General features: G+C 46.2%; 5 protein-coding genes across 6 annotated transcripts in view; 3 read left to right on the top strand and 2 right to left on the bottom strand.

Annotated features, from left to right (window-relative positions):
• The window catches only part of LOC8023724 (aurora kinase A-B), a 22,410-nt gene extending 1,774 nt beyond the window's left edge, over positions 1 to 20,636 (top strand). The window contains exons 3-5 of the mRNA XM_042287440.1: positions 2,998 to 3,146; positions 3,613 to 3,844; positions 20,320 to 20,636. Coding sequence (XP_042143374.1) covers positions 2,998 to 3,146; positions 3,613 to 3,844; positions 20,320 to 20,424 — 486 coding nt within the window. The 3' untranslated portion in view covers positions 20,425 to 20,636. The remainder of the gene's footprint in view (positions 1 to 2,997; positions 3,147 to 3,612; positions 3,845 to 20,319) is intronic.
• Positions 20,637 to 42,685: 22,049 nt separating this feature from the next.
• Positions 42,686 to 96,035, top strand: LOC115328133 (kelch-like protein 17). The gene is made up of 10 exons (XM_040206786.2): positions 42,686 to 42,868; positions 43,867 to 44,019; positions 58,001 to 58,203; positions 67,290 to 67,490; positions 78,530 to 78,629; positions 82,275 to 82,464; positions 84,632 to 84,815; positions 88,190 to 88,387; positions 93,887 to 94,113; positions 95,731 to 96,035. Exons 1-10 carry the CDS (start codon positions 42,686 to 42,688, stop codon positions 96,033 to 96,035), a joined length of 1,944 nt encoding a protein of 647 aa, XP_040062720.1.
• A 154-nt stretch (positions 96,036 to 96,189) lies between these two features.
• LOC8036456 lies at positions 96,190 to 164,770 on the bottom strand. 2 transcript variants are annotated; one of them, XM_040206787.2, is made up of 17 exons: positions 164,668 to 164,770; positions 164,291 to 164,474; positions 147,818 to 147,898; positions 144,889 to 144,972; positions 142,720 to 142,797; positions 141,739 to 141,966; positions 127,757 to 128,002; positions 127,508 to 127,627; positions 126,931 to 127,095; positions 114,360 to 114,436; positions 114,170 to 114,284; positions 107,672 to 107,899; positions 106,876 to 107,033; positions 106,667 to 106,766; positions 106,030 to 106,308; positions 105,263 to 105,406; positions 96,190 to 96,556 (listed from the first exon to the last, which is right to left on the bottom strand). In XM_040206787.2, exons 2-17 carry the CDS (start codon positions 164,459 to 164,461, stop codon positions 96,476 to 96,478), a joined length of 2,355 nt encoding a protein of 784 aa, XP_040062721.2. In that variant the 5' UTR covers positions 164,462 to 164,474; positions 164,668 to 164,770; the 3' UTR covers positions 96,190 to 96,475. The 2 variants fall into 2 exon arrangements, with proteins under 2 accessions (XP_040062721.2, XP_040062723.2); XM_040206789.2 differs by lacking the exons at positions 144,889 to 144,972; positions 147,818 to 147,898.
• Positions 164,771 to 192,939: 28,169 nt separating this feature from the next.
• LOC8027518 overlaps positions 192,940 to 249,737 on the bottom strand; it is a 57,569-nt gene continuing 771 nt past the window's right edge. The window contains exon 2 of the mRNA XM_042287294.1: positions 192,940 to 195,955. Within this exon, the coding sequence (XP_042143228.1) occupies positions 195,558 to 195,955 (398 nt within the window). The 3' untranslated portion in view covers positions 192,940 to 195,557. The remainder of the gene's footprint in view (positions 195,956 to 249,737) is intronic.
• LOC8039174 lies at positions 229,376 to 230,907 on the top strand. Its single transcript, XM_002413188.5, has 2 exons — positions 229,376 to 229,620; positions 230,109 to 230,907. Exons 1-2 carry the CDS (start codon positions 229,597 to 229,599, stop codon positions 230,541 to 230,543), a joined length of 459 nt encoding a protein of 152 aa, XP_002413233.4. The 5' UTR covers positions 229,376 to 229,596; the 3' UTR covers positions 230,544 to 230,907.

Genomic DNA, 249,737 nt, shown 5'->3' with positions numbered 1-249,737 from the left:
GGAAAGGAATGAAGGTTGTTTTTTTTTTGTATATTTTAAGTGACCAATGTTCGTGAAGGTTAGATACGTTGTTCTGTTTTAAGGTGCGGGACACGCAGGAAAAGAAATGAAGTTTTTTTTGTTTTTTTTTTGTGTGTATTTTAAGTGACCACTGTTCGGGATACAAGGTTGCGTTTGGTGTCTGGTAACAATGAGCTCCTGTAAATGTGGATCTCCTTCTAAAAGTTCAGTGAGGGCTGTAGTCGGCCTTAGATTTCTGGGTGTATGAGGATTCGTGGAAGCAAAGAAAGTAGCTGAGTTTGAGACGTCCCTCTTCTGTCTTTTCCTTTGACTAAAAGTTTTGGTTTTCGGTACAGCAGTCTCGGGCACTGAAAAAAAAAATTATCAATGTCCATTAGCGTTCCTGCACTCAACTGTCACCAAGAAAAAACCTCACAAAATAAACCCTGAAGCGCCGTTCACACACTTGCAACCGAGTACGACCAAGAGAAAAAAGACCGATTTTTAAGCCTCTCGCGACGTCTTAGGACCAGCTCCACAGCAGCGCATCCGGTTCCACGACGTCGCAAGAGGCTTAAAAACCAGTTTTGTCTCGGTCGGTCCGACTCGGTTGCAAGTGTGTCAACGGGCCTTAAAGCGCCGTTTACACACTTGCAACTGAGTACGACTCAGAAAGGCAAGACCGATTTTTAAGACTCTTTCGACGACGTAGGACCAGATGCGCTGCTGCAAATCAGGTCCTTCGCCGTCGTAACTCTCTAGGTCGTACGCGGTTGCACGAGTGTGTGTGTGTGTGGGGGGGGGGGGGGCTTAAGAGAAGTAACAAAAAAGTACCTAGGCCTTACTGTTCGTAATGATATTGTTTTTATATATTTTGGAATTTCCCTCTCAGGAATAAATTAAAAATTACTCCGCTGGACGAAAAAAAGGAACGCCGTTCCTTCTTCCGTTCCAGTAAAAAAGGAACTAGTTCCCGTTCCAGTTCCACTGATGCAAAATGGAACGTCGGCGCTCCTTCGTTCCTCCCAAAAGGAACGCGTTCCAGGAACGCGTTCCTTGGAACGCCGTTCCGTACAACACTGACCTAAATTCCCATTGACTGCCTCAGAAATAAAACAAAGAAAAGCACAGCAACGCAGATGCTTCGCCACGGAAGCCGGCGGGTGCACTCAAGGTCAAAGCGAACGCGCCTCAAAAGTAAAACACAAAGAAAAGCACAGCAACGCAGATGCTTCGTCACGGAAAACGTCATGAAGCCGGCGGGGTTCGCCGCGCCTGCACAGGGGGGGGGGGGGGGGGGAAGCGATATTACCGCCGGTGCGCCGTGCGCGAAGGGAAGACGCGCGCTGCGTGTAGGAATGCAAAAGCATTCCTACACGTAAGCAGTCTTAAGTGTCTTTTATGTCAAGTTTTCAGCTATCTCTGGAATTACCAGGTTTTACATTTTAGGCCGAATCGCAGTTTCCAGGTTGTCACACTTTCGTACGGGTGTTGTCGCGGATACTGTAAACGAGTAAATTTTCGCGAGTACCTAATTTTCGTGAATTTCGCGAATCGCCTACGATTCGCGAAAAATACGTCCCGCGAACAATTCGGGCAATATGTGAACGTTACGGAAGCCACACTCGATTCGCGAAAACTAGAACCCGCCAATAATTTCAAATTTTCAGCTTTGGCCCGTTTCGCGAAAATGTGAGCCCGCGAAAATGGAGTCGTTTACAGTAGTTGAAAACTCACCGCGACGGCACCGTGCACCACAATTTGCTACTCTTACTTCAAATTCTCACAAAAAGACAAGCGAAACAAAGACCATATGTTTTTTCTGCGTTGAAGGGAGGTATACATAAACTGGTAAGCTTTCATCCATGTATAAAATATCTACAAAAAAAATTGCTTTTTAATAAAAAAAAATGTGCCAAAGAAAAAGAAGGATATACAACTTTGTTTCTACCGCTTCTATGAGAGTCGATCAGAGACAAAGTTTGCAGGTTCTGTCAAAAGACACGTGCACCGGTCAAAGCATTTCTTTAACTGCCTTAGCATATCACAAAATGTATTGACCACGAGAAAATACTTGGCGCAAATCTTGGGTCGCTAGGCGTAAACAGATGGAGCCGTGGATGAAGTGTATCAGCCAATCCTGCTGTCCGCTTTTTTCTCTTGCGCCTTTATGCAGCGCGCAGAGCAGGTATGCGATACGGACAAACGGCCGTTGCTCCTTTGCACTTCTTCCAAGTAATATGAGGCTTACACAATCACTCCTATTTTGACATAACTATGACATTGATCTCGAAATACTAGCACTTTTGAGCCCGCACATTTGAGTTGACAGAAGTTCTAAACTCAGAATAAACATTGCGGCATCGTTTTTTGTTTCGGGGGAAATCTTGTTTAAACGGATTATCCGTTTCCAAAACATATGTTTTTCTTTGTTTGTTTCTTTAAGGGCAGAACCGACTAGGGTGAAAATGGGTAATTGAGAAGGAGACAGTGATGACGACTGGGCTGCTTTGTAGACAATTAGTAAAAGCAAACGGCTCAAAAGATGCAGACGGAGGAAAAGGAGACGAATATTATGGCGTGTTTGCCTCTTCTTCTTGGTCTGTTGCCTTTTGTGTTGTTTTTTACATAAAAAATGGAATGCGAGCTTCAGAAACGCATTTCGTGTGAAAGCCAGCCTGTGTAAACAACAGCTGATGCCCGTCTTTGTTCACGTTCTATTGAATGTCTACGAACATGGAGTGTTTAACTTTATTCCGTGCTCAATTTTGACGAGGTGAAAACTTGAATCAAGAAGCCGATCCTTCCTATCGCCGTGGGGTGGCAACAAGCGAGGCGAACACCCCAAGCAGCACAGTGCTGTTGACCATCCGAGAACTTCATGGGTCTTGTCTCGCGTGCTCCTTGGGGCGTGGACACATGCCAGTTTACTTTTGTCCACGGCCGTACAAGACTTGCTACGTGTCCTGTTGATTGTTTGTTTGACTCCCATTGCAGTACATCTACCAGCTGTGCGTGGCCCTAAAGTACTGCCATGCCAACAAGGTGATCCACCGGGACATCAAGCCAGAGAACCTACTGCTAGGCTTCAACGGGGAGCTTAAGATGGCCGACTTCGGCTGGTCCGTACACGCACCGTCTTCCAGGTTAGAGCTGCTCTCATTGGTCAGAGTGGGAGCACGTAACAGATCTCAACGAATGTTTCCCGAATAAGGTTGCAGGTAGATTATTGCTAAGGACGTAAGAAGCAAGCGCTCGGGCTTCAATAACGGCATAAAACATAATCTTTGAGTTAAAAAAAAAAAAAAAAATAGAACAAGGACATATATCAGTTGCATTCATTGTGCAGCTTTGCCTGCATTCGTCCTGCGCCTGCAGCACTGAGCGGGGTGGCATCCGCTGCGGTTACAGCCAAAGCCTTTACCTCCTCTCCACTTCCCTTGTCCCTGTGATTGGTTACGCGCCAGTGGTTTCGCCACGCACGCATTCCAAAGCCCCACCCAGAGTGCCCCCCGTCAAAGAACGGGACGATGCGGAACTCGCCGGGAAAACTCTCCGCTAAAAGTGCACGCTTTTCGCTCTCCGTCGATTGAGCGGTGCCCCCTGTTGCAGGCGGAGAACCATCTGCGGCACCGTGGACTACATGCCGCCCGAGATGATTGGGTGCTGTGTGTACGACGAAAAGGTGGACATTTGGACGCTTGGCGTACTCACCTACGAGTTCCTGGTGGGCAAGCCGCCCTTCGAGTCCACAACGCTCAGGGAGACTCACCGTCGCATCTGCGCCATCGACATCAAGTTTCCCGACTTTGTCTGCAAACCAGCGAGGGACCTCATCACCAAGGTGAATGCCTGGCGATCGGACTCTGAAAGATATTGCCATAGATTTGTTTTATCGTTGTATGTTGTCGACGTACTCCTGACGACTCTGACCAAAGTTTCATTCTAGATGGATAGGCATGTGCAAATAGTAAATTTTGAGTGCGAAGCAAATATCGAATAGTTTCTTGAATCATTTCGCTAATGTTACACCATGCTCAAACAAAAAGCTAGCTGTACTCGTGAAGGTTGTTTCCACGCTTCCCCCTGTCAGTTTATAGGCTAATTTGAATCCAACTATATTTATGGACTGTGGCCTCACGAAGTCCATTGCCTACTTTGGGATGGCAAGCAAACGACGGATTTGATAGAAAGAATAAACCTATAGACAGGGTGTCGAACCGGTCATTAATTCGGTTGGGTTCGGGTTCAGTAGCGTTGTGTTTTGTTCCGGTTCGGTTCCGGTTTAGGGTAGCTCACATAATATCACTCCGGTTACCGGTTTTGATAAGCGCGAACCGGTTCGAACCGGTTCCTCACTCAACCTTTTAATATTAACCGAGCCCTCTCTGCAGCCTTTTCTGAGCACGAGATACTTGCAATAGACCCCATCCCAATACTACTTCCTCTTCAGGCAGATATGAAAGCTCTGCACAGTGACGTGCGCAAGACACCTTTTATGTGGCCAGGCTATTACTTGTATAGGGAGTATCCACTGGACGCCATATTTGTGGGTGCTGTTTAGAGCGCATGCTCAGAACGAGCTCACATCAATAGGCTGCTAAGACTGGCACTCTTGATGGTGCGGAATGCACGTTGCAAAAGAACTGTCGAAGCTCGCCTTCAGCATGCGCTCAGCATTCGCACACACAGCTATGGCCGCCAGTGAATACTCCTTATATTACTGTTCTTAAGTGAACTATATATAAGTAGGGTTCCGCGTTTTCGGTTTCTATTTTTTCAAAATTCGGCGTACTTTTATCGGTGTTTATTTTAAAATACAATTTTCGGTTTTTTTCGGCGGATATTTATGCCCACAAAAGTTTATCGGCTTTTTTCGGTGAATATAAAATAAACACTAACGGACACCGGATCAGATGATCCTTGTACGTAGCTCTGATATTTGTGATCACTCAAAGAATAACGGCACAGATACATTGAAAAAGAAATGAACACTTCATTTGGAAAATTTGTGCAACTGTAAAAAGAAACAAAAAAAAACAACATAGAAGTAAAAACAAGTCAGATATGAAGCCTATGCCCAATAAACATGGAACTTCACCTTCTGTACATCAGGATTACGCAATCTCATTATAGTACACACACATGTACTTGCCAAGGTTCTTCTCCTTAATCCTCACTTTTTCTTTTCTGTTAATATGACCCTGAGCTTCGAGAATGCCCCCTCAACGCTAACACCGGACACTGACAGGCTGAGGAGATGAAGCGCTGCCTGAGCCAACATCGGCAAATCAACCAATTGTGACCGCCGAAAAAGGCACGGTGCGACGTTTTAAAGCACAACACAACATGCAGAGCTTGCATCACGTCAGTCTTCCTTACAACGAGTTTGAAAGCATGCTCGTACATGGCGAAGTCATGGGGCATTTCGGAATTCTTCACGTTCCGATCAATGATGCGCACATTAAACCAAAACGTCGTGATGCCATCCGTGTATCCCATACTTTCGGACACGTTTCGATAGACACTGTCGTACCACTTTTTTGCCACGGCTCTGTTGTACGACTGGAAGGTCAAAGTGACCTTTTCCGGTTAAAACTGAATTTTAGAAAATGAGCTCGACGAACTTTTATCGGTTTAAATCGAAAATGTCGAACCTAAAAACTGACCTTTTCGGTTAAAACCGAATTTCCAAAAATGAATTCGGCGTACTTTTATAGGTTTTTATCGGTTTAAACCGAAAACTCCGAACCCTATATATAAGTGATCGGCTTTTCATTTTTATGGTGTCTTTTGCACATGCAGCTGTGCAGTACTTAAAACTCTGCCAGAAGAGGGCGTATTTTCGGGATGGGTCTATAGACCTTTCCAAAACAGAGCTTGTGGCCGGTGCCATTTTTAGTTTTCCTGCGTATAGCACGTGCTTTGCTCGCTTTCCGAAGCGACAAACACTCGTGCTGGGCGGTGAAGATCACAGGCTGGGCTGTGATTTTGTGAACAGTAAAAGGTCTTTAGCTAGATTGCTTGTCCTCCATATGTTTTGGTTTGTTTTGCTTGTTTTGTACACACGTGTTTTTATACACGCTACCTGTTTTTGGCACCCAGTAAGATGTCACAGCTATGCCCCAGAGTGGCTGACAGGGGCACGAAAGGAAACAAATGTGCCGTAAAACACAAAAACAGGTACGTCGAATGCGCAGTTGGAGTGGTTTAGCTAATCCCGTTAAGCTGTGGTCGTGTCTACGTCGGCCACACTGGCCGATGTGTCAATGACCGGGCATGTGAACACGCACGTATACATAATGAGACGTGACTACATCTTCACAGCGCTTCGGGTTCCGGCGGAAAAAAACGCTCTTTTAAAGATTTCGTGGTGATGCTTTGTCTAGTCACTTTGACGTTTTATTGCAAACAACGCTCTATGCAATTGACCCGGTCTGAGGGACTCAGACCGGCTCATTTGTACCTGTCAGCCACCGAACAAAGTTACGGTAATGCCACCTCAGCAAACAACGTTTCTTGAATATTCAGTTGAAGACGATAATGAGGACTTGAAACAAAAACGAGAAAATGGTAGAACAGGTGACATGCTGCCCTTGCTACTCTGACAAACCTACAAGAAAAAGAAAAAAAATAAAGAGACACATTTTCTTCTCCTCCTACCCCCCCCCCCCCCCCCCCCCTTTCTCCTACCCCTGGCCTCCTTCCAGGGCGCGGTACGTCGGCGAATCATTGTCGAGTAACGTTGCCTCCGATAACCTATTGAAATGGACCACAGGCGACCCTATAAACTATACTGCCGAAGCAGCGCGGTACTTGCCCCCCCTTCCTTCAGGGTGTCGCTGCACTCGAGCGGAAGCTCACGTGGTGCGCCCACGGTGCTCGATTGGCTAAATGGCTCATCGGCTGTAACTACGGTCCATCTTGAGGTCAAACATTCGCGGACGGCCTCCGTGCCTACAGTGGCGCAATCCGCTTCGACACTTGGACATTTCGTAGCCAAGCGGCCAAGCGGTGCTTTGAAATAGCCGCCGCCGCTACTGCGCCGCCAGGGTCAATCCAAGAAGCAAAGCAGCGTTAAAGCTCTCCAGACGGTGATGTATTTTTGACTACGTATGCAATTAAAACGAAATGTAAAAATATTTCCCAGGATGTAGGATTAGTTTTGGCAACATAAGAAAAATACACTCCCGCAGCTTTTCCAATTTAAACCAATTATTGACACAATTGGCCCTGAACCGTTTTCGTTGAACCGGTAACCGCCACATCAAATTATGGTTTTGTTCTGGTTCAGGTTCAATATGAAGCGTTCGATTTCAGTTTCGGTTTTGTTCCGGTTCGGTCAAAAATAATGGTTTTGATCCGGTTTTCGGTTCGGGTTCGGTTCGGCATCCTGCCTATAGAGATGGCTAGCTTTAACTAATCGAGGCGATTTATAAATTTTGCTACGTGCAAATATCCTTTCTTCAATCTTGAATTAAAAAAAAAAAAAAATCACGAATGATGAACCCAGGTTGTCGGAGCATTTCCGCCTAACATATACCCTTGCATATAGCCACAGTTTAATTTTGAAAAATTTATGCAATGTATAAACATTCACAAAGTTTCAGTTTCTTTTTAAATACTCCAGGCCTGCTTTTCTCCTAAGCACGCGACTGCGATATTTATACTTTTCCAAGTGTTGATCGCGGCGGGTTAGCCTTGTTGAGCGCGCTTCTTGCCGAGCACCGGTGAACTGCGGGGAAGCAACATCCGCGGAGCTTGCTTCCGTTTCTGTCGCCCCTCTGCAGTGCACCCATACTTGGTTAGAAGCGCGCTCAGCAGGGCTAACTCGCCGCGATTAACGTTTGGAAAGATATGAATACCGCAGTTCATCTCGAAGCAAAGATCGAATAGTCTATTATTCGAATATTCGCACAGTCTTGCAAACGGGTAGTTTATTGCATTTTTTATGCCGCGACATCATCCCAGCAGGGTCGATGAAAGCTTAATAGTTCCCTACGAAAGATAGAGAAGTGGAGAAGCAGGTGGCAGATGCCAAGAATTTAGGACAAAACTGTAAGAATGTCCATATCTTGGAAATAAGTCCCCATAAAATTTAACTATTCAGTGAACGAAAGAAAAATACAAAATGTAGGTCATTATAAATATCTAGGCGTTATCTTTAATAAAAAAAGAAAAACTTAACCTGGAACCAACATGTTGATAATGTTGTATGTAAGGCTAGAAATGCGCCTTTTTAATCTCAAACGGACCCTTAAAATTCCAGACTCTGAAACAAAAAATATAGCATATAAGACGCTAAGTAGACCTGTGCTGGAATACGCTAATACCATTAGGTTTCCCTACATGGCGGAAGGATTGAACAAACTGGAAAGCATTAAAAAAAAAAAGGCTGTTGGATTCATTCTCACCGCATTTATACTTCGTTTCAGCTTCGGTCTGAGCGCGGCCGATGTTATGAGCCGAAGGGCCAATCAAACGGCGAAAGAGGCACAGCGTCATGGCGTGCTCTCTGCAGTTGATAGGACCAGCCGGTATTCGCTGTCTCTTTGTGCGTGCTCCTCCGCTGGCTAGTCCTATCAAGCGCGGAGAGCACGCTATGACGCGCTGCGTTTTGCGCTGTTTCTGTTACCAAATACACGTTTCTAAAAACTGTTTTTTTTTCAGTAATTTGTTTTATTGAAATGGCTAGATAGCCGTTTTATAATAGACGGTTTAAACTAGTCCCAGATATTCAATAACGGGACATTCACAATAACAAGAACTTGAAAAAGTCTTAGTACTTCTAACTGGTCAAAGGTTGCACACGTTCCTAGCTCCAACACTTGCTCACTACATCTACTTGCATTACTTAGTTTGATACCCAAGCACAAATGTTATCTCCGCTACTCGGGGATCATCGCCATTCTATATAATAAAAATAAAAGTAAACATTGCTACTTTGTTGTTTGGCAGCGTTTGTAAACAACACTCAGAAAGTTCCCACTGGGTGCTGGAAAAATCATTCACACCTTCTCGTCGCAATAGGTCAGCCCACCACCACCTCCGGGTTTTGCTGATTTTAAAGCGCTCGCCGAAAGACAGGCTTTTAGAACACACAATATAGCTATACGCTTAAAATACAACCATGCTATTATTGATTACAGGATTATCGGACTCCCTATTTGACTTGTCTCCTGATGTTTTTTGTATATCTTAGGTTTCGATTCAGTATCTATTTAATAATCATATAATGGTAGCACAAAAGCGCATACGCCTGTTTTATGTTTTAATTTTAATCTGAATACTAATTTACGTTTTGGGCATAAATAGTGCGTTTTAAAGCAGAACATTGCCAGTATCTCTACGTTCGGTGCCAATGATGGCCCAGAAAGTATGTTCGTCAAGCGACGGGCTTTTGCGTGCATGTGTCTTGGTTCGCAAGGTGGTGCGCAGAGCCGTATATAGATCGTTTTATCGTGGGTAGCGCCATTTTGAGAGCGAGAGAGAAAAGGGGAAAGGGCTACCGGCGCTCTCCCCCTTGCTGGAGCGTTAGAAAGAGTGAAAGTCCCGGAGGAGAAGCTTTGCCGGTGTTGGGTGTATGCATTGCCCGTACTTTCTTTGCGCTTTCCTTCTCTGTTTTAAACTCCCAAACTTAATTAGAGCCACGGGCTTGTATGGTGACAATCCACCAGTCATCGGGACACCATTGCTCGGTTATTGAGCGCACGAATAACGACAGAAATCGTCGAGTACTCTCCGAGGACCTATGTAGCTCGCACGGAATCCGGCAACGCCAGTGCGGCTGCAGTGTCTTTAAGCTCCATCGCTTTCCACACGACCCCGATCTCCGGTGGCAGTGGGTTGCGTCCGTAAACCGAAAAGTCTTTTCCCCAACGCCATCCTCTCGACTGTGCTCGGAAAATTTTGTGAATGGAGCGCGCAGCGCACTTAACGCTGTACCGTCTATGAACGTGGGGGCGTCCCCCCCCCCACGTTCATAGACGGTTCATAGCATGCTTATCTTATATAAAACAGTAATTATCACGAGCGTACCGCTCGTGATAATTACTGTTTCAGCTTGTAACTTTTTGTAACTGAAGTTATCTTAATATTGATATTTTGAAGTGTTGACATTGACTCAATTTTATCACCTACAACACTTAGTTGAAGGCTCATTTCCGCCGCCGGGTGTGGCTGGAAATTGTCGAAAAGTTAGTTCTATCGGTCTTCATGAATCGCGATCTCCTGCGCGATACCAGAGAGCCGTGAACCTATGTTGACCGTCACAACGCGACTACATTCTTCTTTTTTTTCAAAGTTAGTATACATAATCTAGCCGGAAAGAAACCTTAACTTTCTGTTGCTGTATGTTCAAACATGCTCATGCATCGATGTTTAGAAATGTTGAAACATGCTCATGGATCGGTGTTTATAAATGTTTTATTTGAGGATCCCGTGCCAACGAGTGTTTCGTTCGCGCCACACGCACGAACGCTGAAAATGGCACCGGCCAGAAGAGCTTTTCTGGAATGGCCCAGGGGCGGATTCAGGGGGGGGGGGGGGGGGGGGGAAACGCCTCCCCCCCCAAAAAAAAAAGAAAAAAAAGTCGACCTCCCCCTCTTTCCACTTATCGGAGGGCAATTTGACATGAGTGGACCCCCGGTGCTCACGAAATAATGGGAGAATTTTCACCCCCCCCCCTTCCCCCCACAAATCGGAGTTCTGGATCCGCCCCTGGAATGGCCTATAGGTATTTTACTAAATAACTAAGCACCAAGGAGCATATGCATGCTACAAAAGTAGTTTCATGCGCTGGAATCCACAACAGTAATTTTTCTGAAGAAAATTCTAAAGCTAATGGCACGTTCCTTCAGGTAACACGAGCGTGTGCGGCATCTCTACCCACATACCAAGAATTATCCCATGGTGCTTCAGTAATCAGTCGAAAACGATTGCGTGATTTTTCGAACTTTCTTCGCCAGCGTTACTGCCAGCTTTTGATAGAGGGAGAACGGATTTGCTAGCGATTTCACAAAACTCGCGAGCTGCAGCTTGAGCGTACCGAGTTGCAAAACAGTTTTTTCAAAATCCCAATTGCTTTCGTTTTTTTTACCCTTTCTCGTACTTCAGCATGTAGGCCAAGGTCATACTTCGCAGAACTAGGGATTATTATCAACTTCATATAGCACGAACGCCCCTGTTTTCTCGCTGTTTGACGCGAGAAAGACGGGCGCGGGCGTACCCGATTGCCGGCCGCGCGCCTCGCTGCCCGACGGTGCCAATTTGGACGACGGAGAAAACTGGGGAAAAACTGGCGAGAACGATGTATTGGTTTTGGCAGCGAACAAAATATAACTTTTTCATTAACTGGAGTGAATCTAGAGGAACGAGATAGCATTTCGGAATCAGAAAATCATCCACATTCAGATGATGGATTAGGTAGCTCAAAAAATCGGCGGAGCGTAGTACAATACTTCCCGCTCTCAATCTTTGTTCAGTACGTCCTCTTCCATACTTCCGTTCACTGCCTTGGTCGTATTATCCCCCCTCGCCGTTTATGATGCGGGGCTAAGATGGTTATCTTTCTTGTAGAAAACCGAGGCCATACGTCGGTGATGGAGTTTAGAGCTACAAACCGACAAACACTTAAAGGACGAATGACAGTCACAGAGGAAGTGAATAGCAGGTTTTCTTTTCCGCGAGATCTGCATGATGGCCAGTTTAGCTCGTTTCTACATACTGGTTTCTGCAGGTCAGGAACATCGGTGGTTTTGAAAGAACCGAGTTGGATGGACATCTCAGAATTCTAGCTTATTTGTTAATGCCCTGAAGGACATACTTGCTTAATACATGTGCACGTTTAGGAGTTTGGCAGATTAGGAAATAGAGACTTTTCGTTATAAGGCACTGATTCCAACTAAGCATTCTTAATCCTAAATTTAGATTGAACGGAAATCCAACATGTTTTAGACACGCGATTTGCTGACGTCGATTCGATATCTTTAGTACAAACCTGTCTTTTTGAGAACGATAATTTTGAAGCAAATGTTTTTAATTGGCGTATAGACATGCTTGTGTGCTTGCATATTTCTTCACAACTCTCTATTGTGTGTGTATTTCAAGTGTCCGTGCTTAACCCAGCAGGCTTTCGAACTGTAGGTTAGGGCAAGGGAAAAGTAAACATCGATTCGATTTGATTAAATGATGCACCGTTCGCTGACGGTAACTTTATTAAATGGAATTTTTTTTTAAATGGACAATGGGCATGATCTCTTCACGAGGTCATTCTTGAGAAGAAATATTATTTTGATTTTTGTGGTTAATATCGGTTACCGGTAAACAATTTACGGTTACTGTTTTAATAAATTTCAAATAACGGTTTCTTTCCGGTTCCGGTTACTGAAAAAATTTGGTTCCTAAATGGTTTTCGGTTTCGGTCACGGTTACGGTTTGAGTCCCTGTTCAGGGTGCATTAATTGTGGGAGTTACTCCCACAAACTTTAGAATGAAGAAGAGAGAACCGTTTTTGCTTACGTGCTTTAGTTTTTATTTTAAAAGGTTAAACAAATTTAAGTTTCTGGTATTGACCCCCCAACGGTTACACTGTCTTCCGAGTCGCGAGCGCAGTAACCTGATCGTTGAGAACGGAAAGTTTCTGGTTGTGTTCTCTAACACATTTACAAACTCCCCTCATTCTTCGGTGGTCGGGAGGTGTTCATCCCGAATCAACACACTTACCAAGATACGGTTCAATCACGTCGGAACACCACAACCGGTCGGCCTCGCTGATGTTTGCAGCCGGCAGCCGATCTCGGATGAGCATGTTAAAGGGGCCATGAAAGGATCTTCTACTTTCGCTAAACACTAATCAGAATCACTCCCTAACGTTAATAACAGAATGAACTTGCCTTAGTTTTTATTTGTAAAGGTCCGGTCACACTGAGGCAACACGATGGCAACAGCAACACAACACGTTGTCCAACAATCGGGCGACTTGTTGCTCGATCCCCGTGTTGTCTGACAAACCTGTCACATCGCGGAAACAGCAGCACAACATGGACGACAACGAAATGTTGGCTCGGTATTACCAAATACAATATAGCTTCGCCAATACTGGAAACTCCTCCGAAAACACATAGGAGCGGCGGCGAACGTGACAGTGGCGCCTCTAGCGGACTCGGAGTCTACTGAAGCAGTCGTCGCAATGGAAAAGTATAGGCTCCGCGACGTCCTCGAGCTTTACAAGCACCGTATCGTCACCCTAACAGCAGAAACAATTTATTACGGTCAGTTCGCTTGCAAAGCGGAATCTACTGATCGCAACTGCAACGACAATCGAATAACAACGCGCGCATAAACAAAGATAAAGCAGTTTATTTAGCGGTCTCAAACGCCTCTCAGGGGATCACACGCGTTTGAAACGCGTCTGGGAAGCGGAAAAAAGGCGTTTAGCTACTCGAACTACATCGTAATCGTTAAAACATGCAAAAACGACACGTTAATATTAGCAGAGCAAGCGCACGAGCTGCTGGAGCATAAAAACAAAACAAAAAGTAAGGGTAAGAATGAACGTGCAAACACTTACCGAACTTTGCAGAAAAAATGGTGTCGCCATTCCCGACGAAAATAAGAAGAAACAGGAAAGAGAAGCGAACAACGGCGAATAAAACAAAGAAGCTAGCAAAAAACTATTTCAACGACGACGATCGTTGCGGCGCTTATAGAAAAAAATAAAGAAAAATGGAAAGCAGCAAATGAATAGCTGGTGGTCGCCACCGGTGTTGAGTTCACGACAAACAAAGCGGAAGCAACAGACGAAACTAATGAAAAAAGAAGAAAGCGTCCCTTTTTTTTTTCAGCTGCTTGTTGTACATTTCTTTATTTGCTTTCGCGGCGTAGGTACGAACTTAAAACAAAACAGGAGAAATGAATAACGTAGTGCAGCTCACACTGCCCGTTACAAAAGAGTCGCAGAAATGTTTTGGTCGCAGGCAGCAATCTTCTATATGTGCTAGCAGTGAGTAACCTTTTTTGCTTTCGAATTTCTTTTTCCAGTGACTTTGGCGGGTTGTTCGTTCGCTCGCTTGACGAGGCAGTTTAAAAGTGCATTCAAGTGCTTGTTGACGTAGGTGTCCGTAGGTTGACGTAGGAAGCAGAAGAAAGATTTTCCACCACATCGCACAAACTTGTTCTTGCAATGGTAGGCACCACATCGCACAAACTTGTTCTTGAATGCGGCCGGTTGATCAACAAACGATGACCCATAGCAGACTGGGACCGGACATTTCATCGAACGCCGTTTCGTCGAACGCCGTTTCATCGAAGCCGTTTCATCGAATGCCGTTTCATCGAACGCCATTTCATCGAACACCGTTTCATCGAAGCCGTTACATCGAACGCCGTTTTATCGAACGCCGTTTTATCGAACGCCGTTTTATCGAACGCCGTCTTATCGAACGCAGGGTGGTATTCCCACTTCTTGAAGCTGGTCGGAGGTGCCCATTTCGGGTTCTGGAAGTTTTTGACTTGCATCGCCGCAGAACATTAACTGATGGAAGACAATCTGAAGGCGATGCTGAGTTCCCAAGAGCCTCCTCGCCAGAAGAAGGCCATAACGGCAAGAAATGAAAGGGTCCGCCTTTTTTATGAGAACCGACGGAGCATGGCTGCGGTGGACTTTTTGAGAGCAATTGCTTATCATTTGAAACGGTGAATGGTTGTCGCACGAACACTTGAACCCCCGAAAGTTTTCAATTAAAATTTGAAGTGACGTACTTACTTTTGACTCCGTTAAGTCTTAAACCCCCCCCCCCCCCCCCCCCCAAAAAAAAAAAAAAAAAATGTTTTGTTGTAGTTTTATAAATAGCACCTCAGCTTTAGGTGCTGCAAGCTTCGGGCAGTAAAAAGTATCAATAGAAAGACATGAGAGGCTAGGAGGCTCACATGGCTAAAGTTGTTGCGCCTGAGCAAAACCTAAGTCGCCTTCTGGCCTCCATGAGTTGGGAGTGCGCTCTTACCGGGAGTGCGACTTTTTATTTATTAGTTAAAATACCCTCAGGCCCATCGGGTAATACAGAGGAGGTGAACAGATAAGCACAATATGCGAAACAAACATAAAAATTGGTACAAACATCCTCACGTGTTACTTGCATCAAAATAAATTGTAACAGCTGCAAGTTTGGAAATTAAAAAAACCTGTCGATGAAATGGGTGAATGACACGAAAATGCACTCGATCCGTGCATAAAAGAGCATCTTTCACACTTTTTATATAAAATACATTCGATGAGACGACCGTCAGCGATTCGATGAAACGGCGTTCGATGAAACGGCGTTCGATGAAACGTCCATTTTTTCGATGAAACGGCGTTCGACGAAACGGCGTTCGATGAAATGTCCGGGAACCATAGCAGACGTGCCGGCCGGAGTACACAAATAAAATTCGAATAAAAATGGGTAACGAGCTTACACTTCTTAATATATTTAATAAATATCAAAAAGCACGTATGGCGATTTTAGATTAGAAACTCAATCGAAGGCGAAAATAGGAGGTTATCGGAGACGACAGTGGAAGAAAACAACAACAACAACAGCAAAGTTGCAGACGGCCCTCAAAATGCCCGGGCCTAGCGCAGACGAACCGGGGGTAGTAAGCGCCGAAGCGAAGGAAAGGGAGTAAAAACTAAGCCAAACAAAGCAAGGATTTTGTTCTTAGCCCGAGACTGAGGCAGGAAAAGAGGAAAGTTTCGAAGTAGAAGAAAAATGAACAGTCGAGGACACGTCTCTATGTCCTCGACAAACAAAATGGTTAACATCCACCAGCTCGCCTGCGCAATCACTACATTATCAAAGCAAGGATACGCGATTGTTAACACGTCGGGCAAAAAAAAAAAAAAAAAAAAAAATATATATACACAGCAACATATAAGCAGAAGGAAGAAATAACGCGGCAGAGTGCCGTCGCCTGAAAAATATAAAAGAAAGAAGACTCAAAAATGAAAAGAGTGGAGACGGTTCAACGGGTGTCGGCCTTTATCGTAGAAGTAAAGAAGCAGCGAAGCAGAAGATGTTGGTCGTCCCCGCGCTAACAATCGGAATTTGTGCACTGTAAATAACGTGACTGAAATCATCTTTTTTCGCGGGGCTACGACGCTCTCCCCTTCTTTCTTTGCAAGCGCGAGAAGTCTGCTTTTTTCGTAACTCCGCTTTTGTTAATCTATAATCGCGTCAGCTTTGAATATGCACAACGCCTTCTTTCGGAGCATACTGACATCGCCGTAACGTACGTGGTTCGAAATTGACTTCTGCTTCTTCATCCGGAGACGATCTTAACGGGATTAGCCAGCTCGCCTGTTCGACGAAATGGTTATAAGCAAGACACTCATGAAACATGGGAATTGCAACGACAAAACGAATTGACTGATAAGAACAATAAAGTTGAAACGAAGCTATGTTCTGAAATGTTTGTACATTTCCCTTTTTCACGAAACAGCGCGAAGGCATACATTCGTGTTTTGCTTGGCTTACATAAGTTGTGACAGAATGTTTTCTTCGGGAGAACTCCGAAATTGCACCCAGAAAGCTGTAACATCTTTCCCACGGGAAGAGAATGTCTTTCACTCATGAGCTGGCACCCATTTTTTAACTTTCAAACCAGCGAATGTCCGTGACAATTTTTTTTCGTTGGTCACCTCGCACGGAGATAGGCAAAACCAATGGATTTCGGAGAATTTGTCTGCCAGCGGAGACTCCGAGCTCGCCAGGGGCGCTGCAATCACTTTTCGCCCGTTTTCCGCGAGAGTTGCCAGTATTGGCTTCCACGGTATTTGGTATTACAGCTTGAGGCAACAAAAACAGCAGTAACTTGTGTTGGACAACGTTTGTTGCCCTAATCGCATCGCTGGCCCAGCGAATTTCGGGCCGGCAACACGGCAGCACACATAGCTTCGATGGCAGAACTAGTTCCCTATCAATAACGTATTACTCAAATAACGGCTTGGAAAACGTTATTAAACAATAATGAAGGCTGGCGTGCAGCTAAAATAATTTGATGAATGTTTGTGCTGGGTAATTGCGGAAAGCAATTGTCAAAATTGTCACAGCTACGTTCGTGAACGTTCAAAATGGTCTTGGAATCAGAACTGCCGAGAAACCAGCTCACATGACTGCTAGTGAAATAAAATAGCAGGCCTACTCACTCGTTGATGATGTATAATGAAAATAATCCAGGAAAGCAAAGATTAAAAATCAAAGCATTAAAACGACCGCTCTCATCATGGTTGCTGATGCTTGGAACATGAAAACAGCCGCTGCCAGGCACCTGATTTGTTTTAAAAGTACCCAGGGCGTTTTGGGGATTGAAGCGATCACATAGTAGGCAGTAGCAAATAAACAGCGTTGAGAAATATTTATTCCAGCGATTGTTATGGAGGCTGATCGTGTCGATGTCGCAGTTTGTAAGCACTGTCAGTTCAGCTCAACACCACGCAACAAAAGACGCTTTGGGGTACTGCCGGTGCTAACTCAATTTTAAAGTAGAAATAGAAATTGCATGAAAGAAAAAACCGGACAGAAACACTTCATATGGTGGCGTAAATCCCGAACATATATCAGCGATCTCACTTTCCTCGGTTATGGGTATCCGCTTTGTCAGCGAATGAAGACCATTTGGATAAAATTAAGGGCGGAAAATACTCCTCGTGTCAAGTTTGCTAGTCGCAGTGACTGGTTAATGTTGTCCCGTAGCAATTTCCGGCCTTTCGAACGCACTAGCACTTTGTAGTCACATTTCCAGCGACGCCGCGCCGCACACGAACGAAGGTAAAAAATCAAGATGGCGGTGTGTTCCCCGTGTTGTCCCCGCCGTCAGCGCGGTTTGACAGAATTGTCGGACGAAAAATCCGCCAACATGGTTGCTGCGCGGCAGCAACATGTTGCCGGACTGTTGTTGCCGCGATGTGACAGGGTCGCCGGCAACATGAGGAAATCGTGCTGCCAGATAGAGTTGTCCAACTGTTGCCTCAGTGTGAAAGTCCTTGAGCAATGGCAGTCGGCAAATAAATTCGAGAAATATGAGCATCGTTCATCCCCTCAACTCAGAGCCAAAACAAGCGCCCACGTGGCCTGGTGCCTGTCCTACGCCGCCAACATTAGTCATAGCCACGCGCTGGGGCTGGCAAAGTAGAAAAAGCGTGCTGAGCTCCAGGCATTGTCAAAGTTCGACTATTCTCATCACCGCAGTGGCGGTTCACGATCAACTACCCGAGTATCCACCAAGGCATTGATTGTTACGAGCAGAAGTTGAGTGCTCGCGCAGTTCTCGTGCGTCAGGCGGGTGGTTTCACAGTAGCGTCATCAAGCTTTGCGAAGGCAAGGCCGAAAGAAATAGTTCTTTGTTATCCTCACAATTTCACCGGCGCAAAGAAGTGTCTGAATCAGTGGCGGTCTATGCGAGTATACTGGGCCAAACTAGGACCAGTACGCCTCTGCAAAAGTCATAAACATTCCAACCCGATATCGTTGCATGGCTCTCCAGTTGGTCATGGAAGCAGCAGAGATGGGATGGTTTCGTTGGCTTCGGGTAAATGGCATGACAGACTTCACACGACAAAATGCTTTTCCGAAACATTTCTTCCTGTTTAGGCAAGATTTCTAAAACTTAGCTTTAAACTAAGCAGATAATTGCACAACTTTCTAATTCAGTACAGTGTACTTGATGATAATAGCGTGCTGTGGTTGACCGCCATCTGCACTATAGGTTGGAAAAAACTCAGTTGTTGGCTTTGAAATGACGTTGTGTAATTGTGCTATTCTGCCAGAAAGCAATGTGTGTGTGTGTTTTTTTTTACAGCGAAGCTGTAAAGAATACACACACATTGCTTTCTGGCAGAATAGCACAATTCTACCAGCCTCTACCAGCCAAGGAAATTTTTGTGTAGTTGGCGTTGTAAGCAAAAAAACTCCTGGCGAACATTTGAAGGCAAAACATCATATCTCATTTGAAATCAGGCATACAGCATACAGTTCAGTATCCGTTTCAATAAAGAAAACCACAAAACAAGCATCAAAACCACATGATTGATGATAAGACGCGTGTGAACAATAGGAACACCCTTCCACGCGTTCCGGTTGGGATTAGGATTGCAGCTGCTTCGAAAGGGGTTGACGTCATTCGAAGCCGTCGTGTGAGGTGCAAACCGCATAATGATGAATGATAACGCCGCCTGCGAAGAATACGAAGCACGTTCCTTCTCCTCGTATGTGTTTTCGTGTCGGCGTTCTCACGAAAGAAATACTTCAGAAGATTGAAGCGAAAAGTACAAACACCACGTATACAACATACAGGACAACATTCGTTTCAATAAAGAATAAGCACAAAACAAGCATCGTAACCATATAATGAATAATAAGGAACTCCTCAAAACAATGCGAAGCCCGTAGCGCTCACCGCATACGTTCCCGGCAGGCCTGTAGACAGGATTCTGTTCCGGGGGGGGGGGGCACCCATGACAAAATGCTGTATGAGAGGAGGCCCCAGCAGAATGGAAGATTTTTTTTTTTTTTTTTTTTGCGGGGGGAGGGAGGTGGAGCGGGGGGGGGGGGGGGGGGTGGCCCGGGCCCCATGCCTCCCCCCCTCCCCCCAGCCACGTGCCTGGTTCCCGGTGAAGATTACTCTTGCCCAAGCTGCCGCGGCGACGGCAGCTTGCGACTATGGAGTGACGTCATATATAAAAGAAGAACCTTACGTCCGGACGCAGCGGATGCTAGGAGCCAGGCACGTAGCCAGGGGGGGGGGGGGGGGGGGGACGGGACGGAAGATGAAACGGAGTATAGTATTGGTGGTTTACTGGCGCAAAAGCGACGAAGGCCATACTGCGAAACGGAGCACATCAACTGATTTCATTGTTGCTGCAGCAGCGCGATGAATAAGCCACTCCCGAGGAGCAGAGTGAATACTAGGAGCGGCAATGGAAAAAGAAACGGCAATACGACCAGCGGCGGCGTGCTGCGACCGGCGGCGGCATTTCGTGTAGTGCAGTAGGCAATCGTTGCATTTGATACCACAGCTGCGCTGACCAACCACCTTCACAGCGTGGATTGGAGCCCCAGTTTTTTTTTTTTTTTTTTTTTTACTTTTGCTACGTGAAATGAGCGAAATAAAAGTAACGTGCTGCAGATAAATCATTGCAGCACTCAAGATTCAAGGGACAATAAAGATTGTCCCAAATAATGTGAGCCAGTACAGAAGGTCGCCGTGATTAAGCTGGAATGGTGGTCACCTGTGCTTTACTTAATTTTCAGCGGTATTTGTATCTTTTTTTTTTTTTTTTCACAGCTCCTGAAAAAAATGCCCAAGGAGCGGGCAACCTTGGATGAAGTTCTTGCTCACCCGTGGGTCGTGGACAACGCTGACACGACTGTCGAGGCATCAACCCTGTGAATAAAGTCTCGGTAGTGTGATACCAGGGTTTAGTGAGCAAAGCATGTTGCAGGCTTTGCAACTGGGGTAATATTGCATCAGACTATTAGATTATTTTTCCCTTCCTGGTTTTCTTAGTCCTCCTCTTTTTTTGTGTGTGTAATTGTTTCAACAAGTGATATATCTGTATGTATGTTTCATAATGTGAAGTATCAATGGTTTGTAATTTAAATTTTGTCAATAAACGGTTTAACGCAATTTTCAAGTTCTTTCGTTGCCATATACTCTACAAGATCGCCACCTGTGGTTACATGTGCTGTAAATTCTCCGTCGCTAGGTCTATGCGGAGACTGGCTTAGCACCATAAATATACAGTCGAAAAACATGCCCACAGCCCTCTAGGAATGCCGTCAGTGGCAACATTCCAGGGCCTCCTCCGGTAGCTTTGATTTTCTATACCAGGAATTCTACCGCATGACAGCACGGCTAAAGCAACAATTGCCGCTGGTATGCTTCCAGATGATGACGATCTCTAAAGCTTGAGTCTGGAGTGAGATGGGTAATGTTTTAGGGTAATATAGTGACTGGTCAAATCCTTAGCACACCCGTGAATTATGCAAATGTGGGTTCACCTGTCGCAAAACATTGAGCAGTAAGACTGCGGTGTTAATGTGGCTTTACACCGCTTTCTCCAACGGCTGGTGTACACGGTCCATTGAAAGTGCAACATTGCATCAAAATTATACTTCGAGACATTCTGTTCATGGAAATTTGATTTTATCTGCCTCGGTGAAGTTCTTAATGTGCCCCTCTCGGGCCAAACGAAATTGACCAGGCAATGCGTGCACGAAAACCACAGGCGACGCACTGACCAGTCAACTCTGTATGCCAGAGACGCTGGCCTACAGGGTCGGCTGGTCAAAATGTTGAGCCAGGAGTTATGTGCAGTGCTCTCAAAGGCAAAAGCGCAGCTCTTTGGAATGCTGCATTCGTACGAGCAAAAGAAGCAATAAGCCCAAATAGAAAAATAAGGAATGGCAGTTGTTTGGGCATGGGAGAAGTACAGCGACTATTTCGTCGACAAGGAATCACAACGGATCACAACCCATTGGTTCGTCTCTTATCAAAGGCGCTGGATGATGTCAGACCGAGACTACAAGGGCATGATGAGCATGAATTGTTAAAGCTTTAGTATCACATGTGTGCCGGGTAAAGAACTGCTGAGCTGCTGATGCGCTTTCCAGGGCACCTCTCCAAGGAACTGGGCCGTTGGACCTTGAGCAACACATCGGAGCTCATGTTTATCACGTATGCGCCAATATTCCTGTCAAGGAAACGTGTCTTTAATGGCTCGTCGAGAACCAGAAAAAAATATCCGGTGTGTCAAGTGGTGCGCAAGTACTGCCAACAAACCTGGCCCACTCGTCGTGACCTGAACAGCAGTGCTTAAAGACAGGGGGTCTCGGACCCCCCGCCATAGCTCTGGTGTTTGGGAAAACAAAATCATGGCTACTCGATATTGTCATCAGAAATGTTAGAATTTCCCCTCGAAGATTTCTTGAGCAGACATTTCCAAAGAGAAAAAAACACACAAAAAAAAAAAAACCAACAAAAACAACAACAACTAGGTTCTTAGTAGCCACGTCGATTTCGTGTGGAACAAAATGAAGGATATTTCAGGGACACGTAATTCTTGACGATAAAAATAATCGGAATCCTCGTTGTTAGGTTTTGTTGCCCGAGAAGCATGCCGGGTTACGCATACGTTTTAATGAAGTTCGTTTTGTGTGTAACTAATATGAGCCCCCCTCCCTCCCCTCCCCCTTTACCAGGGACTTTAAGCACTCTCTGAACGTCAACGTCGGACCCTTCTACTAGTTCCGGCCCAAGTTCACGCTAGAAGACGACCTTCTGCTGTATGTTGCGCTAGGATCGTCATACCTGATAATTGCCGAAAAGGTCCTGCGATTTGTACACCAAGGGAACTTTGAAATCGTCAAGACCAGGCCAAAGCCAAACCTTGTCTGGTGGCCTGACATTGGAAAATATGTTGAGGATACAGTAAAGAGGTGCCAACGTTGCATTGACTGGTGGCCTGATATTGGAAAATATGTTGAGGATACAGTAAAGAGGTGCCAACGTTGCATTGAAAAGTCAAAGAAGAGAAGGATGCCGTTTTTGCCGACATACTTCCTAGAACGTGCAGCGTATAGCAGTGGACCTGGGTACCTAGGTTGGACATTTGTATGTACGTTTTAAAAGGTTACGGAAGTGACGTATTGGCGTGTGATTGGAGGACGCAATTGCCTCCACGAGCCAGACGCCGGTACGTCACTTCCGTGACCTTCTACAATGTAGAGGTAAATGTTCAACTTAGGTACCAGTTCTACCATGGCGGTTAATTATCAGTGACTATTTTTCGAGATACCCAGAAATAGCCACAGCTCAACAGTCCCACTTCGCAAGCCGTAGTAAATCATTGAAGGAGCATTTTGGCTCGCCAAGGTATACCAGAGGTTGTCGTCTCTGACAACCGCTCTCAATTTTTTCGTGTCAGCACTTGAGCGTTTTCTGCTTTTGCTCGTGACTATGGGATTCAACACGTCACATCCAGTCCCCATTATTCACAGAGTAATGGGCTGGCAGAAGTGACTGTGGAAATCATCAAAAGGTCAATGAGGAAGACAGGAGACCCCAAAACACTCCTGTCATACAGAAAAGCGCTGACCCATTGAGGAGGCATCATAAATGTCGGTTGCTAGTTGAAAGAACTGTCCTGTCTGTGTGAGCCATCGGCCATACCATGCTGAATACGCCGGTTCTCGTCTGTCTGTGTGTGTCAGTCCCTATATGTTTTATTCTTTCGTGTTTCAAGTCATTTGTGCCAACCTACTCTCTGTTCATGGTTGAGTTCATTTTGATTATAAAAGGTGTAATGTTTGAGATACCTCTCTGGAGAATCTCGTTTTTTATAAACGAATGAATACGACAATACAATACCAAGTCAAACATGAAACGTCTTGTCTGTCAAGAAATCTTTTATGCATTGAGCATACAACCGCGGATTGCATAGCAATAAAGGTCTTGAAGGGTGTTATATCTTCATGCCGTATCGCAGGTTTTTTATAAGTAAAAAAAGACGGATACACAGTGCTGCCTATTAACGAATGCTTCACTTTACATATGACCGTTTCTAAGCGCACCAAATGATTCAAGGTCAATCGTCCTCGGCGGAAGCCGCACTGGTTGTTATATAAAATGTTGTCCTTTTCAAGGACGTGCACCAGCCGCCTGTTTATCAGTCTTTCATATGTTTTCCCAATGCAGCTGGCTTAAGCTTTGGGACGGTAACTACAGGGCGGAGATGGATATTTACCCGGCTTCAGGAGAAACATAATGTGTGCCCGTTTCCAAGCCACCGGAAGACAAGCCTTTTCCTACAAAGAATTGAAGAAATTAAGAAGGGATTCAAAAGATTCTGGAGAGAAATTACGCAGCTATTCGTGATGCAGGCTATCTGGTCCAGGAGAAGAGGTTTTATGTGAAGGGCATTACCTAGCTCATACCGCGTGAAAGGCTGATTATAACTTGGACGAATCGGAATAACTAGACGAGCTGGACAAGAAGTAAAGATACTCCCCAAGGACATTAGCCATATTTTTTAGTGATGCAGAGGGAGGGTTGAAAATGGGGATCATGGAACCCCTGTATAGTTCCCTTTAGTTTTTCTGAATCTATCTCAGACATGCTCAGCAAGCACACAGCTGCTCAGAGAGGACACATACTTCATTCAAGTCTTCCTCTTTGCTTGCTTACGAGTCCACCGGGCTTTGGCCCTCCGTTTTTTAAACTCCGCCACATTTGTTGAGCTGGGTACCGCCTGAATTTTCCCATGCCCTATTTTGCTCCGTGCGCGTAGAGGCACGTTCCTTATTCCACCAAGGTTTGCACTTACGTGGCAAAGTATCGGTAGCTTGTGGAACTGACTGCCCAGCAGCGTTTATTATCTGCTCTGTGACATACAGTGTGGCCTCATCCGAAGTCATGGAGGAAAGCAGGGATGTATCCAATGTGGAGTTTAACTTAAAAAGAGACCAATCTGTTTCGTCTAGCTTCCACTGAGGCATTCGTTTTAAAAGAGTGGGAAGACAAATGTCACTCTCTAAAACAATAGGAAAGTGGTCACTCCCAAAAGAGTTAAGGACCTGCCAATAAAAAATAGGCAGTAATGGAGATGATGCAATAGATAAATCAAAATATGTAAATGAATTGTGACCTAAACTAAAAATTGTAGGCTTTCTCCCATTAAAAATGCATAGTTGAGATGATAGAAAAATCGTTCAATTACTCTATCTTGAGTATCGAGACGAGTGCAGCCACACATGGGATGAAGGGCATTAAAATAACCTAAGATTAAAAAGGGTTGAGGGACAAAGTCAAATTTGGGGGTTTTACGTGTCAAACCAACGGCGGGCATCTGCCCGTCGTTGGTTGCGGTTGCGAACGCGGTTGTATAAAGATCCAGTACAATTGCACGCGCACTCGATGACATCAAGTGCGCGTGAAATTGTACTGGATCTTTATACAACAGCATTCGCAACCGCTTTGCAAACGCGGATCCGCTCCCAGTGTGAATGAGCGGTAAAAGAGGAGGTATACCGCTACGGCTTCCAGTGGTGTGCAGAGTGGGACCTCGGAGCAGGCAACCCCTCTCTGCAGAATCAGTGCCACGCCCCAGGAAGTGAAATTAAAACGATCTTTCCGAAAAGTCTGATGACGCCTTAAAATCTGTGTATAATAAGAATGAAGATAAGTCACTTGTAAAGCGAGGGCAATAGGCCAAAGCTCACTCATAAAGTAATTAACGTCATCAGTATTAGGCAAAAGGCCACGACAGTTCCACTGCATAAAATGCAAATTTTGCTTCTAATAAAATGAGGTGTGAAATTAAAAAGAGGCAAGAAAACACGTAGAATATTAAAATGATACAAGGTTATTTAGGAGAAACCACTGGCTTTTTCCCGTTCTGCCTCTGAGTATTCCACTCCATGTCATCCTGGTCGGATACAAGAGTGGACGACTCAGAGGCCTCATCCATTGCCTTGACTTCTGAAAGCGAGGTTCTGCTTGAGGGTTTTGGCTGACTCGTTGCACGGGGCGGCACGCCCCGGCCACGACCAGCCGAAGAGGCTGTGGAGGTGCAGGGCAGAGTGTCTTTCAACTCTACCCGCTCCGACCCCTTGAGTACCGGGGGAGTAGCACGAGAGTTGTGCCGCTCTTTAGAGATGGAGGCCCTCTCCAGTGAGTTGGGGGCGTGTGTCGCTCCTTCTCACTGGGGGAAGGCCTCGGAGTAAGGACAGGCACTGGCGTTGTCTGCCTGTACTGAGACTGGGGAGCAGCAGCTGGTGTGCTCCCTCCAGAAGGTGGAGAGATCTGCTGTACCTGTGGGGGGAGTTACTGCCAGGATTTTAGACGAGACCTGGGTCGCCTTCGATGCCCTTTACAGTGGTGGGCCCCTGCGCACCGCGTCGGAGTACGAGCTTTTCGAAAGGAAAGATAATCTTTGCTTAGACTCTGGATATGAAAATTTTTTTTTTTCTCTTGGAGAGAGGATTTTTTTTTTCTTGTCGCCACAAGGAGTAAGAGCGAGAGTATGCAGGGTGGAAATTCTTGCAGTTGGCGCAGGAAACTGTACCTTCACAGACGTCGGCTACATTGTCATGGCTGCCGCAGTTTGCACATGTCTCCGTCCCTCGACAGCTGCGTGAACCGTGGCCAGAACGCTGGCAAAGGAAGCACCGCTGGGGGTTGCGGATGCGGCAGTTAAGATAACCTGCTATCATTATTTTCGGAAGGTTGTGCCTTTCAAAAATAAGAAGGACATGGTTTGACGGGATTTCCTCACCATTTTTTCGAAACATGATGCGCTTGACGGCGACAACGCCAGCACTTTTGAGTTCCTCGAGGAGTTCTTCCTCACTGGTGTTTAAGAAGTGGTCCTCAGAAAGGACTGCTCGGATGGAGTTAAATGTGCGGTGAGGGCTCACCTACGCTTTAACATAAAAAAATGGTTGTAAGTTTCGGGAGGGCTTCGCTTCGTTTTTTGGTGTTTACCTCCACTAGTAGGTATCCAGCGTGCAATTTTTCCCCCTGTAAAAAAACCCGACAAGGTTTTTTTTATTTTTTTTTTAAATTTCTTACCGACAGTTCTTCCATGTGGCTGCAGCGGTGCTTTCTTTGCCAGCATTCTGGCCACGCACTTTAGCTACTACGAAAGGCGACAACTTAATAACGGGCTTCCTGTAGTCGTAACTCCACATGAAAACACTTCCTTGATCTGTCACAGCAAGAACAGCCACAACGAATTCCAGTACATGCTTTGACGATTGTACCAAGACAGTAAGGAGAACAAACATCAAGATGATTTAAATCGTAACACAAATCATAACTTAAATAGCACCGATTAGGCTATAATGACTTAAATTGCACCGATTTGGCTATATTGATTTTAATCAAATACTTTTACCGCAAAATATTACTGAACATATTTTCTATTTATGTCATAGTGTTATATGTAAAAAAAAAAAAAAAAAAAAAAAAACACGGACGAAAACGAAGGGAGAACTAGACAGGACGCGGCGTATTACACTGTTTCGTTTTCGTCCGTGTTTTCTTGGTATATTACACCCTGATGCAAAACCAACTAGCCCAACTAGCCATTCTTTCTATTTACCGTTTCTCTATCAGTGTTTACTGCCCATGATCAGTTAATTTGTATTTGAACCAAATAATGATCAAGCAGAAGGGATTTATTATATCAGACAGCCACTTAAAAAAAAGTCACAAATTCCTACCTTAAGTGATTTAGATCATGAAAGTTTGAATTAAAACAAATAAATCTGGCTGAAATCAAATAAATTTGATAATTATTTAGTTTTTGCTTAAATACTGATCTGTTTTCTACACAGGCCACAAAGAACACTTATTTTAACTTAGGAATGAATGCTTCTAAGTATACGACCAAGTAAATGAGTGACAAAAGTTGCGACAATTTCACTTTCCAACGGCTCAAGAAAATGGCGCAATTTTATATGAAGATGATACGCAGCTAAGAAGCTCTGCACCTTATGCACCGTAGCAAAACAAAACTAGCTTGAAAACATGTACACATATACACAGCTGCATCCGACTTTATGCATCCTAAAAGCGAAGCAAGTGAGAAAATCATTGTCAGACGCCCCCCACACAAATTAATTGAAGTCAAGGGCATGGTAGAGCTTTTGCACGAGGGCGAGGAAGAGACTCGTGTGTTTCTAGTCCCTTCTTCGTCCTTGACTAAAAGCGCTACCATGCCCTTGGCATCCGAATACCAATTAGCCCAGCATTCTGCATTGATAAAATTAAGAGCACATGGAAGCATTTAGGGAAATAATACAATTAGTTACACAGTACAGAAGGGCATGGCACAATAACAAGTGTAGAAATTGCTGAAAGTAATGGAAGTAAGATTCTTCTGATAACAAAACTGGGTGAAAAAGCTGTGGATCGACTGAGCTTGAGGTGTTTTGCCGCTTCACGCTTCTGTACTCTCTGGTCGCTCTCTGGTGTGACAGTTCACGGGAGCTTCAGCAGCCAGAAGTTGGGACGCCATGACGACAGTGACACTCGTGTTCGCTCGTGGTTTTCGCCAGCATTTCTACGACCAATCGGTGGCCGATTGGGCTAAAGCGCACACCCAGCTCGACGCGCGTGGAGCGAAAGCTCGCGCTGCAGAACCCAGGGATCCTGGGCTTGAGCCCCACCCCTGCCCGTTTCGATCTGGATGAGCATCGTACCGGCATGCGGTCGTGTATCACTACTGCATGAGCACGTTAAAGACCCCAGGTTAGCAGTGGTACTGCACTGACCAAATTGCTCATCTACAGTGTAAACCAGTGTCACCCCATCCTGGCAGACCGACCTTACGCCGTATAAATCACTAAACGTCCAATTTGAATTTACGACCAACCACCAGGATCGCGACATCCGACAGCATGACACTCCAGCTCCTGTGACGTCAGTTGTTGCCACTTCGGGACCACTTTTGATGTATGGGCGGGAGAGGGCGCTAAACACACCAGTCGGGGACGCGTTGATGATTGGGGTTCTGTGGTGTCAGGTTATCCGTTGGGTTTTTGGGAGTTCGTAGGTGATCGTAAGTTTAAGGCGTAGACTGGGGTTGATTTAAAATTAAAAAGACGTTTATTAACTGGGATTACAATCGGTTACTCAAGGTTACATTATGTCGGAAGGAAGAGCGGTCGTCCCGTCCGTATCGTACGGCGTCCCGGAATCGTCTCTGTTGCGAAGGGGCTTCTCCTCGGTGAGACGTAACCCGACGCCTTGCTCCTCTCGCCTCGGAATCCCGCCCGGGTCACGTAAACCGGGGGGCCCGACTCTGGGGGCTCCACGGAGGTGCAATGGGAAAGCCCGGGCTGGACGAAATTTTTGGTCGACTGTCTGGGTCTCTGTCTGGCAGGCAAGGTGGCTCTCCGCGCGGAAGGCGCTTGACGCTGACACGCCCTCCTCTAAATATGATCTGTCCTCAGATCACCAGGTCCCTCGGCCGTGGTGAAGAGTTCTGCCGGATTCAGATCCCGTTCGTTGTAGAGACGAATTTGTTCCACGTTGACTGTCTTCACATTTAATTTCCCATGCGCTGGCGAAATTCGGCGAATCCTTACCAGGTTGCCTCCGAGTAGGTCGGTCACCTCATAGGGTCCGTCGAATCACGTGTCCAGGGTGCCGCCTCTGGCGCCGATCTGGAGAAGAACGGTGTCTCCTGTTCTAATATCTGGAGTTCCTCTTTCTCTGCCGTACCGGAGCCTGGAGTATTCTTGGCTTGCCCGAAGGCTGGCCCTTGTCTCGTCTCGGCTTTTGGCGAGCTCGTGAAGCCTTTCGCTCTCGGATATATCTTTGTCGACTGAACCGATGTTCAGTTCTCCCGGAAGCTTCGGGATGTATCCGTACATAAGCCAGAAAGGGCTCCGGTCGCTGTGCTTGTGCTTGCTGACGTTTAAGGCCGGCGTCGCGTCGTTCAGCACTCTGCTCCAATCATGTCGTTGTCCGACGATCTTCCGAAGCACCTGCTTCAGAGATCCGACCATTCTCTCGACGAGACCGGTCGACTGCGGCCAGTAGGGTGGAGTGTTGACATGTTCGATGCCAAGCCGACGATGGAGCGCTGTCGTGCGTTTGTTGACAAAACCTCGTGCTTGATCGGTAATGATGACTTCCGGCACCCCAAATCGAGGAATCCATCGGTTCATCAGGAAGTCCACGTAGTGCGTTGATCCGGTGCTTGGTATTGCCACTGCGTCCATGTATCTTGTGGCGTGGTCTACACATACGAGAATGTAACCCTTGTCTTCGCTCGTGTCGATTGGACCGAGGTGGTCCAGCGAAATCACCACGCTGGGCTCGTTCGGGATGGCTCGAGGACTCAAGCAGCCTTTGCTCCGTGTTGTGCGCGCGTTAATCGTCTGACACGTGCGGCAGGACTGTACGTAACGATGCACATCTTTGAGCAAAGTCGGCCACCAGTACTTTCGTAGGATGAGTTCCTTCGTCTTTTCCGTTCCCATGTGTCCTGAGTTGTCGTGAAAAATCGTCATCACAGAGTCTCGGAGCGTGGCGGGAACGACAATTATTTTTGCGATGCGTCCTTTCTCCGTGGTTTCTTTCGTGAGGACGTCGTTCTCGTTGTTGTACGGGCTGTTTCCGCCGGTCGCCAGTGACGCTAACTTGTGGCATTCTGCGTCCCTTGCCTGCAGGTTGCTCAGGTGACTGTGATCTCCCGCCACGATGGCGTAGCACGCCAACCCTTGGCCCGCCGGTACCGTTTTGAGGATGTCTCCTGGCATACTCTCGCTTTCTCCCTGTCGTGAGAGGACGTCGGCTGCCGTGTTCAATCTTCCTGGCCTGTGAACAACGTCGAACGTGTACTCAGCAAGGTCGAGCGTCCATCGAGCGAATCGGCGGTTCGTTGCTCCCTTCCGAGCCAAATACGCCACGCTGAAGTTGTCCGTAAACACAGTGAAACGCGGTCCACCCCGCAGGTAAATAGAGAACTTTTCTGTCACTGCCCAATGCAGCGCCATGCATTCGAGCATGTTGGAGTGAAGGTTGGTCTCGTGTTTGTTCAGCGATCGGCTTGCGTATTCGATCACCCGTTCCCTGCCGTCTTGCATCTGAATTAGTATGGCTCCGAGGCCGGTCTGGCATGCGTCAACGTGCACATACGTCGCGCAGTCTGGTTGGAAGCTCGCAAGAAGTGGAGGGTGTTTGAGAGCGTGCTTCAGAGAGTCGACCACGTGTTGGTGTTCATGCGTCCACATAAAAGGTGTCTCTCTGGCGATCAGATCTCTCAATATACGAGTACGTGCTGAAAAATCAGGGATGAACTTACGGTAGTGGTTGGCGAACTGTAGGAACGAGGACAGCTTCTTGGCTTTCATGTGTGGTTGAAACTTGTCGACTGCGGCGACTCGAGCTTGGTCAAGCGTACGTCCGTCCGATGATATTTCGTATCCGAGGAAAGCGACGTTGTTGCGCACGAGTTGGCATTTCTTAATGTCCATTTTCAGTCCGTTGGTGACGATTCTGTCGAGAGCTGAGTCGAGGAGTTCTAGTGCTTCCTTGACCGTTGTTGCTCCTTGCCCTACGTCGTCCATGTAAGTGGAGGTTCGTGGCAATCCGTCGAATGTCCGTCGCATCACTTTCTGCATAGTCTGTGGAGCTTTGCAAAATCCAAATGCCATTCGGAGGTACTCGTACTTGCAGTCAGGTGTTACGAATGCCGTTTTGTGGATATCGTCCGGTTTCACGCGTACGGTGAGGAAAGCTGTCTTTACATCCATTATGTTGAAGTACTTCGACTGGTCACGCATGATATCGTCGATCACATCTTCCATGATGGGCATGGGATAGGACGGATTCACAGACCTCGCGTTCAGCTTCCTGTAGTCGCGAACCATCCTTCGCGGAGTCGTTGAATGGTGCGGTTGATCCACAACAATCGTCGGTGCGGCATACTCGCTTTCGCTTGGCTGTATGATTCCCTTCTGGATGTAGTCGTCAACCTGATTGCGGATAAATTTTCTGTCCGCTGGGGAGCACCTGTATGCCCGGGATACGAGTGGTATGTCGTCCCGTAAATCGATGGAGTGTTCGGCGTGTGGACAAAGTCCGAGTGATTCTCCCTTTGACACGAAGGCTTCGCTGTGCCGGATGAGAATACACCGTAGTTTGTCCGCTTCATCGGGTGTCGTGTCTTTTGTCATTTCTGACACCGTTTCCTCGATGCCCTAAGCAACTCTTTGCTTGGAATCTGTTTTTTCGTGTTGAATCTTACGTATTCCGTCTCTTCGATGGCGGTCGGTGTACTGGATTCTCGTTTGCAGAACGAAACGATTAGTCTCTCTGCGGTTCTGCCTTTCTGATGCGTGGATGTCGTTGAATCGCGCATGTCGCGTGCGGATTGCTCGTTGTCGTCGTTCGGTATTTGCACGATCGCGACATCGTTCGATGTATGGAAAGTCACATCAACGTTGGCTTGTTGGCGCCAGTCAGATCCCAGTATCACATCCAAAGGCGCTGGCAATGGAGCGATAACTACGTTGGGTACCAACAGTGATGTCCAGCTTTGTTGTGCTTTTCGGTTCAAGCTTGCGATCGAGGACTTGGATGTGCTCTTGTCCTTTCCATGGGCTCGTTTTCGTCCGTACGTGAAGCGCGGATGGTGCGACGATGGAGACGTTAGCACCGCTGTCAATGCAGACGTTAACGGGCCTATCGTTGTGCACGAATCCGTCAACAATTGGAAGGCTGCCTCCAGTGGATCGTAGAAAGCAGTTCGCTTGTCGGTTCGTAACTGAGCTCTGAGCGTTTGACGTTGAGCCAGTGTTGCGTCGTTCTTCTGCACGGAGTGTTGCGGTCGTTTTGGGTTTGGTGCAATCGCGTGACAGGTGACCAGATTCACTACAATCGAAGCACTGTCGGGAGGGAGGCCTCTTGAATAGGCTGCTCGGTGCGGATTCTGATGTTTGGCGTTGAATGTTGGTCTTTCCTGACGATCTAGATTGCTGTGCCTGCGTGCTTGGTTTTTCGGTGCGTCTTCGACAATCGAGCATGGCTGCGCGTTCGATCAGTTCGATAACCGTTTTGCAGCACTGCGCGGCTAACGGGTTAGCCCAATTATCGTCCTTTATCCCGTTCAAAATGAGGGATATGCGTTCTTCCACAGCAAGCGTATATGGTGCCATGTCGAGCTTTGCGTTTTTAGAGTAAATGTATTGGACGATCGACTCACTTTCGACGAGTTGTCGTTTCTCTTGGAACTCGAGGAATCCCTGCATGGTCATTTTTCGTTTGAACCTCTCGGTGATTTCGTTTTTCCAAGAGTCCCAATTGTTGATTTTTGATCCGTATGATGATTGCCAATCTTTCGCTGATCCGCGGAGTCGTGAAATGCCGTTCACGAGGGCAAGTTGAGGTGTCCAATGAGCTAGGGCTGCGATACGTTCCACCTCGGCGATCCAGTGCTTGATATTGGTCTCGATGGCACCGTCGTAGACGGGGATTGCTGTTGAGGTGTCGCTCGTTGAGTGCACCTGCAGTGGTTGCCCTTGTCGTGCCATGGACTCTGAGATTCGGGCTTGCGTCTCGACGATCATTCTGAGAAGATGGGTGATTTCGTGTCGTTTGTTTTCCTGTGGAGTCGACGTTTGCGGAGGAACTTCGGGAATGATGACGTTGCTCTGCGTGGGCGTTGGTCGCGCTGGGATGTCGCTTGGCTCCAGCCGTTGCACTGTCGGGCCGTTGCTGGGAGCCGTTGCTACGTCTTTGGGAACGTCTGATGCCTTCGTCAAAGATACAGCTTGGATGAGGCGTTGCATCTCGGCTTGTAGGCGTTCGACATCGGCTTGTAGCTTGTCGTTGGCTGTGGAGAGTTCCTCGATGCGAGCTTGCTGCTCGTTGCGAGTCTCGCTGACAGACGTGAGGGTTTCCACCGTGCCTTCAGCTCCTCGTCGATTCGCGTTGTCGTCTAGAAGTCTGCGGATGAGTTGCTTTTTCGGTCCGCTGCGTGGGACCTCAATTCTTCCACCAGCTCGTATTTGGAGAAGAGGTGAAGATCATCAGCGTTCACTGCATTCAAAGCGTCGTTGACCGTAAAGCGTCGTTCCTTGGTTCCGCTTTCGTTGACGCTCGTTTACGGGGTGTGGCCACTCGTACCCTCCGTTGATGTCGGCTGCGCCATGTCAGGTTATCCGTTGGGTTTTTGGGAGTTCGTAGGTGATCGTAAGTTTAAGGCGTAGACTGGGGTTGATTTAAAATTAACAAGACGTTTATTAACTGGGATTACAATCGGTTACTCAAGGTTACATTATGTCGGAAGGAAGAGCGGTCGTCCCGTCCGTATCGTACGGCGACCCGGAGTCGTCTCTGTTGCGAAGGGGCTTCTCCTCGGTGAGACGTAACCCGACGCCTAGCTCCTCTCGCCTCGGAAGACCGCCCGGGTCACGTAAACCGGGGGGCCCGATTCTGGGGGCTCCACGGAGGTGCAATGGGAAAGCCCGGGCTGGACGAAATTTTTGGTCGACTGTCTGGGTCTCTGTCTGGCAGGCAAGGTGGCTCTCCGCGCGGAAGGCGCTTGACGCTGACAGTGGATATTTATACAGCGTGCAGTTGGCCAGCCATTTCAAAGTTGCGACGAGTCACTCGCTGTAGATGAGCAATTTAGCCAGTGCAGTACAACCGTTAGCCTGGAGTAGTAGTGATGCACAACCACACGCCGGTACTACTACGCGATGCTCATCCAGATCGAAACGGGCAGTGGTAAGGATCAGTGTTGCGGAGTTGCCACTCCGGAGTTGGAATGATTCCGGAATCATTCCGCATTTTTGCGACCCCGGAATGGAATTGGAATGGAATGGCGGCAAAGTTAAGGGGAATGGAATGGGAATGGAATTAGATGCCTTTTGCCCGGAATGGAACGGGAATGGAATGGGTCAGGTTTTTTTTATATTTTATTTATTTATTTATTTATTTTTTACGTTCAGCTATACCGAGCCAGTCAGGGAGTCGGTTGTTCAGAAATAAAATGAGCGGGAAACTGCGAACCCGCGTAAGGCCCTAGCAGACTTATGCGCAAATGAAAAAAATGCAATACAAAAAAACAAGCGTCAAAGCAAAGAACAGAGGGGGGAGGGGAGGAAGGGGGGGCGGTGGCGCCTTTCACCAGTGAAGTTCAACACATATCCGAATGCGTCTGCGTCTGTACTATTCCACGGCTGGTACGTTATCAGCCGACGTGAACGTGACCTGCTGCTCTAGTGATCCGATACCCAGGAAGGGGGCCAGACGTGGCCTCGCTGTGCGGACCCAGACTTCGTACACGTTCGACTCGTCTCGAGCGCGCTGTTTCTCGAAGAGCTCACACCTGTGCCGGCCATCTCAGGTCGCAATCCACGAGGTCTCTGTTTAAATGATGCTAGGCGAAACTTGAAGACTGCCATTCATGCGTTGGAGGCGGAGAGTCGGCGGGAGGGACCGTCACAACAGGGGTGCCACCGTATCGATTTTTCAACCGTAACAGAAGATAACACATGTGCTTCAGGATGCTTCAGGTGGTCCACTTTTCTCGAAAATTCCAAATGCAACTACCTGCATGGTCTTCAACGAGGTCAGCTACAACGAAAGTATGTATTGTTCTTTCATACAGCAGCGTGGGTAAAGTTTCATGTTCAAGGCAACACCTACAGATTCAAGAATACTACTAGTTCATTCAACCGTGACGTCATGTGATCAGTGCTGATAGGGGCGCCCTTATTGGACAGGGAAGTGGTGATGTTTTGGTGGAATTTATTTCAGAAGTCGAAGTCTTTTCGCATCACTGGTCAGTCAGACAGGATGCCAGGGAAGGGACCGCAGTCAATCCTTGATGGAAGGTTTTTTAAACCCATTTAGGACTCTTCGTCCGGAACTACCTTCAAGGCGAAGTGCCAAGCCTGCGGAAAAGTAATTTCGGGCCAAAAAAAAAAAAAAAAAGAACTTCCACTTTAAACTTAAAGGAGCTGTGCAACGATATTCAGTTGGAATGTTTTTCACTATACACGAGCTTACTGGCACTGGTGGGACCCAGGGATACTCGCGCGCAACTCCGCTGGCCAAGGAACTCCTTTGTTGCGGTGTAATTTCAAGGACAAAAGCGATCATTTTCATTCAATCTCTCCTTTGCGAAATTTCATGACGTAACGTGGGTATCGCAGTACACCCATATGACGATATTTGAATGCTGTTCATAGATTGGACCCGAGCACTGCGTGGGCACTCGATTTGGGCTCGTGATAATTACTAGCTCGAGCAGCATTCGGGTAGTGGCCCGCGTCCAATCGCTGCGACGACGACAATAGCCGAGCCATAACAATGTCTGGAACTCAGCGCGTGTCCTGTGCTTTGCCAACCCCAGCGCGTGGCTATGATCTACATTGGCGGCATATAATCGGCTCCAGATCGCGTGGCCGCTTGTTCTGGCTGCGAGTTGAGGGGGTGAACGCTGCTCGTTTTTCTTTAATTTTTTTCTGGGACTTCTATTGCGTGAAGTGAAAAACGAACGCGTGTTTCATATGTCCTTAACGTCAGGGATCTGTTCTAAGCGGTATTTGCGCAAAGTACAAAAATTGTTGCATCGCCCCTTTAAAGCCTCATCTTAATTGGCGTCTCAAAGAAATTTTAAAAATGTATTGTATTATCAGTATTTATATTTCTGCCCTCCCTAAAACGTATTCTTGTATTCGCATTTCCAAAGACTTTTTGCCTCTTTTTAAAATGTATTTCCGATACGTATTGTCACGGGTGGTGACCAAAAAACAGGAAATAAAAAGGAAGAAATAAAAGTTTCATGTGGCGAACTTGTGCCAAAAATAAAAGGGTACAAAAGATAATAACCGAGCGTCGCGGGCGTCGAAGTCGGCGTAGCAGCAGAGTCGAACGCTGGGGCGAAAACTGACTCCGCTCGCCTGGCGGAATCCCTTATGTACCCTCGTGGGTTTCTGGATCGTTCGGCCTAGAAGGTTCTGCGCGTATAACATTCTAACAACAAATCAGCAAGATGGTTCTCGAATTTACTAGAACATTACTTTACAGAGTCAACAAAAATGTGCCTCCTCGGCCAGGAATCGAACCCTGGCTTTCAGCGTGGAAAGCAAGCGCGATAACCGTTAGGCCACGCGCGCGTTGCCTATTTTACAGATATATTTGAGACTTGAGTATCAGTATCTTAACAACTATTTTGATCTGTCCCAGTATCTGTATTTCCAAATACATTTCTGAATATTTCTGCCCAACCCTGTAATGTAATGCAGCTATCAAGTGACACTTTTAACGTTTAGGAATTGGAGGAATGGAATGGAGCGACTCAGCCATTCCAGGAGTGGGAATGGGCCCAGTGGTCCCCATTCCTAGGAGTTGAAAGGAATGGAATTATTGAAAACTCTAATTCCCCGGAATGGAATTGGAATGGAATGGGGGTGCCCATTCCGCAACACTGGTAAGGATTGAACTCAGCTTCCCTCGGTTCTGCAGCGCGAGCTTACACTCCACGTGCTCCGAGCTGGTGTGCTCGGAGACGCGTTCCAGGCACCATACTATACAGTCATAGATACAGTGACGCTACTGGCACGGGAAGGGCGTCACGTGACTTTTTTGATGCCCAGCCATAAAACGTTGGGGTGCACGTGGCCCTGTCACATGCGAGTTGGGTGGTTGGTTGTATAGAATGTGGCCGTAGCATTGCGCTCGCTTCCGCCCGGTAGGGTTTACGTGAGCGAAGAGAAGGCGAGGCTCCGACGGCCCCCTCTAAGAAAAAAGAGGGTCTCAAAGGACTAACGGCAGCACTTGGTCCTCTGAACTCCCATTTGCTCCCCGAAGAGACCATCTGGTTCGAGCAGGGTACCGTGCGCAAATGCTGGAGACTAACTGTACTCGACCAGGACTAACCGAAAGGCGCGAGGGAGCAAAAGCAGCCGCGGGTGCAAAAGCGCAGGAGCAAAAGCAGCGAAAGGCGCGGGCGAACAAGAGCGCGGGAGCAAAAGACGCGCGGACAAGATGGCGGCGTCTGCTTCATCGCCGATGGCCAGAGTTAGCGACGCACTTAATGTTTCGGAACGCAGGGGGAGGTATCCACAGACAATCGTAGCATCAAACATTGCAAGAGGGGGCATGTTTGAGGGTTGAAGCTGACTTTATGACGATCGCAGCCTCCGTACCAGCACGTCGTGGAAGCCCCCGCTGACTCAAGCGCAGCCATTGTTGATGCACTGGCCATGCCGCTTTTGAGCATTGTCCTGGCGTCCTTCCCCTTTGCATACTTTTGAACGTGCTTTGAAAGCGTCTGTATTTTCTTTTTGGTTTAACTGGGACGTAGAAAAATGTTTTTATCACTTAGCACGCGGTAAAAACGTTTCCAAAGACAAAAAAAATAAAGTCTGGTTTATTTTCATTTTGTATTCTTCACAATCTTTTTTTTTTTTTTCGCAAGAAACGCTGGGGTTGCCACGGAGACGCGCATGCGCACAGTGGGGAAGCTATGCGGGGAAGCGAGAACATGGCTCCTGAGAGCCTATGGGGACACTGTTTTATAGACTGTCACAAATAATTACTGTGTGTACCGTTACTTCTTAGTAAGAGATACACTCCTTGGAAAGTTTAGCAACAATACTGGAGAACAATATTGTTGCGAAAGCAGCATCATATTTGTAACGTCGTTCACGGTTGAGATGGTCACTGACAAAACGACTCCTCTCATATGATCAGTATAAAAGGCGCATGGGTAGGTTTTGGGGTGACGGTTGAAATAGCGTGTCGTCGCGTGTGTGTTGTGCGTGTGTGTTGTGCGTGTTTTGTGTGTGTCATCTGTGTTCTAATTCCTTGCCTAAAATGTGTATAATGTGTGCAAATGTGAAATAAGCGTTGTTCGTAGGTGAATGTAATGAGCGCGGAAAAGATCTACCCCAGCGATACTAAATTTTTTTACCAACTTTGAATTTGACGTTGAATAGCGCCACCTGGGTGTGTAAGCGCGCAATTTGGTACTAAATAATGTAAGGGCGCAACATTTAGTCCTAGGGGCCTCAATACAAGGGTGCAAAAGTTTCTCCTGGGGGTTCAACTTTGAGGGACTAACGGTAGGGGAGCAAGGGTTGCTCCCGTCACCGTTGCTCCCCTAGGGGACCAATGGTTGTGTCAGCGCATTTGCTCCCTTGGGGGAGCAAGTCACGCTCCCGAGCAGACGACGAACCGCGCGATCAGCTCGTCGCGGTCTGTCGTGCACCCGGAAGGTTTTACCAAACGAAACTCGAGGAGCGGACGCGTTCTGCGATGTGCCAGCTGTGCACGCTGGAGTACTGCACTCACTCTGCCTGATAGGTTTAACGAGAGTAAAGGCTGGATCGGCGAAACGTGCGGGACCCTGATGGGCGGACGATGGATCACTCGAGAGGACGAGCCGAGGCACTGCGCAGTTTGAGTAAACGAAAGTGTGTGGCGTTGTCGAGACCAAGATTGGGTTTTGCAGTGTGAGCGGCTGCAGAAAGCTTTCGCGGCGAGTTTTGTTCACCGGCACGCCTCTTGTTGGATTACGTCCTAAACTTCGCAGGAACCTGAACTTATTGGTGTTCTCTTAGGTTTGCGAGAGCCACCGAGTTGCTCAAACGATTGATTTTGGCCCTTTGTTGTAACAGTGAATGGATCTTATCAAGTTAAATCAAGTCATATTCTTTATTGATTTCTGAATCAGAGAAAGGAGGCAGAGAAAAAGCAGGATCGTGCTCTTGGCGCAGCTTCAGTCTTCACCAGCCCATTGCGTTGGCTGCGCTCTGAACTAAGTTGAAGCGAAGCAAATACTCAGATCTTGGTGTTTTATAATCCAAACCAACGAAGGTCTTGTGGCACGCCCCAGCGAAAAACCTGTGGGTCATTTCCAATTGAGTTGATCCAACGTTGGTCATGAAAACACCCGAGTCAAACTCAACTGCATAGTTCAATGTTGGTTGCGATGCATACCAAGAACACTCCCAACCGTATTGTGAGCTTTACTGTGTGAACGCTCCACAAACTATTTCACACGGGCGTGCACAAAATAATCGCTGTAAAAATTCGCAGTATATTTAAATTTCTTTCGGTGCAAACATTTCTCAAGCTGAATGAAGTTACGCACATAGTTGGAACGCTTGTATTCACTTGCACGATGGTAACGGAGAGTAAAAAATAACAACAAAAACAATTCCTTGAATTCATTGTTACACGACCAAATAAAAGGCAGCAAGCGCAGTCAACTGCCGCGATCATGCACAGAACCACGGTGGAACCTGGTGCCACTCAGTTCGTAAACGAAACCATGTAGCATGCCGAGATCACGCGTGGTTCATGTTTGAAAGGAAAATCGGCGAGGAGGTTTAGAAAGAGGCGAGCAACACGGGAGGATGGCTCGGCAAAGCTACGTGGCTGACGCCATGCCCTCCCCGTAGCTACTGGGGACTTCAGCGGCGGCGCTGGACAGCTCCGGCGTACTTGCGGCGGCGACTGCGCAGCACGGCGGTGCACAGTCACGTGACTGCTAGTAGCAACTACAAATTCGTTTCGGGCCATAAATATAGCTTTATTTCTTTGTAAATTTGTTTAATGACTTTTTTCCCTCTATCTAGGCTGTTTCTTAAATTTTTCCGTTGCATGTGTTTATTAACGCTTTTGAGTTTCAAGAGCAGCGTGCTCCTCAAGGTGGTGATCACGATACAAGCCCTATATGGCTATGTTTAACCTTACTATTGCATGTTGCAGGTTAAGAAGGTAGGGCGACGGAAAGGAAGCTGGGAGAGGAGAAAACGAACGCAACACTGGCGAGGGGAGGGGGTTTCCTCTTCCCCTCGACAGCGTTGGGTCCATTTCCTCCTCTCCCAGCGTTCTTTCCCTTACCCTACCTTCTTAGCGGCATTCACCGGAGGAGCGCGGGCCGCTGCGGTAGGCGGCGAAACAGTGGCGCTGCCGTCGCCATGAGATCCGTTCTCTCCGCGCAGCGTGAAGCGTTACACCGCTGCGATTCCTCCGCTAGCGTTGACGATGACGTGCAATTTATGACCATTGATGACGTGCGAGTAATGACAATTAATGTCGTCGAGCTGAAAATGCAAATTTCACTCACAGTTTTTTATGTGAGCGTGAAAATTGGGTTGGTGTGTATGTTTATACAGCCTAGAACTTGGTCTGCCTCACAGGGGCGACGAGTCTCCCAGCTGTAGATGAGCAATTTAGCCAGTGCAGTACAACCGCTAGCCTGGGGTCTTTAACGTGCACCACGCAGTAGTGATACACGACCGCACGCCGGTACGATGCCCATCTAGATCGAAACGGGCAGGGGTGGGGATTGAACCCAGGATCCTTGGGTTCTGCAGCGCGAGCTTTCGCTCCACGTGCTCCGAGCTGGTGTGCGCTAGCCCACTCGGCCACCGATCCCCCTCTGTGAGCGTGAACATTTCCCCAGGGATCGCGTTCTACCATACCGCATCCTTCGGAGCGGTAAAGAAGTGGTGCTTCTCGTCACTTTTTGACGCCTGTGAGGCGTACCCGCTGCGCCAGCCGGTAGCGCAGAAGGTCGGCATGCTTTCTCTTTGATTGGAGAACGACTCGAAGTTCCCGGCACCAGAAAAGAACGCTTGCGAGGCTACGACGAGCTACCGGTGAGACGATCGAAAACACGAGGAAGAACGACGACAACGAGACACCAAAGAGACTCGATCCTAGGCAGAGTCGTATAGACGCTTTCAGGCAGCTGTGCAAGGGCGCCGCCATAACCGATCTTCAGTTTTTGTTTCCTCTTATTCCGTTCACTTCCCTTTATCATTGCGACAGAAGGACAGGTTATTGCCACTTGAGATGCTACTCTGTCCTTCTCCATAGCATAGGCCTTTGTGGAGGCTCGTCAAAGCCCGCTTCAGTGGCTCGGCATCTCGGTAAGTCTAGAGCCACTAAATAAGCTGCGCTTAGGGTATCGGCACTCCGTTCCCCGACATTGTTGTGGGCGCCGCCATTTTGGCTCGTATGCAGAACAGACGCAACAGCCGATCGTCATGATTCAAGAGTGCGACTTCCTCAGCATTAGATTCGGTGTTAGGAAGGTAATGTAATATTGCTTTGCTCTGTCGCGAACGGTTTAAACATTTGTGGAGGGCGGAAAAGCATTTCCTGCGATTTCAGATAAAGCTTCAGATAACTGGCAGCCATGATTTTGAGCCACAATATGGCCAAGTGTCGTTACTCTGAAGCGTAGCTTATTTAGTGGCACTAGGTAAGTCAAGAGAAGGACGGCAATGGCGGCTCAGCCTGGCGCGTGCTTAAAGCGTCTAAAGGCAGTACTAGAGCCACCAAATGAGCTGCGCTCAGAGTATCGGCACTCCGTTCCCCGACAGTGTTGTGGGCGCCTCCATTTTGGTGCTTGTGCAGAACAGACGCAACTGCCGATCGTCATGGTTCAAAAGGGCGACTTGTTCAGCATTACATTCGGTGTTAGGAAGCTCATGTAATATATCTTTGCTCTGTCGCAAACAGTTTAAACATTTGTGGAGGACGGAAAAGCGTTTCCAGTGATTTCAGATAAAGCTTAGGTTAACTGGCAACCATGGTTTTCTGCCACAATATGGCGAAGTGTCGTTACTCCGAAGCGTAGCTAATTTAGTGGTACTAGGCAGAGCCCAATACACGGCTCTGATCCTAGAGCGTCCACAGCTCCACCTCGCGCGCTCTACGAAATGGCGCCACGCCGAGAAGCGAGTTTCCAAACTGACCCCCTCCAGGGACGTACGTTGGCTTTGATGAACCTATGTCTTTTAAAACGCCCTAATACCGCGGCGTCTAAGGTGCCTTGTTTTCGCGCAATCGTCGTTTTCGTGCTCTGGGTTATCAGCAGCACGCGCCCCACTTGCACACGAGCGCGGTTCGCACACACCGCAGGTACCCCGAAGGAACACCAGGAACGCGGACGCTCCAGAGGCATAAGGTGAGGCAGCTGGCTCCAAATATTTTCGATTCCCTGTTCCAAACGGGCTCTAGCAGTTCCGCAACACTCCCGCTTTCTGACAAAAAAAAAAAAATGAAAACAAAAAGAAAGCATATCTTAGCCGTAGTAATTGAGATGATTGTCCAACGGCGGCTGGTGTCGTCCCTGTTCAGTCATCGTGCTTTCCAGTAAATAATGCCTGCCTGCATTTGCTTCCAGAGCAAATCAACGATGGCCATAAGCTCCACTCCAGCAGATCCTGACCTGATTGAGATGATAGTTGAAGATGAAACAATTACTTTTAGCAGATCTCTCTTGATGCAGTGCAGCCCCTTCTTTCAGAACACGTTTAAGGATGGTCGAGCAAGAAAGAAACGGGTATTTATTTCGTTACCTTTGTATTTTAACGGCCGAATAGACCCTTTCCGAAATTCAGTGCCATCTGGTGGCTCGTATAGCGGTTTAGGTTTTGCCATACCAGTGGTGGTAATGAACTTGTGTTTTATCGGACACCGCCATTTTCCCAAGTCAACTGCAGGCGAGGAATTGTTCAATGTGTAATTCTTTCTCGATCACTTTCAGTTCGATGGTGACGAAGCACCTGCAGTGAGAACAAAGCTCCAACCCACACAGACGCCTCGATAAAATAATATACACAAAAAGGGCTTCAAAGTCGATTGTGTGCGGCCCACAGATTTACTGAATCTCAGTTAGAAACGAACGCTTGCATAGCTCTTGTGTTCCATTCCTACGTCGCATCGCACTAACCCCCTAATGTACAGACCTCGCATCATCCGCTTATTTCCCGGGTTGTTGACGTCAGGAGCTCCGTCCGCGGAGTTCTCCTTCGTGTGGAACTCCGCGCACGGAGCGCCTGACGTCAACAACCCGGGGGAAAAGGGGTATCCAGTACACACGAAAGAGAACTCCGCGGACGGAGCTCGTGACGTCAACAACCCGGGAAACTCCGTCCTCGGCTCCGCCGCCCACCTGCGGAGCTCTCGTGCTAACAGTGCGACGCCTCCGCGCCTCCGCCATGGAGGAGAACGGCGCCGCGAGGCGTCAAAAAGGAATGACGTATGTCTCACGTGATGCTCGCTCCGCGCAGGAAAGGGGCGGATTTCTCCTTCGTGTGGATACCCCATTAGGAGCATCTTCAAAGTCTTGCTTTATCAGTGACTAGAAAACCGCCATTGGTACGGCACAGATGCCGTTCCACAGATGATGATAGTGATCAAAATGCCCAGACTGAATTTCGGAAAGGGTCTATTATTTAACCCACAAAAGTGATCCGGAAGACAGTGAACTCGGCACTCTGTAGGACATATAGATTTTTAAATTATGTGTGGAAAAATAAATTAACACTTTTTTTGTAGGTGGTTGTCTCTGGAGTGAGCGGCCAGACGTTCAAAGACCTTCTGGAGTACATGAAAACTGGAAAGCTGGAGTTGTCCTGCAATAACGTTGCAGAGATATTTCATGCTGCCTGTAAACTGCAGATGCCAGACATCATATGCCGGTGCATTGAAGTAAGGTGCATTGCTTTATATAGAAATATATGCCCAGTAAACTGTGCAGCATCTGTTTCGCAAGCACGAGTAATGCTCTAATAGGTACAGACTAAGAATAACTGGGGGCTGTGCACTTCACTTGCGCAACCTTCAGCAGCAGCCCATGACTTCGGGTGTCCTACCTCAGGATACCGACACAATTGCTGCATGCATGCAATTACGCTACTATCAGGAGCAACGTGGTCATGATTTACGTAAAGATATTGACTGGGAGAGATCTGGATCGCTTCTTTTGTGACAGTGACAGAGCTGCCGACAGACCTTTTTACTGCTTTGAACAGAGAAGCGATATCCGTGTTACCAGTGTTCTATTAACCTGAACGAATGTCGCTTTATCAGCAACTATCCACTAACCTTCATGGACGCGACTTGCGTATAGCTGCGCTGCGGCTTTTTTCCCCTAAGATACCCTTCTACAGCTATTTGAAAAAAAAAAAAAAAAAAAAAGAAACATCTCTACGGACTTTGTTGAAATGTCAGCCCATGCTTCACGAGCAACTTTTCTCCAATGTCATGACATTGCAATGTTTCTATGTCACGCATTCACACAGAGCAACAGTTGAAACAGCAGTGCCCTGTTTGGTCATCGTCGTCATTAAAATGGAGTCTTTTTGGTTGGAATGCTGGACGCGGGAGGCATTCGGCGGTGGGCACGCCGGCCCTCGCGGTCTCTACTTCGCTGGCGGTCGCGTCATCGAGTCCGTACTGTCCGGTTCAAGAAATCTGTTTGTCTTTTTCGTGACCCGTGGTTCTTTGTTACCGGCACTATCTTGGCCACATGACGTTCCCCCTTGGCGACACTTGGGGATGATTCGTGGACTTTATCGCCGTAACTGGGCAACGTGATATCTGGCGCATGGCAGGAAACCCGGACAGGGTTCACGCAATTTCAAAATATTGCACCCTTGGTTGGTTACTGGCGCCTCAAACGTTCATGAATTGCAGCAATCGAATCGTTGGTTTGGATCCCAGCAATTATTGTTGTGGCAGCTGACAACTCGCCAGCAGCCTGCTGCAGAAACTTCCCCGTATCGTACTACAGCTACACGCTGTGTTCATCGTTAGTAGCATTATCTATTAGTAAAATAGGGAACATATTTATCGACCGAAACAAGTGCACAGCAAAGGTTCGAGCTAATTGTTTGCTTTCTGTTTTGTGTAATATTTTCAGGGGAGATGACTGGCTATGTAATGCACCGTGCTTGCACGGCGCAGTTGATAAAGGTTGATTTTGCATTGCAACGTTCACTTTCTGTAGTGAACTAAGCCGCAAAGCATATGTGTACAGGATTATAGGCACTGCATTAAATTGTGTGGCATTTCCTTAAAAAAAGGAACCCACCAAGCGCTACGTTAGATGCATCACTAATTTAGAGTATGTGTTCCGTCAGGCATAACTGATATTCGTTCTTATTCACATTGATGCGATTTACTTTTGAGTTTAGAATTAATTTAAAATAATGTTTCCTTACTTAAGTCTGAGCCGTATCGCCCAGGCACTGCTAAAATCAAGATACAATGTATTGACAATATAAAATTGTATGCGTAATCGGAAAGTACGCATTGGAACGCAATGAAGGGGTGTCAGTATTAATTAATGACTATCAAGTCGTGGATGGAGAGCCTCTTTTTGCACAATTGTGCCAACCCGTGTTGTCAATTGAAACGTGGTCCGACTACGTACCATCAGTCAAACAGCCATACTAACAGGACTTGTAGCATGGCTATTGACATCCTAAAGGTGAAAGAAGCACCAACCCATTCGGTGTTAGAACTTTTCATGAATACGAATGAGCACTCTTTGTGCGAGATCAGAAAACATTGCAAAGTCTGTTTTCGTGCCCGTCTTTATTATTATTATTATTGTTATTATTTATTTATTTCTGAACGAAAACATACAGATACGTACGGGCCCGCAAAAGCACGAGGGTGCTTGTGGGCGGGTCCCGACAGCCAACAGAAGTCAAAATTATACAATATCAAAATGCAACTGCACATGCAACCGCACACATATTAAAACATAACAATGTCTGCACTGAGACGCACGCACTGAACTAGTTAGTATGAGTAAGACACCAATATTTTAGGCATCTTTTAACAACACTGAATGACTGTAAACAAAATAGATCGTCAGGTAATTTATTAAAAAAGTATGGTACATAAAATGATCTTACTCTTTTTCCGTAATACGTAAAAATCCTAGGCTGAACAAACCGCTCTGTTTTCCTTAGTGTTCTTTGCTTTTTTAATGGTACCTTGAATGTGTCGTTATAATAATGTTTTAGACAAACTACATAGATGTACAGTCGTTCAATGGAAAGAATTAGAAGAAACCTCATTCTTAAATCAGGATCTACACCGCTCCACCTTGTTCTGTACGTAATATTTTTGGACACATTGTGTAGAATATTATCTAATTTTGTTTTCTTGTAATTTGAACATGCTCCATATATCGTTATACCATAACGGAGCACCGATTCACCTAACGCTTGGTACACCTTCATCCGTAAACTTACGTCAGATACCATACGCAGATGAAACAAGTATGCGGAAACCACGCGAAGACGCTTCGCAAGGTAGTCTATGTGAGTGCCCCAGTTTAAAAATTTGTCGAAAAAAGACCTAAATACTTTACAGATGACACATATTCTAAAGGTGTGCATTCACAGTCTCTGCAGTCAGACTAATGTAGCATTAAAGGCGTAGACAAATTTAATACTTTGTGAGGATTATGAAAATGCATTAGTTTCGTTTTGTCCGCGTTAACTAAGATTTGGTTAGCTCTGAACCAAGCCATCAACCCATGTATATCGCGTTGAAAATACGATAACGCTGTGGCTTCGTCATTACTTGCAAAAACCAGAACAGTGTCATCCGCGTACTGATATACCGTCGAAGAAAATGGTAGACTGCCAAGGTCATTTACATAAATATTAAAAAGAAGAGGACCGAGAATGGAACCTTGAGGGACGCCCGTACTAATTGGCAATAAATCGCTTTTAACGTCACAAAAGCTTACCATTTGGTGACGGGCCGAGAGGTAGCCATCGTCCCTGTTTTTGTACTTTTCCATGCCTTTTGAAATTATTTTATGAGACTTGCTATACAGGTAAATGATCTTTAAGGGGGTTTAAACCGATCGTCACTAAATGGGAAAATTCGCTACGCAAACCTGAGTTTCAGCAATTCACCAGAGTATTGATTCTTTTCGAGGTTCATTACGAAGATGTAGTGAAGGTCGTACGACCCTTGGTTATTCCCTTGAGAGCGCTGGAGAGTTTTAATAAATTCCAGAAATATGACCATTTTGGCTGTTTTGAGCGAGTTTTGAGACAATTTTAAAATTAAAATTACTCTGAAGAATAAAGTGACAAAATGAATGGTAGTACGTACTAGAGGTTTCTCTCATCTTAATTTTAAGACCCTGACGAGAAGACTAAATGTCTTTGTATTCGCGTATTTGTGTAATTAAATTTGACAAGGCAGTTTTCGATAGATTTATTTTCAATTGGTTCAACGAGATGGCGACACCAGCACCAAATGCCACAAGCCAGAGCATTTGTTGTTGTTGTTGCTGTTTTCACGAGCTTGCGCGGACAATTACTCATGGCACGAGAAACTTTTATGACCGCGCCGAGATCAGATTTGACATTTTCCCGGAGAACGGTCTCTGTGAGTTTTCTGTCTGCTGCACCATACAAAAAAAAATAGGACCAATGAGAGGCGACGCAAGTATGACGTAATGATGCCATGGAACGTGCCGTGTCTCGCTGCCAAGCGTCGTGCTTTCACTTTCAATTTTAGAATGACCGCGGCCAGTGTCATTACCTATGCATCGTGCCACGTCACCTCACGCTTCGTATGAGCGTGCCACGTCACCTCGCGCTCTGCGTGTCCCTAGGTCACACTAAAGAGTCACACGCCCCCAGACAAGCCCCTTGATGTGTTTGTGTGTCTTGAAAGCAGCATCAAATATTCCAGTGCAACAGCCCGTGCCCCGTGCGACATTTGGAAGCAAATGGCGGCGCAGCACTAAAATGAGCGGCTATGGAGCGGCCCCTGAAAGGAAATTGCGGTGCGGCACTCGCTTGCGGTCTCGTGGCACGTGTCTCCCACATATCCCACCAGTGGTTGTAGGCAGTGCTGGACAAAATACTCGATAAAAGTATTTAAGTTAAGTTAGTAAATACCTGCTTCATAAAGTATTTAATATACTACTCAAGTTATTTTCACTGTACAGTATCTTGAGTAGAATACAAATACTTAGAAATGTATTTCAGTTACTTTTGAAGATACTTCCGCATTGCTGGATTTGTATCGACGTCATTGTCAACGACAATTATGCAGCTACGCAAATCTGGGTGACCAGAAGGGTTTATTAGCACGCAACAACACAAAACGGAAAAAAAGTATCGTGGGGCTATTTTATGTAGTCCGACTATAAACAGGAAAATATTATCACGAATGATAAATGATGAGGCGGCCAATAATGGGGCGAACTTGTTCCCAGAACAACGTTTATTGGGGCGAACTTGTTCCCAGAACAAAATAGAGAAAGGCTAGCGTCGCGCAGGCGTCGATGTCGGCGAAACAGCAGAATCGACCGCTTGGGCGAGACTGACTCCGGACTGCCACTCGGAGCACCTTTTGTATCCCGCGTGGGTTTCTGGAACATTCGGCGTAGAAATTTCGGCGCGTAGAACATTCGTAACTCGATCAGACGACAAAATTCTCGAACTTACCAGAATGTCCAGTTGAAGGAATAAATAAAAGAGAAGTCCCACTTTCTGGTATTGAACCCGGAGCCTCCGCGCGAGAGCCAAGCGCGGTAACCATCCGGCCACGCGCTCGCGGGGCAACGCCCGTGGCAATATCACTGATAGATGTTACAAAACATTTCTGGGACAACAAGAAAGAGGTCGCTTTAGCTATTGGAAAGGAGACTAGACCGTGGCGCCCCAAGTGGTTAGCTTTAGAACTAGATGGATGGGGACAACAAATACAATGGCTCAGCGCTGGGCTGACGTAACCGAATGCGGCGTTCGGCTGGAGTTCGTGTTCTCCGGTGAGGGGAGGAGGGGCTCTTTTGTTACCACTCCGGCCTGCATGAACAATGCAGCATGCACGGTGCCCAGCTCAGCACAAAAGCCCAAGTGGGTCAAGTACGCATCCTCTGACGACTGCTTTCGGGGGAGATCCGGCACATAACGTCACTTCACTAATTGTTGGTATTTTTTCATTACAGTGTTCCCCGCGCTCTATTAAAAACGATAGCTTGAACATGCCCAGAAGGCCTGTGGTCATGTGCACATGCCTTGTGTTGGATAAACACCGTGGTGTGGGGGTGACAAACGGTCAGAGCGCTTCGCCAATAGTGACATCGCTGAATGTCACATCATGCCTCGCACCTTAGACGCATCGTTTAACTACATTCCATATTCCGTACATCCCATATTCACTATAAACGAACTTGGGACACGGATATGAGTGAATAGATACCAAAGAGAACCCACATAATAGCCACGGCAGTGGTCGCACCTTCTTCAAGTAGGTTGCGTTCAGAAAAACACTCAACGTTGGGGGACACTTTGTTGGCATTTTGAGAGGTCATCCAGCTCTGCTTATCAATGTTCACTTACAGACAGTGCTCGCGAGAGCAATAAGTGCCGAACTAACAAAAAAAAAAAAACTTGACGTTTTGTTTTAGCGGGGTTAAATATACAAAAAGCAAAACAAAAATGTTCACTTTTTTGTGTGTGTCCACTTCTCATTTCCTTCTATTTGTTATTTTCTTGACACTCAAGTCTGCATTGTTCTCGTAGGTCGTTTCCCGGTCTGCTTGCGCCTCAGGGTGGTATCTTTACTTCCGTAAAACCACACCTTTTGTTTCAGGAGTTTTTTGGGGGAAACTCTATAGACCTTTTCCGCTTACTCTCGCCCCCGACCGCCAAGTAGGCATATCCGGTATGGGCGACGAAAAAATATCAGAACGTTTCAACCTGCAAATAGTAAAAAAATAAAGGGGAAGCAAAACGGAATGTGTGACGGTTACGTTTATGTCCTAAATGCCTTCTATTGGCGTGGCGTCGGTGACACAATGTTTTCGCCCATACTGGAAGTGACGACAATTCAAGATGGCGGCGCCCTTGCGGAAAAGGTCTATAGAAACAAAAGGCGCCTTTGGGAAGGCGAGGGTAGACATTGTAGGAACTTTGGGCTGAAATATGAGTCACAGTCGGCAGAAAAACGATATTTTCACGACCTCAGTTAAAGTCACCGTAGCGAATCGGAGCTAGCAACAGGATTCGGTTGCTCGAAAGAATGTTCACGTTTGCTCGTGCCACGCCAATGCCACTTCATACCGAAAAATTCGGAAAATGGCGGAATGTCAAAAATGTATTTAAGATAATAAGTACAAGATATTCAAAACATTGTAATTAAAATATAGTATTAAATACTCTCCATCATAGGTATTTGCAAGATACCAAGATACGTCAAAAAGTATTTAAGATACAGTATCTTGGTAGAGTATTTGAGATAGGCACAAGTCTAGTTGTAGGTACTTGTAAGAAACGCCAAGCGTGAATTCTATCCAGGGTAGCTCACATCGCTTGTTTGGCTCCCTGGCCGCTTAACATCTTAGGCATTTTCTGGCCCATCGTATGCTTGAAAGAAACATTCCCTGTGGCATATCTCAGCGTCAGAGCTTAGGCCATGTCTGTAACGTGTCCCCAAAAATGATTAAAAAAAAAAAGAACTATGCATTGCCGAACGCTTATTTCAGCCAAATTGTAGTGATTTCAGTCTGAACCAACTGCCAAAGTTCTAAGTAATTTTCTGATAATGTTAATGGTAAAATGGGCCGTTTTCGCCCATTTTCGGTAATTGGCACCATTCGGTTTCATGATTCGAGGGCTCCGTTTTCAGTTATTCACTCCTAAATTTTGAATAAGATAAAACGCTTATTTCTGAAGCTTTTTTTTTATCTGACTCGGACCGCAAGCGCTATATTTGGGTGGAGATAAGGAGCGTTCGGCGATGAGTAGTTCATTTTTGCAGTGAAAAATCCCTCTTAATTGTTTGGGACGCATATTATTTGTGTCGAATTGTCGTTTCTTGTATTCCTTGCATGAACTAAGGCGGGCGTTAATAGTGATCTCGTGACAACCGTGTACTCTAAAAAAAAAAAAAAAAAGGTGTAGCAACTAGACCCTTTGTCACATATACGACAACCCAAAACTTTAATTCAACGTACAGCGCACTGGCGTCGATTGACGGCCCCAACTTTTACGACAGGCTTGATGACGGTGCGATATAACATATTAAACAACTGAAATACGTATCAAAGACTACAGAAAACAAAAAAAAAACAAAAAAAAACTGAGGTTTTGCAGTAGGACCAAGAAAACCCCGATAATTTTGTTTATAGTTAGTCACACTTACGTTAGCTATTGTACCACTCGGCAATCAAGCCGCTCGTGAAATTCGGTTGCGTCGGTTCAACGTCAGTGGTCTGTATGGCCACATGAAGTTTTGGGCTGTGTAATATGTGACAAGGGGTGTAAGAATACAGCCCCCTTTCGGTTTGTGTGTGTGGATCTGGTAACCCTGGCTCCAGATCTGATTCTACGGCATCGCGTAGCTCGAAAAGAAACGAGACGTCAATTCGGCCGATTTGGTGCATGGCTGGCACGCGTAGCTGCAACATGCCGGTGGTCGTTCTTACTTGTTGTTGCCAAGAAAAAACAAATGTGACGCTACAAATTTAAGCGGCAAAAAAGTACGTACCCAGTAGTAAGGTCACCACAATGACAGTTGGTTTGACGCTATTAAAAAGACACTGACACCCCCCAACATTTTTTTTTTCATTTTTTGCCAGGCGATTTATTATGGTTGTCGGAATACTACCCAATTAATATTTCCTACAGAGTCACGTATTTTTTTAATAAAGCCAAAAAAACGCAACTGCTCGAAAGTGAAACCAAAACCCCTGCTCCGCACGGAGAAGGGGTGCGCTATTTTTTTTTTCTTCCGCGCGCAGCGGACGAAATGCGCTGAGGGATCCGTTCGCCGTGCGATTCCTTTGCAGTTATGTTTGTTCCGCTCGCTGTTCTGTACTTCAAGATGAGGTGTTTTGTACATTTAAGTGTTGGCAATTAGCGAGTGCCCGTGGTGAATTTTCGTGATCGGCTCTGAAAAGAATACTCCCAAGATGTTGCGTGAAGAGCTGCCTCACATACCCTGCATATGCAAGTAGGATTGTGTGGCAGACGTATTGAAAATTGAATCCCATACCATTTGGTTCAGCGACGTGTCGTCCGCAATAATTGTTTTTTTCAGTGATAATTGTAAAAAAAAAAAAAAGAAATGTAAACATCGCAAAATGTGTGAAAAAAATGGCACGCTCACACTAGGGATTGAAAAGGTGCCCGCTGCGTGTGACGCGGACGTCTTTCCACTGAGCTACTGAAGGAACTCTATGGTTTGTAATAATGCAGCCGGTCGACTGTATGTCGGAAAGTTTGCTACCGATTTCCCTCCGGTACATGCACTCCCGGCTTGAAGTCGGGCAGCACCACGCATTTGCCAGATTCGCACCTACTAAAGAAACCGTACGCGTGCGCATTCAACTCGAAGTTCGCACTTCATGCTTGGCGTTTGAGCGAGTGATGTCTTCAGCCACGAGAAGGGATGACAGCTCAGCGACGTCTTCGTACCATCGGCTTGCTGGTCGGGCGTGTCGTACGGGATGAATATCAATTCTTTTGATCGGTCCGAAATTTCTCTTTCGAAGGAAGACAGAATTCGCCGGTACCGTGAACGACAGTTCTGAAGTAGAGGTCCCACGCCCGTTGTCGGCTGCCATCCGCGAGTCCCATGAAACGAGAAACCACGCCATGTTGAGAATTATGCAGTGAACGCACAGAATGCTTCCGGTTGTCTTTGCAATTTTTTTTCTCAATCAACGCATTTGCAGCTTTTTGTAAGCCACAAAAAATGGGTTTCATATTTTTGTTTAATATTTTTAGTATTGACTGTGTGCCTTCAATGACCCACGACTTTGATTAAATTTGGTGGTCGTGTCTAAACCTTAGAAAACGGTCCGTGATCACGGAAAAGCGAGTGAGCGCGACTCAAACCGGCCAGTTCTCGATCGTCGGTTTTCGGGTGGAAAGAAACCGAAAAGACCCTTTCCGAAATTCAGTCTGGCCACTTTGATCACCATCATCATCGGAAAAATGGCATATGTGCCGTACTAATGGCGGCCTTCTGTTTACTGATGAACGAAGAAGTTGAAGATGCTCCTTAGCAGATAATTCGAGGCTTATACATTCGTGACGTTAGCACGATGCGAAGCAGGAATTGGAAGCAAGATTTGCGTAAGTGTTCACTTCTAGCTCGGGCCCAGCCAATTTGTTGGTAGCATCAAGGTGCTCCAAACCCCCTTGATTTGTAGAACTTTATCAAGCCGTGTACGTGGGTTGACGCTTCGTTCGGACTGGTTGCATCTTTGTTTCTGTCGTCACTGAAAGAGATTGAGAAGGAAACGTACTGTGAAGGGCACACTGTCATTTGCCGTTGACTTGCCAAAGTGACGGTGCCCGATAAAATACGGCAGTCTCCATTTTCATTGCCGCCATTAGTACGGCAAAAGTTAATCTGCAATTATAGCCACCAGATGTCACTGAATTTCGCAAAGGGTCTATTTCGAGCCGCAAATTCTGTTCTGGGTAGTTAGGCTCTCATATGTCACGTACAACTAAAAACCTCGGCGAGCATCAATACCCTGTCAGTGCCCCTTTAAAGGCCATAGATGAAAGAAACAAAGCACTCGTGTTTCCGGCTTCCCTCGCACTCATGGTGCAATAGAGAGTACACATAGTCCTCGCAGTCGTGTCAAGAGACGCAATAGCCCGTGCAATCTGCAAACACACAAAAATGATCAGGCCTGAGAGGGTCTGGTTTTCCACTTTTGCCTTGCGCTTCGCGGAGCTCGACGTCACGTGGTGCTCGATTGCCTGGATATAGTTCCTCTGAGATAGCTTAGTGCAACAGTCGCGGTCACACTCCTGAATGTAAAAGGAAGGCGCGCGTTGCTCCGGCCTCACTACGTCATACAGGCATGTATCAGACCCATTCTCTAGACGGAGATGAAATCTCGTAGTTCACCGGCAATACTAAAGCCCCTCGATGTTTTTGCGTTTGTTTGGCAAGTAGTGTCAAAGGCGCCAGTGCGCGAGGCACGTGTCTTGAGTTGTCTTTGGAAGCAAATGGCGGCGCAGCACTGCAATGTGCGGCCCTTGGAAGCGAATGGCGGCGGAGCACCCGCTCGTGGCACGTGTCTTGCGGGTTTCCACAACAATGACTGGAGCTACTTGAAAGCGTGAATTTTATCAAGGGATTTTATCTATCAATGAAGTCCCTTGATACTACTTTTACAATTAACGACAACCAATACAAATGACAAAGCACTTTCCACTGGAACAAACTGGCGGCATTCAGTTCAAACCCCTGCTGTGCGCCGCCATTCGCTTTCTAAAACCTGCACCGTCACGCTGTAGGAACGTCAAAGAAAGTCGCTACTTGTAGAAAGCTCTGACCTAGGGACTTTAGCTACCAAGTCAAAGCAGAGTCCTCTATATAGAAGGCTATAGCTAAAGCTATAGACGTCTGCACTCGCGCAGGGAACCATGTATAGGGAAAGCTTGCTCAATGGGAGGCGCGGGCAGAGCCAGGGCGTGCACCAGACTCAGAAGGTGGGCTTGACATGCTCTCTTGGCCAACCGGAAGCCGATAAGAATCCCCTAGCGGTAGTAGCGAGAAACTATTTTATTCAAAGGTACATGTTGGTATATGGTTTTAATAAGTGCGCAAGAGTGAAGTGTAGTAACCCTTCATGGTTGAAAATAGGGTGCACGTGATGTTCCGATCATGATCATGCGGAAAGATGTAAGAAACGAATGTGCCGCTCAACTCTGTTTTGCTCGGACAGAGTGTAACCGCTCGGACGGCAGATTCCCGGCCCTCGGCGCTTGGCTTACGGATTATGTCGATTGTCCCGCTAGTCACACCCTTCCACCCGGATTTTGGATGACCGTGATTGAGACATCACGTGCACTATATTTTCAGTCACCGAGAGTTACTCCGACGCACTTATTAAGTTTGTTTCTCGTGACCACCGCCAGGGTATTATTTCGAATTTGTGAAGACGCCCTGGAACACGCCCAGCCCGCTTTCGGCCAATGGTGCCTCCTCATTTGTCTCCTAGACTTCCCAACGAATGGCGAAACTCTCTACATATACGGCTCTGCTCGCGCAGCTTGAGCCCAACCCGAAGTGGCATGTGCACGTGCACTCTTAATTTTTGTTTAAATGCCATAGAAACCACGCTGGATTGGCTGGGTCATTCTGCCGTTGCTCACTGCAGCGGCTTTGAAAGTAAAAGATAGGCGTGCGGTGTAAAAGTAGGGCGCCTTCATGTGCGCTTTGCTTAGCGAGAGACATCTGGCCATTTTGTCTCACACGTTTATGTTTATTTTTGTTCAGAAGCGCGTGAACGAGCGTGTCCCTGCACGCGTTTGTGGCGCTGACTGTGCTATGGTGACATTTTGTTTTCGTCGATTTTTTTTTTTTTGTATTTTCCCCGTGAGCGCGTGCTGTCGGCATCGGGTACTACAAAGGGTGCCATCACCCTAAACAGAAGGACATTGAGGCACCCTACGTAAAAACATTGTGCGTTTTCACGGCATTACGTCATTCATGCGTCGTTTCAGACAAGCCTGTGAACGAGCTCCTCCTCAACGGTACGTCACTACATTCGAATGGCGTCAACTCAATAATTGGACTAGATCCAGACGATGGCAGCCTTTCGACTCGTTGTGTAAACACGATTTTCAACCGAATTGCGACGCAGCGCTCGTGTCTAATCAGCAACCACAGTCTAGCAGTTGTACTGCACTGACTAAATTTCTCATCTACAGCTGGGAGACGTCGCCCGCTGAGGCAGACCAAGTTCTAGGCTGTATAAACATACACACAACCCAATTTCTTTTCAGTGTCTGCGCTCGACCTCAATGCGATGACCTGATGGGCTTGGTTATCCTAGGTGGACTTGTTCAACCCCATTCTCTAGAGTCTTGACGGCAAGAAAAAGCTTGCAGTTCTCCGGTAAAACCGATGTCGGACGAGGGGCCGAGTATGTTAGCGCACCTAAGCTCGGAGCGCGTGGAGCGCGTGGAGCGAAAGGCGAAAGCTCGCGCTGCGGAACCCAGAGATCCTGGACTCGATCCCCACCCCTGCCCGTTTCGATCTGGATGAGCATCGTATCGGCGTGCTGTCATGTATCACTACTGCGTGGTGCACGTCAAAGGCCCCAGGGTATCGGTTGTACAGCACTGGCTACATATCTCATCTACAGCTGAGACGCCCAGCGCCCATTTAGGCTAACTTCCGGTTGTATGAATATACAGACAACAAAATAGACTTCTCCCAAAACTCCCTGCACGCTACACTGCGCGCGTTGCATTATGGAACCTCTTTGGCCGCGGGGACGAGTGACATGGTTTCGGTTTCAATTGCCCCGTTGACGAAGTAGTGAAACTCAGCACTACATGAAAACAAAGTCACCGCTCTCTTGCATTGCACCCGTTCATCTTCGTGAGAGCCCCCGTTAGAGCCGGGGTCAGGCTACTCCTAAATCACCAAAAAAGACAGGCTGCAAACAGATTCGGACGTAAGTCACCACGAGACTCGTGCTTCGATTGCCACATGGCAACGAGTTCAAGGAGAAACTTGGACACGCGGCGTTCGAACCACGGACAACGCGGTGACTGATGTTTGCAGACTGTCGTTTGTATGATGTATAAGCAGTGTTAACCCGGCTTAAAACACGGACCTCCAGCGGCCGTAAGAACCTCCCTAGACTTTGCGAGGAGTATATTATATATGAGCACGACTGGCCGCATCCCCGCACTTTTCTAGCGGTCTGGCTACCGCTCCAGAGTGCAGCATGACCCTCCCGGCTCACGGATAATTTAAAAGGAAACTGAAGCGGTTCTGTATTTGAGGAAAACCATTTTATTCGTCCTCATTTGGCCTTCAGGATCAAGAATATCAAGATTATTTTTTTTTTTTTTTTAATTTGGCGCACGGAGACTGCAGAAATTAATTTTTTTGAAGTACCGCCGAAGCCCCTCCTTCTTGTGGCGTGACGTAATACTAGGAATTTTCGGAATCTCTGCTCTCGCGCACCTTCAACGCCTGTCAAAGCTATGCACGCGCACTCTTGCTAGTTTTAAACAGGTCAGAAAGAGACGTCACGACTGGTGTCTGTGCGGAAAAATATACCTGGCAAGCTTGCAATTGCACGCGTTGCCCACACGAGCGACACGCGCTTGGCGGCCCAAAGATCCTTTTATGACGTGACGACTGGTCAGAGATTTTTCGTGTTCTGTCGCGTTTAGTTACATCTTCGGCAAAAAGGAACGTGATATTCAGATACACGGGATAAAAATACGGCAAAATTCACATCTAACTCGTTTTTTTTTTGTTTTTTTCAAGAAGTGTTTCAGCATCTCTTTAAATTTAAGAAGCTTAGGAAGACAATGGAACAGGATGATTGGTCCAGTATACTTCTATCTGCTATCGTTGCTATCGTTCTGTTGTCAAATTTTTGTTTCTAGTCTCAAGGTTTATTTGACTATGATCGTTCACCAGCTCGCCTACGCAGTAACCCTTATTTCAATTTGCCTTGGCAGTCGTTTTTTTTTTTTGTTTTTTTTTCCCAGACCGTCAAAATAACACACTGTTTCAAACAAGCCGGCCTTTTCACCCAAGTACACACGTCCGTCCGCTGTTAGGGGCGAGCAAAGTTCGCACACACGCGAGTCTTGGAAAAATTATTTCGTGATGTTACTTTTTTCTTTTCTATTTCTGACAGATGGAAACTCACACGAGCCCAATTGGACGGCAAATTATCCTCTACAAAACAGCCAAACGCATGAGCATTCCGGAGGAAAAAAATTCAGCATTTCACCACCTGATCTCAAATTTTTCGCTGGTCTCAGAGTCCAAAGAGTTTTTGGAGCTTGATGCCAAGGATGTGTGTGAACTGTTGTCGGCCGATGTCCTTGGGTGCAGGGGGTAAGTATCAATAATTGTTCTAGCCCAGTATCTGCAGGTGGTTGTACAGTGAAATCAGGTTATATATCGGGTGTTTAAACCGAAGGCTTTCAAAAATCCCTAAAAATAGGGTGGCTAAGAAAAAATAATCTTTTTCCGGGAACAAAGTGCCAGCCACGGCGGACGTCAAGGATTGCAAAACGAATGTTAATTAACCAACTAATTGATTAAACTTTACTAATTAACTTTTAAAGTATTGAAAATAACCATATGGTTAAAATATAAAACACTGGGTTAGCATAATCGAAAACCACTCATAATCGAAAACCTGTCTCAGATCATTCATTTTAGAATGATCTGAGACAGGGGCAACATTTTACGGCTTTCAAAAAAAAAAAAAAAAAAAAAAAAAAACCGCTCTGTTTGGATGGATGCGTTTCTAGGTTTCGGCTTCTCATCGGAGCGAGTCTCTGCGCCCGCGGGCCTGCTTCCCTGTGGCCAAGGCGCGAAGCTACCGCCGCGCCCCCCTCGTAGGATGATGAGAAGTCTGGAGCCGATGTGTTGCGCGCCTCAGCCACCGGGGAGAATGACTGCGGGCGCAAAGGTGCGCTCTGATAAGAAACCGATACCGAGGAACGCGTCCAAACTGAGCTTTATTTTTTCTTTTTCGGGACGTTGTAAAATGGCACCCCTGCCTTCGAAATTTCTAAAATGAGTTGATTCGGTGGTTTTCGATGATGCATGCTTTGATTTTTTTTTTTTAATTTGGTACCATATGTTAATTTTTACTAATTCAAAAGTTAATTAGTAAAATTTAGTTATTCATTTAACTAATTATCATTCTTTTTGCAATCCTTGACGTCCGCAGTGGCTGGCAGTTTGTTCCCGGAAAGAGCTTCTTTTTCTCTTAAGCCCCCTATTTTTACGGTCTTTTTAAAGCCTTTGAAACACACGGTATAGTCACCGTGCTTGTTCTCGGAGAAAGTACTACTACAATTGAAGGGTGACTATTCCACCGGAGGGTCATTAAAGATCGATTAATATTTATTACTTCACTACGCACAACACACGCGTAAGTGGAAACCGTTTAGATTTATACGAGCGTGCATTTTCGAAGCAAGCTAGGAACAGAGTCGGGTATAATCTGCATTTACACACAATTGTCGTCAAAAGTGGCAGAGACCAATCACAAAGACATAGTTTCTTAGTTTGAAGGTTCCCGTAACCATTCTCCTTCCTCACCAAAGCGTTACTGGTTTGAATATACAGAGTGCTATTTTTTATTTGAAACAGAATTTTTTAAAAGGCGTCTTTACTGCTACGTCAATGCCGTCTTCACATACTTGTTCAGCTCGGCGGACATTCGAGGGGCGAACAACCGTCACAATGTGGCGGGTGACTAACAAAAAAATTCGTTAATTAACTTTTTAATTAGTGAAAATAGACATATGGTTCCAATTAGAAATTTGCTGATCGTCATTTAAAACCACGATATCAGTCATTCTCGAAACGACCTTGAGCGCGTGAGAAGCGCAGTAGTGCGCTAAGCTTACCACTCGTGGAGCAGATATAAAACTACCTGTGCGATTTTTCAGTGTTTTATCATAGCCCCAGCCTTGTACTTGCTGCACTAGTGGTAAATCTAGGGCACTACTGCGCTTCTCACGCACTCAGTCTTTCTGAAAATTACTGATTTAGAAATTTCAAATGAGGCTCCGCAGGTTACCGCATGTCTAGTTTCATTATTTAATAAGTTAATTAACGAATTTTAGTTAATTAATCTCCAGACTGTGACGATTGTTCGCCCATCAACTGTGCGCCGGCCTCAAGAAACATATAGTGAGGTCGGCACTCACGTAGCAGTAAAGACGCATTAAAAAAAATAAAAAGATCTGTCTTTAATAAACCATAGCACCTTGTATGCATACATTTATATACAGGGTGTTTTTTTGTTAGCTGCACCAAATTTTCAAAAAGAGTGAACGTAAGATAGAGTAGTTTGAGCCCTGGCGAAGTGTTAGCGGCCATGGCGGCCTCTAGAAAAAAAGGTGGAATTAGGTAATTAGTTAGCTAATTAACTAAAATGTTTTCACTAACTTTTTATTTTTCACTTGAGGGCACATAATGTATTTACAGCATTGTAGATCGACCACAGTATGATCTAGCCGTGTCGTCAAAATTGGATAAAAACATTCCTGGTAGGCGCAACGGGGTCGAGAAATGTCACTTTGGTAAATGGCGTCCAACCGAAACTGAACAGGAAAGAGCGCCGTTAAGGTTATTGCTCCGCCCTTCCGGGCATGCGATTCGTCATAATCGCGGCCAGCTCACCTAAGCAAGTGGAGCCGGCCGCGATAATGACGAATCACATGCCCAAAAGGGCGGAGCGATAACTTTACCGGCGCTCTTTCCTGTTTAGTTTCGGTTTGCGCCATTTACCAAAGGTACATTTCTCGACCCCGTAGCGCCTACTAGGAGTTTTTTTATCCAAATTTGACGACACGGCTAGACCATACTGTGGTCGATCTACAATGCTGTAAATGCATTATGTGCCCTCAAGTGAAAATTAAAAAAAAAATGGGTTAAAACATTTTAGTTAATTAGCTAACTAATTACCTAATTTCACCCTCTTTCTAAAGGCCGACATGGCCACCAACACTTCCCCAGGGCTCAAATTACTCTATCTCACGTTCCTTTGTTTTTTTTTTCTTTTTAATTTGATGCAGCTAAAAAGAAAACAACAACAACAAAAAAAAACATCTTTTACATATATAAAGGGTGTTTTACGAAAGGTGGGCAAATTCGATATTGCGAAAATTACGCATTGCAAGTCTCGGAGACTGTGAAGTATTAAATTCCTCACTAGAAAGATTGTCTAAATGGTGTGCCGATTGGCAAATGTCGTTGAATTTATCAAAGACTGTTTGTATGTCTATTACTCGTAAGAAAAGTATTTTACTTTTTAATTATTCTATTGGTAACTATAGCCTTCTTAGAGTTTGCTCATATAAGTATCTGGGTTTAACTATAACATCTAACTTAAGGTGGAACACACATGTTAGGAACATATGTAGTAGAGCCATGAGTAAGTTGGGTTTTCTTCGCAGGTATATGAAGCATGGCTTCCGTGAGACAAAGTTATTATTATATAAAACTCTGGTTAGGCCAATGTTAGAATATGCTAGTGTCATCTGGGATCCCCACACATCATGTTGTATTTCAGAACTCGAGAGAATTCAGAGATTAGCGGTGCGTTTTGTGTACAATATGTATTCCTCTTATGTGTCCCCCACAAAACTTTGTGCTGAGGCGGGCCTGGAAACCATACACGAAAGGAGAATGAATCGTCTAAAATTCCTCTACCTTATCGTTAACGACGAGCTTGGAATAGACAAAGATGATTACATTACATTTTTTTGCCCCATGGTCTACTAGGCATTTTCACAGCAGAACAATAAAGCCATATAGTTATAAAAATGGCGCATTTAAATTCTCCTTCTTTCCTCGAACAATTATTGATTGGAATAGTTTGCCACCTGATGTCGTAAATACTACTAACTTCTTAGATTTTTGTTCCAAGTTATTGCAGCAAGTGCAAACTGTGTGATATTATGTTTCATCCACTCATGTAACAACCTCGAAAGAGGTTAACAGTATTAATAAAGAAAGAAGAAAGAAGAAAGAAGAAAGAAAGAAAAACGCTTGTGTTGTTTTGGTCCTGGGCCAGGGGCCTATTTATGAAAATTATTAAAATCCGAGATAATTAGATTGTTAATTATTTTTGCGTAATTAACTTCTTTAATATTGTGTTTAAGGGCATGGTTTCAATCCGAAAATTGCTCAGCATCATCAAAAACACTAAATCAACAAATTGCAGAACGATAGATTTTGTTGTGTTCGTCCGTTTTTTTTATCGTTCCCCATCTCAGGGTTTACAAGATGTCGAGAAAACACGCGCAGCATTTTACGGCTTTCTGAAAAACCGCACAAGTTAGACGGGTTTTTAAGTTTCGGTTTGCTATCGGAGCGCATCTCGGTAGGGAGGCTCTAGTGAGGGTGGGCGCAACTCAAAACCTGGAGAGCGTTTGCAATTTAATGGCGGCGCCTGGGGGAGAGGATTCGAGAAAGGATATGCGCCAGGGTGTTGCCTGCACGAGAGAAAGTGCCCGCTCTGTTGCAACTCTGTTGCTCCGTGCGCCTTTCCTCCTCTCGTCTCCCTTTGCAAGCAACAAGCGCCTTGGCGCAGCCTCTCTCGCTTCCTTCTCGCTCCGAGAATTGCAAACGTCGAGCGGAGAAAGCAGGGTTGCCAGACAAGCAGCAACGTCCAAGATGGCAGAATTTGCCATTTTTCGCGTTAAAAAAATACTTAACTTATCGCAACAAAACTGATGGCTATGGAAAACTAATCATTTATACCTTGTGTAAATTATTCAAGCACCTTAATGGCCTTTTATGACCTGAGTTCGGAAAGAAACCGACCCTTTGCCCCATAGACTCCCAGCAAAATTTAGCAATTAAATGGCGTCCATGTCCCGTGATCGCCGATCTAGCAGTTGCACCCACCCTCACTTGAGCCTCCCTACATCTCGGCCCCGACGGCACCGCGCTCCGTGGAGAAATAGTGCAACCAACCTCGGCTGCGTCGCGCGATGACAGGGCAGGAGAGGTTAATTGCACTACGTCGCGTTTTAATTGTGCGTCACGAAGCTCAGCCACCTTGGTCGCGGATGTCATGCGAACAAAATAACATGAGTAGAAAAGCTGGAAGGACCGCATGCTTATTTTGTTGATTTTATTTTTTTTAGTCCTCTCGTCCACGTTTGACAGTAAATCGGATGACGCTGACAGACGCTTGTATTGGACCGTGGCTTATGCATGATGGAACGCTAGAATGCAGCTTTCAAGGTTGCGTCTTCCGAGCGTTGCAGAAGTTTTCAGACGGGGCGGAATACCAGGCGGACGAAGTCGAAAGCAGTCGCCAATGCGCAGCTTTTATGTCCGCATCGTACGGGCATTACAGACGACAATAGACGGTGGTCAAATAGGCAGACGATGCTGAAGGTTGCCGCGCGTCTGCTCGCACGACTAGAAGGCGGTGTCTGACTCCTGACTAGATATACATAGACTCACCGGATGTCGCGAGCTTGCAAGCATGTTCGACCGCGCAGCCAAACCAATCCAGTAGTAATGAGCCGGGCCACTGATCTGTGGGCGGAGATTATAACGGACCGTGACCTCCCCATAAATTGCGTCTAAAAGCACAAATATTGCACAGAAGTGTTTTGATTATATATATACAAAAAAACATAAAAAAACACATCCCATTTGTGCTCTTTAAATTTCCATTTTTTCACTACATTTTTTTAGGTTGCCGGTGTGCAAAGTTAAAGTGGCAGTAGAGCCATGTTCATAAAGCGAGCGCCTTACCTTGGAAAACGTTTCAACTGCGCTAGCAGAGGGAGTCTGCCAGAGCTGCAGGTGCATGCCTCTAGCCTTGGTTATATGCCGTGCCCACAGATAATGTGAGCATTTTATAAAAAAAAAAGATTACGCTTCTGCTTTGCACAAGAGCATGGCTACAGCAAATCCCAGCTGTTTAAAAAGGTTAGCGAATGGAGAGGCACCGATGCCAATTAAATCCCAGTGCATGTCACATTTCCGAGCCTGAATGCTATCAGCGCCTCGTCCCGTACGTAAATGGCAATGATGGGCCCCAAAATTCACGGTAGTTCACCCTAAGTGCAATGGGGTATAACATTCTCTCACTGCATAAGCACACAGGGTGAAGAACCTTCTTTCAGAGCCTTCAGGCCGTGCCCAAAGCTCTCGTATGCAGGCGAACCGGACTTTTCACGGCAGTGCGAGGGTGAAGTGCTCCCAGTAGACTACTTCCAAAAATCTCTGCATGCAGCATTGCGCGCGTTGCATTATGGTACCTCTTTGGCCCCGGAGAGGAGTGGCATGGTTTCAGTTTCAATCGCCCCGTTTACAAAGTAAAATATCTCACCACTGCATAAAAAAAAAAAAAAAAAAAAAAAAAAAAAAAAAAAAAAAAAGAATCAGCGCTTGTTTGGATTACATTTATTCATCTTCGTGAGAGCCACCACTGAAACACGGACCTCCAGCGGCCGTTAGGACCAGGCTCCAGTCTTGTACACGTTACTCAAAAAAGGTAATCGATTACAATTACTATTACTCTTGGCTAAAAAGTATTCGATTAGATGACTTTATTACTCGATGGCAAAAGTAATTGGACATTACTTAAAGAAGTACTCGTTACTTTTCCGATTACTTTACTGTGTGAAGACACATCTTTAGCGCTCATAACAATGAACTACTTCCAACCTATATTTCACATTTGCACAAGTATTGAAGAAGAAAAACTGGCTCCCTCTTCGTGGTCGTTGCACCTTCACAATGCGGACACAACCATAGAATTCGTTTGAAGACGTTTAATAATTTGGGCGTTCGCCAGTGTGTGTGTGTAGGTGGGGGGGCGGGGGGGGGGGGGGCGAGGGGGTTTTAGATCTTGTTAAGCTTGAGCAAGGGTTGTCGCTCAAAGTTTGTGTCGCTCATCTTATTATTCACATGTGGATGAGCTCGCATAAAAAGAGCAGCAGTTCCAGGATTTAAAACGGATCATGTGTAGTCTCCATTAGCAGAAGAGATCGCCCCGACCACTTCTCAACTCGAAACATTGCTTGTCACAAAGACCACGTAGGGGAAATGGGGAAATATTTCAACTGCCTTTGTTATATTTTGCATCCGCTTTAGGCATTCTTCGGTTCTGGTTCTCCTACGGGCTGCGAGTAGGTACCCTAAGCAGGATTTTTTTTTTATTTTTTATTTCTGAGTGTGTGTGCGTGAGGGAGCTAGTTTGAACCAAGGACTCACAAAGCTACATATTCTGCCTCCTCAAACTTCGCCCTGGATGGTTTTTGTCATGTACTGTGGCTTTCCTGGGGCTTCCCACTCCCAGTCCCAGCTCGAAAAAAAACAAAAAAACACAAAAAAACGGACATTTCACAGAAACTGTACATAGAAATAGATTGACCTCGTTTCCTACAGCTCCGCAAAAATCCTTCTTTTTTCCGCTCGAAAAAAAAAAAAAAAAAGCAAATTTTATTTTTGTCATTTCATAAAAATAAGGCGTGTGCCGGGGGGGGGGGGGGGGGGAGTTCCGTGGACAAATTGTAACGGTTACAAGTAATTTTATTACTTCAAAAAGTAATCAGATTATTCTTGTGATTACTGCCTAATGAAAGTAATCAACTGATTACAAAATTACTCTAAAAAGTAATCGATTACAAGTAATTTGACTACTTGTAATGCGTACGGTACAAGTCTGGGACCAGCCTAGGCTAAGTGAAAAGTAGGAGTTCCCGCGCCCCATAAATTTCTGGAGTCCTGGCCACTAATCAGTACAGAGTGAAGCATGACCCTCTCGGCAAATGGACAATTTAGGAAGAGCATTGAGGAGACGGAATCAGTATATACTTCTTTCATATGTGCCTTCGCAGTCCTCTTTTCATGCGCACAAACTTTGGCACGTCGAACCCCCCCCCCCACAAAAAAAAAAAAAAAGTGTTTTAGTAATTAACAGTACACCAGTATTTGTACACCACACCTACACTTTAATACAAATTTAAGGAAAGTCATATATCAAAATGCAAGCACTATATTTATCGTAACCCATGGTATATTGCACTTCTCCACTAAGCGACTATGCATGTATGACAGAAGAGCACAAGCAATGTCAGATGCAGGGGGTGGGAGACCACACCTATGTGCTGCAAGAAATCACAGTTTGCTGTTTTCACTGTATTTTGGGAACTTGCCATCTATGAAGAGAAAGTACTTAAGCCTTTTTTTAAACTTTGAACTACCCCTCACCTTTTGGCTGATAGAGCATTTTCTTCCCAACTGCTCATTGAGTACTGTGTGCAGGATGTCGATGTAGGCATTATTATATTTCGTCTCACCTTAGCAGGGACTAAGTGCGAAGGCTGTGCACGCGCGAGCGGCTGGCCTTGATTGCCTTGACTGGTGCACTCGCTGCAGAAGCGCTCGTGCAGCCGCCGAGGCTTCATCCAAAGCAACTAGCTACCGCTTTTAGCATGCGCGGCAAACAATAGTCCATGCTAAGGCGAGACGAAGCATAGAGGATGCCCTGCATACTGACTTTGTCAAGCGCACCATTTAAAACCTACGCTCTAAACTACTTGAAGCTTGTTCGTCTTGTATCGGTCTTCAGTCGCGGACGGCTTCACAAAGACAGAGCGTGCATTCCTAGCTTCGATCGTCTCATTTTTTTCTGGGCGGCCTATAAGGTTCCAGCACCCCTACATAAGAACAATCGGGAACCGGTAACAAAGTGATTAAGGCTGTCATAATCAGCCGTGCCCAGGCGCAAATTTAGGGGGTGGGGGGAGCGGGCGACCGCCACCCCTAAACCTCTCAAGGTCAACTTAGAAAAACGACATTGGCTACGTTTACATGGATGTGACAGCAGCACATCGGATCCAGTTAGCGAATTGGATCCACTTCAACCACTAAGTTTACATGGATTCGGATCGACCAGCAGCGGCACCTCGTGTCGAAGGATCACAACGCAAATCTCGTGACCTTCAGATTGTTTTCGAGGTGTCCGGTTTGCCTAGCGGCAGGCGAAGCAAAGCTCCCGTAATCCCTCGCTCGAGCACTCGATTCGATCCGCTACCGTATACATGGAGAGTCTCGATTCGGATTGACCACCTCAAACCACCCCGTCCCAGCGGATCGGATTGGATCCGATCCGATCCGATCCGAGTTGTTTACATGGACCGATTCGATTCGTTAACTGGATCCGATGCGCTGCAGTCGCATCCATGTAAACGTAGCCATACACCAGCTTCTTTAGAAAAAGATGTTTACTTTTCGGTTAAATGCCAAATATTAGGTCAACACCAGTGACGTCACATCCGTCTGTGACCAAAAAGCCCCCTCCCCGCTCCCTCCGAAGCCTGACCCATGACCCATAAATCCTCCCCTGGTCACGCTGTTTTGTTCAGCTATCAAATCAATATAGTTCTAGTACCACTGAAGGTGTCTTTTGGTTTGTCCCACAGAGAAATGGATGTGTTCAGTGCAGCTTGCCATTGGATAAATCACAAAGTGCACCCAAGGATGGCCTATGCGTCAAGGCTTATGCACTGTGTGCGGTTTGCCCTTATGAACCTCATTGAGCTCAACCAGTGCCTGGAAACTAAGACGCCACCGGGACTTTCCAACATCCGCAGTGTGCGAATCATGATCCTCAGTGCTGTTTGGTAAGTTGAACAATCATACGAGGGGCGTTCATAAAGTTCGTATTATCGGCAGTAAAAAAAGCGCGCCCGTGGTGATGCACCACGAGCGCGCGTCTCTTTAGTTTGGGCACAGTATGAACATCGCCTGCTATAACCTTTTCTACAATGACGCAGCCATCTTGAATTTCGTCACATCTGGTACGCGTTAAAACATCGTTTTGATATCTCCACGCCGCTGGAAGGTATTCACGAAAAATCCGTGATTGTCGCACATTCTTGTTTTGCCTCACCTATATTTCCTCGCCTATTCCAGGTTGAAATGTTTATTATTTTTTAGTCCCGCATACCAAATACGGAACCCACGTGACTGAGAACGAAAGGAAACGAAAAGCGTCAATAGTACCTCGGAACGCCACCAGGGCGTTGAAACCAAAATGGCACCGCCCGTCGGGAAAGTTGAAGCACGTACAGTGATCCGTTTTCTCCATTTGAAGGGAAGCAATAATGCCAAGGATATTCATTCTCTTGACAGATTACGCTCACAAAGGTGAAACGATCACAGGAAACTATTATCGTGAGCTTCTGACAAAATTGCGAGAAATTATCAAGGCAAAGCGCAGAGGGAAAGTCACGAAAGGCGTCAATCTGCTTCATGGCAATGCCCCGACTCAAGGCCTTTCCGAACAGGATACTACAAAAATCGTGAGGCTTTACGACTCCGACATAAATCGTGCAAAACTCCGCTTCCCTACATTTTTTTTTTCTTTTTTGCCGGGGGTAAAGTTTTTTTCTGCCAAAGGTCGTCCGTGACTTTCGCGGGAGACTTGAACATGCTCATTACGTGGGTCCGGAGAGCCACTCACAAGCTATGTTGGCTGTCGGTCAATCGCTCAAGGCCTCCACTGCTCTTCAGGTCCCGAAAACGGGAAAGGGAGGGCTTTGTTCGAAATCTTACCCAAATAGACCCGAGCTACTCCGGCGGGTCGTGTCACGCGATAAAACAGATAGAACGACGATGGACGCGGGTAGATTTTCATTCGCAGAGGTACAAAACCCTTACCCTGAAATGAGATCAAGTAAATTTTAAAACACGGCTAAGTATTCGAAGGCTTGGCAGAATAAATGGACAGCATTGGCAGGTGGCGCGTGAAGTAAAGTCTGACGAGAACTGAAGTCACCGAAAGCGGAGGAAGCGAGGAGGAAAATCGTGATGTTCGCATGGCCGGTGTCCAAACAGACATCGGACTGCCGGACGCTTCAATTTCCACGATTTTTGATGGAGTCGTGTCGCCTCACGATGTTTGTAGTATCCTGTTTGGACAGGCCTTCATTCGGCACAGGCGACGCTGTCCCACGCGGCCTCTTAAGGTTATGAAATTTCAAAATTTGGATCACCCCCCATAATCACCCTCGTACCTAGTGACATCTTCCTCTTCCTCCGCATGAACACTCCACTGCGTGGAAAGCATTTCAAGGACGAGGACCAAATGATTGCTGAAGTGGAGCGATTCTTGAACACTCAGAATAACGAATTCTGTAACAATGACCTTAGGCAGGTTGTCCATCTTTGGAAAAAGTGCATGACTTTGAGTAGCTAATATGTAGAGAAACAGTAAACTCCTACCCGAGATTCATTGCTGAATCCATATTCCTTTATGACAATGATAAGGCCTTTATAAACTTTCCTCGTATGCAAGTCATCTCTCACTAACGAACTGCTCGCACATCTCTGCATTGCTACACACACTCCGCGACACGATTTTAATTTTTTTATTTTTGTGTGTTTTTTTTGCGTTTAACTCAGACAGGTTGATGCCGAGCACAAAATTTTACTGAGTTGGTGCTCCACATAAGGGCATTCCACTATACCAGTAGATTTTATCACAGCGTCCCTGGGGCGGCTTGCTGACTACTGCGGAGTTTTGCTCCGACAGATAAAAAGGAATTTCTACCTAAGTAGGGACGAAACAGTATTTAAACGGTGACCGAAAATTTCTCTTTGCTTTGATCGTAAAAGATCCTTTCCTCTCTCAGAAAACCTGCCAAGGGGATCGAAATGTATGTAAAAGGAACCGCGTCCGTATGCTTTAGGAACGGCAAGTACCGTTACTGCCGGGAAAGGTGTTTACCAAAACTAGAGATAAATAATACCGAAGAGTTACACCTAGTTAAGTGATTTATATGGGGCTATTAGAACGTAAAACACTGATGCACGATTAGCCGGATGGTTAGGCCACTGCACCTTTGCTCCGGCGAAGAAAGCTAGGCTCGATTCCCATTGAGACCAATTCTTTTAAAGCTTATTATTACGGTTTCCGCAATTCTTTTTATGGTGCACTCTTGCAGTTTAAACACTATTGCGTCTTGAAATAAGTTTTTGGTTTATTCCTTGTCGCTCCTCTACCGACAAAACGCCGATGGCTTGACAGGCGTAACGGGATAATAATCAGGATACATATCTTGCTTGTTGTAAGAATTAAAAAAAAAGTAATAAATTGCAGGTAAATTAAGGTATGTATTTTCATATAATATCATTATGAAAAACAAAAAACACTTTACACAATAAATTATGAACCGTTTCTCGCAATTCCAGTACGATAAAACAGTTAGAGATTCCGTACATTATAGTTTCTGAGATTGGTATCTATTATAGCATCAGCACAGTAGTCCTCAAGCCTAAAAATTAGCCGGAAAAATCGGCGCCTTGATATAAAGAGCTCAATTGTTTACCTAACGTGCATTAAGGTGGTTCATTTTTGCCTTGTAAATTTCGAAGCGTACTGTACTCGCTGTCTTCTCAGGAAACAAGTAGGTGTGTCCACCCTGCTGAATGCTTATTGGTCGCATGCCGTCTCACAGGTTCATCCATTCTGGCAGATAGTCCTCGTAAAAGTTCGGCGTCATAAAAGTAATTCTTTTTTGCAGCCGCAGTGTAGCCTAGTATCTCCGTAAGGCTAAATTAGGAATGCTTCTTTACGAACGATACTATTTCAATGTACTGCGAGATTCAAGGACTGGTATGTAGCCGCGGCTAGCCACAAAAGGCCAGCTTGCTAAAATGGCACCTTCAACTGCTCGAGCGGCGCAGTGGGTTCTGTCATCCGGAGGCGTTCACCCTCGTGTCTACCTTAACAACCATGCGAGCGGAACTTTCCTGTCGAGCCAGACCTAATGTCCGTACGATATAATGCATTTTAAACGGTTATTCTTAGATGCGCGGGCAATACCGAAAAAAACCACGTAGATAAAGTTGTTACTCTGACTGCAAGTGCGACAGACGTTAGTGTTAGCTCTGTTTACATGGCAACAAAGCTATGCAAAAGCCACTAAAGAAACGCCCGCGGTCGAGGTAAACGGAGGAGGAGGGCTGTCTACGTCGTGTTCCCACCAGTGTCTGTGAGGTCCTGAATGCACAACTTCTTCCGTCGAAGTGAAATCCCAACACTGGGGGAGATCGCCGCTGCCCTCAAAGAAGACGACCTGCTGCCGCTGTGCTTTGAGCCTATGGATATGTTGGGCTTCAAAATATTGAAACAGAACGTCAACTCTTTCCTCACCGAAAATAATCTAGGACATCTGCGAGATGAGATGACGATACCTGAGAGCGATCACGAATCACAGACACAAGCACCGCAAATTCCATTATTAAGATGAGCATTGGGTCAACTCCGGCCATACCTCTGACGTATGGACCGATAGGACTGCAAGGACAGCAAGTCGTTTCTTCTTGGGTTGGTTACCGGGCTCAAGACCCCTTCAGAGCGAGGTGGAAAGGTGATTGTTATTGTTGTGTTTGAGTATTGTTTCAATAAACAGCGCGAGGCGGCGGGCAAAGAAGTGTGCGCGCGCCTGGGATGTACGAGACAAAAACGAGGGCACGGGACATTAAAACCGTTTGGCTCTGGAAGCTACATCGGCTGCACCTCGTCCTGTCTCTTGTCGTAAGCACCGTGGTCGTAAGCCACAACATAATTGGCGACGAGCTATGGAACGTCCATCACGAACGAACATGGCAGGGTTGGGAAGGTTCGATCCATTTGTGGAGGATGGTGACGAAGATTTTGAATCTTACATCGAAAGATTCGAACACTACCTAAAGGCTACAAAGGTAAGCGAAGCCCTCAGGCTCTCTACTTTTGTCACCGCAATTGGCCAGAAACCGTACAAGACTCTTAAGACTTTACTCCATCCGGTCAAACCAGAAGAGAAAAGCTGGGAGGAGTTGGTGGCGGTTTTGAAAGGTCATTACGCTCCGAGGCCGATGGTGATAGCCGAGCGGTTTAAGTTTAACCGTCGCTACCAAAAGGAAGAGGAGACGGTAGTCACTTTTTCAGTGGAGCTGAAGAGGCTCGCGTCGACTTGCGAGTTCGGCAGTTTCTTGGATGATGCTTTGCGCGACAGGTTCGTCGCGGGATTAAAGACAAGAAAACACAGTCCGACTTGTTGAAGTAGACGACGTTCACGTTTGGTGCCGCGTGTGACATTGCTAAAAGCATCGAGCTCGCACGCAAGGAAACCATCACGTTTCAGCCTACTGCAGGTCGTCAAGGGTCGTCTAGCCAACGAGAAGACGACGACGTGAACGCGGTTCGGCAACAGAAAAGGGAAACGTGGCGCAAGTCAACTAAGGGTCCACGAGCTTCCACTTCTAAACAGACATCCGGTCATACGGGAGACACCACGTCTTCATGTTCCTACTGCGGACAGGTACACACCGGACAGCCCTGCAAGTACCGCAAGTACAAGTGTCATGTCTGTGAAAAGGTCGGACACCTGGCAAAAGTTTGTAGGTTCAAAACAGACTCCGTTAAACACGTCGAAAGTGATGGAGCTGATGATATGCAGCTTTACACAGTGTACGCGTGTGAAACGGGAAGGCGTAACTATGAAGTAGATGTTGAAGTAGCCGACAAGCTCGTAAGAATGCAGATAGACACTGGAGCGTCCGTGTCGGTAGTGCCAGAATCGTGGTGTGGGAAGTACTGGGCAAACATTCCCAAGGAGCCATGCAACCTTAAATTGAGAATGTATGGGGGGAATTCTCTCACGGTGACTGGGAAGTTGTCAGTACACATCGCGACACTGTTAGCGCGAACACGACATCGGCGCATTTTCGCATTTTACTTCTAAATAGTATTAGCGAGCACGATATTTTATTGCTTAGATTATAGAACTAAATGAGCTCTTTCCGTAGCAATAATAACGTGGATGACATCCCATGGTTTGAAAGAGAAACAATGGAAAAACCGGCTATCACTTGTTCGCGCTAACAGTGTCGCACTCTGTACCAGTCGAGCACAATGGACAGAGAAAGACACTTCCTCTTATTGTGGTTAAGGCACCAGGGGGCAACGTAACCCCGCTGCTTGGTCGAGACTGGCTAGAAGAGCTGAGGCTAGACTGGTCATGCGTAAACAGCGTAAGAGAAGAAAAGGAAGCAAGGCTCCTTGAGAAGTACGCGGAACTCTTTGGAGAAGGTGTGGGTTTGATAAAGGGACAACAGGTCAAACTGGTTTTGAAGGAACAAAGCACACCTGTCTACTGAAAACCGCGACCTGTGCCCTATGCGCTAAGAGAAGCTGTAGAACAGGAAATTCAATCATTAGTAACAAAAGGAATATTGGTACCAGTGTTACAAAGTGAGTGGGCGACACCTTTGGTAGTGGTACCTAAACCAAACAAACAGGTCCGGTTGTGTGGAGATTACAAAGTGACCTTAAACCCAATCTGTCGGACAGATCACTACCCTCTCCCGCTCATGGAAGATTTGTTCGTTTTACTGAGTAATTGTAAGTACTTTACCGTACTTGATCTGTCTACAGCCTACCAGCAGCTGGAATTGCATCCGGAGTCCCAAGATTCGATCACTGTGAACACGGGTGGTTCCCGTTTCGACCCATTCCCGAAACAACCTTCCCGTTTGTACCTTCCCGTTTCGACCCGTCTCAAAACGACCTTCCCGTTTCATCCTTTCCCGTTTCGACCCGTTTCAAAACGACCTTCCCGTTTCATCCTTTCCCATTTGGCCCTTTCCCGAAACAACCTTCCCGCTTCGGCCATCGTTTGGTTAGTTTTGTATTGTTCGTTAACAGTTGATTAGGTTCAAGTGTCCAGTGTCTGTTCTCCTTGCTCACATCACTTCTCCCTCTCCCGAAACAACCTCGGAGACATGGCACCGTAAGAAAAGCGCTGTGTCAGGGAGGGCTCACCCGAACATTTACAACTTCATCGACCTGCAAACGGGACGATCCTTGAGAAAGATATCGCTGCAGCAGCTTGCAAATGATGGTGCCGTGCGGGCCAGGTGACCGCCGCGGACTATCACAATTAGAGTGCCGCCTTTCTGATGGCGCGATTTTCCTGCTCAACTTCCTCAACCAAGGCGACAGCATTTTGTGGTTTATGATTTTTAGCTGTGTGCGCGACGGTTCTGTGTTTGAACTTGTAAAAAAATGAAGTCGCAATTATATGCCCGTGAGCCTGTATGATTTATCACTTTTAAAAAGTATCCCATTCACTATAAGGAAGTTTTAGAATAACGCACGTAAGCGCTTTGGGTAACCTAAAAGTAGCGTCGCAATATAAAAACTTAGGCAACGCTAATTTTTGCTTACTCAAAGTGCTTGCCTGCGTTACTCTAAGACTTCATTAGGTGCTTTCGTAGACCGCGTTTCCCCTTTCGCTAAGCTCTCCGCAACGAAGAAGCCGCTACTGCGCCTGCGCGCCGATGGCCTTGACTGTAGAGTTCTGGGTATCGTAGCGGGTTGCGAAGGTGCGTCGCGTGACTTCGAAAACGGTCTACGAAAGCTCCATGTTATTGTACAGAGCGCGAAACCGTCAGCGCAAACAAGTGATTGTTAGTTTTAGCTGTTTGTCTACAAAAAAAATCAGAAGACTGCCATCAATATTACTAGTGTATTTCAAAGTGCTCATCTGGGCCACTAACCTAAGCGGTAAAATGTGATACCTTCTAAAACCATTTCGAAGTAAAATTCGAAAAATCGCCAAGATCGTGTTCGTGGTAACGTTGTCGCGCAGTGTATATAGTCCATTTCGTAATTACACATTTTGGGGACCATCTTGAAAGAAACATTTTAAGTGGTTCAAGTAGAAATATATTTCCTTGAAGCTTGTCTGAAAGTATTGCATATTTTAATAATACGTTTACAAGCAAAAATATTTCACAACAGAACTGAATTGCTCGCCTGCACCTTTTTATTAATTGCATTAACATGATTTTGGGACATATTCTTAAGCAGAAAAACTGCGCAAACCAGGATTAGAACGATGGACACTTTTTGCGAAGAGGTTGAGATGCGCGGGGTTTTCTGCCAATTAAGGGGTTCAAACGGGACGAATTCAAACGTAGACTATGTCTTGGCTACGGGTTCAATATGAAAAGCGTTTCGGGAGCGGGTTGAAACGGGACAGGTTCAAACGGGAAGGTTGTTTCGGGAATGGGTCGAAACGGGACGGGTTCAAACGGGAATGGGTTGTTTCGGGCTACACCCGTGAACACACACCTTGACTTGTTTAAGTCCACGAGATTGCCTTACGGCATCACTAGTGCTCCTGCAATTTTTCAGTCCGTCATGGACAAAGTACTGGAAAGGCTGAGAAATGTAGCGTGCTATCTGGACGATGTACTAATAGCCAGCGAAACTTATGAGGACTACTATAAAAAGGTGGAAAGCGTGCTGGCACGGTTCAGCCAACAAGGCATCAAACTAAAGAAAGAAAAATGCCGATTTTTTCAGACGTCTGTTCATTACATGGGACATGTGATAGATCAACATGGAGTTCGACCATCGGAAGAGAAAGTAAAGGCCATACGGGAGGCCCCATGCCCCAAAAATGAATCAGAACTGCGCGCCTACTTGGGCATGATTAACTTTTATGGCAAGTTTGTGCTGAACATGTCAACCGAGCTGAAGCCGTTGTATGACTTATTACAGAAGGGCACAAAATGGCGTTCATCAAGGGCAGAAGACAACGCATTCAACAGAAGTAAGGCGTGGCTTACGCATGAAAACGTCTTAACGTTCTATGACCCAAAAAAGGAATTGGGGCTTGTATGTGACGCTTCAGCGTACGGAGTAAGAGCGGTTCTTTTTCACAGAGTTGGGAATTATGAGAAACCGATTGCTTATGCATCACGAACTCTGAGCAAGGCTGAAAAGGGCTACGCCCAAATTGAAAAAGAGGCCCTAGCAGTTGTTTTTGGGCTGAAAAAGTTTCATAAGTATCTGTATGGCAGAAATGTCAGCATCTATTCGGATCACCAGCCGTTGGCAGGGCTGTTAGGTCATGGAATACAAATTCCGGCGATTTCAGCAGCCAGGATGCAGAGGTGGGCTCTCCTACTTGCTGCCTACAGTTACAAGGGGGTTTATCGGAAGGGTAGCTAGATTCAGAATGCTGATGCGCTGTCACGTCTGCCTTTGCCCAACATGAACGATAGCTCGGACTACGTCAGTTTCTTTTCGGCGGTGGATGAAGTGCCATTGTCAGCTGGTGAAATTAGGAGAGAAACTGAAAAGGATAGTGTGATGAAAAGAGTTGTTTTTCACACAGAACGGATGGCCTTCACATGTGGACAATGAGGCATTGCAACCGTACTTTGTGCGCCGTCACGAATTGTCGGTTGACCAAGGGTGTGTAACATGGGGAAATCGAGCGATCATTCCCGAAGTCTTTAGGGAAAAAGTGTTGTCCCTGCTGCACGAGGGACATCCAGGCACCACCAGAATGAAAATGTTATCACGTAGTCATGTGTGGTGGCCTTTGATAACATATGATGTCGAAAACACTGTCAAAAACTGTAGTACTTGTCAACTATAACGCAGAGCGCGCCACCACGTGTTCCATTATTAACGTGGGGTTGGCCAACGCGCAGATGGCAAAGGGTGTATCTTGATTTTGCATACCGGGATCATAACTGGTTTTTGATTCTCGTAGATGCTCATTCAAAGTGGGTAGAGGTGTTTCTAATGAGTTCCACTACGACAAAATGTACTATCGAAAGATTGCGAAGTGTTTTTGCCGCGTTTGGACTACCAGAAGAGGTAGTGACAGACAATGGACCCCAGTTTGTGGCGACAGAGTTCGTAGAGTTTATGTCGATGAATGGGGTACGCCACACGAAAAGTCCTCCGTACCATCCCGCCTCAAATGGAAGCGCGGAACGGTGTGTGCAAACCGTCAAGCGGGACCTTCTGAGGCAGGTAATCGACGAGCAACGGACGGGTGTACTGAAATCGATGCAACATCGAGTCGACCAGCTCCTGTTTGCATACAGAAATACCCCAACTGGTACGACCGACAGAACTCCAGCCGAGCTGTTTCTCTCTTGGAAGCCTAGGACCCGTCTGAGCTTCCTTCATCCTGAAATGGAGAGACGCATGAGAGATCGCCAGCAACAAATCAAGACAGCCGCCGACATGAGAAGAGGCTCTTGGCGAACTTTTGAAGCAGGCGACCAAGTCCTCGTCCGGGGATCACGTCCGACAGATCCTGCATGGTTGGTGGGACGTGTTGTGAAGAAAGTAAGTGCATCAACCTACGTCGTGATAGTGCAAGATCAGCATCGGTATGTGGACGTGGATGATGTCCGTCCGAGATACTTCGAAGATTCGTCTGCACAGAGAAGAAATGTCGACACTCCGGCTGCAACACCACGAAAGGCGTCCGGTGGCTCTCGAGGCAACATGACAATGCCTGCTGCCCTCGATATGGAGCCTGTTTCCGAGACAGCGGTACCGACCACACCAGTGCTTCGAAGTAGCATACGACAACGTAGGCCACCGGAGAGGTATTCTTGTGTGAGTCAGCCAAAACATTGATGGGGAAGGTGTGTTGTGTTTGAGTATTGTTTCAACAAATAGCGCGAGGCGGCGGGCAAAGAAGTGAGCGCGCGCCTGGGATGTACGAGACAAAAACGAGGGCACGGGACATTAAAACCGTTTGGCTCTGGAAGCTACATCGGCTGCACCTCGTCCTGTCTCTTGTCGTAAGCACCGTGGTCGTAAGCCACAACAGTTATACTCATGCAGGCAGCGAGACAGGCTTTGCTCCCGAATGCCTAGACATGTTTCGAGGATCAAAGGGAAACTTCCACGAGGAAAGCACCTCAAACAAATTTGAAGGGTGGTTCCGCCGAATGCTGGGTCAAATTGAGCCCAATAGTGTCATTGCTATCTACCATAGCGCAGCACGAGGGTATAGTGCAGGGGTGGCCAAGCTGCGGCTCCCGAGCCGCATACGGCTCTTCGCGTGTTAAAGTGCGGCGCTGTTTAGAGCGCACGCTCAGAACGAGCTCACATTAATAGGCTGCCAACACCTGCAATATTTATGGCGTGGAATGCAGGCTGCAAAAGAACAGTGGAAGCTTGTGGAAGCCAGTGAATGTTCCCTATAAAGAAGGCAGCATTCAAGAGGTCGTTATCTGCAGGCTCAACAGACCGATCTCACGAAGCGATCGGCGCATGCGTGACGCCGCCATAGTTCACAGGAGGCAAACAGCTGTGCACGAGAGGGCTCGTGCTGTCTCGTGCTACACAAGCACTGAGCTCCAGCGAGGTTGTCGCGCGTGCAGAAAGACTAAAGTTCCCTCGATGCATTGCGGCAGCGGTGGCGTGGTCAAACTGACTGGTGAGATCGGTCTCACCAGCCAATTTGGCTACTCCACCGCTCCCGCAATGCATGCAGGGAACTTTAGTCTTTTTGCACGTGCAACGACCTCGCTGGGGCTTTGCGCGTGCATATCACGAGACGGCACAAGCCGTGTCGTGCATCGCCACCTGTCTCCTGTGTGAACTAAAGTTATGGCGGCGTCACGCATGCACCAAACGCAAAAGACAGAGTGTGCCGAGAGTTCAAAGAGCTCACCGTCACTGACACCAGGGTCGAGCCAGGACTCTGAGCAGCACTACTACGTTAGGTAGCAGTGCCACCACTGTCATGCGCAAGTCAGTTATATGGCTCTTAACGCTGCGGCATGCAATGACCCGCTAATTAAATTTGGCCATTTGCAGTTGTGTAATGTGTTGCGTCATTTCTAGCTTTTGGGTTGCCAAGGCTGCTGGAAAGGAAGCAGAAGTCAGCCATCTTGCACGTAAATCTCGTCAGTACAAGGTGCTATCTAAGAAATCATCTCTAAAGGTAATTTTTAGATATTAACCTCGTCCCCTATTCTAGAATAAGGTTTTATGTTTTTGTCGTACACACAGGTCAACGAAGCAGTGAAAACCACGAAGTGTGAAGCTCCTCCGTTGTTCCTCTCTGCCTCACTCACTCTCACTGGGTTTCAAAACCCTCCAGAGCCACCCTCAAACTTGGAGCTGCAATGTCCTAAGGACATTTCTATAGATGAGAAATGCATTAAGAACTTGTGTGAACAAGAATCGGAGTCTGATCGAGTGGGCTGTGTGCATGACGATTGCTCTGCAAGCGAGTCTGCAAGCCACCTTCACACTCTGTGGTCTGAAAAAAGAAACTCAAATGCAGATGAGTCTTTTTCATTAAACAGCAGCACTTCCAAAGTTACGAAACACACGCACACTCATGAAAAAAGTGAAACGAGAGAGAGAAGCAGCACGCTGTTTTCTCGTTGCTACTCCCATTCTACAAGCGAAAACAAAGGCACATGTTCCAGCAAAATCGAAGATCCCAGTCTCTCTTCACTTAACTCCACCAGCAGTGATAACAACCGCAACAATGAGGGAGGTGACTGGCCAAGAAGAATGTGCCAAGCAAATGAAGCTGACTTTTGCGAGACTGTCTCACAAAAGCTCCCCTTGTTTATTAAAGGAATGAAAATGAATCCTTCAAACGATGTGCAAGAGACGCATGAGAAGCCTGTAGTAGGTTCGGCATCTGTATCTGTGCAGACGGAATGCAGTTCAAACGAAGTACTGAGTGAGGTAAGTCTCATGTCCTAATTTGAAAAAGTGCCCTTGTAGCATTTATGGTTTCATCACACTGTCTAGAGCAAAGGGTTTTTCCAACTTTGCCATCTGGAAGAACCCCTGTCTGCCGTAAATAGCAGCCAAAAAACCCTTTCTGGTCTTGGCACTGATGCAGTAAAGCATCATTGCAGGAGCCTACGGACCAAGTAAACAGTAATGCACATACTAAGGAGTGTTCAACCCATAGTTATGTATCAATTTGTAGCTCAGACCTTATAAAATATGCTCTGCATGCTTAAACAGGCAAAAGTTTGATCAGATGTAGGGGAAGTTAAATAAATTTTTGAGTTTGGGAATCCCATCGGGATTCTCTGGAAAATATTTGGGCCTTGGGTTCCTGTGTTACTCAGCTTGAGAATCTATGATATAGACTCATAGAGCATGGATTCTCAAACTGTTCTCAGGAATTCAGGGGTTTCTCAGAGTATCCTTATGGGTTCTCTGAGCTCTCAGACTTTCCTACAGAGCTACACGCCTCCAGGTCGGTCTCAAAGAGCACGAGATCCGCAAGACCATTGAGGCCTTTATATACTCGGGCGTCATGTACCAACTGCCTTACCAAAAACTGTCATCCACATAGATGAAGCAATTAGACACTGCCCTCCGTAAATGCCACCGTCTTGCCCTTGGCATCCCCCGATGCACACAAAACCACCTTATTGAAGCTGGAGACTTTTTCAATTCTCTCGAAGATCGTATCACGGTTCATCATCACCAAGCTCAGCAAGAACACCTCAAAGCGTCTAAACTGGGCAGGCAACTCTTACAACTCCTCGGTTATCCCACCGCGCACTTAACCCCCTTTTCCCTCCATGCCGTGCCATGGATATCCCTCCGACGCGTACGCGTGATCCCTATCCCCAAACACATGTCGGTTGAGCACAACGAAGCACATCGCGCAAAGTGAGTACACCATATCAACGGTGCAGAGATCCCGGCTTACACAACAGCGTACTACACGGACGCGTCTCGTTTCCGGACGCGCTTTCGTATCGCCGCCTACAGTCCCCATTACACGCACACACCTCGACACACATCCATGTTCCAGACCTCACTTCAGAAGAACTCCTGGCCATATCTGAGGCCATCACCCTTCCCCACCATCCAACCGACGACATATCAGGACGGAGAGTCAGTCGGTAAGCCGTGCCTTTATCCAGAATATACTCCCCCGCACGTTCACAACAAGACCCTCCATATTCTAACCCAACAGCCCTCCCTTCGCGTAACTGTCCAGTGGATCCCTGCCCACGAAGCTATCAAGGGTAACGTACACGCAGCCGCTCTAAGCAGCGACGAGCCCTCCCGGGGCCCCTCGGAAGTTTGGCCAGACGAATATGATCCCCATCGCTAAATCCTACACAAGGCACGAACTACCCTTAGACGCGATCGCAGGCACTTATCGCCACAATTTTTTTATATACTGCAGACCACAAGTGTCGGGGCAGGATGAGCAGAGTACAAGCATAAAATACCTCTACAACAACAAAATAAATAAAAAAACCTAGAAACAAGAGAAGCAAATCAATAGATAACCCAAGACAGGTGATATAATATAACAATACAAGCATTAGAACCAATTCCCCAGTCGAAAAGCACAATATCGAAGTATGTAAACACAAAATTTATCACCACCGAAACACTTCGAAATACAAAACTAGATCTAAAGCGACATCTCACATAAATCTAGAATAAATGATCTTATGATAAAGAAAAATCCCAAGATGAAATAACAATATGAAAGAGAATTTCAATACTCAATTGCGCCAGGGAAAAACTAATATTTAAACAGGTTAGTGCGTGCGAAGTATGGTGCTAAGGAATAATGATGATGGCGCCTAGTTCGTCTTGTGAAAAGCGGCTTTAATTAATGATGTCAATCCAATGACAGATTTTTTTCTTATATAAAGAGAGTGCAAAAATTTAAAAAGGGGCTATTCGTCTAATGAGCTCTATAGTTCGTATTTTTTTAGTTTTCATCAACAGTGAAGGCGAATCAGTTTTTTGAAATTTTCTATAAACAAACCTCACAGCTCGTCTTTGAACTCGATCCAATATTTCGGGGTTATATTTTTTATGAGGGTTCCATGTTATTTTACCAAATTCAAGTTGAGGTCTAACGAGTGAATTGTAAGCCAATAATTTCACATTTGGAGTAGCGTACTTTAGCTCCCTCTGCAGACAGGATGCCCCCAGCCTTCGTAGAACTCAAACTCCTTCCTTCTCACACCCCTCTTTACACATCAGATGTAGGCTCTCCCTGGATCTCCTTCATGCCCCCACTGCCAAGAATACCCCTCTAACGAGCACATGCTCTGGCGTTGTCCCCCCGCCCGATCCGCACTTAAATCTTTCCTCTCCACTCTCTCACCCCGTTCCCAACCCCCTGACTGGACAGGTTGGCTCGCCCCCCAACATGACTTGGTCGCCACACTACTGCCCCTGCTGGTACAGCATGTCCGTGGTGTACTGGGGAACCAGTGGTAACTGGGCACCGAACCATGGTGCTTTAATAAAAGTTTATTCCCTTTCTCTCTCTCTCTCTCCCAGATTTTATTGACAATTCCTGCCCTTAAGTAAAGATTTTTTTTTTTTCAGTTTAAGCAGTATTTAGCAGATCTGAGCCACCCACTGATGCATAACTGTGACAAATACTCCCCAGTGCGTGCATTATTGTTTACAAAGCCTCGAAACGTCTGCCCTGGCATCAATGCCAAGTCTGGAAGGAGATCCTCGGATATCAGTCAACAGAGGTAGGTATTCCTCGATAAAGATGAAAACCCCGGATCTAGAGGAAGCGCCATATTCGATGCTACCATTGTACACCGTTTGGTTCCAGAACACTGATCATCAAGGAACTCTCTTTCTTATCGGAGGGGCAGAGCGAGATCTTACCGATCGTGCGCCATCAAACTGTCCCATCCTCAGCTACGACGTAAAGACTAACAGCTGGAACCCAAGAAAAACGCTCCCAGTTCATCGCTATGGCCACAAAGCAGTCTATTTGGATGGCCACATTTATATTGTTGGCAAGTATATTTTCATCTTGAAGCCATTAATCGCGTTCCTCGCATCCCGGGAGTTCATATTTTCTGATATTCCATTGCCACTTTCCACGACATTCGACATCACGTTTGTGTGTGTTAAAACTAACCTTGTGTTCCTTTTGAATTGTCTAATTTTTTTGTTAAACATTGCTGCCGCCCCCTCCTGCCTTTATGCAAAGCCCCCTGTGGGCATTTAAAGGAACACTGACACCCCAAAGGTCGTATTTTTTGTTGTCTAAAACGATGCGAATTGTAGTCATAGACACGCAAAAAAAAAATCTAAACGAAAAAAAAAAAATTCCCCACACGCGCGCGCGCGTCTTTTTATATTTGGCGTTTTTCTCTCCGGCTCCTCACCTGCTCGCTTCTTTTGATTTGTGACGTCAGAAATCACGAAATTTAGACGCTTTGTAGGCTACGTGTCTATAGCATTTAATAAGGGCATTCGTAAAGCATGTTTTTTAACGCATTTGCGAACGCACTACAGCGATTCTTTCTGAGATACCGAAAATCGAAGTCCGGTGTGATGTCGCCTCCTGGCTTTTTATCCTCTCTCGAAAAACGTGGCAGCGCTCGACGCATGTAGCAGAGGATGATCGGTGAGTCGGGGAATCGGACGAAGTGGTCTTTATTAAGTGCCGGACGACCTCTCAGACTTCGAAAAGGAAATCGTCAAACGGTCCAAACCACTGGGTATAATGTGTGTATCGTATATAGTTTCGATTGTGACTCCGCCGGGGCAGCCTTTCACGCAGAGCCGGCGCGACGTGGCCCCTCACGTCGCTCACTAAAGTCCACTGTGCGTTCTCTTCGACCTCACACCGTTTCAAAAAAATTGAGATCGCTGAAAGGGCCCTAAAAGAACTTCAAATTCGAAAGTCAAGCGTCGTTTGCTCGCAGCCGGCTGTTCGTGGGACGCCGGCGAACACGACACTTAGGGTGGCGTCAGAGAAACTCAACTCACAGGACGGCTCAATATTTGACGTCACTGCACCGGCGCGGATCGGATCGCGAAGGAACTTCAAATTCAGCATTTGGATTTTTTTTTTTTCTTCCCAAATACTAAATTCCCAAGTTTCGAATTTTGAGGGTAATGTCAAGGTATTGTTTTCAATCGTTCCAAATACAAAAAGAAATATGGCTTAGACAGGGTCAAATAAATTAAATTAAAGGGTACGTTTAGGAAGGTCTACATACTACACCAACGAAGAACACCTGACACACCCCAGCAAAGGCGTCAGTATTAATTTAGTCCACCTGGGAATGTTTTACAGCAAAGCTGTATACCTCTATCAGCCAAAAACATTTTCGTGTCGTCGTTCCAAGCAAAAAACTCCCGGCGAACAATTGAAGGCAAAACAGCGTATCTCCTTTGAAATCAGGCATACAGCATACAGCTCAGTGTCTGTTTCAATAAAGAAAACCACAAAACAAGCATCAACAAAACAAGCATCAAAATCAGATGATGGATGATAAGGCGCGTGTGAACAATAGGAACACATTCCCATGCGTTCCGGTAAGGATTAGGTTTGTGGCTGCTTCGAAAGGGGTTGACGTCACCCGAAGCCGTTGTGTGAAGTGAGGTCACGTGACACTCACACGGCTTCCGATTGGCTCCGATGGCCCGTAAGATCCGCCGCAGCATTTTCGAATGGGGCGGATTTGAGGTTCCCGCATATAAAATGATTTATCCACGAGATTATCACGCCATTTTCAAAACAAATTTAACGGGATTACAGGAGCACACGATGGGTCCTAGCGGAATAGTTATCTCATGTTTTATTTTTGGCGTGTCCTTGGACCTTTAAGGGAACCACAAAACCGAATATCTGGCTGAAAATCCCAACATTGAAACTGCTATAACTCCACAGTTTTTCTAATTAATTTACTGTAAACCAGGCTTCTGCGCAATGATAACCTGTAATGTGAAGCTTTCCGATTACGAAATCATTCAATACGATGTTTGCTGAACTCTGAGCTGTTAGCAATGTTTCCCATGCATCATTTTCGGTTAGAGAAGTGATAAGTTGCCTCATGTAGCACGGGAGCAGTGAACTGTGCACAAATTCCAACACAGGGTATTTATAAAAGATATTCCCTATACTTTATAAAAATTGTAGTGGAGTATAATGTTTGCTATTGTTCACAGGTGGATTTGAAAACTTCAGCCCCGTAAATCTTGAAAAGACTTCCAGCCGTTGCTGTTTTTGGTATGAAGTGAGTCGTGGACAGTGGGGGATCATGGCACCTCTCAACTCTACCAGAGCATATCATGGTCTCGCAGTACTTGGAAATTCCGTTTATGCTGTTGGGGGTGTGGACAGCAACAACAGGTGTGCTAATATATGTATATAAATGTAGTACTGTGAAATTATGAAATTCTTTAAGCGTATTAATGAAATTTAACGGTACACAAGTACAAAAGAACAGCATAAAAATATCGTGCACCTGAAAGCCAACGGCTGGTAAAGAATGAACTGTACCAATATAATTAACATGTTCCACATGAATTTTGTTTTTAATATTTACAATCAATCAAAAATTCGCAGTTTATTCTGGTGCTAGTTTCCATATAGCTCGTTTTTTTTTTTAATGTTCTAGAACCAATGCACGCGCCAAAAAAGAAAAAGCACGTTCTCGTGTAGTTGCGGGGTACGGCAAGAAATCTTAAGGAGTAGCGTAAAAGTATCTAATTTACTCCTTGTGAATCACCGAGTGCAATAGACAGCAAAAATAATGTTTGTAACGCCTCTTTTATTTGACAGTAATTAAAACAAGTTATTTCCAAAGGGCTGACAAACATGTCTAATTTTTTTCACAGATATACAACAAAATCTTGATGGTTGCATTCTACAGATGCTAAAGCATATGCACGCCAAGTTTTGTCATGATAGGACAATATTAAGTACAGGGTTAAGCCCCAAAATATGAAAAGGTTTTTACCCTTTTTTTTTTTACTGCAAATATAAGCTACGCATCGCCGAACGCTCATTATCCGCCCATATGTGGCGCTAGAGCCACAAACCAGATGCCGAGGTTTCAGCAACCATCATTATCTCATGCAAACATTACATGTGATTTTCTGAACTTTTCAATGGGAAAATGGCAGCCAATAGAGCTCTCGAATACATGGAGGTCTACGGCACCAATTACCGACGACGGGCGAAAATGGGCCCCAATTTCCCACTGAAAATTTCAGAAAATCACTTATAACTTCTAATTAAGATAACGGAGAGTGCTGAAACTTTGGCACCTGGTTCGGCGTTCGGCAATGCGTAGATTTTTTTGAAGCTGCCCTAAATTACAAAAAGAGAAACACACATTCGAATATTTCCGCACATGTTTAGCGACGGTTGCTTCGTAACAGGAAAATTATTTTTTTTTGTTAAACATTAAGCTACCAAAGAATGTGTCGGAAGGAAGATGGTTAGACCTACTAAAAATATATGCGATGGTAGGCGACGTCACAATTTTTGGTGTGCAGACTAAAATGCCATTAATTTAAGATTTTTGGGTTACCGGTAGTACTTTAAATGTGTGCATGACTAATCATCCAGTCCTGATTGTTTAATGTACAGAAGATGAAGATTGAAAGGTAATGAAACATACCAAAGCGCGATATCACAATTTTAAAATAAAAAGTTTTTTTTTATTTTTACCTCACCTTAACGACTAGTACTTTTGGTTGTGAGGAATAGGAGAGGGTTCCTATTACTAGGACCATTGGGTGATGAAGGTCGCAGCAACATTCTTTTATTCGTACAATCTTTATGACGACATTCTATTATTGTGTTTTAAGATTTTTCTTTGTTATAGATTTGGATTATAGCGTGTTTGAAATACCCAGGCTCCATCTAAAATGGGCCGTAAAAATCGGCCCCTGCACGTAGCAATTCAAACTTTTCGTGAAGGGTGTGTTTCACAGGTCGGTTTTATCATGCAAAATTAGAAAGCGTAGCTTTGTAATTTTGCAGACGGCGGCCCGCCACTCGACTCGGTCGTCTGCGCCACCGTCCGCCATTGACCCTGTAAAGTTTTTTTGGTCCTATTTTTTACAGACAGGGAGCTACGCATTATAATTTTAGAAGATAAAGCCGACCCGTGAAATACACTTTTAACGAAAAGTTTAGATTGATACGTATCAGGTACAGATTTTTACGGCCATTGTTAGGTCGACCCTGGGACACGCAATACATACCGCTATGTATGGTTCTGCGTTTCCACAAAAATAACATACATTCAATAACATTCGATAAACGTAACTGGTAAATATTTTTACAATTTGAAATTGTCCGTAAATTGCTACCAATATTTAGAATTCAAATAGGGTATTCGCCGAGTATTTTCAGTGTTTTTTCGTAGCATGTACGTAGCAGAAAAATGAGCGGGCTATCTGTGCCAGTCAGCGGCCAGCTGAGGTAAGGAAGTTGCCCTCTTATTGCGAGTAGTAACTGGTCCTCCAGAGAAAATGAACAGCTGTTTATGGACCAACAGGCTGTTTACAAACAAGTGAGCGTTTGCCCACACTAGAGTCTAGTGTGGGATAGAGTCACTGAATGTTTCCAGAGTATCGAAACTCACACGTTTGAGAGTTCCCAAATGGCGGCTCCAATTTTTTTTTTACTGTGGTCATTATGAGCGTTTAGAAAGCATGGTTTTTGGCGTGAAAAAAAACGGAAGAGTTCTTTCTGTGGAAACTTTTATTGGAGATTAGTACTGAATTACAGAAGTGGTGATGATAAAATTTTAGTTTACAAGGTTTTTTGAAACAATTAATATTGCTCTTAATTATACAACCATGTCTCACCGGTGATTTCAGGTAGCGCGTACCGACCTAGGCGCGTCCTGACTTCGGTAGTAATTCGCGGCGCGTTCGCTTGGGAGACAGAGGTTGGCGTCCCTGAAACCCGCTCCACCGTATATATTTCGGTGCCAAAAAGTCCGATCAAAGCTAAAATATAACAGTCACAGCGGATGCTATCGAATGCGGTACTCTGGAAACATTCAGCGGCTCTAGCCCACACCAGGTGTGGGCACTGTGCGTGCGCAAAGCCAGATTCACGCCAAGCTTTTGCGCATGCGCCGTGCTTATGATATTTGCAGACAGGCCACTCAAAGCCGATGAAAAGGGCGCCAGAGATGTAAGAGTCTGGGAATCGCTCATGACCATGTTCCAAAATTTACTCGATCTTACTCTATAGGGTAAACATTCTGTATACCTTGGTGCTCGAAAACTTACCGGCGTCCAGCGTTGCCCTAGCTGTCTTGTCAAGTGGCATGATCCGCCGGAGTAACTCGGATCCATTCGAGTAAGTTTTGGAATAGTCTATATCACCTGGAAAGAGCTGCGAGTTTGCGAGATGATTGCATTTTCTGCTGCAAATCTGCGAGATGTTTGCATTTCCTCCTTGTTTTCTTTTTCGGGCAACCTGTTTTTTCTTCTTCTAAAGTTTTACAATGTAAAATACCACAGCACCAAAATCAATGTGGGCTTTCAAAGGGAAACTCCTAAAAATTCCGAACTCAAGGAAAAGCACAAGTGAGAACTTCAACGTTTTGGTAGCAACCATCCGAATTTTCTGAAAAAAACTACTATAGATTATAATGTAGAAAGGATCTACAAATGGGTAGTGTCATCATTTCACATAAGTTTTGTTGAACTTTGGTTCTTGAGTGTGTTTAACTACGAGGTTATTGATAATTTCAGACTCCTTGGGTGTGTGGAGCGGTATGACAAGACAATGGATGAATGGACCAAACTGAGCAGCGAACTGTATTCCCCAAGGATGGCAATGGGGTCGTGTGGACACAGGGGACAACTGTGGGTGGCCGGTGGAATTGTGCAAATTGGCCGGAGAACCTGCTCCACTGCATACGTCGAAGTGTACAGTCCCGAAGCTGAACGGTCAGGCGCACCAATTGCACTCGTGTTTATATTTTCCAAAGGATTCCATTCTTTCATTGACTTTGGATGCAGACAGGCCGGTAGCAGGGAAAAAAGGCCTGATGCGCCCTCTTCGTCCATACCACTGGTAGACTGCACAATGCAGTTAGCACGAACGTGACGTCAGCACTTTTTCACATTCTACTCGAGCAGGACAGAGCAAACACCAAATTTGTTGGTGTCTCAAATAAGCACTTTCCACCACAATGTATCACGAAACGCGGACCAAATCACTCCTGCAAACAGTACGCATCATACAAAAAAAAAAAAAAAAGGTTCATGCCCTTTTGGTTTTTACAAAAGGGCCTATTCAGTAAAATTAAGAATGTTCGGTATAATTAGTGTCTTAATTTCTTTTGAGTAATTAGCTTTCTAATTTGTAAATTTCAAGGCGTTGTTTCAGTCACTAACTTGCTGTGTACTCGAAGACCACTAAATCCAGTTCACTTTACAAACATATAAATCAGCCGAAGCAGTTTACGGCGTTTGGAAAAAACAAGTTGGGCGCGTTTCTATAGGTTTGGGTTTCCTATCAAAACGCATCTCCGCACTAGTGATCCTGGTTCTTCGTCGCTAATGGGCGGAACTATAATGTGCCGCCACGATTACTTCGCATCATAAAGAAGAACCCAAGTACAAAGCTTACTCTTGCAATGTCATTCGAGCAGCACATTGTTCTGACAGAAAACCAACCTAGAAAACCTAGAAACGCATCCAAAGTGAGTGTTTATTATTTTTTACGTTAAAAATGTTGCGATTGCCTAATTTCTTTTTTTAAGTGCGCTGATTTGATTATTTTTTTATGACGACCGAAAAGTTTTTAATGTGGAGAAAAAGTCGTTTGCTTCTTGCGTAGGAGTTGCGGTGACGTCAAAACGACGCCGAACTTTGATTGGCTTTGATTGAAAGGATAGTGGGTAGACCTAAATGATGGATGTCTTGAGGTCTACCCACTATTTTTTCAATCAACCAATAAGAGCTCGACGTTCTGACATCATCGCAATCCCTGTGCAAGAACCAGACGAACTTGCGCCCTCATTGAAACCATGCCTTTAAATTGACTAATTCAAAACCTAATTAACTCAACGTAATTAAGAAAGTAACGATACCGAATAGTAATAATTTTCCTAAATAGGATTTTGACAAAAACTAATATGACTACCTTTTTTTTTTTGCGATGCATATTTCCCCCAGTAGTGATTTGGCCCGCGTTTCGTGCAACACCCTGTATAGTCGGTGACAGGCTAACAACCTAGCTCGGCCTCCAGCACGCGCTCGTTGCTGTCCGCCGGACTCGGGCAGGGCGTGCGACGAAGTGTTATTAAAGGCAGAAAGCTCGTACTCGATGCGGAACATTGGGCCTTTCTAATCGAAGAAAAGTACAAGAAAACCCGGGGATCTTCTGTTCATGCCGGCATCGTTGTGCTCTGTACATAAAAACCGGAAAACAATAATTTGAGAAGAAGAAAAAAAATAAAAGGTTGTAAACAGATTTCATTACATACAATGGGTGTTTTCTTTCAGTCGGTCAGGAATTTAAAAAAAAGAAAAGAAACTTGCGTCGAGTTTTTTTTAACTTTGGGGCCAAGATAAGGGCCATGGCGGCCACTAGAAAAGAAATGAAATGTGATAATTAAATGGCTAATTATCTAAAAATTTAATGAACTTTTACAAAGTTTTTTTGGGAGACGTCATGTGTTTGGAAAATTGACCCTAAACCTCAATATGGTCTAACTGTGCGGTGAAACGTTTACAAAAAAAACATTCGTAGTGGGTACGGTGCAAGTAATGTAACGCCTTAGAGCGATAAACTGGCAGCTGAAAGTGACGCCCAATTGGCCGCCGCCGTGTTGCACATTTTTGACCACTAAACACGTGACCTTATAGTTTTACGTCTAGATTTTAACGCAGTACCGCGCACAAATAATTGATTATTGATCTTTAATAACAGTACCGACGAGAAAAGTTATGCATGTTTCGTTTGTTCTAAGCACAAAATGTCCTTTTACTACAAAAACTCAGGCAGCTTCGCAATGCCTCCCCTAAGTGCGGTTAGCCGCAGTGCTGTATTTTGGGGTTTATCGAAGCTAGAAACTGATATCTGGAGCTAACAATATTAAAAAAGAAACAGTTTATCATGTATTTCTTTTTTTTTTTTTTTTTACAGCAATCGCAATACAAATCTTTGCTCAGTTTTGCGTTAAAGCCTCAGGATTTGGTAAGGTCACTGTCTAGTGGTCAAAATTGTACAACATGGCGGCAACCCAGTGGGGGTCACTATTTCCTGGTGAACGGAATACCAGTTTATCTCTCTAGGCGCGTCTACCTCGTTGAAGAAATGTCACCCCTTTATGCGGCTTCAAACCAAAACTAGGCGGGCAAAAAAAAAAACGCTACCGCAGCTGGCTTTGCTTGTGGCGCTGGTGGAGGGTCGACGTCATTCGCGCTCTTTTCCCGCTCAGTTTCGGATTGAAGCCGCATACAAGGGAGACATGTCTCGTTCGCTGGAACAACTGAAAGAAAGCACCCTGTATACAAAAGTACTCATTCGACACCGACAGAGCTATCGATATATGACCTATACTGCTATCAGTGCAACAACAAAAAATTAACCGAGTGATAAATCAAACCGTAAAGTTCCGACAGTGACCTCTCTCACGAGATCAAACAACGATGCATCGTGAGGATACATGAACACTGTAAAAAGATTGCAATCGAACCCTAAAGGGAACCATGTCATGAGCTGTCCAAGTAGTACACAACAAATATCGCGCGCGGCAAAAGAAAAGTTTGTTTTTGTTGAGAATATCAACCACGCAAACAGCACAGCTTTCCTCCTGGCCTCCTCGCTGTCGCCTCCTCCCCTTTTTTGTTTTCGGGAGGTTGGGAACGGAGAACAGCGGAGGTCTTGACGACAGCTAGCAGAGCGTGTGAGTGGCTGCCCGGACCCAGGTGTTGAGTACGCTCCAGGTCTCTCTGTCCGAGGACAGAAGCGAGGGAAGCTTCCCCCCCCCCCCCCCCCCCCCCCTCCCCGGGCAAAGAAAGTGTACCAAAGCGAACCGGAAACGGAGGAAAACATCCGCTTCCGTTACAGCAAATGCTGTGACTCCAGAAAACGCGTCCTGTTTTAACAGTCCTTTGGGAGTGGCCTTCTACAGTTTGTTATCTCCTGAATTCAGTTAACATACTGAAATTAGGCAAAACTAAGCGTAAATTTCTTTTATGAAAAAAAAAAAAAAATTGCAGCAATTGCTACGAGGCATGCGGCGAACCTCTCTAGCTGCCTTCTCTTATCCGTCAAAGGTGTCGTGACGTCATCATTCCCAAGTCAGCTGAAAGGAGAGCGCCAATAAAGTCGCTTTCATTGGTTTTCCTCCTTGCTCCCTTCCTCTCCTGCGCTTGGCAGGCAGCAGGGAATCCTAAGTAAAGTCACTTACTACTAAGCACACTGAGAAAAAAATGCTCACATTATTTCTAATGTGCCTACATCCAAATTTTCACATTTTAAATTCAAAGAAAAACCTGTTTAACTCCTCTTTCAAACTGTATAGCAAATTGCCGGGCAATTCTGTTGCACGTGAAACGTGTGGCGTCTACGCTCTCGGCGCTCTGCATGGGTTGCAATAGTAACCGATGAAGCAACCGATAGCAATTCCTGGAATGGAGATACCGGCGCTAACCCGGGTTTTAAAAACCTCTGACAGGTTGTCAAGTTGCTAGCTGCTGGGCACAGAGCCGATGCCCCGCAGAGCTTGCCCACAAAATAGCACCTCGACTCACGGCCATGTGTCGTGACATGCTGGAAAGACACTCGCATAAAGGGGTACAGAATCAAAACTTAAATATCCCCGAAACACTTCGAAACGGGTGAAATATCATCCGTGATATCCTTAAATGATAATGACACGTTTGTATTTTTAGCGGATGGCTATATTTTTCTTTCTAACTGTCGGATTTTGGCAAGTGCTTCAAAATCGGCCATCGAGGCAGCGCGATGTCTCATGGGATATTTGCTCGTGACGTCACGCTCGCAACGTCACGGACTCGTAAACGGCCAAGGGTACCGTAATTACGATCGTCGTCACTATGTAGCGCCATCTTTATCGTCAACGCGTTACAATTACGGCAAGTGAGAATACCCGAGGTATGGTGTAATAGAATTGAGAGGCGTGGCCAAGCGCCGCTCGTTCCCGGGCGCCTCCATGGGACACTGCCCCTCCGTGGCGCTGCTACTTTTGGGTCCGTGACGTCAGTCTTTTCTACGAAACTCGAACCCCCAACTACCAGCTGGTATTGGGAAATTGTATTGTTCGTTTTAAAATTGTTTTTCTTGCGTTTACGAATGAAAAACTGGTTTCTGAGCTGCCGTCATAAAAGAGACCACGTCTACGGAAAGAAATAGGCGCTAAACTTTCGCTTCTGTACCCCTTGAATAATCTAGATTTTTCGTGCCAGATGCCCTTCGTTGGTTTGGCACGTAAAACCGCAAATTTGATTTGAATGATCTAGGCTCTAGACGGGGGTCTGGGTTCAATTCCCACCTGGCGCAAATGCGTTTTTACTGCGATGGCCTCTTCCCATTCCCCCTCTCCCCACTCAAAACCAATCAGTGCCGAGCCTCGCGGACATGCTTTTTATCCGAGCTTCACGAAATACCAAACACCCAACCAAAAAACATTTGACGTTAACTGCAATGCATACCCTATTTTATATGGGCCGCAGACCAGCAGGCCAAATCCAAGGGCTCGCTAATGAGTTCCCCTTAAAGTCACATTTGTGTCTATTGTGGACTATCTTTTCCTCGAAGTTTACACCAAAAGAGCTTTCCGCTCCGGTTGATCAGTGCAGTGAAAGGGAACAATTTTCGTGTCTGCTGACACGTTTGAAGATCGGCCTTGAAAGGTCCACCGAGGTTGGTTAGAGCTGCAAAAAGTGCCATGTTCACTTGCTGTGCTCTACACTTTCTGCTCCACCTTTGGGCTCTTCTCCAAGCAGGAGAGAGGAAGAGCATCAATGTTTGATCCCATTTCTGATAAAGAGACATGGTGCACATGCTGGTAAATTTGCGAGTGTCAAAATTCTTGAATGCAGGTCGAGTTAGTGCTCTTGACAATACTAAAACAATAACCTCTGGTGCACGTGTATGTGCTCAGTTCTTTGGGTTTTCATTTGAAAGTCATGTTTTGAATTTGTAAATTGTGTAATGTTCTTTCCTGCTCCTTCACTGTATCAGTGTGTTGCTAGTATTTTTTTTTTTTTGGATACAAGTCATCTATAACTTTCACTCTCCCCGTCGTTTTCTATATTCGGTCGTGGCAGTCGATACGCACACGCAGGGGAGTCAAAGCCCTGAATAAGGTCAGGCGAATCCCGTGTTCGCCAGCGGCACAGAAGTCCAACGAGAAAGCCTGGGTTCATGCCCAGAGGGGCCACTAACTCGGTCTTAATGTAACTTTGCAGGTGGTCTTTTGCAGTCAACTTTCTGCCATCCCCAAGGAGTTGCTTGACATTGGTGGAGTGTGACGGAATTCTCTACGCTGTTGGAGGTCTTCTGAGCCATAGGGCGGGCAAACAGAGGAGCTTCACAACTGTGGAAGACATGCTTGTACTTGTTGACGACCGCAATGCATGGGTCGACAAAACTCCAATGCCTATGGCTAGACACAGTGTTGTCACCACTACCCATGGTACCTGTCGCATTGGCGTTTTACCATTCCAATAATTACCTTATGCACATTGCCTTATTTGGCTACTGGGCTTTGGCGTCATGCGCCGTAGCTCTCTTCTGCAGATTATTAAGGCACGACCACATTGGTGTCGCGGAGGCCTGCGGCGCGCCGGTCGGCGCTGCCGGTTGCCGAGGAAAACCAGTTTTCGGCTTCAACGGCGCGACGTACAACGCCGCAGAGCCAACCGCTCCTTGCGCGGGAGCTCGCCGCCGCTCGCCGCAGAAGAGAGGAGACAATGGGAGGTGGCGTAGATAGTGACGTCGCGATGCCATGGCAACGCTCAAGCCGGTCCCCCGCGCGTCTTTCACGTTCCGAAGGACGTGTTTCGTGTCGTCTGCTATCCCTATTTCCCCCCGATGCCTTCCCCAACGGAGCGGTTCCTTGAAACTGCGCGACTGTTTCCCTTTTTATATGACAAGACGCAGCCAGACTACCTAGATAATGACGCTAAGAACAACTGCTGGGAAATCATAGGAGAGGAATTCGGAATTAAAAGTGAGTTTCTCCGTTGCACTTGCTGCATGTCATCTGTGTTGCGACGGATGTCGTGTTGATTTGGTGACACTTTCGAAAGTAGCCGTCATCTCTGGCGCGCCGCCGGGGCAGCAACGCACTAAAACTTCTTTGGAATGGAATCACCTTCCGACTTCCGTAATTTATATTATTGATACCCAAATGTTTAAAAATGCTATAAACACTCTTTACTGTCCTGAGCCGCCATGATATGTTATGTACTCTGCCCTTTTGTTTCTTTTTGTGTGTTATTTTGTTACTACCACTCCCCTCTTTAATGCCGATTGGCCCCTTGAGGTTATTTAAATAGATAAATAAATAAAGAAAGAAATAAACCTGTCCTTCGGTGTTTCGGTAGAACCAACTCGGCCGGACCCAAAACCTGCGCCTCCTTCCCTTCAGAGCCCGGCGACGTCGCAAGATCAACGAGCGGGCTAGGATAATCACATTGAAGCTGATCATCAGGTCATCATTGGCTCCTACCATGTAGGCATCGAGTGCGATTTCTATGCTGATATATGCGAAAGATGACAGCCGAAACGGAAGAATCTAACGAAGAGCAGACGACGAAAGAGCGGGAAATCCGACGGGAGGCGCGATCGCGAGATCCAGTGCTGTCACGTGACGCTTGCAAAACGGAGGCCAATGTGGACTCCTCGCGTTGTGACGCCGGACGGCGCTGCCGTTCACGCTAGTGTGGTCAGGCCTTTAGTTGCGGTGCATGCGTCCATAGCCCAACGACTAGGCTTTTTTCACCTAAGTGATAAGCACTGAAAAGGTACGAAATAGCCTTTCAGGGGTCTTATTTTTACAATTTTCAACGTTTTTTACGGTTTAGAAATATATAAAGATGTGGGCGGCGTGTGCGCCAGCACTGGCCTATTTAATAAATTTAGTTAAAACGTACAGCGATATAGACGGGGCGGAAGAAAGAAGACAAACGACCGCTGATTTGGTTTTAGTAATTTAGTTCCCACAACACCTTTCTTCGGCTGTAGTCCGTTTGCGACTGAATTCGGCATTTTATAAAAAGTTCACACAGTGTCCTTTTTTTTTTTTCAGATGGTTTGGTTTTTGTGTTGGGAGGAAAACAAGCTGAGAAGCCAGAATGTCGCTTTGACAGCATTCTTGCCTTCGACACAAGACAGGACCAATGGTTTTGTTTGGGAAATGTGCCAAAAAATCTCTCCGATTACCACTGTGTCCTCGTGCCTCCAAGGCGGCCATATGAAAACTTGAGACAACTCCTGACGAGTCGTGGAGACCACACACTGGCTTACAAAATTACCGACAAGCTTTCTAACGTGGCTGCAGACGTAAAATCATACTCACAGGGAGATGTTGCTCTGAAGAAAAACCTGAGCTGAGCCATTTTTAGAATGATTTGTATTCTGTCCGGCCACAACAAAATCATAGCTAATTTCTTAGAGGTATTTTTTTTATTGCTTGAAGAGAATTGCATTTGAATTTCCACTCTCAAACATTCAGGCTATTGTTGAAGATCCACGCATGCGTCATATATTTCAAGCGACATTAAATACATTTTATTAGTGAACATCTCTGGGTAATTTGAGGTAATAAAATAAACCTTGTTAAATTTGCCATACTTCTCTATTCGTGCAGCGTGTTCAACGTAAAGGTGCATCTTTATTATCGCGACAACACTTTCTCAAGTAGAAGCATACACGCAGGGAAGAAATGATGACTTTCGATTACGAGGATGATTTGGGTGTAGGAGCTGGTCAACACATATTCAGTAGACAGTAGTCATCTTGCAAGCTTGGAAGTCTTCGAGGCAATGGCGTCATTAATGGCAATTGCCACAATTGGGATGACACAGAACACCATTGACCCTGCATCTGCATCCGCCACTGGTGTCGCCCGTACCCTGCAACAAGATTAAACAATTTAATTGAATTGTCTAACGATAGAAAGTGCAATGTTAATACTCTACATTGAAGAATATTCACATGTGCATAAAAGGGTCGATAGTATGTGACAGGTTAATAACGCCGTAGAAGCTCCGCCCCCAACACGCACTTGCTGCCTTCCGCTGGGCTGTTGGCTTCATGTGTGACACTGTTATCAAAGGCAGAAAGCTAGCACTTGAGACAGAGGATTTGCGGGGTGAAGGCTGATTTTCTGTTATCTTTGCGGTGAAGGGAAAGGGGGAAGCCAGGAGAGGTGTGGGCCTCCAGGCCCCACGGCGGTCATCTTGAACAAGCCAGTAGTTCCACCCCTAGATGTGACACTCATCCGCGTGACCGAAAAACGGGTGTATGGCTTGTCACTGATGTTCCTCCGCTCTTAAATTCCTCCTTTCTGCTACTCCCCTGTACATGCTGCACGTGCGTGCGGTGCCCAGCTTTCTCAGCCACTAAGCAAGCCCAGCTTGCCCAGCCAGCTCCTCTGTCGGAGGACACCAAGCTGGGGAAGGAACGATAATGATCCCCGGAGAAGAGGGACAATTGACAAACACAAGTCTCTTGTGGAGATTTGTGTTTGTCCACTGTCCCCCTTCTTGTTCTTCTCCAGGGATTATTATCGTTTATTTTGTCCAACTCGCCGGCACCTTTGCATTGATTGCATTACCATCACAATCTGGGAGGCTTATTTTCCGATGTGGGCTTCTGATTCGTGGTGCAGTGATCGTCACATGTCTTCGTGAAAAACACCAAGTGATGAAATATATGAACACTTTGCCTCGCTCATTTTCCGCGAATTAAAAAAAATTCCATTTCGCACACTATTTTCACGACATGACAAGGATGTCTGCTAGAAAGGTAGCGGCGCTTGGCGATCGATTTATCGGATTAATAGGATGACAATTGGAAAGTGACTGGGTGTCACAGAATATTGTTTTCCAGGAAGGCGTTGTATACTAATACATAGTTAAAAGGTGCGCTTACAGAGAACGACATTTCTTAAGGCGCCGACTGAGAAGGTAATGAGTTTGAGTTGACTGTGTTTTACTTTAACTGCGCTGTGAAGAATTACAAGTTATGACACTGGGCCTAAAAAAGAGGACACGACACGCACAAGTAAGCGCAAACTGTTTATTTTTTCCCTTCCATACAACAGCGGGAGAAAAAACGCAATAAAAGAAGAAAGGAAAAAGGGGGAAAGAGGTAAAAAACAAAACTGTTTTACAATTTCCGTCATCTTATTTTCCCCCTCGCTGTTGCGTGGAAAGTAAACGGTTGTTTGTTTGAGCTTACTTGTGTACGTGAGGTTATCTTTTTAGTTTCACTGTCGTTATTTGTAATCCTTCGCAGCGCAGCTTAGTCAAAGCATGGAAAACAGCTAACTATACTTCGTTTCACCGTAACTTGGCAGAGAGCGAACAGGCCCATTCGACCCAATCATAGTGGTGGAGGCGAAGCACGTGACTACCCTTACCCAAATGTACAGGGGCGAGAGTGTAACCCAAGTAGTCACATAGGCGAGCAGAGAGTATAACTACCCTATTATCTGGCCTTCGGTGCAATCATGTTTGATTTGGCACGTCGCGCCATCTAGCACAAAATATTTGCTACACTGGGATGGCAATTTCGCCAGCCTGCTTGCTGGTGTGGCTGTTCATGCATCACTTTGAAGGTTTTGATTCAAGAGTTGTTTGTCTTTTATTCTTAACACTGCTATCAGCTGCCGCAGAAGAGCAAATGCCAGAGCACTGTTGCGTACCGAACTGTCGCAACCCCTAATGCTTAGCAGGTAAGAAACTCCGCAGGTTCCCGTCGAGGCTGAGAGAAATGCAACGCCGTCAGGTATGAATAAATGCCGTAATACATGCACAATCAACACTCCGTTCATAGTACATAACTCGAGATGGATTTCTAAATATGCTATTTGTCTTGGTATTTGGAATTAATGCGCTCGAAGCCGGACGTTGTCCGAGTTCGATGCGATGGCTACCAAGAGTCAGATAATCGTTTGATATCCTCACTGCTCTCTGCTCTGCGAACACATGTTGTTCGAACGACATTTTGCGGACGTTTTCTGAGTTTGAGCGTAGTTACCGGAGTGCGCGGTTCCTCCGCTTCGCCGGTCACAGAGCGCACTGTCGGTTACGTCTTTAGCCTGATCGCTAAGCTGCCCTCAGATGACTGCTCTATTTCAACCCGGGTCTACGTTTCTACCTTCGTTCCCGCTGCGAGAAAACAGTCTCCTTAGTACAAATGTACGTTTCCCATGACAAAAGGTTATCCATGCGGCGTTTACTTGTGCTTTATGTAAAAGAGAACAGCATAATCGATCGACGAAAACGAGCCTCACCTTGCGACGAACTGTGTACGACACCGTCCAAACAAAAGCCAGCTTGCACGAAAAATACACTCCTCGGACACTACAGTCGCCTCCAGCACAACGACGACGGGACGGGAAACAAGCTGATAAGATGATCACAGAAATGAAATCAGCTATTCATGCGGGAAGAGTTCACTTGAAAAAAGTAAAAAGTAATAGGTCCATTCAGGGTGAGGAGAGGGGGGGGGGAGCTTTTGTAGAGGAGGGGAGCTCAACGAAGCCTTTGTGCCTTTGAGGCGCACACAAACAACGTAAAAACTGCCCTTGTCTACTTGGTTTTACTGAAATCTGGTCGTAATATTTGGGCGTTCAATTTTGTTCCGCTTGTTCCCGTTTTGGGTTGTCTCAACCTATTGAGGAAGGCTCTACAAACTCGGCACTACAAAACCAAGAGAGAGCACGAAGTAAAAGCAAGAACCACAGAGAGCAGGACGGCAGCCGCCCACACGAGCAAGCAGAGACCCAGGGAAAGAAGCTCCAACGGGACGCCGCCGTATACACCACCGAACCCATGGAAAGGGAGGCGCCGGAGGATGGGTGGACCAATTCTTGTCCCAGCTGCTGATCTCACCTCCACCCGGCAAACCCCGCCACCCCAACCACCCCAAGTAACAGAATATAACCTAACATTGGCAGCAGCTACGGAGACCTCTTCGCAGGCCAACATTAACAGCGCAATGAAGGAAGGCATTAGCATGGATCAGACCAACACCAGGTTATGGCCGAGGTTCCTAACAGCTAGACTCGCTCCAGAGAGAACTACAGCAGATAAATAAAATATTTTAACAGTTGCTCCAAGAGGGATAACCTCATGCACAATATGCAACAGGAATTCCAGAAAAAAGACATCTTCTATCCAAAAATTTCGCCAGCCTAGAAGAAGGGCAGAGACAACCCGAAAATTTGTACAGAAAACTTGAATCGGTTCTCAATTCGCCTAACCTCAAATACGAAACTGAGGTAAGGTAAATGTGGTCGCTGGTTCGATACCCCTAATCTCAAATATGGATTATATAAAGAGTTCCACTTAAGTAACTATCCCAGAAGTCATCGCTGCAAGAAACCTACCAGCCATACACTAGGAATAATCTAGATCACCCTCTGCAGACCACCCCGAACAATACGATGTATATCTGGCAATGGAGCTGTCGGGTACTACGTAGGGAAATCAGTCTACTGAATCAGTAAATACAACAGGCCTCTAACAAACCAGACATCACTCTAACATATGAGTGTAATGGGTTAGTCCACATACATGGATGTAGTATAATTGTTCTGCCAACCTAGCATAGAAAGAGGCAAAGAAAAGACTATCAAAGCCTAGCAGCTATACAAATTGATACGCACCTCACTTTGCAAGAACAGAAATACGTAGCTGTCAAAATGAAAGCCACTAATACAGAGATAGTAATAATGATCGTATATTGGTTTTTAAATAAGGAAAACAAGAAATGCAAGGCACTAAATCGCTTCATTAAAAAAAACAAAAAAACTTAATTATTGCTGGGTACTTTAACAGCCCCCACGCAAGTTGGGGTTACTCCTGCACGTCGCCTAATGGCAGGAAGCAAGAAACGATTATGACTAATAGGCACCGGACTCTTGTAAATAACACTACAATTGCCTCAAGAACAGACAACAGCGTAGAAAGAGATAGCACCCCAGACCTAGCTAGGTTCGGAGGAAAACGCCACTGTAAATTGGAGAACCTATAGGATAGTCTGGGTAGTGACCATAACATCCTTAACATAACTATCAGAGTCCGTAAAAGAAGCCGGAAAGAATTTAAAGGTACGCAAATCAAAATCACAAAATGGGATCGCATGAGGTCAGAACTCAAGGAATCCTTGAAAAACAGCACGGGAATGAACTGGAACCAAGGCCTAGATATAATCCGCAATAACTACACATGTCACACCAAGGAAATCCAGAACGAGGACACGTCATACATCGATTCCCACCTTCTTAACCTTTTGGATAAAAGAAATAAACTCAGCAAAAATGGAAAAGAAATAACACTAACAGAGGCGTTAATAAAGCTGTCTAAAAAAACACGGAAGAAGCCTACGAATACGTGAATCACCAGCGAATGAGAATTGGCTAACGAGATGCGACCAGTTAAACGGCCCGTGACATACTGTCAGAGTGTGGCAGGTTCTCAGAATGGTACTAGGACAGCCTAAAGCGAGACAAACGACCACCGAACTATGCCTCAACTATCAGGAAGAACCCAAAGAGATAGCCGCAAAATTCTTCAGGAAATGCTTCACCCTCGGAAATGCCCCAACCCCCAGATGAAGAGGCGGAGGACTACTCCGACAAAAACGCGCAGGGCACCAATTGCCCCTTTCGGGACGGGAGCCACGGACAGCCTCACCCCGGTGAGGATGGTATAACATACGGGATGCTAAAAAATCTTCTGGATGAATTTCTTGATCTTCTACTAGAGTAAATTAACAGGCTCTGGGATGAAGGCAGTCTACCGCCCTAGTGGAAGAAAGCACTTTTCAATCTCAAAGCCGGGGAAGCAACCCAACTGCATCGACTGTAGACCCATTTTCCTAACATCGTCCATAGGAAAAATAATGGAAAAATGGTTCTCACCAGGCTTGAGTGGCATGTGGACAGCCAGGAAGCCTACCTCGAAACCATGACAGGATTCAGGAAACACGTGCGCACGCAAGACCTCTCTGATAACCCAGGCTTGGCACAGCCGAAGACGGTCGCCGGAATTGATATGAGCAAATCGTTTGACAGAGTTTTGCACACCACCATTTTAAGAAAAACTTAAGGAGATCAACCCCAGCCGAAAAATGTACAACTGCATTAAAGACCTTCTCTCTAACCGGACGGCCAAGAAGCTGGGCGATTTTATCCCAGAAAGCCAGCCCATCACCAAAGGAAGGAACCCCACAGGGTTCCATTCTCTCCCCAACCCTCCTTAACATAGTCACAAAAAATCTACCCAGACAACTGCACCTCATGCAAGGACAAGAACATAACGTCTACGCAGATGATATTACAATATGGACGACAAAAAATCTCCAGGAGAGGAGGAAGGAATAGTGCAAAAGGGCATAGACCATTCATGATTATGTATCCTCCATATGACTCACCTGCTCAGCAAAAAAAGAATCTGAATACTTCGGGATTACCCATGACATAGCAAGCAGAGCATCCGAGTATATGGGTATGGTAAACTTGACAATTGCAGGGAAACCATTACCCCGGAGAGATTCCAAAAGAATCTGGAGATTCTTCCTACAGGAAGACAGCATATTTAATGTAACCATAAATAGGTTAACTGGACAGATAGAGCAAATCCTCATACGCAGAATCACGAAACAGAAAAAGAGGCATTAAGCAACACGAACAGCCTAAGGTTATAGAAGCACTAATCTACTCCAGGGTGATGTACCCATCGCCGTACATTTCCCTAATTAAAACACAGCAATCCAAACTCGAAGCGGCACTCTGAAAGGCAACAAAACTGGCGCTAGGCGTAGCCCTATACGCAGCTAACTATAGAGTGGAAGCCACAGGACTTTTTAAATCACTCAGTGATAAAATAGACATAATCAACATGGGGCAACTGCAAAGGCTGGAAGCCTCACCCCAAAGCAGAAAAATTCTTGAACATCTAGACTACAATATCGGAAACTTATCCCTATTCCACCGGGAACCCCACCTTGGGGGCAACTACCCAGAATCAAAGTTGATCCGATTCCTAAGAATATGCAGAATTTAAGATATAAACAGAAGAATCGATAGAGTAAAACGCCTAGAGAAAGAGGCAGAGCACTCAAACGTAGCAAGCCATTATGCGGACGCCAGTTTCAACGCAGAGCAATGCACGCTAGCAATATAAAGCCGAAAGAAAATTATGACACGGGAGTGCCAGGGAGTTTCCACCCTCATTAACGCTGAGCTGCTAGCCATAGCCACGGCCATAATCGAGTTCACCAAACACGAGGAAGAAGCCATAGTTAAGACGGATAGCCAAGATGCCTGCCGAGCTTTTGTAAGCAACGAAGTACCTGCACAAATATCCGGTGCTAAAAATTAAGATCCAATAGGTCCCAGGACACCAGGGACTGATAAGGAATAGCCAAGCTCACGAGCTCACCTGCGAATAATAATTGCCCTCAATACTGCAATTTCAACATGAACCCTAAAACTAAAGCAGTTGAGAGGCATCAGAAAAAAAAATTATACTTGGAATGATTGCGTGAGAAATTTGGAAATCCCGTCAGCGGGAAATTGAAACTAACTCGGAAAAAGCGCACAAGGAGCGGAAACAGTTTCGCTCTCGAAGAGGCGTCAGTATGATATATGCTGACGCATAAGTTGTTGTGAACACGTAACCAAAAGCTTTGGCCTAATGCCAAATCAGCAGCCCGTTCCCGCGAGCCAATTAAAAATTGGAATGAATGCTTGGGCGAGTTGGATATTCATGTTGTAGGAGAAGCGCTAAAGTAGACTCACTCACACCAGAAAAACGGTCACTCACGCAGCGCGACGTGAGTGACCGTTTTTCTGGTGTGAGTGTGAGTGTGAGTGTGAGTGTGAGTGAGTCTACTTTAGCGCTTCTCCTACAACATAAAAATTGGAAGTTCGGCTACCCTGTATTTGCTCCCTTTTGAACCTCTTACGGTGCAACTCTCTACCCCGAATCGCTGCTTTGGTCCCACTGCGCTGGATTCTATGACGTCCCGAAGTGGGCGACGAAAGCCGGCGCGGGTTGGGTTTGCCGACGGCGAAATATAAATAAACAGCCCAGGTCCATTGGTAACGCCGTTCGCGATCGGAGCCTGAACTTACGGCGATGCAAGGGGCTTTAGCGACGAGGCCGACGAGGCGACCCTCGTCGGCCTCGTCCCCGTCCTCGGCGCGGCAGCCATGAGCCTAACCAGCAGCAAATTCACCAACGGCTTCGCCCCAACCCTCCAATCATTGAAGTTTTCCAACTGTGTCACGGATCAAAAATGTTCTGTTTCTTTTTGTAATTATAACTTGCTTATATTTCACAAAATAATTCGAATTTCCGGAAAACCATTTTTTCTCCATGTTCCTACGTTCAATGAGGTCCGTTTCAGCGCAAATTTTAAATCAGTTCAAAAATTATTGGATGATCCCGTTAACAAGCATGTTAAAAAAAAAAAAAGACGGGAAAACTACTCTAGTATACGATTTGTGCAGGCGAGATTTACGATCAGGGAGACATAATATAGCGGGATAATTTTGACTATACGCCACATAATTACCCGACATTTTCTTGATTAACGTTTTAATTAGTAAAGATAGACATACGGTTCCAATTAGAAAGTTTCTAAGAGTCACAGAGAACCACTAAATCAGTAATTCTTTAAGAAAGACTGAGCGCGCGGGAAGCGCAGTAGTGCGCTAAAGTTACCACTCGTGGAACAGGCACAAGGCTGGGGTGAGAAAACGCGGATGATAAGACGGAAAAATCGCGCGGGCGTGTCATCGCACCGATAGTCTTGCTCCTGCTGCACTAGTGGTAATTTTAGCACTCCGCCGTGCTTTCCGCGTGCTTCAAAACTTTTTAATATGGACTGATTCAGTGTTTTTCAAGGACACTCAGCAAGTTTTTAATTGGAAACAAATACTTATTTTCAAGGATTAAAACGTCAATTAGCATATTTCAGCTAATTAGCCAACTGATCATCATGATTAGCTCCTATACTATGTCCCCCTGACCGTGTAACTCGGCTGCACAAACCGCGCTAGTGTAACTTTCACTTTTTTTTTTACAAATCTGTTATGTCTAAGATGGAACACCCTGTATGTGCAAATCAAAATACCCACTCCGACACGCGTGTTTGATTCATCATAAAACCACCGTGTAAAAGTTTCAGATGTGAAGACAGAACAGTTGTTCTGGAAATGACTCGTACACATTATTTCACGAAGCCTGCTGTGCAAGACACTGCTCTCAAGAAAAATTGCTAACATAAAAACACCACCAAACCCTAAAACAAATTTCGCCCCAAATGTAAATTCTGCCCGGTCGTACTAATCATATACGACCAAAAACACCACTTCTCACATGTTCTCTACGTGTTTGCTTTCTGATTTACGCATATTTATTTTGTATAAAGACGACGACCATATACTAAAGATGTTTAACGAGCTACAACATACTAGGATCGCGACTCAACATTGGCTTATATCGTAATCTTTTATGACCGCCATAAGGATAAGTTGGCTCAAGATTCAGCCTTAAGGTTCTCGTGCAGTTGAGCTACTATCATAGATATATACTCACGTTAGGACCCCATCGAGGTCCCTTGGTCGCCCAGCAGAGTTCGGTGTTGCAAGAAGCACATCTTATGGCATCGCATCCTCCACGCTTGATCAAAATTACGTTGCATTTGGAGCATCTCATGGCATCCCCCCTTTTCAGCTCCGCCTGAATTTACAAGACAAGTATCACCAAATTTTCACATGTAGTTTCTTTAGCCGTACATGTGCTCCAAGATACGAAGTTGTCTAAATGCGCCTAGTCCATATTTGCCGCAATATGAAATCGGAACTTGCCGTCAGCTTAGTTGTACAGACCACTGCCTAACATTACATCTCACTGCTGACATTTCCGCACAAGTACTCTTTTCACCACTAAATACTTGAACACTATAGTCGATGATAGGTTATGAGTAAAGTGGAAGCTCCTCCTACCCCATTTCACTTTAAGAAAGCAAATGCTGGAAAGGAGGCAACCTCCTTTCCAGCGTTCGCTCTGCTAAAGTGGAAAAAGATGGGAAGCGCTTCCACTTCACTCTTAACCTGTCGCCGACTATAGCCTTTTGCCCAGGTTAAAATTATGTGAAAAGCTGGCGATTCATTATTCAGGTTAACTATACAGTACACTGCAAAAACTCCCAAGAGAAACCATTTTTAACCACCTGTGCTGTGATAACATCCAGGAATCATGCTGCGAGTCACATTTTAAGACGAAGTGTCCCTCCGTTTTACTCGGCGACTTTTGATCGTGAAGCTCATAATTAAAAAACAAAATCTGCCATGCGGCCATACCTCAAGCATATTTATAGAAGCCTTAGCTGCATCATCATTTTGTGCCCTGCGCTTGAGATCCTCCTGGTACTCTGCACAGTTCATTTTCTCGTGAATGGCTTCACATCGTAGGCAGTTTATCTTCTTGCACACGGGGCACTCAAATGCATTTGAATCTTCATCATAAATACACCACCCCCTGCAGTCAACTGTCTTGCAGTGGAAAGACCTTGTACTTGTTCGTTCGGCTTCTCTGAGCCCTCTCTCCTGCAGTTCGTCATAGAGTTCCGGAGAAAGGCACTGTAAAAGAAAAGAAAAAAATTCAGTTAGTGCCGTTTTTATAACTAATTAGAAAATAAGCTGATTTGCTTTATGTAACTGAAAGAGTAAACACGAAACGAAATGAACTGTTGGGCTAGTTGGTTAAACAATAAAGATTCAAACAGCGCTAAGGAGGAGGACTAGTAGAAGTGGACAGGACAGGCGCTGACTAGCAACTGACGTTTTAAACACAGTAAGAAAGACACGAAACTTCTTGTTGCAGAATACACAAGAATTAGTAATACACTAACACTCTTATTTAAAAAGATCGCGTAAAAGATGACCGACGTTGTGATTTGTGACTATGGTCGAAACAAGGGACTTCTGAAAAGCTTACTGCTCGGAGCTCAGTGTCGGAAATTTCCATTTCACAAGGATCATGTGGGCATCTGACCACAGCTGAAGAGGAATTCTTGGCAATGTTTACCAGACAGTCTCTGCAAAATAAGATAGACAAGAGGCATAATTAAATTAAACATCATTGCTAAAATAAGCAACTTAAATTTGCGTAGTTTTGCGTAAGTACCAGGACGGTCAGATACATACTTGCAGATTTGGTGGTGGCAGTTCTTCAAAATGAGTCCCATTTCCGGCTCCACCGAAATAAAACATATGGCACAGTCAAACTCTTCAGTGGCTTGTATGGCATCTTGGCTGTACAGATCCAATTGCTCTTGAAATCTCTTCCTTTTTTCCTCTGGATCCTTCAGAAATAAATTTTAATGCGATGCATGTTATACCATTGCACGACATTACATTTTTTTTATATCTACGTTGAAAAAGGGCTAAAAATTGTAGTTCGAGAAACCTTCACATTTGGAAACTTATGTCTTATAAGCGGCGCAAGAGAAAAAATGCTATACGAACTCATGCTTATATTTTCTGTACTACATATTACTGGCACTCGAACCTTGGATGATCTTTACTTATACACCTTGGGATCTCAAACTGGTTTTTTTTCGGATTTAGACTAGGGGTTCCCCGAGCTCCGAAATTTCCTCGACTAATCTTAGTGTTCTCAGTTTAAGCACCATTATTTAAAATCAAAGTCATTCACTGATGCCTAATTAGGTTCCAAACACTCCCTTGTATGTGCATTACTGTTTACAAGGTCTGAGCGCTTCTGCGCCGCTTTGTTGCGTCAAGACGAGACTTTGACAGGTACCCCAGTTGCCAATCGAGGCAATTAGGGTCTCCTCGAGATCCAACGGTTGGAGAACCCCCGTTATACACGATGGTAATTGAGTAAACTCGATTGTCATATGTGCAGTAAAGCACTTAATCACATTTCCGCTGATCACGCAGTTTCTGACTACGACTTTCGTAAAGTTTCACTACAAACCTCATGCGCCGCTCTGTCCAGATCGTTTACCAGCTTTTGTATGTAATCCCGACAGTCCATTCCAACATGTACGGCACAGCACGACAAGCAGTTGGTCCTTCCGCATCTCGGACAATCCACAGTCTTCTTTTTTGGGTTACGGAGCAGTTCCGTTTGGCATACTTGGCATGAGATACGATTCCATTTTTTCATTTCCTTCCAGTGCTTGAATACTTGATCGGGAACATTCTATAGACAAAAGGGATGTGTCGCACATTTGAGATATGTGCATGTTGAGATGCAGATAAGTAAACAACACGATCTTGATCAACTGACCCGATTCTGTTTAGACATGCAAGCGCTTAGCAATAAACTACTAATCAAAGGCCTCAGAGTTTTATGCATACATCCGCCACAGTATACAAACAATGCGAGCAAGCACGTGGCTGGTGGTCCAATGGTCTGAGCACAACTCAGCAGTCATAAGTAGCCTACACAAATCTTGACATAAGGCCTACTTTATTTTCGCGGGCTCGATATTTCGTGAATTTGGCGAAGTGTGGCTTTCAAGGATATTTCGCGGACACGAAATTTCACCAATCGGGGTGTTATGCGATGTATTTGTTACGATAGGAAAATACACTCGCGGGATGTGTTTTTCGCGATAATATACAAGCCACGAAATTCGTTAAAATTAAATCCTCGCGAAAATTAAGTCGTTTACACTAGGATATGAGTGTGGTTCTTGTGTACAAAATAAAAGTATACTACAGTCATGTCCCGTTACCATGTACCCCGTTAATATGGATATTCCGCTATATGGACACCATTTTAGGGGACAAACTGGAGAAATACATGCATTTTTGTCTCGTTATTATGGACAACTCGCATTATGGACGATTGTTTAGGGCAACGGAGGTGTCCATATTAACGAGACATCACTGTATCAGTATAGACACACTGCAAATTTCCTAGTCATTAACCTGGCGAGAGTTGTATCTGCCGAAGTGTATATTAGTGGGAGTGTGGTACCAGACCAGATCTGTATTTCGTTCAGGCTGTCGATGAACATTTGATCTGGGTCTATTTTGCCTAATCTCGTCATATTATAGAATCGAATGAGCTTGTACGACTGTTCTTTTATTTAGTTTGAGGCAGCAAACAACCTATTGTATACATATACGTAAAGTGAGGTGATGTGTAAACAGTACGGCGGGAAACGTTAATATATAAAAGATGTGTAACTGTCAAAGAAACTATAATTGCGACGTTTCACGCGAGGCCCTTTCTTTGTCAGTTATGTGTACCCCCACGGACAATATGAGCTGAAACACCGGATCCAGCCTTTTTCTGCGTCTGCGCCTCGGTCCCCACATGCTCCATTATCTTTCAGTTTCTCCAACAGTCCGACGCAGGGGACCTCAACTTCGCATCTTATTCCTAGTGTAGACCACACCTCGGAAACTGGCAGGTACGCCGATGAAGTACGAAGGGCTGTTTCAGCTCATGGTATCCGTGATATAGCACAGCTCATAAGGATTTATACTATAAATTCCTTAGGGCTGTGCAAATTTTACCTGACAAAGAAAAGTAGCTGCCCTAAATATCGCATTAAACCTCTCAAGTACTTACTTTGACAGTAGACCTCTTATCTATGGAATTCCATTGACCGCCTCTGGCGTCAATTACAGGTCACCCTCATCAGTATATCTCCATTCTTTGGGACCTTTGGTAGAACTAAAAGCTGGTCCCAGCATTAAAGACCATTTCGATTATACTACACAGAGTGTTAAACTTTATTTCGAACAGATACAAAAAAGGGCGAGTGTCGTCTTCACACTGCATTTATTGACGCGGCACTAGATGATGAAATAGTTATCACGGTAAGTTCGTTAATTAACTCAATTTTGTTCAACAACTTTCCAACCATTGGTTTTATGGGTCATGTTGCAATTGCAGTACTGACGGCAGCCACGATTAGTGACCAAATCAGCCGAACCAGTCTCTTAAATTGTTTCTTGGGGATATCCATAGATCAAGTTTCCATGCTTTTGTTGTCGGATTCCCAAACTGTACGTTGAGAGAGTGCCAGAACGTCCGTCAAAACGAGGCATAGAAGTATGACGAAGTCGTTTCGCGCATCTTATCATCATAGCATGTGTGCTTGGCGGATGCGCCAACGTCGCACTGCCGAGAGAATGACGAGATGCGTAAGTCGTCTACGTCACACCTCTATGCATCACTGTAAATGGAAGCTCCGGCACGCGTTACGCGTCAAGTTTTGGAATTGCGGGACAAAACCACGAAAACTGATGAAGGAGTATCTCAATGTCCGTTGGTATTTGTAAAATAATTTAAATTGGCTTAATCTTTCATCGCAACTGGCGCCAATGCTGCAATTGCAATATGATTCATAAAACAAACAAATAAAAAGTGATTCAACAACCGAAGGAGCGGTGCGATTATGTTTGTACTTTGCGAAAATACCACTTAGAATGAATCCCTGACGTTCTTAATCTACGAAACACGCGTTAACTTTTTCTCCCCACACAATTTACGGTCGCAGAAAAAAATTTAAGAAACGAGCAGCGTTCACCCCTCATCTCCCCGCTAGAACAAACGGCCACGACATCTGGAGTCAATTATATACCGCCAGTAGGCTCGTTCGATTTACCTGCACCTCCTGCTTTGGTGCAGTAAAGCGTAGTGCACTTCCGGTAGGTGTATTGGGCTACGATCGGAATTACACCGCCTTACACTTTTCTGCACCAGTGCAGGAGGTGCATGCAGGTAAATCGAACGAGCCTACTGTTTATCATAACCACGCGCTGGCTTTGTCAAGGAACAGGACATGCGCTGAGTCCGACATTGTTAGGGTTTGGCTATTGTCGTTATTACAGCGATTGGACATGAGCCACTAACCGTATACTTGTCGAGCCATAGACCATTGCAAGGATGGCGCCCCGACTGGTGCCCCATACGCGCAAGCACGCGTGCAGCTTGCGCTTGAACATAGCTTTGGCAAGCTTGCAATTGCACGGGCTTGTCCGCCCGATCAGAGACATGGCGTCGGTCAGTCGCCTTGTATGCAATCGTCTTTACACCATTCCAATATTTACAAGTCCTCAGCCCAGAGTGCCAACACCTCAGCCAAGCACGCGCATGTTCGTCGCTTCGGAAAGCGAACAAATCATGCGTCATGCGCCCGAACACTAAATATTAAACCGGCCAGGAGCCGTTTTTTGAAGCATGGTGTCTCCACCGGTGTCCCATGCGTGTAAGCACGTAAAGCTTGCGCGTGATTATAGCCCTGGCAAGCTTGTTATGGAACGGGCTTGTCCGCACGTGCAGAGACATTACGGCGGCCAATCGCTTCATTTGCGATCAATGTTACTGGATCAACTCAGTTGACAAGCTCCGCATTAGCCGCGCTTCGGAAATGCAGCCCCCTCCGTTCGCGCCAGCGTGATGGCGCTGTCGTCTCAGCCCACCCGGTCCCCAAGGCCGGCCAAGCTCCGGGCAAGCATGCGACGTTGGCTTTTCATCGCAAAATCAGGCGGTCGGCGGCCTTTGCGCACTTATTTTTTAAAAATAGGCGCTGCAAGTAGATTCTGCTGCAGCCACATGATTGTAAATATGCACGCTTACGATTCCTTCCGTTTTTAGACGCTATAATGAAACGGATAACAGCGTATGTGCCAAGCTTTGGGTCGAACATCCGATTGCTATTTCCTGCTCGTGAAATATTAAAGCTAATCGGGATTTATCTCATTGCTGATGTCTCTCATATTCCTCTATGACCAGCATCCACAATCCACCTCAGATCCACCTCAGATGTTCTAGTAGTAGGCCTCGACGTAGCCGAACAACTACAAAAACAGCCCACTCCCTTCAAATGACGAAGACGTCTTCAAATTGGTATTCTTTCCTAATGCGGCTGTGGAATGTATGCAGCAGTTTATGCTTGAACTTCTTTCACAAACACAGGATACCAGAAGAGGAAGTTCATGGTATTTCAGTCCGCAAACGACCAAAACACAGCAGTCCAGTGGCCGGAAACCACGATAGACGTCAGCCATTTCTTCGAGCTTGATTGCCTTGGTCCCGAATGTCGAAGACTCCCAAAACTACGAAGGCCCGGTGGGAGTGAATTTACCTCAAAAGCCCCGGGAACGTTGTCTCCGGGATCGGCCCACTTTTTTAAAGTGGGCCGATCCCGGAGGCAGTGCAATCGATGTGAGCACGGACGCCGGACACGGCAAAAGCCTAAGGAGCTTCGACCCTAAAAATATATTTAAGGCTGAAGACGAGCGAAAAGAAGTCTTCTGAGCAAATCGGAGTGTTGCTTAATTCCTACCTTCCACTTCGTTCGTCAGTTAGGTAACGTCTTTTTGCAATAAATTCTGTACGCAGAAGAAACGCAAACTAGAAAATGAATGCCCTATTGCAGTCAAGTCAAAACTCGAAAGAAAAATCAACTGGAGTTTTTAACTAACTAGAAAAAAAATCAACCCGTTTTTGCTCTAGTATGGCGGGGATTACAGCAAATGTTAGTTAAACTGCACTTTAGAATTAGAGTAGTCCTTTTTTCCGCATTGTTATTAGTAATCAAACGAACTGATCAAACTGCCATGTTGAAAAACAGATCTAGAGGTAAAGAGCCACCCATTTTCTAGCTGCAGCAATTTAAATCAAATTGATTTGAGAAATTAGTTTTTAACTTATTTTCCGGTAAACTACATGCGGAAACAGATCATCTCATCGTCTCGAAGGGCGACGGGGTCGATGCCGCGGCACCGCTTTTTACAAATAACGATCTTTCTCGCACCCAGAGAGTTGCTCAGCATAATTACTGAGCCGCATTGATGATCACCTACTCACACAGGAAGCGCCGCGGTGTGTTTGCGCGGAGAAACGACCACCGCAAGTACGACACGGAGCCGACGGAGCAACACGGTGACACACACTGCCGTAGTGGCTGAGCATGCTAGCAACAAAAACAAAAAATGATCCAACCGCGCAAAGCTACGCGGAATGAGAGAGACCTCGGAGATGGCGGCCGCGGCGCTCGATGCCAGCGCATCTAGCGGGTGACGTCAATTGAACTGTGAATATCACCTATTGATTATCCACAGCTCAGATCGAGTGTTCATGCAATGCTCGGGTTCGATCTATGAGCCGCATTGAAATATCTTCACTCGGGGGTCAATGTCAAGGCTGCAAGCTCCGAGCTACCTTATCAAGCTTTATGAAGAGGAGACTGCAAGAAAACGCTCGTTTTTCTCGAAAATGCACCGCAACAAAGAAGTTCCTTGGTCAGTGGCGTGGCGTGCGAGCATACCTGGGCCCCACTAGTGCCAGCAAGCTCGTGTAATGTGAAACCCTTTAAAACTAAATATTGTTGCACCCCCCTCCCCTTTTTGTTTAGTCAGCTTTCCGTGACGGTTATTTCCCCATTCCAGAGGCGGCCGAATTGTTCGGGAGAGAGTGGAGGTATTTACTTTCTTTCACTATTCCCCCAATAGTTTTCTTTAAAAATGTCTGCCCTCCTCCCCCCCCCCCCCCCCCCCCCCCAACTTTCAGGAAGATGGAGAAGGAGTAAATGAAGCTTGTGACGAAATTGACTTTTCAGACATTTTGGCATAACGCATCGCATCCCTCCCTCCCTTCCTCCCTCCCTCCCTCCCTCCCTCCCCCCCTCCTCCTCCTCCTCTCACCTTCCCCTCGGCCCCTCCCCCCCCCCCCCCTCTTTCCGGGTGGGGATACGTTGTGCTACGAAAGATAAAAAATGAAAGAGCTGATTATAATGTATTATTTCTTTCGCCAACAATTCAACCCAATTCCCATCGTTTGTAGTGGCCACTATGGCCACCAACGTGACCCTAGGGCTAAAAGAACCCTAACGTAAGCCCCCTCCCCCTCCCTTTATTTTTAATTTACCCTTTACGAAATTCAGCGGCATCTGGTGGTTCAAATGTCAGTCTAGATTCTGCCGTACTAGTATGCTATCAGGCACAGTCACTTTCGCAAGTCAACTGCAGACGAGTATGTACTACTCTTCACTGCACAGTCCTTTTTGGACCTCTTTCAGTTTCTCCGGTGAAAAAGATACAGCCGGTCAGAACAATGCGCGAATTCTATGCTGCCTTCTTGAAACTCTATATATCAAGGAGCCAGTGAGCCGCGATATCATGCCGGCCACAGATTGACTGGACCCAGGTTGTACGATGAACTTGATGCAAATAAAAAAATAGAAATACACTTTAACAGCTTTCGTATTATATTGCTGCGCTGCACCAGACTACCGTCTTCAGTGTACATCGCATAATCCGATTAGCTGCATCTTCAAATTTCCTCCTTCATTCGCCACCAGAGGACCGTTATTAGTACGGTACACATGACAACCCTAAATGATGACAATGTGCATGGTCAGACTGAACTTCGGAAGGAGTCTATTCCGAACCAACCAAACAAGCAAACAAAAAACTCCCAGTATAGCTAATTAGCGAATTCACTTACATCCTTGATTACTTTTGTCGACAGAAAATTGCGGCATCGTCTCACGGTAGCCTGCGGTACAGGGCACGTGACTTGGATAGTTACAGTCTCCTTAACTGCCTTGGTGATGCAGACCCTTGAAACAAAGCGAGTTATGCAATCAGCAAATAAGGTCTATGAAAATGACGATATGCTTATCAGTTATACTTACCTGCACACCTTATGCTCACATTCCGGAAGAATCTCAAATGGCAATTCTTTGCGACAGCAGTCAGAAATTTTGTGGTCCTGTGAGAGTTTTTTGTAATATTATGAGGGAAGACAAATTTGCAGTTAGATTTTTTCCATATCACACCAAGAACGGTTAGAAACGTTGAGAAACTCGCCACATGTTTGAGGTAAATTAGTACCGTATTTGCCCCACTCATCACATGTGTGGGGTAAATATGGTAAATTGGTACGTAAAGTCTTGTCATGTTCTGTATTTTATTACCTGTGTTATTTTCAATACTTTGTGCGTCAGTGACATATTGATGCTACTTCATGAAAGACAGAAAAACACTTTTAAAAGAAACTTGAGACAGCTTTATTGAAAATATTACAAATTCCACAAATCATGCCGATTCATCTGTCAATCAGAAATTGGATATCTTGGGGACCTGTTGCGAGCGGGATGTCCGTCAGACATCGTGAAATATTTCTACCTGCAATATAACATGAATAGGCTCATGAGTTATGGAATTTGCATTATTTGTAATATGCATGCGCGGACATTGGACATTTTTAGATAGCGACCTAACGCCCCTGCTAACATATATTTTGCAATTTTTGCGATTCAGAATGATTCGCAAAAAATTGTACGCGTACATTAACAACGCATAGGACCTACCGATCAGTTTATCTGCAATCACGAAAATTTGTTTTCGTGACATATTCCCAAATGCGGTACATTGACAAGCTTGCAGATATTTAAGGCACAAGGGTTTCAAATTCACGTGCGTTTAATAGCTCTAACTGGATGCCCTTAAAATATTCTTGAATAAACGGCAAATTATCTTTTGCTCACGCGTGCGCTTTTATGTCATACAAGTGTGTGTTTTTTGCTATGCTTTACAGATTTGTTTTTTAAATAAGCTGTGAAGAAACACTTATGCGATCCATACAGGTGAGATATCGGTCAGGGGGACATAACATATGAGGATAATCGTCACGATAAGTCGGATAATTACACCAAATTTGTTAATAGACCGATCTCACCAAGCGTTCGGCGCAAGCGTGAAACCGCAATAACTTTAGTTCACAAGAGGCAGGCAGCAGTGCCCGAGACTGCTTGTGCCGTCTCGTGCTTTTCACGCGCAGAGTTCCAGCGAGGTTCGGGCACGTGCAGAGAGTCTGAAATTCCCTCGATGCATTGCGGCAGCGGTGGCGTTGTCAAACTGGCTGGTGAGATCGGTCTATTAATTTTTTAATTAGTGAAATAACACAATTGGTTTCATTCGGGAACATTCTGAGCGCCTTCGAAAACCACTGAATAACGAAACTTTAGAAAGATTTTGGGCGCGTGGGGAGCTCGGTGGGGCGCTCAAGTTACCACTCGTGCGCAGTGCTCGCGGCGCGAAAACGAGGATGATAAGAGACGGAAAAAACGCAAGAGTGCATCTTCACACTACTAGCCCTGCGCCTGCTGCACGAAGGTTGGCGAATCACCGCGAACCCCACGCGCTTCAAATCGTTGAAAATTTACTTAATGGTTTTTGAATTAACCCGTTTGTTTATTTCCATCTATTAACCGTTAATTGACAAATTTTAGTTAATCGACTTATCGTGACGATTATCCCCTTATTTTATGTCCTCCTGTGGCCGTATAACTCACGTGCACAAACCACATTAATGTAGATTTGATTTGTAAGAAAAAAACTATGAGAGCTAAATATTTAAATAAAACACCCTGTAAAAATAAATAAAAACCTGTTCAAAGATTGACCACCAAGCGCAAGGGAATGCTGAAAGGGGCTCAAAATCAAAGGATTGGTTCGGTGCCTTGCTAGAGCCATATTTCAAGCGATTCCAAGGTCTTTAAGCATGTGAGCACTCTTAGCAGGAGTGCCCTTTAGGGACGCGGCACCTGCGGCACGGTTATCGCGTCCCCACCAGCCTTCCTTCTTCCCCTCAACTCGGACATTCAAACGTTGCTGATTATCAGCGCGTGTTTTAGAACCTGCTTTCGCCACCTCGTACTTTGACGGACAGGCTGCAAATGTTTCTTTGGTCCCTTCGCGAATACTGGCGAGCAAATCGACGAGGGGTGATCAGAAAGTTTTGCAATTCGGTTAGAACCAAACGTCTGACAGTGATCTCTCTACAACATTTGGAATTGGCTCATCTGTCTAGTCAAACATGGTCGCAATATTAATCCTTCCAGTGCTTCCCTTGGTCTGCATCACACTTAAATTTGGCGTCCTCCCAAAATTTGAAGCTTGAGTACAGGAGCGTTATGAAGTTTTTGTTTAAACAAGGGATATCCTCGAAAGAAATTCACAGTAGAATTGTGAATGTGGCAGTGTGGCCTTCAAATGCCACAGTAACTCGTTCGTTCAACGATTTTAAACCTGGCCGTGTGGCAGTGCGAGACGACCCAAGATCAGGGCGGCCCCGTACTAAGACCGATTTAGATGATTCAGCGCGAGCCGAAAGCCCCATGAAGAATCGCGTAAATAAGGTATGAGAAGTTGTAACAAAATTGAACATTTAGTATGACAGTGCTTCCACAATAATCCATGACGTTTTGGGTATGTCGAAGATCTCTGCACGATGGGTGCCATGGAACCTTTCTAAGCAAGATTGACACCACCACTTGCATTCATCAAGGGAGCTTTTGAGCCTCTATGAAAGTGACTCAGATTCTCTCGTTCGCCTTGTGAACAAAGACCAAAAGTCAAATTTGAGGTTTTACGTGCCAAACCTATGACGGGCATCTGGCACGCCCCAGCGGAGAGAGAGAGAGAGAGAAAAACTTTATTTAAGAAGTGAGGTCGTTGCTTCGTTCTTGGGCGGTGCCCTTAGTCCAGGGCTCCGTTGGCTTCTGCTATACGCTTGGCCCGTTCAATCAGCCGTCGCTGATCGTCAGGCGCTGTGCTGGTCAGCGCAGCCTCCCAAGACGAGAATGTAGGATGGGGGATAGGTTTGATGCCGTTTCCCAATGGGGTTGGGCAGGTCCATGTGGAGTGGTACAAGGTGGGTTGTGGGGATTGGCAACCCGGACATATGTCTGGGTACCTGGTGGGAAAGAATCGTTGTTTATGGAATAGGTTTGGGTAGGTGTGGGTCTGTAGTAGGCGCCATGCGATTTCCTCCTGCCGGGTTAGTGACTTGTGTGGGGGAGGTAGGGTTTTGCGCTGGGAGCGGTAGTATTCTGTGACATTATTGTAAGTGAGTAGGGGGGCTGGGGGAAGGTTGGTGCTGTAGTGTCTGGTGCTAAATTCCTCTCTCTCTTCGTGTAATGCCCGGTGGGTTATTTCTCGGGCGAGCGCGTGTGCGCTCTCATTACCGGGAAGAGAAGCATGACCAGGTGTCCATATAATGCGGACCGGTGGTAGCAAGGAGGGGTCAAGGGGTGATAGAATTCGTAATGTTAAATGGGAGAGGGAGTTTCTGGCATATGCTCTACATGCCGCTTGTGAGTCGGTGATGATAGTGCATGGATCCTCATGATCCTTGATTGTGTGATATAAGTGTGCTAAGGCCAATGCAATAGCTACCTCTTCCGAGGTGGTGGTGGGGAGCTTGCCTCGAAGGGAGGCCGTTGTCCTGTTCTGACCGTTGGAATCGCAGACGGCTATGCTCTTATACTTATGTGGTGCGGGATATTCTGCCGCGTCGGTGTAAAAGGTACATGGGTCGTTTCCGTGTAGTCGTTGGAGAGCACGCACTCTTGCCGCTCTCCTTCCGGCATTGAGCTCTGGGTGCATGTTTCGTGGGAGTGGCATGACCCGTATCCTGGCAGTGATTGCGGGTGGAGCTGGCCCTACTTTGATGGTGTGCTCTGGGATTTCGAAGCACTGATAGCCGAGTCTGCGAAGGACATGTTGTCCTGTCTTTGTGTAGCTCATACGGGTGCGTTGTCCGGTTGTGTGGGCTTCGATCAGCTCCTCAATAGTATTGTGCAGGCCGAGTTGGAGTAATCGTTGGGTTGAGGTGTACGGGGGGAGTCCAAGGGCCGTTTTAATCGCTGTGCGGAGAATGATGTTGAGTCTATTTAGCTCCGTTTGGTTTAGTTTGTGGTATGGGGCGTGATATATTATTCGGCTGATGAGAAGTGCTTGCACAACCCTAATGGTATCGGTTTCTTTGAGGCCGCCTCTTTTGTTGGCGACTCTGCGTATGAGGTGGGCTATTTGGATGCATTGCTTCTTTAGCAGCTGCACGGTATGGGTGGCTTTTGCATTGGCTTGGAGGTGCAAGCCAAGTATCCTTAGACGGTCGGTTTTTGGTATGGGGGTGCCTTCAAGGTGTATGGTGATTTCGTCTGTGGTCTTGTTCCGTTTATTAGTTTTGCGTGCTCCTCGGATGAGCAGGAGTTCAGACTTTTCAGCTGCGCAGCTGAGTCCTGCTGCTATAGCGAATTTCTGGGTGGTGTCTACTGCTTCCTGAAGGTTGTCTTGTATCTGGCCGTCCGAGCCCTTGCTGGTCCATATGGTGATGTCGTCGGCATACAGTGCGTGTTGGATGTTGGGTGTTTTGGCGAGGAGATGAGGAAGCCCTGCCATGGCAATGTTAAAAAGTGTTGGCGAGAGGACTGAACCTTGGGGAGTGCCCTTTCCCGTGAGCAGGATTGGGTCGGATCGATGATCGCCGATCCCCAAGGTGGCGGTTCGGTCGGATAAGAAAGCTCGTATGTATTCGTAGGTCTTCTTTCCGCATTGGGATCGGGCGAGGCCTTCCAGGATGGCGTCATGTGACACGTTGTCAAAGGCTCCTTTGAGGTCAAGAGCCAAAACCGCCCTTGTCTGTGCCCGTCCTGGGTGGTCGAGGATGTCTTCTTTAAGTTGGAGAAGTATATCTTGGGTGGATAGGTTTTTCCTGAAGCCGAACATGGTCTCTGCGAAGAAGTTGATGGCTTCCAGGTGTGGTTGGAGTCGTTTAAGGACTATGTGCTCCAAGAGTTTTCCTATGCATGACGTGAGAGATATGGGGCGAAGATTCTCGAGGGAGAGTGGCTTGCCCGGCTTGGGTATGAGGGTTATGTCTGCATGTCGCCAATCTTGTGGCAGCGTACCAGTGTTCCAAGCCTCGTTATAATAAGCCGTAAGGGCGGTGATGGATCCGTCGTCGAGATTTTTAAGCATTTTGTATGTAATGCCGTCTTTACCTGGTGTCGTGCTCCGGGTTATGTTTGTAAGTGCGCTTCGGACTTCGGATTCGGTGATGTCTGTGTCAAGGGGATGCGTGGCTTCTTTGTGCGGGTATGAAGAGTATTTGGGTTTAGGGCCAGTTGCTAAGTAACGTTCTCTGAGAGCGTCCCATAGCTCATTTTCCTTTCGTGTTTCTCGGTGAAGAAGTTTGGTGATTGCGTGGGATGTTGCCGCCTTGGTTTTTGTTGGGTCTATGAGACTTCGGAGAAGCGTCCAGGCCCGTTTGGTTCCGAGGGTTCCTTGGAGCTGATCACAAAGTTTGTACCAGTTGGTTTGTGCGAGTTCCTCGGCATACTGTTCTGCCTCTAAGGTGAGCTCTGCTATGCGTTTTCGGAGTTTTCGGTTGTGTTTGCGAGTTCTCCATCTCCGGGTGAGTCCCCTGCGAGCTTCCCACAGGTGGAGTAGATGTGGGTCTATAACTGGGGCTGCACTTGTGGTTTTCACCTGCGTAGTCACCTTGTCAATGTCATTTTTAAGTTCCTGGATCCATTGTGCTAGGGGTGGGTGTGCTTCTGCTGTTTCCCCCTCCGGGGGTGGTCTTAGCTGTCGGAAGGCGTCCCAGTTTATGAGTCGTTGTGTGCGTCCGTGGCCTCGGCCGATCTGGGTCTGGATCTCGATCTCAGTCTCAAGAATGTAATGGTCGCTCCCCAGGTTTTCTTGGAGGTTTGTCCAGGTACATGGCTTTTTTGCTCGCACGAGCGTTAGGTCCGGGCTCGTGTCGTGGTTTACGCTGTTACCCAGCCTTGTCGGTTGGTCAGGCTCGGTCAGGAGGGTTAGCTGGTTCCTAGATATAGTCGTAGCTAACTTCCGTCCCTTTACTGTCTCATGTTCGTAGCCCCAGGCTGGGTGTGCCGCGTTGAAATCCCCCACTATAAGAAAGGTGTTTTCTCGTGGTCGGGCTATTCGAATCGCGTCGAGGAAGATGTTGTCGAAGGTGTCTCTCTTGCCACTCTTGGCGGGACTATAAATATTCAGTATGAAGAGGCTGGTTCCTCCGCGTTTCTGGGGGAGGAGCTCCAGAAGAACATGTGGGATGTCTACATTTCTGTCCATGGTATGCTCTATGACGGGGATGTGTTTTGCGACCAGAGTCGCTACTCGCGGTGTATCTCCGTGGATTGTATTCTGCACATATGTTTCGTATCCAGACAGGTTGGGGGCGCAATTGGTTTCTTGTATGGCTATGGCGTCGGGGCGTTGTGTGTGGGTGCTGAGGTATTGTGTGAGGGCTCCGCGTTTGCGTCGGTACCCTCTACAGTTCCATTGCCAGATTCGCGTAGAGATCACGGGGGCGGTAGGGGGAGAGTGCTTTTTGTTTTGTTTCCTAGTGTTTGTCTTCGTGTTGGGGCTGGCGTTGAAAGACGTCGGATTGTGCCGCTACAGCAGGGACACAGGAGGCTTCGGTAGTCGGTCGGTGGTAAGGGTGTACTCGTCTCGCTTCACGATGATCGCGTTCACCGTGTGTGTCCGTGTGCAACGGGAGGTTCGGCTCTGCCTGAGAGAGCTTGATTCGGTGGTCTGTTAGAGCGGCGTGGATGAGTTGGGGGAGTTGCAGAGCAATCTGCTGTATTATTTGTTGTTTCATTTCCTGTATGTCCTGTGTTATTTCCTGCCGTATTTTTTCGGCGGGTGCGAGTTTCTCCTCGCGTGGTGTCTGTCGGAGTGCTTCCTTGAGCTCTTCTATGGGTTGTCTGGTGAGGGCCCTGATTTCTTCTCGGAAGTTCCGTAACTCCTCTTGAATTTCTCTTCGGAAACTCTGTAGGGATTGGGCAAAATGCTCCTTGGTCTTTGCGAACGTGTCTGAATCTGGTTGTGCTGTCGTCTGCGTGTCGGTTGCTGTCATGATTGTTCGCTTTGTGATGATATCCCGTATAGGGTCCGGTACTGGTGTGTGGGGGGGAGGGAGCGTCTGCGAGTGTGGGGACGTAGGGAGGGTTAGGAGGCTGCGCTGCCCAGCTTACCTTCGTTTCGTTGCGGTCATCCCCGGGGAGGGTGGGTTTCTGTTTTCCCCTTTGGTCCGTTCGCTGCGTCTCTCCGTATGTCCGGGGCCGACTTTGTGACCTCGAGCTGGAACGGGACTTATTCCTGCCGACGTGTTTCGGGTGTCCTGTGGGTGGGCTGGGCTCGTGGCAATCTTGCGGTGTGGAGTCGGCCAGGAAGATGAAAGGATTAGGATCTTCCCAGGTTTTGCTTTGTAGTTTCGGCCATTGAGGGTCTGCACTTCTTGGTTGGGGCGGTGGGGGCGGTGGCGGTGGTAGGGGTGATTTCTGTCGTCCTTGCATTTGTTGGTGTTGTTGGACGTGTTTCTTGTTGTATGGTCCTCTCTGTCGGGCCGGGCAGCGCGGGTCGACCGCTGGGTGTTCACCGCCACAATTTATGCAGTAGGGTTGGCACTGGTGATCTTCCATGGCACCGCCAGGTGTTCCGCAGGTGGTGCATCGGCTCTTCTCCGGTTGCGGGCACACGTCGGTGCGATGTCCTAGGCCCAGGCAAACGCCGCATATTTGTTTTCTTGGTTGGTAGGGTCTGCATGGGTATTCACCGCCCGATAGGTACACGTAGTGGGGTACCTTGAGTCCCTCAAATGTGATGATGGCAGTGTTAGTCTGTCCCATCATTCTGGCGTACAAGATGTTGGTCCCGGGGGCACGTAATTCCTCAGTGAGTGTCTCGGCTGTCGGTCTGGTGTCTACACCGGAGATGATGCCTCTGCATGAATTGTCGGGGACTGCCAGGTATGCTGTGACTTCGTATTGCCTGGTTTCGAGAGTTAGCGCCGAGATTGCTTGTATGCGGGAGGATGTCTCTAGTCTTGGGGTGCTGATGATCGCCAGGTTCTGGTCACGGCGGATTCTTATAGTGATATCGGACGTTTCGGTGGACGAGAGTTTAGATGCCACGAGGATGGCTCGTGTGAGCTTGTCCGTACTCCAGGCTCCGAGGTTGAGACCGTCTCTCGGCCGGATGACCACTTTGTAGTCGTCGATCGGGAGGGGTGGTAGCCTTTTTTGGTGCAGCGTTTGTGTTTGTGCTCGGCGGCTCCGGTTCTCCTGAGTGTAGGGGGAGCCGGGATCACCTGCTCTCCTACGGGGATTTGAGGAGTGGTTGGGTGCTTTCTCGGCAGCAGCGGCCTTTTCCCTCTCGGATTGAAGTTGTTGTCTTCGGGCTCGCCTGCCGACTACGTCCGTCCAAGAGAAGTTATTTGTTTCCTCCTGTTGTTGATGCGAGGCATCTTTACTGGGTGACTCGTCGTTGTTTGGGTTGGGGTTCCCATTGAGATCGGCCGCGCGTTCATTTTCATCTCGGTTGGTCGGTTGGCGCTGGGATGATGCTTGACTACTTTCCATGATGGTTAGGGGCAAGCGTCCGCCTGTTGCCGGGTCGAGAGCTGCGCTCTGATGGCGCGGGCGGCGCCGGCCGCCGTGCTCGTCGTTTGGCTTAGCTGGGCGGGCTTCGGTTTGTGTCTTAGGAGTCTGATAATGTTAAAAGTGGTGGGCTCACCGGGACTTGTGGACTTGTGTGGTCTCAATGGATGCCGTTCATCGTAGGCAGCCGTTTGGTGTCGGCCCCACCCATGTGGGGTAGGAATCTCGGGCTTCCAGGCTCGGCGAGGCGAAATCGGGGGCCGCCGACCGGGGAGCGGGCCTCTCGATGTTTATACTGGAGGCTCGCGTTTCGGAGCGGGGGAACTCGGCGAGGACGGAGAGCTCCAAGAGCACGTCCGTTCTCGACGGAGGTTGAGCGAAGTCTCCCAGCGGAGGACTGAGGATTAATTTCGACCACCTGGGGATCTTTTGACGTGCAACCGAAAGCTCGGTTACACGGCGCCTTCTCCGCAATAAGCCTCCGTCATATTGCGGGCACCTCGGTCGGGATTCGAACCCGCCACCTGGGGATCCGTAGGCCGGCGCTCTCGCCTCGGAGCCACCGAGGCGGCTTTGTGAACAAAGACGAGACATTGCTTTACCAGTGGGACTTATAAACAATACAACAGTCTATGTAATAGAGTCACTCCCCCCCCCCCCCTCCGAAAGAACGCAAGACGCAACGCTTTGGGGAAAGATGATGGAGTCTTTTTGTGGCACGAAGAGGATCCTCCTGGTTGATTATTTCGAAAACAGCATGACAAGGTAAATATTATGCTAACCATGTTAAATTAACCTGAGACTGGGGTAGAAGAGAAACATAAAAACGTACTAGATGGGACAGAAAATAGACAGGACGACGTCCCAAACTCTGCTAACACGTTTATTTAGACCATGCACCTCTTTAGATCTTCTCACGCTAAGGGTCATTACTACCAATACAGAAGGACGAACTCTAAAACATTTAATAGCCACAGTCTTCATCATACAATGCAAGAATTGGAACAACCTTATAGGTCGACACACTAAGGTAACACCCATCCTCCTTCCTCCTGTTGCCTAAGCGTGTCGACCTGTAAGGTAGTCCCCATTCTTACATTGTGTAATGGAGACTGTGGCGCTTGTATAGACTTCGTCCTGTGTTGGTGGTGAAGACCTTGAGTTTGATACTTTATAAAGAGGTGGACTAAATAAACGAGTTAGCCGATTTTGAGACGTCGTCCTGTCTACATTCTGCTCCTTCTGCGTTTGATGTTTCACTTCTACCCCAGTCTCAAGTTAACTCAACATAGTGAATATTCACCAGCTCGCCTGCACCCTTACTATATTTTCTCGGATTATACTAACGTTATCCCCAAAGTGCGTTAGGCCACCGTGGAAAAACGACGAGGATTAGTGACATGTTCTCCTGCGTGACGATGTCCCCGTTCCCAAGTTTCATATTGCCCAGGCTGTCACTCGACAGTGTGGTCTCAAAGAACATGACCGCCCACCATACAGTCACAATCTGGCCACTGGTGGCTCTTTTTAAATTCCTGAGTCTGAAGAAACATCTCAAGGGAACAATTTTCGATTACTTGAACGCACTGTAAACTGCCACAAAGCAGTAACTTGAAGCGCAGGATTTTTTTTGCAAGTTATTAGAAGCTTTTTGTGCAAATGGGAGAAGTGCATTAGTGTGAACGTAGATTCTGTTGAAAAATATTCTTTTTTTAAAGCCCTGTCAGTCTTTTTTATATGCGAGTAGTCAAACTTTCTAATCACCCCTCGTACCTCCACAAATTTTGTGGACTAATCACCAGACGCCGTCGGTTTCAAGCCGGCACTGTTTACCACTCCGTACTTCAGCGTGCAAAAACCCATAACACAACACATGCGAGTCCGTCGCTCAGGGAAATCGAGCAAAGCACTCGCGAACGCTGAAAAACGCAAAGGCTAGGTAGGGTGCCTTAGTGTCGTTCTTTGCGTAGCGCTCGCGGTACGCCATGCCGACAGGCAGTCCACTCCATCTCATGAGACGTGTGCAGTGTTGCGTGAGGCACTGAAGCCAATACACCAATCTCACAAGCCAGTTTTGTTGCTCGACCGCTGCCGGCATGCATCGTGGGAACTAATCTTTCTGCACGCACGACAACCACGCTGGAGGTCTGCGCGAGCAGAACAGCTACCTCGTGCCAGGCACGTAGCCAGGATTTTGTTTCGGGGGGGGGGGGGGGGGGGGGGGCCGCTCATGACAAAGTGCTGTATGAGGGGAAGGGGGGAGAGGAGGTCCCAGCAAAATGAAAGATTTCGGGGGGGGGGGGGGGGGGGGCGGGCCCCATGCCCCCCCCCCCCCCCCCTTGTTACGTGCCTGCCTCGTGCACTGCTGCATCTGACTCGTGTGAACTACAGTTATGACGGCGTCACGCATGAGAGGAACGCTTAGTGTGGTCTGTCTATTCGTGGCTGACCATATTCGTGGCCAGAGCCGTATATAGAGTTTGGCCATACATTGGGAAGTATAGGAGGCAAACGAGGAGGAGCCATTGGTCGAAAGCGGGCTGGCCGTGTTCCAGGGCGTCTTCACAAATTCGAATGTGGCCAGCAAGAAACCGCAAGCAACACCCTGGCGGTGATCGCAAGAAACAAATTTAACAAGTGCGTCGGAGAAACTCTTGGTGACTGAAAATATGGTGCACGTCATTTTTCGATCACGGTCCCGCAAAATGAAAATCTAGCAGAACGATCAACGCAATCCTCAAGCCAGGCACCGAGGGCCGGGAATCTGCCGTCGCAGCGGTCAGACTCGGCCCGAGCAAAACAGAGTTCGAGCGGCACATTCGATTCTTACATCTTTTTTCACAATTATATTTGAAACATCACGTGCACCATATTTTCAACCATAGAGAGTTACTGCATTTAACTTTTACGCGCTTATCAAAACTGTTTCTCGCTACCATCGCGAGGGGATTATGTTCGGCTTCTGGTTGGCCAAGACAGCACGTCACGCCTTCTATCTGCGTCTCGTGCACGACCTGGCTCTGCCCGTTCCTCCCAAAGACCAAACTCTCTATAAACGGCTCTGTTCGTGGCTACAGAGAGAGAGCTGCCCTCGCGCGTGTGAACGAAGGATTTATGCAGAGCTGGGTTTTCACGTCTCAGCCTTTGGCAGCATCATTCGCTACAGCATACTCAAAATAACTGTATCGTGGGAAAAGTAGTGCCAAGCTCCCCGTATGGTCGCCATTTTGACTCATGAAATGGACAATTTTTCCTCGACCTCTCCATTCATGGTTAGCCGATCTAAATTCGCTGGTGACGGGTAGCTTTATAGAAACGCTTCTTGTATTGCTATCCACACACCGGCGAAACACCCGTACATATTCGTACCACCACCACATGCAGTGTCTGTGCTTGGAGGCATTAAAAATAATTTTTCTCCTTTGAAATACGCAAGAAGAACAATATAATTGTAAAAGATTCGCGGCGATGGGCATGACTCGCAAGTTTATTGCAAACATAGTGCCGAATACGCTTATATTGGCAAGGAATGCCTTCAGTACGATTATGCTCCATGGTGATCTTGGTGCGACTAGATTAGAACGGCCCTCTCGAAGCTTCGAAGATTTAAAGGGGCCGATTAAATTACGATTGCCATAGCAACGTAGACCGATTAGCCAATCGCCTTGCAAGGCTTCGGTAGTATTTTAGTATTTGCTTGCGTTCGGCTAGCAGGCCGAGAAGGCAATGGCGCTACTTTCCAGGGTCCAGTGACTCTATAGAGTATACCAGTTCCATCAGAGCGCTAGTTGAAGCGTGCACGACCGATCGATTTAAGATCAAATTCTGCGATAGCAGATACTTAGAGTTATTTTGCCTAACCAATATGCAGAGCAGTTTTCTGGCGCCTTGGACAGTTCGCTTCCTCTTCTAAAAGTGGCATCGTGCGCCATGGGAAGCGCGTCCCACGGGACGCACCGCGAGGCACGTTTCCCGAGTTTCTAGAACCAAAGACGGGGAAACCAACCTCAGCCTTCTGCGGGCTCATGGCCTTTCGTGCAGCGGAAGCATAAGATGTCCTTTGTTGAGCTCTAGTTCGCATGCTCTCGAGACCAGGACTGACAATGTCACTGTCGGCATCCACCGTGTTAGGCTTTCTCTGTGGATCTCGCCCAGCTCCACCTGAAGAAAACTGAAAAAAAAAAGTCAAATTAAATTGCAGTGTTTTAACGAATAACGCATTGACAAACTGACTGGCAAAACATATGTGCCCACCCCTGTTTGCATGTTTTATGATTTAAAGTTCTGCGCGGGTTTTCGTCGCGATATGACGAAGTTCTTATCGACTAACAGCTTCAAATCGATTACAAAGTTTAGGTTGCTAAGGTTAGCCAAAATATTCGTTTTCTTCATCGCGACAAGTTTTTAATGGACTTTTTTTTTTTTCTTATTTGGGGGGGGGGGGGGGGGAGGGGGCATACTGACAAAGATAGCCTTTATGATTTTATTGGAATAACTTGTAAGGGAGAGCTTTGGTAAAAACAAATCTGGTGCTCTTGCTAGACTGAAAATCAATATTTAGGGCAATTTATTCCTTCACTCACGAATGCATTGAATGTATCCTTCAGGCGTTGAATCTTTCCCGCCTGCTTTTCCGATCTGCCATCATGTCCGACGTTCTGTTCAGCTTCTTCGGAAGGACCCGCAACATCGCCCCTCGATTGCTTGAAAGCAGAACATGGAGAATTTAGATGCAAAATAGTACCCGTTTTTTTTTTTTTTTTTTTTTTTTTTTTTTTTGAGAAAGCAACATTATTTAATGTCATGGCCGCCTATTAATACAGAGCACATACCTCCTCCACCGCTTCTTTGTACTCGTCGTCATCAACAGGCTTGTATTGCGGGCAGGGATTAGACTCGTGACATTCGTTGCATCTTATGCACGTCCAGCGGTCGCAAGTGAAGCACTGAGAAACAGTCGCTGATTTGTCCACAAAGCCATAACTATTGCAGCCCTCTGCTTTGCAGTTGACGATCCGTCCTTCTGCCCCATCATCTGGCTCTTCCAACTCTTGTTCCTCGAGATCGTCTTGCACTCCCTGTGAGAGGTGGCGAAGTGAAAAGCACGATCAGTGTCGCACTAAAAGAACCGTCTCATTTTGGAACAGCATTTTGGCGGTTCCAGCCATCAGAGTTGGGGATAAGTACATTGGTCCCGCACACCGATAACGCTACCCGATATTGGTACCCAGTACACCAATACAATCTTTACCGAATCATCAAATTCCAGCACGCGATCTCCACAGATATATGCATGCGCATGTTCGTCACTTCGGAAAACGAGCAAAGCAGGCGCCATACGCACGAACGCTCAAAATACACCGGCCAGAAGCTGAGTGCGTATTTGCCACCTGTCAATTCACAAGCTCATCTCCTCTGCTAATCAGTCCTTGTAATGCTTCGTCGTTACAAATGTAAACGCTTGTGGAGAGCAGTGAACCTCATTATTTCCGACTAGATAAATTAGAAACGCCCCGGAACACGAAACGTACCATTTCGATGCACCGCGAGATTCAGGTATTGGTTCATATGAAGTCTTGTACACGTTACTCGAAAGAACTAACCGATGGCAATTACCATTACTCTGGGTTAAAAAGTAGTCAATTAGATTATTTAATTACTTAACAGGGGAATCGAACGTTACTTAAATAAGTAACCGTTACTTCTCCGATTACTTCAGATTTTCAAAACTACAAATCTTTCTGCCGGTTTGAAAACGGGCGTTTCATGCTGTCCCTTATTTGAGTAGACAGGGGGGGGGGGGGGGGGGGGAGTGTTGAGATACGGGAAAAGGGGGTAAATGTCCATGCGTACTATTATTCACCCTAATAGGGGAGAAGACTCGCATGAACAAAGGGATGAGGGATTAAAAGTGGGATAGGGTATTAAAGAGGAATCACAAGTTCAAAGTTCCAGGCGGATTTAAAGGTTGGGAAGGGAGACGGGGAAGGGGGGGGGGGGGGGGTGATGGGCGCGATAGGAGTGTGAGGAGAAGACATGCAGGGGTCACAGGCGCTCGGCAAGCTCCGTCTGGTGGAGAAGCTCTAGCGAGGCACGGAAAATGCTCCATGCTTGCCGCCTGCTACCAGTGGGAAAAAGGAGACACGTGGTTGTAGCCGTTTGTCCTCCTGCTTTTAGGACAGTGGCGAAGAGCACCTTCCTTGCTGCGTCGTATTTTGGGCAGATGAGGAGTATATGGGTGATGTCCTCAGGGTCCCCACACACTGTGCACTCCGGGCTGTCAACTCTGCCGGCTCGGCCGTAGCGATGAAGTGCTAGCCTCGTAAACGCACTCCCTGTCCGGAGTCGATGGAGTAGCGATGCGTCTGCCCTTGTCAGTCTGGAATCAGGGACTGGGATGGGGGGTGTGCCTCGCGCTGTAGATGGGTCTGGGTGCCGACTCCTGATATTTCTGGCAATAAGAAGTCTCGCTTCATGAAAGGGTCGGAGGTGGTAAGTAGGTGAGGGTAGAGCGTGTGCGTTCTTGGCTAGGGTGTCGGCGCGCTCATTACCCACAATTCCTGAGTGCGCCGGGACCCACTGAAATGCTAACGTCCACCCGCGTTCTTGTAGTGTCGTTGCAAGATGAGCTGTTTCTTGAGCGAGCAGTGATCCCTCGCCGGCATTTGCTAAATTGCGCAGGGCCGTGCGGGAGTCCGTTAATATTACCGCAGCGGTCATCCACTCGGTGGTCCTAAGGTATTCCAAGGCCAAGAGTATAGCGACCATTTCCGCAGTCGTGGACGATGTTTCAAGGTTTATACGGACGGCGTATTCTTTCCCAATGGATGGAATCACGTAAGCGGCGGTTGCCGTACCTGCGCTTTTATTTACGAAACCATCTGTATATATTTCAAGGCTGCTGACGTACTTCTCTAGTGCTACTGCTACAGCAGTGCGTGCGACAACTGGATGAACGTCTTTTCTCGCCCGGACGTCGGGGAGTGATCCCTGCACGTTGAGAGGTGGTTCTGTCGAGTGGGGTGGGCGGATGGGGAACCGAGGTCCAGGGTCACCGATCTCATTCGTGAACTCTGCAGCGATTCGGCCGAAGTGTGACGAGGACCTCGAGTGGAGATTCATCAGAAGATAATCAGTAGATAGCGCTACATGAATGCGAATTAGGTGCCTTTTGCTGCTCTCCTCTCCCTTGAGGAATAGCGGTTGTTCTCTTGCCTCTAAGAGATTCGGGGAGTTGGAGGGTAATCCCAAACAGAGGCGTAATGCAACTCTGTGAAACCTTTCCAGCTGGTCTCTCTGTGGACCGCGGATGTTTGCAAGAGGTAGCAAATAGAGAAACTTCGACTTTATAAGGCCTTTGTAGAGGGTGAGCAACCCGTTGGGAGGAAGGCCCTGCTGACTGTGGGCACGGAATTTTCTCAGTAGGCCTAGTAGTTTCCGGCACTGCATGAGAAGTCGTTTTACTGCTGGTCGCCAACTCCCCGTCTCATCAATAAGACGCCCAAGGTAGAGGTGCGTTTTCTCTCTTGTCACCTCAGTGCCTTCAATAAGGATACGATGAGTCTGTCGTGCATAGGTAGGGTGGCTGAAAAGCAGGGTTGATTTTTGTGCGGATAGGGTCAGTCCAAGGCACGAAATTTCTGCCACCGTTTTGTCCAGCGCTACCTGCAAAGTTTGGCCGGTGAGTTTTGCCTTATCTGTGGTTCCTACCGCCCATATTGCCACATCGTCTGCATATATTGCAATATTGACGCGCGGATCCAGAGGGTTGTCTGTTTGTGGTATGACTCCAGGAAGGGACGCCATCGCCAAGTTAAAGAGAAACGGGCTAATCACACTCCCCTGCGGTACTCCCTGTGTGACATGTCTTGGGGTACTCGTGGCATTGGGGACCCTGACGACAAATGATCGGTTTTGAAGGAAGGCGCGGATGTAGTTATAAGCCCGGCCTGATATTCCAAAATTGCTGAGTTGGTGAAGAATTGTGTCATGAGGTAAAGCATCAAATGCTTTGCGTATGTCCAAAAACACGCAGTACATCACTTGGCGGGTCGCGCGGGCCTCTTCCAGTGCAGATACAATATTGCAGATAGCATCCGCTGTGCAGCGGTGTCTTCTGAATCCAGAAAGTTGACCAGGTAGAGCCTGTGTTGCGTCCAGATGCCAATTTAGGCGCCCGAGGACTAGCCTTTCGAGAAGCTTTCCAACGCAGCTGGTCAGTGAAATTGGTCTATACGACTCGGGTGACGTGAGCGGTTTGCCAGACTTGGGTATTGGTATCACGTGCGAGAGCTTCCAGGCATCGGGAATCTCTGAAGTTTGCCACACGTGATTGAACGTCTGAAGAAGATTAGGGTAACGACACTCGTCGATGTTGCGTAGGGCTTGATACGTGACACCGTCTGGTCCTGGAGCACTGCGGCGCGTGCATTGCACAAGGGCTGCCTTCAGCTCGTCAACTGTAAAATCCGTGTCAAAATAAATAGGAGGAGGGCCATCCGGGGGTGAGATGGTGAAGGGACGATACCCCGCAGGTGACGGGATATTTCTAGAAAATTCGTCGGCAAGGAGCTCTGCAGTCGCCTCTAGTGTTAGCTCTAGAGAAATGGCGAGTCCAGCAGTAGGGTGTGTCGGCACTTTTTCCGCAGAGAGTGCTCTGGCTATTTTCCACGCTTTAGTGAGGCCTCGTGGGGATGCGAAAGAGGCGCATAGCTGGTTCCATTGCTTACGTTGAAGTCGTGTCGTATGTCGGCGAAATTTCGCGTCAATCTTCCGGTGGTGCTGCCAGTCAGCTGCAATGTTCGTTCGGCGAGCTTTCCGCTGGGCTCTCCTGCGAGCAGCGCGCAAGTTGAGGTATTCCAAATCCGGTGCAGGCCTTTGGATTGGCAAATTGACTGTTCTCGTTGATAGGCTGAGGGCGTTCGTGATTGCTGTGCCAAGATCGTTCATTGGTCCATGTTCCAGGGCTTTGCTGAGATGTTGGCGGAATAGATCCCAGTGTGTAACTTCGTACTTCTTGTACTTCCTGGTTCTCGTATGAGGTGATACTACCATGATTGGGACATGATCGCTCCCCCACGTGTCTGCCATTACTGTCCAAGAGGCTGCAATGTCCCGTGGTGCGAAGGTCAGATCTAGAACACTGCCGTGGACACCCTGACGGACAAATGTTTCAGAGCCGTCGTTAAGGGCCTCCAGGCCAAGGGAGGTGGTAACCTCCTCAAGTGCTGACCCCCTTGGTGTGGTCCGATTGTCACCCCATGTGGTATTGTGGGCGTTGAAGTCCCCGCAAAATAAAAGTCTACCGGGACATTGACGGGCTATGCCCCTCAAGATTCTTGCGTCCCAGTCGGCTGTGGAACCCAGAGCCACGTACACAGACACCACTGTGAACTCCACCCCACGAACGCGAATCGTGGCGGCCACGTATTCTGCGCTGTGTGAGGAAAACGCAGAGAGATCGACGTGGTTATGCGAGAGTCCAGCTTTCACCAGCAGTAGCGCTCGGCTTCGTCCATTTACTAGCGCCGGCGCACTGCTGTAAATCACGTATGGTGAAAGTCTAAAGTCCCCAGGTTGCGTTAATGGCTCTTGTATGGCAAGAACGTCAAAAGGATTCAGGAAGAGATGCTGTCTGAGGTCAGGGAGACGTGTTCGAAGGCCACGAGCGTTCCACTGTAGAACTGTAGGTACGATCGGCTTGGCTTTATTCTTTACCTGTGTTGCCACGCTGTACGTGTATGAAGATAAATGTTGAATTGTTATTAGGAAAATAAATATATAAGTTGGGTTCATTTTAGAATGCTGTCGACAAGTGGCTCAATGAAGGAGAGAATTTGCAGCAGTGTACGCGCCCCTGGGAACGTCATGATGGAAATAAATTCCCGTGCTGTGGAAATCGCAAGGCGAATCAAGGTGGACAGCGTTGTACTGCGTGGACCTTCAGAAGCTGTTCTGCAATGTGATGTTTCAGGAGCTAGAGGTATTTGAGCAGAGGCAGTAGCAGCTGTAGGCAGCCTAGGTTCACTGCGTAGTGCCTCGGCGTAGGTGTGTGGAAGGTTTAGTTTTGGAATTGATACCAGAGCCGGGGCCGACACAGAACAGACATCGTTGGTAGGCCTCTCTGTTTCCATGGAGCTCACCTTCTCTCCAGCAGGATCTTGCGATGATGGTTGTCGGTGGTCTGACGAGCGACGTCTGAAACGTCTCGGATGCCGTGGCTTGTCCGAGGAGGCAAGGTCCCCAGTTGCTGCTGGGTCTTCTTGCAGGGTTTGCTTAGATACATTAGCCTTGCTTCCGTGACTCTTGTTGACCTCAGCTCGAGCTTCAGCAAAGGGGATGTTATTCTCGCAACTATAGCGGCAGATACTTCGCTGTTTCTGCCACTGGGAGCAACGCATTGACGTTGTTTTGTGGGATTTCTTACAGTTAATGCAGCACGAAATGGGGGCGTCACATTTGTCAGTTGGGTGTGGCTTTGCGCACCGGAGACATTGTACCTCTCGCTTGCACTACGCAGACACGTGGCCAAAATGACCACATTTCTTGCACTGCAGAGGGCTGTTGACATGCAGAGTGACTTGGTGTCGGACCAATTCAACATAGGCATGTCCTGGCAGCGTCGGTGATTGAAATTCAATACGAATTGAAATTCAACCGAATTCAATACGGTGATTGAAATTCAATACGGTGTGCGACTTGCCAAGACGGCGCACCTCCTTTATGGGCGCGTTTGAGCGCATAGACGCAAGTAGCACAGCGTCAGTATGTTCTGGATCAACGTCGTGAATAACACCGACACTGGAGCTCTTCCCCCTTGGCTCAAAAGCTGGTACTTTTATACCGCAAAGGGTGGTCAACTTCAAGAGTAATTGCGTGGTCTGACCGTTTCGGGTGTCAAGGGCAATCACGTTTTTCCACTTGTTTGGACGCACCTCAATAATGCAGGAAGGCGCCAGTTCCTGGAAGGTGTCCGAGAGGCGCAGTGAGTTGATGGATTCGACGCTCACTGTCGGATCGGCTGGGGTAAACAGGACGACGAGACCGGTGGTCGGCTTCGACTTCGTGTCGATGTCTCTGCAACGTTTCCGTTTACCTGAGGTGACCTCCTGGTACGGCATATCGCTTGATTGCTCTTCATGAGGCAGCGCTGAAGGTATGCTGGGACGTCCGTTGATCGGGATCGTCGCATTGATTGGAGTGGGCTGGGCACTGTCTTGTGAGACAGGCGGTCCGTTCCCCAGAACATCATTGGTCAGAAGCGCAGGAGATAGAACAGGCGGAAGGTCGCCCAGCGGAACAGGCATGGACATGCCTCACTGGGTTGAAGGCAGATGGCTAGGCCATCCAAAATCCACCCTAGAGGACTGCCGGCCTTTTCTGTTCGTATTAGCGTTATAAAACAGGCTAATAGAACAAACTGCAGAGTACTTAGATTAATTCAGATCAGGAGCAGGTATCAGGACAGGATGCTAACCTCGTCGTCGTCGTCGTCGTTCATCCTTATTTGAGTAGAATCGCCTAAATATAAACTACTTATCGTCTTAAACCACAATTTTTGGTAAATCATCCTTCTGTCGGAGACCTTGTTCGAGCATTCCTTTGTGGGACACTTGTAGAAAGACAGGGCGCCATTAAAAAGAAGTGGGGAAAATTGTTATTATAATGTTGTTATAATGTACGATAAAGGTTCAACTCGCGCTAGTGTGCTGTGTCAAACTGAGGCAGACGGCAGCCAGTCGGAAATTGACTTCCGGCAATTCATTTGTACTGGAAAAAGCGAGTGCATTTTCTCCCTGCGCTCGGTTATAAGAGCAATAGCACATATATCGAATAATTCGTACGTTCAGGTAGCTTGGAATATTTCTCGGTCAGGCAGACGAAATAACTGGTCAGTTACGGTGTTTTCTTTCAAATTAATCGGATTAAAATCGGTGCTTAAATGTCCTCGTACATGTATTTATGTGCACTGTTGGACACTGTTAGCGCGAACACGGCGTAAACGCTTTCCAGCATGGGGGATATAAATGCCAAACGAACGAAGGACATTTGGAACACCAAGAGAGACGGCAAGAACTACGCAGTAACACTGGATCACTAACTGCCTGTGCATGTACGATCAAAATAAATTTAAACCCACGTAATATAGTCCGAACTTCAGTAAGTAATAACTACTTTTTTTTTTCTCGCTCTGTGCGAAATTGCTTGTTTTACGTTCAAAACATCACTAGCACGCTCGAGAAGAAGTGCCGGATAAAAGCTTCCCGACAGAGAGAATAACAAAGAAAGACACCTTTCATAGCTCACGGACTTTTTTTTTCCTGTTTTTAATGTTTTTAACCGCTCGTAAAGATTCAAGACGGGGTCATTTCTATATAGTGACAGGACGGGCATATTGGCAATATATAAGCGCCACCGGAATGCTCGTGAACCTTGAATGCACTCTACATTCTTTTCGATCGCTAGTTTGCTTAGAATCGTCACTTGTTTTTACACACCTCCTATGGAAGTTGGAACCTAGGTTTGGGCCTGAAATATAGCGAAGTTAAACATCGTAAACTGATGAGGAAAAAGGCGCTAACTAAAGCAATTACACTTTTTACAATGTTAATAAAGGCACATACTACTCGGTACGACCCAAATAAAAATAATGTTCTATATTAATTTCCGGAGAAGAGACAAAACGCACGCGCGCATTCCCATACAAATGCACAGGAACACCGCAAAAGTAGACTGGGTGCTGTGTGCTTCAATTTGCCTCCCGGAAGTCGCATAGACACTAGCGCCAGTTGAATCTCTAGTGTACATTATAATAACTATGTGAAAATAGTAACGGTTACAAGTAATTTTAGTATTTCAAAAGTAATCAGATTACCTGTGTGATTACTTCCTAACAAATATATTCAAATCATTACAAAAGTACTCCAAAAAAGTAATCGATTACAAGTAATTTCATTGTAATGAGTACCGTACAGATCTGGATGGATGGATCGGCTGTACCCCTTATAAGAGGCGCTAGCTTGCGCCACCTTTAGCCTAGAAACAAAACAAAAGTGATTACTTCCCTAGCCTTTCTAAGCAAAAGTTTACTTGCTCTCAGCATTTCTTTAACCATTTTGGTAAGCTCGACTTTGGTGGCACACGGCACCAAGAACAGCTTACCAAAATGGCGGCTTTAACTGTTAAGACTGGATTCCATGGAGCGAATATCCTGCGGAAAATCGACGAATTTTACCTGGCAGATTTTGCTCGGCGCGCGGCATCAGCACAGTGGCTGCTAAAGTCGCGCACAAAAGAAGCGTTCCGTTGGGCGAAGCTCGTCAGTTATTCGTCGCATTCGCTCAATAGAGATCAGCATTTAGAGCGACGCTGTCGGATCTGCCACCCGAAGATGTTCCCCTCTGGTGTGCTTAAAAAAAACATGCGAGAGAAACTGCCCTGTCGAGCCAGATCATATGGCCCGACGAGACAATCTGCTGCAGGCCTTTATTCTTCGATGCGCAGGGGTACTGCCTGCGCATCAAAGAACAAAGACTTACAACACACCTATTTCGCACCGGCTGTGGAGGAAACCTCACTCTAGTCCCGAACAGCCTCCTCTTCCTCTTCCTCGTTCACCGTCTCCGTCCGTCACCACTTCCTGCGTTTCAGCCGCGTAAGTCCGGACACAGTTGTCCAGCTCGTGTCCAAAGCTATGGCACTCTTCGCATCGCGGTACACGACACTCTAGTCAAATGCGTCCCGTACCTTTGCGGTGTAGACACAAAGGATCACGTCCCGGAACCACGACCAGAACGTTGCCACCAGCAATTCTGAACTGGTGAGGGAGGTGTTCTAGAGTGACGCACTCCTTTAAGCTTAACCGTACTAGCCTGGTCGTCGACTGACGCCGGTGAATCCTTCAGCCTTCCACTTTTCACGCGTCCATTCCTGGACCTTCCCAAATGGCTCGAGGGCCTTCCTGACGGTTTCGCCCGATATGCGGAAGAGGAACAAATTCAGCTTCATACGGACGTTAGCGTTCTCCTGCTCCACGACGATGCAACCCTTGCCCTTGAACCCCCGTTCCTTGTCTTCGAGCAGGCGCAGCTTGGCTTCCTCCGTCTTGAAGGTCACCATCCAGAGAGGATTCATTTGACAGGCGCCGAGAGCCTCGATGTTCTCAATCACACCGAAACGTTCCATCTCGGCCCTGAGATCACCTATCTTGTATGGGCGGGCACTCATGTAGCCGTGCAGCAGCAGAGAGTTGTGCTCAATGGTTCCGGATGGCAGTGGAGGCAGAACGATACAATAACAAGAGTTAGCTAAGAAGCAGATAAACCGCGGCCGGCAAGGGCCGCTATCGACGCTCCTAAGGAGCTCATGGTTCTGCAGCTGTAGTGCTCGCGGCTGTAGTGCTCGGAAGCCGAAAGTATAAATCCACCGATCCCCCTCAGAACCGACAGCGTCGCTCTAAAGGCTTAACTCAATGGAGTACCGAGAAAAAGACGTAGAAGAAGTTGTTAATCTCACTTCCAGTGCGACAGGCGCTCGTGTTCCCCTGTTTAATTGACAACGAAGTTATGAAAACACCATCGAAGAAGCGGCCGAAGAGTGGAGTTAAACGGATGAGTATGGATAGCTACGACGCATTCACGCCGATGTCCGTGAGAACCTGCATGCACAACTTCTGTCGAGGCGAAGTCCTATTACTGGAGAAGGTCGCCGCTGCCCCCAGAGAAGACGACGTGCTGCCGCAGTGCTTCGAGTCTAAATACCTTCTATCGTCTGTTGAGGCATTGAAAATGAATCGCAAGTCTTTCCTAATCGAGAAGGAGGATATACTCGAGTGGAGACAATGGTATCCAACAGTGATCTCCCAAAACCGCACAATCCATCCTCATCATGATTGGGACATGCAAGTGAAAAGGTTATGGACCAACAGCGCCGCAAAATCAGCAAGGGGTGAGTTCCGGGCTGAAGAACCCTTCAGGGAAAGGTATACACATACGATTATTAACGCTGAACCGCAAGTAAGCAAGTTAACGAACGAGGCGAGTGATGGCGGCAGTGACGAGCTCTCACTGTCGCTCGTCGGGTCGCTCGGTTGTTGGATTTCTAGAAAACGTCGCTCATCGTCTTGGTCGCTTGCTCCCGTCGTTTTCATGCGGTTTGCCTCGTCGCGCGATTGGCCGAGCGACAGCGTAGCGGGTTGCCGTCGCTTGTCTCGTCGCTCGCTGAATCGTTTACATGCGTTTTATACTTTACTCATGCAAGCAGCGACAACGACGTTTAAAGAATGGCTCTAATTTTCATCTTCAAAGCGAGCAATGCACGTGCCATCGCCATACGCACGAATGATGAAAACAGAGTGAGTGAGAAGATGAATTTGACAACGTGAATACGCCAAGACGTCTTGATCAAGTTCTCCAATTGTGACAGGGGAAGAGGGAGGCGATTATAGGTAGTACCATAACCTCCTCTATACCGACAAAGCCTAGCTTCCCATAGGGTGTCTACATGTCTGTCTGTCTGAGGGTGAAGACATCCATTGTTTCCCTGAATGTGCCAGCGCCGAGTGTCACTCTCGCGCACTCGGCGCGTTACTTGGGCGATAAAATGGCGTCTATGCATTAGCCAAAGTACAGTGTTCTAGAGGGTGTAGTGGCTAGGGTGCCTACATGTCTGTTTGTCTCAGGGTGAAGACATCCATTGTTGCCCTGAATGCGCCAGCGCGTGACGCTCTCGCGCACTTGGTGCGTGACTTGGGCGGTAAAATGGCGACTATGAATTAGCCAAAGCTACGCGCTCGTGCTGAGTGACACCGGATTGCGCGCACTTCAAAATGCATAGAACGAACGATTGGGCGGAAAAATGGCCGAGATGTCACCACTCAAGCAAAAGCGCGCGTGTGTATGAAGGCACTCTAGTAGTGGCAAGAGCGGCGCCCGCTTGCAATGAAGCGCGTGAAGGCGGTCGATGTAGATACTGCGAGTGGCGCTGGAGTTGTGTTCCCTAGGAGAGTTAATGGCACGTGTGCGATGAACGAAGAAGACGACGAGGGTGACGCGGTACGCTTCTCCGAAATGTATCACCGTAGAACTTCTTTCGCAGCTATTAAGCCTGCAGCCCAAGTGATAGCGTTGCTGAACGATGTGTCAGTACTGGGGGGAAGTTGATATTAATTGAATAATCTCCCTCAAAACACGGGAATATTTCAAGTAGAGGATAGCACACACTCTAGAGGCATTGGTCCAAAGGCAGAACTACAATTTACTATACTTCGTTTCACCTTATGTTGTACCGCAGCGAAGGCTAGAAGCGCGAGCTCATAGCGTTGACAGCTGCTCTTATTTCACGAGCGCGTGTGCCGCCGAGATGTGCCCCAGAGCAAAGAGCTCGCGCTTGTAACCTTTCCTGCGGTACATCATAAGGTGAAACAGAGTATACAGAACTACATTAGCAGTTGTTTCGCACCGCGAAAAGCTCCAGTCAAACCACAGTTGTAAGCGCCGAACACCGCTGATGATGGGGCTGACGGGGGCGCGCTCCTAGGGCACAGAACAGCAGCGCCATGGTGTCGTCTACGCGCAAAATCTTCACAAAGCGGCCGCCGCTCTTGCCACTACAACCACCTCTAGAACACTAGCCAAAGCTACGCGCTTCAGCTGAGTGACTCTAGATTGCGAGCACTTTAAAATGCATTTAAAAAAAACGATTGGACGGAAAAATGGCCGAGATGCCACCACCCAAGCAAAAGCGCGCATGTATGAGGGCACTCTAGGTTCCCCTAACGTCTATCCTGGGAAAAGTGGCGCCATTCATTGTCGTGGAAATGCTCGAGACACGTGCCGCGCCACTTCTGGGAATAACATGGCGTCTGAAATCAGCTCATGCTGCGCTGTGCCGCCATGATCTTCCCAAGGGCTGCATGTTGCACGTGCCTCGTGCATCGACGCACCTTGCACTACTTTTGAAACATGAAGGGGCTTTAGGTTCCCCGAGAAATGCTCTCTGCTACCAGATCCACGCGCTTCGAATCTGCGACCGGGAACTCTATGGCTCCGTCGTCGAACTGCCAGGCTTTCTGAGTATAGAGGAGGCAATGATAGAACATATTCACGGGCGGGCATAGTCGAGCTCGCTGACGCTGCTGAGCACGTGCTGACGGCAAAATTCCACAACGCTTCCAACACGCACAATGCACACCATCAAGACTATCTTTTTTGGGAGATTATAAGAACTCATCCCACGCATGCGTTGCGAGCAGTCACCTCAAATATGGCATCCAGTAAATAGCACCTATGTGAAGGGTGGCGAGGCACCACCGGCCAGAAAGCTATAAATCCCACATGGACCTCCGATGTTACAGCGTGCCAAAGCCAATACGCAATTTTCTGTAACACCGGAGATGTGAAAAACCAACTCACCTAAACCGCTATCTTAAAGGGACACTGAAACAAAGAATTTAGTGCCCATAATAAGTGGTGCACGTTCTTTCCATGAGCCAGCAGCCGCCGGTGTGCGCGAGCACACGCAACGAAAATGACAAGACCTCTATTCGCGCTTAAGAGGACAGTGAAATGCATAGGCTTCGGGCCAAAAGAGAATAAAGACAGGCTTTTCATCTCTACAAGTGAAAGCTACGTGCTTGTTAGACCAATTAATCGCTTACCGTTTCCACCAGACACCACTGTGTAGATGAAAAACTTGTCTTTATTCTCCTTTTGCCCGAAGCCCATACATTTCACTGTCGTCTTAACCGCGAACAGAGGTCTTTGACGCCATTTTTGTTGTGTGTGCCCGCGCACACCGGCGGCTGCTGGCTCGTGGAAAGAACGTGCGCCACTTATTATGGACACTAAATTCCTTGGTTCAGTATCCCTTTAACAGTCTACACGAACGTTGAGAATGACACCCGCCAGAGGCCCTTATAAAGGGCTGATTGGTGCCATTTCAAACGTTTGTGTGTATGGCGCGTCCTGTTGATATTGCACGCGGGGATGCCATTTTGTGAACACTGAAATACGAAAATCGAAGTTCAGATAGCGCGCGCGGGAAAACCCCTTCCAGCTTGAAAATAATTGTGCGAAAAGCACGAAACAGCAATAAACGCGCCTTCCGACGCTTGCACAGACAGATACAAAATTTTCTAGTGTAAAAATCGCAATTTTCGTTGTTTTTTTTTTTTTACATTTTTTTTTTCGGCTCATATGCATTCTTTTTTTTTTAAGTATGGACCTTAACTGCGGATATTTGCCACGGGGATTCTTCTCGTTGAATTCGTTGACAAAAATATTGAGGCTTGCTCTCGCTTGCGCATATATTGCTATCGCAATAAACATAATGCGGACTTTTCAATCACATTTTACCACGCCGACCGTGCTACAAATACATAAATAGGACGATTATACAAAGATGTCATTTACAAATAGGAACATATGGTACTCGGGGGCAGCTTTCCAAATGCACTGAAGACAACACTAGGGCACCCGTGCACTTTGATAGCTGATCAATGCTGTGCATGCGCACGCTTTACTTCCGAAATGCAACAGAAAGTTGTCCTCCAGTAAATAGTTTGCGATGGGAAATTTAGGCAGAGGTATACGTACCTGTATTCATTGTGATTCCCTTAGTAAGCGACATAAACAATATTATCGGAGTTAATATAAAAACATAGCAGGTGACACAGTAAAACGTTTTTTGTGAGCATCGATTCTACTGCGTTAAAGCCTTCCCGCTATCTTATCGTGTGTCGTCATCGAGCTTCATTATCGAATGCTGAAACAAAGGAGTGATCTGCTAAAACAATAATTAAGGTGAATATACTGACCACAGCCGCGGCAGCTGCTTCTATTATAGGACCACTGGGCTCTCTTTTCTTCTGTTTGTATTCGTTGCAGGTGAGCGACTCGTGGATGGCCTTGCACTCCACGCAGTTGAAGCGATTGCAGACTGGACATTTGAACAGGACCTCTGCCTGGTCTATAAATCCTTGGCCGCCACATTTTGAGTCGAAACATTCCACCAGACGCTCCGAGTTTGCATCCAGGACTTCAACCTTTAAGAAGAACAAGATTGAGAACAATTATGTACGCTAATAGTTGAGTAGAAAAAATAGAAGTGAAAGAAAAGGGGAAAGTTTACCAGGTCATTAACCGAAATTAAAAACATTGCAGCTCCCGTCAGTGAATGTTAGGTCCGATTGAAATGCACTCACTTTACTCATGGTCCCTAATTGGCATGTTCTTAGGTTGGTAAACTGGTCAAAACTGCAGAAGATTATATAATATATATATATATATATATATATATATATATATATATATATATATATATATTGTGACGTCTATACTTCACGATGTCCCCTTCATCGTCTTTCAGCATGTTGGCCGAGGAAGACGAGGCCCGCGTGCGCTTGAACTGGATGCGCGGGCAGAGGCGCGCTGAATGCTTAAACAGTGCGGACATAAAAACGGTCGTCGACTCTTGCTCTTCGTCACATATATATATATATATATATATATATATATATATAGTGGTTTTCGATAACGCTCAGCAACTTTCTAATTAGAACCATGTCTATTTCCACTAATTAAAAAGTTAATTAACAAATTGTAATTAATTAGTTGGCTAATTACTATGTTTTTGGCAATTCCTGACGTCCGCCGTGGCTGGTAGTTTGTTCCCGAAGAAAGTTTTTTTTTTTTTTTTGACGCTTTAATTTTTAGGATTTTTGAAAGTCTTCGCAGAAACACCCGGTATATATATAACCGTTTTCATTATTACAGTGAGAAAAAAGTGAGCTAGTTACTCGGGTTCCAGCACTTGAGTTCGTTCGAATGGATGAAGCATTTCGCTTAGGTGATGCCCGAGAGTCCGCGCTCTCCTTCTGAAATATGGAAATAAAGAGATTGAGCAATTTTCAACATGAAACGTCATATAGCTCGGATATCGCGAAAAGCGAAAGAAAAAAAGTAAAATTTAAATGGGTCCTCAGAAAAATAAAAAGTATTAATGTTGTATGATATTAGGGCACATTTTGCATATATAGCAATGTTGCCAGATATTTAGATACGAACACAAGTTTTTCTACTCTGCATGATTTTAGGACGGGTCTCATGCGTAACACAGCTTGTCAAACTTTATCGTCTGGTTTCAACTGCCGCGAAAAAGGAATAAAATGACTGTTGTTCTCTTTCTTAAAGCCTCGAAGAAAGTTTCTGACCCTTCGCCATTGCATAAATTAAGCTACCTCAACCCTGATCGAAACGTCTACCGTGGGATTAAAATTTAATTTGAAGAAAGCAATGTGCCAATATAAATGGCGCAAAATCTGATTTTATCGATGTGACCTCTGGCATGTCGCAGGGGTCAGTGTTGGAACCTCCTTTAGTTCGGATTTCTCAATTACATAATTATACATTACCCAGTCTTTCAGGCTCTTTGTAGGCGATTGTGTTTTATACAGCAGGGTATACAAGCGATGCCGCTTCTTTTACAATCTGATCTATAGAGAATCTCCGAGTGGTTCAAGGTTTGGAAACTAGGCTTATGCCCACGTTACTTTTGGAATTCAACGTGATATTATCCCAAGATGTTATTTCACTGACGAACACGAATTAAATCAAAGTACTGATGCAAGTATCTGGGGATTCATTTGTCTAACACTTTGTTTTAATGTTAATGTCAGCCAGGTTATTAGAAAAGCTAGGCATACATTACCTTCTCTTATTTGTAACCTTGTAGTCCTCGAAAAGAAAATAAAGTAAACACCCTATTGTTGCCTTGTAACACTGATTAGGCGCGTGTTTTGTAGAACCCGCACCAAAAGTATTTGAAACATGAAAGAAATTCAGAACCGTGCGGCAAGCTTTGAACCGGGAAATTGTAGAAATTCCAGTGTAACGAAGTATTAAAAGATAATGCAGTGGGAACCCCTATTTCAAGGTGCAAAACCTGCACTTCAAGCTCATGCTATCTTCTAGCACCTGACGAGAATTAACAAAAATCGATATTTGGAATGATCAAACTATGTGTCAAGTAGCGTACATCATTGCATGAAAAAAAAAAAAAAAAAGGTTGTCGAACCAACTACATGTTCATTTTTTTCTCTCACAATCACCGATTGGCACGCATTACCAGATTCTGCTTTGGATCTTTGACGTGCTCGTTTTTAAGTTGATTGTGCTCAATGAAAATCCCTCACAAATTTGTTACATGTTGATGGTTCACAAAGGAGTTCTTTTTCAATAGCTAAGTTCGAGAGATGTGAGCTTAAGACAGATGTAGAAAAGGAACGCTCTGACGACGGATCTTGCAGACGATGCGCAACTGGACAACAAGCCACAAGTGCCCATCTCTTATGGGACTGTGTGGAGCTCAGCCGGACGCAGGAAGAAGCCATTCGAAAACTGCGACCTAAGCTCGGGACTGGATACACCCGAGGGGCGCACCGCAGCACCGCAAAGCCATATTGGACTCGCTTCTTGACTTTGTCGCGACAGCAAACATCCAGGCTTCCATTTGAATAGAGACATTCCTGGTACCCCCCTACCTATCCACACCCCATTCCCCCACCCCCTTCTCTCTCCGATGTCAGTGGACAATTGATTAGAGAGAGTCGTACGCGATTTACTTCTTTTTTTATTAATAAAACATGTTCAATCAATGAATCAATTCAATAGTAATAGGCTGTACCTGCCATAATGCTTCGGCCCTCCAGGCTGTTTTTGTAAATCTATAAAAAAAACTAACCAGGGTCAGCGGATGACAGTCCTTGCTTTGCCACTAAGATATGTTTTTTCAAAGCAGTCCTTAATGATTTGAAACAATATAAAAACCTACGTAACTGCAAATTATTTTTTAGTAAGCTTGAGCATCTTGGCTGACACAGCATATTCTAAATAAAATTTCACTGCTGTTGAGTTTAATTTCCTAACAATGCCATCATCATGATCATGCTGTAAAATAAATGAATTACCGGTAGTTCCTGACCGGAGGGATTAGCGGAACATTTGGTCGGGGTGCTTTGCTTGGGGAGTTCTTGGTTTCTCACGTCCAACTTCTGAGTGAGTAATTGAATGAACAGGTTGAAATCACGATACCGGTTAAATTGCTAAAAACACAAACAGGCATCAGTGACTGCGGTCCCAAAGTGACTATCTGAATCTCTTCTTTTTAAAGAGACAAACACAATCACTGGTCTATTCCTCCGCTTGGTAATAATCTTATCCGCGCCTTCGCGCCACCAGCCTTGCAACAATTGCACGAGTAGTTAACTTTAGCGCATCACGGCGCTTCCCACGCGCTTTAATTTTTTTAATTTACTGATATGTGGTTTTCGGAGACGCTCAGTAAGTTTCTAGTTTTATTGCCATATGCATCTTTTCACTAATTAAACAGTTAATTAGCACGTTTTAGTTAATTATTCAACTTATCGTGACGATTGGCCACCTATATTACGTCCCCCCGGCAGCAGAACTCGCTTGGAAAGATATGCCTGGTGTAGCCTTCATGGTTCTTTTTATACAAATTGTAAGACCGACACGCGGAGCGGCTGTTTACCAACACGGCCGGAAGGCCGCGCATGCGCGGTAGCTATGTGGGCAAAAGCAGCCCCGCTCTCAGTGTTTTCGCCATTGCGCTCTATGGCGTGCGCTCGTTGTTGACGTTGTAGGGACGCTTGTATCTTTATTTGTGCATCGTATTTCCTCACAACGTATGTCGTATGCTATGCCCGACTATTTGAGCTCTTTGCCCGAGCCTGAACGGCAGCGGTATCGAAACAAACTGTGCGTGGACGGCGTTGACTACGAGGATCCGTACGCCGTATAAACAAGACCTGCTGGACTTCCGACGTAAAGTTGCTGCCACCGACGTCGATGGCTCACGTCGTCGTTTATTTTGTTTTTTCGCCAAGCCAGTTCACGGCCGACACGGTGCAGGCGTACACGTCTCTCGAGGTCTACGATTACTTCGAGTTGATTTCCGCACTGCCGGCGGGATCAGCAGCCTGTGGGTCCGCGGAAGTTTGTGTATTCATTAATTGATTAAATACACACAGCGCCTTCAAGTCAAGGTATGATATTTTCCCTGCCCTCATGACCACAAGGCATGACAAGCAGTAACGCTTTGTCCGTTCTGCAGTCTTAGCGGTAACAGGTTACAAGTAACGGCGTTGTTGGTAACGCGTTACTTTTTTCAGTAACGTAGTAACCCACTCGTTACGTTTTCGACACAGTAAGGGGTGACGTACTTGTGTTACCATTTAAAGTAACGTAGTTACGTTACTCATTACTACTTCCTAAATCTTAAAGAAATTACACTTCAATTTTTTACGTGTTTTAGGCGTCAAGCCACGATTTTCTGTGCGTTTTTTCTCGTAAGTATTTAGGTGAAACCGTAGAAAGAGATAAAGTAATTATGTTCATTTTCTGCAGGAACACAATGTTTCTTGATATATTACCTGTATCGACAAAACCGTAAAACGTGTTAAATCATAATTTAAAAAAGTAACGCAGAATCAGAAGTAACGTGCGTTACTTTATATCGGTAGCGGTAACGCGTTCCTTTTATTTTTAGGTAACGTAGCTCAGTAACGCGTACCTTTTATTTGCAAGTAACGAGTAATGTATTTCGTTACTTTTTTTCGGTAACGCCTACAACACTGCCGTTCTGTCGCCGTTCCCCTTCTGCTGGGTATATCACGGGCGTAACGAGCCTCCGACGAGCGCTTGGCCGGTGCTTTGTGCGCAAACACCATGGGAACAAAATCCGGGTGGTCTCGATCAGACAACGGTTTCCCTGCACATAAGCAAGCCTCGGGACGGAGATTGAAATGGAAGCCGCACTTGCCTTCAAGAAAGTGTTTGCCGCACAAACGGTCGTTCGCGCGAGGCGACCATACTTTTCGATCCACGGATATTATCCACCTTCTATGCCTTCCAGAGTCTGCCGGGAACTTGTGGAAACTCACTCTGCTGCTTTTCTTGTACATTTTGGCGCAATTAACGGCAACACAGCTTCGCGGCATGCTGAAATGCTATGACGCCCATGCGAAACGTGCGCGCTTTTGCCTACACCCCCCGGCTCCGGCGCGATCGCAACGCCGCCGCAGCTCCGTGACGTCAAGCCCGCGTGTCGGTCTATACGAGGGATGTTTTCTTTCTCAATTTCTGACTGACTGGGTAAAAAAAAATAAGAGGAGTGATGAAAATGTTGAATATACAGAGAATGGAGATACATACTCTAGTAGCTACTTCGCATATTTACTGCAAATTAAGGCAGATACTAGGACGTAACAGAAGCTTTTGGAAATCCTCCCCAAAGTAGGTTACCACCTGGGTACTCAGTCATTCCGTCAAGCGTCATCAAGACCGTCACTCGCCATAGACGTTTAATGCGTGTGAGGAAACTGCATAAAGCTTCGGGAAGGGTGAGCAGAAGTTCTTAGGATGAGGGTCTGGGAAGAATGCCTGTGACGACTGCTGGTCTTGTTCAACTTGTGATGGAATGACTATGCCCTTTCCTTTGGAGAGGGCATCCAAACACTTCTGTCACGTCATAATAACTACCTAAATATGTGCGGTAATTATATGAAAAAGTAGCACGAGTATGTGAAGATAACGTAATAAGGCAAGCAAGCTGGTTAAAGTTAAACATTTCTAAAACACAAGATGGAGGCTACAAAGCGGGGACAAACACAATTCGTCTCTTGAGATGTCTTGTGCTTGCCCCCTCTTTGTGGCCTCCGTCTTGGGTTTTAGAAATGTTTAGCTGGAGTATGTATCTACATTCTATGTATATTAAAAAAAATGTTATAGCTTTTTTTTTTTACCCAGTTACGTAAAACAAACAACAGCCCTCGTGTATATAATATGTTTAAAGAAAAATTGGGCAATACGTCTTACCGAGGGGCTTGCTTGATTTCTAGCGACATCTTCACCTTGTTTTCGTGCCTCTGTCTTGACGAGGTCTTCGGTTATCTTACCCTAAGGTAAGTGAAACAATGACACCATTTTCAGGGCATGGTGCACTCCGTGCACAGTTGACACAAATACATCATGGCTTATTCGCGTTCTCCTTCTTTAGGTTAGCGTTAGGCGCCACAGCTTACGACCTAAGCGGGTGGCAAGCGCACCTCATTTGCGAGAAAAAAGCGGGCAAACGCGGCAATCGCGTGTTCGTGCAACCATGTCGCTCTCTGTACCCACATTTTGAATCGAACACAGTCAACCAAAAAAGTTGCCGCCCAAATTCTAGCCGGGGGGGGGGGGGGGGGGGGGGGGCGGGTTGTGAAACGACTTGGGTTTTGAATCCTTCTAACCACACGCATCGCCGAGCGTGTACGTGCGAGGCCGAGTGGTTAGCGTGCTTGGCTATCGCGCGGAGGATCGGGGTTCGATTCCAGGGAGCGGAATCTATTTTCTTACTTATCTTTCTACTTGGCGTTCTCGTAAGTTCGACAACCTTTTCGTCTGATCGAGATACGAATGTTCTACTAGCCCAACGTTCTAGGCCGAACGTTCCAGAAACACACGCGGGTACAAAAGGTGCTCCGCGTGACGAGCCGGAGTCAGTCTCGCCCCAGCGTTCGATCCTGCTGTTACGCCGACTTCGACGCCCGCCACGCTCTATTGTTATCTTCTCTTTCCTTTTTGTTTTCGGCACAAGTTCGCCCCAATAAACGTTTTAGTTTCCTCGGTTATTTTTTTGCTTCGTCACCTCGTCATTCGTGACAATATTGCGTAGGGGAACTAAAGAGAACCAACAAACGAGGTCAGGGAGCTGTAAATAATTTCTGCTGTGAAATTGAAAAAATTAAGAGCAGTCTATTTTTGTTTTGCTTGCCTCATTCGGAGAATTCTGGCCGACTATTTCATGACGCGTCCGGCTGCGGCACCCAAACGGTACCGGGGCGTTCCGGTCGAAAGCGGTTAATGATTGGTCACGAGCGTGCATGAGCGGTTGGCTTGCTTCCGCGACTCGATTTATAACCAACGAAGCAGGCGGCACGAATGTTTTATACCTACGTCATTTATATATACAAAGGGTAATGCGTCCAAACCACATCAAATTAGACGTTCGTGTTCAGACAGCGTCGGTCTGCTTTTGAGGTAGGGCGACAGCAGCGGCGTAGCTAGGGCACCCGATGGCCTAGCCAAGTTACCATGCATGGCAGCAGTTACCACACTGCAGTTACTACAGCAGCCGTCCCCCCAGGACGGTGCATGGCGCGTCGAACGACGAGATGCGAGCCGTGGGGGGGAAGGGGGGTACTGCTCGTGCAGCAGCGACTGTGGGCAGTTCCGTGACTGAGCTAATATAAACACGTAGGCTCCGTCTACTGCGTCGCGCACTCCAAGAGCCCGTGAAAAAAGTCGCATTTACACCTTAACCGCAGAAGAGGGCACCTAAAAAAAGAGCACTGCATATCCGCGGAAGCGCACACTAAACTGGCGGATGCGGATTAAAATTAACCAGTCTTGGCGGATTGAGGATCGGATCGGATGCCAGAGGCTGCGGATGCGGATGCGGATAGCCGCGAGTCCGGATCTACATTTTTGCCTAAGTTTCTCATAAACCTGTGCGGCCGCAGAGTGTATAGAATGAATAAGCGAGTGATACTATCAGATCCATCATCGAATGTATTTATTGCGGAATAAAACTACTTTCTTAGATCAAAAAAGGTGCCGATCGGTGAGAAAATTGGTCTTTACGTCAAGAAAGATTTGATCCCCACCAAAGATCGCTTTAGAAGGTTCTATCAAACCAAAAATGCTGTCCCTAGAAAAAGTAGAGAATGCAGGAGCATCAGTCGTCCCGGGAAAGCGTGTTCTTGTTTGGCAGTCAAAGAGCAAAAAACGTTCTTTGAGGAAAGAAAACCCAAAACCTACAAGCCACAAGAGAGTAGGACTCTGCAAGTGGCTTATTCGCAGTAGATCGAATAGACTGAATTCGATCCTCTGGAGTGGTGGAACTTGCGCCAGTTCGAGTTACCGCACCTCATTCTTGAAGCACAGTTCGTGCATGCCATTATGGAATATTGTGAAATTCTTTCAGTGGTGCACTCGCGCCGTACCACGTTTACACGAGTACTGTGCTGCGGTGAGCGAGCGCCTTTCCTGTCCCACTTTTTAATTGTTTGGCCTAAATAAAATGACAATGTTATTAGTCCGTCCTTTGATACTTTTCATGTTAAAAAATATACGTCTGCCTGAACTGGGTTTTACAAAGCAAAAAGGAAAATAAATAGTATGGTATTCCCTTCCTTTTGAGCGCATCTTCTTGTCAGATTGTCGATGTCACTGACTCTCAAGACGATCTTATAACTGCGAACACCTTTCCAGCAATGCGAAGTGTCTCATGGAAGGATGGTCGCTTTCCTACCGAAAAATCCGGTATAACTTTTCACTATCCGGATTATGGAACCGGTAATTTGTTTCTGGAAACCCGAAATCCAGATTGCAGACAAAGGAATAATTTATGAAAACCTAAAATCCAGTTAGAGTCCAGATAGAACCTAGATAAATTTGCGGTTCCATAATTCGGATAGCGAAAAGTTATACCGGATTTTTCGGTTGGCTTGTTTTACGAGTACGCGATAAAATAGAATACGATAAAATGACTTTCACCGTATTCTGACACGAAGAGTTCTTTGTACAAAGGTATAGGCAGACGGCTATAAAAAGCCATCCAGATATTAGTCGTTTTTTTTGTGTTTTTTATGCTTGATGTTGGAATATAAAATGGATTCAGCGCGGATTAAGGGTAGCATGCCGTTCCAAATTTCGCAGATGCGGTTCAGATGCGTATACAAAGTCTGCAGGTACGGATCGGATGCGATTGATCTAATTGTTATCCACGCAAGGCTCTACCCACAAGTAAGACATACACGGAACGGTCACGCGCTTACTTAGCGCGACACAGCGCCGCTTCGCGGGCGTTCAGTTTCCACATGTGCATGCAGTTTCTCCACACTAATAAATCGCATTCCGTGCTGCCTTTGCCACGCAAGTACGGCAAGGAAACGATTTTTTTTATTATTCAAAAAGTAATATTTAAGCAAATAAATAAGCACTAGAATTTCGCTCCGGTATACAGCTCGACAACTTAGAGAAGCTGAAACACTGTTTTTAAAAAAAATGAGATAGAAGTTGATTCCAGCGTAGTTTTATCCCGTGAATCTGAATATCACGTTTGTTTTCCCCGACGATGCAACTAAACGCGAGAAGACACGAAAAAACCTCCGACCAGTCCTTAAGCCATAAGAGGAGATTTCGGCCGCCAAACGCGTGTGGCTCGAGAGTCGCTCGTGCAATCGCAAGCTTGCCAGGTATATTCCCCCGAGCTGGCACCAGTTGTGACGCCTTTTTTGTCCTTTTTAAAAATAGCGAGAGTGCGCGTGCATAGCTTTGAAAGGCGCTGGAGATGCGCGAGATCGGACTTTCCGAAAACTCTTTTTTTTGACGTAACCCTCCAGGAAGGAGGGCCTTCAGCGGTACTTTGAAAACGATTTTCTGCGGCCTTCGTGCACCAAATTAAAAAAGTGAAAGCCGTGTACAACTCCCTGTAACGCCGAATTAGAGCGCAGCTCTTGAAGAGGAGGAGGGAAGGGTACCGAGGGGGGGGGGGGGGGGGTCACGTGGCCCCCAGAGAAATTTTTCCGCTAGATTTAGCGGGGAAATTTTTCCGCTAGATTCAGCGGAGAAATTTTTCCGCTAGATTCAGCGGAGAAATTTTTCCGCTAGATTCAGCGGGGAAATTTTTCCGCTAGATTCAGCGGGGAAACTTTTCCACTATATTTAGCGGGGAAATTTTTTCGCTAGATTTAGCGGGGAAATTTTTCCGCTAGATTTAGCGGGGAAATTTTTCCACTATATTTAGCGCTAGATTTAGCGGGGAAATTTTAGCGCTAGATTTAGCGGGGAATTGCGTTTCCTCAAATACAAAACCGCTTCAGGTTTTCTCTAAATATACTCAAGGATCAGGATATCCTTCAACAAATGGAGTATGTCTTCAGGAGATCCGATGGATATATGGCCAAGGAGGAGAAAAAAAATGATAGAGAATCTGGTCATGAAAAAAAATTTGAAAGTGGTATCGCTGATGGTGTTTATGTGAAAAGCATTAAGTTAAAGCACGTAAAACTGTTTGTAGCGCACTACACTTCGCACATAAATCTCGTATTCTCAGTGGAACAGATGCTCCTGAACATAAGCATCTATTCCGCTGAGAAGACGGGTTTTAAGCGCAAGGGTATTATGTTTATAAGCATATTCAGCAGGTGGTAGTCACACCTAAGATGAGCACTCGGCATTCACCGACCGTGGTTAGAGCCTAGCCGCCCCGCGCGACTTAGAAGACTGTCAAATCTTAGTCAGGGGGTATACGGTGTTGAGCGGGTGACTAGGGATTCAGCGCCCCATGGCCGACTCGCACAACAATTCATCGCCAGCGCTAACGAAGCACTCGTTGTCTTTGAACGCTGGGAGACACGTCTAGAGAGATTGATTGATTGAGTTTTATTGGCGCAAAAGCGTCTAAGGCTATAGAGCGCCAAAATCTGGCTATTTCATAAATGGTTTCTAGAGAGGAAAGAGGGCTCTAGTGGTAAGTGATAGAATAAAAGGATGGACATGAATCTGTATACATAAATAATGCGGACGAAAATTTTTAAAATTGCAAAGCAAGTTTAAAGTCGACGTAAAAGTCCAGTGCTTTCTAGGGATTTAAAAACATTCGTGTGATTTATAAAAGGTTAATTTTCAAGCAGAAGAGCAGGATGTAAAGGCATCAGTGCCGAGTAAAACTGGGCGAAGTAGAATAGGTGGTATCTGTGATATGCGGGGCACTAAAGAAGGATCTGCACTACAGTTAATGGTTCTGAACAGTGTTCGCATGCAGGTGGATCCTCTCGGCGAAGCAGATACTCACGTGTTAGATGTGTGTGGCCAATTCTTAACCGACAAAGGATTACCTCAAAAAAAAAACGGTCCCTATGACGGGCACTCGCCCACCCTTGTAGCATCGGCTTCACAACATGGAGTTTGTTGTTGGTTTCGCGGGACCATTCCTCTTGCCATTTACACTTGATACTTTTCTTTGTGGTCTCTTTGTAGTCTTGGTAGGGTATGTTAGGAATATCAACCTTCCTTGCAGCAGATGTGGAAGCGGCACGATCAGCAGCTTCATTGCCGGGTATACCCACATGGCTAGGCACAAAGCAAAAGACTATCTGCAATTTGTTATCCCTCGCTGCAGCAACCACTTTATGTTGTAGCTGAGTTATTAAAGGGGTTTTTTTCTTGCTATCTCAAGGGATCTGAGTGCTCTCAGAGCACTTAGTGAATCAGTGTAAGTTACAGAGTATGGATGCCTATTTTTGATAATATAGTCGGTGGCCAATAGTAAACCGTACAACTCGGCAGTCAAGATAGTTGCACTGGAATTAACTCCCCACACACATTTAAGTGGTGGTCCAATCACGGAACAGCCGACAGAGGAGTCCGTTTTTGTGCCATCAGTATAAAAGCTGGTGTAGACGTATTTTGTAGCTCAAAGAATTCCAGTTTTAAGACTTCTGGTTGGGTATTTTCTTAGTGTACTCAGTGAGTGACAAGTTTGTGATGAGCAGACTACGCTCCCATGGTGCCACTGTTCCCAAAAGCAGATCAACAGGTGGGTTCATCTAAATGCTAGCCGAAACAGCCGCGGTCTTGTTCCGCAATGAAAAGGGATCGAGGCTTAACAGTGGGCTTACTTTGGAAGGTTCGTTCAAAACGTGTTCCCTCAACTAGTTCCCGACACGGATGTTGTACTACAGACCGTATCCTAAGGGAATACATTAGACCTAGGACATCTCGCCTTTTCTCTTAGAGGCATTTCATTAGCTTCAGCATAGAGGCTCAGCCCAGGGGACGTACAAAACGCACCGGTGGCAAGTCGGATCCCTGCGTGATGGATTGGATCCAACAATTTCAGTGTTGATGCACTCGCTGATCCATTTACCAAACATCCATATTATAGGCCTGACCACACAATCGACCTATAGATTCTTAGAAGGCACAGTCGATCGGAACCCCAAGTCATATGAGAGAACTCTGAATATTAAGGGATTTATGGCATTTTTGTTTTAGCGTTTTGATGTGTAGCCTGAAAGAGCTTGGAGTCGAATATAAGCCCTAGAAATTTATACTTCGTTTTTATCTGAACTGGTGCACTGTATATGGTCAAAGAAGGTGTCGGCATCACACCTCGTTTTTGTGAGAAACAAACACAAGCAGTCTTCGCCGAGGAGAACTTAAATCCGTTATTGTCAGCCCACCTTGTCACATTATTAATAGTCAGTTGAACACGCCGTTCGCAGATTGAAAGGTTACATGAAGAAACATCGATCTGAAGGTCATCTGCATACAACGAATAGTGGACTGATGGTGGCAACAAGCAACACCAAAATTCTTGAAGTGTCGACCAATTTCCCTCGCTCTATGGACAGCGGTGCACGAAGAGCTGGACAAACTTCAAGCTCATAACATTTTGGAACCAGTGAAGTCGTCGTCTTGAGCAACTCCTTTGGTCATCGTTCGGAAGAAGAACGACAGCCTGCGGTTATGCGGAGACTGCCGATGCGCGGTAAACCCTGAATTCAAGTCCAACACATATCCGTTGCCCACGGCATTGGAATTGTTGCCAATCATGAGAGGAGGCAAGATCTTCTCCGAGATGAATCTTCAAGTCTACCAACAAATACACGCTGACGCTGTGGCAGTATTACTGACCGTGACTACCACGAAGGGACTCTACCGCGTAAAGGGAATCCCTTTCGCAGTTTCGGCAGCGCCGCGGCTCTTTCAGAAGTTCATGGATACCTTGCGAACAGGACTCGAAGGTTCCGAAACGTACCTCGATGACATCATGGTCATAGGGACAATCGAAGATGAGCACCTGCAACGCTAGGACGCCATTCTGCAAAGGCTAAATGAGGCAGGACTGCGCGTATGCAAAGAGAAATGCAAGTACGGTGTTCCGTCCATGGAGTTTCTTGGCTACCACGTGGATGCAAAGAGTGTGTGCCCAACCAAAAAGAAGCTAAAGGAAATCACCGAAGCGCCCGAAGAACGCCGCGAAGTTTTCTTTTCTCACAAAGCCAGAGATCTCTTTATTTTTGCGGCGTTTTTCAATGAAGGGTCGGAAAATCCCTACCACTATAGGCGATTTCAGATAGCTGTGCCTGGGCGCCGCCATAACCGACCTTCAGTTTTTGTTTTTGCTCTTATTGCGTTCGCTTCAGTTCATCATTGCCACAACAGGACAGGTTATTGCCTGTCCTGTTGAAGTGTAGGAACTATAAAAGGACTTCACTGAACGCGCCTGCACAACACGAGCCCTAGCACGAGCCTCTCGCTTCGAAGTCTGTCATGGCCGCTCGTGAGTTCATGGTATAGACGATTGCAAGCTGGGCGACTGGCCGCCGCCATGTCTCTGCTCGAGCAGGCACGCCTGTGCGATTACGAGCTTGAGAAAGCAACGTTCACCCGCGCGTTGCACGCGCTTGCACGCATGGGGCACCACTTGTGGCGCCATGCTTGCAATTGTCTATACGGGAACCGTTTTAATTGCAGAACCTCTAGATCATTATTTCGAAAATTGCACGCGGTGCTGTTCCTCGTCGTCACTCAGTTGGCAGAGGCGTCGAAACAGAGTATACGGGGAGGGGGACACGCGCTCTGACCCTTGGCAAACCATAGCACGTGACTGTGATAAACACTGGCGGCACGAGCCCGCCAGAGGACACGGGACACCTGGTTCAGCAACCACGAGTTCAAGATCTTTGTCCGGTGTTTTCTGTAACCCTTATGGGACATTCACACTGGCTGTGGAGTTACAGTGTACTAGAAATAGGGGATAGTGTTGGAACCGGCGCGGCTTCCGTGAGGCGCATCGAATCGATATTTACAGATAACGTCACCGGCACCTGCACCGAAAGGGCGTGCCGTGCGCCCGTGCGCTGCGATAGGCGGGGAATACGAAATGTTGGTGTCAATCTGGTACAATCTTCACAGGAACATGAAAAGTGGAGAAGGTAAAAGCTGCATTTCTTGACGCAAATTACATTACTCGCACTAAAAAAAAACAACAACGCTTTATGTGGTAAATAGGTCTAATGTGGGGCACACGCTAAGGCACTAAAACTCAGTGCTTCCAGTTTACAATATAAATAAAATGCGAGGGAATGCCTACACCATGTTCGCGCTAGAAAAATCTCGCCTGCGATATAGCGCACCAACAAATCATAGAGTCCTAGTATCGCACACTTACCGCTCATTCACACTGGAAGCGGATCCGCGTTCGCAAAGCGGTTGCGAACGCGGTTGTATAAAGATCCAATACATTTTCACGCGCACTCGATGACATCAAGTGCGCGTGAAATTGTACTGGATCTTTATACAACCGCGTTCGCAGCCGCTTTGCGAACGCGGACCCGCTTCCAGTGTGAATGAGCGGTTAGTGCTGCTCACTTATCACTACATCAGTAAATCTTTGTGCAACATAATAGAGGTTTTGTGATTTAAAGAATTTATCATACCTATTTTTAAAGCCCAAGCTAATTCACCTACTTTAGGGTTGCCGCCACTCCCCACCCCCCCCCCCTCCCCCCCCCCTCCCCCCCCCTCCCCCCCCCCCTTCCCCCCCAAAAAAAAAAGCGTAGACGAGCAGCACACGCAGCAGCAGTTCCACCAGTGCTCATTTTGATATTCAATCTAAACATCTACACTCCGCAGTGTACGCGAAATCGTAGGCGCCTTTAAACTCTCAACGGGAAAGAACATGCCGGCACAAAAATACAATGTACCACAAACCGCTCAGACCGACTACAGTGTTCATCAACCGGCAGAAATAAGCGGAGGGCTCAGGCAGGGTTCTCCCCTCTCACCTACTTTCTATGAAATACCTGAGTAGAATGGAAAATAAATTAGAAGGATACAATTTAGGTTTTGATGTGTCACATATGGAGAGAGGGAGAAAAAGTAAAAGAAGTTATACCAGGAATGTTCAACGCAGGCGACATTGTACTGTTAGCTGATAGCCGGGATAGGTTACAGGAACCGATTAAGATCTGTGGAGAGGAAGGACACTCTTTGGGCCTGAAATTCAGTAGCGACAAGTCGGGGATAATGGTTTATAACTACGAGAAGGGGGACCCGCTGAAAATTGAAGACGTTTTAATAGAACACGTAGAGGAATACAAATACCTAGGAGTAGGACTGAATGAGGGAAAACAATACTTAGAAAAACAGGAAGAAAATATGCCAAAGAAAGGAAAATGGACTGCAGCAATTATGCAGCATAGGGCGCTATGGAATTACAAAAGATATGAAGCTGTTAGGGAAATATGGAAAGGAGTCATGGTACCGTGATTATCTTTTAGCAGTGCGGTATTAGGCACGAAATCTGAGGTTCAGTCGAGCTTAGAGACCCGGCAGAGGAGCGTGGGCAGACTGGCATTTGAGGTGCAAATTTGAGGGTTTTACGTGCCAAACCTACGACGGGCATCTGGCACGCCCCAGCGGAGGACTGAGGATTAATTTCGACCACCTGGGGATCTTTTGACGTGCAACCGAAAGCTCGGTTACACGGTGCCTTTTCCGCAATAAGCCTCTGTCATATTGCGGGCACCTCGGTCGGGATTCGAACCCGCCACCTGGGGATCCGTAGGCCGGCGCTCTCGCCTCGGAGCCACCGAGGCGGAGCATTGGAGGTGCATGGGAATACATCAAATGAAGGAGTGCAGGGAAACAAGGGATGGGCATCTTTCGAGGCTAGAGAGGCGTTCAGTAAGTTGAAATTTGTACAAAGACTGGACACAATTGAGGATACACAATGGGCGAGAAAGGTGTATAAGCACCTGTAAATGAAACGTTTGAACACGAAATGTACAAACCGAACCCGAAAACTAAAATTCAAATACCAACAGTAAAGTGCGAGTGTAGAACAAACTACCTCTGTGAAAAAGGAAGTAAACAAAAACGAGAGAAAAATCTAGGAGGAAAGAATGCAGGGAAAATCAGCTTTAAATATGTATAGAGGACGAAAACAGGAAATAAGGTAGGAACATTGGTATGATATTTCACGGGGGAACTTGTTGCTATCCGAGGCTAGAACAGGACTATTGAGGACTAGGACATATAGGACGAAGTATGAGGAAATATAAGCGGTGGGCCGCATGCCAAAGGGAAGACAAGAACATATGTTGAGGTGCACAGGGCTTGCTCCCGTCCTCCCGGATGGGGCGACGGATTTGGCCGGAGCGCTGGTGTTTGCAGACAAGAATGGAAGAGTCAATGAAACGTGCATTTTAATAACAAATAAGAGATTGGAAGACTGGCGCAAATTATCTAGGGAGAATTTAATGACGTACAACTAACTGACACAACTGGGGACAGGCGGGACAGAGGAAAATCGGGACTCCCTCCCCCGTGGTTTCGGCCCAAAAGTCTCCACCCTGTCTTTCAATGGGCGCAGTGTCGGGGTAACGCCGACTAGGTTTGACCAGAGCAAAATTAGCGCCTCCCTCGCCGGGGGAAAGAGGCGGGGGGGGGGGGGGGGGGGTGAAGTTTTTGGTTTTTTCTTGCCCAATCCCCCGAGGGTCATCCTGGTGATATCCCACACCTCCTGGTGATAGTTACGAAATTGCAGTGGGTAAGCAAATTAGCGAAAGAAAGAAATCATATGTTTGGCTCTTAACTTCTAGGCTAGGTGGCGCAAGGTGCCGCCCGATATGAAGGGTACTGCCGTTAGCATCGATCCATCCATCCAGACATCTTTCAAACACGCGAAGTAATTTTTGCCAAACTAGGCGGGCTCTCGCATTGCCATACACACCCTTTCAGGTACAGGTGACTGCAGCACCGCTGCAAATTGTTGACATGCGCGGCCTTATGGGCTCCCATTGCGGAGCCGCGCCGCTCCCAACACTACTATCTATTTCTAGTGCACTGTAGTTGAGCTGCGTTTGCGAAGCGGTTGCGGATGCGGTTGCGTATGCGGTTCGCGAGCGAGCCCATTCAGACACATCGAGACACGATTGGCAGTTTCTCAGCGATCACGCGTGATCTTTTGAAACTGTTTGGCAAGCTTATTTTACAATCTAAAATCCAGTTTTATCCACGATCCAAAGCCAAAATAGAGCTATTTTGTTTCTGAAGATTTTTCTTTAGGCTGTTCGCACGCATCACAAGTTCAGGCAGCGAATAAAGTAGCATGGAGCTGCAAACCCCGCTTGCGATTCCCTCGACTTCACGCACAAGCAAAACCCAGCTGGCGCGCCTTGCTGACACGAAAAAGAGGATGCCCCCGACATTTTCTTCGAAGTGTACCCTTCCGCATGAATAGCTTACCTTGTTTTCGGGATAGAGGGCCAGCTTTCCCCCCTCATTGTCTGCTGTTATCATTTTCGGAGCAGTGACTAAGCGGAACTGGTGGACAGTGGTCGGGGAATGTGTTCGGTGCTAGTGGAGGACTCTCCTCTCGCCTCTCACACGTCGATCAAGTCTGCTCCTTGTTTGGCACTAAGCTCAACTAAACGCCGGTTGGATTATCTATGCATCGTCCGGTAGGTATACTCTACTTCTTGAATAGGTTCCTATTATTCCTTTTGGTATTAGAAACACTATAGGTCGAGCTAGCGCAGGTATACTGCCAGCCCTGCGGTGGTGTGTTGACTACGCAATTAGGCTCACGACGTCGTATCAGCTTTCCTTGTTGTCATGCAAGTTGTCGAAAGCTCTCAGTATAGTTCACGCGACTACCTCAGTGGGTACAAAAGCTGTCATTTCGGTCGATCGGGGGGAGTTCCGTTGTTCTACGGGCATTTCTCCGAAAAATGCTGATTGCAAAAGTTAGCGTTCTTTATAAAAACAGGTGACAAGAATGATATAGGTAAATACAGGCCAATCTCACTTTTAACAGTGTTTTCTAAGGGCGTCGAAAAAAAATTATTTTCGCGTATGATAAAGTTCGCAGATAAACACTGTTTAATCACTATCACAGTTTGGGTTGCGCAAACACCGTTCTATAGATCTTGCACTTTTAGAGCAAAAAGAATACATTCTGAAAAGCTTTCAAGAAAAAAATGGCTCTTGGTATTTTTATTGAGTTGAGCAAAGCATTTGATCACTTAAATTGCAATCTGCTACTAAAACAAATTACAAATGTACGGATTTCGCGGACATGCATCAACGCGGATCTTATCTTGCACATCGCAAACAATGCTGTAATAGAAATGGTTATTCATCCGATATTAAACCCATTCTATCTGGCGTTCCACAAGGAAGCATATTAGGTCCCCTTCTTTTAGAGCGCAGATCATAGGGGCCCGTTTCCGGCTTGAGCCGCGTCGCCGTCGGCGTAACCGCGCGGTGCATTATGGGAAATGTCCCATAATGTACCGCGCGAGCCCCCCCCCCCCCCACCCCCGGGTCACGTGACCTGGGGGGTCACGTGACCTCGGGGGGGGGGGAGGCGGGGGAAGGGGGTTACGTGACCGTGACCCCCCTCCCCTTTATCCGAGGTCACGTGACCCCCGATGACGTCACCGGCATCCGTATCGTCACTGATAACGTCATCAGTGACGTCGCTGATGACGTCATCGGCATCGTCATCGTCAAGTGACCCCAAGTTAACGTGAACCCCCCCCCCGACGTCACGTGGCCCCCCAAGGTCACGTGACCCACCCCCTTTAGTACCCTACCCTCCTCAAGAGCTGCGCTCTAATTCGGCGTTACAGGGAGTTGTAAACGGCTTTCACTTATTTAATTTATACGTCAACGATATGTCAAATATAAATAAAAGCATTAAATACGTAATTTACGCTCATGATAGTTTATTTTTTACCGGTAACTGCTGTAGGAACTAGCACTTAAGGCAACTCAAACGTTGAAAGACCTAGCTACTTGTAGCCAATGTAATGCTTTAAATATCAGTGATAACAAAACAAAAGCAATTTTATATGGCCAAAAATAACAATGATAATAGAACTAGTGATTGTTTTAAATGAAACCAAAATAGAGATTCTATCTAGTTTTAAGACACTTGGCATCATATTCACGGATAGAATGAGTTGAGATGAACACGTAAATTATATTTCGGTAAAATTGCCACGAGTCGCTGGCTTAATGTATCGTCATCGCCATATTCTCCCAACAAATGTGAAATTAATTATTTATAATTCATTATTTCTCTCCTACATCCATTACTCCCTAGTCTTGGGTAACACTAAAAATACAAATTTAAACAAAATACTTGTAATACAAAAGAAGATATTGCCAATTAGTTGTAACGTCTCATACGATCACCTTAATGAACCTCTCTTTAAAAGCTTAAATTTGATGTCTAAATAGATTATATAGATATCGTTTACGCGTGACCTATAAACGAGAAGTACAAACAAATCTTCATACCCTTAGTGAATTGGCGTCTCTCTCGCCAAGAGCAGCAACATGTCCTACTCGAAATACGGAAATTTGGACGCTCTCTATTTGCAAAAACTATCTACGGTGAAGAAATGTTAAGATATGCACTTTCTCGAGTGCTTAATTTTCGTGTTACCAGATCTGTAAAAAATCTCCGAGCATTTTTTTTCTTCAAGGTGACTGCTTAGTTTGACATATTTCATAACTTCAATCTTCGCTGTGTTGGATAATGCTGTGCTTGCATGTACTTGTGCACTTCATTTTTGTTATACTCATACAGTCGCACCTTTTTTGAAATATTGTCCTGTCGTCATATCTGGAAGTGTTAGCTTTTCTCTGGGTTTTCTTTTTTGATAACTTGTTGTGCCACTGCTGCCATATGTAAGGAGGGGCCGAGGGCCCGTCAAGCTGCATGATGCAGCTTTTTTCCTCGGTCTTACTCCGTCATACCCGTTTTGACGGAAATTATAATAATAATAATTATTATTATTATTAGAATAACAAGACAGCGCAGCGACGAACCTTTGACACCCTGACTAACAAACAAACTAGCTTACCCGAACCAGACCACCGGTGCGAATCCCTTCAAGAGAGTCCATTCCTTTCGCGGCGGATTCAAGTGAGGCACATGAACATTACGTTTCTTCTTTGATTTGTCTGCTATACAACCCTAGTACTACAGACACTACAGCGCCTAAAACGCCCCAGCACCGACAGATGCCATCTTGTTTAGAAAGCCACCGACGCCATGTCAGCGTCGCGTTGCAATTGGTCGTCACTTCGCGGTTTGCGAAAGCGGTTGGAAGAAATCGGTCCCGTAGCGGCTGGCAAAAACGCGCCCTAACTGCTCGATCTCCCCCCCCCCCCCCTCCCCCCCCCCCCCCCCAACCCCTTGCGGGCACACGCCTTTTTTTTATGAAATGACATAAATATTTTTTTTTTCGAATGAAAAAAAAAAAAAAGATTTTTGCGGAGCTGTAGAAAACGAGGTCAATCTTTCTATGTACAGTTTCTGTAAAATGTCCGTTTTTTTTGTTTTTTTTTCGAGCTGGGACTGGGAGTGGGAAGCCCCAGGGAAGCACAGTGCGTGGCAAAGGCCATTCAGGGCGAAGTTTGAGGAAGCAGAATGTAGCTTTGTGAGTCCTTCGTTCAAACTAGCCCCCTCACTCACACACACACAGAAATAAAAAAAATAAAACGATCCTGCTTAGGGTACCTACTTGCAGCCCGTAGGAGAACCAGAACCGAAGAATGCCTAAAGCGGATGCAAAATATAACAAAGGCAGTTCAAATATTTCTCCATTTTCCCTACGTGGTCTTTGTGACAAGCAATGTTTCGAGTTGAGAAGTGGTCGGGGCGATCTCTTCTGCTAATTAATACTATACATGATCCGTTTCAAATCCTGGAGCTGCTGCTCGTTTGTATAACATGCGAGCTCATCCACATGTGAATAATAAAATGAGCGACGCAAACTTTGAGATCTAGAACCCACGAAGAGGGAGCCAGTTTTTCTTCTTCAATACTTGTGCAAATGTGAAATATAGGTTATAAGTAGTTCATTGTTATGAGCGCTAAACATGTGTCTTCACACAATAAAGTAATCGGAAAAGTAACGATTACTTCTTTAAGTAATGTCCAATTACTTTTGGCGTCGAGTAATCAAGTAATCTAATCGAATACTTTTTAGTCAAGAGTAATAGTAATTGTAATCGATTACTTTTTTTTTAGTAACGTGTACAAGACTGCACTAAACTGATCGCATAAATCGGTTTCTTCACTTATTGCGCTGGGATTTACTACAAAGGTGCCTGAAGTTGTGGAACCTTTCGCTAAAATTTTTTAAAGATTGGCTCACCTGAGTAAATAAAAAAAAATAAAAAAACTATGTTTTCTCCATACTTTGCATGTACAGCTGCAACGGAAAAAGAGTAGCACAAGTGAACGATGACCGGAGCGGCAAAATCGCGACAGGCGGCGCTATTGCTCCCGAGCGCGCCGATAGCAAGAGTGCCCAGTCACGTTCCATATCTGAACGCGGGGGTGGCCGGCTGAAAGCAGCCCATCCTAAAGCCCGCATTTTAAAAACTATCTTATCCTTCAATTTTCTGCCGGCAACCCCCGCGTTAAGACATCCAACGTGACTGGCAATTCTCGCTATCGGCGCGCTCGGGAACAATAGCGCCGCGTGTCGCGATTTGGCCGCTCCGGTCGTCGGTCACTTGTGCTACTCTTTTTCCGTTACAGCTGTACACACACCAAAAACGATACGTTACCCTGATGCTTATTTGGCCCGAATGAAGAATCGGTAAACCAATACTATTTTCTTTCTAGTTCACAAATTTTTCAATCGTAGTAAACGCCAGATTAGCCCACAACGATTTTCTGATGATTGAGATAAAAGGCTTAGCGATACTTTTTTCCCGTAGATAAAACAACTTTTTTATTTTCTTTTGGCTCCGGAGGTTTCATGTATTCATACTCTCAATAAATGCACCAGCGTCGCGCAATCGATTTATGCGGTCAGTTCAAAGTGCGCTCAATCCATTTCGTCCACGCTGTAGTATCATGTGACTCCTCTCCATAGGAGCAGCGCGCTTCCGTATACACTATCAACATTATGCATGTTGTGTACCTCGCTCTAATGCACCGGTTGTCTCGCCGAGGCCATAGCTTTCCTTCTTTGCCCAGTTACGCTAAAGTGGAGTATAGTTTAGGTTTTTGAAACGGTTGCGCAACGCAGACATTAAAAAAGGGAAGGTTATCTAGCTTATGATTCACGCCCTTGTAAAGCAAAAACATGGCCGCGCAGCTACCTTGAAATCGCTGTACGAATGAACTCTGAAGCAATAACAAGGCTAAGATCACGACCATCGGTGCACGTAATTACCGGATATCTTTCAGCTACTTACCCTTTTATCGAGCCTTTCGCCACCACTAATTGACTGCTGGTACACTCTGCAAGCTATGCCTTCGTGTATGGCGTGACAGCTGTGGCAGTTCACCTTCCGACAAGTATTACATGTCGCCAGCTTTTTGTTGCCAGTCTGGCCATTGCAGCCCGGACTCAAACATTTCTGCATGGTTGTACTACGTCTGAGATAAAAGAGAAAAAAGAAGACATCAAGCTACGCCATTTGCAAAGAGAATGCCATTTCCGTTTCTACAAGGTGCGGGCTCATTATTTGGGAAGCACGCCGTGAAAAAGAAGCCCAGTTTTGAGATCTAAAGAAATGTCCGTCACGCTCGTAAGACGGCCGACCGCTCGAGAGAACATGAGTTCACTTACCGAGAAGAGCCACAGCCCGTTTCTGACGACGTCAAACTGCTGCCCACCGACTCCGAGGCTTATCGCTCGACTTCGGCTGGTTTCCATAGCACCGCGAGATAAGCGCGGCATCCCGGCTGTCGACAGTCTCGCGAGTGTTCCATGTGTTTCCTATGAGACAAGCCATCCGTTTTACTACCGTTATTGCAGATCGCGCTGATTTTTAATTGCAGCATTTTTTTTATCTAGTTCGATGCCACGTAAACTTATCAAAACATAGACAGTGAGAGACTTTGTATCCGCGGTGTTTAACAAAATAAAAAAACAACTAAAAATTGTCTTTTTGCGTATCCGAAGCCACGTGTGTGGCTGCGCCTTGACAGCCCCTGGTTGTTTCCTTGCACTAATCTTCCGATAGTATGTGATAAATGGATCCGATTGTCTCGTCCGATTCATCCGGCACCGCTGCACTCCAGGCTTGCTCGCTCGACTGCGAACGCAATTCAGCTGCGTTGTAATACTGAGCGACCGCGCTATGTTGAACGCCAAAAACAGGCCTCGTGTCGCAATTTCGGGGACGCAAAATGAGGATAATTTTGGAAGCGATTCCTTGTCACGACTCACTTCTCACGACTCACGACTCAGTGGATTCAGAGAGATACAAAAATGTCACTGATAAGCGGCACACAACAAATACTTTACGTGAACGATTTAGTTTAGTGCGTAATATATTCGGTCAAGCTCGTCGACTCCGCGGGGAGTAGCTGCAGCTGTCAAGGCGACTATATATTGAGCTTATTAATTTCAGATAGGCGAGTGTAATGAGAGACTGCCTCAGGCAAAGGCACGAATCACAACTCCTGTATAGGCACCGCGCGTTGCGAATGAAATCCTAGAGTGGGCAACACGGCCGTACACGATAACGCCCAGTTGAAAATTAAGAATCCGAATTTTTTCTTTGATTCAATTAGGGCTGACATTTGATGCGATATTGCTAACCGAGACGTGGCCCACTGATGAAACAAAGGTATTTCGCCTCCTATCCTATAATACCTATTATTCAAATCGCACTATACTAGCCGCGGTGACGGGGTATGCATTTTAGTCGAAAGGGAATTTAACGGCGAAATATTAAGACTTTTTTGTAAGCATGAGTGATTGTAAACTTTTGTAGATAAAAATAGAAAAAAAAAAAGAGAAATCGCCGTTTGCACTATCTCTCCACGCGGCGCGGTGCTGCCGGGGCCGAGGTGCGCTCCGATAACAAACCGAAACTTTAAAACCCGTCGAATTTGTGTGGTTTTTCAGAAAGCTGTAAAATGCTTCGCGTGCCTTCTATCGTTCTGCAATTTGTTGGTTTAGTGGTTTTTGGATGACGCTGAGCAATTTTCCAATTTAAACCATGCCCTTAAACACAATATTAAAAAAGTTAATTAGGCAAAAATAATTAACAAGTTCATTATCCCGGACTTTAATAATTTTCTTAAATGGACCCCTGGCCCAGGACCAAAACGCCACAAGCCTTTTTTCGTTGCGATGAGTAGTTTTCGCAGGAGCGATTTGGCCTGCGTTCTCTGAAACACGCTGTATATAAGAACTCCACAGCCAAATAATTAAATGTAAAGACCCAAAAATATTCGTCGAGTTTAAAACCAATCGTAACCGTCTAGATAAAGATCTGAAAAACCGGGACGCGATTACTTCGCAAATCAGATTATTTTTGAGGCCGGCTGTTCTGAGCTTATGTGAAAAAAAAAAAAAAAAAAAAAAAAAATTTAAATGCCATATTAAAAAAACAAAAACACAAACACACACAATGTTTCTCTTGATAAAGTTAATAAGATAAATGTAAATAATTTGCGAGTATTTTTTTTTTTTCGAAAGGAGAGGAAAGAGTTGTTTTAAATCTGTATAGTTATTTTGCACGGAAGCATAACCTTTCAACCGAATCGCAATTTGGTTTTCGTAAAGGATTTGGCACAGAATTTGCTCTGCTCACGCAGAACTAATCTTTACTGCACTTGTGAAAGAAAAACTGGTTCTTGGAGTCTTCGTCGATTTCAAGAGGGCGTTCGGTCATATAAATCATAAAATGTTAATATACGAACTTGAACGGCCACGGTTTTCGAGGAAAGGCTGCATCTTTGATTATGTCTTATTTAGGTTAGCATATCCAAACAGTTTGTATGGAAGGTATTATCTCCGATCCACTTCTGTCTCCTGAAGCGTACCAGAAGGCGGCATTCTGGATCCATTTCTCTTTCATATGTACCGGGTGTTTGCTTTTAATTCGAACGGATTTATTACGAAGAATCCGTAAAAGATACGCTAATGCGGTTTGTGCAGGTGAGTTATACGGCCAGGGGGATGTTAGATACGCGGCTAATCTTCGCGGTAAGTGGAATAATTAACTAATATTTCTTAATTAACTTTTCAATTGGTGAAAGTAAACATATAGTTTCAATTAGAAAGTTGCACAGCATCATTGAAAACCATTAAATCAGTCAATTTTAGAGTGAGTTGAAGCACGTGAGAAACGCGGGAGATACAACTCGGGGTACCAGGCGCAAAGCTAGCGGTGGGGAAACGCGGATTAGACTATCATCCGCGTTTCCCCACTGCTAGCTTTACGCCTTCTTCAACTTCGCAACTTTAAAAAATCAACTTGCTCATTTTCTTAACGCACATCGACGTCTCCGTCACCTGTGATATGCTCATGCCCTGACAGCTTTTTGTTTGTAGCCAAATAAATTAATTTCAGCACACTGACTAGCGTCAGCGAGCGGGCGCACGGGAAATCCTGGAGAATCTATCCCCGTCTTTTCCGCCATCTTGCCACCCCGTTCGGAAGCCTAGCTTATTTATTGACTCTACTGTTGACGAAGTGATCTGTCGATGAAACGACGCGCGTCAATGAAACGTGTGACGAACTGATTGTCACCGTGAAAATATTGCGTTCAAACATGTTTTGATAGTATAGCCTATTTATGAATGACATTCAGGTACATATTAATGTATTGCTGTATTATTTGTAAAAAAATTTTTACTTTTCTTAAGTATTCATTAATAGCGTCGAAACAAGAAAGGATATTGTGAGCGCTCGTGGGATTTATTCTCGCGAAAAAAACTTGTCAGCAAGAAAGAGAATATTGTTTTGTTGTGAAAATGGGGCGTTCGCTGGTAAAGTTACGGTGAGAGGAAAATTACATAAATGACAAGGACAGGACGACACAGTTGTGCCGTCCCGACTTCTTAATTTATGTAATTTTCCTCTAACACCGTAATTGGTTTCTTGTTGACAAGCTCGTTTCACTGAAATATATGCTACAGCCGCCCACAATTTTTAGTTGTTTTGACGAAATTAGGCTTAGGTGTGTCCGTTCATAAAAAAAAAGTTCGTTTTTCTCAATTATATTTTGATCCAGGTAACGTCATATTCTAAAAATGTAGCATCTATCCTAACCGCTAGCGTCACATTCTCACTGATCACTCTGTAACGCATAGTTTATTTACCCGAGTCGAAGAACACGGTTCTCTTTTCTCGGGAACTCCCTGCAATTTTCCTATCGCTCAGCGAGGGACTGGATCCAAGTCGCGTAAAAGTCGATGCTTCGACACCGAGGGTCGCCTCATACTTACTATTTCGGCTAGTCATCCGCAAACTAGCATACTCTGAGTGATTCTTTTAACAAACCAAACTGTTTCACTTCCTTTCAGGATCACTTGACAATGGCTAAATAATACGGCCCACACGTGCCAGTCAGTGACGTGAAAGCTCTCAATAAGTACCCTTTGACAGTAAATTGTCATGTCGCTTCACTACTCCAATCGGCTCAAGCTGCTGTACTGTAGCATTTGCCATTTGCCACATTGGAATTGCCGACATTTACGTGATTACATATACATATATTGCTGTCCGGTTCAATGCTCCATTGCTCCTAGCGAGACACTCGTGAAGTCTGTTCTCATCATCTATGTTTTTCGTCGGTTCGGTTCTCAGCTGGTCGGTCGTCAGTCCGGAATAGTTGAAAGTGTAGGCAGTCCTCGTCTCATCATCGGTTGCAGCTGTGATCGTGTCAGTTCTCATGGTCCGGGAATAACCAGGGGATGTAGTTGGGAGAAAGGCAATCGGTAGCAGAGTGTGTTGAGAGGCGGCCAAAACAATATATAAAAGTTCCTGATTGTATTTCTACGACGCTCGTCCGTTGTAACTACCCTTGTGACTTTGACGCTTGTCTCCAGTGGCCATTTCAACTTTTTGAAAGATTATCACCGAGCAATTAACCATACTTATACCGAAAATATATACATTATCTTCAGATGTGTGTGAATTTCAACTCACCTCGTGTCTTCTGCGGCGAGAAATTAATTCGCCACTCTTTGCTTTGTATATTTGTCCATAACATTCACTATTTTGTTCTGGTGTACTGCTGAAACTGACAAGCATATGAAAATCAAAAATAAAGTCTAACAGTGACATTCATTTTTGGGAACAGAAGAGTTTGTGAAACAGGTGAAGGAACTGTTCGAAAAGCTAGATCTACTTACGACTCTACTCATATTTCCACAATGAAAATAAGACGATTTCATCAAGTCACAGGAGCTTGTCAGTGTGACAGGGAAGCATGTACCATTACTTACTGCAGCCCTACTGTTTTAATTACACATCTTGTACTTGTATAGTCTCTCAGTGTGAACTGCCACAGTCACTGTGACACCTTGAGAAGTACAAGATAATGGTTTGTCACCGGTAATTTCTATAAAGAACACGTATACATAAAAAAGGGCAATGAGAGCTGCGGTAAAATTCCACATGTGCTGTTGTGAGGCAACGGGGCTGGCTGACATGATTTGATTGCAGTGCGGTAACATGCTCTATTGCATCTATTGAGAGGCAGTAATCGAGTATGTTCTCGTCTTCTCTGTATTTCGCGGTTTGATTGTCATCTGGTTGGTCACTGCTGATCCGGTCATCGAAGTGCAGGTCGCCCCTTGTCTCATTATCAATTTCAATCCCCATCCTGCCCGAAACGGGCAGGATGGGGATTGAACCTAGTACCCCTGGGTTTTGCAGCGCGAGCTTACGCTCCAAATGCTCCGAGCTTGTGAGCGCTAGCCCACTTGACTACCAATCCCCCTCCACACAAAATAGGCAATAACAGATTTCTGTATGTTTGAGAAGTTGTTTATGTGTCAGAAACACATAATTATTTCAATTAGCTTCAAAATAAAAAAAAAAAAGAAATATGTGTTTAAGTCTCTTCCGAATGACGTACAACATGCCTATCGCAGATAAAAACGCCGGAACGGAAAAGATATGCAGAACATCTTTAAGATAATTTCAGGGTGCATTTACTTATGATGCATATCTCTAAGGTGATCGTCCCTTGTTGCCAAATCTTCACTCAGTAATTAAACATATCTTTATTTTCATCAATAAATTTGACTTTATGAAGTTCACATAACCGATTGAAACCGACATGGAAGAACGATACTCGAAAATACGCCAATTAAACCTGTAAAAACGATATTTTTTTCTCGCTGTTTAGCAGTGTGAAACACTGGGTTGCAGGGTATGCCAAAAGGGACTTAGTGCTCACATGGTAAATCGGAAGGCAAATACACGAAATGTGCAGAAAGAAAGAGACACTAAATGAACGTTTTTTTAAAAATAATCTCTTACACAACGCCTTACTACCAAAAGAAATGCATAAAGATGCATGCAGTGATATTCCTAATCATACACAAATAGCGCGAAAGACAGACGAAAATTCTAAGGATCGTAATATAAATCCAATTTGAGCAACAGCTTCTATAAGCTCGAAATTTCGCGAAATACTTCCTCAGGAGGCTAATGTTATATTCGGTTTTGCGTGCACTTTTTTGGGGGCCATCCTTTCACAACTCTGTGCTTTATCAGTCATGGACTCTAACATTTCAATAGGCTGCCGTATATCATCGCGAGACTGCTACAAATGCTGCACAACTTTACAATTTGAACGCCTACGTTTGCTAGTGTTGTGAACAACGGATTTCACCAAAAAGCTGAACTGTTTAACATGTTTTGCACGTGACATCATTGCACTTTACGACGGTGGTCATTGCGATTTGTTCTTGCTGAGAAAATCAAATCCGGTGGTGCGAAATGCACGCTGCAGAAAGTTCGCGCTCAGTGCAAGTCATGTATTTGAGAGGCACAAATTCTTCTTCTTGGTGCATCGTCGTCAGGAACGGCGCGAGCGTCTGGCGTGACAAAAACGCGCTTTCCGGCAAGAGTGTTTTTGCAAAACAAAGTATAGGTTCCCAGGATCGCTAGGTTGGACATTTGAGAAAAGGTACATGGAAGTGACGTAATGCAAAGGAGGAGCGTATCCTAGCAACACTCACGTGGCGGCTCTGCCCACTTTGACGCCGCTACGTCAGCGCAAACTTGACACCCGTCACCCGTTTCAGCGACGTCCGGAGCCAACCACCGACGAGCGGAAGTAGCTACGCATTCCCTGAGGCGTCCCTACGCGCGGGATACGGGGTAGGATTTACTACGACGCGGGGAGCAGTTCCTGCGTTTAGCGAAGGAACGGCAACCAATCCTGTGCGTCGCTGGCCGTCGCATCTGTTCTAGTACAGGTAAAAGTATTGAAAAACAATCAAAACCTTTTGGGCGTTGTTAAAACAAACCGCTTTTTTGTACCCTTTTGCAATACATTTAAGAATTAATTGGAGAGAAAGTTGTTGCAATATTATGCGGGATGTGCGCTACGCGCCTTCTTCAAACCAAAATGTCGAACCACGAGGAGCCGGGTGTGCCGGGGGCAGCGGAGGGGTCGGCGGAACCAACGGGGAGCGCGCGAGTGACGGCTGCTTTAGTCAGAAACAATTTTTTTATCTTTCGAGAACTTGCTATTGCTGTGCTCAAATAACAATGTTTGGCGCAACATCTGTGATAATTCTTTCAAAGTGGTCCAGTGTTTATATGGTGGTATGCTAGTCAGAGAATATATATATATTTTTTTCCTTTCGAACTTTAACTATTGTGCTCAAATTAGACCAGAGTGTTCAACAAGATATATGTGATAAATACTTCAGATTGCCCAATTGCTTACATGGTTCCAGTCGATGCTCAGTTTTACTTCCAAGAATGAAATATTACATTCCATGTTATCACACTTTTATTCATGAAGTCACAGGTTTTTCTTTAAGAAATAAAGCAATTTTCAAAACAAACTACATGTGCACTGTCTTGAGATAACACAATCACCTAACTTTGATGAAGTACCATAAAAGAGATAATAAAATGGAGCAGAAGGCAAGACGCTTTGAAGCATTTGTAAAATGAAACAATGTCCATGACAACAATATCCCTGGTTCAATCCGCAACTACCCTATTGAAAATTCTCATTTGTATGAGAAATTTCTGTGTCCAATAAACACATATGAATCATACAAGATATATAAGAATATATAAGAACTGTATAAGAACCATATAAGAGCTATATAAGAACTATATAAGATATATGAAAACATACAAGCACCATATAAGAAACTAGTGGGAAGTTTCTTATAAGGTTCTTATGGGGTTCTTATATATCTTATATAATTCTTATATAGTTCTCATATAATTCTTATACGGTTCTTATATAGTTCTCATATAATTCTTATACGGTTCTTATATGTTCTTATATATCTTGTATGATTCATATGTGTTTATTGGACACAAGAAATTTCTCATACAAATGATTTTTTTTACTAGGGTAAGAAAGCAATCTCTGCAAAAGCAAGCATTTCTTTCTAGAGGTAGTCTAAATTACTTCTGAGTTCTTTGCAGGGGCAATCCAGATGACCTGTTGGTCTGGCAACTAAACCTCCGAACCTTTTCTGTCACTGTCGACTGCGTCTCGTGCCTTCTGCTCATAAAAATAAAAAAAAGGCTGTATCGATTTCACCGCGATGCACTCGACACGTATCCGGAGGCAGCACGCTGGCTGTGCGACGAACTTCACAAGGTGTAGGAGCTGAAGAGAGTATGTAGCTTGTGGACGGCCATGACTGTGGAGCAGGAAGCGAAGTGTGCACTTTACGGCTTCCACGGGGAGGGCTTCACTGAGGGCAAGAATGTGACGGGGCCCTTGGTGGTCAGGACCTCAGTCGTGGTGGCGAGAAGTTCCCTGTCGCTGGCGGCGTCCGTGCTGGGCACCACCGCAGCGAGGGCGCTGAGGGGCTTCCCGACGGAGTCCCTGGTGGTCGGGACTACCGTCGTGGCGGCGGACCCCTTGCGTGTGGCGCTCCGCACGGGCACGTCTGCGGCGGGTTCCGAACCGGACGACAAGGCGCTGCCTCAGAGCCTTCCCCCTGTCCGAGAGGCCGACCGGAAGGCCGACCGGAGGGCCGGCAGGAGCCAGCCTCTCGGGAGCCGACGCTGACCTCTCCGAGCTCGGCTCAGAACCGTCCGAGCTCGGCTCAGAACCGTCCGAGCTCGGCTCAGACTCCAACTCTGACTCTTCAGGGTCGGAGTCTGACTCCGGTTCTGGCTTGCTCGATGCAAGGCAGATGTAGTGGAGCACTGCACATGCCGAAATAATGGCGGTGGCTGTTGAAGGGTGGTAATACAGAGCCCGGTGTACTTACCACCATCACGTTGAGGGCGTAGAAGTACTTGCGGCACCAGTACGCCGCCTTCGTGACGGTGGGGTCGTTCTTGGACGGGCCGACGATGGAGACCATGGTCCCGTCCACGCAACAGATGACGCCGGGTATCCTGCCGAACAGCCTGAAGCCCTTCTCCGCGTCGAACCTCTCGCTCGGCTTCTCGGGGAAGTGGATCCAGCCACGCTGGACCCCGAGACGACGCACGATAGCGACGGACACGGCGCGGACCGCAACGCTGACTGTCTTTTGGTCCCGCGCTACGTGTTCGTCGCTCGCCACCATGCCTTGGAAGCTCCCCGTGCCGTAGAAGCGCAGTGCACACAACACTTGAAGCTCCACAGTCATGACCGTCCACGAGGTACGCACTCTCCCCACCTCCGGTTCCTCGCGAAGTTCGTCGCACAACCACCGCACCACGATCTTGGGCAGGCGGTATTGCTTCCAAAAGATCTCCTCCGGGAGCTCGAATGCATCGCGGTGTTCCCGATACAGCCTTTCTGGCGAAAAAAAAAAAGCTCTATTAAAGAAAAAGACGAATTGACAAAACGGCGACGCCTCGCCGCCGAAAACATGCTGCCAATGACACCTAGTTCCGAGCAAGTACCTTTTGAAACGTACTCGGTACAAAACGAAACGTCATTTTGTTGTCACGTCCGGTAGCCGACTCCGCCCAGTTTTGCCGACTCCGCCCACATTTTTCTAGGGAAATTACGTCACTTTTGCTTCCAACCAATCAGACGTGATGACGTCACTTCCGTGTACTAAAAAAAGGAACATGTACAATGTCGAACCTAGCTATCCAGGCCAACCTTTCTGGTCTGAACCGAAGATGCGGGGCATGCAGGAACCTTTACAACACAGTATTTTTTTTTTAACCTAATCGTTGCAGGTTATTAACAGAGTCGTTGCAGGTGATACCACAGCTTCGCTGTCCAACCACCTTCACAACGTCAATTGAAGACCCAACTTTTTTTTTTTTTTTGGTGCTGTATGGAGATCATTTTTGCCGTAAAAAGCCTATTGTTCCTTCAGAACGTTTTTATATTTCATACTGACGAATAGGCTTTTTTACTTGTATGTTAGAATAGTCGAAATACATGCAACTCCGCTAAATAGCGAAAATTTTCAGAATAATGAGTGATTTTACAACAAACATCACTAATAAAAGGCAAAGGCAGTGTACGTCATTTGCTTTGCGAAAAATGGGATATATTTGTAAATCTTACATTAAACATGAGCAGAAATCACAACCGAAACTTCGGTTTCGTCTGGCAGCATTGGCCTCGGGCCGCCAAAAACATGGCTATCATCTGGTACAACATGTCACATGATCCTCTACGGAACGACGGGCGAGACTGGGGTGGCCGGTGGGCCACTGTTGGGGCTGGCGTGTGCCAGGCGCAGGTGTCGTATGCACCCAAGGGGGTTAGAAGTACTAGGAGGGGGCACGTTGCAATATTGGTGAAGCTATAGTCATAAAAAGTTTACACGATGTTGTGGCCAACGTGACCGTAGATCTCTCTGGCCATTGGTGCGCATGACATGTTACCAGCGAGATGGATGGTTGATTGTAGGATTCCTTGCAGGCTTGCGCGCGCTCCGTTCGGTAGGTTTTATCGGATCGAAGGCTAGGCGTGAAGCAAACAAGCAAGCAAGCGGTTGAGGCGAATCACGAGCAGAGGACACACCGCTGCTGGTACACGGGACGATCAGGACAATTGCCGCAATCGCAACGAAGAAAACGAAAGCCCATGGCGTCGCCGGGATGCTAATTTTCTCCGGCTACGGGATGGGCGCTTGCAGCGTGGTCGGCTGCCGCAATCGGGCTGACTTTTCTTCATCAGGGCTTACCTTCCACCGGTAAGCCCTGGGCGTATTACACACAAATAGTTTAACGATAGCAGGAATCGATCAACAATTCTTAGATTTCCGACGGCCGCCGAATTGCGGAAACGATGGATTTCGGCCGTGGGTTGCGGCAGTGGCTGGACCCATCAAAGTGGAGCGTGGTGTGTTCCGTGCACTTCCAATAGTAAATAAAACATCTCCCAACTTCGAGTCAAATTGAGCTGGTTCAGTTTGTCACGACAGCAATAAAACATCCCAGTGGACGACCTGCATAGCGGCCGCAACGAAAAGAAAAAGCCAAACGTGTTGTATCGTGATATAACAGAGTGATGAGAGCGCAGCTATGAAATTTACAAGAGGCGCGAAAATCATCGCCGTAAAAGTGCTTAAGTATTGGTCCAACCTGTCGGGTCAACATAGTTATGCAATCATGTGTGTATATAATTTGTTCTTGCTGCTACTGCAGAAATGAGAGGCCAGGAGATAAAAAAAAAAAAAAACTCGCCGCTGACGTACGCAAATGCAAGGTACATTACCCCAACAGGCAATCGTTACAGCGCTGACGTTACACGTTGAATACTATTGTTTTCAGGGTAGTAACGGTCTGTAGAAGACAGAATGCATTTACTGGCCTGTACGTATTCAACTACTCTACTCAAATTACTGTAGTTTAACTACTTTTCTGAGTAGTTTAGTAACTTTCAATTACATTATTATTTCGGTAATTAGCAGCTTACTTTAATTACCTTTTCCGAGTAACTTCTACTCAAATTACAATGTACTTTTGAATATTAGTGGTAGGTTTGCTGGTCAACAAACATTCCTGAACAAAAATAGACAAGACATTGGAGGATCATGCTGTTATTTGCAAAGAGTGGGAAGCAAGTGGCGTAGGCAGGGAGTGGTTTGGAGGGTCCAAAACCCACCAAAAGTTTCATGAGCCCCCCAGTGCAACAACCCTGCTACGAGGCGCGGGAAGGGGAAAGACAAGTAGTAAGTGAGGCCCTGTAAATGCGGGATTAGCGCCAAAGAGTGGCATTTCTTTGTGTCCCGAAGCTCAAGGAGACTTGACGTATTTAAAGAAAGGGTTTGTCACCGCTTCTCCCCAACGTAGGAACTCTCGCCCACTAAAGGAGGTGTAAACGCTGCAGCCACACTCAAAGAAGTCAACAAAATTCAGCACCCGCTCTGAAGCCTATCTGGTGCTCCCATAGATTGTGCTTTACTTGAAGGATGACCTTTTTGCGTTGCCTTTCCTCCCGAAACTCGGGTTATGCAGGTCTCCCAATATTCGAACATCGTTCGAGAAGCTTAATAAATCCCCCCAAAGTTTTTAGAAAAAAGAAAAAAGCTGAATCGGGAAGTACTTTAAGGAGATGGTACTTAAAGTACTACTTCAAGTGGAATTAGAAAACTTGTACTTTACTTGAAGTACAATCTCTGAGCATGTACGTACTTGTACTTTACTAAATGTTTTTTTTCTGTGAATTTCTGAATAAAGTAAAAATCCCGACTTCAAAGAACATTCCCCGAATTTGGAAACAAAATATGGCGTATCGTCATGTGAAAACGCGCTATCGTCTTTCGAGACGTCATCTGGTCCTTTCTCTGAGTGAAGTAATGGCGGCTATAAGACCGATACAAATAAGTGCCTTATAAGTGTATTGTGTTAAATAGTTCGTCGGCGAGAGTAAAACAACTACCCTTGGCTACTTGACTTCGTCCAATATTTGCCGCCATCTCCGAGAAAAAACTGATGCTCTTCCGATTACCCCTGGATGAATGCATACCAGTTAAAATAAAGTAAAAAGAAAAAGTAGGGTATGAAAGGGCATCATAGAAGATCGTATTAAAAAGTATTTGTACTTTACTTTAAAAGTATGTTGTATTTATAGTACTTTACTTCAAGTATATTGCACTTGGTGTATTTCCTATAGTTGAAGTACATATATCCTCTAATGGACTTTGTACTTTACTTACGCAAAGCAGTAAACAAGCAAACACTGTCTCGCTCAGCCTGAGCTTGACTGTCTTCAAAGTCAAGCTGAGGCAGTGCTAAACCTCAAAGTATTAATGAAACATCCGCAGTACATCATTGACCAGAAAACAAGAAGTACAAAAGAATTAATTACACAGAAGCAGAACCAGCTATGAAAGCATTTATGTGAAAACACAAGCCGCTTGGCATTTGGCTAGCAGGTTTTCGCTAACGGGTCAAAACATTTGTGCTTTCTTGTTACTATAAAAAATATATAAGTAATTTCAAAAGTAATTCGCTACTTTGTTACGGTAGTTAGTTATTTACTCAATTACTTTCCATTTGAATAATTTCTACTCTACTCAAATTACTTTTAAGGTCATTACTCAGTAACTTGATTACTTTTTTTAGCAACTTGTACATGTCTGGATTTATTTTGTAGTTGAGGGTACATAACGAAGCGTACCAGGCCTAGAATCGGTAGGCTGGGCGCGGGCCAGAGTTTCTAGCTGCGATGACTGATAAATAAAACGCACCAGCACCACGTTCCCAGTTACCCGCAACCATCAACCACGCGACGGTCACGTGCTGTGGTCACGTTGGCCCGATAAGTGAGGAGAATAAGGAGGAAAATGAGAAAGACAAAGCGTCAAGGGAGCATGGCTTGTGGAGGCTACGCCGCTGACGTCATGCCCCCTCCTACCCTTCTAATCCCCTTGTATGCACAGCACTCTTGGCCACGTTTTGGTGTCTATACAACATTCGACGACATCTGCATAACAGCGGCATCAGTCCGCGCACGTAGTGTGAACCAAACTCCGAGAGGCAATCACAAACGGTGAGACGACGATGGCGGTTCCGACGCGGGAGACGAACATTTGAAGGTGCTCCGAAGCAGTATTTTCATGAAAGCGTACTATGATGTTTTTTTTAAGTAGCTTATGTAATCATTTTTCATGTTTTTGTATACGAAAAAGTGGAGTTACAATTGATTATGTTTTATGTGAGCACCGTGTTTCGATAATCCAATGTTAATTCATGTTTTTGTTGCTTATTTTGTGTGTTATGCTAGTGTAGTGGCCTAGCTGGTGTAGCAGAACATTGAGTTGTATTCACTATTTGTGCATGTTAATGGGTAAGTCGCCCCCTACGATAATTGCTAATGGGCGAACTGTAAGTAAGAAATAAATAAACTACGTTGTAGCATTTGACGTGTGGTCCTCCTAGGTGACGCGGAAAAGGGCTGCAGTGTTCTTCAAAAAAAAAAAATGAAACAAAGTTGTTTTTTTAAATATATATATATATATTTTAAGCGCAAGTGCGGCGTTTTATTAAAATTGTATTTCTCACGGCTTCCGAGCCACGTCATGCAAGTCTTTAAGGCATTGACGGGCTCGAATATTTGTATTGAAAATACACAAAATGCACTGTCAACTATCGTATTAAAACTAACGCGTGTTTTATGTCATGAACGTCCTCGGGGATTCATTTTAAGTGTCACTTGCGCAAAGTACAAAAATCGTCGCATACCCTTAAACAGGAATAATACAAAGCCAGACAACGGTAGAAATAATCATAGTTTCACTATACAGTGACCTAGAATGAGGTCGTGAGCTCACCGCCCTCTTGCGTTCATGCTTTGAGGTGAGGGACTATGTCGGAGGCCGACGGGGGCGCTGCTGATCGACTCTTCCTGAAACGTCCTGCGTCCCGGCTACGCCCGGCCATGTGTGTTTGCGTTCGGCCTCGGTGTTGGCGTTCAGTGAGTGACTGCAGTTCGCGTGTGCTCGTTTGCGTGTGTTTGCCGTGTAGTCACTGTGATTACTCTTGTCTTGCAGTTTTGTTCTCCAACTCAAAGGCAAGAATGCCTAATCACCGGCGAAACTACTGTTTTGTGACTGGCTGTAGAACAGGATACGCTCACGTAGATGATGCGCTAAAGGTGTCTTTATTCGATTTTCCGGAAGGCGAGAAGCAGCTAAATCTGTAGGGTTATAGAACTTCCATCGAGCGCACAAGACGTTGGATAAGACATCTGCTGCGTGCGAATTACATTTTGAACCCCAGTACGTAATTGAAGATTACGTGCACGTCATCAACGGCAAAGACGTACGCGTTCAGCGTCGAAAACCAATGCTTTCGATTGACAAAAAAAAAAATGTGAAAGCCGCTTACAACTCCATGTAACGCCGAATTAGAGCGCAGCTCTTGAGGAGGAGGAGGGAAGGGTACTGGGGGGGGGGGGGGAGTTCAACTAACCAGGGGGGGTCACGTGACCTTGGAGGTCACGTGACCCCCCAATGCCGAAGATGTCATCACTGACGTCACTGATGACGTCATCAGTGACGATAACGATGCGGATACCGATGACGTCATTAGTAACGTCACTAATGACTTCACCAGTGATGATGACGATGACGATGCGAATGTCGATGACGTCATCAGTGACGTCACTGATGACGTCATCAGTGATGATGACGATGACGATGCGGATGCCGGTGACGACATCAGTGACGTCACTGATAACGTCATCAGTGATGATGACGATGACGATGCGGATGTCGGTAACGTCATCAGTGATGATGACGATGACGATGTGGATGCCGGTGACGTCATCAGTGACGATGACGTCATCGGGGGTCACGCGACATCGGCGGGGGTCACGTGACCTCGGGGGGTCACGTGACCCTCCTCGAGGGTCACGTGATGACGTCACCGGCATCCACATCGTCATCGTCATCATCGCTGATGACGTCATCATCACTGATGACGTCATTAGTGACGTCACTGATGACGTCACCGGCATCCACATCGTCATCGTCATCGTCACTGATGACGTCACCGGCATCCGCATCGTCATCGTCATCATCGCTGATGATGACGATGACGATGCGTGACCCCCTTGAGGTCACGTGACCTCGGGGGTCACGTGACCCTCCTCGAGGTCACGTGACCTCAGGGGAGTCACGTGACCCCGGTGGTGGGCTCGCGCGGTGCATTATGGGACATTTCCCATAATGCACCGCGCGGTTACGCCGACGGCGACGCCGACGCCGCTCAAGCCGGAAACGGGCCCCTAAGAGCTGCGCTCTAAAAAAACACATAGTCATTATTCATTTAAAGAAATAAGATAATCCGCCAACCAAAAATTGAAATAGTAGCGACCCTACGTTTCGAAACCGTTCGTTTCTTCTTCAGGGGGATGAATGAAGGACAGCAGCTTCTTCTTCTTCTAGATGTTGAGCGACTTCTTTTTCTTTTTCATTGGTCTTAGTAGGCTGGTCGTGCCGTGCGCAGTCTGTTATAACATCTTGGAGGCCGGTAATATATAAAGTTGGAAGTGCCCCTAAGGACCTGTAGTGACCGCTTACGAAGAGAAGAAAGAGGAGCGGTCACGAGACTCGAAAACCAGGATCGCGAGCAGCGAGACCATATTCAGAACGGCGTAAGCCAAACTGTAGATATTGTAAATAAAATACGTGATGTAGAGGCACGCACCTCTACAAATTGCTGACCCGGTAACAAGAGACAACTGCCCTGAGCCAACCACACAGTTCCAGAACCTTGGTTTTCGGTGAGCTCAGCTTTCTACTTGCATCATGAGTCAATGCGATGACAACGGTTCTGCTCAGACCCCGTCCATCTTGGGGACGACGACAACGACCATTAAGTTTCCCGAGTTCTGGTCGGCCGACTCTGAACTATGGTTTCTGACGACAGAATCCATTTTCCGAAAGCATAGAATTACGTCGTCCTCGACGAAGTTCGATTACGTGGTTTCGGCTCTTCCGCAAGCAACAGCGGCCATGGTACGGGATATACTGCGCTCACCTCCAGACGATCAGCCTTACGAGAAACTACGAGAGGAGCTGATACGACGCACAACGGAATCCGAACCGCGCCGACTGCAACAGCTTTTGACTTCCGAGGAGTTGGGCGATCGAAAGCCTACCGAATTTCTTCGACGAATAGAACAGCTCCTCGGAGACAAGGCAACAACAATTGACACAGCAATTTTGAGGGAGCTGTTCCTTCAACGCCTTCCAGCCCAAGTGCGCATGATCTTGAGCGCAACGAGGACAGACTCGATCGCCACTCTGGCTCGTATGGCGGACCAGATTATAGATGTAGGTGGGTCCAGCATTTCTGCCCTGGAACAAAGCGCATCAGCACCGCCACCTACGCCATCTGAGGTTGGAGCTCAACTCACTCAAATCATGGACTTTAACAAGCGCATGGAGGTCAGGGTGGACCAACTGAGTCAAGAGCTCCGCAGGCTACGCGTACGACCGTCGCCTTCTCCGACCGCGAGAGAGAATGCCCGCTGCCACCAGAACTACGCACGCCACGAGTCCACCGACTCCGAATCAGAGGTATGCTGGTACCACCGACGCTATGGACAACACGCAAGACAATGTCGCCCGCCATGTACTTACTCGGGAAACGGCATGGGCAGGCGCTGAAGGCCGCCAGCGTCGAGAGCCCCACCTCAGGTCGACTATTCTACGTCACCGAACGCCGAACGAAGGTTCGTTTCCTGATAGACACTGGTGCAGAGGTAAGCGTTGTGCCCCCTACGATGGAGGAACGTCGGCAACGCCAAGAATCTCCGCCACTCCAAGCAGTAAACGGGTCTTCAATGAAGGCGTACGGAGAAAAGCCGCTGACACTGGACATCGGGCTCCGCAGGACGTTCCGCTGGCTTTTCACCATCGCCGACGTCCAACAAGCCATAATTGGAGCAGACTTCTTGCGAAGGTTCGCCCTCACAGTTGACATGAGAAGGAATTCGCTCTTCGACACCGACACGCAGCTTAGCGTCCAAGTTCTCTTGTCAAAGGTGACGCCTCTCAGTCCGTCTCTCCCACGAGCGGAAGTGGACACTCCATGGAAGAACGTTGTCAACGAGTTTCCTCAAGTCTTCCGCCCACCGGTCCCCGATGAAAGCGTGAAGCACAACGTCACCCATCACATTGAGACCAAGGGCCCCCCAGTTTTCGCAAGACCACGACGTTTGACAACCGACCGTTTTCGGATTGCCAAGGATGAGTTTGACCACATGCTCGAACTTGGGTATATACGGCCTTCTTCGAGTCCGTGGTCTTCCCCACTCCACATGGTACCAAAAAAAGACGGAGACTGGCGACCCTGTGGGGATTATCGAGCCCTAAATAAGGCTACAGTGCCAGATCGCTACCCGATCCCACATATTCAAGACCTCGGTGGCATGGTAGAAGGGGCCACTATTTTCAGCAAAGTGGATTTGGTTAAGGCCTACCACCAAATCCCCATCGAGCCGACAGACATTGCCAAGACTGCGATCGTAACACCATTTGGTTTGTTCGAGTTCTTGAGAATGCCGTTTGGACTTCGAAACGCCGCGCAAACCTTCCAACGTTTTGTTGATCAGGTTCTTCGCGGCTTGACATTCACATTCGCTTACATCGATGACATCTTGGTGTTCAGTCGCACACCGGAAGAACACGCCAACCATCTTCGACAGCTGTTTTCTCGGTTGCAAGATTACGGACTCGTCGTCAATGCGACAAAATGTGAGTTCGGTGTCGAGGAAATACGTTTTCTTGGACACCACGTAGATAGCCGCGGGATCCGAACACTGCCTGAGACGGTCGACATCATCAAAAACTTTCCAACACCGACGACGACAACGAAGCTCCGTGAGTTCTTGGGGCTTTCTAATTTTTATCGTCGATTCATCCCCCATTGCGCCCATATAAGTCAACCACTTTTCGCAATGCTGCAAGGAAACAAGACGAAAACGTCGCTACTGCAGTGGAATGAGGCTGCCCATCATGCCTTCGAGGCAGTTAAGAATGCCATTGCCAACGCCACGCTCCTAATACACCCCAAGCGACACGCACCCATCTCCATTATGGTTGACGCCTCTGATGGTGCTGTGGGAGCTGTTCTACAACAGCAGGTGGAAGATAACTGGCATCCCCTGGCATTCTTCTCAAGAAAACTTTCACCAACAGAAGTTCGCTACAGCACCTTTGGGAGGGAACTGCTGGCTATATACCTCGCAATTAAGCACTTCCGGCATTTTGTTGAAGGCCAAAATTTTTTTGTCCTCACCGACCATAAACCACTGACATTTGCACTAACATCCAACAGCACAGCACACACTCCGCGAGAGGTGCGGCAGATGGCTTTCATCTCAGAATTCACGACCGACATCCGCTTCATCAAGGGCACAGAAAATGCTGCGGCTGATGCGCTCTCCAGGATCGGTGTGAATCGATGCTCCTTCGAACCTCATCTGGTCCCCTATGCGGAGCTTGCAGCCGCGCAACGCGCTGATGCCGAACTCCAAAAACTCCGAACAACTTCAGCAACACTTGTCTTCCAGGATGTGCGGATCCATGGCTCTGACGACACGGTAGCATGCGACATGTCGACAGGCCAACCTCGACCGTTTATACCCGCCCATTTACGCCGGACAATCTTTGATTCCCTTCATGGCCTATCCCACCCAGGAATAAGAGCCACGCAACGTCTCATTGTGCCAAGATTCATCTGGCCGCGCATCAACGCTGATGTGCGTGCATGGACCAAGACATGTGTGCAATGCCAGCGTGCAAAGATACACCGGCATACCATCACACCACTAGGCGCGTTCAACCCACCAGATGCCCGCTTCGCCCACATTCATGTTGACATTGTAGGACCGCTTCCCCCATCACATGAATACCGCTACATCTTGACCGCCATAGATCGTTTTACGCGGTGGCCCGAGGTCGCTCCGATGAGAGACATCACAACACAAACAGTGGCACAAACGCTAAATGAAATGTGGGTAAGTCGATTTGGCGTTCCCCAAACCATCACCACCGACCAAGGACGACAGTTTGAATCATCACTGTTTCGAAGCCTTTCCCATTTTCTCGGAGTCAAGCACATCCACACCACAGCTTATCATCCGATATCTAATGGCTTGGTAGAACGATTCCATCGTCAGCTCAAGGCAGCAATCAAGGCTCCGCCAAACAGCATTGCGTGGACGGAAGCCCTACCATTAGTTATGCTCGGCATACGAACAGCTTTCAAAACGGATATTAACTGTTGCACGGCCGAGTTGGTGTACGGTACGTCACTCCGTCTGCCAGGAGAATTCTTCAGCCAATCAAGCGACACCGAAATTGAGAGTGCCGAAAACTATGTGAAACGACTCCGTATTCTCATGCAGGACCTCCGACCTACCTACACAAGGGTACCGTCGACACGTTACACGTCCATTCCGGCTGATGTGCTGCTCTGTACACACGTTTTTCTCAGAAAGGACGGAGTCAAGAAACCCCTACAGCCCACATACGATGGACCGTTTCAGGTTCTGAGACGCAGTGACAAAACGGTGACACTTCTGGTAAAAGGCAACGAGAAAGTCGTCTCGCTAGACAGAGTTAAGGCAGCCCACCTTGACTCCGATTGTTGTGTACAAGGTGCAACACCGTTCCGAAGACCTCGACAAGCTCAGTTCCAGCCAGGCAATGCATGTAACTTGAGTCGGGACACAACCTGGGAAACCTCACGACAGTGGCTTCCGCAGAGACGTAAACGCTCGTCACCTCCGCCTCCTCACTAGGGGGGGAGTACTTGTAGTGACCGCTTACGAAGAGAAGAAAGAGGAGCGGTCACGAGACTCGAAAACCAGGATCGCGAGCAGCGAGACCATATTCAGAACGGCGTAAGCCAAACTGTAGATATTGCAAATAAAATACGTGATGTAGAGGCACGCACCTCTACAAATCTATTGATGTTGTTAGAGGTTGTTTGTGTGTACCATGACTCTACGAGGTGTCTTCTACGTAGATTTGATGCCGTGTCTAGGATGCTTGCGTTTTCAAAGGCAATGCGGTGGTCGAGGGTCTCGCAATGTTCAGCGAGAGCACTGCGTTCTCTCGCACCACCGCATTGCCTTTGAAAACGCAAGCATCCTAGACACGGCATCAAATCTACGTAGAAGACACCTCGTAGAGTCATGGTACATACAAACAACCTCTAACAACATCAATAGGTCCTTAGGGGCACTTCCAACTTTATATATTACCGGCCTCCAAGATGTTATAACAGACTGCGCACGGCACCACCAGCCTACTAAGACCAATGAAAAAGAAAAAGAAGTCGCTCAACACCTAGAAGAAGAAGAAGCTGCTGTCCTTCATTCATCCCCCTGAAGAAGAAACGAACGGTTTCGAAACGTAGGGTCGCTACTATTTCAATTTTTGGTTGGCGGATTATCTTATCTCTTTATTATTTACCCAACCAGAGAGAATTCTCTCAAACATGTTTACCTTCATTATTCATTTACACAGCAGAAGATCAGCCTGCCAGCATGGCGACATTGTTACCCACTATAGATGAGTAATTTAGCAATTTCAGTACGACTGCTAGCCTGGGGTCTTTAACATGGGAACGCGACAGAACAGCACACGACAAAACAGCACGCGACAAAACGGCACGGTCAAAAGAGCACGCGTCAAAACAGCACAGCGTCAAAACAGCACGGCGACAAAACAGCACGCGTCAAAATAGCACGCGACAAAACAGCACGGCGTCAAAACGGCACAGCGACAGAAGAGCACGTGCCAAAACAGCACGGCGTCAAAACAGCACAACGACAAAAAAGCAAGCACGTAAAAAGACTGTAATAGGTAGCATTTTATGAAAACAAAACAGAACGTAAAGAAAAAGGGTTGAGCATTGCATGGCATTATTTAACAGCTAGTGGAGAAACAATAAAAAAAAAATATACGCTGGCGGCGACGGGGTCGCACTCAAGTCAGTGTCCCGAGTGCTGCTGCTCTGTGATTGCTAAAAATAAATAAAGTTAGCAGTAGCTACTACTACTTAACTACGCTAATCTCTGAAGAGATTGGGTAGTTAGAGGGGATACCTTCGCGTTGATGTTGGCTGCGTTGTCTGGTCTGTTTTGCAGTATCAAGAAAGAGAAAAAGTGATCGGGAAAAAGATATCCATAAGTTCAAGTTATGAATTCTTGGTTTGTGGCGTTCCGGTGAGGTTGCGTAGTACTCCTCGTTTCGTAATTACCATCTAAGCGTAGAACGTCCGCCCCCCCCCCCCCCCCCCAAAAAAAAAAAAAAAAAAAAAAAACCGGGAGATGCGACGATTATAGATGCATTGATAGAAACGGTGAGATAAGGTGACTCTAATGTGCAGCTTATTCAAGGTGTACCATGGGCTTCGATTCTGCGGGGTACATTCGCCGTGAATAAAATCTCCTCGAAACACGCGGCTGGAGCTTGCAGGCGAGAAGTTGTACGTTTTGAGTTAAATTCACAGATTATTGCCGACGAAGGCCTTGATCGAGTGATAACCGGTGAAGCAGTAACATGCCGCAGCCTCAATGCTGTGGCCTTACGCTGCAGCATGAGCTGAACACAACGTTGCCGCACACGCTTTTTGTTTTTTCTTTTAACAACTAACGACAGCACATTGCCTTGCGATTGAATTATTTATTGTAGACGATATCACCAGCAAACTTGCGCGTCAAAATGAGCAAAACTGCACGAAAAAATTGCGGTGGCTTAGCTCGGCTATGCCAGGATATACGTAGCGTGAGCTTATGAGCACAAAATGAGAGGCGCTATCAAGCGGCTCCGGTGCAGCACCAGACTTGGCTACTGCGCAACGGAGGCGCACAGCTGGGCACGCGGTGGCGCCAGTGCGCCTGCCGCGGCTATGACGCCACTCCTCTGGAATGCGCAGACCGGCCAGGCGGGCGCGGTGGCGGCGGCTCCGGCGCGCCAGCTGTGCGCCGTGTGACGTCACTGCTCCTCGCGCATGCGCAGCACGGAGCACGGCTCATTATGCGAGCCACGCGAAACTGCTCGACCCCAGCCCCCAGTGTAGCTCACGCTACAAACTAGCAGAATAAGCACCAGCGGAGGCTTCGGTACTGCCCAGGGAACCTTCATGCGCGCATCGAGTATACTCCCCACTCCGAACTTGCTTCCAAAAGAACAGATTCGAAAAATTGGCCGCCGACGAGTTTGCTTTCGACGAATTGGCCTAGAATCTCAATTCCTTTACAGTGCCTTACTTGAGACGCGCATCTTTTAACTTCAAACGCTATGTTTAGGGTTCAGCGTTTTCGGGTTAAACCGAATATAACCGGTAAGAGTACGCCGAATTCACTTTTCCAAATTCGGTCATAACTGAAAAAGTAAAGTAATTTCGAGGGTGTTTGGAGTGGTGTGTGTGTGTGTGTGGGGGGGGGGGGGGGGGGGGGGGAGAGAGAACGTGATACACAACTAGGGTTTCTTGTTACCCGCCGGTAAAAGTGTCGTCTATTCGGATTTATCTGATAAACTCTGAATTTCGATGTGCCAATCCCCCCCCCCCCCCTCCACACACACACACACACAGATATATTTTACAATTAATGGTTTAATCAGCGCGTAGAGTAAATGGCCCTAGGAAAATGCCACCACGCATATCTTTCAAATTTCGGTCAGGACAACAGGTCATTGTACTATCGGGTCAAGACAAAAGTCACTGTTCATGTTTCCGGCTTGGGTCATTCTATTTGTGCCCGAGAGGAAGGAGAGGTTGCGTTTTTGTAACCGTGAAAGCTATGGACCATAGAAATTACATCAAGTGAAAAATAGGACATTTGAAACTTCTCTATTTCATCCTTTTCCACTCTGCCTCTTGCGGCCGCTCGGTAGGCTGATGGAATAGCATGGAATGAATACAGGCTTCCCAGCAACTACCTCCAGTAGGATATTGATTTTAAGGTATCGAGATTTATCGAAATAACACTTGTGTGCCACTTTTGTTCTAGGACAAATTAGTATTGCCAGTAGTAGCACCAATGCCAAATCCAACTGAAGAAAATAATAATTGATACGATCGCGTTTTTTTTTTTCCTTTTTTGTCCAGCATACGTTTACATTTGGATATTATTTGTTTATTTTTAATAAGAAACACTGCGAAACTGAGCTCCGAATTTCGGAAAATTCGGAATCAAACAAAAATAAACTCCGATAAACTACGAATTTTCGGCAAAAAATAAACTAAAAAAAAACCTCTCCGAACTTGACGAAAACTAAACTCCGACAACACGGAACCCTACTCATTACTGACCTTATGATACTTCCTTTCGCAGTTTTCAGCTTGTCTGCGGGATCGGTTCAACTTTCAACAAAAGCTCCGGGGGCGCAGGGGTCTTCAGGACGAAATCTGGGTTTTTCACCTGATAGGGATTTGTACCGATTTTTTTGTTAAAAGAAGAGAGTTTAATCGTGAAATCAAACAACGGAAATCAAGAGCGTCCGTAAATGCCGCGCATTGTTTAACACCCCTAGCTTCCGTCTACTAGAGGAGGGCATAAATACGAGTGTTTTATTGTCATTTCTGCCGTCGGCGCGAATTTATCACCTCTCGCAGTCATGAAAATGGGGGAAAGCGCACCGAGCGCAATGCTTGCTAATTTCTCCATTTTGATATTTGCATCTCCGACCGAAGTGGTACTCAAGCTTATGCTCTTCCTGTGTACAAATACGAGCACACGACGATAATGTCAGATCACGGTAAGGCCCCAGTGGGTCTTACATAACAGGTCGCGTCGGCTGCCAAAGACGGGAACAAATAAGAAGACCATGTACCTGGTACTTAATATACATTTTACACAAACACTTTTAATTATTGCAGTTTCGTTAGTATGCTGGTTTTCGTCAATAAACCTAATATAGCTGAGAAGTTTATGAGTCTACAAATATTCACCGCAATAAACCGAAAACTTTTGTTTGGAATAAAAACCGAAAAAAAGTGCGCGGAATTTCAAATAATACAAACCGAAAACGCCGAACTCTAGCTATATTGTCAATGTCATGTTTTGACGCTGTGCTATTTTGTCGCTGTGCTGTTTTGACGTCGTGCTGTTTTGACGCCGTGCTGTTTTGGCACGTGCTCTTTTGTCGCTATGCCGTTTTGACGCTGTGCCGTTTTGTCGCGTGCTATTTTGACGCGTGCTGTTTTGTCGCCGTGCTGTTTTGACGCTGTGCTGTTTTGACGCGTGCTGTTATGACCGTGCTGTTTTGTCACGTGCTGTTATGTCGTGTGCTGTTCTGTCATGGTGCCCTTTAACATGCACCACGCCGTAGTGATACACGACCGCACGCCGGTATGATGCTCATCCAGATCGAAACGGGAGCCCAGGATCCCCAGGTTCTTAAACGCGAGCTTTCGCTCCACGTGCTCCGAGCTGGTGTGCGCTATACTCTGTTTCACCTTATGATGTACAGCAGAAAAGGCTACAAGAGCGAGCTCCTTGCTCTAGGGCACATCTCGGCGGCACAAGCTCTCGTGCATTAATAGCAACTGCCAGCGCTATGATCTCCCGCTTCTAGCCTTCACTGCGGCACAACATAAGGCGAAACAGAGTATAGCCCACTCAGCCACCGATCCCCTTTCTCGGCCGACGCAGTTCCTATGATTCTTCCGAACCTTCCCATCTATCTGACGAAGAAAGCAGCGACGCACAGACGCGCTGATACGCACGCTAGCGCAGAAGCGCGGGAAAGCTTCAGGAGGAGTCGACAGGAGCGCGCCATCTCTCAATTTAGACATGAACCGCCTCTGTAAACGAGCGCGGTGAGTCCACTACCCCATTGTAGGCCACTGTAGTTACACTAAAGCCCTGGTCCCACTGCTCATAGATCATACAAAAAACAGTCTGCAAACACAAGTTACCACCATATCCGTGGTTCGAGTGCCGCCTGCCAAGTTTGCTTCTTGAAGTCATTGTCATGCGGCATTCAAAAAACGGATCTCCCGGTGACTCGCGTTCGAATCTGTATGCAGACTGCCTTTTGTATGATGCATAAGCAGTGCGACCCCGGCTGAAATGACGTCAAAATGCGTCTATTGGATTATGGAACTTGGGAGGAACTTCAGAAGGGAAATACTTTCGCGGGACTCAAGCACAAATGCAACTAGCTTTCTGGATGCGCCTCGTATAGACTTTTCCAGCACTTATCAGCCAGGCGAAAAATGACGAGTCAGTTGGCTGTGGATGCATGCGCGGCGCCTCACATTTCGTGGAAGACCGCGCACGCTCAAAACGTATTCCACAGCTCAGTAAAAAAAAAAACATTGAGTAGTATGTGTGTTTATACAGCCTAGAACTTAGTCTGCCTCAACAGACGACGAGTCTCCCAGCTGTAGATGGGAAATCTAGCCAGTGCAGTACAACCGCTAGCCTGGGGTCTTTAACGTGCACCACGCAGTAGTGTTGCATGACCGCACGCCGGTACGATGCTCATCCAGATCGAAACGGGCAGGGGTGGGGATTGAGCCCAGGATCCCTGAGATCCGCAGCGCGAGCTGTCTCTAGACGTGCTCCGAGCTGGTGTGCGCTAGACCACTCGGCCACCGATCCCCCTCCCCCCAACACCCCTTTTCGCTCCACGAGCTCCGAGCTGGTGTGCGCTAATGGGCTGCGCTTTGAGTGTCGGCACTCTGTTCCCCAACATTGTTGTGGCGCCGCAATTTTGCTGCTTGTGCAGAGCAGACGCAACTGCCAGTCGTCATGAGTCAAAAGTGCGAAATAACAGTCAAAACTCAAGCGAGCTGGTCAACAATCATAATTCAGAATTAAAACCTTGAGACAAGGAAAAAAAATGGAGACATACACACCACCGTCTCAAATTAAGAAATAAAACCTTGAGACAAGGAAACAAAAAGGGGACATACACAACACCGTCCTGAGACAGTGGTGTATGTCCCCTTTTTGTTTCCTTGTCTCAAGGTTTTAAAGGGATACTACAACAAAATTTCGGCGCTTATTTTACGGTCTATATGTGTTCAGAGGAGCAGTATCACATCGAATGCACCAATATCTTGTTAAAAAAGTCACGAAAAGGAATTTTAAAACAAATTAAACGTTTAACAAAGAGCACCTGGTGGATGTCGCTAACGTCTCGTTTGTAATGCCCGTCTAGGAACCTTGAGAGGTAGTGACGGTTATTGTCTCGCCTCCGGCCACGACGAGAGAAGAGGGGAAGGAGGATCTCCCGTCTTCCTGAGAATCCCTTTTGTGCGTTCCATAAGTAGCTATTGTCCCCCTACAAGATTATAAAAGATTAACCCGTCACTCAAAATTCGTACAAAAGCAGCCGCTTCGGTGGCTGGAACGACTAGGCCATCCCCTCGACGTCAGCCTCGCCGTAGCTTTGCTCGTCCCGAGACGACCTACGTCACGATTGCGTCGGATGTCACGTGCTCTAAGCTGGGCCTTCTCCGAGCGCTTGCTAGAGTGGGCCGTTTATAACAAAAAATACAGCCACCAGGCTCAAAATACAAACGTGCGATTGTCATTTACGGATATTGTGGATCATATTCAACCTATTTTTGAACACGACGGATACATTTCAAATTGTGTTGAAGTATCCCTTTAATTCTTAATCAAAATGCGACTTCCTCAGCATTAGATTCGGTTTTCGGAAGCTCATGTGATATTGCTCTGCTTTGTCGTGAACTGGTTTAAACATTTGTGAAGGACGGAAAAGCGTTTTCCGTGATTTCAGATAAACCTTCGGATAATCGGCAACCATGATCTTAAGACACAATATGAGCAAGTGACGTTACTCTGAAGCGTAGCTTATTTAGTGGCACTATAGTGTGCGCTAAAGTCACTGGATCTGGGAAGGCAGCGCCATTGCCCGATCCCTCCCACCTGCTAGCCGGACACAAACAAATACCAACTCACAGACGACAAAATCGCTCAAGGTGATTGTCTTGTCGCTGTCGGTTGCCATGGTGATCGCCATTTTGGACCCTTTCAATGCTTCGAAGCTTCGAAAGGGCCTTTAAAACCAGTCGCACCAAGATCGCTATGGAGCATCATAGTACTGAAAGCGTTCCTCGGCCAATACGAGCGCCTTTGTCACTGTGCATGCAATGAACTTATCACTCATTCTTATTTCCCGAGATATCTTATAATTATGTTGCTCTTCTTGCTTGTTTCAAGTCAGTAAATTTATTTTTCACTGGCTCCAAGCACTGCCACTGCGTGTGATGGCGGTACGAAGGTGTACGGCATCACACTCGGCGCCGTTGCTTGGGGGCATTGAAAAATACTTTTACTGTCTTGAAACACGCAAGAAGAGGAACATGATTGTTAGAGATATGAGGAAATAAGCATGAGTAATAAGTTTATTGCATGCACAGTGACAAAGACGCTCATATTGGCCGAGGAACGCTTTCAGTACGATGCTGCTCCATAGCGATCATGGTGCGACTTGTTCTATTGACCCTTTCGAAGCTTCGACGTTTTGAAAGGATCCGAAATGCTGATCACCATGGCAACCAACAGCGATGAGCCAATCCCTTTGAGAGGTTTTGTCGTCTGCATTGTGGTGTTTGTTTGTGTCCGGCTAGTAGCTAGAGGGAAGGCAATAGCTCTACTTTCCCAGATTCAGTGACTTCAGAGTGCGCTAGACCACTCGGTTAACCACAGCCCAGTAGCCAAATATGGCAGCGCGCTGAAGGCGATTATTGGAAAGGTCCATATAGCATAACATATGTAATGGAAAAAACATAAAAAAACACACGGACGGACAAGAGGATTTGTGTTTTATATTCTTCCCATTATTTATAATATTCTTACCAGCACGCTCTTCATTCCAAGTGTATATAGCAGCTTGCTTCTGAGCTCCTGCTGAAACCGTTTTCGCAACGGTTTCCTGTCCTGCCCCTTGTACAGATAAAGAAATAGGTGAGCGCTTCCAGAGGATCAAACAAAGCGTGCGCGACGTTGATTCACCAGCTTACATAGCCTTTGATATAGCAGCCTCAAAAATATTTATTCATATCTTGGGGATAACCGGGGAGATAAGACACTGCTCTGTTTGCCGGTGCGACCGCGCATTGCGTTACACTCTGAAAAATTCTACGTAGTTTATTTAATGGTTCAGCTTGACCTACACTGCTCAAAGAAAGCATTCCGCCGTTTGGCACTTGATTTTTCGGCGAGTCCTTGTGACAACCAAGCGCTCACTCCACACTTCTCGTCAAGGTGAAACCATGCCCACATGCTTACTTTGACGCAATTGTACCACACAGTACAGCAGACACTCATGAGTAGGGTGCCTCAATGTCCCGATAACTTAACTTCTTTAGACACGCTTTGCCGACAGATGAGCGCAAGACATGTAGGTAAAAGTAATTCCAAGGTAACGGTCTGTGTGGAAAAAACAATTCGTACAGCGTTCCTCTTGCGAGACGTAAGGAGGTCAAACCACGAGATTTTAAAAGGGGCGCTCTCAAAATTATAAAGGGACGCTAGCAGAGAACCGATAAAACGAGAGGAGTTGCGAATAATTCGTCTGGTATACTCGCCCATAAGGGCTGAAACACATGTGCGAAAATCCATTCGGAAATCGGGACATGAGAACCGTATATTTGTTATTGCGCGCAAACCACGAATAAGGTCTTGTCACAATCATAGTCGCAAATTTCCTTCCGCAATTACCCTCATGCTGTTCTTTTTTATTATTATTTAAAGGAGCTATACTACAATTTCAGTGCTTCGCCTTAATAGTTGTGGGAGTTGGTGTCTCGACCCTTCTGAAGTAAAAAAAAAAAAAAAAAAAAACTTTTACCTGCATGTATTGTGCTCATTAAAAAAAAATGACAAAGATTTAAGTTCTTGGCACCTTTCAAATCCTTCACCATCTTCCGAGTCACGTGCGCTGTGACGTATACACATATACACAGCTCCTTTAAAGGTGTAAAACTATTATTTTTTTTTAAGTTCAATGTTTTTGCGTTTTCAGGGCACGTTTTCCGGATGACTTTTCGCACAAATGTTCCCGCATTAAGCATGATTCACATGGTGCAGTTTTGCTTCCGATTTCACAGTTGCGACGCCACTCGTGCGGCACAAAAAGCCTGGGGGACACTGCGGTGTACGACGCCGCAGCTGCGAATTTGCAAGCAAAATCGCACCATGTGAATCAGTCTTGAAGCCTGATTTACATGGTGCAATTCTGGTTGCGGTGCCCGACGTCGCAGCCGCGACGTCGGGCATCGCAACTTCCCTCAGGTTTTTCCTGCCGCACGAGCGAAGTCGCAATTGCGTAACCGCAAGTAAAATCGCACCATGTAAATAAAGCCTAAAGCAGCGTATTCTCATAAAATAAAATTGCGTAAACAATATCGCACAATAAAAACACGCATTTATACATATACATCCTAAAACTATTGGAGTGAATATGACAAAAGCACAATCAGAGCAATCCATTTACAAAAATTACAGGGTAGCAAATTGATGGTCAAGGCAAATTTGTAGAAACCACAGGGGTGATTATCTATGAATACTATAGCATTTATCTTTGCACACCGCCAAATTTAGCGGGGAAACTGGGTTGGTGCATAGGTTGTAAGTTTTGTGCTAAATTTAGCGTCGTCCTCTAGGACGAAGCTAAATCTTTGTCGTCCTTGAGATTACCCTAGAGGTCGTCCTTGAGCTCGTCCTAGACGTTATTTGTAACGTCGTCCTATAGGACGTCGGCCTCGACGTCGTCCTAGACGCCGTCCTTGACGTCGTATAGGACGACGTCGTATAGGACTACGTCCTAGAGGACAACGTCAAAGACGACATCTCGAACGACCTCTAGGGCGACCTCAAGGACGACATCTAAGAAGACGTCAAGAACGACGTCAAAGACGACGTCTAGGGCAACCTCTAGGACGGCCTCTAAGGTGATCTTAAGGACGACCTCTAGGAGGACCTCAAAGACGACGTAGAGGACGACGTCTAGGTCGTGAGGTCATTCGAAGGGGATGGAAATGTGAAGTAATGCGTACTGCCACTCCGCATACGCGAAGCGCAATGGGGTGCAAGCACAGTGAGTTGAAAAGGTCTAATGGGCATACCTACTGCGTATTAGGAGGCCAGAATATGCATAGCTGGAAATATTGAGTAGTAGCTTAAGAATGATATCGCATTAAAATAGAAAAAGAGACAGAGGACACCAAAATATCAACTTAAAACCCCAAACGAGCCTCAAAGATGTCCGCGAACTCGATATCACAGTTTATCGCCATAACGCGTTATCGCGTTGAACAGGAGGTATGCACTGACATGACTTCGTTCACAATTTTTGTTATGAACTGTCTGACACTTGTCTAAGGTGAGCATTTCAAGGATTCACATGACACCCCTCAAACGCGTAATGCAAATAAGCGTATACGTCCTCACGCTGACATAAACAACAAAATGGCGGATCAATGTCAGATCAATACCCCTTACAATAACGCACACACACACACACACACACACACACACACACACATGCGGCGAAGAGGAACATAAAAACAAAGTCCGAGCGAGAGACCGCTTCTCCCTGAATCTTTGACAAGCTTGCGCATTTAGAGTACAGTGAACGGTGATTTACAGCTTGAGTACGCTGATGCTGTCCAAACGATGGGGCTGTCGCTGCGGCAGTAAGTGCACACGGGGAAGGTTCGCGAACTGCAGCGCCTTGTCGTAGCTGGGCGGAGGATCGTCATTGACCACGAAGAGCAGCTCGTACGAAGGCGGTGCATCCCCCCGAGGCTGCGGTGGACTCTCGGGGGCCGTCGAGGGGGGCTGGCAGGTCTGCAGGATACAGTGGAGCGGACACGAGATGGCCAACAGCAGCAAGCCCAGCAGGCCGAGGAAGAAGAAGTTGAGGTGGACGGCCAGGCCCAGCGCGAAGCCCGCCATCAGCAGCACGGTGCACAGCCCGATCACCACGTACAGCAGACGTCGCGCGCACATGGGGCGGCGCTCGCTCATGGCCTGACATTCTGCAAGAGAGGCACACCGGTCAGGGATAGCTCACGCGTGTTGGCCGAGAACATGTACAGCCTCTCTATCGGAGACCAACCCATCGCCAGGAGATCTACCATTCGCATCCTGGGCATGTACCTGGACGAAAATTACACAGCCAACTCATGGATCCAAAGAACAACAGGATCAGTAAAGAAGACCCTATACACATCCTTCGACTAATCTCAACACGCACCTGCGGTGTTCGCGAACAAGAGATGAGGCAATTCGTGCAGGCATTTGTCATCTCACGGCTCCTCTATGGTCTCCCATATCATCCAGTCAATCGGACTCAGATTCTAGCTCTATATAGACTCATATAGACTCACCATCCTAGGTACACACTCCTAGATGCGCTCAAGAGTTGCGGGAGCATCAACAATCTCAGCAAACTCGTATCCACGCACTACAACATCCAGGAGGCACGGCTTCGTACAACACCAGCCGGCCGGTCTATCCCTGCCAAACTAGGCTACGCCGTGCACGATCTGCCCGAACTCCCACAACAGACCCTGCCGTGGGAACACCGAGGGAACTCCTACTAGCGGAGCAAAACTATCGATAGTAATATCGATAGTATCGATAGTCGCCAGAAATCTGACTATCGATAGTAAAAAAAAACTATCAATAGTACTCGATAGCCGACTATCGAAAAACAATCGATAGTCGACTATCGAAAAACTATCGATAGTACTTGATAGTCGACTCTCGAAAAGCTATGGATAGTACTATCGATAGTCGACTATCGAAAAACCATCCATAGTACTATCAACAGTCGAGTATCGAAAAACTATCGATAGTACTATCGATAGTCGACTATCGAAAAGCTATCGATAGTACTTTCGATAGTCGACTATCGATAGTTCTGAGACACTATCGATAGTTTTGGAAAAACTATCTGGTATCGATAGTCAATTTATCGATAGTTTTGCATCACTAACTCCTACCCCAGCGGATACAAAGCACCGGCAGGCGCCTCCCTCTCAGAAGACGGCACTTAAAATACATTCGCTCGCTTTACGACTGCACCCACGTTATTTACGTCGATGCATGCCTGCCAGCTGATCACTCATGCGATGTCAGGTGCGCCACGGTGTGGTGCAACTGTAACACGGAAGCACAGGCACGACACCTGCACACAACGACTACGCCCCCGCTCAGCACCCAAGCAGAGCTTCAAGCCATCACAGACTATGCGCGAGACCCACTTCTTACGGCAGAGGAAGACGCACCAGACACGCACTTGATTTCTATACCGACTCGCACGCGGTACACCACATTTTCTCGGACACCAAATATACCGGACTTACCTTACAAGTGCTCAAGGTGGCCGTCCCATCTCTGAGAGCGTCCGGCCATCAATTCATCATACGATGGGTCCCTGCCCACTGTGGAATACACGGTAATGAGAAAGCCTACAGACTAGTGCGCGCACATCTCTCCGCGCTGGCCAAGAGACCCTCTTTTTCTTTTTTTTTTCTTTCTTTCTTTATTGGTTTCCATTTCATACAGAATGGAGGAGGCCGAGGAAAAAAGCTACAAACGCAGCTTGTGGGGCCCTCGGCCCCCTTTAAATGATGGCAGCATTGGACTCACAAAACACTCACACACAGTAACAAAACACTTCCTGGTCAATCAGATTCACTCATTCGATACAGCTCCACACATTAGTATACAGTTGCAATTTAACATGATTAGGTCGGGTAAGGAACACAAAACAATTCTAGGAAATAGCTCGTTTTCATTTCAGGCAGTTCTAAGGGCACCGGTATCATAAAATGAACATAAAAGATATCTCAATTCAGAAGGTGTTATAGAGGATATATCGGTGCCAGCCTCCTCAAATGAATTTAGTAGTCGAGGCAAAGTATTCTTAAGCATTTGGTCACCATAATTTGTCCGAGAACGAGGAACTATCCATGGTTCTGGAGTTCGTGTTTTATGCGAAGGTTGCCTTTTTTCTAAGTTTCCTATTTCTAAGAGTGTAGAGGTATTTTTCCTCGTGCTATAATAAAAATCTCGCATAGGCCTCCTTCGGTATATGTCATGAACTTTTGGAATGTTATATTTCTTGAAAAGGTAGTCAGTATGTTCGGTGTATGAGACATTGGCAATAACGCGTATCATTCTCTTTTGCATTAAGTATAATTTATGGAGGTTAGATTCTGTTGTTGTGCCCCATACAAGATGGCAATAGTTAATATGAGATACAAATAGCGTATTGTAGATTAATAATTTAACTGATTCCCGAAGAATATACCTATTTCGATTCAGTATACCAGCTATTTGACTAATTTTGAGTAGTACAAAGTTAACATGCTCGTCCCATTGCATGTTACTGGAGAAGTACGTGCCAAGCACTTTTACAGTGTCCAAAACTTCGATGTTTCTGTGATTAAACGCTATGTTATGATGCAATGGGATAGGCGTTCCTCTTGTTTAGAAGAAAACGGCTTTAGTTTTATTAGAATTAACTTTTAGACGGTTCTGTTTTGACCAAGAGCTTAAAGGGGTATTCACACGAGGGAGAAATCCCGGGGATTTCTCCCCGGCACGCGCATCCCACGACGAAAACGTCAGGCTTTGCGATGTGCTAAAGCCTCGCGTTTTCATCTCGTGATGCGTGCGTGCCGGGGAGAAATCCCCGGGATTTCTCCCTCGTGTGAATACCCCTTTATTTACGTAGAACATCATTTGCCATATTGGTTATTACCATCTCTAGTCAACCCCTCCAAGGAAATTTCCAACCCCTGGCACGAAGTGCGCTGTACCAAAGCCCAGCGTGCCGTCTATTTCTCCATGGCCGCTAACCCGCTATCCATCCCTAAGATTCCCGCCCAACATTTCTCTCGTAGGGAAGTCGTCCTCATTCGGCAAATTCAGACAGTATAGGGACCATACTGACACCGCATCTCTTAGAGCGGTTTCGCGGGAACAAAGGGGCGGGATCTTCCACAGCCTCAGCCATCTGCAATTACTGTAACTCTAAGGCAGACCTGGTCCATCTCATGTGGTATTGCCCTTTGTATGATGTTCCACGGCAACGGGCTTTGGACCTCATCACAAGCGCCCCAGTACCCGCATCCCTGAACACCTGGGTATGTCCAGACACCACCATATCCCCCGAGCATGCTTTGGAGCTCTGGAAGGCATTACTTATAGCCCCTCCCCCTGGTAAATAGCGAGCGCTCGGCGCGCGTTCGCCGAGCGAATTCGTGTTTCCCTCGCGAGATGAGAGCGATCTCTCCGTGTGCCGCTGGTAGATCTGGAGCCACTAGGGCGCTCGCCGAGCGGCTCCAACCGCTCCGCGGAAAGGTGGCGAAGCGCGTCGAGCGGTCCGGAGTAGTTCTCCGCACAGCCTTTTTCGGAGGAGTACGATCTGTAGTCGTCTCTCGCAACGTTTCAGTTTCGTTATCGACAGAGTGAAGGAGTTTCGCGGCTTTTTTGTTTCGATTGCTGGTTGGGCTTTCTTGGTGCACTTGTTTCCGTTCCCCTCGTCATGACCGACTAGCCCGAGCATACTGCAGCGATGACATCGTTCCAGTTAATTTCAGGAGGTCTAATAAAACGCAGTGACAGCGACGAAGATACCAGCTTAGCTCCAGCTCGAGTGACGACGAGGCAGCCATTTTCGGCGAAGTGGTTTCCCAGTCGTTTGGCTGGCCAGCGAAGAGGCCCAAGATACCGCGTTACGTCGAAGGCGTTGTGCGCGCCTATCGGATGAAGAGCTAGGTATGTCGTTTGTTCGTTTTGTGGTCTCTGTAATGTAATTGGAATAATTAGAACGCAACACGCCAAATACTCCGTAGATGGAAGTCGCATTCGGAGATGACGATCGCTTTACGGCAAACGTGTTTGGTATTGCTTTATAGCATCATACGGCTCGTACAAGTACTTCTAGTTGTCTTCATCGGGCTTATATAACTGCAAGAAAAAATAAATTGCGTCTTAACGTCGGGGTCACCGTTCAAGTAGTAAACAATCAATTTTTTGTCAAAGCATAAAGTTCCGATCAGAACTTCATGCTTTCAGCAAGATAGCAATGGGAACACCAACTGTTCAAAAGCGAGAGCGGACGCTCTGGAAGCGGTGGCGCTGGGAGCGTTACGCTCGATTTGCTCCGCAGCGCGTGCCACTGGGATGGATCACGTGACCGATCGCTCACGGAGGCCGACCGCTCGACGACCGCTAACGCGGAGCGCTCGACATTTGCCAGGGGAAGGGGCTATTAACTTCATAAGGGACCCAACTGCACCTCCAGTGGGGGACCGGCTCCTTCCGGCTAGAGCAAAAACGACACGGCCTCCCCCTCCCTTTTCAGCGACAGCCCTGACGCCATGAAGTGTTGCCCTCTTCTTCTCCTCTTCTTTGGTCCCCGCTCCCTAATCCATTATCCTTCTTCTAACTGACCTCCGCAGCTCGCTCCAAGCAATATGAGGTCAATAAACGTGTTTTCAATCAATCATCCAAATGTGACGTCACCGGCGGGAAGCGTGGGGCATGGCTGGCGATCAGGTACGCCTCGAGCTACAAATGAGCTACGCTTAAGAGTAACGACACTCCAGCCATCTTGGTGATTAAAATCATGGTGGCCAGTTATCTGAAGCTTTATCTGAAATCGCAGGAAACACTTTTCCGTCCTCCAGGCATGCTAAAACAGTTTGCGACACAGCAAAACGATATCACGTCAGCTTTTTAACACCGCACCTAAAGCTGAGGAAGCATCATTTTTGAATTGTGACAATCGACAGTTGCGTCAGCTCTTCACTAAGCACCATGATGGTGACGCCCACTAGCAGATCGGGGAACGGAGTGCCAATACTTTAAGCGTAGCTCATTTAGTTGCTCTAGGTACATCCTTTTCATCGGATTAGTTACGTGACCGGCGGATAGGGGATGGTGACGTATTCGCCGCCATTAGGTTGCTTCAATTTGGTTGGTTTCGGTTTCAACGTGCACGTGGCTGTGCTGCTATTTTATGTAGTTTATACTCAATTTTGTGAGACAAATGTTCCCCTTGTATCACATTAGCAATGAAACACTGGTACTGAGCCACTCTGACGATTACGAAGTAATTTCGAGCAGACTTTTTTTTCTTTTTGTTAAAGATTGCGAACTCCAGTTACTGGCGAGCTAAAACAGCGTATGCAATTATTATTATTTTTTATTTATTTTTTTTTTTTGCATACACCAGAAACAAAAAATGTGTCGTCATTACTCCGCATGTGCCGAGCCCAAACCGTGTTTTGGATTAGCGCATAGCGACGACGCTATTTCTTTGCGTATTCAGATTTTGCGTACGCCATTCTGAAACTCGGTTAAGCTCTCTGCGACAGTTTCTTACGCGGGAAGTCCCAACCTTGTGTTAAATAAATTAAGCGAATTGAACTAATTATCTAAAGACAATCAATAAATCAATTAAAAGACTGTCGAAATGGGACCGAGCAGGGTATACAGTTTCTTAAAATGACATTAGTTTCAGGCTTCCTTTCTTTTTAAAACCTCTCTCTTAAAATGCCATACACATGTAGGTGTGTTATCATGAACAAAAAATTGCCTGATGTTGACGTCAGAGTGTCGAACCGAAATTTGTATCGGCTCGGTTCGGGTTCGGGTTCACGGCTTTCGGTTCAGTTCCGGGGAGAAAATAACGGTTCAAACCGGTTACAACCGGTTTGAACCGTTAAATTGAGAATATATTTTCCACGCTTTTCCACAATAGGCGCTATTTCCGCCGTAAAACAAGTAAATATCGTTTTTTGTTTTATCTATTCAGGTTCAAAAAATAAGAAATTGCGTTATTTAGTTTCGACACACAAGTAAAAGAAAATCGAGATTCACATACAAAACGTCGTGTTTATACGACTCAACATCTACTTGTTTACCTCAGTCACACATGTCTTACCAGAATCGAAAGGTTGTCACAACTTATGGCAGGTCACCTGAAATGCCCGTGATTGGAAACTTCAGGTCGTAGTATTAAAAGTTGAATCCTAGTTGCGCTCTTAAAGTAAGGTATTAATTACAGGGCATGCAATCATGGAATGGGTACTTCGTCGCCATATATGTAGTGAAATATAGTTTTTCGAAATACGCTTTACTTTTATGTGATGACGACGGAAGAGAGCTACAAGCAGTAATATTTTCAAAATGCCAATTAAGTTTTTGGACAAGCCCTTTCAGTCTACCTTTAAAAAAACACCGAACGGCAATCGCTACGCTTGTTTTCCTAACCAACATTGTTCACACTCAGCACCATGATGCAGGCAAACGATCATGCAGAAAGGAGCGATCTAAACTGTTCACTCTAGTCTATACGTAACGTAGTACTTAGATCGAATCTGGCCTAAAATAGCGCGTACCCAAGGAAACATTTTCTTACACAGGATGAACTAGCATAGCCTGGCTGCTGAGGTTAGTTCTTGACAAAGTACTGGTCAATTCAATTTGAACAAAAAAAAAAAAGCATCACCCTCGTTAAATAATGATTTTTTTTTATAAATAGAACAAAGCAGTATTTTCTGCTCTACTCGACATTGCAGTTACTTGGTCGCTTGCTGACGGTTTGCGTGTGTAATTGTCATAGTTCCGCCACGCGCCCCTGTATACTTTGTTTTGTTCAGCTCACAGCCACAGAAAGTTGCTGTTCATCACATAAAAGAAGCAATACCAGAACTATATGTTCAATGAGTTATATATCTGTCAGGAATGCATAGTTAATTAAATCAGATTTAAAATTAGAAATTTGTTTAAGGCCCTCTCAAATCACTTATAAACGTGCCTATCGAGGATAAAAACGCTGGAAAAGGTTTGCAGAGCATCTTTGAGATAATTTGGTGGTGCATTTACTTATGTATATATTTAAGGTGATCGCCCTTTTATTTGTGTTGTCAGATCTTCAGTCAGGAAATATTTATATTATTATCATTAAATTTGACTGTTCACATAACCGCTTGAGACCGACACGGGAGGACGATTCTCGGAAATACGGCAACTATTTAATCTTCAAAAAACGTGTTTTGTTTGTGCCCCCTCTGTTTGGCAGTATGAAACACCGGGTAACACGGTATCCCAAAAAAGACCTTGGGCTCACATGATACGTCTGAAGGTAAATACAAAAAATATCCGCAAAAAGAAACATAATAACTGGCATTCTTTAAAAGAACACGAGGCAATGCCTTATTGAAAAAAGAAATACATAGAGATGTAAGGATATTTTTAATTGCACATAAATAGCGCGAAGGACAAACGAAGAGTCTTATATTCCTAACATAAATCCCATTTGGGCATAGGCTTGTACGAGCTCGACACTTCGCGAAACACTGGCTCGGGAGGCTAGTGTTATATTCGGCTTTACGTGCACTTGTCTCGAGAACTCCCTTTACAGCTTTGTTTTTCATCAGTCATGCGTTCTAACATTTTATCAGGCTCCTGTTTATCTTCGCATGACTGTTATATACTATACTGCACAATTTTATAATCTGCAGGCATCTATGTACTTTCGCTAGTGTTGCGGACATCGCATTTCACCAGGAAACTGAACTGCTGGTGGTCTGCCTTTGACGTCATCGCACTATATGCTGGTGGTCATTGTGATTTGTTGTTACTGAAAAAATCAAACCCGCTGGCGCAAAATGCACGCCGCGGATGGTCGCGCTCAATGCAAGCCATGTATTTGAGAGATACAAATTATGCATGCTTGGTGCAGCATCGTCAGGAACTGCGGCTGCTGGCACCATGAAAACGCTCTTTCTGGCAAGAGTGTTTTTGCAAACAAAGTGGTTTCGTGGCGCCACGCTTTCTGGTCTGTGCCAAGATGCGGGGCACAGGAACCTTTGCACCACAGTATGTTTTTAAAACAACCCCCCCCCTCCCCCCTTTTTTCTTTCCGTTGCTCCTCCAGAGAATACTTTTTATTCCTGGGGACTCCTTCCTCCGATTGGGGTATTAATTCGACAATTATATTTCCGTCACTTGTTAACAGTTATCCTCCATTGCTTTTATTTTGCATAAGTTTAAACAAAATAAAGAGGTGGTCGATGATTGGGTAAGGACTTGAGAACGACACTCGTGTAAAACTTAGAGCGGCTGCCAACGTCCAGCTGTCGCACTGATGCCATTAGGATGTTTCTTTTCAGCAGACTTTGGTAGTAATTAAATTACTGTGATCTAATTATATTTTCATTTGTAATTGTAATTAGTTACGTTCGGCTAAAAAAAATTTTAATTATAATTTAATTACTTGTTAGCGTCAGTAATTCCGAAATTTCAGGCACAATCGCAACTAATTTCGCAAGTCTTTGCGGCACCGACCGAACCTCTCGAAAGCCTCAGCGCTCGCACAAGCGGCCTAGCGCTCGGTGACACACTCGCACATATAGACGCGCATGCACACGCACGCAAAAAACAAAACAAAAAAACTTCGCGTTTTTTTTTGTTGTTGTTTTTACACTGGGGGTGGGGACACAAACCTCTTCAAAGCCTACCACAACGGCACTGTGTAGCGCCGTCTGCGGTGCGAGCAGAAGACAATAGCGCAAACATTAAAAAAAATATTGAAAGAAAAAGAATTCGATTTAGCTTTCAGCTGAGGTTGGGAATTTTATTTGTCTGTGAAGTTATTTTCTTTACGTTTTTGCCAGTTTTTTACGTACCTTTTCCAGTACTGTCCCATATTTGTATCTTTGTATTATTTTGAAGTTTATTTCCTGGTGGTTTGAGTCCCTGGTTCCTGGCTGAAAGTGCTAGAGCCATTTACTTAGCGCTACTAACACTACAAATGTCCGGGGACATCGAGACGAACCCCAGGCCTTTTGAAGCTCAGCTTGCCAACATCTTAAACGTTGTTACCAGAATCGAGGTAGGGCAAAGCAACATGCTTCCCGGAATAAAGAAGCTTCGGGATGCCCAGTCAACGACGGACTTCAATAACTAACCTCATAGAACAGGTAACGGCAATTGAGGCGGACCTGAATTCCACGAAAGAGTCCTCAGAAGTCCTGTAGGCGTTGAAGATTCTGGCAAAATAACGTCGGACATTTGGAAAGTGAACTCTAGGTGTGGTGATACCGAGAATCGACTTCGGAGGTCCAATCTATTACTCTTTGGACTTCCAGACTCGCCAACCGAAACTTGGCGACAACCAGAGGCCACCGTTTTGAATTTCTTTGAGCAGCGACATTCAGGTAGATCCGAACAACATCGATCGGTCACATCTTTTTGGGAAATTTGTACCAGACAAAAACCGACCAATAATTGTTAGACTCTTGCGTTTTAAAGATAAACAAAAAATCCTCTCGTTCGGTTACAAACTAAAAGATTCTGACTACGCCGTGCGAGAAGACTTGTCTGAATCCGCCCGCATCGCTCGAAATAAACTATTTCTGTTCGGACAATTCCCAAGGTTGAACGTTTAAAATCCAATTTGATAAGCTGTATGTAAACAACAAGTGTTTTCGGTGTGGATCTTCTTCCGACTCTGTTGTAAAACGTTCTAGTTCACTAAGTAAGGACGTATTGTTTCGCCCATCTTGCCGCGCAAGGCAATAAAAAAGCCAGGATCGCAATAGTATTACTTCCACTAATATTCGCACCTTCATCTCCAAACGGGAGAAGCTCAGTTGTTTTATATATGATAAACAAATCCAGCATAGTCGTTCTGACAGAATCTTGGCTGAAACCTGAAATAAAGGATAACGAAATTTTTTCCCATCATCTGTACTTTGACATTTACCGATGTGACAAGCCTTTTCAACGAGGAGGAGTGCTCATCGCAATAAAAAAAATGGATCGCCTCTTTCTGCATTCGTGCGTGCCCCGGCCGACAAAGATGCTATGTTCATTTGCATTACGTTTGCATCTAAACAAACTATAATAGGTCCGTGTTATCGGGCACCGAACAGTGGTTCTGAGTATTGTGACACTCTGCACACCGTACTGCTTGACATTCATGGCCCTTACCCAAAAGTATACTTTATTTTATTTTTTTTTTAATCTTTGGCGACTTTAATTTTTCACACATTGACTGGGTTCGTTCTTTCTACCAGCGGGTCGAACGATGTGAGAGTTTCTTGATAACTGTTTGAATTTCAACCTCACCCAAGTTGTCGAACAACCCACCCGTGGCGACAATATTCTTCACCTTGTCCTTGCAAGCACACCAGAAATAATAAAATCTGTCAATTGTGTTGCTGGCTTAAGTGATTGTCGAGTTATCTATTCCTGTGCTAACGCGTAGCGCAGTTGTTAAAACAATTTGTGACTTTAACAAAGGTGATTACGTCGCAATAAATCGGCACTTGTCATCGTTCTATCAGTCGTACGTCGAAAACTTTCGTTCGAGATCAGTGAAAGAAAAGTGGTTTCTATCTAAAAACAAACTTAATCATCTAACTGAGCAATCTGTTCCGAATGATATTTTACACAGCGACGGGCATAACCCCTGGTACAATAAAACATTGCGGTCATTAAATAATTTAAAGGAGCACATTTATAAAAAAGCTAAAAGAGTAACCATTAACGTTGTCTGGGACAAATATTTTCAGCTCTCCAATCTTATACAAATAACGTAAAGTTGTCGAAAGGAAACCTATTTTCTTTAAGCCTGCCAATAATTCTGCAAAGTAACCCCTAGAACTTCTGGAAGATATTTTCACCCAGAGATAATACATGGCTCTATCCGACCTAAGAATGAAAATTGAGACGCCGTGTTTGAGCCAGATTGCGCTACAGCTTTAAATAACTATTTTTCTTTTGTACTCTCAAACGAAAGCGTTGATCATATACCTAGTCTGTCTTGATCTGGTTTTGAGCCCATGGCCCCCATGGACACTAACATTTCTGCTGCTGTGATACTTCGACTTACAGAAGGTTTAATACCCGTGTCAAACGGCGTTCTAAAGATACTTTTCACTAAGCTCCTTTATAAAATCGGCGAACCAGCGCACGCCATAGAGCATGTGCGCACGCTGTAGTGCGCGTATGCACTCCACATCGCGAGCTGATTGGCCGATTTTATAAAGGAGCTTAGTTAAAAGGATCTTTAGAACGCCGTCTGACACGGGTATAAAACTCTGATCATCTCGTGGTCCAGACAATATTAACCCCGAAATTCTTAGCAACACCGAAGTAATATCAAGTGAGTTCCTCAAATTAATATTTTCTCAGTCATTACAACAAGGTTGCCTTCCACAGGACTAGAAGCTGGGGAAGGTCATTCCGGTCTTTAAAAGCGGTGATCGTGCGCTGGCCTCAAACTACCGTCCCATATCATTAACCTGCATCGCGTCCCAACTTTTAGAGCCCATACTATTTTCTCATATCATAACATATTTAGAAGCCAACCATTTTTTTTTACAACCATCAACATAGATTTCGTAGGAGATTTTCATGCAAAACGCAACTCTTAGAATTCACACATGGGTTAATCACTAACCCTGACACGCAGGGCCAAACAGATGCTGTATTCCTCGATTTCTCGAAGGCATTCGACAGATTTCCCCATGGTCATCTAATTTCAAAACTTTCTATCCTGGGTATCGACCAACTGGTTCTTTCTTGGATTAGTGACTTTCTCTTCTCTCGCACTCAGTTCACTGTGGCTAACAACCATATATCAGATTGTACTAACGCTGCATCTGGGGTTCCACAGCGGTCAGAACTATGTCCATCACTGTTTCTTATCTTTATTGACGACTTAGCTAATTCAATCAATTCTAGTATCCGTCTCTTCGCTGACGATTGTGTCCTATATCGCAAAATTACTTCATCTAATGACAATTTGCATCTTCAGAGAGACCTTGAACTAATTCATGCCTGGTACTCCAAATAGTTTGTCATTAAACATGTCAAATGTAAAGTACTTCGTTTCACTAGGAAACATGTAACATCCCATTTTTTTGTATCCTTTTGGCTCTGGACTAATCGACTCTGCCTCCATTTATGAATATCTTGGTGTAACACTGACTAGCGACTTCAGCTAGAATAACCATATCGAAACAGTCTCAGCAGAGGCTTCGCGCACTCTCAGGTACATCAAAAGAAATCTGAAGGCGGCACCCTCATCTCCGGAAAATGGCACAAGAGACTTACCTTCGACCAAAGATGGAGTGTGCCGCAGCAATTTGGAGCCCTCATCAACTTTATATCATTAATCATCTTGAATAAGTTCAAAATCTCGCGGCCAGATTTGTTCTTAATGATTATTACCGAACAACTATATAGTGTCTCTGCACTGAAACGCCAGCTGGATATTCCAACTTTGAAGTCGCGCCGTAAGATATCGTGCTTAACCCTATTTCATAATTTTTTTTTTATTATAATACATTGCCTCGTAACTCACTCCTACTTCCTCCTACAAGAGCATTGTCACGACTAAACCACTCATGTATTCGTGTCTCGGATTACCGGCCGCACGAACTACCGCATTTGCTCGAGTCATAGCCGCACTATTTATAAACAAGGACCTTGCGTCTACTTTCCCGCAGAACACATATACAGTAAATCATTGCGTTGGGCATAAATAACATAGCGAATAATCAGATCGACAACACGATTCTCCATACAAATGCAATCTTCACAGATGATATCTTCGCACGAAGACGTTACCTCTGTCCTGTAAGCAGCTGGGTTCATGCAGTCGATCGTGGTGATCGGAAATCTGCGTGCGCCGCGGAAAAGCAAAGCCTCATGTTGTTGTTGTTGTTGTTGTTGTTGTTGTTGTTTTTTTTTTTTTTTTTCATAAACAGTGTGGCTATTGCTCGAATAAATACGGTACTTCAGCCAAACTTTTCCCCCTCAGATCATTACAGACTGGAATTACCTACCATCTGATATCGTAGCCATAGGTGACCCTGGCTTGTTCCGCAATGCTTTGATTACTCTTTTTTTTTTTCTGGTGTATTTATGTACCACTTTTAGTCCACACACAATTGTTCTAACACTGTTTATACTTACCAGCACTGTAGCTGCCTGCTTATATGTTGATCTTTTGCATTTTTCATGTGCCCCCCCCCCCCCCCCCCCTTTACGTAATGTCCCTGATGGAGCCTTTAAGGCTACAGTAAATGAATGAATGAATGAAAGCGCTTCGCTCTCAGTGATGAGGGCAGCGACGACGAACAGTCATCGGGCTCGGAATGCGAAGACGATACGCAAAAAGCTACTTGAGATTCGGAGGGTCATTTCGGGGACATATTCCGACAAGATTCCAACCGAGGGCGGTTGTGCAGTAGGGAGGCCGAGTGTTAGCGATCAGGAAATGAAGTTTGAGAACGCCAGACAAACGTTCGTAGGTGGCCCTCGACCCCAGCTGCTCCAGACAGAAGTTGATATACGGTCCCCGGCGAACCCCCGAGTCCCCAAGCCACGAAACCCGAGCCGCACACGCAAGCCAGCAAGCAGGAGCTTCGGAGCCGATCGCCCTTGCCCGTAGACAAGAGGCAGTGAGGCGGACATTCCATCCGACGACACCGAGACAGACGCAGCACCGCTCAATAGACCCCTTCCGAAATACTGCCCTCTGTTGGCAGCTGTGGAATCCTTCCACAATTGCGGACTAAAACCGCAACATCACAGCACACTTTACGCGTTTAGTTGGAATAGAAGAAAAAAAAAAAACAACGAGGTAGAGGGCCTTAGAGCGATAAACTGGCAGCTGAAAGTGACCCCCACTGGCCGCCGCCATGTTGCATATTTTTGGCCGCTGGACACGTGGCTTTATCGTTTTACGTCTAGATTTTAACGAAGTACCGCGTACAAATATTTGCTTATTGATATTTAATAACACTACCGACAAGATAAGTTATGTTTTGTTTGTTTTAAGTGTGCTTTTACGACAAACGCTCGGGCAGCTTCGCAGTGCCTCCGCTAGATGCCGTCAGCCAGGGTGCTGTATTTTGAGTTTTTATCGGAGCTAGACACTGATCTCTTAAGGGTGAACACCCGTTCCGCGACTCGCGGGACCGTCCCGCATTGAGGGCTCGTGTCCCGCGTCCCGCGAGAAATTTGAAAATCATCAAAATGTCCCGCATTTCAAACTGTCGGAAAATTCACTCCACAACTCATGGTGCTGCCGAAGAACGGGGCACGGGAAAGCGCAGAGGTCGCATGGTAATCGTGTGAATCGCAATGATACGCCATTTTCTATCCAAGCATTGCGGGACGCGACCTTCGTTCTTGCAGGAGATTCGACGCGCATGCGCGGTTGTGCCTAAGAAAAATTGCTCGCCAAGAGTTTAAATATAAAATATTGTAATAATTCTCAAATTGCTGCGTCAATGCGAAAAGGCTGCTGTGGATATTTTTTTTTTTTTTTAGTGAGGGCATCACTAAAAAAGTGGTGCCTTCACTTTTTTAGTGATGACAAAAAGAGGACATTTGCATCAGTCGAAAAAGAACATAATGTTAAAACATTGTGTATGAGCATGTTGATAAAAGTAAGCGTTGGCAGGAAACAAGAATTCAAAAAAGATTTCCTGTTTCTTATTTCCATTTCATGCATTGAGTTCTGACATCGTCGATTTTTATGCTTTCAACTTCGACCCATTTAATAACATGTTTGACATTAAAACAAATATATCAGTGGGAGTGGAAATTATTTGAGCTTAACTGTTGCAATACAATTATCAGGTGTATAAACCGTGGAGGATAATAAATGTGTTAACAGAGCCTGGGTTCGTTGTGTGCGTGTTAATATATTTCCTCTAACCCCCCCCCCCCCCCTCCCCCCCTTGCCCCGCGTGTCCCGCATTTCGCTAGGAGAAAGGTGGTCACCCTGGATCTCTTGGGGTAACAGTATTGAAAAACTAGTTTCTCATGACTTTTAGAGCGATCGCAATACAAATCTCGGCTTAGTTTTGCGTAAAAGCCTCGTGATTTGGTACGGTCACGGTCAAAATTTTACAACATGGCGGCAGCCAAGTGGGGGTCACATTTGCCTGGTGAACGGGATACCAGGTTATCGCTCCTAAGCCCCTCTACACTCTAAAAAAAGCCCGTGCGTCTACTTTGCCGCAGAACACTCGGAGAGCCAATCACTGCAACTTACGGAGGCAGCTCAGCGAATGACAATGCCAAAACATATGTTTAGACCAAAAAACGCAGTCTGAGTTGTGACATTAAGCAATGCAAGCGTGACTGAACTGCATTTTTTTATCTAAACATACGTTTCGGCATCGTAATCGCTGAGCTGCCTCCATAAGTTGCGGCGATTGATTCTCCGAGTGTTGTGCGGGAAAGTAGACGCACGAACTCTTTTAAAAGTGCGCCTCGTTGAAAAAAAAAAAAACACCCACAGAAAACAATTATGAGCGCAGTGACGTTTCACTTTCGACGCTGTTTGATTGGCTCGTCGGCTCCTAGCGTTGGCCGCGCTCCGACGTTCGCTATCTTATGGAATGACTTGCACGTTCCACGATGTCAGCTGTTTCGCCATCGTGCAGGGGTCCCGACCTTCTAATCATCGGCACGCGAATTTCGAAAGGGGTCTATAACCGCAACCTCTATGTAACCCCCTATTCGGTGTCCTCCAAAGATTTAAATTAACGAACAGTTAAATGTAACCACATCGTTAATTGAAAACCCCAAACGCGAAGAATTGGTTCAGCGATGACAGAAAACATACGGAAACATGACAAACACAATGGTGGTGCACTTTTGATGCTGTCTGATTGGTCGGATCAGCTCGTACATCGGCTGCATCGGGACCTATAGCGAAACGAAGTATAACAGTTGAAGTGCTATTGATTGGCTCTGTCAGTTTCTAGGCAAATCGAAGACTATGAAAAGATCGGCGGAGTTCTCCTTTAAAGCAAAGTTTTACTTAAATTAAATTTCAATGCAATTTACCCCAGTAGGAGTAAATTGCCCATATTCGCCCATATTCGCGAGGAAAAAACACATCTCGTAAAAGCTTCCCGCAAATCTAAATTGACTGGATGTCTGCTGATGAGGTGATCATGTTAGTGAGCCGCTTGCCCTCTTGTACAATCATGGGGAATGCCATAGAATCCACTGACTTCCGAGACAGTAAACCAGTATTGTTAATTTTCTTACGATTGGCTAAACACGAGAAGAATTTAATAATAATAATAATAATAATAATAATAATAGTAATCTTTATTTGCTCAGGAGAGCCGCGGCACCGCAGAAAGGCAACAGCCCGTACCAAGGAGGCCCGCGGTGCCGCGTCTAGTGAAGGGAATTATGTGATGATGTAATATACAAGATGAGAGTGCTTATGATTAGGATATGTGCGTTAGGCCTAATAGCATTCTTCGCGGTTGTGGTCTTCGCAGTGCTGCCATTGGCTGCTTACTTCTAGCAGGCCGGTCTCGAACACCTGGAGTGGGCTCCTCGCGTGTCCAATTTAATTTAATCGAATTTAATCGTATTTCGTCTTTTTGCGTTTACCACATGCAATGATGGTCCGGGTCATAATTTAGATATTTTTGTTAAAAATATATATGAAAGCCATGTTCTTGGGAGGAACATTCAGCTAGATATGAACGCCGTAACAATTTTCTTCGCTTAGATATAAAATAGAGAAGCTTGAGGCGTGGAAATAGAGAAGATTTCACAATGCTACTTTGCACAGTCGTCATTTCCTTATCGAACCTTTCACGGCACCATAACTTTTTTAATAGGTTTTACAAAAGTTATACAACACATACACAAACAATTAAAGATATCCATAAAATATTTCAATGCAAACAAAAATATCAAACATGGCACAAAAACGCGTTTTAGAGACATATTCACAATTTTTTTGCAAATAAACCATATTTCATAATACTTCACAAAACATATCAAAACGCGCGTACTTAAATATTCTTTACGAATATATAAAGATAATATACCTACCCTCAAAATATATTTTTGTTATCAACGCGGAAATGCGGCTGATTTCTCAAAATGTGGCAAGATTGGGCGTCGATATTTAAAAAACTCCATCTTTTATTTTCTTTAAACTCCCCTTGGCACTTTGCAGTGACTTGAACTAACCTGTGATGGAAAAAGATTGAGTAACATATGACCTCCAAGCGGGAAATGCTACGACAAACCTTCACTCGGAGCGAGCCGACGTCTTCGTCATACCGGCTTTGCCGCACAGCACCAAACGTTTTGAGCGTTAGTTATTTATTTATTTATTGTACTTTTCCGGTGCCCCTAAACAGCCCATAGGCCTACATAAGGGTGCACCGTTGACACCTACATGCAGTTTTGCATAAAAAAGATGCACGCAAACGCATACATAATTTGAACAAACAAAAACGTGAAAAATAAATGTAAATGAGAAAAGTGCATAAAGTTGAAAACAACACTGTTTGCCAAAAAGACTGATACAAGAGGGCGTCACATTATAAAAGCACTAGCAGAGACCGCAAACTAAAACTTTCCCGCAAAAAGATGTCTACTTCGGGCGTGTTTGCGACATTTGACATGTTAAAATTATACTGGATACGCTCAATGGGTCTTAAGCTTTTTGGATCAGAGGAACCGAAAACACGATGGGAGCGAAGAGACCTGCCAGGCACAGCAATGAGTACGGATGAGGTTAGCTTGGGGCAATCTATGAAACCGTGAAGGCATTTGTGTAAAAATAAAAAGTCTCGTGCCTGCCTCCTTTCGGAGAGGAAATGCAGGTTTAAAATCTTCAACAATCGCTCATGGCTGAAATAAATTCGCCTGTTAAAATAACGATCGTAAAGTAGTCGAACAAACTTCTTCTGTACATTTTCAAGTTCATTCGAGTTTGTCTGGTTTAAACGATTCCAAACAACGCTAGAGAAATCCAGTTTAGGCAGGATGAGGGATCGGTACAAATGCAAAAAGCAAGAATATCCTCTAAAGTTTCGAGTCATTCTGGAAATTGCGCCCAAAGTACGGTAACATGTATTGCTCAAGTATGCCACATGATCAGAGAATTTAAATTCACTGTCCAAGAAAACTCCTAGATCACGTACAACTGAGACGCGCTTAATCGAGCACTTGTTCAAAGTGTAGTCAAAGGTGTTAAAGAAATGTTTTCTCGAAAAAGATATGACTTTTGTTTTAGCAGGGTTGAGAACCAACTTGTTGTCCTTGCACCAGTCTGCCAATGCTGTAATATCTTGCTGTAGTTTATTGCACTCAGAAATGTCCACAATAGCTCGGAAAAGCTTAACGTCATCGGCAAATTGTAACATTTCCGAGTGATTTATGCATGAGCAAATATCGTTCACGAAGATGTTGAAAAGCAGAGGCGATAGGCTAGAACCCTGCGGGACTCCCGATTTGGAGAGGTACGCGGTTGATTGTGCACCACCGTATGAAACAGAATTCCATCTGTCATGCAGATAGCTCTGAATCCATTCGCAAAGTGGTAAGGAGATACCATAGGACGCAAGTTTCTTAACTAGCAGTGAATGGCTCACTAGGTCAAATGCTTTTTTAAAATCAAAGTAAATTGCGTCGACCTGCTGCTTCGACCCTAGTTTGGCACCCACAAATTCCGTAAACGCTATTAAGTTTGTTTCCACAGAACGATTTGGCATAAAACCATGTTGTTGCACTTTTATACGTCTGGAAAAAAAATGCATGATATGACAATGCATGGCCTTTTCGAACACCTTGGCAAACGAACAGATCAGTGAGATTGGACGATAATTAGTGACAGTTAGTGCCGATCCATCTTTGAATATTGGCACAACTAGAGAGTACTTCCATGCAGTTGGAAAAAGCCTATCTTTCAACGACCGATTAAATACAAAAGTTAAAATCGGAGCTAACACGTCACCGCACCCTTTCACTATAAACAAAGGAATTCCGTTATGGCATGCATTTTATATTATTAAAATTCTTTTTTTATAAGCGGTGAGTATTAGTGACGTGAAAAGGAACTTTGAGCTGGAATACCATTAATTAGCTTACAATTCACAGGAATAAACCGGCCCCACTCTGCAAATTCGCAACCTATGCATCATACATAAGCTTAAAACTCTCAGTTGCGCGAATGGCCATGTATTCATCTGGCCTCTTGACATATGATGACTTTCACAGATGAGTTTCCTGGATTCCTTTGACAGGTTTTACGGTGATCCACTTTGCTTGCTTCACCGAACGAAACTCTCGAACTCGAAGACACTTGTGAGCACTGCGCAGAGTGGTTTGACGCGTTTTGCGAAGTGCTGAAGACATGTAGTTCCCACCAGGAACGCAAGCGTATGTACGTGCTTCTGCCACCAATCATCCTGAAGAAAACAATATTGCGTCTGGTGTCGGAAGCGACTGCCTACATGATTGATCAAACATGAAAACTGAAGCGCAAAGGTGGTGTTTGGGCAACCCCTGATCCCTACATGGGGAAAAAGGCGAATGCCGAAGACGTGAGGGTTGCAATTGAGTACTACACACGCGACGACCTCGCATGCTCTGTTCAAAGCCCCAACAAAAAGGACGTCGTCAAAGTCATGATCAACGACATGTTCAAAGTCGTAAAAAGGTTTATGACCCGCTCTATTAAGGAAGCTTACCAGCTGTTTAGGAAGGACCATCCCCATCCCGAACTAGGCATCTCCAAATTTTATTCCCTACGACCAAAACGGGTAAAAAAAAAGTCCCGAGCACGAGGTGTGCACATGCATATATTGCGTCAATTATCAGTTGCTTTTAACGGCAATAACAAATGCCCCAAAGAAGACATTTACTGAAGACGATCTCAAGCGCATCTACCTCTTCTGCGCTCCACAGAACGATTGCTTCCTGCGCCGTTGCGAAAAGTGCCCAAAAACGCAGAGCATCTCGCTGCAGTCGCTTCATCTCGACGAAGACGAAGAGATCTGTTTCGCGTTATGGGACGCTGGCGAACTCCTCAAAAAGGTTATGGACACTTCTGCCTTCCTGCAGCAATAGGAGAGCGAAAAGTATATGAGGCATTCTTACATCCTTGACCTTGAACGAAGCCTGATACATGACACAAGAACCGCCTTACCACCCAAGGCAGTGATGTTCCACTTCGATTTTGCGGAAAAATGGACAGTATACTCTTTCCAACCGAAGTGCAGAGTTTTCACTGAAAAAAAAACTCAAGTGTCTCTCTCCACAAGTGTGGTTACGTCCACGCAAGGCACGCAAAGCTTTGCCGTTGTCACCGATGGTACACGACACATGACACAGCTCACGCTCTTCTAGCCACATAGGCCATAAAAGAGTATGTTAATGTTCATTTCCCAGTCTTTTTTTAAATAACTCTTGTATCAGACGGAGCGGCGGCGCATTTCAAGAATCGCTTCCAATTCCACGAATTGTCTCGGAAGCCGCACTCTTCGGCAAGATGGATCTTTTCAGCCACTGGACACGGAGAAAGCGCTTGTGATGAAGTAGGTGGAAGAACCAACGCTCACCAAGTTGAGATCTTCGCTCAACTCAACGATTGCCACCGCTAAAGACTTAGTGGAAGTGCTACGTAAAAAAGTAACAAATGTCTGCATGTTCCACCTGTCCGTGGAACGGGTTCGAGAGTTTCGTGCGGTAAAGCAAGCAGAGTGGACCACCATAAAACCGGTGAGAGGAATCCAGGCTTCTCATTTGTGGAAGTCATCATATGCCGAGAGGCCGGATGTATACATGGCCACTCGCATAACTGAGAGTTTCAAGCTTATCTATGCATAGTTAACAAATTCGCACAGTGGGGCCGTTTTGTTCCTGTGAATTGTAAGCTAATTAATGGTATTCCAGCTCAAAGTCCATTTTCGCGTCACTAATACTCAGCCCTTATGAAACAAAAAGAATTTTAATAATATAAAATACATGCCATAACTAACGCTCAAAACGTTTGGTGCTGTGCGGCAAAGCCGCATTGACGAAGACGTCGGCTCGCTCCGAGTGAAGGTTTGTCGTAGCTTTTCCCGCTTGGAGGTCATATGTTACTCAATCTTTTGCCATCACAGGTTAGTTCAAGTCACTGTAAAGTGCCACGGGGACTTAAAAAAATAAAAGATGGAGTTTTTTAAATATGGACGCCCAATCTTGCCACATTTTGAGAAATCAGCCGCATTTCCGCGTTAATAACAAAAAGACAATTAAGGGTGGGCATATAATTTTTACATATCCGTAAAGAATATTAAAATACCCGTATTTTGATATGTTTTGTGAAGTATTATGAAAGATGGTTTATTTGCAAAAAAATTGTGAATGTGTCTCTAAAACGCGTTTTTATGCCATGTTTGATATTTTTGTTTGCATAGAAATATTTTATTGATATTTTTAATTTTTTATGTATGTGTTGTATAACCTTTGTAAAACATATTAAAAAAGTTATGGTGCCGTGAAAGGTTCGATAAGAAAATGACGACTGTGCAAAGTAGCATTGTGAAATCTTCTCAATTTCCACGCCTCAAGCTTCTCTATTTTATATCTCAGCGAAAAACATTGTTACGGCGTTCATATCTAGCTGAATGTTCCTCCCAAAAACATGGCTTTCATATATATTTTTAACAAAAATATCTAAATTATGACCCGGACCATCATTGCATGAATTGACGTGGAATCACCCCATGGTAGTTTCCCTTTGAAACTCTACGTGCCAGAAGCTGTGTATGATGTAACAAAATACATAATCAACTTATAGATAATTTAAAACAAATCACTTGAGTCCATTTTTTTGTCATCTTAATTTCTATAAACGATTTTGCGACTTTTTAATCTAGTACATAAAAAGCGTTGTACGGGGCAATCAAATACTTGACGTGGGAAATGTGTAGAGACTGTTTGACCCTAAATGCAGTGTTGTTTTGTCACTCAAACATTCGCGGTGTTGAAGCGCCCGATACATTGGCCTTGCTTCCTCGGGGCTCGCTCCAGAATTCTGTATTTCGACTGCGACGATAGATTAACACTAATTCATCACCGAAGCCGAAGGATCAGATTCGATTTGAAGCCCTGGAAGCAAGTTGGGCCAGATTAAACCTGACATTTGTTCACCCCCAAATGGAGATCCGGACTAATTCTGTAATTTTTTTTTTTTTTTTTTCTGGTCTTGATTAGATTTTTTCTAATGGAAAAGCACTTTTCGCACAGTTCCGAGATTTTAACCGGGTTTTCGAGTTACGCAACCTCTCACTGAAACATCAATGGTGCTGCCTCATTTGAAGTTTGGTGCCTTTCGACCAAAGCATGGTCATGAGAAGTCGAACGTTTGTGGTAGTGATATTGAAAGATATTAAAACTAACGTGCCGGTATATGTTTTCATGTAACATAATTCTAGTCACAAGCAGAGCTTTGGTGTAGGTAACGTGTGAACAAAATGAGCAACACAACATGAAAAGAAATCTACATTCTTAATTTTATAAAGTTGCAATTGAACCGAAGTACTGCTTGCACGTAAAGCGCGCCAGTTAGTCAGACGGCCGGCGGAGACATGTGGTTCCAGTGAAAACATTTCTGACGGTGATCCCTATTTCGTTACTCAAAACTAGTTTGCGGTATGGAAAAAATTGCTTCCGATGCAAAGGCTTCGCGTATACGGGACAAGGGAGCCTTCATCTCGTCTGAACGTACAATGACACCGTAAAAACGTGTTTCCAATCCAGCCCAAGGAATGGAAACAAACAACCGAACGAGGACGCCACTTAGGAGCATTCAGTTCCGAAACGGATATACACGGCAGAAGTCGAGTCGTCAGCACTCCAGGAAGACCCCATTTAAACATTGGGATAAAAATAAAATAATCAGAACGGAAACATTCGACGAGGCGCCTGCGGAGACAAGCTCTCGTTCCCAATCCCCGCGTTGTTGTTTTTTTGTTTTACATTTGCAGTTAAACTGCTGCTGTTACGAGTAACATTTTGCAACGGACATGATTGAATACTGATTTTCAGAAAGGTCCAGCAACAACGATGGAAATTCGCCCCCCCAAGCTGGGAAATCTGCACTACTCACCGGCGTACGGGAAGCACCCTGGACGCGTCTTGCGCGGCGGAAATCGGGCCGTCTATTGGGACCAGGTGTTGCGATCGAGGGGCAGCCACGCGCTCGCTCGAAAGGCGGCGGCTTCGAGACATGTGATATTCGTTGAACTTCAAAAAGAAGAAGAAGAAAAAAAGACATATTTGCTTGTTTCTTCTCCACGTCTCATGAATCACTGTTCTTCTCTCTTCTCGCTATTGTGTTGTACGCATCGGTGTCGGCGCTCGTCGGCCGCCGTTAAGAGACATCTTCAACAGGCGTATATCTGTGTTCGTGCGTGTGCAGGGCTGAGCAGTGCCGTACATTCCATGGCTAGGATTTCTATGAGGAGAGGGGGGCTAAATTGTTTTTAAGCACGCATCGCACAGAGAACTTGTTAATTTTGTATTGATCTCTGCCAAACACGTTAAGCATAATTAGTCTAATAATTACTTTTGAGTAACTAACTTTTTCATTAACCAATTTGTCAGCGGTGCGACCTCTCCGCCGCGTGAACCGCCGATCGGACCAAGACACACCGCCGAATTGTTCGTCCAGACACGGCTTTCCCGTTGTGCCTCAATGGAGCCCCCGCAAGCGTCCCCCCTCCCCGGTTCATGTGACCCGGGCGAATTCCGAGGCGAGAGGAGAAAGGCGTCGGGTTGCAGCTTGCCGAGGAGAAGCCTCTTCTCAAGAGAGACGACCCCGAGACAGCGCGCGATACGCACGGGAGGCGCCCGTTCTCCCCTAGGAAATGTATGCTTAAGCCAGCTTAATATCTTGTAACCAAGTTAAATAAGCCAACGTATTTATTTTAACCCTAACAATCAGCCTTCGTGTAACTCGGTATCTTCACGACAACTGGATACAAGGCTAAAAGAACCTGACAAAGTAAGGGTATGGTATCTATTAGAAACTTTCTGGGCATCATCCAAAAACACTAAACCAACTCATTTTAGAAATATATAAGGTAAATATGTACAACATTTACGGTGTTAAAAAAAAAAATAATTGGACGGGTTTTTATGTCTCGGTCGCCTATCGGAGCGCATCTTTGCGCCACCCCTTCCCTCGATAAAGGACAACTTGCAGGGGTGGGTAGAGAACGAGTATGTGCTAGACGAACTACAAAATGAATTACGCAAACGGAGGAGGTTGGAGGACAATTTTTTGTATCGAGGTCGTAGAGAAGGAAAATAGGTCAGCCTACACAGTATTTTTGGATATCATACGAGGTTGTAATTCAGGAGAGACTGTGGGACATAACGAGCAGCTTAAAGGGGCAATAAGGTGAATTTTGCGATCGTCTTTTTATGGCGCGAACTCCAGCTACGCACCCTAAGTACGCTATGAAACCCAAAATTACAACCACACAGATGACCTTTTTCGCCCTTAAAAACGCATCCAAAAACCGCGCCAAGGCCCTTTTTTTTTGAGCGCGCTAGAGAAAGACAATTTCAATATCCACCTTAGTGCCCTTTTAAGAGTAAAAGAGGGAATACTGGAGCTTGCTAAAATAGAAAAAACTCGTAAGGGTGCAGGCGAGCTGGTGAATATTAACCATGTTGAAAATAACCTGAGACTGGGGTAGAGAAGAAACATCAAAACGTAGTTTTGATGTTTCTTCTTTGCCCCAGCTGAGTTTTAGACGTCGTCCTGTCTATTTTCTGTCCCTTTTACATTTTGATGCTTCTTCACTACCCCAGTCTCAGGTTAATTATAACATGGCTTGCTAAAATGTTTACAGAAATAATAGAGTAATAGTAACACGGGAAGGAAATGCAACAAAGCCAATAGAGATAAAGCGATGTTTAAGAGAGGGATGCAGTTTATCACCGTTGCTGTTCATGTTCTACCTACAAAGACTAGAAAAAAAAGTTGGAGAATAGTGGTCATAGTTTTGATCTGGCAGACTACAGAGGGAGTTAAAGAGGAATTACCAGCTCTTATATACGCAGATGATATAGTGTCACTGGCTGATAACGGTTCAGATCGGCAGGAATAAATGAATCAGCATCCGTTGATATCAGCGTCTGTCTGACCCTGCAAAAGCAACAAGCCTCCTGCTGTCTATCGCAAAACTACATCGGTGCAGCATCGCTGCAGTGTGACACCTGGAGGCTGGTATAGGGTACGCTTCGCGAGCACTCACCGAAAAACAGCAGCGATATTGGCTAACAGAAAAGGAGACGATGGCCGCCGTGTTCGGCTGCAAAAGGTTCAGTCACTTAGTGAACGGCCGCAAGATAACCGTTGATACAGACCATCGCCCTTTGATAGCTATCTCACAGTAGACGACTGACAAAATTACAACGTTTATTTATTTATGTATTGCTGTTGTTGTACTACGAAATTGAAATGCAATTTGTTCAAGGAAAACAGCTCCTCCTGCCAGATTTGACATAGAGGACGTCAGCATCGATGACGTCAGAACACGCTTTAAGTGTGGTTTATTCACTCGTCAGTGACGCACATCGAAGTTGTTGCCTACAGGAACGAGCCAAGACGAATCTCTAAAGAGTGTGCAACAGAGCTTATAATCTGGAAAACCTATTGAAGGCGAGAGGAAATCGTCTGAGGGAGACCTGACGCAAGTTAAAGGAGTTCTCTTGAAAGGTTGCAAGGTCGTAATTCCAGCCGGCATGAAGCGGGAAACGTTGGAAAGAATCAATCGGGGACACATAAGTGTCAACAAGTTCAAAGCGAGGGCGCGACGGCTTGTCTTCTGGTCCGGTGTTAATTCAGACGTAGAAGCGTTCGTCTAGACTTGCTCTGTTTGCAGGAAATACGCATCAGCCAGCCACGAGTACCTTCGACGATGCGCTCAGTGCCAGACCAGGCGTAATTTGCGTCAGAATTGACCTTTTCGAGCATGGTGGGAAATCATTGTCTGCATACGACGCCCTGTCCAATTTCACTCAGGGAGAGCTTCTCGGATACACTTCAGCAAAGACAGTCATCGAGGTGACGAATGTTATTTGGCCAGGTGTGGCACACCAATGGAGGTCTGTTCCACGTCACCTCGAGCTCAGGGTTTGCGCGAACAAACGGTATGTAGCAGAGAAAGGCGCTTAGATGGTTGAGCGAATTTTAAAGAAGACCACTATTTCTGGCTGGGACTTTTTGGTTAGAGGTCCACTCCATTTGAAACCGGGGGCAAGCACCTGCCGAGGTACTTCAAGACAGAAGGCGAACGACGTTGCAAGGCATTCAAGTCGCTCATGGTCACCGAGTGCATAAGCATAGCCAAACGGACCATTCCAGGGTGCCTCTTTCACCTCTCAGCCCAGGTGATATATACTGTTCGGGTCAGTAAGGGTGCATGGGCAACGAAAGCACAAGTTCTGAAGTCCTTCTGGGCATTCTAGATCCTATAATCTCATCACGGCAGACGGGAAACTGCTACGACGTAATCGACAGCACTTGCTGCCGACTAAAGAAGCATTCCGTTGCGACAGTTTCCATGCAGTTCCGACGACAGCGAGGACGACGTGCTTCAGGGTGTGACTTCGGCACCCCACAAGCACGACAGCCAACCACTTGATCAAACACAAGCGGTGACCTCGTTTCAGCTTAAGTCCAGACGCAGCCAATGCTATACGAACTAACGGGACCAAACAAGCAGCGCCAAAAGCCCAATCACTGCGTCTTTTCTGTTTATGATTGGTTCAGCGATGATAGAACACCTACATAACGTGACGAACGCCGTGATGCTGTCTGATTAGTCCCATCAGCTCGTATAGCGTCGGCTGCGTCGGTCTATAGTGTTTCGTGAAGTGCGTCGGAAACACCAGCCATGAGGAGGTCGCTACAAACTAGACGACCCCCGCAGCGATTAATATATGATCGGGACTTTGTGCAAGTGCCTTGAACTGCTTCTCGTCACGCGGTAATTGTGGTAATTGTGCTTTCTCTTCTCAAGTTTGACTCAACTGTTTTTTTTATATTCGGGTATTTGTTCTCAATGTAAACGAATGGGGATATCATGTATCGTATCTGGCGCGGCATCGGTCGGGTGTCAGCGATATGTTCCGCTATGCTTCGCGTGGTAAGGAGGATCCGGACCCTTTTCCACTGGGTGCATACAAACGACGACCCAGTAGACCAAGAATAGACACGGATTGATTCTCGTTCCCCCTTCACCCGGCGCGTCATGTCTTATCGGCCTTACCGCCGCTACGTTAGTCAGCCTCGCAGTTTCAAAAAGCCAATTACGTTCCACGGATCAGTCATCGCTCGGCTGGAGTTCTCATGACTCATTGGCATTGTCGGATATTCGGGTTCAGATTTGTGACGAAAATCAGCATCAGAGCATGTGCCGATAGTGCCGATAGTGTCGACTTTGCTCTGCTATTTGGCGAAAGTGAGAAAATCCGTCCTTTACGGTTAGTTTTCTGTGCATATACATCAGCGAAATAAAGCGCCCGCGGCAGTTTCGGCGGAGGTTTTATCGTCCGCTGCCGAGCACATTTGAGCTAGTGTGCTACCGACTGGATAAGACTGGTTCCGTGCGGCAGAATCTCGGGTGCTGACCGGGTTGTTGATGCCGGAAGATATCGGTCGCCTTGGAGAATACACGTGCGCGCAGAAGAAATGTCAACGTCTCGTACGCCTGTCCCGTCTCGAGGAGTAAGATTTCTTGAGGGCTCTTTCTGTGAAACATAGGGTACATCGATGTCCCCACGTCAGGTCCCAATGGACCGCAGGCGGGTTCACTGCTTTGCGCTGCTTGCGCTGGTAAAATAAGATAACATATGAGCTGCTGAATCCACATGGAAGGAAATTTGGGCTACATTCATCCGCTACTTTTGTAAAAGGAAAGCTCCTTGCTCATTTTGGGTTTCATCGTGAGGCGTTCCACGACACAAGTGGACAATCATCCAGAGAACTCGTGGACGCGGTCGGTGTAAGCTAAGGCATTGAAATGAAACATTGCGATGGTTTAGTATATATTATTATATACGGCGTGCAAGTTCGTCTGCTCTTTGCGCACCTCGTGCGTTTGTTTACCCGCCAAGTGCGTCCACGTCATTTTGTTTCTCCCCCACATCAACCAATGACGGCCCGCGCTTCGCTGCCTCGTCATCGCGCGAGTTCGTTTTGTTGCCCTTTGCTTGGCGTGTCCTTCCTTGCGTTCTGATGCACCAAAAACGGATTTGAGAGATCGAGGATAAACTAAACGGGATCTACGTTGTATATAAAGGGCTTGGGGTTCTTGGTGTTAACCAATAAGAACCGATAAAAGTATGCCGAATTCATACACCACACTCTCAAGAAAAAAGGGTGTCAAAAGGTGTATTCTTACACCCTTTGTCCCATATAATACACCCCAAAATTTCAATTCGACGTACAGTGCCCTACAGTCGAACAATGGGCCTGAAATTTTACGAGGGGCTTGATAGCCGTGTGGTACAACATTTTAAATAGCTAAAGTACGTATCAAAGACCACATAAAGAAAACACCGAGTTTTTACAGTAGGGCCAAGAAAACCCGGATTATTTTTTTCGTGTTCAGTAAAACGTACGTTAGCTATTTTAATATGTTGTACCACACGGCTATCAAGCCCCTCGTAAAATTTCGGGCCGTCTGTTCGACTGTGGGGCGCTGTATGTCGGATTGAAATTCGGGGGTGTATTATATGGGACAAAGGGTGTAAGAATACACCTTTTGACACCCTTTTTTCTTGAGAGTGCAAAATTTGGTTTTAACCGAAAAAGGTGAGCATTTTTGGGCCGTGTGGCACAGCTGATAGACTTTTTTGATGTCATTGTGTGACCTTGTGGCGCTCTTTATTATCCAGTTCTCAGCTATCTTCGGGATTGCCCTCCCTATGCGCTGGGGGAGAGTTAAGCTGTAGACATAGTGGTAGTGCTTAGGCATACAGCTTATAGGCTTGCCCGTGTTAATTTTATTGTTTTCCTTAATGATTGCGTTTTGTGTACCAAATTCGCTCTCGTTTGAAGATGAGGTTTGGTTTGTTTTCATTGTCCAAAATTCTCCACAACTTCTCAATGTATGAGGGCATTTTCAAAGTTCCTATTGGACGACGAGACTCCAGCAAAAGTTTCGAAAGTACGTAAAGTAGTCAGAGCTTAGAAACGTGGAACCGGTTGCCTTTTGGCGCCCACATTTTATTGACTGACTAGCTTTAACTACTGGAGCACTTCAGCTCGGTAGCTTGCCGGTTTCGAGTCTAAATGCCATCGCGTACGAGAGCGGAGCATCGAGCGGCCGTGATCATCAAAGGTCCTGTCACATTGAGGAAACACGGCGACGACAGCAAAACAACATGTTCATAAACAGTTGGGTCAACTTTGTTCTCTGTCCCTTGTTACTCGACAAACCTGTCATATCGCGGGAACATCAGCACAACACAGGGACAGCAACAATGTTGCCTCGATGGGACAGCTTTCGGGAACAAAAACAGCAGCAACTTCTGTTGGACGACCGGTGTTGCCAGATCGGTGGATGGCGAATTTTGTTCTGTGAACAACGAAGATAGCTTAATTCGATAGCGGATTTTTTTTTTATCAATAACGTATTTCTCTTTTAAGAGCTTACTCATATAAAGCCTTGGAAAACGCTATTTTACAATACAAAGGCCGGCGTTCAGCTAAAATAATTTGACGAATGTTTTACAGTGCGTAAATACAGAAAGTGATTGTCGAAATGGTCAGCTGCTGTCGTGAACGTTGAGATGGCTATTGAAATTAGAACTGCCGAGAGACCACCTCACATTGCTGCTAAGTAAATAAAACGGCATGACTCACCCCTTGATAAAATTTGATAACAATAAACCACAAAAGCAAGCAATTCAAAAATCGAAGCATAAAAACGACTCACTCTGGTCATGAAACTTAAAACCAGGTCATGGAACTTAAAACCATCCGCTGCCAGACACCTGAATTGTTCCAAAAATCCCCATGGCGTTTTGGCGAATGAAGCGATCACATAGCAGGTAGTAAAGGTCAATAAACAGCGTTAAAAAACGTTTATCCCACCGATTGTTATGAAGGCCGATCGTTTCGGTGTCGCAGTTTTTAAGCACTGTCAGTTCAGCTCAACATCACGCTACAAAGGACATTTTGGAACTCAATTTTACACATGAAGTAGGAATTGCAGGGAAGAGAGAACCGGAGAGAATCACTTCATACGCAGGCATAAATCACGAGCGCTGCAGCGATCTTATCTTCCTCTGTTAGGGGCCAGGACTGCTTCGTATGCCGAATGAAGACCATTTTGTTAAAATAAAGAGTGGAAAATACTCCCCCTGTCAAGTTTCCTAATCACAGCCACTGGTTGATGATCGTGGTAATTTCCGACCCTTCGAGCGCACTAGAACTTTGTACAGTCACATTTCCAGCGCAGTCACGCCGCACGAATGAAGGTAAAGAATGAAAATAGCGGAGTATTCCCCGTGCTGGCCGTGCCATCAGCGCGGGTGGGAGAAAGTGTTCTCTGACTGTCGGACAACAAATCCGAAAATAGGGTTGCCGGGCGACAAAAACATGTTTCCCGACAGTTGCTGTTGCCCCAATGTGACAGGGCCGCCAAGAACATAGTTCTCTCGTGTTGATGGACAGAGTTGTCAAAGTATTTTTTTTTGTTTCCGAAACGACAGTCACAATCTACAGAGAGGAGTGGGCGCGCATCAACAGGCCCCTTTCGAAAGTCACGCGCCGATTATTAGAAGGTCGGTACATTGTACAATGGCGGAACAACTGACATGTGGAACGTGCAAGTCATTCCATAAGATAGCGAACGTCGGAGCGCGGCCAACGCTGGGAGCAGGCGAGTCAATCAAACAGGTTCGAAAGCACAACATCACTGCGCTCATCACTTTTTTTTTGTCGGTACGTTTTAATTTTTTAATCTAACCAAATGCATCAAGTGTGCCGGGGCGTTGCGGTTTTAGGCCGCCATTGTGCAGGGATTCCCCAGCTGCCAAGAGTGGGCACTCTTTCCGAAAAGGGTATTAGTTTTCACTTCAATCGTATTAGGTAATATCGATTTAGATGATCAATGAAATTTAAGGTTCCTTTTTTCTATTAAAGGTGCCCTAAAGTTATTTTTGAAAAAAAAATGTTTTATGGCGTTATATAGTCTAATAGGTGTTAGTGAACATTTATATCTAGTTCCAGATTAAAATTGTTCCTACTTAACTTACGGAATTAAAAATCATACAAACACTTTTCCTTTGCGTTTTTTTTTTTTTTTTTTCTGTGCCAATGGAGAGATTACGACTGCTATCATTATGCCTGGTTTTGAGCACGTTGTGCATTGTATTTTGACAAAGACGCAAAATACTAATGACGCAAAGGCGTAATACTGTAATTTTGCTTCGAAACCAGCGAACCATAGACCCTTTTTATACAAAACGCCATCATGTGGTGCCGCAGTCTTCGACATCCCAGAGAATTTCTGGTTTATAAAAATAATAAACAAAGGTAACCTTAACACCACTGCTTGAGATGTAGATGAAACGTTTAACCAGCAATTCTCCAGGTGAACGCCAAAAGAACGAACGATTACGAGATGTGTTAAAATCTTTCAAGTATTCTTGTAAACCAACACACACTCAAAAAAAAAAAAAAAATCGCGCTTTCCTTTTTCTTTTTGTTTCTTTCCATGCTTTCTTGATGTTTTTATTTCTCGTCTTCCTCTTCTTGCCCTTTCAAGGCCCGTTCACACTCTTGCGACCGAGTTAGACCGAGAGAGACCAGACTTCTTAGGACCAGCTCCGCTGCATCACATCCGGTCCTAGTTTTTTAAAAAGCCCAACGCACACGCCTTTTGTCCTGTATAGTGTCGAAAAACGCTTTCGCCAAAAAAAAAAAAAACGGTAACGATAACGCGTTCCTTTTATTTTGAGATAACGTAGGTCGGTAACGCGTTCCTTTTACTTGCAAGTAATGAATAACTTGTTTTCTTACTTTTTCTCGGTAACGCCCAAAACACTGCCTCTAAATAACGGCCGATGTTCTGCTGAGGTACTCTATAGGGACTTCTCAGGGTTTACTTGCATATCATTATGGGCGTTTTCAACCGCTCCGTGCCATTTTGTATGCAGACAGGCTGTGCTAACTTACGTTTAGTCACATTATTTTAGGCGAAACCCCCGAATCTGCAGAGGTACATCGTTGTATGTGTGCCTCTGATGATTCAGCATTAAATTAAGCTGGCAGGTAGCCGACCAGAGCCCATGTTGGAAGTTGTCGAAGGCCTGACAGTGCTCCACCCAGACGTTGGCGCACGCGGCTGCAGTAGGGTTGCTTAAGGTCCGTTCACACTCTTGCGACCGAGTAAGACCGAGAGAGACCAGACCGGTTTTTAAGCCTTTTGCGACTTCTTAGGACCTCATTCGCTGCAGCGGAGCTGGTCCTAAGAGATCGCAAAAGGCTTAAAAACCGGTCTGGTCTCTCTCGGTCTTACTCGGTCGCAAGAGTGTGAACGGCGCTCAGTTGCCAGACAGCGCTTATCTTGTCTTCACACAAGCTCGAAGCACGAGCCACCGCTGCCCGTTTCCACCTGGATGAGCATCGTACAAGCATGCGGTCGTGTATCACTACTGCGTGGTGCGCGCGTTAAAGACTCCAGGCTAGCGGTTGTATACTGCACCGGCTAAATTGCTCACCTACAGTGGGTAACAATGTCGCCATGTTCAGACAGACTAACCGGCCGCTGTATGAACAACTAAAGATAAATTCCTTGTCCTGTCTTCTTTTCCGTTGTGTTTTAGTCCCGTCATAAGGCGAATGAAATACGAATAGGCGCGTTTGATTGGGATACCTCCTTCACCGGTGTGCAAGTGCAGCCTATCTTAAAACAAATACACGAAATGCACCGCCCTACACTACAGCAACACGTCTGCACCGGCCTAAGTAACTCAAATGTAATCTCCCAATAGGCAAGCCTAGAGTAACTGTAAAGGCTCTGCTTGCGGAGCATATGCAGTTAATCTAGGCAAGCCCAACTACCGCTTCCTGCGAGCTGCCATCTCTGGGCTGCCACATTCTGAGCGCGTGCGGTCACAGCCCAGTGACGGGGCGAGTTTCGCCCGTGTAATCACCAGCGTTGAGGCTCGTGAGGAGGCGTGTACGATGCCAGATTGCCTTGAACACGGGGTTCGAGGAAAACTTGTTTCTGCTCCCTTTTATCAGATCCCAGCTATAATGACACGCCGAAAATCCCAATGTAAACTATTTCCGCCAGTTGCATTTTAAACAATGCGCGACCGTCCAGTACTGTCTGTACCGAAACGACGTTATCGAGACGTCATCTGTTTTCTCAAAATGCCGTGTGACAGTTAAAAAGATAGCGCTCGAGCCAGGCGGCTAACTTTTGACAGAAAGCGCCGACCACACCCCCGCGCGCCGGAAGCCCTACGAGGCAATCCTCGCAAACCCCCCCCCCCCCCCCCCCCCCATGCGCCCTATCGGAGACGCGCCGGCGCTACCCGCTTCGAAGCGCCCCACTGGCCAATCTTGATCGTCCTCCCTTCTTGCCATCTGGGGCTCTAGTTTGAACTGGCGTCGTATCGTCAGAGGTGTGGTTTACTGCGATGGGACTGGCCGGTCGGCCGCGCGACGCCACTAACGCGCCAGAGTCTGGCGACGCGGCCGCCCCAGCCTTCGGAGAGGTCGACTCCGCGCGGGCACTTGGTCGCTGCTGCGTTGTTCCAGGGAAACGAAGCCATGGCTAAAGGCCCCACCGTCGAGGTTAGTCCTTACTCGTCGATCTCCCGTCGCTCGCTTCGCGAGTGAGCGCCGATATTGTCGTCGTCGTGTTTGTCATCAGAAACGCAAGGTCAGAGTGGTGTCACCGCGTCTGTGCGTTTTTCATGGAGACACGTTGTGCCATGTTTCCATGAGCGAACAAGGAGTCTGTTTCCTAAATCAACAACAAGACTTGACGACAGCCGGTGACGCCAACCGTTGTAAAGATTGCTTCCTTTGTTATAGCCAGTAAACCGGACGCCTTAAAAGATAAACTCGGTCGAGTTCGCGGACGATAACTTGGGCGGGCTATTCAGTCGCGGCAAAATAGCCCTCTCAACGTTCATCGAAAGCTCTCCATGGTCTCCAAGACCTTCACGCTTTGTGTAGTTTCCAACGTTGTCGGTTCGCGTCAAATCTTGTGCTCGTTTCGCGCCAGACCAGTATTGAGTGTCGCGTCGCACGCTTATTTCCACATCTCGATCCCGCAGATGCAGCGCCCCGACGCAGCCCATTCCGGCTCCTCGTTTGGCTGGGCCAGCGTCCGCCACAACGCCTGCAGCCTGTTCGGGGCCTCCGCCTTGGTCACCGTAGCCGCGCTGGGCACATACTTGACCGTCGCCGTGCATCCGGGCTTCCTGCCCATTCTGGTCGTCCCGCTCTTAGTGCTGTGCCACGTGCTCGTCCACCCGAAGACTGCCAAGAGCTGCTACTTCGGCCCGCCGGTCATCCGCTACGCCATGCCCGAAGAATTCTCCTACAAAATCATGGTGGCCAAGCCTCAGCCCAACTACATGGCCATCCCCGTCAGGAAGGCGGCACCGCCGCCTCAGGCGCCGATCCGAGTGGCTACGAACCGCGGGGCGTACTGCGCCCCGATAGTGCCCAGTTTCCAAGCCACTCCAACAGCCATTGTTGTGATGTAAGCCGAGAGGACAGGCTGCTCTCCCCTGTCTGCGCAAACTTTTCGGATGGGTACGTTCGGCGTGAAATGGTCTCATCGGACACTGCTGACGTCTCCGGGCAGTGTCTTCTACTTTAGGCTCAAGGCTGCTTCACAGGCTTGCGACTGCTTACGACCGGAGAGGCTAAACCCCGGATTTTTAGCATGTCCGGTCGCGAGCAGTCGCAAGTGTGTTGAACCTGCCTTCACACGTCGTAATATGGCTTTCATTGTGATCCAACTTCATAATTCACTGACTTCACACTATGTAAATAGGTATTTATGGTGTACATAACAAGGAGGTATTTTTGTATTAATACATTAAATTCGTTTCTGACATACTGCAATCCCTCTGTTCTTCCACTTGCTTTCAGAAGCCGCTCCTCCCCTTTCCCTTTTTTTTTTTTTTGTAGTTCAAAAAAGGATCGTTGTGGGCCCTTCTCGTTGCTCTTGTATCGTTTCGTTTACATGCGCATATGTTAACTTTTCTACATTCTATTTATTCCAACTGATCGGGCCCACTTTTAAGTGAATATCAAAAGTCAGTTTCCCATGCTCAGACATTGTAACTTAGCACAAAAATGGCGCTGGGTGATGCTTTTTTCTTTTTTTTTTCTTTTTTTAGATGTCATGGCTTCAATCCAAAGTTGTAACTGAGGAACAAAAATTTCCTAAGGCTTAGTATGCAGTTCAGCCTTCTTAGCCTAAAAGTGAAAAGTCATTCCTGTAGACAATTGGTGCGTTTTATAAGGCGAAAGAGGAACTCGGACCGAAGTCGGGATTGTTTTTCCAGTCCACTGGTCCATCTGCAACCCCACCGTGCAGACAGCATTGCTTTTTCGACTATATAAAACTTTCAATGTATGCTACAGTCGTAAAGTTAATGTCAAATTAAATAACTTCTTTGGGACTATACTTCATTGTATCGATATTACAATTATTCTTGCTTGTTAGTTTATCCTTTTGCTTTTATTAGACCAGACTACCTAATATTGAAACAAAGTTTTCCCAAGTTATGTCCACGATGATTTACGCGACCGGTGTGTTAAATATAATGGATTAAAAAAAGTAAGCAATCAACTGTACAGATAAAGTATACCTTAAAATAAATTATAAAATTACTCTATATTTTCGCGTTATAAAAATGGAATCACGTCGATTAATAAAAATTACGAGAATATAAATTACGAAGAATCTTTCGATATTAGAGTTTCCAGAAACTGCATATCGATAGATTACACGTAAAGTTTAGTCTTCAATTTCAAAGTCTGCCCATTCAGTTACGGCAAGTTAGTTTTCAAATATTCAATACAGATGGCATGTGTTCAAATATAGCTTGATTTGCCTTTGTCGTCGTGTGCGGTTTGGAACGCAACGTGAGGCAAAAACGGCGCTAGATGTTTGGCGGTCAGATGCCTGGAGGTCCGCACTTAACGAGTCGGAGATGCTAGAAGGCTAGAACAAGAGCGAATCTGGGTGTGAACCACAGCTGCTTTTGCGCGCGTTCCACTGAGCATCGGTATGCCCAAATGCAACGAACGCCATGGAAGGGATCCGGCAGTTGAAATTCCACCAGGTTTGCCCATAGCCAGCCGGCAACAGCCAGGCGGCGCCGGCAGAGTGAGAGCCCACGGTTAAAGTCTTTCTCGTCGTAACTTGGCAAAGGGTGAACGTTAAGCCCCACATTGCGTGCCGACGGTTTCGATATGCACCACGCATACGAGCACAGCGGACACATATTGGAGCATGACGCAGCGAAAAGCCTGATGCTTCTTCGGAATAGAGGCGCGCTCCGGCGGTACGCAGTCACGTTCCCATGGGCCCGCCAGGGCTGTAGCTTCCGCTGTACTGGCACGTTACGCGATCACGGCTTCCTGGGATACCCAGTATTTCTTGCTTCAGACACTAGGCTAAGCGGCGCAACCAGAGTAAAAGCTCTCGTTTGAATAATGCAGCCGCCACTCCCAGGGACAGCGTTCTGAAAAAAAAACAAAAAAAACTCAATGGTCGAATGACTGCGAACGAGCAGATAACGTGTCTCCAGCACGCCTCGTCAACACTTCAAAAGGTCGACTTCCGGTGGATGCAAGATGGCCGTCCGGTGGTGATCACATTCGCGGAGCAAGGAAGTGCGGTCCAGCGATTGTAAAATATTAGTGGTTCACCCTTTTCCCTGACAGCCCAATCGCTCTCGGGGAGGGGACAACAGGGCATTGCAGACGACAGTTGCACTGAACACTGTACGATATGAGCTACAGTTCAGACCAGCGCTCCAACATGACTATCCGCAGGTCGATCGATTGCACCATAGTCGCTCAAGCGGTCTTCTTAAACACTTTATTGCTTCGGCGCAACCGCCCCGCTAAATTTAGCGGGAAACAGAATTGGTGTTGAGGTCACGTGACGTCAATTTTTCCCGCTGAATCTGGCGGAGGAACTGAATTTTTTCATGGGTGACGTAACACAAGGTCATGTGACGGCAATTTCTCCGCTAAATTTAGCGGGGAAATTAAGTTGGTGTTGAGGTCACGTGACGTCAATTTCCCCGCTAAATTTAGGGGGAACTCAACCCGCTAAATTTAGCGGGAAGAGGAGAGGAGAAGGACAGGAGGAGGAGGAAGGAGGAGGAAACGAGGAGGAGGAGACAAGGAGGAGGGCCATACCCTCTCCTCCTCCTCGAATAGCTGCGCTCTAGTTTAGCGTTACAGGAATTTGTAAACGTCTTTCATTTCTTTCTACAGCTATACATTTCCCGGCAGTTTGATACTTTAGACCCATGTCACGGATAAAAATGAAAGCCGTTTACAAGGTTTTACAACTCCCTTAATTAGAGCGCAGCTCTTGAGGAGGAGGGAAGGGTACTGAGGGGAGGGTATACCTCTCCTTCGTCCTCCTCCCCTAGTGATCCTGCCTGCTACTCCTCCTCCCCTCCTCCCTCGTCCTCCTCCCATCCTCCTCCTCCTCCACCCCCTCCTTCTCCTTCACCCCCTCCTCCTCCCCTCTTCCTTCACCCTCCTCCCCTCGTCTCATCCTCCCTCCTCCCCCTCCTGCCCTCCTTGGGAGGGGTCACGTGACCTCGGGGGGGGGGGGGGGGGGGTCACGTGACCTCGCGGTTACGCCGACGGCGACGCCGCTCTAGCCGGAAACGGGCCCCTAAGAGCTGCGCTCTAAAGAAACAGGGAGCGGGATGGCCAAAAAAACACGTTTTTCGTGTAAGGCTCGTCAAATCATGAGGCGCTGGAGAAATGGAACCTTCTGCTTTAAGTCCTTATTTCGAACTCCTTTTGTTCGCCTTCCGCCCATTGAAAAGCATGCGGGAAGGGACTTAGAACGCACCTGGAATCGCTGCGCCGCAGCGTTCTTCCGCAACATGAAGTTCGTCTGCTTTCATCGCTGTCACCATGGCAACGAACGCCGAATGAATGGAAGCACGCACGGTGCTTCCATTCACCGTGCGTGCTTCCATTCACGAATCAATCACGGAACGTCTTGGTCTTAAACCATATGTACAGGGTCAGGTTTTCTGTCAATGAAGCACAGGCTGAACCCCCCCCCCCCCCCCTTTCCTCTCAAAAAAGAAAAAAGTCTACACGCTAAAACAGCTCGCAAAAATCAAAAGCTTGACGGATAACGTTATAGCTGCTTTGTTGTCGTGTTCGCGCCGACACTGTCGCCTTGTGCACGTTTTATCAATGAGGAAAAAAGTGCCTTCTCCACTATTCGCAAATCCAAATTAGCCATAAAACAGAGGAATGTGGTTCGGAAGGCATTATACGTGGTGTTAACTATTTCAGCCCCATATCTTTATGGCATCAGGAACGAAGCAGCCTAGGAAGAGTGCCCTTCAAACGACAATAATAATAATTATTAAAAACTGCCGGATCTCCGCTGGAGACTCCGAGGCACGGGGGAGTAGTCGTCACAATAAAAAATCTAAAGAAACAAAAAAAATAGCCTAACGGTCGTCGGCGGCATCATGAGGCCTCGCCCAGTGTGGAGTATAACGGTCTTGGCGGTACGGTATGTATTGTGCATTCGTTATTTTCTTTTCTTTCCTACCACGTCGAATTCTGACGCCAAGGCTCTCTCCCTCCATCGTTCCAACGCGTTGTTTGTTATTAAATAAATATATCAGCTTAAAATAAGAGTCATGGCATCCTCTAGGGTGAAGAAACAAAAAAAAAGTAGAAAGAAAACAAACAAGGAACATTGCGAGCAGCCAGAGCCGCACGGCCACTCCTCCTCTCATCAAAGAAGACGCCGTCCGAAAATCCAACAGCCCCCCTTTTTTTCTTTTTTTCTTTTTTTTCATTCACTTTGTTAGTTCGTTTTGTTGTTGGATTCGACTGCTCCCTTCTCTGTGACGATGTCGTCTGTGGTCATACGTTTGGCGTTTGTTTTGTCACGCGATGGTGTGGTCCGACCGATCAACCAATGAGTTTGTTAGAATGGTGTCACGAGGTATGAAATGGCGGACCAAATAAAAATAATAAATGCAAAGAAGCGCGCAGTTCTGCTCGGCGTTTTATTCTTCCAGTGGCGAGCACCGTAGTGCCACGGCGTTTAACCTGTGCCGTCTTCATGACGCCATGAAAGACTCTCTTGAAGCAATTAATTTGCTTCAGCGCATGGGCCAGTTCCTAGCTCCTGGGTTCCCGTGCGTGTCCAAAGTGCAAAGCTGCGATGACGCTGAAAGTCCGTGCTAGATCTGCGGATGGCTACTCGTGGGGGCGCAGTGTGTGGATGATCGTGAGATGCCCAAGAGGAAGCCGGTCAAAGTTCAGTGCCGGGGCGAGGTCTTGGTACGGAGCGGTTCCTTTTTCGAAGGATCGCACCTGACGCTTCTCCAACTCATGAAAATCATCTACCTCCGGTGCCAGAACCAACCGTGCGCCGTCATTCAGCGGGAGAGTGATGCCGCAAGTAAGATTACAACTGATTGGATGAGCCTTTGTCGGGAGGTTGTGGTAAATGCCGTCATTACGCATTGAGAGATGATTGGCGGCAAAGGCGTGACTGTAGAACTAGACGAGAGTACGTTCGGTCGGCCTGGCCAGCGAGTTTTCGGTGGTGGAAATGACTGCGGTGACGGGGCGCCTCACTTTAGAAACTGCACTACGGTGACGGGGCAACCTATACAGATGTCCAATGGATACCTCATTCTGGAAGCGCTTCGTGGCGCTGAGGTACAGCGTCGGCTTCACGAGCGGGGGTCTACGGTTCGAATCGCGTTCGGGAGCATACTTTTTTTTTCACTTTTTTTTTTAGGTCACAGACGCTATATGTACAGTCGGGAGCAAAAGTTTGCGGGGCACCGGAGCGCGTGCCAAAATGCATCGCCGCGCCGTTCGACGGCGCGGCGCCGCATTAAGGAGCCGCGCTTTGCGCGTGCGCGCCTTTCGTGCACGCTATCCTGTCTCTTTCGCTCGTTTCTTTCCGACGCACTCCTGATAACAGAAGCTGGCGGCAGGGGCGCGAGTTAGCGCTTCGCAGGCTGTCATGCTGCGCGTCTGCTTCAGCCGCCTCAGCCGCCGCGGCCGCGCTTTGTGACGGAGCTCGCGGGGGAAAGGGGGGACAACCAGACGCTCCGTCACCCAGCGCGGCTGCTGAGGCAGCTGAAGAGGACGCGAGGAACGACAGCCAGCGAAACGGCAATTTGCGCCCCTCGTGCTGACCCCGGTTATCAGGAGTGAGTCGGACAGAAACGAGCGAAAGAGACATAACTGCCAGCACGAAGGACGCGCACGCGCAAAACGCGGCTTTTTAATGCGGCAGCGCGCCGTTGCACGGCGCGGCGATGCATTTCGGCACGCGCTCCCGTGCCCCGCAAACTTTTGCTCCCGACTGTACGTATAGGGACAGGGACGGGACCGCGAAGCGTGGGTTAATGTGCTTGAAAATTACAAGTTATTAATTCTCACTGTTCCCACCACATACAACACATGTAGGACGGGCCCCCCACTCTTGCCGGCCGCACTACGGTGAGGGGCCCCCTCACTTTTGCCTACCGCACTACAGTGACGGGCTACAGTGACGGGCCGTTCGTAAGTTTCAATAATGCCGCATGATCGAATTGTCGGCCGTGTGTGTTGAAGGGGGGGGGGGGGGGGGGGGGGTAGGTTAAAGCGCGTATAAATTATAAGCGCTCTCACCGCTTTGTTAGACATGCATAGACCGCACCGGTGGACGGGGCGCCTCACTTTTGCCTATCGCACCACAGTGACGGGGCCCCCTCACTATAGCCGGCTGCACTACAGTGACGGGCCCCCTCACCATAGTGAGTGCCTTCGGTGGTGTGGAGCGTAGCAGCGGGTGATGCTTTCTTGTACCCGTGGAGACCCGCAGATAACACTTGCTTCACGCACCTCACCGTCAACCACAAGCTGCACTTCGTCGACCCGAACACTGGTGCGCACATCAATACGGTGGAGGGCACCTGGGCCCACGTCAAAAAAATCACAACATCTCCACATGGTGAATGATGTTGATTGGGCCGAAGCTCTGGTGGTGCTGATGATACTGATTTTATTGTTCATAGGTAGGGTGCTGATGGTGCTGATTTTTTTTATTGCTCATAGGTAGTGCTGATGGTGCGGATTTTTTTTTATTGCTCATAGGTAGTGCTGAGTTTCGGGTTGCGTTTCCACTTCATTATTACTGCTTTATGGTCGGGGAAATGCAGAGCCAGTGGTTCTTCTAGCGGATCAGCTTGGATCCGCTAGAAGCCGTGGGAACGCATCTCCACCGCTTAAGTCAGCGGTCCATGTCAGAAAGAGAATATGTGGTATGGAACGTGGTTGTATGCGCATTTGAGCATTTGACCGCAGCGCCCTCCCGTCTATAAACGTTGAGCCAATGCGTACCAAGTTTAACGCGATTATATACGCATTTGACCGCAGCGCCCTCTCCTGTATAGACGTTGAGCGGCTACATGCAACGTTTCATCCATGGCAGACAGATGGGATGGCAATCGATGTGAGCACGGACGCCGGACGGATGGACAAGGCCCTAAGGAGCTTCGCCCTTAAAACTCTCTTCCATCTGGACGGCGCGAGAGCCACCATTTCACTGGTCACCTTGCAAATTTCATGTTTTGGAGGAGGGAGAAGGCGCGCGGAAACACTGGTAGATTCCAGTCGTTCGTCGCCGCGGCCGCAATATGGCCTCGAGATCGATTTAGAGGTGGCGCTACGGTCGCGCTATCATCATCATCAAAGCGGGGATAGGAGAACGGCCGCCCCATAGGCTCTCCACGGTCGCGCGCGAGACGGCGTAGATTCTTGCGTTTATTTTGTCGCATACTATCGGTGGGAAAACAATTCTAGCGGAAAAGGATGCAATATTGTTCGGTGCTTCAGTGAAGATTGAATCGTGTTGCCAGCGTGCGGCCCAAATTTATATAATCGCTTCTGTGGGAGCGTCGTCTGCTGTTGGCAGACGTTGGAAGGCATGGATCACCACGACTGATGCCTGTCTCCGGCTGAACCGGAATATTTATGTTAATATTTGTTTCTTTCAAAATGGATGTATCGGTTCATCAACGTGGGAATTAGAAAAAATAATAAATTCCAGCCCAGATAACGTAATACCGTACTGTGGGCTGTGAAATCGCAGCTTCTATGCTTTTTTAACGTCTAGTTTTTGCAGTAATATTAATATTTAAAATGAAGATAAAATAGCGCTGCATTGGAAATTACCATGCTTTTGAGTTCCTCTGCCCTTTTGCTGTGCCATAGTGTGGGTAATGTTTTTAGAGTCTGAACAAATCTACTGCGTTGCGATGAGGGGAGAGTGTCTCTTCTAGTTAAGATCTGCAAACTGCGCGGTTGGCAGGACAACTGAAACAAGTGGAACAAACTTTCAGAATATTCAAGTAATGCTTTAATTGCAATTTTTTGGCCGGTTAATTGGAGTCTTGTGCTGGAGAAAGTCAACAAGGAGTAAAAAATGCCTGCTTTAATATTTTTTTACGTCTTTACTTCTTTTGTGACACAGGCTTGCACGGTAAAACACTTATGCGTGGTTTACCGTTTATCATTTCGCCGAGGGTGATTATACTGTTTAAATAATAACTTAAAACATACTTCACTTTAAAAGGCTTCCGTGTTCATATTTATGTAGGACTCACAACGTGAAGTTTAGAATGGGAATGCAATATGCCATTCATGACATAGTAAAACCAGTAAAAAAATTTCGTTTTAATGTCTTTCACGCAATATGACCGGGGAAAAATCAACATACGGATTTATTGATTGATAAGTCTATTGAAGGATAGCGATCAGTGGGGTTAATTTTCTAATCAAACCACAGACCCACTCAACATTGAATGCTTTATGAAAGCCGCGGTTTGTGCGAGATAGCAAAGATATACGTGGGACCAGCGATTGTATAAAAAAAAAAACACACTAAGATTATGGAAGCCTCCGACTTAATAATCATCGCTTTGCTGTATTTCTACGCATGGGAAACGATACAACACAACCTCTAGTAAGAAGAAACGGCAACAAAAACATAAAACATTTAATAAAGAATGTCAAGCTCAGCCTGAAACGGGCTTGCGTCGTCGAAATCCATGCTTCTGAGCGTGCGTCCGTAGCAGACGACGCACGGCGGTATCCCCGCTTTCGCGCGTTTCCAATTTCGGCCGCACGGTGGCGGCACGGTTCGATCTCGAGGCGAATTCGCGACTCTAGCGACCTATAGGGGGCGCCACCACCAAACAAACATGGCGGCTGAGTCCAGGTCGCGGCGGCTCGGCCGGGCCGCCTGAACAAGTGGCGCGTTCAATTTAACAGATTTTCTTTTGTTTAATGCCCAATTTTATAGGTATTTGAACTGAGACGGTTAAGTGTAGCCGGTGCAGATAAACTTGCAAAGCATAGTTTTGTTTTGCCGGTGTTTTTTTGTTCTTTTCGTGTCAAACTTTCGTTTCGGAGATTTCGTTCAAAACCGAAACTGTGGGCTCCGGAGAGACGGTAATATACTAATCAGTTTTGATCATCTAAGGAAAGCGGCGATGACTACAGAATTGTTCCACAGAGAGTAACTTTTCAGCTAACTCGCATGCCTCGACCATGCGACTTATCTGTCCGCGAAATCGAGCTTTTGTGCGTATCCGCGTTTACGAAACAGCTCCAGTCGTCTGCTCGGCCAATAACACAGGCTGCAGGAAAATTACGAAAATTAAGCAACCGCTTCTTGAGCGAAGGACCATGTTAACCCGCCGGCGCCCCACTATGCAGCTGATACTCGTATTTCAATTCAGGTTTTAGTAGCAATCGAGAATTCATTTTGACGAGCTGGTTATGTATTATATTACGTACTAGGTCCCACTAAAGCGATATTAGTATATCCTTCGGGTTGAAATATGAGCTTAGTTGACTAGCTATTAGGTGAGCTGCTGAATAAAAGTATATTTGACAGACGGAGACATACTACTTAAACTTAGCCAAATGGTTCTATAGCCGGCAGCACGGAGACAAACTGAAGAGAGTCTTCATTGAAGATCCACGCAGAACCTCTCTGCATTTAACTTTGCTTCGAATCCTGAACGGAGAAAATTAGTATTTTTTTGTGGCCGGTCAACCTGACCAATGTAGACGTATATTGCTGCTGGCTTCGACGTCCTCGTAATATAAATATTGGAGGCGCGATAGGTCAAAATGCCGTGACAGCATCTAACATTGCGAGACTTGTCTCCCACCTTTTGAAAACAGATAATTTCCCTCATTCATCATTTGCAGCGAGCAAGTTTTCCTGAATCAAGTAATTGCGAAATCAGCCCAACTCCTTCAGTGTGGTCCAGAGGCTTTTTCGGCGAAAAGCAGCCAAGATGAATAGCCAACGCACCGACCGGCGTGGGTGGCTCAAACTTAAAGCTAACCGAACACAACCAAACTCAAGAAAAGCAGCTATCGAACCTTCCCATTCACTTGACTGCAACATTGATGTTCCCTCCAGTATCAGTTACCAAGCAGTCGTCACTTTGAATGTGACTCGAGACAGACAAGAAATCAGAAAGTTTTTCCGTGATTCCTCCCCATCCAAGAAATCGAAAGCACGCGACCGTGTGCTGTGGAGTAAACGGGCTTTCAAACACGTAATAGAAGAAAACAATCTACTGAGGCTTTCACCACACTAATGATCACTCAGGCAAACTTAAGAAATATTCGGACCTTGGTCAAATTACATTGTTCACCATCGAGCCGACAACACGTCTCCGCGAAAGCCACCAGAGACGCGGAGGGGCGCGGAGCGACCTGGACCGGCTGGTTCCCGGTTTTCCCGCTTGGAGGCGTCCGTTTTGCTGGAGTCGCGATAAGACAGGGACCTTCCCCATATATAGTGCGGAGGACGAGGCTTCTGACGGCGGGGAGGAAGTGGCCGAGTGGCCGAGTGGGCTAACGCGTCTCAGCTCGGAGCGTGGAGCGAAAGCTTGCGCTGGGAACCTCCTGGGTTCGATCCCCGCCGCCCCCGCCCGTTTCGATCTGGATGAGTTTCGTACCGGCACGCGTTCGTGTGATCACTACTGCGTGATGCACGTTAAAAATCCCAGGTTAGCGGTTGTACCGCACTGGCTAAATTTCTCATTTACAGCTAAGAGACCGATTACCCGTTGAGGCGCATCTCCATCAAGGCTGTATAAACATAAAGAGCAAGCCAATTTTGGCTTCTGACGGCCCCGGTGACTTCGAGTGATCCACTGCGCTGAGCCCGTCGCCCGCCTTCTTGCATAAAGACGACTTATGCGCCAACCGCTTGTCAAGTGCTCGTTACGTCAGTTATAAGTTCTGGTAGCGGTCTAAACGGCCCTTTTCAGGGCCCTCATATTTTGCAAACGGAGCTGTTTTCTGAATGCGGCACCCCGTGTCCCTGTAAAAAGTTTACAAGAAAGACCCAGCAAACGTATGCGGTCCCCAACTTGGATATCGCGCGTTATGATTCAAATAAAAATTGCTCTTGCTTATTTCGCGCCTTTGATCCCAATAAATGCCCCCGTTGCAGTCGTCCCGTGGTGCTGTTGCTTGCTCAATCGCCCTCGGCGTGTCTCAGCTTCGTCGTCTCTGCCCGCGGCGCACCGATGAAGGCGGCCGATTTGACACATCGCGTTCGGCTTTGGCTAGCAGACAGCGTTCGTAAAATGGAGTCAGGTGTTGCTGGCTTCACGAGGCGGTACCGTGCGTGCTTCCATTTATTCGGTGTTCGTTGCAACGAGGTAGAGGGGCTTAGAGTGATAAACCGGAAGTTCGGAAGTGGCACCCCCCCGGTTGCCGCCATGTTTTACGCAAATGTGACTACTCGTCACATGACCTCCCAAGAGCCGTGACGTCACAGGCAAGATGGCGGCGCCCCGAGCTGGAGGATGCGAGCTCTGGGCGCTGCTCTGGGCGTGGTAGCCGTGATGTGCAGCGGCTTTCTGACGACCTCGGGCTTTTTCGTGCTCGCTGACGCAGGTATAATGCGAAACATGTTCAGGAGAAGTGGAACGAATGCAGCCCAATGCAACCAGGGGTACTATGTTGCGCTTTTTGGACTCCCAGGATACTTGGAAGAGGGAAGTGACGTCAAAGACTAGAGCAAACGCAGATTGGATGTTGACAGAAGAAAACGAAATCAACACCCAATCTGCGTTTGCTGTGTCGTTGACGTCACTTCCCTCTCCCTAGTCTCATGGGAGTCCAAAAAGCGCAACATAGCCCCCCAGTCTGCCAGTCTGGTATGTCCTATTAATTATTATTGAGGGGTCAGAGATGCGGGTCTCCTCAAAAGGTCCAGTACGTGCCGTGAACGTAATTGTTTGTGTAGAGACTCTGAAGGCGTCTCAATTTTGCTGTAGTGTTGACTTGATGGCTGGCAACAGGAAACAGTGTTTGTTTGCTATCCAAGCCATTTCCCTTCCATTTCGTAATGGCGATTTTTTTCTGCATCCCGCGACCACTGCAACTTGTGTAAGTCTCGTGTGGCAAAGTGAAGTCGGGTGATGCTTGGTGTACACTTTTGAGAACAACCAACCATTCTATTTCTTCAAGTCACTCAGCGGCAGTCTCCGTCAAAGTTGGAAATTGTGTGCTTCATTGCATGGACACAGATAAATGGTGTCGGCAAATTATTAGGTATTGTTCTTGGAAAACAATCAACACCAAATCAACTGTCCTTGCATTGCCGCTCACCTGCTTTGTCGTGCTTACCTCCTGTCGAGGTGATGGGGATCAAGAGCTTTGGAGTAATGTCAGCACCAGGGACAAAGGTCGCCAAAGATAATCCTCAATGTCCCACGGACGCTCCTCGAGACTTGGTCGAAGGTCGTTTGGCATAAACTCTTGCAGGCCAATTCATTGGTACCGGCACCTCCAGTAGACATGGTTGGCCTCATGAAGTGGTAGCAGAGTGGTGTTCGGTCGACCATTCGCAGCACCACCGTTTTCCTCGGTGTACTTTGTTCAGCAAGAGCCTACACTGGTTCTTTCCGATGTTGGGAATGCTTCGGCGTTGGGGTGTCTCGTTGAATCGGCATTGAATATTAACTGGTAGCCGGTGGTGGACGTCGTGACTTTGTGGCATAAGTCGCCCTCGGTTCCTCAGATGCCTCTTTGTTTGAAGAAGTTTTCAGTTGAAATGCCTGTCGAACTTGTTCCGAAACAATCTCAGCAATCAAAATAAAAGCTAGGCAACTGATGGCAGAAAGTAGCTTCCCGATCTCCTCCCGGACAACAATGTGGATGATGTTACGGATGCCTGGGAGTCTGGCGTCGAAGTTGCAGCTGGATGACTCGAGTGTCGAGACGCTGGGGAGTTGTTAATAGTGACAGGCTCGGATTCAATGTCGGAAGTCTCGGTGATACGAACCCTTCGACTGTTGTCGTGGAGTTGCGGACAAGGCTGCCGAAGGTGCTGTCCCTAACATGAGGGGCTTGGGATTCTTATCTTCTCGTCTTCTGTAGCACCAGGGTTGGCGTGGGTGCTCGATCAGGCGCAAAACATCCTCCACGAAGGCAGCGACGCTCTTGTTGGGGCCGTGTCCTGGACAGAATCAGGAATTCGGCTCTCTCTCGTCAATGTTGGCTGATGAATGTGCACTTCAGCTTGATCTTGCAAACTTCCCATGACGTTGAGGAGGATTCGTGGTTCTCAAACAAGTGCCTGACAGATTCCTCCACGAGAAGTATAGGTTCTGCAGGAGCTGGTTGTCTGTCCACCCGCTGTGGCGGGCAACACGGTCATATTGTTCAATCCAGCCCTCGACATCTTCATATACCATGCGTGAAAGGGCGTCGGAGTGTGAGGTGCGACGGGCATACAAACAATGGTGGGAGTGGACGCGGTTCACTGCTACAGGTTTGTCATTGTTGGCTTAGTCAGCTTCGGATTTTTCTGGCAAAAGGCCGAATTCAAGTGGTTCCTGCTGGTAGCAGCGACCGACTCGGATTTCAGGTTCTTCGTGGTGTATTTTCGAGGTTCGTCCTTGTGGTACTTGCTCGTCTCGCGGTCTTTCTGATGGGCTCGGGATAGTTATTGGTTCACGGCTCGCCAAGGGTTTAAGACGCGGGATAGTCCGCCACCCGTGTCCCGTTATCGGGCAACTCGGCTGAGGAGCCGCCAAGGTGCACACAGAGTGAAGGGCTATGGGTAAAGTACCCAGCACTTCCACCAGAACCTACGATGACAGCTGAGCATGGCCTGGAACTTTCTAGAATAGTAAATATTGATAGAAGATAGGACCGGAGCAAGCACCCGTGACAATATAACAAAACTGACAGAAGAGAGACTACCCTGACCACTAAAGAAGCTGCATTGCTTTAGTGGCATTCTGTCCGAATAAATGCTCTCCCTCGGGGTTTGGCGACTGCCGTGGGCGAACTGAGCTGAAATGGATGTGGGACCACTTTTCTGAAAATGAGCCGCTGCAGACTGTTGTCGCAAAGCGGCGTGGACGGGTGGATTGGGCAGGTAACACGCGCAATGAAATGTCCATACGGCTTGTAATTCGCGTAACGAGTGTTGATGAAACTTTTGCGTCGACGAAGCGTGCGACAGACCAGCGGAATCAATATCAACTGCAACACTTGTGCTCCGTGAAAGTGCACGTTTACGCCGGCACAATTTGGGAAGCAGCACAGCATCACCTAAAGCATGGCACAGGAATTACCAGCTTGAAGGCAGCTCTTCGGTGCGCCGCACACCTGTGCTCCGTGAAAGTGCACGTCTACGCCGGAACAATTTGGGAAGCAGCACAGCATCCTTTAGCACGGCACGGCAACTACCAGCTGCAAGGCAGCTCTCCGGTGCGCCGCACAACCAAAGTGAGCCTTCGGTCATTTGAACGAAGCGGCACCACGATTGCCCACTGCCAAGCACGACTCACGCAATTTCCGTCGCTAAACTGTGTGTCCAAATAGATTGCACACGCTTCACCGCAGACCTCGAAGATTCCGATGGTCAACGAGAGCACAGAAACGTCGCCTTAAATTTTATCCTAGCGGTATCCGAATCAATCCGAGGTCCCAGCTGGGGCCAGCCGCTGCATGGGCGCTGCCATCTTTCCTGTGACGTCACGCATTTGGTTTGTTCATGTGACGAGTAGTCAAATTTGCGTACAATGGCAGCCGCCTTATGGGGGTCACTTTCGAGTGTAGACCGGAACCCCGATTTATCGCTCTAAGCCCCTCTACCTCGTCGGTTCGTTGCCATGGTGACGGTGGTGAAAGCAGGCGAACTTTATGTTCCGGAAGAACGCTGCGGCGCAGCGATACCGGTTGCGTTCTAAGGCACTTCCCGCATGCTTTTCAATGGGCGGAAGGCGAACAAAAAGAGTTCGAAATCAGGACTTAACGCAAAATGCTGCATTTCTCTAGCGCCTCATAATTTGACGAGCCTTGCACGAAAAGCATGTTTTTATAGCGCATAGTTTTTTTTTTTTTTTTTTTTTTTTTTTTTTGACAGCTTGGGTTTAAAGTATCAATGGGCCCATTTCCCCAGGGGTAATGGGGTGTATCAGTTGTTTTTGGAAATGGCGGCGAATATTGGATAAAGTCAAGTGGCTTGAAAGCAGACACATGCACGGTACCCCAAAAAAGTAACTAAATACCGTTACTCGTTACTAGCTCAAAAAGTAACTAAGTACGCTACTCATTACCGATTCTCAAAAGGAACGCGTTACAACACCTCCAAAGTAAGGAGTTACTTTTCTCGTTACTTTGACGGCCAAGCGCACAACTGCTTTTGTTTCATGGTTTATTGTATTATTTTCAGTAGTCGTTGCACTTAAGCAGTAGCTGCCTCTTCAAGTTTTCATCAGTTATGTTTCACCGCTTCATTGAACATACCTCTCCGGCGACGCTGAAGGGTCGTTCTATTGACGCGCTCGAAAGAATAACGGCTGTGTTGTGCTGCAGGAAGAGCTGGTGAATCTGGGATTCCCTTTTATCGTTTGTTCTCTCTGCTACTGAGGTTCCAAGTTGGCAATGGGTTCTGTGTCTTCCCTTGTTGGCAAACTCCGGTTACATTCGATCTGTACACGATTCTAGAAGGTTCAACCAACAAACATTATTTTGTTCTCTGGGTGAAGGACATTCCCAGCTGTAGAGTTCAACTGACGTGTTCAGCGATTAACGTTGCTATACTCTCATACCAAATACCATGTAAGCCAATACAGTCGAAAAGTGATGGCAGCGCCCCTGGCGAGCTCGGAGTCTCCGCTAGCAGACGAATTCTCCACAACGCATTGGTTTTGCCTATCTCCGTGCGAGGTGACCAATTAGAAAAATATTGTCACGGGTATTCGCTGGCTTGAATGTTAAAAAAAAAATAGGTGCCACCTCATGAGTGAAGGACATTTTCTTCGCGTGGGAAAGATGTTAGAGCTTGTAGGGAGGAATTTTCGGCTCTCCTGAAAACAAAAAAAAAAAAACAAAAAAAACTCTGTCAGGACTTACGTAAGCAAGGCAAAACACGAATGTACCTTCGCCCCGTTTCTTGAAAAAGGGCAATGGAAAAAAAATTTTAGAACATAGCTACGTTTCAACTTTACTTTTCTTATCGATCAATTCGTTTTGTTGTTGCAATTCCAATTTCTCATGAATTTATTGCTTAAAACCGTTTCGTCGAATAGGCGAGCTGGCTAATCCCAATCGCCTCCGGATGAAGGAAAAGGCAATTTCGAACTACGTACGTTACTGCCATGTCAGTATGCTCTGGAAGAAGTCGATTGTGCACATGCAAATCTGACGCTATTACTAAAACTAATAAAAGCGGAGTTACAAAAAAAAAAAAAAAAAAAAACCCGTTGGACGGTCGTGCATCTCCTTCCATTTTTCAAAATCTTCCTTTCTTTCTTTCTCTTTTCTTTTTCTCTTTTGTTTGAGGCGACGCTACGCCGCCGCGGTCTTCCTCCTGCGTTTTTGTTTTTTGTTTGCTTTTTTCTTTCTTGTATTTACTTGACGGTCGAACCATCGCGTATTTTGCTTTGCCTTGTTTGTCTTAGTTTTTACTTTTTTTTTTTTTTCCTTCGCTTCGTCGCTTACTACTACTACTGTACTACCACCGGTTCGTCTGCTACGCTATGCCCGGACATCTGGAGGGCTGTCTGCAACTTTGTTGTTATTGTTTTGTTGTTGTTTCTTTTTTTTTTTTTTTTTTTTTCCACTGTCGTCTGTGATAACCTCCTATTTTCGCCTTTGATTGAGTTTCTGATCAGAAATCTTCATATGTACTTTTTGATTTTTAATAACATACTAAAAAGTGTAAGCTCGTTATAGATTTCTATTCGGATTTTATTTGAGTACGCAGTCACGTCTGCTATGGGTCATCGTTGGTTGATCAACCGGCCACCTTCGGGCATACACCAGCGCATACTTGGAGATGACAGGCATGTCATGTGCTGCTTACCTCTGCAAAAACAAGTTTTTTGTGATATGGTGGAAAATCCTTCTTCCGCTTCCCCGAAGACCGAACAAACGTGAGTAATTAAGTTACTTCGAATTAAACTGGAAGAGCTATCCAAGTCTGGCTTCAAAATCGCCACTGACGCCTCAGCAGACAATTATGACAACTCCAGGGAGATCGCTGAGAACTTCACGGACGATAGACCAGATGCACTACTGAACACCCAGTCCTATGTAGCCGGGTGGGCAGCCAGTCAGATCTGTCAACATGCTTGCTTTCAGAAACATGGAGCATCTCGAAAGACATTCTGTTGAAGAACAAGAAATACTCGCATGCGAAAGTGACACCACCTTAAGACTTAGCTCGTCACCTAGCCGGTAACATCAGTCGTGCCTTCGACGCACATTTCACTGATATATTTCACCAAACAGGAGTTCAGCTGAAAACGCACTTGAGGCCGCTTATCGACACTCAAAACAAAGGCGCGATATGCAAGGATTGCCTGGTCATGTACGTCGACAAGTACCCTTGAATGTATTTTCGAACTGCCTCGCCAAGCGAGCAAATATTAACCTGCCAAAGTCACTGGAAAAAGAAATGCGAAAGCAGAAAAAGGTCACACACTGCCAGCACGAAGCAGATTACAGCGTGCGACTCTTATTTACCGGGCAGTGTGAGCTGGACTACGTTATTACCTTCCTCTGCTTTGATCTTTACTCCTACCAACGCCGCGAAAGCAAATAAACAAACGTGTTACGTGCAGCTCAAAAAAAAAAAATATATATATATATATATATATATATATATATATATATTAGTTTTGTCGTGTTGCTTTCGCTTGACTCAAAACCAACGTCGAGTACCACCTGCTAATTTTCAAGGCCCCTACCGACGCCCCTTGCGATCGTCGTCGTTGAAGGAGGTCTTTGCTGAATGATTTGTATCTTTGTATCGCCTGCTAACTTTTTTTTTGTTTCATTCGTCGTTGTTCACGACTGTTCTCTATTTCTTTTTTATTTTCGTCTGGTACGGGGACCTATCTTTCCTACAAAGTTCGGAAAGTGTCTGCACGGTCATTTTTCTCGTTACTTTTTGTTTTTGTAATGCTGCAGAGGCTGGTGCGGACCTATTCAGCTAAGAAATTGTGACAACGCAGTTCGTAACGGATAAACGGTAACCCCTTACGACGTAGTACGAGTAGCTAAACGCCTTTTTCCCGCTATGCGCTTCAAACGCGTGTGATCCCCCTCAGTGGCGTTTGGGACCTCTAAATAAACTGCTCTATCTTTGTTTCTGCGCGCGTTGTTATTTTATTGTCGTCGCAGTTGCAATCAGCGGACTCCGCTTTGCAAGCGGACTGACCGTAATGAATTGTTTGTGCTGTTGGAGTGACAAAACAGGGCACGCAAAGCTCGAGGACGTCGCGGAGCCTATACTTTTCCATTGCGTCGTCTGCTTCCGTAGACTCCGAGTCCGCTAGAGGCGCCACTGTCGCGTTCGCCGCCGCTCCCATAGGTTTTCGGCGGAGTTTCCAGTATTGGCGAAGCTATATCGTATTTGGTCATACTGTTTAGTATAGTTCTCGGGTTGCCTGTTTCCTTTGTCGCAATAGACGCATACTCAGGTTGCAATTAAAACGAGGCTGCATAAACGGTCTTGTACACGTTACTCATCAAAAGTAACGAAATACCGCTACTCGTTACTTGACCTAAGTACGTTACTAGATCCTTTTCTAAAAAAAAAAAAGTAACTAAATACGTTACTTGTTACCGAAAAAATGACTAGGTAGAGGTAACTCGTTACTAGTAACGCGTTACGAACATGTCTGCTTCAGAGTTAACAAAGCATCATTTTGTGATACAAATTTAACAAGATCAAATTGGGGAATTTAGTTTGAAGTCGGGACTTGTACTTTCCTCGGAAAATAGAAACAAAAAAACTTTAAGTGAAGTGCAAGTACATACTCAGAAAATGTATTTCAAGTAAAGCACAATGTACTTAAAGCACTTCCCAAAACTGTCCTCTGTCCGTGCTCCTTTGAGGAATTTCCAATCCCGATTGAACTTCTGGCCTCATACACAGTATCTCATTGCTAAAAGAGACGTACGCGAAAAGGCAAAAACGCGAAAATTGGTTAATATCTAAAACAACTTGGTTTTTCGCAAATTATTTAAATTGGCCTGACTTCTAATAGTATTCACCGTCAATACTGCAATTGCAACATGGCTCATAAAACCAATATTTAATACGTTAATTAACATATTTAGTTTATTAGCGAATTTCTTGTACCGGCAAT

The sequence above is a fragment of the Ixodes scapularis genome, unplaced genomic scaffold, assembly GCF_016920785.2.
Source record: "Ixodes scapularis isolate PalLabHiFi unplaced genomic scaffold, ASM1692078v2 PGA_scaffold9__187_contigs__length_104089568, whole genome shotgun sequence".
Lineage (NCBI taxonomy): Eukaryota > Metazoa > Arthropoda > Arachnida > Ixodida > Ixodidae > Ixodes > Ixodes scapularis.
Note: the sequence above shows the minus strand (reverse complement) of the source record. Positions and strands in the feature narration are given on the sequence as shown.

Excerpts from the sequence above, each read along its gene's own strand:
- LOC115328133 (XM_040206786.2), top strand. The coding sequence starts at position 42,686 with ATGCCTGCCTGCATTTGCTTCCAGAGCAAATCAACGATGGCCATAAGC. Across the intron at positions 67,491-78,529 it reads ATGATCCTCAGTGCTGTTTG|CTTTTGGGTTGCCAAGGCTG; the intron begins GTAAGTTGAACA and ends CGTCATTTCTAG. Across the intron at positions 94,114-95,730 it reads TGTTGTCACCACTACCCATG|ATGGTTTGGTTTTTGTGTTG; the intron begins GTACCTGTCGCA and ends TTTTTTTTTCAG.
- LOC8036456 (XM_040206787.2), bottom strand. The coding sequence starts at position 164,461 with ATGCAGAAATGTTTGAGTCCGGGCTGCAATGGCCAGACTGGCAACAAA. Across the intron at positions 107,900-114,169 it reads CGACAAAAGTAATCAAGGAT|AATGTTCCCGATCAAGTATT; the intron begins GTAAGTGAATTC and ends TTTTGTCTATAG. Across the intron at positions 106,309-106,666 it reads CCGACACTGAGCTCCGAGCA|TGCCTTTCTCCGGAACTCTA; the intron begins GTAAGCTTTTCA and ends TTTCTTTTACAG.
- LOC8039174 (XM_002413188.5), top strand. The coding sequence starts at position 229,597 with ATGGCTAAAGGCCCCACCGTCGAG. Across the intron at positions 229,621-230,108 it reads CTAAAGGCCCCACCGTCGAG|ATGCAGCGCCCCGACGCAGC; the intron begins GTTAGTCCTTAC and ends TCGATCCCGCAG.